General features: G+C 44.0%; 3 protein-coding genes and 1 pseudogene across 6 annotated transcripts; 3 read left to right on the plus strand and 1 right to left on the minus strand.

Annotated features, from left to right (window-relative positions):
• The first annotated feature begins 3,675 nt into the window (after positions 1 to 3,675).
• On the plus strand, positions 3,676 to 75,497 carry NUP160 (nucleoporin 160). The gene is made up of 36 exons (XM_037999322.2): positions 3,676 to 4,132; positions 4,392 to 4,503; positions 15,120 to 15,330; positions 15,653 to 15,875; positions 17,772 to 17,850; positions 18,397 to 18,511; positions 19,592 to 19,750; positions 30,771 to 30,848; positions 31,113 to 31,210; positions 33,399 to 33,483; positions 34,735 to 34,803; positions 36,800 to 36,883; positions 37,176 to 37,346; positions 39,410 to 39,509; positions 39,776 to 39,941; positions 40,397 to 40,524; positions 40,602 to 40,762; positions 44,313 to 44,446; positions 45,681 to 45,751; positions 46,452 to 46,611; positions 48,148 to 48,217; positions 49,525 to 49,623; positions 51,395 to 51,514; positions 55,143 to 55,238; positions 55,344 to 55,438; positions 55,532 to 55,628; positions 55,718 to 55,823; positions 61,035 to 61,195; positions 61,994 to 62,054; positions 65,697 to 65,807; positions 66,002 to 66,125; positions 67,764 to 67,865; positions 69,235 to 69,376; positions 71,039 to 71,164; positions 73,308 to 73,412; positions 74,566 to 75,497. Exons 1-36 carry the CDS (start codon positions 3,931 to 3,933, stop codon positions 74,653 to 74,655), a joined length of 4,311 nt encoding a protein of 1,436 aa, XP_037855250.1. The 5' UTR covers positions 3,676 to 3,930; the 3' UTR covers positions 74,656 to 75,497.
• An 8,979-nt stretch (positions 75,498 to 84,476) lies between these two features.
• FNBP4 (formin binding protein 4) lies at positions 84,477 to 138,319 on the plus strand. Of its 4 annotated transcripts, none has more exons than XM_073016272.1 (17): positions 84,477 to 84,643; positions 86,997 to 87,089; positions 98,484 to 98,620; positions 100,067 to 100,250; positions 102,267 to 102,414; positions 102,522 to 102,642; positions 106,175 to 106,513; positions 108,392 to 108,602; positions 116,791 to 116,915; positions 119,629 to 119,733; positions 121,099 to 121,232; positions 122,209 to 122,396; positions 129,168 to 129,478; positions 129,774 to 129,918; positions 130,646 to 130,983; positions 134,459 to 134,616; positions 137,329 to 138,319. In XM_073016272.1, exons 2-17 carry the CDS (start codon positions 87,056 to 87,058, stop codon positions 137,417 to 137,419), a joined length of 2,769 nt encoding a protein of 922 aa, XP_072872373.1. In that variant the 5' UTR covers positions 84,477 to 84,643; positions 86,997 to 87,055; the 3' UTR covers positions 137,420 to 138,319. The 4 variants fall into 4 exon arrangements, with proteins under 4 accessions (XP_072872373.1, XP_037855252.2, XP_037855251.2 ...); XM_037999324.2 differs by lacking the exon at positions 84,477 to 84,643 and adding an exon at positions 84,874 to 85,241; XM_037999323.2 differs by lacking the exon at positions 84,477 to 84,643 and adding an exon at positions 84,918 to 85,247.
• Positions 126,317 to 126,408, minus strand: LOC119624664 (small nucleolar RNA U13; annotated as a pseudogene).
• Positions 138,320 to 139,815: 1,496 nt separating the features above from the next.
• On the plus strand, positions 139,816 to 240,767 carry AGBL2 (AGBL carboxypeptidase 2). Its single transcript, XM_037999326.2, is given in 32 exon segments — positions 139,816 to 140,283; positions 140,417 to 140,549; positions 140,818 to 140,881; positions 144,619 to 144,753; positions 146,921 to 146,974; positions 148,094 to 148,279; positions 153,610 to 153,717; positions 161,233 to 161,386; positions 162,613 to 163,395; positions 167,224 to 167,380; positions 171,741 to 171,867; positions 173,397 to 173,497; positions 176,036 to 176,166; positions 185,109 to 185,175; positions 186,310 to 186,435; positions 186,942 to 187,040; positions 190,620 to 190,706; positions 193,412 to 193,498; positions 207,665 to 207,756; positions 214,501 to 214,822; positions 214,824 to 214,959; positions 218,522 to 218,628; positions 223,542 to 223,568; positions 224,383 to 224,445; positions 227,042 to 227,099; positions 227,683 to 227,734; positions 228,155 to 228,214; positions 230,409 to 230,502; positions 232,303 to 232,350; positions 233,667 to 233,734; positions 236,607 to 236,682; positions 240,558 to 240,767. Coding segments are annotated over 31 exon segments (3,789 nt in total). The 5' UTR covers positions 139,816 to 140,283; positions 140,417 to 140,516; the 3' UTR covers positions 240,645 to 240,767.
• The last annotated feature ends 15,253 nt before the right edge of the window (positions 240,768 to 256,020 follow it).

Raw genomic sequence — 256,020 nt, forward strand, 5'->3', positions numbered from 1 at the left:
GAGGCAGCTGAATATAAAGGCTGAGAACTCGGCAAAAGAGGTCTGACCTCTAGATATGAATATGGAAATAATCAGTCTTCAGAAGAGTTCTGTCCACTGTGGTGCATCAGTGTCATGAGCAGTTATAACTTAGATAACCAGGAATTCATGAATAACAACAGTTGAAGTGTGGCCAGGCGCGGTGGCTCACACCTGTAATCCCAGCACTTTGGGAGGCCGAGGCAGGACGATCACGAGGTCAGGAGATTGAGACCATCCTGGCCAACACTGTGAAACCTTACCTCTACTAAACATACAAAAAAATTAGCTGGGCGTGGTGGCACGCACCTGTAATCCCAGCTACTCAGGCGGCTGAGCAACTGGAACAGTGCTCAGGTAACTGAGATGGGGAAAGTAAGTATGGGGAGAGAGGTTAGGACTTCAGTTTCAGACATGTTAAATATAAGATACAGAATAGGCAGTTGAATATATAAACCTGCACTTCAGGGGAGAAGCTTAGACTGGAGATGATCAGCATATAGCAATGTGGTATTTAAAGCCAGAAGACTGGATGAGATTCTCAGGGGAGTGTCTGTAGATGGAAAGGACCAAGAATTGAAGTCTGCACACTCCAACATCAAGAGGTTGGGGAAAAGAGGAGCATCTAGGAAAGGAGTCCGAAAAGGAACAGTTAGTGAAATAGGTAGAATCAAGAGAGTGGTGTCCTTGATGCCACATGAAGAATGTGTTTCCAAAAGGAAGGAGCAAGCAATTGGTCAAATTCTACAAGTAGTCAAATAAGCTTAGAAATAACAGTTCAGTCCAGGCGCTGTGGCTCACACCTGTAATCCCAGCACTTTGGGAGGCAGAGGCAGGAGGATCGCTTGACGCCTGGAGTTTGAGACCAGCCCGGGCAACACAGGAAGACCGTCTCCACAAAAAATAAAGAATAAAAAATGTGGCGGGGCATGGTGGCACAAGCCTGTGGCCCCAGCTACACCAAAGGCTGAGGCAAGAGGATCACCTGAGCCCAGGAGTTTGAGGCTGCAATGAGCTGGGATCGCACCACTGCACCCCAGCCTGGATAACAGAGCAAGATTCTGTGTCAAAAAAAAAGGAAAAAGAAGTTTAGTATTATCTAGGTAATGTGGATGTCATTGATAACCTGGAAAAAAGCAGTTTCAGCAAGGCAGTAGGAGCAAAAGCCTGAAAAACATGGATTTAAGAGAGAATGAGGCCAGACACAGTGGCTCACGCCTGTAATCCCAGCACTTTGGGAGGCCGAGGCAGGTGGATCACTTGAGGTAAGGAGTTCGAGACCAGCCTGACCAACATGGTGAAACCCTGTCTCTACTAAAAATACAAAAAAATTACCCAGGCTGAGTAGCACATGCCTGTAATCCCAGCTACTTGGGAGGCTGAGGCAGGAGAATTGCTTGAACCCAGGAGGCAGAGGTTGCAGTGAGCCGAGATCTTGCCATTGCACTCCAGCCTGGGCAACAAGAGCAAAACTCCATCTCAATAAATAAATAAAAATATAAATAAAAATAAGAGAATGAGCAAGAAGGAATTAGAACACTCAAGTTTTGCTGTGGGTGAGAGAAGAGATATGGAGTAGTAGCTGCAGAGAGTGGAGGTCGAGCGAATGTTTGAATGCTTAGTACATACAGTACTAAGTAAAAAGGGAGAAAAATTGAAAATGGAAATAATTTAATTGCTGGAATGATGTCCTTGAGCAGCTGTTCTACGGAAGTAGAAAGGTTGTCTCAGCATAAGCTCAGAGACAGTTTAATTTATAGTAACAGGAAGGGAAGGCAAAATATGTGGCTACAGATGCTGGTAGGTGGGGAGATGTCATTACAGAGGAAGTCCTCCCTTCCTCCTTCCTTCTTTTCAGATGGGTCTCTTTCTGGCCATGCTGGAGCGCAGTGGCAGGATTGTAGCTCACTGTATCCTCCAACTACTGGGCTCAAGAAATCTTCCTATAGCTGGGATTACAGAGGGACACCACTATGCCTGGCTAATTTAAAAAAAAAAAAAATTATTAGAGATGGGGGTGTGTTGCCCAGGCTTGTCTTGAACTCCTGGCCTCAAGCCATCCTTCCATCTCAGCCTCTGATTGCTTTAATTTTCTAAATGAAGAAGCAAGTTGAGAGTCAGGATGATGACGGAGGCAGTGGAGGTTTCAGGAGTTACGAAACACTCGTTTAGAACAGTAAATGGAGAAGGCAAATACAATGTGTTTGCCAGGCAGCAAGATAGGTCCACTCAAGGTACATGGTCCTGATGGAGTTAGAGGGAGGCATGTCAGTATGGGTGTATAGTTTTCTGTTTTCTTTCTTTTTTTTGAGATGGAGTTTAGCTGTTGTTGCCCAGGCTGGAGTGTAACTGCGCAATCTCGGCTCACTGCAACCTCCACCTCCCAGGTTCAAGCGATTCTCCTGCCTCAGCTTCCCAAGCAGCTGGGATTACATGCACCCACCATCATGCCCCCGCTAATTTTTCTTTTTCTTTTTTTTTTTTTTTTGAGACTGAGTCTTGCTCTGTCACCCAGGCTGGAGTGCAGTGGCGCGATCTCAGCTCACTGCAACCTCTGCCTCCCAGGTTCAAGTGATTCTCCTGCCTCAGCCTCCCGAGTAGCTGGGATTACAGGCGTGCATTACCATGCCCGGCTAATTTTTTGTATCTCACTGTTTCACCATGTTGGCCAGGCCGGTCTGGAACTCCTCACCTCATGATCCGCCAACCTCTGCCTCCCAGAGTGCTAGGATTACAGGCGTGAGCCACTGCGCCCGGCTAATTTTTCTGTTTTTCGTAGAGGCCGGGTTTCACCATGTTGGCCAGGCTGGTCTCGAACTCCTGACCTCAAGTGATCCTCAAGTCTTGGACTCCCAAAGTGCTGGGATTACAGGCGTGAGCCACCACACCCAACCTTGGTGTATAGTTTTCTTCAGGCACGTTCAGCTACAGATTTGAATGTAATCGAAGTTGTTTTTACCGATGAAGAGTTAGGCAATGAAGTAATTTAATGGTATTCAGGATAAGGAAGAAACACCAAAGAAGTGAGGGACAGTGAAGAGCTTGTATAACAATGGATTTCAGGTAGAATGAGGGGCTGCACTGCCAAAGTTGGTGTCCCAGAGGGAGTGAAGTGGAAAGATAGGAAATGATGGTCGGAACCAGGTAAATGAAACAGAGAATGACAGGGAATGGCTGTGGTCACTGGTAATAGAAGTGACCAACAAGCGTTGGCTATCACTAAGGAACAAAACCTTCCCTGCTGGAGATTAGCATTTTCCCCGATTTTGAACATCTACTCCCACAATATCTTCTAAACATCCACTATGGGCCCTTATCGCATTGACAGCCAAGTGCAAGATCATGGTTGGAATGAATGGCAAATTCTTTTCACGTATCCAACTGAGTAGCACTCAGGTACCCTCAGCAGGTGGCAGCATCAAGGTTTATCACATTACGTTTCATTATACAGGAATAAACGAATACAGTCTCTTGGGGGGAAAAAAGACCAAAACCAAAGGCCTTTCCCTCACTACCCCTTCCTCACCCCGCCAACCCAAGTGTCGTCACTGAAGAGCGAAGGAAGGATCGGCAAAGATTTACAGACGGACACCCTAACCGAGGGAGAGGTGACCAAAAACCCGGGATCCGGCAGAGGACGCCCAAAGGCCGGGCCTCCCCGGACCTCGCCCCTCCTGGGAGACTGAGCCCCGCGTTTTAGAAACAGAAACAAACCCGGTCCCGCCCCCTGCCCTGCTGCCGCTGAGAAAAGGGCACCGCCCTCCGGAGGCGTTCCAGCCGGCCACTCGAAGATTCCAGCAGATACAGTCGACCTCCCCTGCCCGCTTCTCTTCTGGATTCCTCGCTGCCCATCCTCATTCTCCCGGTGGAAGCCCCGCAACGAAGGGCCGCAGCCCCCTTTCTGCTCCCGGGATGCTTCACCAGTCCGCAGCTCCGCCCGCCCCGCCCCCGGAAGTGACGGCGGCCGCGCGGCCCTGCCTTTGTCCCGTCGGGCATCGCGGCGACGGCGGGAAGATGGCGGCGGCGGGATCCCTGGAACGAAGCTTCGTGGAGCTAAGCGGGGCTGAGCGCGAAAGGCCGAGGCACTTTCGGGAATTCACAGTCTGCAGCATTGGTACGGAAGTGGCCAGGGAGGGCGCGATCCGATCTGTCCCCTCGGGCTCCTCTCATGGGTCCTAGGGTCTCTGACTCCTGGGTTCATCCTCCTGAGTCCACATGCCTCCAGCCCCGGGATCAGAGATTCCTTGATGTCCGACGTTTTCCTCTTTTCTTTGTATGGGTTGTCAGTCTGTCACCCTCTGCTTTATCAGGTCCCTTAGTCCCTGTCATTTCTCAGAAGACGCGTGTGCAGACTGACCACGTTCATTTTGCAGGGACCGCAAATGCCGTGGCTGGCGCCGTAAAATACAGTGAGAGCGCGGGAGGCTTTTACTATGTGGAGAGTGGCAAGTTGTTCTCCGTAACCAGAAACAGGTTCATTCATTGGTAAGTGCTGTGGTTCGCCAAACTCCCCTGGAAGGTAGGGTTTGGTGTGCAAATTTTAGTTGCTGTTCCCAAAGTGCTATTCTAGAAGCGGTAATCGACACTTAGGGAAAGAGAAAGTGTTTTTTTTTCAGTTCGTATCAGAGTCGGGAAAACTGAGACACAGAGTTCTAGAAGAGTTTACCCTCCCCCCCACCAACACACACACACACCAAGCAACACCAAAAGCAGAGGGAATGTAGCTTAGGGGTATAAAGCCCATAAGACTAGTTTTAAACATGAACCCATTATGTTTTTATAGTGCTTTACAGCTTCCTTCATTGTACAAATATGTTCGAGCTTCAATATGTCAGGCATTGTGCTAGGTACCAGGACGAAATGAACAAAACTGCCATCTTCATCATGCAAGACGTTTTTGTAGCAATGTCAGAATAGTTGTGGACTCACTTTTCATGGGGAAATTTTGTGGAGGAAAACTTGCCCTAGAGGAAAAATATAGGGGTTACGAGAGGCTAATGAGAGGACCAAATGTAATTAGTGGGGCAGGGAAAGGCTTTCACAGTTACCCTGAGATCTAAAGGACATGAGGTTAGCCAGGCATGGGGAGTGGACAGAGAGGAGTCCAGCAAGCAGGATCACCATATGCAAAGGTCACAAAGTGGAAAGAATGTGGCAGGTTTGGAACTGACCAAAGATCTGTGTGGCTTAAGTGCAGTGGGTAAAACAGAAAGTAATGTGAGATACTGAGGCTGGAGAGGTAGGCAGGACTCGGACCATGAGGGACCCTTAGGCCATTTTTAAGGATTTTTGGATTTTATCCTAAGTACATTGAGTAATAATGGAATAGGTTTTTAAAGAGTTACTAACATCAAAATCGCATTTTTGGATGGGAACAGTTAACACTGGGGATTCCAAAAGGAGCGGGGGAGCAGAGGTTGGAAAACCTGTCAGTTACTGTGTTCACAACTTGGGCGGCAGGATCATTAGAAGCCCAAACCTCATGTAGATAGGAATATATACACAATATCCTCATGTAACAAACCTGCACGTGTACCCCTGAATCTAAATTTTTTTAAATGTATTTTTAGAAGATCTCAGTCTACTTTGTGGAAAGTAGATTTGGATTAGATGGGTATAATGCAAAAAAAAGTTTGCTTTTATGATGGCCCAAGTAAGGGTTGCTGGTGGTTCAATTGTGGGAATGACTAGAAATAGAAAAGTAGATGGATTCAAGATACCTTTGGAAGATAGATTCACTAGGACTTGGTGGTGGATTGAATATGGGGTAAGGGATGGTAAAAGAAAAGGAGAGAACAAGGACAGCTCCCTGGTGTCTCATGTGACTAACCAGATGTGAGTGGGGAGGGGTTGCCATTTACAGAGATCCATAGAAGATGGATTTTGGAAAGATATGAATAATTCTGTTGGACATAGTAAATTTGAAGTACCTGGGGAGCAGCCCTTTGGAAATGTCAAGTAGGCATTGAAATTTACAGGTCTAAGGCTCAAAAGAGAGACTTTATGTTAGAGATACAAATTTCATTTAATTAAATATTTTGGCTGGGCACAGTGGCTCACACCTGTAATCCCAGCACTTTGGGGGGGCTGAGGTGGGAGGATCTCTTGAGGCCAGGAGTTCAAGACCTCATTTCTACAAATTTTTTTTCTTTTTTCTTTGTTTTTTTTTTTCTTTTTCTTTTTGAGAGACAGTCTGGTGGCTCCGTTGTCCAGGCTGGAGTGCAGTGGTGCAATCATGGCTCACTGCAGTCTCCGCCTCCTGGGTTCAAGTGACCTTCCCACCTCAGCCTCCCAAGTAGCTGGAATTACAGGTATGCGCCACCATGCCCAGCTGATTTTTCTATTTGTTTTTGTAGAGATGGGGTTTTGCCTGGTTGCCCAGGCTGGTCTTGGACTGCCGGACTCAAGCAGTGCCCCATTCTCGGCCTCCCAGCTTGCTGGGATTACAGGCGGAGCCACCATGTCCGGCCTGATTTTTAAAAATTAGCCAGGCGGGGTGGCATGTGCCTTTCATCTTAACCACTCAGGAGGCTGAGGCGGGAGGATCTGATCATGCCACCGCACTCCAGCTTGGGAAACAGGGTAAGACCCCATCTCTTTTACAAAAACAGGAAGAAATAAAGGAAATTTGCTTGCCTAATATATTTCAGTCCATTTTTAGGGAATAGGGATATAGCAGGGAACAAAACAAAGTTCCTACTCTCATGGAGGAAAATAGGCAACAACAACAATAACTAAAAAAACCCAAGTACATGTAGTTTTGTTACAGGAAAAGGGTGCCGATCCAGGCCCCAAGGGAGGGTTCTTAGATCTCACACAAGAAAGAATTCAGGGCAAGTCCGCAGTAAAAAGTGAAAGCAAGTTTATTAAGAAAGTAAAGGAGGCCAGGTGTGGTGGCTCACGCCTGTAATCCCAGTACTTTAGGAGGCCGAGGCAGGTGGATCACCCGAGGTCAGGAGTTTGAGAGGTCAGGAGTTCGAGACCAGCCTGACCAACATGGTGAAACCCTGTCTCTACTAAAAATACAAAATTAGCTGGGCGTGGTGGCACATGCCTGTAATCCCAGCTAATTGGGAGGCTGAGGCAGGAGAATAGCTTGAACCGAGGAGGTGGAGGGTGCAGTGAGCTGAGATTGCACCATTGCACTCCAGCCTGGGCAACAAGAACGAAACTCCATCTCAAAAAAAAAGTAAATAAATAAAAGAATGGCTACTCCATAGACACAGTAGCCCCAAGGGCTGCTGGTTGCCCATTTTTATGGTTATTTCTTGAAGATATACTAAACAGGGATGGATTATTCATGCCTCCACTTTTTAAACCATACAGGGTAACTTCCTGATGTTGCCATGGCATTTGTAAACTGTCATGGCCTTGGTGGGAGTATAGCAGTGAGGGCAACCAGAGGTCACCCTTGTCACCATTTTGGTTTTGATGGGTTTTGGCTTGCTCCTTTATTGCATCCTGTTTTATCAGCAAGGTCTTTATGACCTGTATTTTGTGCCGACCTCCTAATCTCATCCTGTGACTTAGAATGCCTTAACTGTCTGGGAATGCATCCCAGTAGGTTTCAGTCTCATTTTACCCAACTCCTATTCAAGATGGAGTCGTTCTGGTTCACATGCCTCTGACAGTTTGTCAGTTGATAAATGGAATAGGGAAAGGGGAACAGCATAAGAGGGAAGAGGAATACCTGTGGCAGTTACTGTTTTATGTAGGGTGGTTGGGCAAAAGCCAGGGGTAAGTTGACATTTGAGCAGAAGAAAGGATACCTGGGGAATGAGTATTTCAGGTGGAGCCCTCCAAGAAAAAGGAATAGTAAGTGCAAAGAACCCTGAAGCAGGAGCTTGTTGTGTTCAAAGAGTGGAAAGGAGCCAGGAGTCTGCAGCTGAATAAACGAAGGGTAGAATAATAAGAAAGAGATAGCTTAAGGCCAGATCAGGGCTTTGTTGGTTATTTTAAGCTTCAGCTTTTGCTCTGAGTAAGATGAGAAGAAGCTGTGGAAGATTTAAGTAGAGGATGACATGCTCTAAGATCTGAGTTTCTAAAGGATTGCTTTGACTGCTGTCTTGAGAATAGAGTGTGGTGGGGGAAAGGGTGGGTATGGCGAGACCAGTTAGGAGGCTGGTGCCACAATTCAGACATGGTGGCTTAGATCAGGGTGGTAGTGACAGAGGCAGTGAGAAATGTTCTGATTGTGGATGTTTTCAAGGTGGATTTGTTAGAATTACTATTGCATTGGATGGGGGGTATACAGAAAGAAGAGTCAGAGGTGAGCCCTAGATTTTTGGCTTGAACAATTGGAAGTTAGGGAGATGTCATTAATTGAGATGGAAAAAAGTATAGGTGAAGCAGGTACTTTTGTTTGTTTTCTTCAGGTTCAGTGAGTGCAGGAGTTCTGTTTTGGACAGTTGTAATCTGAAATGCCTGTTAGATATCCAAGTGAGTGCTGAGATAGTAGTCAGGAGTTGAGTGAAGTCGGGCTGAAGATACAGATTGTGAAATTGTTGGCATTAGATGGTGCGTAAAGCTGTTCTACTGAATGAGATCACCTAGAAAGTGAGAATAAATTAGGATTTTTCACCTTCTGCACTATTATTGTCAGCTAAGTCTTCATTGTGGGGGGCTGTCCTATATGTGATAGGTTGTTAAACAGCATTCCCGGCCTCTACCCTCTGCCTACCAATAGCACATCTATACGATCACTTCTACCCCAGTTACAATAACCAAAAATATCTCTAGATGTTGCTTAATATCCTGGTGAGTGAGGAAGAATCGCCTCCAGTTGAGAGCCACTTGAGTAGAGCGGTCTGGGACTAAACCCTGGGGCACACCAACATTTAGAAAAATGAGGAACCAGCAAAGGAGCCCAAGAAGGAGTAAGTGAAGTAAGAGTTGAACAAAGAATGTGGTATCCCAGAAGCTAAGGGAAATACTGCAAGGAGGAGGAGAGTGAAAAACTGACAGTGTTGCATTTAAGCCAGGCAAGATGAAAAATGAAAACTGGCCTTTGGATCATGAAGGTCATTGGTGACCTGGTCAGGAATTGCTGCAGTAGTCGTACAAAAGCCTCAGTGGAGTGGGTTCAAGAGAGAAAGGGAGCAGAGGAATTGTGAGTATAGAACAGCCCTTTCAAGGTATATTGCTGTAAGGGAAGCAGAGAAATCACATGGTAGTTGGAGAGCAAGGGAGGAACATAGAGAAAATATACTAATATATCTGTGTGCAGTTGGGAATGACCTAGTAGATGCAGTTGAGAGCAATCACTAGAAGAAAAGAATTTGGAAAACTGAGAAGGTGGAGTATTCGGATAATTGGATATTGTTTGTTCATTTGTTTGTTTGTTTTTTTAGAGTCAGAGTTTCACTCTGTCACCCAGGCTGGAGTACAGTAGCACAGTCATAGCCTACTGCAGCCTGAACTCCTAGGCTCAGTTGATCCTCCCATCTCAGCCTCCCAGGTGGCTAAGATTGCAGGCGGGCATCACCATGCCTGGCTAGTTTTTTTATTTTGTAAAGATAGAGTTTTGCTGTGTTGCCCAGGCTGATCTTGTACTCTTGGGCTGAAGAAATCCTCCTGTCTTGGCCTCCCAAAATGCTGGGATTGTAGGCATGAGCCACCATACCTGGCCCTGATACTGAAATCATTAACAATTATGGCAAGAGTAGTGTGGGAGAGAGTGACAGTGGGCCAAGAGCTAAAATCAACTGCAGTGAGCATGGGTAGCAGGTGGTATCTGATTCCGTGAGCTTCAGAGCTGAGTGATTCGGGTAGCAGAGGAGGAACAGTGGCCTAGAATGCCAGTGGGGAACAAGGACATCTGTATGTTTTCCCCACATATGTTGAGGCCCCACTGAAAAGGGCATGGTAGAGAAAACTTGGGTCACTGTCCTCACAGGAGATTCAGGATCCAACTTTAACCATAAGGCAGGAAGGCGAAAGAATTATTCAGAGATGAAGTTGAGGATTCAGAAAATTGTGCTAATGTCATGAGTTACCAGAAGCAAAGTAGCTCTGGGAAATCATCAGCGCTGAAAAGGTACTTACATCCTTGGGAGTAGATAAGATGTGCCTTGGGAGAAAGTGTACAGTGAGAGAAGATGATCCAGGATCAAGGTTTGAGGAAGTCTAGCATATAGGGGTCAGGTCAAGGAGAAGGGGAAGAAATGGACAGGAATGTGGGAGAAAAACTAGGAGAGAGTAGTATCATAGGATTCATGAGAAGAGACTGTTTAAAAAGGAAGGCAATGTCAAGTATGTGGAATGGTGCTAAGAGATAAAGTAAGAGGGCCATGCGTGGTGGCTCACACCTGTAATCCCAGCACTTTGGGAGGCCGAGGCGGGTGGATCACTTGAGGTCAGGAGTTCAAGACCAGCCTGGCCAACATGGTGAAACCCTGTCTCTACTAAAAATACAAAAATTAGCCAGGTGTGATGGCGGGCGCCTGTAATCCCAGCTACTCAGGAGCCTGAGGTCAGAGAATTGCTTGAACCCGGGAGGTGGAGGTTGCAGTGAGCCAAGATCGCACCACTGTACTCCAGCCTGGGCGACAGAGCGAGACTCAGTCTCAAAAAATGAACAGAAAACTCTTTTAGCTCTATGAAAAGAAGAGCCTGGATTTATTCATAACATAGATATTTTTTCTCCTCAGTTATGGTTAAGATAAGACAACTGAATCAAAACAACCAAAATAGTTAGATATGTCAAAGATGACAGTTCTAGGAATAAAGGCTGAGTTTCAGTAAAAGAAAAATTTGTGGTGGGATACTTTTTGGGTAAGATTTCTCCTGTCATTAGTCAAGGGAACATTCACTGAAAAGGAAGGAAAAAAGGCCTGGTGTGATCCCTAACTTTTGGGAGGCTGAGGCAGGAAGATCACTTGAGCCCAGAAGTTCAAGACCAGTCTGGGCAACGTAGTGGGGCCCTATATAAAACATTTGAAAAATAGCTGAACATGGTGATGCGAGCCCATAGTCCCAGCTACTTGGGAGGCTGAGGTAGGAGGATCACTTGAACCTGGTAGGTGGAGGTTGTAGTGAGTCGAGATGGTGTCACTACACTCCAGCATGGGTGACAGAGCAAGACCCTGTCTCAAAAAATGGAGGGAGAGGAAAAAAACTTTAGAAACTACTTGAAAAAAGGAAGTTAATTAAAATGAAGGGAATTTGAGATGATGAGATGCTTGGAAAAAGACATAGTCAGAATAATTTTTTTTTTTTTAACCGAATCTTACTTTGTCACCCAGGCTGGAGTGCAGTGGCACGATCTCAGCTCACTGCAAGCCCCGCCTCCCGGGTTCAAGTGGTTCTCCTGCCTCAGCCTCCCAAGTAGCTGGGACTATAGGTGCCCACCACCATGCCTGGCTTATTTTTTTGTTTTTAGTAGAGACGGGGTTTCACTGTGTTAGCCAGGATGGTCTTGATCCCCTGACTTTGTGATCCACCCTCCTTAGCCTCCCAAAGTGCTGGGATTATAGGCCTGAGCCACCACGTCCGGCCTAGAATAATTTTAATAAAATATAAGAATATATTTACTTAAGAGGAGCAAATTCAATAAAACTAGGAGCTAGAAGTCAAGAAAAATAAACTAGCTGGGTGTGGTGGCTCACGTCTGTAATCACAGCACTTTGGGAGGCTGAGGCGGAGGGATCACTTGAGCCCAGAAGTTCAAGACCAGCCTGGGCAACACAGTGAGACCCCACCTCTAAAAAAATAAAAATTTAAAAAGAGGAAAAATAAAACTAATTGGTTAAATTTTTCATCTTGGTTTGTTCTGCAAGAAAGAGTTCATTTCATCATTCTAGGAAAGATGTGACCCCAGCAAGAAGTAGAGCCGCCTCTTTTGACAATCACTAAGTATCAGCTGGTGCTGCTGAGGAAGAGGTACTAAGGATAAACCTGCAGTAGATCACAAAGAGGGTACTAGTTTAATCGTAGAGATGGAAGAGAAGGAGCAGGGTCAGGAAGAGGAAAGCAACAGGCTTTGACAGATCATACCTACTGAGTCAAGGACATAGACGAGTAAATATGTACTAGTGATTTTTAAAGATAACAAATACTTAGAAATCAAAAGTAAGAAATATCCTTGTTAAAGTAACACGACAGCTTCTGTGCTGAGTCAGGTAGACATTGGATGGAGGGTTAAATCTGAATTTAAAGTCAGACCTAATGGCCTTGGGCAAAATGCTTTATCTCCTCTGTTGCAACTTGAGTTTGAATAAAGTTTTTTTTTTTTTTTGAGTTTGCGTGCATTTTATCAAAAGCACTTATTGAATGCTAGCTCTGTCCTAGGCACTTTGCTGGGTCTAAGGATATCCAAGTGTGTATGCACGTGTTTTCCCTAGAGGAACAGTATTAATATTTGGGTTGTAAGAACATAGGGGCTATCGCTACACTCACGGAACTTACTATCATTGTTAATAACAAGCTCCTTTTTAATTTTTTTTTTCCAATTACTACTTTATTTATATTACTATGCTTAAGTTACATGGAAAAAGACAACAGTTCTGACCCATTTCAGAAAAAGTTTCCTATCAACACCAATTATGTAGTGACAAATAATTAGAAATGGTGACATCTTTGTGTCAAGACTGACAAGGAAGAATGGGCTCTAGTGCTACAGTTCATTTCTAGCAAGAAAATGGCACACTGGCCAGCACAAGCCATGCTAACACTGAGCCTTTAGCACTGGGCACAGATTTGGAGCTCTTCTCTGACGCTAGCAAATCAAGTGAAATAACTGGGTTTTTTAAAAAAAAGTTTATTGGAAGGCCAAGGTGGGCGAATCACGAGGTCAGGAGATCGAGACCATCCTGGCTAACACGGTGAAACCCCGTCTCTACTAAAAATACAAAAAATTAGCCAGGTGTGGTGGCAGGCGCCTGTTGTCCCAGCTACTCGGGAGGCTGAGGCAGGAGAATGGCGTGAACCCAGGAGGCAGAGCTTGCAGTAAGCTGACATTGCGCCACTGCAGTCCAGCCTGGGCGAGAGAGTGAGACTCCATCTCAAAAAAAAGAAAAACAGTTTAAAATGAAGCCCGTGAATTTAAAAACTATACTTCTGACATATTTTCCTTTCAAAATTTCCACTTTTCCACTCTAATAGCTGAAATTTTTTTCGTACATAGCCTACCATGTAGCTGCAGATAGACTTTTCTGCCTCAAGATGTAAACAGAGGGGAAAAAATTAACAGCATCCGCATAATATTCTCTATATACACTGCTATTGAATGGAAAATACATAACTTAAAAAAAAAAAGATTCCATCTTAGATTCGCACAACCACTTGTTCTGCCATTCATGACTCTGACTCTGACGCTAAGGTGACTGTGTATGTAAGTAGATTTTTGTTTTCAGCGAAGGAGACCTGAGAAAAGATGAATTTATCTCTTTTTCTTCAAGAGTTATCAGATAGTCTGTAATCCCAGCCCTTTGGGAGGCTAAGGCAGGTGGATCACTTGAGGTCAGGAGTTCAAGATCAGCCTGGCCAACATGGTGAAACCCCATCTCTACTAAAAAATACAAAAATTAGCCAGGTGTGGTGGTGCATGCCTGTAGTCCCAGGTGCTCAGGAGGATAAGGTGGGAGGATTGCCTGAGCCCAGGAGTTCGAGGCTGTAGTGAGCTATGATTGTACCACTGCACCCCAGCCTGACAGAGTGAGACCTTGTCTCAAAAAAAAACAACAAAAAAACAAAAAATAGTTATCAGATAGTACATACTCCTCAGAGCCCTCAATCTCGAACTAGAGCACGTTCCAGGATCACATGGCCTTCCTTATAATGCTGGCTGTCTTCGGTGGCAAACTCATAGATCCATCCCAGTTTGCTATTACAGTTTTTCAGCTCACATCTCAAACCATGTGGCGGCCAGTGACCATGACCCAATCTTGAGCTTCATTGTACTGCAGGTTCACTACCTTGTTAAAAAGAAATACTCAGCCGGGCGTGGTGGCTCAAGCCTGTAATCCCAGCACTTTGGGAGGCCAAGACCATCCTGGCTAACACGGTGAAACCCCGTCTCTACTAAAAAAAATACAAAAAACTAGCCGGGCGAGGTGGCGGGTGCCTGTGGTCCCAGCTACTCGGGAGGCTGAGGCAGGAGAATGGCCTAAACCCGGGAGGCGGAGCTTGCAGTGAGCTGGGATCGGGCCACGCACTCCTGCCTGGGCAACAGAGCGAGACTCCGTCTCAAAAAAAAAAAAAAAAAAAAAAAAAAAAGAAATGCTCTGCCAGCGGCACCTGTGAACCACGTGGAGATGAATTCTGAGCAGTTGGTCAGGATTGTATCACAGTTTGCATAAGAAAATGGACAGGTACCACCAATATGATCAAGGAATATTCTGCCTATTTTTATGGCTGAAGTTCTAAAACCCCATGCAGCGGTGAGCTCTGGCTGCCAGTGGCGCCTTGCTCCTCAGCTGGAATTAATAAACAAGCTCCTTTTGGGAAGGGTGGGGGAAAAGAAAAAAGCTCCTTTTGAGGAGTAATAATAAAAGTTAGAATAGCTTATCAGTATAGAAACTAACCCTGATATGTTCAATTTGCAAAGGTATTTTTATATTGTTAAAATATTTATTTTAGTAATATTTTTGCATATACATACATGTATGTGCACATGTATACAATTGCTATTTGTGTGTGTATGTGTGCACACACAGGCTATGTGTGTGTATATGTGTGCACACGCATGCAATCGCAGGTTAAGAAGTAATAGAAGCAGGACATAACCACAGTTATTAAGGTTAGTTTTGTTCGATGCTCTAGTATATATGGAGGCCACATTCCACTACAAGCAATGGCTGGGGTATGGTGTTAATTTTTATTATAGTAGAGTTTAATTGCATAAAATACCGTCCTAAATAAATGACCTATCAAGTTTGGAAATGTCTCTATGTAACAGAATCACAATGAAATTTGAATTTTGTTATGCTGTTTTTTATAAATTTACATAATGTGATTTGGAGTGCAAAAGTGGTCCAAATCTGTTTATCCAAAATTTTCAAATTTGGTGAATTCACTTGGACACTGTTCTTGTATACTTCAGTGCAACAGTCAGTGAGAAAGAAAAGCATAAACTTTTCAAACAAATGTCTCTTTTTCAACAGGAAGACCTCTGGAGATACATTGGAGCTGATGGAGGAGTCACTGGACATAAATCTGTTGAATAATGCCGTTCGCCTAAAATTCCAAAATTGCAGTGTTTTACCTGGAGGGGTTTATGTCTCTGAGACTCAGAATCATGTGATAATCTTGATGTTAACCAATCAAACAGTGCACAGGTTACTTTTACCACACCCCTCCCGGATGTATAGGAGTGTAAGTTGGCTAAGTGCAATATGTTTTATTTCCCAAATTACTCTGGGTGTCACAAATTTAGTGCTGGAGCGATATCTTTTGGAATTGAAGGAAATTTGGATTCTCATTATCCCTCACCAAGCATACTTTGATAGCTACCACTTAAAATGATCAGGCATACATTTTAAGTTGAGAATTAGTTTTCATTAAAAAGAATGACTTTCTTCTTAAGCTTGACAGTTTACAGTTTTTTACTTTAAAAACTTTTTTAGCAATAGAGAGAAACTGAGCAAAATTCTGGTTATTTTGATTTAATAGATTCTTCTTTTTAATTACTCAACAGGAGTTGGTAGTTGAAAGTCAGATGCAGTCAATATTCACTGACATTGGAAAAGTTGATTTCACAGATCCTTGCAACTATCAATTAATTCCAGCAGTACCTGGAATATCTCCTAATTCCACCGCCTCAACAGCCTGGCTTAGCAGTGATGGGGAGGCCCTGTTTGCCTTACCATGTGCTTCTGGGGGAATCTTTGTTCTTAAGCTACCTCCTTACGACATACCTGGTAAGAATGGGAAATGAGCATGGATTTAAACAAGGAATGTTAACATTGAAACAGACCTTAAAAGTTCAACCTCGTCATCCAATGCAGGGATTGCATCTCTATTGCCCCGAAACTGGTCATTCATTATTGCTTGCCTAATGAGTCCCTAATGCTTTACTTTTATACAGTGGATAAGGAACTATAAAGCATATTGGAGCATGGAAAAACAAGCAGACACGTATAAGACAGCCTATTCTAAATCCTATAGTAGAGATGAGTTGCCTAATTGTCTGCCCTGAGATGGAGGCGTTATAACATTATAATTAAATTAATTGAAACAAAGACATTAAATACCCTGCACCAAATTGCCACTATGTCTTGCCTGGATTATTGTATTAGCTTTATATATATCTCCCCAGATCTGTCCTTAACCCTCTTCAGAAACTTCTCAGGTGGACTGATATATTTAAAACCCAAGGGCCGGACGCTGTGGCTCACACCTGTAATCCCACACTCGGGGAGGCCAAGGCGGGCGGGTCACCTGAGGGAGTCTCTCTCTGTTGCCCAGGCTAGAGTACAGTGGCACGATCTCAGCTCACTGCAACCTCTGCCTCCTGGGTTCAAGCGATTCTCCTGCCTCAGCCTCCTGAGCAGCTGGGATTACAGGCATTTGCCACCATGCCCAGCTAATTTTTGTATTTTTAGTAGAGACAGGGTTTCACCATGTTGGCCAGGCTGGTCTCGAACTCCTGACCTTGCGATCTGCCCACCTTGGCGTCCCAAAGTGTTGGGATTACAGGCATGAGCTACCACACCTGGCCTCCTTCCTTTCTTTCGAGACAGTCTCACTATCACCCAGGCTGGAGTGCAATGGTGCCATCTTGGCTCACTGCAACCTCCACCTTGCAGGTTCAAGCGATTCTTGTGTCTCGGCCTCCCGAGTAGCTGGGATTACAGGTGCCCACCACCACGCTTGGCTAATTTTTGAATTTTTGTTAGAGACGGGGTTTTGCCACATTGACTAGGTTGATCTCGAACCCCTGACCTCAAGTGATCCGCCTGCCTCAGCCTCCCAAAGTGCTGGGATTACAGGCGTGAGCCACCGCACCTGGCCAACATGACCTAAGTTGGGTTTTAAATATATCATGTTATGCTGAATAAACCCAGAGTCCTTACACTGGCCTAGAGTGACCCACTGCTGTCTCTCTACCTTCATCTGTTCACTCTTCCCCTCCTCTTCACCAGCCACATACCTTCTTGCAATTCGTTGAATATGCCGGGACACCCCTACTTCAAGGCATTTGTTTGCTATAGCCAGCTACTAGCTTGGCTCATTCCCGCAGCTCCTTTAGGTCTTTACTCAATGTTACCTCATTGAGGCTTTCCCTGACCACCCTTTTCAAAATTGCAGTGTCCCTGCCTGCCCTCCCTATGTCTTGGCATTCTCTGTACTCCTTTTGTGTCTTATTTTTCTGACTTACTGCCATTCTACTTAATTTAACTGTCTCTGCTTCTCCCCTTCCCCTAAAGGAATATAAGTTCCATGAGGACAGGAGTTTTAAAATTTGTTTTGTTGACTGCTATGTCACCACCATCTAGGACTGTGCCTGGCACAGGAAAGGTACCTAGGGATTGTTTTGGAAAGAATGAAGTGATTCTGCTGGGTGGCAATATGGGTTACTGTCTGTAAAAGGCAAAAATTTCCACGAGAAGTATAAAAATGCTATTTTTATGGATCTAATAATGATTCAAAATATTTTAGGTGTGATATATGTAGGAAAGTTACGTCCTAAAACTTTGTTAGTACAGAAATACAGAAGCCTGTTGCCTATTATAAAGACCTTGTTCGTGGTTACATCATTCTTGCCTTCGGGTTTCTCAAAGTGTGTTCAAGAGGTGCCTTGGATATCATTGCAGGTATGGTGTCAGTTGTGGAGCTGAAACAGAGTTCAGTAATGCAACGATTGCTTACAGGCTGGATGCCAACAGCCATCAGGTGAGTGGTGTCCGGTAGGTAAATCAAAGGGCCCAAGAATTTCATCTTTTTGTACTGGTCGGCAGTTATTGTTTCCAGTCTTATTCCAAGGCAAACATGATACTGGAAAGGAGAACAGTCAGAATAAAATCAAATTCCATCTGAGGAAAGCCACACTCCCAAGTCCATTTCGTCTGCAATTGGATGCATTGACAGCATAAAGCAGCCTACTGTTTATATTCTCAGAATACCCAGTTCAGTGCTCTGCCCTGACTTACCCAAATCGAGTTTCGTGTAAAATTATCAGAAGTAGAAAGTTTTTGATGGTTAAAGGAAAACAATACAAAAGGAAACAGTCTTCCATTGTTATGTAGAGCCTTTTAAATTTTATTGTAGTAATTGGTGATAAACCAAATAGAAATGTAGTTGTCTTATACTAGCCTATAAGCTCTTGGTCCTTCTGCTAAGAGTGTACATTTATAATTCTATTATATTTCTTGAATTGCAAATTCTAATGATCAGATACTTTGCAGCAGTGTAACTCTAAAACTGGGTCTTATGTTTTAGGGGTGACCAGTCGCCTTCAGATCGTCCCCTCAGTCTTGCTGTTCATTGTGTGGAGCATGATGCCTTCATCTTTGCTCTGTGTCAGGATCATAAACTACGAATGTGGTCTTACAAGGTAAGTGCCACATTTATAGTTGCTGTAAGTTAAAATAGGATTGTGAATCATGAGAATTGAAATAAATTTTGCTGTTTCTCTTAAAGATGATCAGATCAATTAGTTTGGAAATTATTGGTCACCTCCAGATTCAGACAGTTTCATTTAGCTTTATTTTGCATATATTTTCCTCCTTATTGTCTTTTTATTTGGAAAAATTATCAATCTTACAGGAACACTGAAAGAGTAGTACAAAGTATACATTTCACTATTTTTTCTTTTTTTAAAATTTTTATTTTTTGAGACAGTCTCACTTTGTCACCCAGGCTGGAGTACAGTGGCATGAATGCAGCTTACTGCAGCCTCCGCCTCCCGGGCTCAAGCTATTCGCCACCTCAGCTGCTCAAATAACTAGGACTACAGGCTCATGCTACCACAGCTGGCTAATTTTTGTATTTTTTGTAGAGACCGGGTTTTGCCATGTTACCCAGGCTGGATGTTTCATTTAAGAGCAACAAATATGTTTTAAAAATGTAAGTTGGTAAAATGGTTTTCAAGATTCATCTAAAAAAATACAGCTTATATTTTATATAAGTCTGATCTTATATTTCAGACTGAAGAGATGTTTTACATGTTAGCCTCCCGCCCCCCCCCCCGCTTCCCCTGAAACAGTCTTGCTCTGTCACTCAAGCTGGAATGCAATGGCGCAATCTCACCTCACTGCAACCTCCGCCTCTGAGGTTCAAGTGATTCTCCTGCCTCAGCTTCCCAAGTAGCTGGGATAACAGGCATGCACCACTGCACCTGGCTAATTTTTGTATTTTTTTGTAGAGATGGGGTTTCACCATATTGGCCAGGCTGGTCTTGAACTCCTGACCTCAGGTTATCCACCCACCTAGGCCTCCCAAAGTGCCGGGATTACAGAAGTGACCCACTGTGCCTGGCCCGTGTTAGCCCTTTTAAAACAAAAACCTGTAAGGTCTTTTAGCAGATAAACTAGATAGAGTGGTAGAGATAATGAAAGGTCCATCCTTTCAAAAGGTACGTTCCTCTAGCCTGAATATCCCTTGAATATCACCTATTAACTGTTTTCCTGGACAGGAGCAAATGTGCCTGATGGTAGCTGACATGCTGGAATATGTCCCTGTGAAGAAAGACCTTCGGCTCACTGCTGGAACTGGACACAAATTACGGCTTGCTTATTCCCCTGCCATGGGACTCTACATAGGGATATACATGCATGCACTAAAACAAGGACAGGTATGAAACACATAAGACACATACCAAGTTATTCTGTGTGTACTGATGTGGAGAAATGGCTGTAGACTCAGTGAGTCTGTTCAAGCTCTTTTCACCGACCTAGATGTGTTTCTGAGGTGTTGGTTGGGTTTGTGCTACTGTGTGAATTAGAAGATCTTGAAGGAAGGGTCAGTATGAAAGGAAGTAGAGAGTTTAAAGTAATATGAAAGGAAAAGTTAACCAAAACTAAACAAGAAGAGCAAATTAGGAAGTCTAGGTGAAAAACACAGAGTTCCTGAAAGGATGTAGGTATTAAGTGGTTATGGTTAAGTTAATTTTTCTAAATAAATTTGCTTAGCATCCAGACAGTAGCTGCTGTCTGTAGATGAGATATGTAGGATGTGAGGTAATAGTGTAATCATTTAATAAACAGCCATTTGTTGAGTATTCTGTGTTTGGTGCTGTGCCAGGCCATTTATGGACATTAATAATAGCAAACACTGGGATTGTGCTTACTCTGGGCTCATATGCTATATGCGTTTTATCCATTTAATCCTAATAACAGCTCAGTGAGGTAGGCTCTGTCTCCATTACTATGCAGGGGCTCTGATTCCCCCACTGAGTCCCCATGCTAGGTCACTTCCCTTCCCGGATGCCTTTCTCACTTCTGTTGGGCTCTCATAGCCCACTCCACACTGCTCCTCCAATGTGGATGTCCTCCTTACCCTGTTTGGGCCCTGAGACCACCAGACTGCCCCCATGCAGTGGACCTCCTCCTCACCCAACCTGAGTTTCCACCCTGCACCAAGCTTTCTGTCCACGTGGAAGCCCTCTCAAACTGTTCCTGCTCCTCCCCCCGAAGTCAGGCAGTCCCAAATGTGGACACTCTTCTTACGTCCCTAGGCTCTTGCCTCATCACACCCGGCCATATCACCCCTGCACACATGCCCTTCCCACTCACTAGTGTTCTCACTCCTGTGCTGGGACATGCCTGCACCGATGTTCCCTTCAGCCTGTTCAGACTGAAGAACAACCCCCCTATGCCGAAGCCCAACACCCCCAGGTCCCCCACCCTTACCTTCTGGCCAGCAAGGATATCTACCTTGCTCTAGGTACCTATTGGTTTTTGGACTGGATTGCTCAAGAACAGAATGGAAGGGAAGAGGAAGAGCTCATTCTTGCAATTTTTTCCTAATATTGTGGCCCAAAAGTATCATTCTATCAAGACATTTCTCTTGATTGCACATAATTGTTCTATTCTCTCTTCTGGAGGACAACCCTTGAACTGTTTGAACATACCTCTCTATCTCCCCTAAGTATGCTGTTCTCTATGTAGGTTGTAGGTGGTAGGAGAATTGACCCTGCTCTAACTTCCTTAGTTCCTTCCATTGTTACTCATGTAACATCCTGTTGATCAGTCTCCTCGACATGTTATAATTAGTTTGTCAAACTAAAATAGTGGTTCTCAAACTTTTGGTCTCAGGACCCTATTACACTCTTATCAAGAACTGCAAAGAGCTTTTGTTTATGTGGGTTATATCTGTGGATATTTACCTTATTAGAAATTAAAACTGACTGGATGTGGGTTGGCACATTTATTATGGAATACCTAAATTACTGTTTTGGGGGGTAATCCCCAAGACCACCTCACCTCCATGTCCAGTAATACCCTGAAAGGACTCATAGGGCTCAGTATGTAGTTGTGCTGACAGCTAAGATGTATTACAGTGAAAAGATACAAAGCAAAGTCAGTAAAGGGAAAAGGCACATGGAGTGAAGTCTGAGGCCAGACACAATCGTCAAAGAGTCCTCTCCCAGTAGAGTCTCACGGGACGTGCTTAATTCTTCCAGCACTCAATTGTGATGACATGTGTAAAATGTTGTTTCCCAGGAAAGCTCGCTAGAGGCACAGTGCCCAAGATTGTTATTGGGAACTGGTCATATAGGGACCCTCTGCCTAGCATGTACCAAATTTCCAGTCTCCTGGAAGGAAAACAAATATTCTGCATAAACTACATTGTTTGTGCAAACAGTCTAGGCACAGTAAACCATTCTTACCAGTTAGGGAACCATGGGAACACTGCCAACTTTGCAAGCAAGCCTTTCTTTTCCTTTTCTTTTTTTTTTTTTTGAGACGGAGTCTTGCTCTGTCGCCTAGGCTGGAGTGCAGTGGTGTGATCTCAGCTCACTGCAACCTCCTCCTCCCGGGTTCAAGCAATTCTCCTGACTCAGTCTCCCAAGTAGCTGGGACTACAGGTGCCCGCCACCGCACCCAGCTAATTTTTGCATTTTTAGTAGGCACGGGGTTTCACAATATTGGCCAGGCTGGTCTTGAACTCCTGACCTTGTGATCTGCCCGCCTCGGCCTCCCAGAGTACAAGTAAGCCTTTCTAAGGAGAGCAGCCTCAGGCCTGCTATGTTAACCCTTTCTGCACAATTATTATCATTGATGATCTCTCAGAGGAGCCTTTTAAATATTGAAAAGCTCTGGAGTTCATGTTAGTGGATACAAAGTTTTCTGAAATTATAGTTTTCACTTTGAAACTTGAAATGTATCATTGGCAACAAATACCCTCATTTGTTTTCCCTGAGATGACAGGTTCACTTTATTCATTTTTTTTTCCTTTTGTGATGGAGTTTCGTGCTCTTGTCACCCAGGCTGGGGTGCAGTGGTATGACCTCAACTCAGTGCAACCTCTGCCTTCCGGGTTCAAGCGATTCTCCTGCGTCAACCTCCGGAGTAGCTGGGATTACAAGTACCTGCCACCATGCCTGGCTAATTTTTTGTATTTTTAATAGAGTTGGGGTTTAACCATGTTGGCCAGTCTGGTCTCGAACTCCTGACCTCAGGTGATTCACCTGCCTCGGCCTCCCAAAGTGCTGGGATTACAGGCATGAGCCACCACGCCCAGCCTATTCATTTATTTAAACAGCTTTCTTGAGATGTAATTCACTTACCCATTTAAAGTATACAATTCAATGAGTTTTAGTATATCCACAGATATGAGCAACCATTACCATAGTCAACTTTAGAACATTTCCATCACCTCAAAAGGAAACCCCATACCCTTAGCTATCATTCTTCCCTTCCCCCATCTCTTCCCAGCTCTGCCCAACTGCTAATCTATTTTCTGTCTCTATAAAGTTACTTATTCTGGTCATATTATGTCAGTGGAATCATGTAAGTGGTTTTCTGTGACTGGCTTCTTTCACTTAGCTTAATATTTTTAAGGTTCATCCATGTAGCATGTGTTGTCAGCGCTTCATTCTATAACTGCCCAATACGTAGAGCTGATTTATCAAGACAGTAATTGGAATAGAGAGAGTTTAATACATGTAGAGCCAGCTAAACGGGAGACCGGAGTTTTACTGTTACTCAGATCAGCCCCCCGAACATTTAGAGGCTCAGGTTTTTCAAAGACAGTTTGGCAGGCAGGGCTAGGCTGTGAATGCTGCTGACTGGTTGGCGTTGCAATTGTAGGAGTGTGGAAAACCATCCTGTGCGCTGAGTCTGCTTCTGGGTCGGGGCCACAGAAGAGTTGCTCATCTGGCTAGGGCCAGAAATGTAAAAAACCGAAAACATATTTTAAAAGGCCGTGTAAGGTGCTACAATGGTGATGTTATTTATGGAAGTAATTGGGGAAGTTGCAAATCTTATGACCTCCAGAATAATGACTGGTAATCATTTAACTATGAACTCGGGCCCCTCTCATCTTCCTAACCTGGTGACCTTTCATTCATTTTACCGAGGTGGTTTGGTTTGGGGGAAGGGCTATTATTATTTAAACTGTAAACTAAATTTCTCTTGAAGTGAGCTTTGCCCACACTCAGGAATGAGCAGAGGCAGTTTGGAGATTAAAGACAAGATGGAATTTGTGGGCCAGCTCGGTGGCTCACGCCTGTAATCCTAACACTTTGGGAGGCCGAGGCAGGCAGATCATTAGGTCAGGAGATCGAGACCCTCCTGGCCAATATGGTGAAACCCCGTCTCTACTAAAAATACAAAAATTAGCTGGGTGTGGTGGTGCGTGCTTGTAGTCCCAGCTACTCAGGAGGCTGAGGCAGGAGAATCGCTTGAACCTGGGAGGTGGAGGTTGCAGTGAGCTGAGATCGCATCACTGCATGCCAGCCTGGTGACAGAGTGAGATTCTGTCTCAAAAAATAAAAATAAAAAATAAAAAGATGGAATTTGTTAGATCAGATCTCTCTCTTATTATATATATATATATATATATATATATATATATATATATTTATTTTTATTTATTTATTTTTTTTTTGAGAGAGAGAGTCTTGCTTTGTTGCTCAGGCTAGAATGCAGTGGCGTGATCTTAGCTTGCTGCAACCTCTGCCTCCCATAGTCAAGCAGTTCACCTGCTGCAGCCTCCCAAGTAGCTGAGGTTACAAGTGCATGCCACCATGCCTGGCTAATTTTTTGTATTTTTTTAGTAGAGGTGGGGTTTTGCCATGTTGGCCAGGCTGGTCTCTCCTGATCTCAGGTAATCCGCCTGCCTCAGCCTCCCAAAGTGCTGGGATTGCAGGCGTGAGCCACTGCGCCTGGCCCAGATCTCTTTCATTGTCATAATTTTCTCACTGTTATGATTTTTGCAAATGTGGTTTCAATTCCTTTTATGACTGAATAATTTTCAGTTGTATACCACCATTTATTCATTTGTGTTGGCGTTCTTTCATTTGTGTTGGACATTTTTGTTGTTTCTACCTTTTATCTATTATGAATACTGCTCCTATATACTTGCCAACACTTGTTATTATCTGACTTTTTAATTCTAGACATCCTAGTGGGTATGAAGTATTATCTTATTATGGTTTTTGTTTAAATTTCCTGATAACTAATGATGCCAAGCATCTTTTTAGTGCATATTGGTTATTTGTGTATCTTCCTTGGAGAAATGTTTATTCAGATCATTTGCGTTTTTTGTTGTTGTTGTTGTTGTTGTTGTTGAGATGGAATGTTGCTGTGTCGACCAGGCTGGAGTGCAGTGGCATGATCTCAGCTCACTGCAACCTCCACCTCCCAGGTTCAAGCGATTCTCCTGCCTCAGCCCCCCAAGTAGCTGGGATTACAGGCACACGCCATCATGCCCGGCTAATTTTTGTGTTTTTGTAGAGATGGGGTTTCACCATGTTGGCCAGGCTGGTCTTGAACTCCTGACCTCAGGTGATCCGCCAGCCTCAACCTCCCAAAGTGCTGGGATTACAGGCATGAGCCACCACGCGTGGCTCCCCCCCTTTTTTTTAACTTTTGTTTTAGGTTTGAGGGTACATGTGAAGCTTTGTTACATAGGCATGTCATGGGGCTTTGTTGTACAGATTATCTCATCACCCAGGAATTAAGCCCGGCACCTGATAGCTATCTTTTCTACTCCTCTCCCTCCTCCCAACCTCCACCCTCAAGTAGACCCTAATGTCTGTTGTTTCCTTCTTCGTGCTCATAAGTTCTCATCATTTAGCTCCCATTTATGAGTGAGAACATGTGGTATTTAGTTTTCTGTTCCTGCATTATTTTGTTGAAGATGATGACCTCCACCTCCATCCATGTTTCCACAAAAGACATGATCTCATTCTTTTTTGTGGCTGCATATATTCCATGATGTGTATGTACCACGTTTTATACAGTCCGTCGTTGATGGGCATTTAGGTTGATTCTATGTCTTTGCTATTGTGAATAGTGCTGTAATGAGCATTCATTTGCATTTGTCTTTATGGTAGAATGATTTGTATTCCTTTGGGTTATATACCCAGTAATGGGATTGCTGAGTCTAATGGTAGTTCTGTTTTTAGTTCTTAGAGGAATCACCATACTGCTTTCCACAATGGTTGAAGCAATTTACAGTTCCACCAACATTGTATAAATGTTCCCTTTTCTCTGCAACCTTGCCAGCATCTGTTATTTTTTGACTTTTTAATAGGTATTCTGACTGCTGTGAGATGGTATCTCATTGTGGTTTTGATTTGCATTTCTCTAATGATTAGTGATAGTGAACTTTTTTTCATATGCTTGTTAGCGGCATGCAGCTTCTTTTGAAGTGTCTGTTCATGTCCTTTGCCCACTTTTTAATGAAGTTGTTTGCCTTTCATTTGTAAATTTAAGTTCCTTATAGAGGTTGGAAATCAGACCTTCATCAGATGCATGGTTTGCAAATATTTTCTCCCATTCTGTGGGTTGTGTGTTTACTCTGTTGAAAGTTTCTTTTGCTGTGCAGGATCTTTTAAGTTTAATTAGATCCCACTTGTCAAATTTTGCTTTTGTTGAGATTGCTTTTGGTGTCTTCATCATGAAATCTTTGCCCATTCGTGTGTTCAGGATGGGATTGCCTACGGTTGTCTTCCAGGGTTTTTATAGTTTTGGGTGTTACATTTAAGTCTTTAATCCATCTTGAGTTGATTTTTGTATATCGTGTAAGGAAGGGATCCAGCTTCAGTCTTCTCATTTGCCCATTTTTTGATTGGTTTATTTGTCTTCTTTGTTATTGAATTGTAAGAATTCTGTAAACAGGCTGGCATGGTGGCTCATGCCTGTAGTCCTAGCACTTTGGAAGGCCAAGGTGGGCAGATCACTTGAGGCCAGGAATTCAAGACCAGCCTGGCCGATATAGTGAAATCTCGTCTCTACTAAAATTACAAAACATTAGTCGGGCATGGTGGCCTGTGCCTGTAACCCCAGCTACTTGTGAGGCTGAGGCATGAAAATTGTTTGAAACCCGGAGGCCAAGGGTGCAGTGAGCTGGGATCGTGCCATCCAGCCTGGGCAATGGAGCAAGATCCTGTCTCAAAAACAAACAAAAAAAATGGTATTATAAACTTAATCTTATGGAGTCACCATTGTATATGTGGTCGATATGCCAAAGCATCATTATATAGTCTGTAACTATATTATTCTGGATCTAAATCTCTAGTCAGATTTATGATTTGCAAGTAGTATTTTCTACCATGTGAGCTGTCTTTTCACTTTCTTGATGGTGTCCCATTAAGCACACATTTTTAATTTTGATAAAGTCCATATTATCTGTTTTTTCTTTGGTTGCTTTTGTTCATAGTGCCATAACTTAAGAATCCTTTGCCAAATCTGAGGTCATAATGATTTACTCTTATGTTTTCTTCTCAGAGTTTTATACTTTTAGCTTTTATATCCTAAAGTCCTTTAGGACTTTGATTCATTTTTTAGTTTTTTTTTAATAGTGTGAGGTAAGCATTCAACTTCATTCTTTTGCTTGTAGATATCCAGTTTTCTCAGCACCATTTGTTGAAAAGATAGTACTTAACACACTGAATAGTCTTGGCACCCTTCTCAAAATCATGTGACCTTAGACACATAGTTTTATTTCTAGACTCTCAATTCTGTTCCATTGATCTATATATCTGACCTTGTGCCGGTACCACACGGTCTTGATTACTCTTGCTTTGTAGGAAATTTTGACACCAGAAAGTATGAGCCCTCTTACTTTGTCCTTCTTTTTCAAGATTGTTTTGTCTATTCTGGGTCCCATTTAATTCCATATGAGTTTTAGAATCAGCTTGTCAGTTTCTACAAAGGAGTCAGCTGAGATTCTGATAAAAATTGTGTTGCCTCTATAGATGATATTATAAAATATTGCCATCTTAGCAATATTAAGTCTTCTGATCCATGAACATGGGATGCTGTAGTTTTCAGAATATAAGTTTTATGCTTTTGTTCAGTTTCGTCTTAAATATTTGATTCTTTTTGATGCTATTGTAAATGAAATTTTCTTGATACTATTATAAATGAAATTATTTTCTTAATTTCATTTTCAGAGTGCTCACTGGAAGTTTATAGAAATACAGTTGATTTTTGTATATTCATAATTGTATCTTGCAAACTTGCTGGACTCATTTATTAGTTCTGATAGATTTTATAGTGGATTCCTTAGGATTTTCTTTATACAAGATAATGTCATTTGCAACTAAACTTTTGATTACAATGGCTCACACCTGTAATCCCAGCATTTTGGGAGGCCGAGGTGGGCGGATTGTTTGAGCTCAGGAGTTCCAGACCAGCCTGGGCAACATGGCGAAACCTTGTCTCTACAAAATAGCAAAAATTTGCTGAGTGTGGTAACTCCTTCCTATAGTCCCAGCTACTTGAGGGGCTGAGATGGGAGGATCACTTGAGCCTGGAAGGTTGAGGCTGCAGTGTTCCTGATTGCCTCACTGCATTTCAACCTGGGCAACAGAGCAGAACCCTGTCTCACAAAAAAGTTAGTTTTATTACTTCCTTTCTAATCTAGATGCGTTTTCTTTCTTTTCTTTTCTTTTCCTTCTTTCTTGTGGGGTTTTTAAAAATTTTTTTGGATGGAGGTGGGTGGCAATTGTCTTGGCTAGATCCTCCAGTACAGTGTTGAATAGAAGTGGCAAGAACCTACGTCCTTTTTTTTTTTTTTTTTTTTGGAACAGAGTTTCACTCTGTCACTCAGGCTGGAGCACAGTGGTGCACTCTCAGCTCATTGCAACCTCCTGGTTCAAACGATTCTCCCACCTCAGCCTTCTGAGTAGAGTTGCTGGTACTACGGGCGTGTGCCACCATGCCCAGCTAATTTGTGTATTGTTTTTTGGTAGAGACGAGGTTTCACCATGTTGGCCATGCTGTGCATCTTTACCTCATTCCTGATTTTTATTGCTAAGGGAGAAGTTATCAGTGTTTCATCATTAAGTATAATGTTAGCTGGTAATTTTTCTTTTTTTCATCGTGATGCAACAGTAATCTGTGAATTTTTTTTTGAGACAGTGTCTCACTGTCACCCAAGTTGGAGTGCAGTGGCGCGATCTCAGCTCACTGCAACCTCCACCTCTCAGGCTCAAGCAATCCTCCACCTCAGCCTCCCAAGTAGCTGGGACCACAGGCATGTGCCACCATGCATGTTTAATTTTTTTGTATTTTTGATAGAGACGGGGTTTCACCATGTTGCCTGGTCTCAAACTCCTGAGCTCAAGGAATCCACCCACCTCAGCCTCCCAACGTGCTGGGATTACAGGTGTGAACCACAGTGCCCAGCCTGAATTTTTAATAAGTGCCTTTTATGTCATGTTGAGGAGCTTCCCCTTTACTCCTAGTTTCTTGAGTGTTTTTCTCTTGAAAGGGTGTTCAGTTTGGTCCCACTGCCTTGATTTATGTTAAGACACCAGTAATTTTACCCGCCATTGGTTTTGCATCATTGATGCAAATATCAACAAAGTAAAAAGGCAAATGATGTAGTATTATGCAAAGGGTTTGGGGCCGGGTGCAGTGGCTCACACCTGTAATCCCAGCACTTTGGGAGGCCAAGGAGGGCAGATCACCTGAGGTCAGGAGTTTGAGACCAGCCTGGCCAACATGGTGAAACCCCGACTGTACTAAAAATACAAAAATTAGCCAAGCATGGTGGTGGGCATCATTAATCCCAGCTACTCGGGAGACTGATGCAGGAGAATTGCTTGAACCCAGGAGGCAGATGTTGCACTGAGTGGAGATTGTGCCATAGCACTCCAGCCTGAATGACAGTCTTTAAAAAAAAAAAAAAAAAAGGGCCGGGCGCGGTGGCTCACGCCTGTAATCCCAGCACTTTGGGAGGCCGAGGCGGGCAGATCATGAGGTCAGGAGATCGAGACCATCCTGGCTAACGCGGTGAAACCCTGTGTCTACTAAAAAATACAAAACATTAGCCGGGCGCGGAGGCGGGCGCCTGTAGTCTTAGCTGCTCAGGAGGCTGAGGCAGGAGAATGGCGTGAACCCGGGAGGCGGAGCTTGCAGTGAGCTGAGATATTGCCACTGCACTCCAGCCTGGGCGACAGAGCCAGACTCCGTCTCAAAAAAAAAAAAAGGAAAGGGTTTTTACCTCACTGACCCCCTGAAATGGTCTCAGGGACCTTTAGGAATCTGTGGACCACATTTTGAGAACCACTGCTCTAAAGGTCACATCTGGAATGAATGTAGTAGTTCAGGAGTGTGTCAAATTGAGCAGAGCTATTACTTCCTTTGTTTTGAGTATTATGATTCTTCATTGAAGCCTAAAATCGGAATAACTTTTTTGACAGCTATGTAACACTGTTAGCCTATTCAGATTATAGTGAACTCGTAGTATTTTATTTCTTTTTTCTTCACAAGAACTCATCTTCAGCTGGGCCTGATGGTGCACATGTATAGTTCCAGCTACTCAGGGGGCTGATGCAGGAGGATCATTTGAGTTCAGGAATTTAAGACCAGCCTGGACTGTTGGGTTTTTGTTTGTTTGTTTGTTTGTCTGTTTAATGCTGTTTGAGACCTGCTAAATTGATTTCATGTCCCATGAATGGATTGAGATTTGTAGGTTGTAAAACACAGGTTCAGGCTAGAATGGATATAAGCACTACATATTTTTTTTCATAATTTACACTGTTTTTCTCAAAAGGGAATTTTGCTACTTTTTTTTCTTTAATACTTCTTTGTGAACAGCTGCATATAAGTAAAGGGTCATCATCACTCTTAACAATTTACAGTAAATTTTCTTTATAAAAACAGTTAATTTAGGCTGGGCTTAGTGGCTCACGCCTGTAATCCTAGCACTTTAGGAGGCCAGGGTGGGCAGATCACCTGAGGTCTGGAGTTCGAGACCAACCTGGCCAACATGATAAAACCCTGTCTTCTACTAAAAATATAAAAATTAGGCTGCATGGCTCACGCCTGTAATCTCAACACTTTGGGAGGCCGAGGCGGGTGGATCACTTGAGGTCAGGAGTTTGAGACCAGCCTGGCCAACACGGTGAAACCCCGTCTCTACTAACAATATAAAAATTAGCCGTTCATGGTGGTGGGCACCTGTAATCCCAGCTATTCGGGAGGCTGAGGCAGGAGAATAGCTTGAACCTGGGAGGCGGAGGTTGCAGTGAGCCAAGATCATGCCATTGTACTCCAGCCTGGGGTACAGAGCAAGACTCCATTTAAAAAAAAAAATTTTTTTTAAAGGTTTCTGAATGCTAATAGCCCTTGCTTCGAAAAGTAACATGTTGATTATTTCAGGTAATAAATGATTATCTTGTGTTTTAACAGTTCTGCGTTTTCCAGTTGGTGAGCACTGAGAGTAACCGCTATAGTCTAGATCACATTTCTTCACTGTTCACTTCTCAGGTAGGTTGATTCATCCTTTGCATATCACATAAGTAGAAGAAAAAGAAGTATTGGCTAACTCTGTTATGGTGTAATGGGATTGTAGTCTTAAAATGGAATAATTTCATGATGTATGAAACAAAATTTCATTTAGACTTTACCAAATTCATGTGGTACCATGTTTGGTTTTCATGTATTTACCTCTCCTGCAGATGACAAAGTAAGTCACCATGAACTACTACTTTCTTTCTTATTTTATCCCTTTTTTCCCACATTTCCTCCTAGGAGACACTGATTGACTTTGCCTTAACTTCCACGGATATCTGGGCCCTGTGGCATGATGCTGAGAACCAAACAGTTGTGAAATACATCAACTTTGAACAGTATGGGTCACTTAATTCTGTCATCCTACCTCACCCCAAGCAATTTCATGCTAAGGAGACAAGAGAGGCCGGGCACGGCGTCTCATGCCTGTAATCCTAACACTTTGAGAGGCCAAGGCAGGCAAATCAGTTAAGCTCAGGAGTTCAAGACCAGGCTGGACAACATGGTGAAGCCCCGTCTCTACTAAAAACACAAAAAATTAGTTGGGCGTGGTGGCAGGTGCCTGTAATCCCAGCTACTCGGGAGGCGAGGCTGTGGCATGAGAATTGCTTGAACCCAGGAGGCAGAGATTGCAGTGAGCCAACATCGCTCCACTGTACTGCAGCCTGGGCGACAGAGTAAGACTGTCTCAAAAAAAAAAAAGATGAGAGCTTTTTATGTAGAATGAAGTCAAGGATTTTCATTTGAATAATTCAGCCCTGGGTTTTCCTCTTGTTACTGTCTTCCTGAAATACCTCTTGTGCATTTTGTGTTGTTTTTTACATTTTTGTTTTAGGACAAAATGAGATTTTTTGGGGTTGGACTAAGATAAAATGCCATATTTCTTGGGAGAGATAGCACATATCCAAAATACCTCTAATCTGGGAGTTTTCTTTGTTTCTAAGCAAAGACTATTCCTGATTCCTGCAGCTACGTTAGGAAACACTACATTAGGACAGCTTCTCACTGCACTTTAAAACAGGGCCGGGCACGGCGGCTCATACCTGTAATCCAAGCACTTTGTGAGGCTAAGGTGGGAGGATTGCCTGAGACCATGGTTCAAGACCTGTCTAGGCAACATAGCAAGACCATGTCTCTATAAAAAATAGCGGCTGGGTGCGGTGGATCATCCCTGTAATCCCAGCACTTTGGAAGGCCGAAGTGGGCAGATCACGAGGTTGGAAGTTTGAGACCAGCCTGGCCAACATGATGAAACCCCGTCTCTACTAAAAATACAAAAATTAGCCGGGCATGGTGGCGTGTGCCTATAATCCCAGCTATTCAGGAGGCTGAGGGAGGAGAATCTCTTGAACCCAGGAGACGGAGGTTGCAGTGAGCCAAGGTCATGCCATTCACTCCAGCCTAGGCAACAAAGCAAGACTCCATCTCAAAAATAAATAAATAAATAAAAATAAACTAGCCAGGTGTGGTGGCACGTTGCACCTTAGACTGAGGCAGGAGGATTGCTTGAGCCTCAGAGTTCAGGCTTCAGTGAGCTATGAATGTGTACTTTTTTTTATGTGTATGAAATTATAACACAATTTAATGTTGATTATATCTAATATTAGATATATTTGGTATCTAATATTTTTTAATGTACATGATATTAGTTTGCAAACTTTAGGTAGTTAAAAATACATTTCACAAAACAATTTTTGGCTGGTCCCATGATAATGGATTGTCAGAACTTTACATTAGTGTCACTAAAGTTGGTATACAGCCCTCCACTGCTAAATTTGACTGGCAAAAAATAAAAAACAAACCCTTTTGAAGCAAACACTTGTCTAACCCCTGAAACACCTGTAGAGGATCCCTTGGGACAGAGCTTGAGGACCACTGAACTAATTGAACCCTCTGGGTCCCTGATAACCCTAGAGCCTAAGGTAGAATTCTGGGAATGATTGCCCCCGCCCCAGGTTGACCTCAAGCCATACCTCAGAAGATAAAAAAGTACTCCTTATAGATGACGTTTGAGCAAAGTAGTCAGAAAACACAGGCTGCAGAGTTGGAGCAGGGTTGGAATCCTAGTTGTGCAACTTACCAACTGTGATAAACCCTCAGCCTCACTCTCTACATCTGTGAAATGGGAGTACTATATCCTTGAAAGAATTGTAAGGCATACATGAATAATGTCTAAAACTGGATCTAGCGTAATATCTAGCAAATAGTAAATGCAGAATAAAAGTTTAGAAGTCTTTGTATTTGATGTCTTAGTGTTAAAATGACATTAAAGATTATAGGCTTGGCATCTGAGACAATGAGTTTCAATTTTAGGAAGTTACTTATTAAAACTTGGTAAGAAAACTTGTATAAAAACTAGGCTCTGCTAAAAATGTTTCTTATTAAAAAAAAATTTTTTTTAATAGAATCAAGCAGTCATTGCAGGGGTTCCGTGATGGGGTCCTCCCTGCCCAGATACTGCCAACAGCATGCATTTCATTTTTAGTGATCATTTCTATATAAACTGGTGGACTTTTTTGTCTCTAGTAATGTTGCAGGTCAGTGGAATCCAGTTTTTATGCAGCCTCTGCCAGAGGAAGAGATTGTCATCAGAGATGATCAAGACCCCAGAGTAAGTAAATGCTCAAATGTTATATAAGGGAATGATTTACCTTGATCTGTTTGTTTGTTTGTTTTGAGACAGAACCTCACTCTGTGGCCTAGGCTGGAGTGCAGTGGCATGATCTCTGCTCACTGCAACCTCCACCTCCCAGGTTCAAGCAATTGTGCCTCAGCCTCCCGAATAGCTGGGACTACAGTCACGCACCACCACACCCAGCTAATTTTTGTACTTTTGTAGAGACGGGGTTTCACCATGTTGGCCAGGCTGGTCTCGAACTCCTGACCTCAGGTGATCCGCCCACCTCAGCCTCCCAAAGTGCTGGGATTACAGGCCTGAGCCACTGTGCCCGGCCAAATCTCCACATGTTTAAGGGACACCCTCAAGATAAATAAAAAAGTTTCCAGTTGATGCCTTAGTGTTAAAATGATGTTAAAGATTATGGGCTTGGGATCTGAAACAATGACTATTTGCAGGAGTAAAAACCATACTTTAAAAATCTTAAATTGAATTTTCATTTACTACATTTTTATTCCCAAGAGTTTGTTGGTGGTAGTTATTTATTGTTCCAGTTAACTTCTGACACTTGGCTTTATATGCTGATTACTAAAATTCTTGTTTTTCTCCTTCATTTCAGTCATTTTATCATCTATCAAAAGCTCAGTAGAAGGAAGGAAACTTGAATGACTGTTAGTGAGAATTACTACTTGGGGGCAAATCTAGTTTAGGAGAGTTGGTCAAAATCATTAGGCAGTATGAGATTTTTCCATGTTCTCTCTACTTCATTTCCCTACTTGTGAGAGTTTATTGCTGTTTGTTTTGTTTGCATATAATACCTATTATTACTGGTTCCATTTCTTTTACATGTGAGTCATAAAATGAATACTATAGATGGTGTAGAAACCAGCTTCATTTACTTGTTCTCTTACCAATGTATATCACCAATAAACTAGATTTGCTTCTTCTATTTAAGATTGGCATTTGACAAAGCTTGTTTTCTGCTGAAACCCAATGAAGCTCTCTATGAGGAACACACCATTTTAAGTATAGTACCTCTAATTGACTCAAAGACATTGCAGTCTTCACTTTCAGTATGAAAACATGGAACTGCATTACTGTTATTGCCCACATATAGAAGGGCAAAATGGCAATGTTCATATAGTAGAAACTCAAACTTTGGTGTTATGCGTGAATTTGGTGTTATGTGGTGACTTCCACATTTTGTTTAGGACGATGGTAACTTTTGTTTTAATGTTCTAACAGGAGATGTATCTGCAAAGTCTTTTTACACCAGGACAATTCACAAATGAAGCTTTATGTAAGGCTTTACAGGTCAGTAAAAACATATTTACTGTTTATTTAAGACTATTTCTTATTTTATTATGTATTATATAATTAATAATTACTACTAAGTTTTTGCATATGTTAAACACTGAGTGTACTTCTGTATTTCTACATATGTGTGTTTGTAAATACTTTTATAATTTTTTTAATGTTCTTTCCATTAAATATAATATTCCTGGTGGAGAGGTCGGTGGGGGACCACTTTCCCAATAATCCCAGCATGACACATGCTGGAGTTAAAAAGAGAAACCTCTACCTACAGTGTTGTAAAAAGATACCATACTACACTGCATACTTAAAGTGCTTTTTTGTTTAGTTTTGGTTATACTGTTCTAACCTTTTTATTAGGACAGTGAAGGTCTGACTTGGTTCAAATTCAAGAAACTCTTGGCCGGGCGCAGTGGCTCATGTCTGTAATCCCAGCACTTTGGGAGGCCGAGGCAGGTGGATCACAAGGTCAAGAGATCAAGACCATCCTGGCTAACATGGTGAAACCCCATCTCTACTAAAAATACAAAAATTAGCCGGGCGTGGTGGCACGTGCCTGTAGTCCCAGCTACTCAGGAGGCTGAGGCAGGAGAATCTCTTGAACCCAGGAGGCAGAGGTTGCAGTGAGCCGAGATTACACCACTATACTCCAGCCTGGTGGCAGAGTGAGACTCCGTCTCAAAAAAAAAAAAAAAGACTTTTAGCTTCAAATTCATAGTATAAGAGAAGCCCAGTGCTTTACAAAAAGATTCTTTGGCCAACAGTGGTGACTCACACCTATAATCCCAAAACTTTGGGAGACTGAAGCAGGAAGATCACTTGAGCCCAGGAGTTTGAGAGCAGCCTGGGCAACAGAGGGAGACCCCATCTCTAAAAAAAAAAGAAAAAAAAAGAAAAATAACCAGGTGGTCTGCACCAGTGGTCCCAGCTACTCAGGAGCCCTAGGTTGGAGGACAGCTTTAGCCCAGGAGGTAGAGGGTGCGGTGAGCCTTGATCATGCCACTGCATTCCAGCCTGGGAAACAGAGTGAGACCCTGTCTTTAAGAAGAAAAAACAGAAAGGGTTTTTTAAGGTTACGCAGGCTTCTGGCAAAAGGCAGTGGCTCATACCTGTCATCTCAGCACTTTGGAAGGCCAAGGGGGTGATTTGCTTGAGCTCAGGAGTTCAAGACCAGCCTGGGTAACATGGCAAGATTCCCATCTCCTTTAAAACAACAAAAAAGTTACATAGACTTTTTTTTTTTTTCTTTGAGGCAGAGTCTTGCTCTGTTGCCCAGGCTGGAGTACAGTGGCATGATCTTGGTTCACTGCAACCTCCACCTCCTGGGTTCAAGTGATTTTCCTGCCTCAGCCTCTCGAGTAGCTGGGACTACAGACACATGCCACCACACCCCACTAATTTTTGTAGTTTTTAGTAGATACAAGGTTTCGTCATATTGGCCAGGCTTGTCTCGAACTCCTGGCCTCAGATGATCCACCTGCCTTGGCCTCCCAAAGGGCTGGGATGACAGGCATGAGCCACTGCACCCAGCTTGCATAGGCTTCTTTAAATTACTACTTAGCTTCATAGATGGATTTAAAATACAATAACTCATATAATTGAAAGTTATATTAGAATCTTCTAGTCTGACCTCCCACATAAAACAGAAATGCCTTCTGAGGCTTTTATGATCGTTAATTCAGCTTTTAATTGTCTCTACCTCCACTGACCACTGTCTCACTGCCTCTTGTGGGAGTTATTATTCCCAAACTGTATCATTGAAAAGGAAGCCTCTCTTCTATAAATCAACCCTTCAGGTATTTTAAGAATCTTTCCAGGTCATCTTTCTCCAGACTAAATACGCCCAGTTTCTTAACTTTCTCTCAGGTGATGTGTGTTCCAGGTATGCCAGATCTCTATTATATAGTTTTACATTGCCTCCATGTCTTCTAAACTGAAATATTTTTCATTCAGTTTTGGCTATTATATAGAAGTCTAAAATGTCTTTTAATGTTAGATTTTCTGCCGAGGAACTGAGAGGAATTTGGATCTTTCCTGGAGTGAACTGAAGAAGGAAGTTACTTTAGCTGTTGAAAATGAGGTGAGGTTTGGGTAGAGAAAGAGTAAGAATTCCTTCCATCTTGATATAGGGCAGATTGGTACTGAGGAATTATTGGAATTCTTCACTTGACCTTGTTCGTTGGAAGTATAAATGTTTTAAACCTTTTAACTAGAGAATCAGATATGCATTTGCATATTCTATGGCCTTTAATACGTAAGGAATATTCATTTGGCTGTAGCTTAGTATAATGATATTGGACAATTACATTTTTTGTGGACAAAGATCCTAAATGGCATCAAAAGTTTAATTTCTTTCATTTCTTCTTTGCCAGCTTCAAGGAAGTGTAACAGAGTATGAATTCTCCCAGGAGGAGTTTCGAAATTTACAACAAGAATTCTGGTGCAAGTTCTATGCCTGTTGTCTTCAGTATCAAGAAGCCCTCTCTCATCCTCTTGCCCTACATTTGAATCCACACACAAACATGGTGTGCCTGCTGAAAAAAGTAAGCGAACTGAAGCATGGAGAAGACCTTCTTGAGACAGTTCAGTGGCTGTTATAATAAAATGCCTTCAGAAAACAAAAAGTTCAGTGGGTCTTGCCGAGTGTTAGTCTGCTGAATGTTGCGGTTAGCCTTTACGACTTTGCATTTGTATTTTTTCCCCTAAAATTGTGATTCATTCATTTAAATAGTTTTCTGTGTTCTTATCTGTACGTTTTTTGTATTTTATTGTATTTATTTACCTTTTTTTTTTTTTTTTTGAGTTGGAGTCTTGCTGTGTCACCCAGGCTGGAGTGCAGTAGCATGATCTCAGCTCACTGCAACCTCTGCATCCAGGGTTCAAGCAGTTCTCCTGTCTCAGCCTCCTGAGTAGCTGGGACTACAGGTGCACGCCATCACGCCCGACTAATTTTTGTATTTTTAGTAGAGACGAGGTTTCACCATGTTGATCAGGCTGGTCTTGAACTCCTGACCTTAGGTGATTCACCTGCCTCAGCCTCCCAAAGTGTTGGGATTACAGGTGTGAGCCACCACACCTGGCCTATTTACTTTTTATATTGAAGTAATTTCCAACTTAAGGTAGGAGTTGCAACAGTAGCACAAAGAATTCCTGTATGCACTTCACCTGGATTCATCATTTGTTAACTTCCATTTGCTTTTCTTCTTTCTCTAAACATAGTTTTTCCTGAACTGCTGAAAAGGTAGTTGTAGATATCATGCTCCTTTATCCTTAAATATCCTTAAATATTTCAGCATGTATCTAAAAACATGGATATTAAATAACCACAGCCCAATTTAAAAATCAGATTATTTGATATTGACATAATATTACACAGTTTATATTCAAATTTTGCCAAATATAATATATATATAGTTTATATTCAGATTTTGCCAATTGTGCCCATAATTTTTTTTCCTGATCCAGAATCCAATTTTTTTTTTTGTTTTTGAGAGGAGTCTTCTCTGTCTCCCAGACTAGAGTCCAGTGGTGCAATCTCTGCTCACTGCAACCTCCGCCTCCTGAGTTCAGGCGATTCTCCTGCCTAGCCTCCAGAGTTTCTGGGATTACAGGCATGCGCCGCCACGCCTGGCTAATTTTGTATTTTTAGTGGAGATGGAGTTTCGCCATGTTGGCCAGGCTGGTCTCAAACTCCTGGCCTCAGGTGATCCGCCCGTCTTGGCCTCCAAAAGTCCAGGATCCAATTTAATATATATATTTAGTTACTGTGTCTCATTTGCTTAACCTCAAACTTATCTGCATTTGTCTTTCATGAGAATGACATTATTTGAAGACTGCTTGTTTTTTGTTTTTTGGGTTTTTTTTGTTTTTGTTTTTTTGAGGCAGGATCTCGCTGTGTCACCCAGGCTGGAGTACAGTGGCACTCTTAAGGCTCACTGCAGCCTCAACCTCCCAGGCTCAAGTGATCCTCCCACCCCAGCTTCTCTAGTAGCTAGAACTAAAGCTACCTGCCACCACACTTGGCTAATTTTTTTTTTTTTTTTTTTGAGACGGAGTCTTGCTCTGTGCCCCAGGCTGGAGTGCAGTAGCGCGATCTCGGCTCACTGCAAGCTCCGCCCCCCGGGTTCACGCCATTCTCCTGCCTCAGCCTCCCAAGTAGCTGGGACTACAGGTGCCCACCATCACGCCCGGCTAGTTTTTTGTATTTTTTTAGTAGAGACGGGGTTTCACGGTGTTAGCCAGGATGGTCTCGATCTCCTGACCTTGTGATCCGCCCGTCTTGGCCTCCCAAAGTGCTGGGATTACAGGCTTGAGCCACCGCGCCCGGCCTTTTTTTTTTTTTTTTTTATAAGAGATGGGGTTTCATCATGATACCCGGGCTGGTCTTGAACTTCTGGGGTCAAGTGATCCACCTCAGCCTCCCAAACTGCTGGGATCACAGGTGTGAGCCACTGTGCCCAGCCAAGACTACACCTATTGTTTTATAGAGTGTATTGCAACTTGGGTTTGTCTCGTGTTTCCTCATGATAAGATGCACATCTCAATTATTTTATACCTTTAAACTTTTACTGAAAAAAAAATGTAACTGGAAAATTTGTTTTCCCAGGGGTACCTGTCTTTCCTTATTCCCTCCTCCTTAGTGGATCATTTATATCTCCTGCCTTATGAGAACCTTTTGACAGAAGATGAGACAACCATATCTGATGGTAATAGTAATTGTTATGTCCATATTTAATCCCCTTCCTACATAAACCCTATGCTTCGTTTCACATGGATACAAAAAATATTGATTGCCACACCTGTCTTGGTTACTTTACCACACCACAAATATTTTAATGAACACTTAAGAGACCAAAGCATCTCTGAGACCTCAGATAGATATCTTGTCATTTAATTATTAACATTTTAATGTAGTATCAATCAATAGATAGTCATTGGCTTAAGACGTAAATTAACTTTCTCTTATTTGTAGATGTGGATATCGCTCGGGATGTCATATGTCTTATAAAATGCCTCCGGCTGATTGGAGAGTCAGTAACTATGGATATGTCAGTTATTATGGAAATGAGTTGTTATAACCTACAGTCTCCGGAAAAGGCTGCAGAGCAGATTCTGGAAGATTTGATCACTATTGATGTGTAAGGAGAATTAGGGTAAAGTGCATTTCCTAATGGAAATTCAGCATTTTTAGCTGCGAAGTTGGGATTTTAATGTATGTTGCAGAGTGTACAAAGTAGTAGCTTAAAGTCAAACTGATGTGCCATGATTCTAAATACATATTTCTACTTTTAACAGAAAATTTTAACACATGACTTCAAGTCTGGAAATAGACTTGTAAAATATGCTTTAACAATTAACTGAGCTAAAAATTCTAAAAAACAAAAGTACTCTTCTCACATTTGTTTTGTGTGTTGTTTATGAAAAACTGAGAGGAAATTTGCTATGTAGAGGGACTATATCTTGTATGCCAGAGTGATTATCTTCATTCCTTTATCTGGTTCTCTTGTTTCATAATGTATTTCGCTTATAGGACATATAGAACTTGTCTTACGTATTCTTAGTAGTAATAAGAGTTTTGTAATTGTCCTTATAGAGAAAATGTAATGGAGGATATTTGTAGTAAACTGCAAGAGATTAGGAACCCAATCCATGCAATTGGACTCCTTATACGGGAAATGGATTATGAAACAGAAGTGGAAATGGAAAAGGGATTCAATCCAGGTAAATGACAGAACAACAAATGTGCCTCTTTGATTAAAACAATGATGCATTCAACTCCACTTTTCTTCTTTTTACAGCTCAGCCTTTGAATATTAGAATGAATCTTTCCCAGCTCTATGGTAGTAGCACAGCAGGGTATATTGTGTGCAGAGGTGTGCATAAAATCGCCAGTACTCGTTTCCTGATCTGCCGAGATCTTTTGATCTTACAGCAGCTGTTAATGAGGCTTGGAGATGCTGTAAGTACTGCTTGAGGGAAAACTTGTAAAATCTAAAACCTGGTATAAGCCTACAAGCACTTAGGAGCAAAATGTCAGCCCTACTAGCACAGATACTTTTGTCTTGGTTCACTGCTTTAGTCCCCCAAGCTTGGCCTTATGAGGTGCTCTATCAATATTTTTGAATTAAGAATGAATAAGCATTGTAATCCTTCTGAGATTATAGATTAAGAGCATGTATGGAGGGGATTGTGGGGAGGGAGAACATCAGAAAGAATAGCTTATGGATCCTGGGCCTAATACTTAGGTGATGGGTTGATGTGCAGCAAACTGTCATGGCACACATTTACCTACGTGACAAACCTGCACATCCTGCACGTGTACCCTGGAACTTAAGAGTTGATTAAAAGAAACATATATGAAGAAGATTGCTTTACTCTTAACCTTTGTATGTGTAGTAGTGGAAAATTATCCCAGGTTGGCTCTCCCAAAATGTAGTTTTATTAGTAACTATGAATGTGGTAAGAGTATCCTTTAGTATAGAGGAAGAAAAAGAAAACTCTTTTTTTTTCCTCTCTCTCTCTTTTTTTTTTTGAGACAGTCTTTCTTTGTCGCCCAGGCTGGAGTGCGGTGGCCTTATCTCAGCTCAAGCAATTCTCCTGCCTCAGCTTCCTGAGTAGCTGGGATTATAGGTGTGTGCCACTGCACCTGGCTAATTTTTGTATTTTCAGTAGAAACGGGGTTTTGCCATTTTGGCCAGGCTGGTCTTGAACTCCTGACCTCAGGTGATCCACCCACCTCGGCCTCCCAAAGTGCTGGGATTACAGGCGTGAGCCACCTCACCTGGCCTACGAACTCTCTACAGTGCAAGGCTTACCCTAAACACGGTTTTGAGATGCAAGTTTATCTTTGTGGTCCTCCTAACTCCATTCTGTGCTTTCTTTTTCATTCTGTTCTTCTTAGACTACCAGACTCTTGTTGCTAATATATAGTCCTAATCACCCACCCTACTGAATGTCCCATGCTAAGAAATTATTTTTCTGCCCACAGTCAGATGTCCTATTTTTTTTCTAAGTCAGTAATATCATTTGAGCCTATCAAGGAAGCAGTCTAGTTAAACCAATTCATATTAATGTGTAAATAGCCAAAAGTCCTTTGGGGCTCCCATTTTAATTCTGACTTAAAATGTATAAATGTACTTATACATTTTAAGTCAGAATGTATTAATTCAGGCCGGGCACAGGGGCTGACACCTGTAATCCCAGCACTTTGGGAGGCTAAGGTGGGCAGATCACTTGAGGCCAGGAGTTCGAGACCAGCCTGGCCAACATGGCAAAACTCCATCTCTATTAAAACAAAAAAGTTAACAGGGTCTGGTGGCACGCTCCTGTAATCCCAGCCATTCAGGAGGCTAAGGCATGAGAATTACTTGAACACAGGAGGCAGAGTTTGCAGTGAGGCGAGATTGCACCACTGCACTCCAGCTTGGGTGACAGAGCGAGACTCTGTCTCCAAATAAAAGAAAGAACTTATTAACCTAGATACATTGCTTATGGTAGAATTTCAAGCAAGAGTAAGAAAAAGGCCAGATGTAGTGGCTCATGCCTGTAATCCCAGCACTTTGGGAGGCCGAAGTGGGCTGGTTGCGTGAGTCTAGGAGTTTGAGACTAGCCTGGGCAAACCCTCATCTCCACAAAAATTAGCCAGGCATGGTGCAGCAAGCCTATAGTCCTCACTACTTGAGAGGCTGAGATGGGAGAATTACCTGAGCTCGGGAGGTTGAAGCTGTAGTGAGCTGTGATTGCCCCACTGCACTTCTACCTACATGACAGAGTGAGACCCTATCTCGAAAAAAAAGAAAAAAAAATGAGGAAGATAATTTGTTTAAGACCACCAAGTTGAAAAGGGAACCTTTCCTGAAAGTTACTTAGGTTGTTTAGCCTTTACTAAGTTCTTTTTGATCTATGTAGATTCTTTTTTTTTTGGGTTTTTTGTTTTTTAAATTATAACTTTTGTCAATTTTTCTGAACACAGAAGTAATAAGATATTCATTGTAGAACCTTTACAAAATATATGTAAGCAAAAATTTTAAAAATTTGTTATTTTCTACCCAGTGATTACTACTTAAATTTTGCTATATACCTTTTTTTCCATGCAAATTCTTTTTGGTTTGTTTGTAAAATTTGAAGAAACTGCATAGTATTTTTTGTAATCTGGTTGTTCTGTTCTTCCACTTTATAAATCTCACCAACATTTTTCTTTTTGTTGCCAGTTTTTCCCTTATGTCCATAATTTTCTGCACATCTTTTTTTTTTTTTTTTGAGAGTCTTGCTCTCTAGCCCAGGCTGGAGTGCAGTGGTGCAATCTTGGCTCACTGCAGCCTGCAGCCTCCACCTCCTGGGTTCAAGCAATTCTCATATCTCAGCCTCCCAGTTAGCTGGGATTACAGATGCTTGCCACTACACTGGCTAATTTTTATATTTTTAATAGAGATGGGGTTTCGCCATATTGGCCAGACTGGTCTCGAACTCCTGGCCTCAAGTGATCTGCCTGCCTCAGCCTCCCAAAGTGCTGGGATTACAGGTTTGAACCACCATGCCTGGCCACTTTTTATACATCTTTAATTATATCTCTAGGATAAGTTCTAAGAACTAGACTTTGGTCTACAGGTTATGCACATTTTAAGTCTTTTGGTAGTACTGCCAGATTTGCTTATAATGGTCATACCTATTTTTTTACCCAACACCAGCAGTATATGAGAGAATTTAGATTTCCCTGTGTCTCTTCAATTCTTTGTTGTTTTTTTTTTGTTTTTTTTGTTTTTTTTTGAGATAAGGTCTCACTTCTGTTGTGCCTAGGCTGAAGTGCAGTGGCTCCATCTTGGCCCACTGCAGCCTCGATTTCCTGGGCTCAGTTCAGCCTCCCACATCAGCCTCCTCAATACCTGGGACTACAGGCACATACCAACACACAGGCTAATTTTTTTTTTTTTTTTTTTTTAGGTGGAGTCTTGCTCTATCACCTAGGCTGGAGTGCAGTGGCACAATCTCAGCTCACTGCAACCTCCGCCTCCCGGGTTCAAGCAATTCTCCTGCCTCAGCCTCCCAAGTAGTTGGAAATACAGGCGCCTACCGCCATGCCTGGCTAATTTTTGTAATTTTTACTAGAGACAGGGTTTCACCATGTTGTCCAGTCTGGTCTCGAAATTTTGGGCTCAAGTGATCTGCCCACCTCAGCCTCCTAAAGTGCTGAGATTACAGGTGTGAGCCACTGTGCCTTGCCCTCTTCTTTAATTCTGAACCCGCAGGTTTAATGAAAGTTAAGCTTTTTATTGTTGGTTTCTTTTCATCATCAGCTTCCATTACTTGGTGAGCTGTTTTTGATTATTTTTTGACTGTTAATGTTTGGGAAGATATTTTGCCACTTGCTACCGTAAAATGTAAAACATGCTGCTTTTACAGTGTTGTGACCTTTGTATTTGTTATTTTATTTTACTTCCACCTGAGCCGTAAGAGTTACCATTACTAATTGCTATAATTTCTTGTCCTATCCACCCACCCATAATGTATAGGTGATTTGGGGAGCTGGTCAGCTCTTTCAAGCTCAGCAAGACCTACTACATCGAACAGCTCCCCTACTCTTATCTTATTACCTCATTAAATGGGGAAGTGAGTGCTTGGCAACTGATGTTCCACTTGACACACTGTGAGTCTCATTATCCCAATTATTTAAAATGTAAATTGTGAGTTTAATTATTTTTCCCATTGTCTTAAAGGGAAAAAGTTATAGTGTTTTGTTTTGTTTTTGAGACAATCTTGCTCTCTCTTGCCCAGGCTGGAGTGCAATGGCATGATCTCGGCTCACTGCAACCTCCGCCTCCGAGGTTCAAGTGATTCTTCTGCCTCAGCCTCCCAAGTAGCTGAGATTACAGGCACCCGCCATCATGCCCGGCTAAATTTTGTACTTTTGTAGAGATGGGGTTTCACCATGTTGGCCAGGCTGGTCTCAAACTCCTGACCTCAGGTGATTCGCCTGCCTTGGCCTCCCACGGTGCTGGGATTATAGGCGTGAGCCACCGCACCCAGCCAGGAAAAAGATTTTTAACAGTATGCTGTAAAATTATATGTCGTTAAGATTCAGAGATCTTTTTGGTGCCTCTACTTGTTAGAGGTTGAAAGCAACTTATAAGAATGAAAATAGTAAGTCACATGTAATCATAGACTGTATGTATGTGTACAGATAAATTATATATTATATATACTTATGTATTATACATTTGTATGTACATATAAATCATGTTGAATATAAAATAAGATGAAACCAGAAGGAAAGATCATACACAAAACGTTATGCTAGTTATTTTAGGTAGGCTGAGTTTCTTTATAGCTGAATCCAAGAATTACAAGATTCACTTTTTTTTTTTTCTTGGAGATGGAGTTTTGCTCTCGTTGCCTACGCTGGAGTGCAATGGTGTGATCTCAGCTCACTGCAACCTCCACCTCCCTGATTCAAACAATTTTCCTGCCTCAGCCTCCAGAGTAGCTGGGATCAGAGGCGCCTGCCACCACACCTGGCTAATTTTTGGTATTTTTAGTAGAGGCGGCATTTCACCATGTTGGCCAGGCTGGTCTTGAACTCCTAACCTCAAGTGATCCACCCACCTCGGCCTCCCATAGTGCTGGGATTACAGGCATGAGCCACCACACCTGGCCGAGATTCACATTTGCAATAAGATAAACTATCCTGTTTGCTCTGGCATAGGGTCACAAAGTGATATGGGCAACAATCTATAATGATTTCCAATTTTTTTTGTGCCTTCAGTGGAGTTTTTATTTGCAATTTATTAATTAAATTGACAATGTTCTTAGTAGAAGAGCTTGTAGAAGTAATGTTTAGCGTAGGAGAATTTACTAAGTTGTCTTTTCCCCTTTTCTCACAGGGAGTCTAATCTCCAACACTTATCAGTACTGGAATTAACAGACTCTGGTGCTTTAATGGCAAATAGGTTTGGTAAGGAGTGGACTATGTACACATTTCATTTTAAACTAGGGATTTATTGCATATTCATTAAAGTGGTCTCTTGCCACCTTTGCCATAGAAAGGTTGCTAGGCTCTTTGCTTTCAGAAGGCATGAGTAAGCTGTGGCCTGAGATCTCCGTTTGTGGCATGGGGTCTGTGAAACTGTAGTACCAGATCAGGCGTATGTTAAGGATATTTTATATGTATGTATATAGCTGCTTTCCCATTCTGTTTTGATGCTCCAGTGATTAATTTAACAAAATCATTAAAAAATTCATTAACGTTTATGGTAACTTTTGTAATCTTAGTCAACAGATATTTAAAGTATCCCTCATGTTTGAAAACCATTCTGGAGAATTTATTTTGTATTGTTGTGGTATAAAAGTTGAAATCCTGGGGCTAATTGTATTTATCATGAATAATTTCTAGGGAAGGCACTTAAGTGTTGTGAGATCAGTGAAAAGAAATGACTGTAACTTTGATGTGAATGGTGTTTTTATTGCATTTTTATAGCGCTTCACACTTTACAAACTACTTTTATTTATGGTGCCACTGGATATGTACCCATGATACATTTCCTCTTTTGAAGTGCTAAATTGTTTGTTACAGGCATAAAATGAATTGATAGATTATTTTAATTGAAAATTGATATTACCACTACACAAAACTGTCATAACTTTTTCTTTTTAAGTATCTAGTCCTCAGACTATTGTGGAGTTATTCTTCCAAGAAGTTGCAAGAAAACACATTATATCTCACCTCTTCTCTCAGCCAAAGGCACCTCTGAGCCAAACTGGATTGAATTGGCCTGAAACAATTACTGCAATTACCAGTTATTTATTGCAGCTTTTGTATCCTTTTATTTAAGAGCCAGTGAAAAGCTCTCTTCTGGCTGGACATGTTGGCTCACACCTGTAATCCCAGCACTTTGGGAGGTGGAGGTGGGCTTATCACTTAAGGCCAGGAGTTCGAGACCAGCCTGGCCAACATGGTGAAACTCCCATGTCTACTAAAAATACAAAAATTAGCCAGGCGTGGTAGCCTGCACCTGTAATCCCAGCTACTTGGAAGGCTGCAAATAGCTTGAACTTGGGAGGCGGAGGTTGCAGTGAGCCAAGCTCGCGACACACACTCCAGCCTGGGTGGCAGAGTGAGACTCTTCAAAAAAAAAAAAAAGCAGTTCTTTTCTATCTAAATAGTCTAAGGTTCTTATTTTGCCTATGTAATGAAATACCTGGGTCTGTTTTAAGACATTATTCAGCCGGGCTCCGTGGCTCACGCCTGCAATCCCAGCACTTTGGGAGGCCCAGGCGGGCGGATCACGAGGTCAGGAGATCGAGACCATCTTGGCTAATACGGTGAAACCCCGTGTCTACTAAAAATACCAAAAAAAATTAGCCGGGCGTGGTGGTGGGCGCCTGGAGTCCCAGCTACTTGGGAGGCTGAGGCAGGAGAATGGCGTGAACCCGGGAGGTGGAGCTCACAGTGAGCCAAGATCGCGCCAGTGCACTCCAGCCTGGGCGACAGAGTGAGACTCCGTCTCAAAAAAAAAATTATTCATTCGGCTGGGTGCAATGGCTCATGCCTATAATCCCAGCACTTTGGGAGGCCAAGGCGGGCAGATCACTTGAGGCCAGCAGTTCAAGACCAGCCTGACCAACATGGTGAACCCTCGCCTCTACAAAAAAATACAAAAATTAGCTGGATGTGGTGGCATGCGCCTGTAGTCCCAGCTACTCAGGAGGCTGAGGCAGGAGAATCACTTGAACCTTGGAGGCAGAGGTTGCAGTGAGCTGAGATCATGTCCCTGCACTCCAGCCTGGGCAACAGAGTGAGACTCTCAAAAAAATAAAAAATAAAAAAAAAGACATTATTCATTCAACAAATATTTATCGAATGGCTGTATATGCCAGGTACCATGTTATATGCTGGATGTCCACTGGCACCAATACTGTGTTCTGCAGTACACCAGCTGGAATTGAAAATGAACACCCAGGAATGAAATACAGGCTTTTAAAAATTTATTTATTTTTAGAGACAGGAATCTTACTGTGTTTCCCAGGCTGGTCTTGATCTCCTGGGTGCAAGCAGTCCTCTCACCTTACCCTCTCAAAGTACAGGGACTGCAGGAGTGAGCCACCATGCCTGGTGAAATAGATGCTTTATTCCGTAGTTACCTGAGTTCTAAGCTCTGTAACAAGTCTCCTGGTATATATGTAACTGTTTAACTGTATTCTAGTGACGATGAAAGAACACGTGCTTGGCCAACTTCTCTTCCTTGTTTTTGTAAATTAAGCTATTTTATGGACTTTTCTGAATTTGATGCCCAATGTATGTGTTTAAGATTTGCCAACAAAAATTAAGAAATCTCCTTAACCAATGACTAGATGGCCTAGCAATCCTGGGTGTCTCTTTCTAGAATGTTTGATGGGAAATTGTCAATATGTACAATTGCAGGTGAGTTCCTTTGAACATTTCACATCTACACATTCTTGTAAAGCATGGGATTGCTGAATATTTTTCTTTGTAAATGTGAACTGCATTTTAAAGAACCACAATAATTTAAACTTGATTATGCGAAGACATACCCCAAAGAGATTGTTCTCTATTTCTGTACCATCCTGAACTTGCTTGATCTTGTCTGATCTACGAAGCTAAAGAGGGTTGGGCATGGTTAGTACTTGGCTGAGAGAATACCTGATTCTAAAGGCTTTTAAAGAAAGTAATAAAATAAATTTTTTTTTTTTTTTTTTTTTTTGAGACGGAGTCTTGCTCTGTGCCCCAGGCTGGAGTGCAGTGGCGCGATCTCGGCTCACTGCAAGCTCCGCCTCCCGGGTTTACGCCATTCTCCTGCCTCAGCCTCCCGAGTAGCTGGGACTACAGGCGCCTGCCACCACGCCCGGCTAATTTTCTTGTATTTTTAGTAGAGACGGGGTTTCACTGTGTTAGCCAGGATGGTCTCGATCTCCTGACCTCGTGATCCACCCGTCTCGGCCTCCCAAAGTGCTGGGATTACAGGCTTGAGCCACCGCGCCCGGCCTATAAAATAAATTTTTAAAGAGAGAGCTTTTTCTCTACTTCTCTGGGCAGTATAATTCCTAACATGATTTTTTTCTAGAGTATCTTTTTTTTTTTTCTTTTCTGAAATGCTGGAGTACCGTGGCATGATCTTGGCTCACTGCAACCTCCACCTCCTGGGTTCAAGCAATTCTCCTGTCTCAGCCTCCCACGTAACTGGGATTACAGGCTCATGCCATCACGCCCTGCTAATATTTGTTTTTTTAGTAGCAACGGGGTTTCACCATGTTGGCGAGGCTGGTCTCAAACTCCTGACCTCAAGTGATCCACCCACCTCCCCAAAGTGCTGGGGTTACAGGCATGAGCCACTGCGCTGGCCTCTAGAGTATCTTTTTAACAAATTAACTCTGCTAGGTTTTCTTTATAGTAATACAAATGTACTATTGTTTTCATATACATCCTTTACTGGAATCTAGTCATTGAACCAATAAATACCAAAAATTGGAAAATTGCTGAGATGTAAAGTATATGTATGTGTGTTACTGAACTCCTGTTTATGTAAGGAAAGGGGGAATGGATGAGGAAGGAAGGCAACAGGGGTAGGTTTTAATCTCAGAATTATGTCAGGAAATAAAACATTTGTTCAAATGCTATCTTTTCATCCTCTGTGAAGAAGAACTTGGGAATGAGTATCTCCTTAAGAAACATTTATTTTCTAATCAGAAAGCACCTTTTATTCCTTTAAGGATTATATTCAACTGCTCCATCCCTGGTGTCAAGTCAATGTTGGTTCCTGTCGATTTATGCTGGGAAGGTGTTACCTAGTTACAGGAGAAGGACAGAAGGTAAACTACATTTGAATGGTAAATAAACTTTAACGCAAGGAAGTTGCTTAGCTTCCATTTGACTAGGTTTTAGGGGATGGAAAACATAGAATCCTCTAGACAAAGTTAAAGAAGACTGTACTAATGTCAGTCAAAAGCATAATATACATGTGAGGACTATTTACTTTCTTGTATTCTGCAATTTAGATAAGACTCAGGAACATAAGAAAATATTACAACTCTCCTGCCCCTGTGTGTTTTTAGAGATTCCTTTTGTTATTATTATTATTATTTTGTGGAATCAGGGTCTCACTGTGTTGCACAGGCTGGACTCAAGCAATCCTCCCACCTTGGCCTCCCCCAGTGCTGGGATTATAGGCATAAGCCATCGCGTTTGGCCAGGATACATTTTTTTTTTTTTTTTTTTTTGAGACGGAGTCTTGCTCTGTCACCCAGGTTGGAGTGCAGTGGCCGGATCTCAGCTCACTGCAAGTTCCGCCTCCCGGGTTCACGCCATTCTCCTGCCTCAGCCTCCCAAGTAGCTGGGACTACAGGCGCCAGCCACCTCGCCCGGCTAGTTTTTTGTATTTTTAGTAGAGACGGGGTTTCACCGTGTTTGCCAGGATGGTCTCGATCTCCTGACCTCATGATCCGCCCATCTCGGCCTCCCAAAGAGCTGGGATTACAGGCTTGAGCCACTGCGCCCGGCCCAGGATACATTTTTATAAATCAAATTTATTTACTTATTTTATTATTTATTTTAGACAGGGTCTTGTCACCCAGACTGGAGTGCAGTGGTGTAATCATGGCTCACTGCTGCCTCAACCTCCTGGGCTCAAGCAATTCTCCCACTTCAGCCTCTCAAGTAGGTGGGACTACAGGCACACGCCACCATTCCTGGCTAATTTTTAAATTTTTTGTAGAGATGGGGTTTTCCTATGTTGTCCAGGCTGGTCACGAACTCCTGGGCTCAAGTGATCTGCCCGCCTCAGCCTCCCAAAGAGCGTTGGGACTACAGGCATGAGCCACTGTACCCAGCCCAAATTTACTTATTAATTACTTTTTTTTTATTATTGCTTTATGCTGCTTTTTTTCTCATTATGGTAGTTTACATTTTTAATTTTTTCCCTGATGTTCTGTTGTATAAATTTTCAAACAGACAGGAAAGTTTAAAGACTTACAGTGAACAGTATTTACCTATCACTCAAATTCTACAATTGTTAACATATTGCTACAGTTGCCTTATGTATGTATGTGTCAATCATCTTATTAAGGTTTACTTTCTTTTTTTTTGAAGACAGTCTTGATCTGTCACCCAGGCTGGAGGACTGGAGTGCAGTGGCATGATCTTAGCTCACTGCAACTTCCGCCCACCAGGTTCAAGCGATTGTACTGCCTCAGCCTCCTGAGTAGCTGGGATTACAGGTGCATGCCACCACACCTGGCTAATTTTTGTGTTTTTAGTAGATATGGAGTTTCACCTTGTTGGTCAGGCTGGTCTCAAACTCCTGACCTTGTGATCCACCCGCCTTGGCCTCCCAAAGTGCTGGGATTACAGGCATGAGCCACCACACCTGGCCAATGTTTACTTTTTAAAGTTAAATGTGAGATAAATTTTTAAAAACATGAATGCATCACACAGAATTCAGATGTGTCAGAAACTGTGCATATAGTAGACCATGTTTAGTAATCTTGTTTCTTTTTTGGCTTTCCTTTGCATGTGAACCCCTGATTTATAGCACCTGGAATTGGAATGATCTGTTACAAGTTATTTTATATTTTATTTCTCCAGGCTCTGGAATGTTTTTGTCAGGCAGCATCTGAAGTAGGCAAAGAGGAATTCTTGGATCGCTTGATTCGCTCAGAGGATGGGGAGATCGTGTCTACCCCCAGGCTGCAGTATTATGACAAGGTACATTGTGTCTTGGTTTGGCCTTATACCACCCTGTGTAAAAACACATGGGAAATATATTGCTTTGCTATTTTTGGAGAAAAATACTACCAAAATTTAGTTGCTCCCTGAATTTCCAAATTTAAGAAAAATGAATTTGCCTAGAGAAATTAAGGAAACATGGCTGGGCACGGTGGCTCATGAGTACAATCCCAGCACTTTGGGAGGCCAAGGCAGGCAGATCACCTGAGGTTAGGAGTTTGAGACCAGCCTGGCCAACATGCCAAAACCCTGTCTGTACTAAAAATACAAAAATTAACCGGGCGTGGTGGCGGGTGCCTGTAATCCCAGCTACTTGGGAGGCTGAGGCAGGAGAATCACTTGAACCTTGAGTTGGAGGTTGCAGTGAGCCAAGATCATGCTGCTGCACTCCAGCCTGGGTGACAGAGCAAGACTCCATCTCCGAAAAAAAACAAAAAGAAATTAAAGAAACATATTTTACGTTACCATTTTTTCCCAGGATCTATAATTAGGGTTAAATGGTGAAATTTGATAAATATATATTTTTTTTTTTTTTTGAGACAGAGTCTTGCTCTGTAGCCCGGGCTGCAGTACAGTGGCTGGATCTCAGCTCACTGCAAGCTCCGCCTCCCGGGTTCACGCCATTCTCCTGCCTCAGCCTCCGGAGTCGCTGGGACTACAGGCGCCCGCCACCTCGCCCGGCTAGTTTTTTGTATTTTTAGTAGAGACGGGGTTTCACCGTCTTAGCCAGGATGGTCTCGATCTCCTGACCTCGTGATCCGCCCGTCTCGGCCTCCCTAAGTGCTGGGATTACAGGCTTGAGCCACCGCGCCCGGCCTGATAAATATTTTTAACTGAAATGAAATTTTCATCATGGTATTTTATTAGCCCAGTTGCCATTAGAATTTTATTACTTGATTTGCACTTTATTAGTCTTGCTGATATTTCTGGGAATTGACTAGTAATGCTGTATTTAGCCTTAGTTTATAATTTGGACTTGAGGATCCTCTTGACTTGTTTCCTGCCCTTCTTTCCTCTGGTCACTCCATTGTAACAGTGGTGACCTTCTTACTGTCTTATTCAAGTCAAGCGCATGCTCTGTTCTCTTCAGGGCCTTTCTGCCTGCTGTGCTGTCAGCCTGAAATGCCCTTCCTCACACGCTCATTCCACTCAGGTCTCTGCTTATCTGTCACCTTCTCAGATAGTGCCCTCTGCCTGGCCTGTGCAGAAAAGCTTTTTTATTCATCCTCTTGCGCACACTTCCAGATTGTATAACATTTCACCATACTCGGTTTCATATTTTAGACTACTATTTATCTGGATTTCCCACCAGAAAGTAAATGCCACAAAAGCAGTCTTCACTGTGTTAATTGCTTATTAGATAAATGAATTTACACTGAAGTAGATTTGTAGCTCTTAATAACGCTCGGCCGGATGTGGTGGCTCACACCTGTAATCCCAGCACTTTGGGAGGCTGAGGCAGGCAGATCACGAGGTCAGGAGTTTGAGACCAGCCTGACCAACATGGTGAAACCCCATCTCTACTAAAAATACAAAAATTAGCCATGGTGGTGTGCGCCTGTAGTCCCAGCTACTCAGGTGCCTGAGTCAGGAGAATCACTTGAACCTGGGAGGCGGCGGAGGTTGCAGTGAGCCGAGATCATGCCACTGCACTCCAGCCTGGATGACAAAACAAGACTCCACCTCAAAAAAAAAAAAAAAACCCTCTACTTTCCTACTAATGACAATTCTTTTGAATTCCAGTCCAGCCTGGGTGACAGAGTGAGACCCTGTCTCAAAATTTAAAAAAAGTATTATGTGCTCTATATAATCATATATACTATACTCTTTTTTTTTTCTTTTTTTGAGACGGAGTCTATCGCTCAGTGCAGTGGTGCGATCTGGGCTCACTGCAACCTCCGTCTCCCAGGTTCAAGCAATTCTCCTGCCTCTGCGTCTCAGGTAGCTGGGATTACAGGTGTGCGCCACCACACCCCCACTAATTTTTGTATTTTTGGTAGGGACGGGGTTTCACCATGTTGGCCAGGCTGGTCTCAAACTCCTGGCCTCAAGTGATCCACCTGCCTCGGCCTCCCAAAGTGCTGGGATTATAGGCATGAGCCACCGTGCCTGGCCATGCTATACTTTTGATACGACTGGCAGCACAGTAGGTTTGTTTACACTAGCATCACCACAAACATGTGAGCAATACATTTTGTTGTGGTGGCTATGATGTCACTAGAAGATAAGAATTTTCCAGGTCCATTATAGTGGGTGCAGTGACTCACGCCTGTAATCCCAACACTTTGAGAGGCTAAGGCAGGAGGATCACTGGAGCCTAGGAGTTTGAGATTAGCCCAGACAACATAGGAAGACCCCATCTCTACAAAAAATTAAAAAATTAGCCAGGCATGGTGGTGCCTACCTGTGGTCCCAGCTACTCAGGTGGCTGAGATGGGATGATCACTTGAGCCCAGGAAGTCGAGGCTACACTGAGCTATGCAGTCCAGCCTGGGCAACAGAGCAGGACCCTGTCTCAAAAAAAATTAATAAAAGTAATTGTAAAACTTTTTATTTTATCTTCATCCTTTATAAACTTATATTTTGGATGTGTCATACATATGTATTAGAGAATTGCACGTATATGAGATAGGGAAATGTGCATGGTTAGGGGAGCGTGCAGACATTGATAGGGTGGACAATCAAATATGTCAGGCCGGGCACAGTGGCTCACACCTGTGACCTTAGCACTTTGGGAAGCTGAGGCAGGCAGGTCACCTGAGGTCAGGGGATCAAGACCAAACTGACCACCATGGTGAAACTCCATCTCTACTAAAACCACAAACAATTAGCTGGGTGTGGTGGGGCATGCCTGTAATCCCAGCTGCACAGGAGGCCGAGGCAGGAGAATCACTTGAACCCAGGAGGTGGAGGTTGCAATGAGCTGAGATCACACCATTGCACTCCAGCCTGATTGATTGAGACCCTGTCTCAAAAAAAAAAAAAGGATTATGTCAGTCATTTAGCAAATTATCTTTAGGGTTTTTATAAAACTGGTGTTAATTTAATATTCTTTACATTCATCTGTGACTTGAACAGTTAGTAGTGAAATTGTATCTATTCTTTCATTCAACAAGCTTTTTTTTTTTTTTTTAAATAGAGATGGGGTCTCGCCATGTTGTTCAGAATGACAGGTGTGAGCCACCAGACCCAGCCTCAACAAGTATTTACAGAGAGACTACTGTATACTAGGCACTGAGGATAGAGACAGGGTCGTGCTGTACCACCCAGGCTGAATTGCAATGGCAAGATTAAAGTTCACTGCAACCTTGAACTCCTGGGTTCAAGCAGTCTTTCCACTTCAGCCTCCCAAGTCGCTACAACTACAGGTGCATGCCACCACACGCAGCTAATTTTTTTTTAATTTTTTTGTACAGATGGGGGTCTTGCCCTATTGCCCAAGCTGGCCTTGAGCAATCCTGCTGCCTCAGCCTTCCAGAGTACTGGGATTGGAGTTGGAGCCACCATGCCGGCCTACTTAACCTTTCTCAATAATTTTAAACCATAATTTAGTTTAAAGTGCATTACCATATTAATTTTAACGGAAATTTCTTCTATTTCTCGTTAGGTTTTACGACTACTAGATGTCATTGGTTTGCCTGAACTGGTTATTCAGTTGGCTACATCGGCCATAACTGAAGCAGGTGATGACTGGAAAAGTCAGGTAAGAATTGGCTGCAATTTGGTTGTTTTCTTTAAGGTTTGTTGTGGGTGTGGTATGTTCATTTATACTGCTCTTTTTGATATTTGATCTACATTTTGTATTTAGGCTACTCTAAGGACATGCATTTTCAAACATCATTTGGATTTGGGTCACAATAGCCAAGCATATGAAGCCTTAACCCAAATTCCTGATTCCAGCAGGTAATTTCATGATCTTTTTTAGATAAGACAATTTACCAACTCTGTTTAACCTACTAAGATAGTTTGCCCTCATATTCCTTTCTTTCCTTCTAGGCAATTAGATTGTTTACGGCAGTTGGTGGTAGTTCTTTGTGAACGCTCACAGCTACAGGATCTTGTAGAGTTTCCCTATGTGAATCTGCATAATGAGGTAATTTTATTCAGTGCTGGCTTTCAGCAAGTATGGTGGTTGCCATGATTGCTACTGACTTAGTTATCCGATTACTTCCCCTTCCCTAGGTTGTGGGAATAATTGAGTCACGTGCTAGAGCCGTGGACCTTATGACTCACAATTACTATGAACTTCTGTATGCCTTTCACGTCTATCGCCACAATTACCGCAAGGGTGAGCAATGTAACCAGATAGTATCTTGGAGACAACCTTATTAGTTTAATCATGTTTTACCAAAATATTGTGTGTTGGACTTAGGTAATTTTTAATATGTGTTTCAGTACAAGGTTAGCTTAAACTTTTTGAAGATTATCTTGAAGATACGCCCTTGCTTCCAATCTAGAACTTTCTCAAGGCGTTGCCACTGAAATGGCATTCTATTTGCATCTTCTGTCCAATTATAAAGGAAATTAGTGCCGGGCGCAGTGGCTCACACCTGTAATCCTAGCACTTTGGGAGGCTGAGGCAGGTGGATCACCTGAGGTCAGAAGTTCGAGACCAGCCTGGCCAACATGGTGAAACCCCTTCTCTACTAAAAATACAAAAATTAGCCGTACGTGGTGGTGGCCACCTGTAATCCCAGCTACTCAGGAGGCTGAGGCAGGAGAATTGCTTGAACAGAGTGGGGCGAGGGGCGGAGGTTACAGTGAGCCAAGATCACACCACTTCACTCCAGCCTGGGCGAAAGAGCAAAACTCTGTCTCATAAATAAATAAATAAAGGAAATGAGCTTTTTCACTAGAGACAGCATGAAGTTTTGAGACTGGTTTTGAGTACCTGTGCTATTTTACCATTGACCTTCTCCCTTTCCACATTTCAGTTCTTAGAGCAAAATTCTGACTGCTTAAATGTGCTTAGGTTATGCGTATAATAGACGATATTCTGCATTAGCTATGGTTAGATTGTCCCACATCCCCTCAATTAAATGCCAAATCAAATCCTTAAAGAGGGGACTAAAATTTACATTTAGGGCTGGGCATGGTGGCCCACACCTGTAATCCCAGCACTTGAGGAAGCCGAGGCGGGTGGATCACTTAATGTCAGGAGTTAGAGAACAAGCCTGGCCAACATGGTGAAATCCCCTCTCTACTGAAAATACAAAAAATAGCTGGGCATGATGGCGGATGCCTGTAATCTCAGCTACTCAGGAGGCTGAGGCAAGAGAGTCACTTGAACCCAGAAAGTGGAGGTTGCACTGAGCCAAAATCATGCCACAGAACTCCAGCCTGGGTGACAGCGAGACCCTGTCTCAAAAGAAAAAAAAAATTACATTTAGAAGTTATCAAATGATATACTAGTGAATTCTTTTTTTCTTCATTCAACTTTTTAATTTAAAATGTGTCAAGTCTACAGAACAGTTAAAACATTAATGCAATGAACATCTCCCTATATACCTTTCACCCAAATTCCCCAGTTGTTAATATTTTACATCATTTTCTTACCTCTCTCCTCTTCCCTCCTTTCCTTTTTTCCCCCTTCCTTCCTTCCTCTCTCTCTCAATACCTATTGATTTATTTACTTGTTTGTTTTTGCTGGTCTTTCTGAGAGGAAGTTAAAGACATCATGATTTTTTTTAATGTCATCAGTTATTTAATTAGGTTCTTCTTAAGACATTTAGAACACCAATTTGTGAGGATAAATTCCATTTGTCAGGGCAGACACCGATCGCAGGTAGCCCTGGAGCTGAGGAATAGCTTTGATTTTTGGTAAAATTTGTGAGTCCACAGCTTTCTGATCAATCCTGCTCTGCTCTGTAATCTCATATCTCTCTTTTTCTGTGTCAAAGATCTCACCTTCCTGGTGTCTGGGCTTCCACAGCTGCTGCTTTTTTTCTTTTTTTTTCTTTTTTTTTTTTTTGAGATGAAGTCTCACTCTGTCACCCAGGGTAGAGTGCAGTGGCACCATGTCTGCTCACTGCAACGTCCACCTCCCAGGTTCAAATGATTCTCCTGCCTCAGCCTCCCAAGTAGCTGGGATTACAGGTGCCCACCACCACGCCCAGCTAATTTTTTTATAGTTTTGGTGGAGATGGGGTTTCACCATGTTGGTCAGGCTGGTCTTGAACTCCTGACCTCAGGTGATCCGCCCGTTTCCGCTTCCCAGAGTGCTGGGATTACAGCCATGAGCCACTACACCTGGCCAATAATGTTTTTTTATAGCACATCCCTCCCAGACTGCCCTTACCCTGGATCTAGAATACACACTGCATTTAGTTGTGCGATGTCTTTAGGCTCCTTTAATCTGGAGCCTCACTTTGCCTTTGATGACATTGATATTTTTGAAGCATATAGGTCAGTCATTTTTGTAGAATGTATCTTAATTTGGACTTATGTTATCAATGCATTATTTATCAGAACAGCTAAAATGAAAGGAATATGAGATTGTTTTAAGATTATATTTTGCAATATAATCACCGTGGAATGTCTTAACATTTTTGTACCATTTTTACTTAGAATTTTCTTTGGTTTCTTGATGATTTTCATTGGAAAAAAATAGATGGAGTTTATTCATAGGCAGGTTCTTAACATTCCTAATAGTAAAACATATTTGCATATTCTTTATTTTCTTGAATCATATAGGAAGGGAAATATAAATTATTAAAGATCTCTCAGTATCTGCTTTCACAATAACATTTTATCAACCTGCTTAGTACCAGTTTAGCAAGATTAATGTTCAGGTTTTTCTAGAGCAAGACTGTTCTAAAAGTGCCTTACATATTGCAGGTGTTCAAAAATATGTGTTGAAATGAAAAATAGTTTTATTTGAAAACTGAAAGAATTTTTAATGATATTTTTAATTTCTGGAGTCCCATGCCGTCCCAGAACAGTGGACTTTTCAGTATTATAAAAATGAGAACCTATGTTCTTTTTGTTTTGTTTGTTTGTTTGTTTGTTTGTGTGTTTTGTTTTGTTTTTTTTTTTTGGAGACAGAGTCTTACTCTGTCGATCAGCCTGGAGTGCAGTGGCTCGATCTTGGCTCACAGCAACCTCCACTTCAAGCTTCAAGCAATTTTCCTGTCTCAGCCTCTCGAGTAGCTGGGATTACAAGCGCCCACCACCATGCCCACCTAGTTGTGTTTTGTGTGTGTGTGTGTGTTTTTTTTTTCCAAGACAGAGTCTCACTCTGTCACCTAGGCTGGAGTGCAGTGGCTTAATCTCAGCTCACCGCAACCTCCGCCTTCCCGGGTTCAAGCAATTCTCCTGCCTCAGACTCCTGAGTAGCTGGGACTACTGGCATGTGCCACCACGCCCAACTAATTTTTTTTTGCAACTCTGCCTCCTGGGTTCAAGTGATTCTCCCACCTCAGCCTCCCGAGTAGCTAGGACCACAGGGGTGCCACCACACCTGGCTAATTTTTGTATTTTTAGTAGAGAGGGGGTTTCACCATGTGTTGGTCAGGCTGGTCTTGAACTTCTGACCTGAAATGATCTACCCGCCTCAGCCTCCCAAAGTGCTGGAATTACAAGCGTGAGCCACCACACCTAACCCCTAATTTTTGTAATTTTAGTAGAGACGATGTTTCACCATGTTGGTCAGGCTGGTCTCGAATTCCTGGACTCAGGTGATCTGCCCACCTCTGCCTCCCAAAGTGCTGGGATTACAGGCGTGAGCCACTGTGCCTGACTGAGAATCTATGTTCTTAAGCAGAGAGTATCCAAACATCTCTTGGTCTCAGTCCTAGGCAGGTATAGGTGACAATGTGGCTGAGACTAGCTCTATAAACTAGTCTTCTGCACTTGTTATGGTAATGTAGTATCTACATGTCAAAAAAATTTTTTTTTTCTTTTTTTGTTTTAATTGTGGTAAAATACACATAACATACAATTTACTGTCTTAACCATGTTTGGGTTTTTTTTTTTTTTTTTGGACGGAGTTTTGCTCTGTTGCCAGGCTAATGGAGTGCAGTGGCGTGATCTTGGCTCACTGCAACCTCCACCTCCCAGGTTCAAGCGATTCCCCTGCCCCAGCCTTGCGAGTAGCTGGCACTACAGGCGCATGCCACCACGCCCAGCTAATATTTTTTTGTATTTTAGTAGACACAGGGTTTCACCATGTTCGCCAGAATGGTCTCAATCTCCTGACCTCATGATCTGCCCGTCTCGGCCTCCCAAAGTGCTGGGATCACAGGCCTGAGCCACTGCGCCTAGCTATTTTAACCATTTTTAAGTGTACAGTTCAGGAGTGTTAAGTGCATTCACAATATTGTGTAACCCATCTCCAGAACACTTTTCATCTTGCAAAACTGAAGCTCTATACCCACTAAACAACTACTCCTTGTTCCTCCCAACCCCGATCCCCTGGCAACCACCATTTTACCTCCCATCTGTATGAATTTGGCTACTTGAATCATAATAGTATGTGTCTTTTTGTGACTGTCTTATTTCACCTAGCATAATGTCTTCAAGGTTCATCCTTGTAGTGGCATTAGAACTTTCTTCTTTAAAGATGTCTTTAAAAATTAGCTGGGTTTGGTGGTGGGCTTCTGTAATCCTGGCTACTTGGGAGGCTGAGGCAGGAGAATCACTTGAACCCAGGAAGCAGAGGTTGCAGTGAGCTGAGACTGCACCATTGCATGCCACCTTTGGCAACAAGAACAAAACTCCGTCTCAAAAAAAAGAACAGATATCTTAAAGATAATTAAGTGATTTTCTATTATATTTATATGTCAGATTTTGTTCATCAATGGACACTTGGATTGCTTTCACCTTTGGCTTTTGTGGATAATGCTGCTATGAACATGGGTGTAAAAATATCTCCTTGAGACCCTTCTTTTCATTCTTTGGGGTATATACCCAAAAGTGGAATTACTGGATGATATGATAATTTCACTTTTAATTTTTTGAGGAACTGCCATACTATTTTCCATAGCAGCTATACCAGTTGACATTCCCAGCAAGAGTGCACAAGGGTTCCAGTTTCTCCACATCCTCACCAACATGTGATTTTTTTCAGGGGGCTGGGGTTACATCAAACCCAATTTTGTTTTAAATTTTAACATTTGATTAGGGATAGCATTCTCTCTGCGTATCTCTAGAGAAACAAATTTTGGAAGGCCAGGCGTTGTGGCTCACACCTGTAATCCCAGCGCTTTGGGAGGCCTAGGTGGGCAGATCACGAGGCCACGAATTCGAGACCAACATGGTGAAACTCTCTACTAAACTCTGTACTAAAAATACAAAAATTAGCTGGGTGTGGTGCTCGTGTGCCTATAATCCCAGTTACTCAGGAGGCTGGGGCAGGAGAATCGCTTGAACCCGGGAGGCGGAGGTTGCAGTGAGCTGAGATCACACCATTGCACTCCAGCCTAGGCGACAGAGCAAGACTCTGTCTCAAAAAAAAATTTTTTTTGGAAGTTCTAAAGTCTGATTTATTATCTCCTCATAGCTGGCACAGTGATGTTTGAGTATGGAATGCGTCTTGGCAGAGAAGTTCGAACTCTCCGGGGACTTGAGAAACAAGGCAACTGTTATCTGGCTGCTCTCAATTGTTTACGACTTATTCGTCCAGAATATGCGTGGATTGTGCAGCCAGCGTCTGGTGCAGTGGTATGAAAACGTTTCATCCTGGAATTTTGGGGTCATTAAATCTACTTGTTTTGGTCCTTTTAAAACTATTATGTCATTTTGCTTGATTTGATTTACAATTTCTACTGAGATATTTGTGAAAAAAACCTTTTACAATTCAGTTTACAATTCAGTTGTTATATATTACTACCCCTTCAGTTCTCAAGTTCAGAATTATTGTAGGAAGAAATATCGCAGAGTGGTTTTGGAGTTAGACAGACCTGACCCAATTCAGACAAGTTACTTAATCTTTTGTTGTTCAGTTATTCTCTGGCATAAAATATGGATAATACCTACTTTATAGGATTGTTTGGGTATTAATGAGATAATTCAAGTCCATTGCTTAGGACAGTTAACAGTGTCTGGCCCAGAAAATGTGCTCAGTAAATGGTAGCTGCTTTTATTTCTATTGTGTTTGTTAATGCAGTCTACAGTTACTGTTTTAAAGGACACACACTTTGAGTTCTTCCTATCATACTGATGGGTCGGATACGTGCAACTGTTTCTGTTATATATAACTCTGGAACCAAGAAAAACTGGTTGATTTACATGGAGATCAAAATCCCTGTCCTTGGACTCAGTAATATGTTATGGATAAGTTAACAACTTGGCAAAGAACTTCTTTCTTTGTCTCATAGTTACAGTACCTCTGTAAGAACTCTGCTGGTTGAAATAAAAATAATTTCCATTGAGAGAATTTAAGCATAAAAGCTCTGAATCACAGTTAATGATATCAAAATACTGATTTTCACAGTTAAATTGCTTGTTTTGTTTTATCAGTATGATCGCCCTGGAGCATCCCCTAAGAGGAATCATGATGGAGAATGCACAGCTGCCCCCAGTGAGTCTGGAGTCTCACACTGGTTCTTTGCTTGACAGTAGTAATATTGTTATTGTTAGTTATATTATGATAGAAATGTGTAGTTAAATAAGTTACATATAGTAGTAATATATAAATGTTATAATAGTAACAGTTGCCCTTGTAAAACACAGGTTTTAACTGCAGGCATCTATTATACAGATTTTTGTTTTCAATAAGTATATTGGATTCTTTTTCTGGAGATTTGTCACAATTTGAAAAAACTCCCAGTTGAACCACATAGCCTAGAAATACTGAAAAAGTTAAGGAAGCCAGGTGTGGTGGCTCAGACCTATAATCCCAGCGCCTTGGGAGGCCGAGGCAGGCGAATCACCTGAGGTCAGGTGTTCAAGACCAGCCTGGTCAACGTAGCGAAACCCCTTCTCTACTAAAAATACAAAAATTAGCTGGGCAGTAGTGGCCCTCACCTGTAATTCCAGCTACTCAGGAGGCTGAGGCAGGAGAATCGCTTGAACCCAGGAAGTGGAGATTGCAGTGAGCTGAGATTGTGCCACTGCATTCCAGCCTGGACGACAGAGTGAGACTCCACCTCAAAAAAAAATCATGTTTAGTGGTACTCATACGAAGTGTCACTAGTGATGTTGGAAGTGCTCCCAAGGAGCAGAAAAAAGTCATAACATGACAAGAAAGAGTTGAACTGCTTGATATCTACTGTAGATTGAGGCTGGCAGCTGAGGTTGCCTACCATTTCAAGAAAAATGAATCCAATGTAAGGAACGTTGTAAAAAAAAAAAAGAAAATTTGTGAAGCTGTTGCTTCAGCTTCGCCAGTAGGTACAAAAACCTTGTACTTTTTGCAAAATACATTTTTATCTCATGTTGAAAATCCAGCTTTTATGTGAGTACAGTATTGATATAAAAAAGGCATACCTATAGACTCTAACATGATTTTCAAAACAAGTTATTACACAACAACTTAAAGCAAAAGGAAGGTAAAAGATTAAAGCTGGAGAATTTAATGCCAGCAAAGGATGGTTTGACAATTTAAGAAAGAGATACAGCTTTTAAAATGTCAAGATACAGGAGAAGCAGCTTCTGCTGACCAAGAAGCAGCAGATGAGTTCCCAGACACTATTAAGGAAAATCACTGAGGGGAAACGACATTTGCCTAAACATGTTTGTTTGCTTTTGCTTTTGTTTTTGTTTTTGAAACAGGGTCTCACTCTGTTACCTAGGCTGCAATGCAGTGGCACAATCATGGCTTACTGCAGCCTCAAACTCCTGGACTCAAGCAATCCTCCTACCTCGGACTCCCATAGTGCTGGGACTACAGGCATGAGCCACTGTGCCTGCCTTCCCTATGATTTTCTTAATAACATTTTCTTTTAAGAGTACAGTATAGGCCAAGTGCGGTGGCTCATGCCTGTAATCCCTGCACTTTGGGAGGCTGAGGCAGGCGGATCACCTGGGGTCAGGAGTTCAAGACCAGTCTGGTCAGCAATGATGAAACCCTGTGTCTACTAAAACTACAGAAAATTAGCCAGGCGTGGTGGCAGGTGCCTGTAATCCCAGTTACTCAGGAGGCTGAGGCAGTAGAATTGCTTGAATACGGGAGACTTAGGTTGCGGCGAGCCGAGATCACGCCACTGCACTCCAGCCTAGGCAACAAGAGCAAGACTCCGTCTCAAAACAACCACAACCAAGAGTACAGTATATAGGCCAGGCATGGTGGCTCATGCCTGTAATCCCAGCACATTGGGAGGCCAAGGCAGACGGATCACCTGGGGTTGGGAGTTCGAGACCAGCCTGACCAACATGGAGAAACCCTGTCTCTACTAAAAATAAAAAATTAGTTGGGCGTGGTGGTGCATGCCTGTAATCCCAGCTTGGGAGGCTGAGGCAGGAGAATCACTTTGTACCCAGGAGGCAGAGGTTGCAGTGAGCCGAGATTGTGCCATTGCACTCTAGCCTGGGCAACAAGGGTGAAACTCTGTCTCAAAAAAAAAAAAAAAAGGATAGTATATTATATAAAATACAAAATATGTGTGAATTGACTGTTTAGGTTGTCAGTAAGGCTTCTGGTCAGTAGTCAGCTATTAGTAGCTAAGTTTTTGGGTAATGAAACGTTATATGCAGAGTTTCAACTGCTCAGGAGTCAGCATCCCTAACCCCTGCATTGTTCAAGGGTCAACTATACATGTAATTTAGACAGTAGTTATATTGTAACATATATAGTTACACTGTTATATACTACATATAGTAGTAACATTGTTATATACTATATATATTATATATAATAATGACATTGCTATAAAAATATTGTAAAGTTCCTTCTTTTTAGTTTATTTTCAGCATTCTAATCTACTAAAGGTTGTCTGGTAGCACTTTTAAAATGTTGTACAACAGTAAGAGAAATGAAAGTGCTTAAATAAGAGTGTGGTTTTTTCTTGTATGCTGTATTTAAATTAGCTTAGTTCCAAGTTTTTTTTATCAGGTTCTTTTGCTATTACCACAGAGGCATGACATCCTTCCATAAAGAGCTGAGGCTCTAGATTTGGACACACCTGGTTTTAATTCTGCCTCTCACAGTTTGGTCATATTTCTTTCTTACTGATAGAGATGACAGACAGTATTTCACAATTATAATGGTTAAATGAGGCCAGGTGCAGTGGCTCACGCCTTGTAATCCCAGCATTTTGGAAGGCCAAGGCAGGAAGATTGTTTGAGCTCAGGAGTTTAAGACCAGCCTGGGCAACTATAGCAAGACCCTGTAGAAGAAAATTTTTTTGGCCAGGCATGGTGGCTCACATCTGTAATCCCAGCACTTTGGGAGGCCAAGGCAGATGGATCACAAGGTCAGAAGATCGAGACCATCCTGGCCAACATGGTGAAACCCTGTCTCTACTAAAATACAAAAAATTAGCCAGGCTTGTTGGTGCACGCCTGTCGTCCCATCTACTCAGGAGGCTGAGACGGGAATTGCTTGAACCCGGGAAGTGGAGATTACAGTGAGCCAAGATCGTGCCACTGCACTCCAGCCTGGCAAAAAAGCGAGACTCCATCTTAAAAAAAAAAGAAAAGAAAAGAAAAGAAAAATTTTTTTTTAGGCCAGGCATAGTGGCTCATGCCTGTAATCCCAGCACATTGGGAGGCTGAGGTGGCTGGATCACCTGAGGTCAGGAGTTTAAAAACAGCCTGGCCAACATGGTGAAACTCCATGTCTACTAAAAATACAAAACTTAGCTGGGCATGGTGGTGCCCGCCTGTAATCCCAGCTACTTGGAAGGCTGAGGCAGGAGAATCACATGAACCCAAGAGGTAGAGGTTGCAGTGAGCCAAGATCATGCCACTGCACTCCAGCCTGGGTGACAGAGATTTGTTTTCTTAAAAAAAAAAAAAAGTTTAAAGAGTTAAATGAAATTACATGTAGTACCTTGTAAGCACCTTCTCAGCTGCATTTGTTAAAATACTTTGATTTGACATGGGATATTGCATAATTTGTTTAAGTTAGCGTTTATTTAGTTCCCTGTTTTCTCCTTCCTTCATGCATTTGGAAATTAGATTGAATGTTATTTAATGTTCAGTGGAAATTGACAGGCTGAGTTAATCTAGTGGATACTTCTTTGTATTTTGGGAGTTCAAAATATTTTTCTTTGATGTATAGCAAATCGACAAATTGAAATCCTGGAACTGGAAGATCTGGAGAAAGAATGTTCCTTGGCTCGTATCCGCCTCACTTTGGCTCAGCATGATCCATCAGCAGTTGCAGTTGCCGGTAGGAATTCAGGAGTTAAAGCCTCTGACTTGTCAGCACTAAGAGCACATTTTAGGTCAAGGCAGTGTATGTAGCATGCTAGATGGGTATAAAGCATGGGTTGTTACTCAGAGATACTCATCAACAAAGCAAAATCTTTGGTTTAATTTGTGTCTGCCTTGGCTACACAAAATAATCTTTTTCCATTTTCACAGGAAGTTCATCAGCAGAGGAGATGGTCACTCTCTTGGTTCAGGCGGGCCTCTTTGACACTGCCATATCACTCTGTCAGACTTTTAAGCTTCCCTTAACGCCAGTCTTTGAAGGACTTGCCTTCAAGTATGTATAAAATTATCTTTTTATAGTCTTTTTTTTAATGCAAATATATTATCCTCTTGCTTAGTGTGAAGCAGTCGTCATAAGCCAGGTAGCCTGTATACCATTTGTGGTTTGAAGAAGTGTTTTGTTTAATCCATCCAAGCATTCTTAAAAAGAATTTCAGCCGGGTGCCGTGGCCCATGCCTGTAATCCCAGCACTGGGAGGCAGAGGCGGGCAGATCACCTGAGGTCAGGAGTTTGAGACCAGCCTGGCCAACATGGCGAAACCCCGTACCTACTAAAAATACAAAAAATTAGCAGGGCGCAGTGGTGGGCGCCTGTGATCCCAGCTACTTGGGAGGCTGAGGCAGGAGAATCGCTTGAACATGGGAGGCAGAGGTTGCAATAAGCCAAGATCACGCCATTGCTCTCCAGTCTGGGTGACAGAGTGAGACTGCATCTCAGGGAAAAAAAAAAGAAAAAAAGAAGAATTTCTTGGCCAGGCACTGTGGCTCACATCAGTAATCCTAATACTTTGGGAGGCTGAGGTGGGTGGATCACTTAAGACCAGCCTGGCCAACATGGTAAAACCCTGTCTCTACTAAAAATACAAAAATTAGCCAGGTATGGTAGCACACAACAGTAATTTCAGCCTCTCAAGAGGCTGAGGCACAAGAATCGCTTGAACTTGGGAGGCGGAGGTTGCAGTAAACTGAGATCGTGTCTCTGCACTCGAGCCTGGGCAACAAAGCGAGACTCTGTTTCAAAAAAAAAAAAAAAAAAAAAGTTTGTGAATTAGAAATATTTTGAACTTTCAGAATTTTTCAGCTGGGTGCAGTGGTGCACACCTGTAACGTCAGCACGTTAAGAGGCCAAGGTGGGCAGATCACTTGAGGTCAGGAGTTCGAGACCTGCCTGGCCAACATGACGAAATCCCATCTCTACTAAAAATACAAAAATTAACCAGGAGAGGTGGTGCGTGCCTGTAATCCCAGTTACTTGGGAGGCTGAGGCAGGAGAATTGCTTGAGTCCGGGAGATGGAGGATACAGTGAGTTGAGATTGCGCCACTTCACTCCAGCCTGGGCAACAGAGTGAGACTCCATCTTAATTTAAAAAAAAAAAAAAGAGGCTAGGTGCAGTGGCTCATGCCTGTTATCCCAGCACTTTAGGAAGCCAAGGCAGGCGGATCACGAGGTCAGGAGATCAAGAGCATCTTGGCTAACATGGTGCAACCCCGTCTCTACTAAATATACAAAAAATTAGCCAGGCATGGTGGCATGCGCCTATAGTCTCAACTATTCGGAAGGCTGAGGCAGGAGAATCACTTGAACCTGGGAGGCGGAGGTTGCAGTGAGCCGAGATTGCGCCACTGCACTCCAGCCTGGGTGACAGAGTGAGACTCCATCTCAAAAAAAAAAAAGAAAAGAATTTTTCATCATTAATTTTATCTTGGAAGTAAATTGTCTCTTAATGCTTACTGATGTCCTTGTAGGTATCCAGTAGTGTGACTTGAGGAAGAGATGATTCAATATTCCAGTAGTGAATTCAGCAAAATACCAGAGATGAAGTTTTCATCTTATCTCTCTAGTTTTAGTATCAAATTAAAGTGGTACGTTTCAGCATTCAGTTTTCAAGTGTGGAACCATTTTCATTTCAGATGCATCAAATTGCAATTTGGAGGAGAGGCAGCACAAGCAGAAGCCTGGGCCTGGCTAGCAGCCAATCAGCTCTCATCTGTCATCACTACTAAGGAGTCGAGGTACAGCCCTGGTGTTCATCCAACTCTGGGTGGTTCTGCCTTTCTCAAAGCTGTAACTGTCTTTCTCTCATTAAATTGTCCTACATAGATCATTTCACTTTTTTCTTTCTTTTTGGCTAAGTTTTTGTAGGGGCTGGAAAGTTTATAATTAAGGTGACATCATGTCATTTATTGTCCAAACTAGGATGTCTTTGCCGATGAAATGTCTCCTCCATATCCCCCCTCCTCAAAGACTTATTGTATCATATCAGGAAAGGGTAACCTTACACGCAAAAATCTGTATTTACTTGGTTTCAGAGTATTATCCTCCTTTTCTCTCCCATTACTTCCATTGAGCAGTCACTGCATGGTGTCGTCACAGTGTCTTCTTATAGCTTGTCTCCAGCTGCTGTTCAGCAGTCTGTCACCCATCAGCCCCCATCATCCACCATACCTTCTTCAGATCTCCTCTGTTCATATACTTCCCCAGTGCACCCACTTAGTGTCCACGTAAATGTACTTCAGCTTCTTCAGAAACCTTCTCTAACATCCCTAACCCTTAGTAAGGTTCCCTTTCTGAACTGCATTTGCACTTGGTATTATACAGCTTAGCACTTTAGAGTGATAGCAGTTTAGAATTTGGAAGTTCTCTGACGTTAGTTTTCAACCCCTAAATTAGCACATCAGAATAACTTATTAAAATACGTATTATGAGAAATCACCCTAGTCTTCTAAGTTAGAACTTCTGCATGATTCTAATGCTTGATCAGGTTTGCAAACCAGTGTTCTGAACCACTTTCTTGTTTCATAAATGCAGAAACAAAGGAGTTAAATGAATTATGTATTAATAGCCAAACAAATACGTTTGTTTACTAAATACTTTTGTTTACTACATACTAAATACGTTAGTGGGAGAGGAATATATGAACCCAAGACATTTAGTTTCTAGTACTATCGCCTAAGTCACATTAGCCCAAATAATATTTGTTCCCATTTAGCTATATTATTCAGTCGTGAATGTCTAAAGCTTTCCTTGTAAGGCTGGGCATGGTGACTCCTGCCTGTAATCCCAACAATTACAGATCACTTTAGCTCAGGAGTTTAATATCAGCGTGGACAACATAGCAAGTCCTTGTCTCTACAAAACATAAACAAGATTAGCCAGGCATAGTGGTGCATGCCTGCATTCTCATCTATTTAGGAAGCTAAAATGGGAGAATCTGGGGCAGAGGCTGCAGTGAGCTGAGATCACACCCCTGCACTCCAGCCTGGGTGACAGAGCAAGACCCTGTCTCAAAACAAAGTTTTCCTAGTAAATACATGCTTTGAATGGTACTCAAAATAGCTATTAAGAATCTGAAACTCACTAGTCATTTTTGGTTTTTTCAAGTGCTACAGATGAAGCATGGCGACTATTATCAACTTACCTGGAAAGGTACAAAGTCCAGAATAACTTGTATCACCACTGTGTAATCAACAAGCTCTTGTCTCATGGAGTGCCTCTACCTAATTGGCTTATAAACAGTTACAAGGTAAGTGGATTATAACTTGTACAGAGTAAGAACCCACTCTTTGTCATTCTGGATAATTTCATGAGATGATTAAAAATATGACTGCCATGGCTCATACCTGTCATGCCCACACATTGGGAGGCCAACAGGGGAGGGTGGTTTGAGCCCAGGAGTTTGAGACCAGCTCAGGCAACATAGGGAAACCCAATCTCTATTTAAATTTAAAAATGTATAAAGAAAAAGAAAAAGATGGGGTGATAACTTATGGGAACATACTGACTTATGTACTTTGAGAAGTTTTTCATCATAGCTAAAACCATAAGAACAATTCAGGTTCATTTCCACAGTACTACTGTGTATTTAGATTTGAAGTTTCATAGGTTAGTAATTAGGTTAATGACTACTATTATATTCACTGAACAGTGAGTTTATATTTAGAACAATGCATATGCATGACACAGGATTTACTATTCATACCTCAAAAAACCCACAGGAATGGGTGGAGTCCTTTTCAAATAATGTAACAGTATGGCTGGTCTGAGTGCAGTGGTGTTCACAATTAATTGAGCACAACCAGTTTCCAATTGGTTCCTTCTCCACTCCCACTGTTTCACCTGACTATTAAAAATCAAACACGGGTTCTTCGACTGTCTGCATCAGAATTATTCAAATGGCAGGCTTCTTCAAAGTACAGATTCCTCATCCTAGATTTATATAATCAGATTATCTCAGGCTAGAAGCCAGAAATCTATGTTTTAAGAAGCTCCTAATTTGATTTTGATGCATGCTAAAGTTTGGGAACTTCTGCATCTGATTCACCTTGAGTAGGATAAGGAAAGAGAAAATCTAAAGGTTAAAATCAGGAAAGTTTTTTTTTTTAAGGTAGAAAGGAGGCCGGGCGCGGTGATTCACACCTGTAAACCTAGCACTTTGGGAGGCCAAGGCAGGCAGATCACCTGAGGTCAGGTGTTCGAGACCAGCCTGGCCAACATGGTGAAACCCCATCTCCACTAAAAATACAAAAATTAGCTGGGTGTGATGGTGCGTGCCTGTAATCTCAGCTACTCCAGAGGTGGAGGTTACAGTGATCTGAGGTTGCACCACTGTCCTCCAGCCTGGGCGACAGAGCAAGACTCTGTTTCTAAATAAATAAATAAATAAGAAAATAGGGAAGGCAGCTAAGATGGTAAAGGTAAGATTGTGATCAAATCGGAATATAGAAAGCATACTTAATTAATAGAGCTCTTCCAAATAGAGACTTCAGATTTAAAGTTGATGATTCTTTGAACTTATTTTGCATTTGTCATTCATATATTTCTTATTATGTGAATATATTGTCACTTTAGTATTCAGGAAAAGTTTGTTGACTTTACAACTGTGGAAGCTGAAGTGGAAAGAAGTTAAAGTATGTCTTAGGTCATAAAACAGGGGAAGAAGGCTATTTAACAGATAGGGCCTCCCAAACTGCCTAAAAGTAACGGCTCTTAGGAATTCAACTTTTTTTTTTTTCCTAACTCCCCAAATTTGTTATCAGCTCTTAACCTAAGATATAGATGAGTAAACCAAGCCACTGGTTTAATTATGTTGAGAAATACAAATGTTAGGGAATCAGCCACTCAGCGTTCTTTGGTCAGTACTCAAGTAAGAGGGAAATACATATTCTTAATCACCGACTTTTCACAGAAGGTTGACGCTGCTGAATTACTTCGTTTATACTTAAACTATGACCTTTTAGAAGAAGCTGTGGATTTGGTGTCAGAATATGTGGATGCTGTATTGGGTAAAGGACATCAATACTTCGGAATTGAGGTAGGCATATACAAATGGTCCCCAATTTACAATGGTTTGACTTATGATTTTTCAACTTTACAATGGTTTGAAAGTGATGAACGTTTATGAGAAACCATACTTTAAAATACTCATGGCTGGGCACAGTGACTCACGCCTATAATCCCAGCACTTTGGGAGGCCGAGGCGGACAGATGCCTGAGGTCAGGAGTTCGAAACCAGCCTGGCCAACATGGTGAAGCCCCGTCTCTACTAAAAATACAAAAATTAGCCAGACGCAGTGGTGCACACTTGTAATCCCAGCTACTCAGGAGGCCGAGGCAGGAGAATCACTTAAACCTGGGAGGCAGAGGTTGCAGTGAGCAGAGATCACACCACTGCACTCCAGCCTGGGCAACAGAGCGAGACTGTCTCAAAAATAAATAAACAAATAAAAAAAATACTCATACAACCGTTCAGTTTTTCACTTGCAGGACAGTATTCAATAAATTACACAAGATATTCAACAGTGTATTATAAAGTAGGCTTTCTGTTAGATGATTTTGCCCAACTTTATAGGTCAACGTTAAGCATGCTGAGCATGGTTAAGTAGGCTATAGGCTAAGCTGTGATGTTCATTAGGTTAGGTGTATTATATGCATTTTCAACCTATGATATTTTCAACTGATAATGGGTTTATTGGAAAACAAACCCATCATAAGTTGAGGAACATCTGTATAGTTGCATATATAGATATAGATAGATAGATAGATAGATAGATAGACATAGATATAGATAGATATATATATATTTTTTTTAGCCGAGTCTTGCCCAGCCTCCAAGCTGGAGTGCAGTGGTGCAACCTCCACTTACTAGCTCACTGCAGCCTCCGCCTCCTGGGTTCAAGTGATTCTCCTGCCTTAGCCTCCTGAGTAGCTGAGATTACAGGCACCGGCCACCACATCCAGCTAACTTTTTAATATTTTTAGTAGAGACAGGGTTTCACCATGTTGGCCAGGCTCGTCTCGTAACTCCTAACCTGAAGTTATCTATCCCCCTCGGGCTCCCAAAGTGCTGGGATTACCCACGGGAGCCACCACGCCCGGCCTAGGCATTTCCTTTTATTACCATGCTATGTAAGGTGAGAATCTGAGAGTAAATTGAATTATATATTAGTGTATTTAACCATTACTATCTGTAGTTATACAACTAAATATTGACACTCTAGGAATCTCTAGTCTCCTGTTTATAAAATAGGAATTTCATCTTTATCAAAATAATATGGCATTAGGATTCAGTGGAGAGAGGTAAACAAAATGGTGTTGTGTGTATGCCGGGACTGTGTTAAGTCTCTACAAGCATTTTCTTATTTAATCCTTATAGCAGCCTTATGAGGGATGTTTTGATTTTATATTTTTTAACCCATGAGGGAACAGGCTTAGAGGTTAAGTTATCACAGGCTCACACAGATGGTAAATATAATAGAAGAGCCAGGTCTAAATAGGTGTAGTTAACTACAGCTTCAACCCTCATGAAATCAGCCAGGTGCAACAGCTCACACCTGTAATCCTAGCACTTTGGGAGGTCAAGGTGGGAGGATCGTTTAAACCTAGGGGTTCAAGACCAGCCTTGGCAAAATGCTGGGATTACAGGCCTAGCCGACGAGAATTTTTAAATACATTTAATTTAACCAAAAAAATGACAAGTTTCCCAATTGGAGAAAAGAGGGTTCCCATTGTGTGCGTGCACATGTATACACACAGTTTCTTGTGGGGAAAAAAAATGCATTTTATTTGGCCAGGCTCAGTGGCTCACTTTGGGAGCCTCACTTTTGGAGGCCAAGGCAGGTGGATCACTTGAGGCCAGGAGTTCGAGACCAGCCTGGCCAACATGGTGAAACCCCATCTCTACTAAAAATAAAAATAAAAAAATTAGGCATGCTGGTGCACATCTGTAGTCCAGCTACTCGGGGGAGGCTGAGGCACAAGAATCGCTTGAGCCCAGGAGGCGGATGTTGCAGTGAGCTGAGATCGTGCCACTGTACTCAGCCTGAGCGACAGAGCGAGACCGTCTCAAAAAAAAAAAAAAAAAAGGGCATTTTATTCTACAGAGTCCTATGAAAGCAACTACCCAGAAGAAATGGTACACTTTGCAGACTGTTTTCAAATAAACATTTTCCTTTTAGTTTCCACTGTCCGCAACAGCCCCAATGGTGTGGCTTCCATACTCCTCTATTGATCAGCTTCTCCAGGCTCTGGGAGAGAACAGTGCCAACAGTCACAACATCGCAGTAAGTCAGCCCTTTCATGAGATGTCTTCTGTAAGCCCCTGCACTAGCAGTTACACCTTCCAGCTTGATCTTCAATTCTCTGGGATTAGAAAAGGAGGGCAAAAGCCTAGTTTTGGCCCTTAGCAAACTGCCCAATCCCTTTATAGATAAGGCAAAGGATCTAAGCAATAGGGTTGAGAAAACGTAATGAGGAACTGTGTAAGTGTTAATTATACAGAGACAAATGGCAAGCAGTCGGTCCATCCTTTCAAGGGTTTAGTTTGGTAGGGCAGACCCTACAGGGTAAACAGGTACTTGAAATACAGTGTGATAGGCCGGGCACGGTGGCTCACACCTGTAATCCCAGCACTTTGGGAGGCTGAGACAGGCAGATCGCCTGAGAGGTCAGGAGTTCGAGACCAGCTTTGCCAACATGGTGGAACCCCGTTTCTACTAAATATACAAAAATTAGCCGGACATGGTGGTGGGAGCCTGTAATCCCAGCTACTCGGGAGGCTGAGGCAGGAGAATCGCTTGAACCTGGGAGGCGGATGTTCCAGTGAGCCGAGATTGCACCACTGCACTCCAGCCTGGACGGCAGAGTGAGACTCCATTTCCCCGACCCCCCCAAAAAAGAAAGAAATACAGTGTGATAAATTATCACTGTCCTGAGGGAAGTTGGCATATATAACAACTTTTCTCAGGAGTCATATATTTGCTCTGCTTGCCTTAACATAAAAAACAATAGTGTTTCCTTTGCTCAGAGTCATTATAGTGATGGCTTATTTTGTTTACCAGTGAGATAGAGTGCCTCCTGAGCCTATCTAAAATATTAGTTCTATATTTCACTTGGCAGCTAATAACTAGTTACATCAGATGCAGCATCTCTGTAAGAAAAGAGCTAGTGATCCTTTTATTAGAAATACTGGTATAATTTCCATACTTAGAAAATTCATTCAGAAAATGAGATTGAAATGTTGTATGTAACAGAGAGGCCTAGTTTTATCAGTAGGGTCACAGAGGAGAATCCTATACCAAATGGTGATTTTATGAAGCAGAGTGGCTAACATCTTTATAAGGTGGAATCTGCTTGTTGAAGTCAAAGTGATTAATAACTTCAATCTTTTTCCATTGTTGAGCTGTTCTGTAATGTTTTCCTTCTTTTCTCTTACAGCTGTCCCAGAAGATACTTGACAAATTGGAGGACTACCAGCAAAAAGTTGATAAGGCAACACGGGATTTATTATATCGTCGGACCTTGTGATCTGGATTGTTACCTAGCCTTTGTAACCGCTTGGTGCCTCTTAGGGCTTAAGACTACCCTACAGGAACCCTGTACTCAAGGCCAATTTTTGTAACTCTAAATGATGTGTACAACATTCAAGTCTGCATTCTGCACGAGATAGGAGGGCAGAAGAGTCAGAGGACCCTGTGCTTGCTGGTGGTGCTAACACAATTTCTGGTGTTGAACCTTGGTCTCAAATAGCTGCTTTTGTATATGATCCACAAGCTTTTTTAGAGTTTATATTTTTTTAAACTACCGAAGACATTCATTATCTGCAAATTAAGACCCATGTTCACTTTCCAAAATAGCTGAGGGTTGTTGGCTTGTTGTAGCTGACCACCAAAAGCAGTCACTGCAGATCTTTTAATTCTTCCCTATCACCTTTTGTATTTTAATGCAATTATTTTGGTCCAGAACTGACATGTATTTTCTGTATTGTATACAAAGGCTAATAATTTTGCATACTCTTATTTATTTTGGAGGTTTTGTATGATCTTCAATCAAGTATTAAGTAATTTGCCTAGATTAAGCCTAAAATGATGACCAGCTAATTAAAGAAAATATTTTGAATCTGGTTCAGAGCTAAAGTTAAGTAAATTCTTAGCTAAGAAAAAATTGGAAATCCATCATCTATATTAACAACAGATTCTCAGAGTAAATTGTTAACTTCTATGATTTATGATAATCAAGCTGGACTTGATCATACAAGTTAGTCTCGTAATGTATTGGACCAAAATATAAACTTCATTGGTCAGATTCAGAAGCATTTATGCTCACAAGTTTTGTGAAAGTGAAAAATAATAAAATCATCTTGGATTTTATTCTATATATTAAAATTTATCTTTTAAGGAAACAATCTGTATACTACTTGCTTGTATAGCCTTTTGACCCTTCTTGAGTTTTTCATAAGCCTTTAATTTTTATACTTTCAATACCATATTTACATTATATGTTTTAATTAACAATGTGAGTTTCTCTGTGGTACTGTTGTTGGTAGATGCTGAGGTGTGTGATTCTTTTTTTTCATTTTAGCTCTACTATGATTAATGTGAGGCATTTGGTGCAATTAGGGACTGGGAGAGCCCCTGTCCTCCCAGCTCTCTAAACCTGTGGCTTTCAACGACAGTAAGAAAGACATTTTGACCTATATACACATATATAAACAAAAGTTTCACAAAATTTGTATCCTCACCTACTGTGTATCCTGATGTTTTCATGAGTGACTAATGGATCATAACCCATAGTATGAAAACATCAAGGGCCAGGCGTGGTGGCTCACTCCTATAATCCCAGCACTTTGGGAAGCTGAGACAGGCAGATCACTTGAGATCAGGAGTTCAAGACCAACATGGCAAAACCACATCTTTCAAAAAAAAAATTAGCTGGTCGTGGTGGTGTGTACTTGTAGTCCCAGCTACTACAGGGACTGAGGCAGAAAGATGACTTGAGTCTGGGTGGTAGAGGTTGCAGTGAGCCTTGAGCATGCCGCTGCACTCCAGCCTGGGCGACAGTGAGACAAAACCCTATTGTAGCCATCTCTGGAGAGCAAGAAATAGTGAGAGACTAGCCCTATTCCAGAAACTCCCCCCCCCACACACACACACACCGTTTGTGTTGCTAATCAATGCAGTGGTTTCCATGGTGGCAGTTCACAAGATGCTGACCAGCTTTTCCTGTGCTTGTTGTTTAGGTTCAAGGCTTAGAACCCATGCTCAACCCAGCCCAGCTCTTCTGTCCATTGTCTTCTACCTTCCTCATTTTGAGTCCCAACCAGAACAGAGCATGCCCCCATCCTTCCACTTCACTTTTCTCACAGCTTTGAGTCTGCTTTTTTTTTTGTCAGACCGAGTTTCACTCTTGTTACCCGTGCTGGAGTACAGAGGCACGATCTCAGCTCACCGCAACCTCTGCCTCTTGGGTTCAAGTGATTCTCCTGCCTCAGCCTCCTGAGAAGCTGGGATTACAGGCATGTGCCACCACGCCTGGCTAATTTTGTATTTTTAGTAGAGACGAGGGTTTTCCATGTTGGGCAGGCTGGTCTTGAACTCCCAACCTCAGGTGATCTCCCCACCTCAGCCTTCCAAAGTGCTGGGATTACAGGGGAATTGCAACAGAGAAAGAGTTGTGCAGTGCAGGGTGCAGTGGCTCACGCCTGTAATCCCAGCACTTTGGGAGGCCAAGGCAGGCGGATCACGAGATCAGGAGTTTGAGACTAGCCTGACCAACTTGGTGAAACCCTGCCTTTACTTAAAAAAAAAAAAAAAAAGCCAGGTGTGGTGGTGTGCGCCTGTAATCCCAGCTACTCAGATGGCTGAGGCAGAAGAATAGCTTGAACCTGGGAGGCAGAGGTTGCAGTGAGCCGAGATTGCGCCATTGCACTCCAGGATGGGCAACAAGAGTGAAATTCTGTCTCAAAAAAAAAAAGAGAGTAATTCACGCAGAGCCAGCTGTGCGGAAGACTGGAGTTTTATTATTACTCAAATCAGTCTCCCTGAAAACTCAGGGATCAGAGTTTTTAAGGAGAATTTGGTGGGTAGGGGGGCCAGTGAATCAGGAGTGCTGATTGGTTGGCTTGGGGATGAGCTCATAGGGAGTCGAAGCTGTCCTCTTCTGCTGAGTCAGTTCCTGTCGGGGATGCACAGAACTGGTTGGCAGGTCCAGGTGGGACCATCTGGTTGTGAGAAATGAAAAATCTGAGAAGACATCTCAAAAGGCCCATTTTAGGTTCACAATAGTGATGTTACCTTCAAGAATAGTTAGGGAAGTTTCAAATCTTATGACCTCCAGAAAAATGGCTGGTAATGTTTAGAAATCCAGCCCCTCTCATCTGACTTTGTGGCTGGTGGCCTTTCATTTGTTTTATAAGAACAGTTTAGCTTTTTGGGAAGGACTGTTACATAAACTATACACTAAATTCCTTCCCAAAGGTATCTTGGCCTATGCCTAGGAATGAATGAACAAGGACAGTTGAGAGGTTAGAAGCACGATAGGGTCAGTTAGGTCTGACACCTTTCACTGTCATCATTTTCTGAGTTAAGATTTTTGCAAAGACAGTTTCATAACCAGTCTAGCCTGAAAAATGCATTTTATACCATTTTTTTTCTCTTTTTTCCCTAGTTTCAATATGTAACCTTGAACGAAGCTTACTGCAGAAATCTTTTTTTCTTCTCCTTAGTCTTAAAATACAGCCTTGAAATGTACTTTCTTTGAAATATGTTCTTCCCTTTCTCACCATACACTCCATTATACCATGCACATTTATCTAACTGCATGCTTGTACCTAATTATGTGCTTACCCAGGGGCTAATCTCGAGATCAAGCATGGAGACCCAGCTGCAAAAATCCAGAGATTACCTCGAGGTAGTCTACAATACCACCTGGCCATTGTTGGGCTGACACCAGTGCCTGCATTCCAGGTGACTGAGACCCAAGATAGCCACCAAAATGAGACACACGGACCTTGTACTCAGCACAGCTCCTGCATGCCACCAATATCGAAAGTTTCCCTTTTTAAACCCTTGCCTTCTCCCCAGAAATTTGAAGTGGTTGCTTTGGATGTGAATCTAGCCATTTCCCCATTGCTAGTTTTGGTAAATTTCTTTCTACCATACCTTGCTGTTGTTTTGGGGCTCTCCAAGTGGCGAGCCACCAGACCTGCACTCACTTACATAAGTATGATTACTATACTTAATCATACTGTATTGTACACTTGAAATTTGCTAAGATAATATATCTTAAGGCTTCTCACCATACACAGACAAAAAAGTAACTATATGAGGTGAGGGATATGTTAATTAACTTTGTCAAAAGACAAATTGCAACAAATTTAAAGATTTTTTTTTTCTTTTTTTCTAGATGGAGTCTTGTTCTGTCACCCAGGCTGGATGGGAGTGGAACGATCTTGGCTCGCTGCAACCTCCGCCTCCTGGGTTCAAGCAATTCTCCTGCCTCAGCCTCTGGAGTAGCTGGGACTACAGGTGTGCACCACCACGCTCGGCTAATTTTTGTATTCTTAGTAGAGATGGGATTTCACCATGTTGGCCAGGCTGGTCTCGAACTCTTGACCTTGTGATCCGCCCACCTCAGCCTCCCAAAGTGCTGGAATTACAGGCATGAGCCACTGCGTCTAGCCCAAAGATCTTAATTAGCTTTTATTTATCACTTGTGTGAATTGGGCAACACTTCCTTCCATAAAATAGAATGAGTGTTCCAACAAGCTAAACAGAGGAGGTTGGTCTTATAGACAGAAACGGGCTAAGGAAAGCAGAAAACAAAACACAGCTCGGTGGCTTCCTTTTCTCTTTAGGCAGGGTCTTGTTCTCACACCCCAGATGGACTGCAGTGGCACAATCATGGCTCATTACAGCCTGGACCTCCAGGGCTCAATTGAGTCTCCTGCCTCAGCCTTCAGAATAGCTGGGACTACAGACGAATTTTTATTATTTTTTTGTAGAGATGGAGTTTTGCCATGTTGAACAGGCCGGAGATGGTTTCAAAGTTACTTTCCTTGTAAAGGTTAAAACAGAGGGGATTTCCTTATCATGCTAACTAAAGCTGGCCTGTTTGGGGACTTGGCTATTATCTCTGTCTCCTGATTTCCTAGATGATGACATAAACACTTAATTTTTTTTTTTTTTTAATAGAGATGGGGTCTTGCTATGTTGCCCAGGCTGGTCTTGAAATCCTGAACTCAAGCGATCCTCCCACCTCAGCCTCCCAAAGTGCTGGGATTACAGGCATGAGCCATCGTGTCCAGCCAAACAACTTCATTTTAGTTTAATGATATGGAACTCTAACATGAGTAACTCCATTTGGGTATGGCCTGTTGGGGCCTAGTACAGGAATTCAGTCCAAAATAATGGCTTCCTGTAAATTTTTTTTTTTTTTAGACGGAGTTTTGCTCTTGTCACCCAGGCTGGAGTTGAATGGCACGATCTTAGTTCACTGCAATCTCTGCCTCCCAGGTTCAAGCGAGTCTCCTGCCTCAGCTTCCTGAGTACCTGAGATTACAGGTGCATGCCACCACACCCGGCTAATTTTTGTATTTTTAGTAGAGATGGTGTTTCACCACATTGGTCAGGCTGGTCTTGAACTCCGGACCTCAGGTGATCTACCTGCCTCAGCCTCCCGAAGTGCTGGGATTACACTGTCGCCAGGCTGGAGTGCAATGGCGCGATCTCGGCTCACTGCAATCTCCGCCTCCCAGGTTCAAGTGATTCTCCTGTCTCAGCCTCCCGAGAGTAGCTGGGACTACAGGCACACGCAACCACGCCCAGCTAATTTTTGTATTTTTAGTAGAGACGGGGTTTCACCATGTTGGCCAGGATGGTCTCGATCTCTTGACCCTGTGATCTGCCTGCCTCGGCCTCCCAAAGTGCTGGGATTACAGGATTATAGGCGTAAGCCACCGTGCCCGTCCACCCTCCTATAAATTTTATTGAATAACTGATTGTGGTAATCATTTCACTATGTATATGTATATCAAATCACATTATATACCTTAAATATATACAGTTTTTATCAATTATGCCTCAAATAGCTAGGGAAAAAAGCCAGTGGTTATCAACTCTGGCTAAGCATTAGAATAATCTAAGGAGCTTTTTAAAAAAGCAAGCTGGTTGCAGTTCATCACAACTATAATCCCAGCACTTTGGGAGGCCAAGGTAGATGGCTTGAGGCCAAGAGTTTGAGTCTATCCTGGGAAACAAAACAAGACCCTGTCTTTACTTAAAAATAAATTGGCAGCCAGGCACGGTAGCTCACGTGAGGCTGTAATCCCAGCACTTTGGGAGGCTGAGGCAGGTGGATCACCTGTAATGTAATGTGGATCACATTACAGGTGTGGCACACACCTGTAATCTCAGCTACTTGGGAGGCTGAGGCAGGAGAATCGCTTGAACCCGGGAGGCAGAGGTTGCTGTGATCTGAGATTGCACCATTGCACTCCAGCCTGGGCGACAAGCATGAAACTCCATCTCAAAATAATACATAAACTGGCAAAGTGCAATGGCTCACGCTTGTAATCCCAGTGCTTTCAGAGACTGAGATGGGCGGACAGCTTGAACCCAGGAGTTCCAGACCAGCACAGACAACATGGCAAAACCCTATCTCTACCAAAAATAAAAAATTAGCTGGGATTAGTGGCATGCAACTGTAGTCTCAGCTACTCGGGAGGGTGAGGTGAGAGGATCCCTTGAGCCTCAAGAGGAAAAGGCTACAGTGAGCCATGATCATGCCATTGTACTCCAGCCTGGGCAACAGAGCAAGACCCTGTTTCAAATAATTACATTAAAATAAAGTACATTGATATAGTTCCTGCACTCCCACCCCACTCCAACTGGTTTGGATTTTTATATCGCTTTAATGCCCTCCAGACAGTTGAGAATCCTTGGTATAAGCATAAATAACCATCAGCTCCAGAAATGTATGTTTCCCCCAAGGAAAACAGCCTTTCACATTTCTATACATTTTGGTTTAGCTCATAATCTCAACTTAGTTCCAACCAGTTTTATAATATTACCTGGACTTTTGTGTAGACAAAATGATCATTAATAGTAAAAATAGCTGCTGTCAGGTAACAACTAATTGGGGCCAGTGTTGCAGAGGTGGTAAAGGAACTTACCAAGACAGGTAAACAAAGGCAGATAGTATAAAAATACATTCCAAGGATGCAACAGGCAGGTCACTGAGAGAGGAGCTGACTGCAAGGAGACAAATGCTTGCTAGGGATTTTACAGAATGGTGCTTATGCTGGAGAGGGCTACATGCAGTATTTGATAATGCCAAGGTTGCACTGAGCTAACTTGCATTTTTCTATCAGCCAAGGTTCTGGTGATAAGTTGGGCATAGGAAGATCGTGAGTTACTTGCACAGGAGGACTATATGTCCTGGATTATGAAGAAAGGCAGACTTAGAGCTTACCTACTTTTTCTTTTCATTCTCCCCTACTGTCAGCCTGACTCCTTTTCCCTTATTAGGACTCCACAGCTACCAGTGTTTATTTTTTTCCAGGTGCAATGCAAAGGTCTTAAAGCTATGATACAGGCTGGGCATGGTGGCTTACGCCTGTAATCCCAGCACTTTCAGAGGCTGAGGTGGGCGGATCACCTGAGGTCAGGAGTTTGAGACCAACCTGGCCAACATGGGGAAACCCTGTCTCTACTAAAAATACAAAAATTATCTGGATGTGGTGGCACGCACCTGGAGTCCCAGCTACTCAGGAGGCTAAGGCAGGAGAATTACTTGAACCCGGGAGGTGGAGGTTGCAGTGAGCCGAGATCACGTCATTGCACTCCAGCCTGGTGACAGAGCAAGACTCCGTCTCAAAAAACAAAAAAAAAACTATGATAAAATTTAAACTTCATAACAACTCTATGGATCTATGGATACTAGTACTAATGCATTTTGTGGTTGCAGAAACAAATTTAGGGATGTTAAATTTGTCTAAGCCTTCATATCTGGAAGGTGCGGAAGAAAAGTTTCAATCCAGATGTTTGGCTTCAAAGTTCCTATACAAAACTCCGTATTTTACTGTTGTCTCTCATTAAATAAAGTAGAAAATTGCTAACAGCTTTAAAACAGCAAATTCTTGGGGCCAGGCACAGTGGCTCACACCTGTAATCCTAGCACTCTTGGAAGCCGAGGCAGGTGGATTACCTGAAGTCAGGAGTTTGAGCCCAGCCTGGCCAACATGGTGAAACCCCGTCTCTACTAAAAATACAAAAAATTAGTAGGGCGTGGTGGCGAGCGCCTGTTATTCCAGCTACTCAGGAGGCTGAGGGAGGAGAATTGCTTGAACCCGGGAGGCAGAAGTTGCTGTGAGCTGAGATCGTGCCATTGCACTCCAGCCTGGGTGATAAGAGCAAAACTCCCTCTAAAAAAAAAAAAAATTAGTCCAGGCACGGTGGCTCACGCCTGTAATCCCAGCACTTTAGGAGGCTGAGGCATGCAGATCACTTGAGGTCAGGAGTTCGAGACCAGCCTGGCCAACATGGTGAAACCTCGTCTCTACTAAAAATACAAAAATTAGTGGGGGTGGTGGCATGCGCCTGTTGTCCCAACTACTTGGGAGGCTGAGGTGGGAGAATCACTTGAACCCACAAGGTGGAGGTCGCAGTGAGCCAAGATCATGCCACTGCTCTCCAACCTGGGCGACTCTGTATACAAAATAAAAATCTGTAATCTCAGCACTTTGGGAGGCCGAGGTAGACAGATCATGAGGTCAGAAGATCTAGACCAGCCTGGCCAATATGGTGAAACCCGTCTCTACTAAGATACAAAAAATTAGCCGGGCAAGGTGGTGCGCGCCTGTAGTCCCAGTTACTCAGGAGGCTGAGGCAGGGGAATCGCTTGAACCTGGGAGGCAAAGACTGCAGTGAGCCAAGATCATGCCACTGCACTCCAGCCTGGCAACACAGCGAAACTCTCTCAAAAATAAATTAATTAAAATTAAAATAAAAAAATTGGGCCGGGCATGGTGGCTCACGCCTGTAATCCCAGCGCTTTGGGAGGCCAAAGCGGGTGCATCACCTGAGGTCAGGAGTTTGAGACCAGCCTGACCAATATGGCAAAACCCTGTCTATACTAAAAATAAAAAAATTAGCCAGGCTTGGTGGTGGACACCTGTTATCTCAACTACTCAGGAGGCTGAGGCAGGAGAGTCGCCTGAACCTGGAGGGCAGAAGCCGCAGTAAGTCGAGATTGCACCACTGCACTCCAGCCCGGGCTACTGGGTGACTGAGCGAGACACCGTCTCAAAAAAAAAAAAAAATTAATAAGTTAGCCAGGCATGGTGGCACACACCACTGTAGTCCTAGCTACACGGTAAGCTGAGGCAAGAGGACAGCTTTAGCCCAGGAGTTTGAGGCTGCAGTGAGCTATGAACATGCCACGTTACCCCAACCTGGATGAGAGAGCAAGACACTTAAAAATAAAATTAGAAATAATCATTTTAAAAGGGAATCAAATGCAATTCTACGTGTAAAGTGCTTGGTGACTGACACATTGAGTTCAGTAAGTATTAGATATTTTTAGTGGGAACTGAGCTGCTGCGGATATAAAAATAAATACCACTCGCATTCCTTAGTTTAGAAGGGAGACGGATGTCAACAAGATGCCAAGTGCCAGGAAGCGGCTGGGCAGGAGCGGTCACGCCTGCACTGCGTCTGCATTGCGCCTTGATGAAAGAAAAAAAGACTTCCATCATGTGATGCAGTAATCATTCCAGCCAGTGCAAAGGAAAACAGGGACGTGATGCTCCAAGTGGCGGGCTCCACAGGTAGAAGAGACGGGAGAGGGGGCAGTGTTATAAAGTAAGGGTAAATTAATTAAAGCAGGTTGACGATAGTAGTGATACAAAACTGGTAAGGTTCCTGTATTCCATCTCAACAATTTTAGGCTTTTTCCTTGTAGGTAGTGGAATATCTCGTGTTTTTTCCCAGCTAATAAGCGAGAAAATATGAGACATCTATTTGGGCTGTAAGAAATTACAAAAGCATAAAAGACCCACTGCCCTATTTAATGTTCAATACTATACCCAAAGTAAGCCACGATAATCAGGGCGAAACTCGGGGAAGGGCCCGGAAAACAGCACACCTTTCTTTTTTTAACTTTTTTTGAGACAGTCTCACTCTGTCGCCCAGGGTGGGGTGCAGTAGCGCGATATCGGCTCACTGCAACCTCTGCCGCCGGGTTCAAGCGATTCGCCTGCCTCAGTCTCCCGATTAGCTAGGATTACAGGCGCCTGCCACTGCGCCCGGCTACTCTTTTTGTATTTTTATTACAGACGGGGTTTCACCATCTTGGACAAGCTGGTCTTGAACTCCTGACCTCGTGATCCACCCGCCTCGGCCTCCCAAAGTGTTGGCATTACAGGCGTGAGCGCGCTCGGCCCAGAAGCACACCTTTCTAGAAGACAAACAACATGGAACGCTCGACCAAGAATAGCCACAAGATGGAGGACAAGAGGGTAAAGAAAACGCTCGGGGAAAGCGCATGGGTGGAACCCGACGGAAGTAGGGAAGTCATTCTAATTCAGGCCCTACCCCACTATTGGCTGGACACTCACCCTTTTTCCTTTTCCATTGGCCACGGGTCCGTTCTCTGGGTCAAAACAGCCAATCACCTAGCGCCGTGGGTAAGCCCGCCCTTTCTCCCGGTGACTAGGCGCCAGAAGAACCGAAGGGCCCGAGGCGCTTGCGCAAGCGCGCGCTCGGCCGGTTGAAAGCGGATCCGGGCTGGAGGCGGTGTCGCGGTGCATGAATATTGATTACGCGTCGCAGTGCCCAGCGCCCAGCGCCCGCCCCTCTCGGCCGCCCGACGCTCGCTGCTCGCGCTCGGGCTCGCGATGGGGAAGAAGTCCCGAGCGGTACCCGGCCGCAGGCCCATCCTGCAGCTCTCTCCGCCGGGTCCTCGGGGCAGCACGCCGGGCCGGGACCCGGAGCCGGAACCCGACACCGAGCCGGACTCAACGGCTGCGGTCCCCAGCCAGCCCGCCCCTGCGGCGGCGACGACCACCACCACCGCAGTGACTGCCGCCGCGGCCTCGGACGACTCGCCTTCAGAAGGCAAGGGTGCGCGGGGGGACCCGAACTCGAGCTCAGGGCTTGCGTCCTAGGCTCCTCAGGGCGCCTGGCCAGACCCAGCGAGGGAGGCGGGCGAGGTCGGCTTCTGAGGCCTGCCTGCTGCGGGACTGCAGGCGGGGCGGTCCTGGGCTCCGGGCCGCAGAAGGGCCAGGCCGTGTTCTGCGCCCTCGGCCCGGGCCAAGCCCGAGGCGCCATGTCTGGTGCGGGGCTTGCCCCAGGAACGTTTGAAATACGACCGAGGTTCGGGCACCCTGAGTCTCCCAAACGCCCCGGGTCGGTTTTGGGTAATGCAGAGAGTGGATGTGAGGATGAGTTTCCGCGTGCGCGGCCTGTGACTGTGGACCAGGCCTTTCCACACGTCATCTGCCTCCTTTCGGTTTTGTCAAAACGGGGATAGAGACGTTTAGAAAAAGCTTTTTAATATTCCAGCCAGTAAGCATCCCTACACTAGCAAAACTCCTGGAGAAATGGAGCTGGTGGGTTTCTAAGTATTTGTGTGGTTCTCACCCGAGTGGTGCTTGGATTTAAAGTGACTGCGGGGCTAGGCGCGGGAGGAGCCGCTACCGTTTCGGATGTTCAGAGATCACGCTGGGTCGTTAATTGCAAAAAATCCGCCAAAAGCAGTGTTTGGTGTGTCTTGTAAAGGTCCTATCATAGCCTGGAAAATACTTACTGTTTTTGTATGTATTTGTAGGTATTGCAGGTGTAACTTTTAAGAGTTTTGTTTTGTGTTTTCGAGACAAGGTTTCAATCTGTCGCCCAGGCTGGAGTGCAGTGATGCGATCTTGGGCTCACTGCAACCTCCACCTCTTGGGTTCAAGCGGTCTTCCCACCTTAGCTTCCTGGGTAGCTGGGACTACAGGATCCTGCCGCCATGCCCGACTAATTTTTGTATTTTCAGTAAAGACGGAGTTTCTTCTTGTTGCCTGGGCTGGTCTCGAACTCCAGGGCTCAAGCGATCAGTACAGGCGAGAGCCACCTCGCCTGGCCATGAAGCTGTATTAATAATTTTTATTTACCATGATCAGAGCCTTCCCTTGATGTTGAAGTTTGTAGGCAGATGAAAGACTCCAGGGCGCGGTGGCTCACGCCTGTAATCCCAGCACTTTGGGAGGCCGAGGTAGGCAGATCACTTGAGGTCAGGAGTTTGACCAGCATGGGCGACAAGAGCGAAACTCCATCTCATAAAACAAAAAAAAAGATTCCAGCTCTGTGTGTTTATCATCTCCCAATTATTTGGGTCAGCAAAATGTCCTTTTTTTTTTTTTTTGAGATGAAGTCTCCGTCTGTGGCCCAGGCTGCAGTAACCTCTCCCTCCTGGGTTCAAGCGATCCTCCTGCCTCAGCCTCTGGAGTAGCTGGGATTACAGGCGAGTGCCACCACGCCCAGCTACTTTTTATTTTTTGTATTTTTTTGTATTTTTAGTAGAGATGGGGTTTCACCATGGTGGCCAGACTGACCTCAAGTGACACCCCCCTGCCCCCGTCTTGGCCTCCCAAAGTGCTGGGATTACAGGTGCGAGCGCAGCCGAAATGCACTTTTTTTAAATTGATGGAACTTAGAGCTGAAACGTTAAATGAACAATTGATTTGTCACCTCTAGTGTTTTCTCTGGAATCTGACTACAGTTTTCTTTTTTTTTTTTTTTCCTAATCCAGATGTGATTTGTCACCTCTAGTGTTTTCTCTGGTCTGGAATCTGACTATAGTTTTCTTTTTTTTTTTTTTTTCTAATCCAGATGAACAGGAAGCGGTGCAGGAGGTTCCTAGAGTTGTTCAGAATCCTCCAAAACCAGTCATGACCACTAGACCCACAGCTGTTAAAGCAACAGGTATTATTTTGTTTTGTTTTTTACATTTTTTCTCGCACGTCCTTCATTAAAGTCAAGTTGGGTTTGTACATAGAATGTTTTGTTGAATGCTTTACAGTTGCTAACGTTATTTCTCCCAAAAATATGATTTAAGATTTTTTTGTTTGTGAGAGAATGTTGATGTATATACACTTTGACCAGTGGAAAATTGGTTGTTTTTCTTTACCCAAAACCTTTTTTACTATTTTTTCCCGATGCTGTTTTTTGTGGGGTTTTTTTTGTTTGTTTTTTTGTTTTTGTGTTTTTTTTTTTTTTGAGACGGAGTCTCGCTCTGTCGCCCAGGCTGGAGTGCAGTGGCCAGATCTCAGCTCACTGCAAGCTCTGCCTCCCGGGTTTACGCCATTCTCCTGCCTCAGCCTCCGGAGTAGCTGGGACTACAGGCGCCCGCCACCTCGCCCGGCTAGTTTTTTGTATTTTTTAGTAGAGACGAGGTTTCACCGTGTTAGCCAGGATGGTCTCCATCTCCTGACCTCGTGATCCGCCCGTCTCGGCCTCCTGAAGTGCTGGGATTACAGGCTTGAGCCACCGCGCCTGGCCCCTGATGCTGTTTTATAACTAGTTTTCTGGTCCTCCCACTAGCTTGGTGTTCATTAGGCATGCCAACTCCTATTTCTTTTCTAACACTCTGGCTTGATTGGTTACCTAACAAACATTGGTGGACCTGGAAATCAAGCTTATTAAATATTTTGAAGTACAAACGAATGTGGTAGTTGCAACAGTGGTTTTGTATACAAACCTGGGTTCAATTCATCACTCTGGCATTCACACTTAGACTTTGGGACAATTGCTAATTGGATTGAACCTCATTAATCTGTAAAATGGATCTTTTATCTCTGAGATAGTTCCAGATGTGACATAGTAAGTGCCAAGAATGTTAATTTTCTCCACTCTGTGTATCTTGGAAGAGTAAAATGTGTTTTAATATTAAATACTCTATAATTGGTAGTAATCTTTTCAGTTCAGAATACTTTTTGTACTATTTGATGCTTAAAATGATAGATGCTTATTCCTCTCTCCTACCATTTGCCACCTAAAAAAAAAGCAAACAAAACACCCCAGTGTGAGTTAGTTAGAAAGCTAAAATTTGAATGTGAGAGAAATTTCAGAACTACATTATACCATTTTGTATTTGCAAACTGCATATGTTATTTCATTTGAGACTTAACACATTTAAAATATGTAGAATTTAGCCAGGAGCTGTGGCTCACGCCTGTAATCACAGCACTTTGGTAGTCTGAAACAGGCGGATCATCTGAGTTAAGGAGTTCGAGACCAGCCTGGCCAACGTGGTGAAACCCTATCTCTACTAGAAACATAAAAATTAGCTGGGCATGGTGGCGCACACCTATAATCACAACTACTCAGGAGGTGGAGGTTGCAGTGAACTGAGGTTTTGCCACTGCACTCCAGCCTGGGTGACAGAGTGAGAACCTGTCTCAAATAAATACATAAAATATAAATTTAAATGTTTCTAGGAGAAACTTCCTTGATTACTCCTGTGGTTTGCATGTCCTCTCGTGATGTCAACACCTTCCATTAGGCCCCTACCTCCCAACACTGTTGCATTGGGGATTTAATTTCCAAAACATCCTTTTTAGGGGCACATTCAAGCCATAAGAGGTATATACCTAAGAAATAATTTACTGCCTGATATAGGTAGTTGATATACAAATTGTGTGGCATCATCCCTTAAAGGTAAGTAAGAATGTTGAGGTTTGAGGGGTCAATACCTCTCTCAAAAAAAGACGGCTAAAAATTATGGCTCTGGGCCGGGTGCAGTGGCTCACACCTATAATCCCAGCACTTTAGGAGGCCGAGGCGGGCGGATCACGAGGTCAGGAGATCGAGACCATCCTGGCTAACATGGTGAAACTCGGTGTCTACTAAAAATACAAAAAAATAGCTGGGCATGGTGGCAGGTGCCTGTAGTCCAGCTACTCAGGAGGCTGAGGCAGGAGAATGGCGTGAACCTGGGAGGTGGAGCTTGCAGTGAGCTGAGATCACACCACTGCCCTCCAGCCTGGGCGACAGAGCAAGACTTCATCTCAAAAAGAAAAAAAAAAAACTATGGCTCTGAAGAATGACCATGCTTTCTCAGGCTTTAAGTAGCAACAAGTCTTTTTTTTTTTGAGTTTGAGTTTAAGTGCAGTGGCGGGATCTTGGCTCACCGCAACCTCTGCCTCCCGGGTTGATTTATCCTACGTCACCCTCCTGAGTAGCTGGGATTACTGGCTAATTTTTGTATTTTCAGTAGAGATGGGGTTTCGCCATGTTGGCCAGGCCCTCCTGAGTAGCTGGGATTACTGGCTAATTTTTGTATTTTTAGTAGACAGGGTTTTGCCATGTTGGCCAGGCTGGTCTTGAACTCCTGACCTCAAGTGATCCACCTGCCTTGGACTCCCAAAGTGCGGTGATCACAGGTCTGAACCACCATGCCTAGCCTGCAACACATCTTAATCTGAATAGTAGTCAAGGACTTGTTCTTACAACTCCAGAATTTAAGTGATTTTTTTCCTCCTTGGCCTTCCAAAGTGCTGGGATTACAGGCATGAGTCCTTGTGCCCAGCCCAGGAGCTTAGTTTTTAACACCCCCCAAAATGGAGTTTTTAAAGAAATGAAATTCTTGCCAGGCATGGTGGCTCATGCCTGTAATCCCAGTGCTTTGGGAGGCTGAGTTAGGAGGATCACTTGAAGCCTAGAGTTCAAGACCAGCCTAGGCAGCAGAGAGACCCTCATCTCTTTTTTTTTCTTTTTTTTTTTTTTTTGAGTCAGAGTCTCTGTTGCCTAGGCTGGAGTGCAGTGGCGTGATCTCAGCTCACTGCAGCCTCTGTCTCCTGGGTTCCGGCAATTGTCCTTCTTCAGCCTTCCAAGTAGCTGGGATTACAGGCCCACACCACCATGCCCAGCTAATTTTCGTATTTTCAGTAGAGACAGCGTTCGCCATGTTGGCCAGGTTGGTCTGGAACTCCAGACGTCAAGTAATCTACCCGCCTCAGCCTCCCAAAGCGCTGGGATTATAGGCATGAGCCATCGCGCCTGGCCGAGACCCCCATCTCTACAAAAAAAATTAAAAATGAGCTGGACATGCTGATCACCTGTGGTCCTAGCTACTTGGGAGACTGAGGCAGGAGGATCGCTTGAGCCCAGGAGTTCAAGGTGGCAGTGAGCTATATGATCATGCCACTACAATCCAGCCTAGGTGACAGAATGAGACCCTGTGTCAAAAATATATATATATAAAATAGGCAGGGCACGGCGGCTCAGGCCTGTAATCCCAGCACTTTGGGAGGCTAAGGCAGGCAAATCACAAGGCCAAGAGATCGAGACCATCCTGGCCAACATGGTGAAACCCCATCTCTACTAAAAATACAAAAATTAGCTGGGTGTGGTGGCGTGCACCTGTAGCCCCAGCTACTCAGGAGACTGAGGTGGGAGAATCACTTGAACCCGGGAAGTGGAGGTTGCAGTGAGCCAAGATCGTGCCACTGCACTCCAGCCTGGTGACAGAGCGAAACTCCATCTCAAAGAAAAAACACCAAGGCCGGGCGTAGTGGTTCACGCATGTAATCCCGCACTTTGGGCGGCCAAGGTGGGCGGATGACAAGGTCAGGAGTTCAAGACCAGCCTGGCCAACATGGTGAAACCCCATCTCTACTAAAAATACAAAAATTAGCTGGGTATGGTGGCACGCACCTGTAGTCCCAGCTACTTGCAAGGCTGAGGTGGGAGAATCGCTTGGACCCGGGAGGCGGAGGTTGCAGTGAGCTAGACCACGCCATTGCACCCCAGCCTGGGTGACAAAGTAAGATTCCATCTCAAAAAAGAAAAAAACGGCTAGGTGCTGTGACTCAACGCCTGTAATCCCTGCACTTTGGGAGGCTGATGCTGGTGGATCACCTGAGGTCTGGAGTTCAAGACCAGCCTGACCAACATGGAGAAACCCCGTCTCTACTAAAAATACAAAACTAGCTGGGAATGGTGGCACATGCCTTAATCCCAGCTACTCAGGACGCTGAGGCAGGAAAATCACTTGAACCCAGGAGGCAGAGGTTGCAGTGAGCCAAGATTGCGCCATTGCACTCCAACCTGGGCAACAAGTGAAACTTTGTCTCAAAAAAAAAAAATAATTAAATGCTTGGAGTTCTTTAGTACCTGCTCATAGGTCAGAGGCACCTGGTCAGCTTTGTTGTTTTTAATAATTTTTTTTTTCTTTATATAGACATCGTCTCACTCTATTGCCCAGGCTGGTCTCAAGGAGGCTCACGTGATCCTCCTTACTTGGCCTCCCAAAATGCTAGGATTATAGATGTGAGCCATCATGACCATCCTGTTGTTTTTGTTTCTAAGATTTTTCTCTTTTTTTTTTTTTTTTTTTTTAAACTTTGAGATGGAGTCTTGCTCTGTTGCCCAGGCTGGAGTGCAGTGGCATGATCTTGGCTCACTGCAACCTCCGTTGCCTAAGTTAGAGCGATTCTCCTGCTTCAGCCTCGCTAGTAGCTGGGATTACTGGCGCGTGCCACCATGCCCAGCTAATTTTTGTTTGTATTTTTAGTAGAGACAGGGTTTCAGCATCTTGGCCAGGCTGGTCTTGACCTCCTGACCTCGTGATCCGCTAGTCTCAGCCTCCCAAAGTACTGGGATTAGAGCGGTGAGCGACTGCACCCCGCCTCTAAGATTTTTCTAAGATAAAGCAATTTTACCTGATAATGTGAACGTTTATTTTCAGTGTTACTCTAACTTCATGCCTGTTAGCAGTATATACTCTGTATTTTCTGAGGTTTAATTAAATTTTGTGTGTATTTTGTGACTTGCTTTTATTCCTTTAGTGTTACTTTTAATCCCTTTAGTAATATTTCATGTGATTCTATAATAGTCTGATTTATCACAAAATGGTAATAAATCAGGTATGTCCTATAATTTGCTTTGCCAGTCCACTGTTTGCGAGCATTTGAGTGTTTACAGATTTTAGTTGTTTAAAGCAAGCCACCAGAAGCTTTGAGCAAAGTTTTTTTGGAGTTATGTCTTGATATTTTAGCCTCAAAGATGAGACTGTATAAAAAAACTTGAGTTTTGTAGTTCTTGGAACCTGTTGCCAAATGTCACTTAAGATATATGGGATCTAGGCGGCCACTGTGGCTGCCACCTGTAATCCCAACACTATGGGAGGCTGAGGGAGGTGGCTCACCTGAGGTCAAGAGTTTGAGACCAGCCTGGCAACATGGTGAAACCCTGTCTCTACTGAAAATACAAAAGGCCGGGCGTGATGGCTCACACCTGTAATCCCAGCACTTTGGGAGCCTGAAGCGGGTGAATCACCTGAGTTCAGGAGTTCTAGACTAGCCTGGCCAACATGGTGAAATCCTGTCTCTATTAAAAATACAAAAAAATTAGCTGGGGTTGGTGGTGCATGCCTGTAATTCCAATTGCTCGGGAGGCTGAGGCAGGAAAATGGCTTAAACCTGGGAGGCAGAGGTTGCAGTGAGCCGAGGTCGCACTGCTGCGCTCCAGCCTGGGCAACAGTGAGACTCCATCTCCAAAAAAAAAACCAAAAAACAAAAAAATACAAAAATTACATTGGCACACACCTGTAATCCCAGCTACTTGGTAGGCTGAGGCAGGAGAATTGCTTGAATCCAGGAAACAGAGGCTGCAGTGAGTCGAGATTGTGCGACTGCATTTCATCCTGGGCGACAGAGCAAGACTGTCTCAAAAAAAAAAAAAAAAGTTTGATCAACTTATGATGTCTCTCTGAATTTCTTACAAACACTAGGCTTAATAATTTTCATTTTCTTGGCTAATTTATTATGTTTTTAGGAGTGTAGAAGAAGTTTTATGTCCATAGGTGAAAAGCTGTTAGGTGAAGAAAGGGAATAGGCAGAACCTATTTTGCCTGTGGACCTGGGGAACTACCTCTTGTTGGGGAATTTTGTGATGAAAATACCATGCAGCTTGCCTGATTGAAACTTTTTACCAAAAGTGATTATATCTATGATTGTCATTAGAAGTGTTTTTATTTTTAATTAATTTATTTTGAGATAGAGTTTTGTTCTTGTTCCCCAGGTTGGAGTGCAGTGGCACAGCCTCGGCTCACTGTAACCTCCGCATCCTGCATTCAAGTGATTCTCCTGCCTCAGCCTCCCGAGCAGCTGGAATTACAGGCGTGCACCACCAACCCCGGCTAATTTTTTTGAATTTTTGGTAGAGACAGTTACCATGTTGGCCAAGCTGCTCTCGCACTCCTGACCTCAGGTCATCCGCCCGCCTTGGCCTCCCAGAGTGCTAGGATTACAGGCATGAGCCACCGTGCCCAGCCAGTATTTTTATTTAAAAATATAATTTCCCACCCTCCTTTCCAGAATCCATCAGTACTGAATACTAAAGTGCAGCATTTTTTCATACAGAAGTTTCTCCTTTGGTAGTTCTGCTCTTATAAAGCTGAATACCTTTTGTTCAGAACGTCAAGAAAATTGGGCCGGGCGTGGTGGCTCACGCCTGTAATTTCAGCACTTTCAGAGGCCAAGGCAGGCCGATCACTTGAAGTTAGGAGTGTGAGAGCAGCTTGGCCAAGATGGTGAAACCCCATCTCTAAAAAATACAAAAAAATTTGCCAGGTGTGGTGGCGCACGCCTGTAATCCCAGCTACTCAGGAGGCCGAGGCTGGAGAATTGCTTGAATCTGGGAGGCGGAGGTTGCAGTGAGTCAAGATTGCACCATTGCACTCCAGCCCTGGGAAAGAAGAGCGAAACTCCATATCAAAAAAAAAAGCCGGGTGCAGGGCTCACGCCTGTAATCCCAACACCGTGGGAGGCCAAGGAGGGCAGATCACTTGAGGTCAGGAGTTTGAGACCAGCCTGGCCAACATAGTGAAACCTCATGTCTACTAAAAGTACAAAAATTAGCCAGCTGTGGTGGCATGTGCCTGTTAATCCTGGCTACTCGGGAGGCTGAGGCAAGATAAGTGCCTGAACCTGGGAGGCGGAGGTTGCACTGAGCTGACATTGTGCCACTGTACTCCATCCTGGGTGACAGTATGAGACTCCATCTCAAAAAAAAAAAAAAAAAAAAAAACACGGGTGGGCGCGGTGGCTCACACCTGTAATCTCAGCACTTTGGGAGGCCGAGGCGGGTGGATCATGAGGTCAGGAGATCAAGACCATCCTGGCTGATACGGTGAAACCCCATCTCTACTAAAAATGCAAAAAAATTAGCCAGGTGCGGTGGTGGGCACCTGTAGTCCCAGCTACTAGGGAGACTGAGGCAGGAGAATGGCCTGAACCCAGAAGGCAGAGCTTGCAGCAAGCTGAGATCGCACCACTGCACTCCAGCCTGGGCGACCGAGCGAGACTCGGTCTCAAAAAAAAAAGAGAGAGACACTGTCTAAGAAACGTCCATGCAAATTTCTCCCTTTTTTTTTTTTTCTTTTTTTCTTTTTTTTCCTTTTTTTTTAAGACAGAATCTTGCCCTGTCATCAGGCTGGAGCGCAGTGGCATGAACGCAGCACACTGCAGTCTCTGCCTCCCGGGTTCAAGCGATTCTCACGCCTCAGCCTCCTGAATAGCTGGGATTACAGGCGTGCACCACCGCCACCAGCTAATTTTTGTGTTCTTAGTAGAGGCGAGATTTCACCATGTTGGCCAGGATGGTCTCGATCTCCTGACCTCGTGATCCCCCCGCCTCTGCCTCCCAAAGTACTGGCATTATAGGCATGAGCCACCATGCCTGTCCAGAAACATCCATGTAAATATCTTTCTTACCAGTTTAAAATACTACTGTGGTCAGGCGAGGTGACTCACACCTGTAATGTAAGCACTTTGGGAGGCTGAGGCAGGGGATTTGCTTGAGCTCAGGAATTCGAGACCAAACTGGGCAACAGATTGAAACCTTGTCTGTACTTTTTAAAAAAAATGCCAAGTGTGGTGGCATAGGCCTGTAGTCCTAGCTACCTGGGAATCTGAGGCAGGAAAATGGCTTGTGCCCAGGAGTTCAAGACCAGCCTAGGCAACGTGGCAAAACCCCGTCTCTACAAAAGTTAGCCAGGTGCAGTGGTGCGCATCTCTAGTCCCAGCTATACAGGAGTCTGATTGAGGTGGGAAGATCAGTTGAGCTCAGGAGGTCAAGGCTGCAGTGAGGTGTGATTGCACCAGTTCATTTGTGGTAGAGTGAGACCCTGTCTCAAAAAAAAAGAAATGAAAAATTTTGCCTAACATTTTGGGAAGTCAAGGCAGGAGGATCACATGAGGACAGAATGAGACCAGCCCAGGCAACATAGTAGATTGCGTCTCTGCATAAAAGAAATTAGCCAGGCATGGTAGGTTGTGCCGCTCGTCATCCACTCAGGATGCTCAGGCAAGAGAATCATTCGAGGCCAGGAGTTTGAGGCTGTAGTGATCCACTGCTTCCAGCCTTGGCAGTAGAGCAAGAACCTATCTCTTACATACATATATACATAAATAAATCAAATTTTAGAAATTGATGTTTAGAGGCTGTGTGTGGTGGCTCATGCTTGTAATCACAGCACTTTGGGGTTTAGGAGGCCAAAGTGGCAGATCACTTGAGATCAGGAGTCCAAGACCAGCTAGGCCAACATGGTGAAACCCCATCTCTACCAAAAATACAAACTTTACCTGGGTGTGGTGGCACACACCTGTAATCCCAGCTACTCGGGAGGCTGAGGCAGGAGAATTGCTTGAACCCTGGAGGTGGAGGTTGCAGTGAGCCGAGATTGCACCACTGCACTCCAGCCTGGGCAACAGAGCAAGACCTCGTCTCAAAAAAAAAATTTTGCTATTTAAGAACTTACCTGCATATGCTGGAGAGGATGTGGAGAAATAGGAATGCTTTTACACTGTTGGTGGGAGTGTAAACTTGTTCAACCATTGTGGAAGACAGTGTGGTGATTCCTCAAGCATCTAGAACTAGAAATACCATTTGACCCAGCGGTCCTGTTACTGGGTATATACCCCAAGGATTATAAATTATGCGACTATAAAGACACATGCACACGTTATGTTTACTGTGGCACTATTCACAATAGCAAAAACTTGGAACCAACCCAAGTGTCCATCAATGATAGACTGGATTAAGAAAATGTGGCACATATACACCATGGAATACTATGCAGCCATAAAAAAGGATGAGTTCGTGTCCTTTGTAGGGACACGGATAAAGCTGGAAACCATCACTCTGAGCAATCTATCGCAAGGACAGAAAACCAAACAGCACATATTCTCACTTATAGGTGGGAATTGAACAAAGAGAACATTTGGACACAAGGTGGGGAACATCACACACCAGGGCCTGTCGTAGGGTGGGGAGAGGAGGGAGGGATAGCCGTAGGAGAAATACCTAATGTAAATGACGAGTTAATGCATGCAGCAAACCAACATGGTACATGTATACATATGTAACAAACCTGCACGTTGTACACATGTACCCTAGAACTTAAAGTATAACAAACAAAAAAAAAGACTTACCTACATACAGAAAGAAACAAAGATAGGAATTATAATACTAAGGCACTGAATAGGAACTCTTACATGATTAATGGAACAATTTATGTTTACTTTTAGGTGACCTTTGAGTTTATGTATGGGATGTATGACACAGAAGACTAGATTTAACTTTCTGATAAATCTCTTCATTTACTAACTTTTTAGTGAGAGCGTAGAATGTGTCAGCACTGTGCAATTTAATATAATAGCTGAAAAAGTCTAGCTAGAATTTAACATTTTATGTATTTATAATACATAGAGAGAGGTATGTATGCTTACTTAATTGTAATCTTGGAGTAGCCACAGGTGATCCAAAAGGAAATGGCATAGCAGCATTACAGAGGCCATACCTGATACCACTTAAATTTGAGGAAGACATTGATCGTTGGTCTTAGCCATGTTGAGTCCCATTTTTAATTCCTGTCACTTCCTGTTTGAGGAATAATCATTGATTAAAAGCTTTGTTTTTTAACTTTGAAAGTCTTTGTTTCTTTATTATTTGTTTTGTTGTTGAAAGTCTTTGTTTCAGCTGCTACACTGTAATTGGTTTAGTTTGAGGTAAACACTTTAATCACCAAATTTTAAAATCAGGATATACTAGGTACTATTTGGAAAGAGAGTGAGATTGAATAATTGATTGAAATAACTATGCAGATTAATTTTCTTTTCTTTCTTTCTTTTTTTTTTTTTTTTTTTTTGGAGACATGGTCAGTCTCACTTTGTCACTGTGGCTGGAGTACAGTGGAGATGTTTTGGCTTAATGCAGCCTCAACTTCCTGGGCTCAAGCTATCCTTGCACCTCAGCCATATGCTCAGCTAATATTTTGTTCTTTTTCCTTTTCTTTTTTTTTTTTTTTTTTTTTTTTGTTTTTGTTGTTTTTGTTTTTTTGGGAGAGACAAGGTCTCACTGTGTTTTCAAGGCTGGTCTTGGATTCTGGGCTCAAATGATCTTCCTACCGCAGATATTCCTCGAGAAGTTGGGACTGTAGACATGAGCTGTATTGCCTGGCTCATAGATCAACTTTTTTTTTTTTTTTTTTTTTTTTTTTTTTTTTTGTTTTTGTTTATTTATATTTTTTTGACATGGATTTTCACTCTTGTTGCCCAGGCTGGAGTGCAATGGCGCGATCTTAGCTTACCGCAACCTCCGCCTCCCAAGTTCAGGCAATTTTCCTGCCTCAGCCTCCTAAGTAGCTGGGATTACAGGCATGTGCCACCACACCTGGCTAATTTTGTATTTTTAGTAGAGACGGGGTTTCACCGTGTTAGCCAGGATAGTCTCGATCTCCTGACCTCATGATTCGCCCACTTTGGCCTCCCAAAGTGCTGGGATTACAGGTGTGAGCCACCATGCCCAGCCCAGATCAATTTTTTTTTTTTTTTTTTTTTTTTTGGAGACGGAGTCTTGCTCTGTTGCCCAGGGTGGAGTGCAGTGGCGTGATCTTGGCTCACTGCAACTTCTGCCGCCCGGGTTCAAGCATTTCTCCTGCCCTGCCTCAGTAGCTGGGACTACAGGCGCACGCCACCATGCCCGGCTAATTTTTTGTATTTTTAGTAGAGACAGGGTTTCACTGTGTTGCCCAGGCTGGTCTCAAACACCTGACCTCATGGTCCACCCGCCTCGGCCTCCCAAAGTGCTGGGATTACAGGCATGAGCCACCGCACGTGGTCTATAGATCAATTTTTATTAGCTTTAAGCATATGATGTAATTTATTCTTCTGTGGTAGTTCAGTGATTATTATTTTTGGGGTTATGTTCTAATCTGTAAGTAAATTTTAAAAACCATGTTATACTTCCATTTAGATACTTCTTAGGACGTATTGCCATTGTTGTTACAAATACTGTTTTCCTTTTTGTTTCTAGGCGGTCTGTGCTTACTTGGTGCTTATGCTGACAGTGATGACGATGACAATGATGTTTCCGAAAAACCAGCACAATCCAAAGAGACAAATGGAAACCAGTCGACTGATATTGATAGTACATTGGCCAACTTCCTGGCGGTTAGTGGTGCTTTTGTTTGGAGTTTTAGTTATTGAAGCTACTTTGGGACCTGGATCTTAAGTGGTCAGCATACTTGTCAATTCAGTGTCTTCCTCCTCCTTTCTCCCTCTCCCTCCAACACTCTCTTCTTGCATTTCTCCCAATCTCTCTCTCTTTTTTTGTTTTGTTTAGTTTTAAAAGAGATGGGATCTCGTTGTGTTGCTCATGCTGGTCTTGAACTCCTGGGGTCAAGCGATCCTCCCACCTCGGCCTTCCAAAGTGCTGGGATTACAGGTGTGAGCACACCTGGCTGTCTCTCCTTTTTTTTTTTTTTTTTCTTGAGATGGAATCTCACTCTGTTGCCCAGGCTTAAGTGCAAGCAGTACAATCTTGCCTCACTGCAACCTCCGTCTCCCGGGTTCAAATAGCTGAGGCTACAGGTATGTGTCCCCGAGCAGCTAGGGCTACAGGTATGTGCCACCACACCCAGCTAATGTTTGTATTTTTGGTAGAGACGGGGTTTCACCATGTTGGCCAGGCTGATCTCGAACTCCTGACCTCGGGTGATCCACCCACCTCGGCCTCCCAAAGTGTTGGGATTACAGGCGTGAGCCACCACCTCTCTTTTCTTTTTGTAAAGCTTTCAAAGAGAAAAAAGGCAGATTGGAAGAGATTGGGGAGCTTGTATAATTGGAAGATGAGGGTTTTGATTTGAGAAGCTTAGAATGAGTGTCTAGAATTTTTTTTTTTTCCTCCCTCGAGACAGGGTCATACTGTCTCCCAGGCTGAAATGTGGTGACATGATGTTGGCCCAATGCAACCTCTGCCACCCAGATTCAAATGATTCTCCCACCTGAGCCTCTTGAATAGCTGGGATTACAGGCATGTGCCACCATGCCCAATAATAATTCTATTCTTTTTTTTGCTTTTTGTTTTTTTGTTTGTTTGTTTTTGAGACGGAGTCTTGCTCTTTCACCCAGGTTGGAGTGCCGTAGTGAGATCTCAGCTCACTGCAATCCCCACCTCCCAGATTCAAGTGAATCTCGTGCCTCAGCCTCCTGAGTAGCTGGGATTACAGGTGCCCACCAGCATGTCCGGCTAATTTTTGTATTTTTAGTAGAGACAACTTTTCACCATATTGGCCAGGCTGGTTTTGAACTTCTGGCCTCCAGTGATCCGCCTGCCTTGGCCTCCCAGAGTGCTGGGATTACAGGCATGAGCCACTGTGCCCAGCCTAACTTTTGTATTTTTAGTAGAGGTGGGGTTTCACCATGTTGACCAGCCTGGTCTCAAATTCCTGACCTCAAGTGATCCACCTGTCTCAGCCTCCCAAAGTGCAGGAACTATAGGTATGAGCCACTGTGCCCAGCTCATCATGTGTAGAATTTTTAAAAAGGGATTGCCATTTCCTTAAGTTTCTTGTTTTTGATATAATTACTGCATTTGTTACTCTTTTCATACTGAAGGAGATCGATGCCATAACAGCTCCTCAGCCTGCAGCTCCTGTAGGAGCTTCTGCTCCACCTCCAACTCCACCTCGACCAGAGCCAAAGGAAGCAGCAACATCTACCCTTTCTTCTACTTCAAATGGAACAGACTCCACCCAAACATCTGGATGGCAATATGATACTCAGTGTTCACTGGCAGGAGGTAAACTTGATCCTTTGATTTTAAAAGAAAAGTAAAATCCTTAAAGGGATTCTAGGCATTCACTTTTCTTTTCTATTCGTTTTTTTTTTTTTTTTTTTTTTTTGAGATGGAGTCTCGCATGTCACCCTGGCTGGTGTGCAGTGGCATGATCTCGGCTCACTCCAACCTCCGCCTCCTGGGTTCAAGCAATTCTCCTCCTTCAGCCTCCTGAGTAGCTGGGACCACAGGCGCACGCTGCCACACCTGGCTAATTTCTCTTTTGTATTTTAGTACCGATGGGGTTTCACCATGTTGCCCAGGCTGGTCTCGAACTCCTCAACTCGGAAAATGAGCCTGCCTTGGCCTCCCAAAGTCCTTGGATTACAGGTGTGAGCCACCGCTCCCGGCTGGCATTCAGTTTTCTAAAGATGAAAGCCCAGAGGCTTTAACTTTAGACTTTAAGATTCTTTTATTTTTATTTATTTATTTTTTATTTTTATTTTTTTTTTTGAGACTGAGTTTCACCGTTGTTACCCAGGCTGGAGTGCAGTGATGCAATCTTGGCGCACTGCAACCTCCGCCTCCCACATTCAAGCAATTCTTCTGCCTCAGTCTCCCGAGTAGCTGGGATTACAGGCATGTACCACTACACCCAGCAGATGTTTTGTATTTTTAGTAGAGACGGAGTTTCACCATGTTGGCAAAGTTGGTCTCAAACTCCTGATCTTGGGTGATCCACCTGCCTTGGTCTCCCAAAGTGCTGGGATTACAGGTTTGAGCCACCACGCCCAACCTGCCTCGGTCTCCCAAAGTGCTGGGATTACAGGTTTGAGCCACCACGCCCAACCTCTGTCTTTTTAAATAAAGCATGTCGAAGATGGTAGGTAGGATAGTCGGCTCTGAAAACTTGTAGGATGTAATTTTTTTTTTTTTTTTTTTTTTTTTGAGACAGAGTTTCACTCTTTTTGCCCAGGCTAGAGTGCAATGGCACGATCTCGGCTCACCGCAACCTCTGCCTCCCGGGTTCAAGCGATTCTCCTGCCTTAGCCTCCCGAGTAGCTGGGATTACAGGCATGTGCCACCACCCCAGCTAATTTTGTATTTTTAGTAGAGACGGGGTTTCTCTGTGTTGGTCAGGTTGGTCTTGAATTCCCGACCTCAGGTGATCCACCTGCCTCGGCCTCCCAAAGTGCTGGGATTACAGGCGTGAGCCAACGTGCCCGTCAGGATGTAATTTTTATCTTTTAAAAAGTAATTGCTTATCCTTGCCGGGTAAATAAGAAAAGCCATGATATTCAGAGTATTTTAGGTAAATTTTTGGACCAGCAAACTGCTTTTTTCTGTTTGTTTGTTTATTTAGAGACGGAGTCTTGCTCTTGTTGCCCAGGCTGGAGTGCAGTGGTGTGATCTTGGCTCATTACAGCCTCTGCCTCCCCAGTTCAAGTGATTCTCCTGCCTCAGCCTCCCAAGTAGCTGGGATTACAGGCATGCACCACCATGCCCAGTTAAATTTTGTATTTTTAATAGAGACAGGGTTTCTCCATGTTGGTCAGGCTGGTCTCAAACTCCTGACCTTAGGTGATCTGCCCACTTTGGCCTCCCAAATGCTGGGATTACAGGCCTAAGCCACTGCATCCAGCCAAACTTTAAAAAAAAAAAAAAAAAAAAAAAAAAAAAACTGTGTTCAAAGGTGACTCTAAATGGTAGGTATTAAGAAAATAATTCTTGGTGTTAGGCCAGTGGTTCTCAACCGATGTTGGGGGGTGCCCCTAGGGGATATTTGACAATGTCTGTTAATATTTTTTATTGTCACAATGTAGGAGGCAGGGTGGACGGGAGTGCTGCTGTTTCTGGTGGGCGGAGGCCAGGGGTGCTGGCCTGCACATAGGATTGCGCCCCACAACAAAGACCTGTCTGCCCAAAATGTTAACAGTGCAAAGTTTTGAGAAACTGTTAGGTGATTGTGGCTTTTGAGCTTATATGTAAGCCAGAATTGTAGGGGGATTTGTGCTTAAAATTTGTTTTATTTTCTTCTAGTCGGAATTGAGATGGGAGATTGGCAGGAAGTCTGGGATGAGAACACAGGATGTTATTACTATTGGAATACACAAACAAATGAAGTGACTTGGGAGTTACCCCAGTATCTTGCCACCCAGGTACAGGGATTACAGCATTACCAGCCCAGGTAAGAATTAATTTTAAAATGAAATTGCCTAGAAGGAAATTGAAAGTCTTATCTTTTGCTGTTAGTATGTGTCTTATATTTCTCTTGCTAAGTATATATTTTTTTAGTTCTGTGCCAGGTGCTGAAACTAGTTTTGTGGTAAATACAGACATATATTCTAAGGAGAAAACGATTTCTGTTTCCAGTAGTAAAAGTGGACCAGTCATAGCTAAGCGAGAAGTTAAAAAGGTCAGTATTGAAACTTGTTTATTTTCAGATCTAATAATCATTGCTCTGAGCACAGGAATGGAAGCCTTCTCTTAATATTTTGTGTCATACATGTGAAATAGGATAAGTTTCATAAGCTTTCACTTTGTTTCACTTTGTTTCTGCATATTATGTAGCCTTTATAGCAGTTACTCAAGTTCACTTTTTCTTTTCTGTTTTCTTTTTTTTTTTGAGACACAATCTTGCCCTGTCACTCAGGCTGAAGTGCAGTGGTGTGATCTCAGCTGACTGCAAGCTCCGCCTCCCGAGTTCACCCCATTCTCCTGCCTCAGCCTTCTGAGTTGCTGGGACTGCAGGCACCCACCACCATACCTGGCTAATTTTTTGTATTTTTAGTAGAAATGGCGTTTCACCGTGTTGGCCAGGATAGTCTTGATCTCCTGACCTCGTGATCCGCCCACCGTGGCCTCCCAAAGTGCTGGGATTTTGGGCCTGAGCCACTGCACCTGGCATTTTATTTTATTTTATTTTTTGATACGGAGTCTCGCTCTGTCGCCCAGGCCGAGTGCCAAGTTCCATCTCGGCTCACTGCAACCTCCGCCTCTCGGGCTCAAGAAGCGATTCTCCTGCCTCAGCCTTCTGAGTAGCTGAGATTACAGGTGCCTGCCACCATCCTTGGCTAATTTTTGTGTTTTTATTAGAGACAAGGTTTCACCATGTTGGTCAGGCTGGTCTCGAACTCCTGACCTCAGGTAATCTGCCTGCCTCGGCCTCCCAATGTGCTGAGATTACAGGCGTGAGCCACTGCACCCAGCCCACTTCACTTTTTCTTTGAGAGCTTTAGGGTATCACAGAGGCCTCTTGGATCATTGCAAAGGACGCGGGAGCAGCGGTCCAGTCAGGGACTTCACGTAGAATCATTCTATTATTTTTGGGATTCCATATATAAGACATTTTAAAAATAAAAAGATAACTACTTTAAATTGAAAACTACTACAGGTTGAGTATTTCTTAATTGAAATGCCTGGGATCGGAGATAATTTAGATTTTGGATTTTTTTGAATTCTGAAATATTTGCATTATACTTACCAGTTGCATATTCTTAATCTGAAAATGTGAAATCTAAGATGCTCCAATGAGCATTTCCTTTGATCATCATGTCAGTGCTCAGTTTCAGATTTTGGATTTTTCGGTAACGGATATACTATATTAGTGAAACTTGAGCATTTCTGTAGCCTAATTAGTAAGAAAAGTAAGTGATATTCCTTAGGGAGTGTATATTGAATTCCAATTTATCTTCAATTTTAAAGACTTTTTTGCCTCAAAATATATTTTAATTTTAATTTTTTTAAATTTTGAGACAGTGTCTTGCTTGGTTACACAGGCTGGAGGGGAGTGGCGTGATTTCAGCTCATTGCATCCTCCACCTCCCAGTTTCAAGCAATTCTGCCTCAACCTCCTGAGTAGCTTGGATTACAGGTGCCTGGCACAGCGCCTGACTAATTTTTCTATTTTTTTAAGTAGAGATGAGGTTTCACCAGTTGGTCAGGCTGGTCTTGAACTCCTGACGTCAAGTGATCCACCTGCCTCAGACTCCCAAAGTGCTGGGATTACAGGCTCAAGCCACTGCCCTTTCTACTTACTTATTTTTAAGACAGGATCTGACTCTGTGCCCTAGGCTGGAGTATGGTGGCATGATCATGGCTCACTGCAGATTTACTCTCCTGAACTCAAGCAGTCCTGCCTCAGCCTCCTGAGTAGCTGGGACTACAGGTGTGCACCACCTTGCCTGACTTTTTTTTTTTTCTTTTAGAGATGAGGTGTCACCATGTTGGCCAGACAGGTCTCAAACTCTGAGCTCAAGTGATGCTTCTGCCTTGGCCTCCCAGAGTGCTGGGATTACAGGCATGAGCCACTGCGCTTGGCCCAGGAATTGTTCACTTTAGTCTAAATCACCTTCATGGCATACTTACTAAATTTTCTTATCAGGCCAGGCATGGTGGTTTATGCCTGTAATCCCAGCACTTTGGGAGGCTGAGTTGGGCATATCACCTGAGGTCAGGAGTTCGAGACCAACCTGGCCAACCTGGTAAAACCCTGTCTCTACTAAAAATACAAAAATTGGACCTGGTGTGATGGCTCACGCCTGTAATCCCAGCACTTTGGGAGGCCACGGTGGGCAGGTCACCGGAAGGCAGGAGTTCGAGACCAGCCTGGCTAACATGGTAAAACCCCGTGTCTACTAAAAATACAAAAAAAAATTAGCCAGGCTTGGTGGCTCTCGCCTGTAATCTCAGCTGCTCGGGAGGCTGAGGCAGCAAAATTGCTTGAACCCGGGAGGCAGAAGTTGCAGTGAGCCAACATCACGCTTTGCATTCCAGCCTGGGCAACAAGAATGAGAGTCCGTCTCAAAAACAGAAACATAAACAAAAATTAGCTGGATGTGGCTGTGCATCCCTGTAATCTTAGCTACTTGGGAGGCTGAGAGGCTGGGAATCGCCGGAACCTGGGAGGCAGAGGTTGCAGTGACTTGAGATCATGAAACTGCATTTCTGGGCAACAGAGTGAGACTCTCTCAAAAAAAAATTCTCATCATACAGAAGAAGGTAAAGATTTACCCAGTCGGCCAGGCGCGGTGGCTCAAGCCTGTAATCCCAGCAGTTTGGGAGGCCGAGACGGGCGGATCACGAGGTCAGGAGATCGAGACCATCCTGGCTAACACAGTGAAACCCCGTCTCTACTAAAAAATACAAAAAACTAGCCAGGCGAGGTGGCGGGCGCCTGTAGTCCCAGCTACTCGGGAGGCTGAGGCAGGAGAGTGGCGTAAACCCAGGAGGCAGAGCTTGCAGTGAGCTGAGATCCGGCCACTGCACTCCAGCCTGGGTGACAGAGCGAGACTCCGTCTCAAAAAAAAAAGAAAAAAAAAAAGATTTACCCAGTCATGTTACGAGCTGACAAGATACTGATCTTAAATCTACCTCTGCTTACTACTAGTCTACCTTTTGACATTCTGAGAATAGCAGAGAGGATATATTTGAATCCTACCTAGAACTAGGCTCTAATTCGATCAGTGTCTGTCTAAAGTAGTAATGTAATGGTATAAATATATACTCACCTGTTGGGAGTAAGTGGTTTTGGCCGGGCGTGGTGGCTCACGCCTGTAATCCCAGCACTTTGGGAGGCTGAGGTGGGCGAATCACAAGGTCATTAGTTCAAGACCAGCCTGGCCAACATGGTGAAATGCCGTCTCTACTAAAAATACAAAAAATTAGCTGGGCGTGGTGGTGGGCGCCTGTAATCCCAGCTACTTGGGAGGCTAAGGCAGGAGAATAGCTTGAACCCAGCAGGCAGAGGTTGCAGTGAGCCAAGAGTGTGCCACTGCACTCCAGCCCAGGTGACAGTGCAAGATTCCATCTCAAAAATAAAAAGCGGGGAGGGGGGTTTTACTTTGGGTATTCAGCTACTGAAAACAGTTAATATGAACAATTGAATGTGTGTGCAGGTGAGATTTGTTTCAGAATTACATGAAACTAAATTATTTTGTTCTCTATAGGAAGTAAATGAAGGAATTCAGGCTCTCTCAAATAGTGAGGAGGAGAAGAAAGGGGTGGCAGCATCGCTACTTGCTCCTTTATTGCCTGAGGGAATAAAAGAAGAAGAAGAGAGATGGAGAAGAAAAGTAATTTGTAAAGAAGAGCCAGATTCAGAAGTAAAAGAAACAAGTACAACAGTAGAAGAAGCAACAACAATAGTAAAGCCACAGGAAATTATGTTGGACAATATAGAAGACCCTTCTCAGGAGGATCTTTGCAGTGTTGTCCAATCTGGAGAAAGTGAGGAGGAAGAGGAACAAGATACCCTTGAACTGGAGCTAGTTTTGGAAAGGAAAAAAGTAAGCTTTTGAAAGTTACTTGTAGTATGTTTTTTCCTCAGTACTACTCAGTACTACTCAGGGATCATTGTGCTTGACTTACAACCATTAGTGGGATTTTGTTTTTCTTATCCCATCATGTAGGTATGTTGAAAGTTATGCAGCAAAACTTTTTTGGTCCTTGATGATGCTTTTGGGTTATTGGGGGAACTCGCCCCCAGTATTTCAACATAGGTTCTTTCTATTTTCCATAAGTGTCAGCCTTCTGAGAAATAAAGAGAAAGAGTACAAAGAGAGGAATTTTACAGCTGGGCCGCCGGGGGTGACATCACATATCAGTAGGACCGTGATGCCCACCTGAGCCTCAAACCAGCAAGTTTTTTATTAAGGGTTTCAAAAGGGGGGAGGGAGTATAAGAACAGGTAGTAGATCACATGCTTCGAGGGCAAAAAGGAGACCTACTAATAAGGGTCTGTGTTCAGCAGTGCATGTATTGTCTTGATAAACATGTTAACAGAAAACAGTGTTGGAGAGCAGAGAACCTGTCTGACCACAGATTTACCAGGGCTGGGTTTTTCCCCACCTTAATAAGCCTGAAGGTACTGCAGGAGACCAGGGTGTATCTCAGTCCTTATCTCAACCGCATAGGACAAACATTCCCAGAGCGGCAGTTTATAGACCTCCCCCCAGGAATGCATTCCTCCCCCACGGTATTAATATTAATATTCCTTGCTAGGAAAAGAATTTTGCAATATCTTCCCTACTCGCACATCTGTTTATAGGCTCTCTGCAAGAAGAAAAATATGGCTGTTTTTGCCTGACCCCACAGGCAGTCAGACCTTATGATTGTCTTCCCTTGTTCCCTAAAAATCACTGTTATTCTGTTCTTTTTCAAGGTGCACTGATTTCATGTTGTTCAAACACATGTTTTACAATCAATGTGTACAGTTAACACAGTTATCACAGTGGTCCTGAGGCAACATATGTCCTCAATTTAAGAAGATAACAGGATTAAGAGATTAAAGTAAGACAGGCATAAGAAATTATAAAAGTATTATTTGGGAACTGATAAATGTCCATATTAAAATGAAATCTTCACAATTTATATTCCTCGCCAAGGCTCCAGCCAGTCCCTCTGTTCGAGGTCCCTGACTTCCCGCAACAGGTAGTCGATAATCAATAGAGTCTTGACGTTGCTTAGACTTATACAAATGGGTACCAGGAAAAAAATAGAAAGAATGAATAAGACCTACTATTTGATAGCACAGTAGGTTGACTGTAGTCAATAATAACTGTATATTTTAAAATAACTTTAAAGAATGGAGTTGGATTATTTGTAACTCAAAGGATAAATGCTTGAGGGGATGGTTTTCCCATTCTCCATGATGTGCTTATTTCACATGGCATACCTGTGTCAAAACATCTCATGTATCCCATAAATATATATACTTACTATGTATCCACAAAAAAATTGGCAAAATTAAAAAATAAAAATAGAGTGAGTAGGCCGAGTGCAGTGGCTCATGCCTATAATCCCAGGACTTTGGGAGGCTGAGCAGGAGATCACTTGAGCCCAGAAGTTGAGACCAATGTGAGCAGCATATCCAGATACCATCTCTTATAAGGAAAAAAAAAAAACACGTGTAATGACATGTGCCTGTAGTCCCAGCTACTTGGAAGGGTGAGGTGGGAGGATTGCTTGAGCAGAGGAGGTTGAAGCTGCAGTGAACCATGATCATGCCACTGCACTCCAACCTGGGCAACAAGGGAGATCCTATCTCCAAAAAAAATGCTTTCCGTTCTCAAAGGATTTAAATTTGAACAACATAGTCATGGCTATTATTCTGATTAGACATATTAATAAGCAATTAACTAACTTAATTGTCATGTTCTTTGTAGGCAGAGTTGCGAGCCTTGGAGGAAGGAGATGGTAGTGTGTCAGGGTCTAGTCCACGTTCTGATATCAGCCAGCCAGCATCTCAAGATGGAATGCGTAGGCTTATGTCTAAAAGAGGAAAATGGAAGATGTTTGTTCGAGCTACCAGTCCAGAATCTACCAGCAGGAGTTCTAGTAAAACTGGACGAGATACTCCAGAAAATGGAGAAACTGGTAATTTGTGCTTCACATTAAACTTTAGAGTTGAAAGATGTAGAGGGGAAGGAAACTCTTCCTTTTTTTGTTTCCTCTTCAGCAAAACAGGAGATTGTACTTTTACTCTTTGGGAGAAGTGCTGGGAAGGAAGCTTCCATCCACTTCTCTACCTTTTCCAGATCTATTTTCTAGTAGAGGAGTGAGAACCTGAGAGGCTGACATCCACTGGGTGGTGGTGTTTTCAGAACCCAGTCCCATTTCTTCTCTCTGTCTACATTGCCCAGCCTCTGTGTGGGTGAGTAGAGAGTTTGATTGTGTCATGAGGACCCAAGTTGGTCCTCAGGGTAATGAGGACCTTACCCTTCATTCATGATAAGAGATCCTGCTGCATTTTTTAATCTATTTTCAGAAATCTGTGGATAAAGCTAATATTTTAATCTTCATTTGACCCTAATTCATTCTTTTTTTTTTTTTTCCTTTTTGAGACAGAGATCTCACTCTGTCGCCCAGGCTGGAGTACAAAGGCGTGATCTTGGCTCACTGCAACCTCTGCCTCCCAGATTCAAGCAATTCTCTTACCTCAGCCTCCTGAGTAGCTGGATTATAGGTGCCTGCCACTGCGCCTGGCTATTTTTTGTATTTTTAGTAGAGACGGAGTTTCGTCATGTTGGCCAGGCTGGTCTCGAGCTGCTGATCTCAGTTGATCTGCCGACCTCCCAAAGTGCTGAGATTACAGGTGTGAGCCACCGCTTTCAGCTGTGGCCCTAATTCTGTAGTGGAAAGTTAGCAGTAAGATAAGGACCCCAAACCTCAGTTGAGTACACCTAGAAGAAAATACTTTTATGGATCATGGTTCAAAAACAGCCCAATGCTGTGTCACAGGAAGCTGAGGCAGAAGGATCCCTGAATCCTAGGAGTCCCAGGCTAGCTGGGCAACATAGCAAGACCCCTATTTCTTTTTTTTTTTTTTTAAAAAGGAACAAAGAACAAAACAAAAAAAAAACGGTGATAAATAAAGGCAGACATCCTTGTTTGAATTTTTTTCCTTTTTATTTATATTTTTTGAGACAGAGTTTCACTCTTACTGCCCAGGCTGGAGTGCAGTGGTGCAGTCCTGGCTCACTGCAACTTCTGCCTCCTGGGTTCAAGTGATTCTGCTGCCTCAGCCTCCTGAGTAGCTGGGATTACAGGCTCCTGCCACTATGCCCGGCTAATTTTTGTATTTTTCAGTAGAGATGGGGTTTTGCCTTGTTGGCAAGGCTGGTCTCGAACTCCTGACCTCAGGTGACCTGCCCACCTTGGTCTCCCAAGGTGCTGGGATTACAGGCATGAGCCACCACCCCTAGCCTGAATTTTTTCTTTTCAGTTGGCAGTGTGGAAGAACATAAAGGAAAAATCTGTAAATCCTCTTTATCTTTTCATTATTCTCACCCCCTACCCCTGTGGTCCTTTTTTTTTTGGAGACGAGTCTTGCTCTGTCCCCCAGCCCAGAGTGCAGTGGTACGATCCACCTCCCGGGGTCAAGCAATTCTCTGCCTCAGCCTCTCAAGTAGCTGGGAATACAGGCACATACTACCATGCCCAGCTAGTTTTTGTGTTGTTAGTAGAGATGGGGTTTCACCATGCTGGCCAGGCTGGTCTCAAACTCCTGACCTCAGGTGATCTGCCTACCTTGGCCTCCCAGAGCAATGGGATTACAGGTGTGAGCCACTGCACCGGGCTATTTTCTCTGTCCTTTACATACATATATCCTTCCAGACAATGTTCTTTATATACGTTTACAGTTAGGTATGTATGAGTGTGTTTATGTGTATATATGTAAATTTTACCATACATGAGAGCATATAGATTGTTAGGCAACATGCAGTTTTCACTTAACAACGTGCCTTAAAAATTGTCGTTCATTGGTTAAAACTGAGTGGTGTAGATCTGTGTATTTAACTCTGCCCACTATTGATGGACATTTAAATTGTGTCCATGTTTCACTAAAAAAATTGTTGCATTTGTACTATGAAAAAAACCCCTATAGGGCACTCAGATGTCCATCAGAGGTATCATAGATAAATTGTGGTGCATTCTTTTTTTTTTTTAATTTTTTGTATTTTTTTGAGACGGAGTCTTACTCTGTCACCCAGACTGGAGTGCAGTGGCATGATCACTGCAGCCTCCACCCTCCAAGTTCAAGCGATTCTCCGGCCTCAGCCTCCCTAGTAGCTGGGATTACACACGCCTGGCTGATTTTTGCATATTTAGTAGAGATGGGGTTTCACCATCTTGGCCAGACTCTTCTGGAACTCCTGACCTTGTGATCCACCCCCCTTGGCCTCCCAAAGTGCTGGGATTATAGGCGTGAGCCACCGTGCCCAGCCTTGTGGTATATTCTTAGAAAGGACTACTAAGCAGCAGTGACAAAAGGAACGTACCGTAGTTCTGTGCATCATGTGGCTTAATCATAGAAACAATAATATTTACTTTCGGAGGGCAAAGCAGGAAGATCAGCTGATGCCAGGAGTCAAGACCAGCATGGACAATATAGCAAGACACCATCTCTAAAATGTTTTTTAAAAATTAGCCAGTGTGGTTGCACACGCATATAATCCCAGTACTCATTATGTTGAGGGAGGAAGATAGCTTGAACCCAGGAGTTTGAGGCTGCAGTGAGCTATGGTTACACCACTATACTCCATCCTGGGTGACAGAGCAAGACCCTGCCTCAAAAGAAAAACAAAAAAAAAGACTGGCTTATGGTGACTCACACCTGTAATCCCAGCACTTCGGGAGGCCATGGTAGGTGGAGCACCTGAGGTCAGGAGTTCAAGACCAGCCTGGCCAATATGGTGAGACATGGTGAGACTCTGTCTTTACCAAAACTACAAAATAGGCTGAGCGTGGTGGCACATGCCTGTAATCCCAGCTACGTGGGAGACTGAGGTAGGAGAACCGCTTGAACTGGGGAGGCGGAGGTTGTGGTGAGCCGAGATGGCGCCACCACACTCCAGCCTGGGCAATAGAATGAGACTCCGTCTCAAAAAGAAAAAAAAAAATGGTGGCTGGGTGCGGTGGCTCACGCCTGTAATCTCAACACTTTGGGAGGCCGAGGCAGGCAGATCATAAGGTCAGGAGATCAAGACCATCCTGGCTAACACAGTGAAATCCCGTCTCTACTAAAAGTATAGAAAATTAGCTGGGTGTGGTGGCAGGTGCCTGTAGTCCAGCTACTCAGGAGGCTGAGGCAGGAGAATGGCTTGAACCCAGGAGGCGGAGCTTGCAGTGAGTCGAGATTGTGCCACGGCACTCCAGCCTGGGTGATAGAGCAAGACTCTGTCTCAAAAAAAAAGGAGTGAAAAACAGTTATGTTGAACAAAAAAAGCCATGGAAGAATGCATATGTTAATATTCTATGTATATAAATGCAGGAATAAGCAAAAATATTGTGCTTTGGCTGGTTCACACCTGTAATCCCAGCACTTTGGGAGGCCAAGGCAGGCAAATCACTTGAGGTCAGGATTTTGAGACCAGCCTGGCCAACATGGTGAAACCCCATCTCTACTAAAAATACAAAATTATCTGGACCTGGTGGTGCTCGCCTGTAATCACAGCTACTTGGGAGACTGACACAGGAGAATCACCTGAACCCAGGAGGCGGAAGTTGCAGTGAGCAGAGTTTGTGCCACTGCACTTCAGCCTAGGCGACAGAGTGAGACTCTGTCTTAGGAAAAAAATATATAAATATATATGTATATTGTGCTCAAAGATCTATCCATGAGGAAGCTAAAGGAATATAATGACTGACACCATGAGGGTAGAGGTCATGTCTGGTGTGGTTGTGATGGCAGAGAAGCCCGGGAAGACTCAATAGTAACATATTAATATTTTGATATTTTAATAAGCCATGTTATACTTTTTTTTTTTTTTTTTAGATGGAGTCTCACTCTGTCACCCAGGCCGGACTGCTGTGTCACAATCGTGGCTCACTGCAACCTCCACCTCCTGGGTGCAAGCAATTCTCCTATCTCAGCCTCCCTAGTAGCTGGGATTACAGGCGCGCACCACCATGCCCAGCTAATTTTTGTATTTTTAGTAGAGAAGGGGTTTCACCGTGTTGGCCAGGCTGATCTTGAACTCCTGACCTCAGGTGATCCACCTGTCTCTGCCTCCCAAGGTGCTGGGATTACAGGCGTGAGGCACCACGCCTGACCTATTTACTTGAATTTTTGTTTCTTTTAAGAGACAGGATTTTGGCATGGCTCACGCCTATAATCCAAGCACTTTGGGAGCCTGAGGCGGGCAGATCACCTGGGGCTGGGGGTTTGAGACCAGCCTGACCAACCTGGAGAAACCCTGTCTCTACTAAACAAACAAACAAAATACAAAACTAGCCGGGCATGGTGGTGCATGCCTGTAATCCCAGCTACTCGGGAGCCTGAGGCAGGAGAATCGCTTGAACCCAGAAGGCGGAGGTTGTGGTGAACCGAGGTCGCGCCATTGCACTCCAGCCTGGGCAACGAGCAAAACTCCCATCTCAAAAAAAAAAGGAGACAGGATTTTACTCTGTCACTCAGGCCGAATATAGTTGACATAATCATAATGCAGCTTTGAATTCGTGGGCCCAAGTGATGCTCTTCCCTCACCCTCCCAAAGTACTGGAATTATAGGCTTGTGCCACCTCACTGAGCTGATTTTATTCTTTATATTATATGCATTTGTTATGCTGTTTCACAATAAATAATACCGTGGTAACATCCTGGTGAATGTATTTTATGTACATTTTAGTTCACAACAGTAAAGATTCCTAGTGGTAAATTGCTAGGTCAAAGGGATATGTGCATTCTAATTTCATACAGCCTGTGTACTTGCCCTCCAAAACATTCTAGTCTTTAACTCTAGCCATCCTTAAAATTGTTAAATTCTTGGACCTGCCACCAGATAGAAGACTTTTAATATACAATGGCATTAAAAATTAATAAATGGGGTCGGGCATGGTGGCTCACGCCTGTAATCCCAGCACTTTGGGAGGCCAAGGCGGGTGGATCACGAGGTCAGGAGATAGAGACCATCCTGGCTAACACGGTGAAACCCCGTCTCTACTAAAAATACAAAAAAGTTAGCCGGGCATGGTGGCGGGCGCCTGTAGTCTCAGCCACTCGGGAGGCTGAGGCAGGAGAATGGCGTGAACCCGGGATGCGGAGCTTGCAGTGAACCGAGATCGCGCCACTGCACTCCAGCCTGGGCAACAGAGCGAGACTCCATCTTAAAAAAAAAAAAAATTAATTAATGGAATTAGTGGGAAGATTTTGTTTCAGACAATTTGATAATAAAGAGGGAATATTAATATTAATGATCAGGTAAAAGGAGAGCCAGGCTATTATATTATAAGGTTAAGGACTTAATAAAAAGTTTTAGGCTGTATGCAATGGCTCATATCTTTAATCCCAGCATTTTGGGAGGCTGAAGCAGGAGGATTACTTGAGTCCAGGAGTTCGAGACCAAACTGGGCAACATAGCAAGACTTTGTCTCTGCTGAAGAACAAAAAATGAGACTGGAGGAGGTCAAGACTGCAATGAACTGTGATCACACCAGTACACTCCCACCTGGGCGACAGAGTAAGACCATGCCTCAAAAAAACAAAGAAAGCCAGGTGCTGTGCCTCACACCTGTAATCCCAGCAGCTTGGGAGGCTGAGGTGGACAGATCACTTAAGGCCAGGAGTTTGAGACCAGCCCGGCCAACATGGCAAAACCCTGTCTCTACTAAAAAAAAAAAAAACAAAAACAAAAAAAACAGCTGGGCATGGTGGCAAATACCTGAAGCCCCAGCTACTTGGAAGGCTGAGGCAGGAGAATTGCTTGAACCCAGGATGTTGAGGTTGCAGTGAGCTGAGATAGCTCCACTGTTCTCCAGCCTGGGCAACAAAGATTCCATCTCAAAAAAAAAAAAAAAAAAAAAAAGTTTAGAATATTAAAAGCCATTTAAAGTCACATTTTTACTTCTAATCCTGAAGATGAAGGATTAACCAAAGTCACAGCTCTCACATTTGAGGTATTTTTAGCTTTTTTAATTATTATTTTCTAGACGGAGTTTTGCTCTTATTGCCCAGGCTGGACTGCAGTGGTATAATCTCGGCTCACTGCAACCTCCACCTCCCAGGTTCAAGCGATTCTCCTGCCTTGGCCTCCTGAGTAGCTGGGGTATTACAGGTGCCCAGCACCACACCCAGCTAATTTGTTGTATTTTTAGTAGAGACAGGGTTTCACCACGTTGGCCAAGCTGGTCTTGAACTGACCTCAGGTGATCCACCTGCCTTGGCCTCCCAAAGTGCTGGGATTACAGGCGTGAGGCACCGTACCTGGTCATTTTTGGCTTTTTAAACTGGCAGTCATTTATTTTATTTATTTATTTATTTATTTATTTTTATTTTTTGAGACAGAGTCTTGCTCTGTCACCCAGGATGGAGTACAGTGACACGATCTCGACTCACTGCAACCTCCGCCTCCTGGGCTCATGCCATTCTCCTGCTTCAGCCTCCCAAGTCGCTTGGGCTACAGGCGCCCACCACCATGCCCAGCTAATTTTTTGTGTTTTTGGTAGAGACGGGGTTTCACCGTGTTAACCAGGATGGTCTTGATGTCCTGACCTTGTGATCCGCCCGCCTTAGCCTCCCAAATTGTTGGGATTACAGGCGTGAGCCACCGCGCCTGGCCTATCTGGCAGTCATTTAGACTGTGTGAATTAGTTTGGGTATGCAGGTGTTACGAAGCAAAGATAAAAGAGTTCATATTGTGTGCTCTGTTTAAGTTGGTAGACCTCTTCTCTTTTGGAGATTCCCATTACCAATAGACATCAGCACCAACTAAATAGGTGGGTTCAATATAGATGTCTGTAGGTCTTCACCAGTTTAGGAAGGAAATTACCAGATGGTTTGAAAATGATGCAGGCTGGGCGTGGTGGCTAATGCCTGTAATGCCACTACTTTGAGAGACCTAGCTGGGCCAGTCACCGGTCAGGAGTTCGAGACTAGCCTGATTAACATGGTGAAACCCTATCTCTACTAAAAATACAAAATTAGCCATGCTTGTAATCCCAGTTACTTGGGAGGCTGAGTCTGGAGAATCACTTGAACCTGGGAGGTAGAGGTTGCAGTGAGCTGAGATCACGCCACTGTACTCCAGCCTGGGCAACAAGAGCAAAACTACATCTCAAAAAAATACTAATAATAATGATGCAGCCTGGATGCAGTGGTTCACGCCTATAATCCCAGCACATTGGGAGGCTGAGGCAGGCGGATTGCATAAGACCAAGAGTTCGGGACCAGCCTGGGCAACATGGTGAAACCCCGTCTCTACTAAAAATACAAAAACTGGCTGGACATGGTGGCGCCTGCCTGTAGTCCCAGCTACTTGGGAGGCTGAGGTGGGAGGATCCGTTGAGCCTAGGAGGTCAAGTCTGCAGTGAGCTGAGATCATGCCACTGCACTCCAGCCTGGGCAACAGAATGAGACCCTGTCTCCAAAAGAAATTATAATGCTAATAATGTTGCTCTTTTGAGCACCTTACCCTGCAACTTGTTAAAGAATTCTTACATATCCCAGGTTTGCTGTCTAGCTATTGTAAGTAATTGAAGCAGTGGTATTCTGGAAGAGAAATTAGAAAAGGTGTTAAGGAGAAGGGGAAAGCAGAAACTTCAGGGTAATTTGATAGACTAAAGTAAATTTTACTTATAGATGTATTTTAAGAAAGTTGATTATAAAGGATTTTTTTTTTATTTATTTATTTTCTGAGATGGAGTCTTATTCTGTCTCCCAGGCTGGAGTGCAGTGGCACAATCTCGGCTCACTGCAACTTCCACCTCTCAGGTTCAAGCAATTCTACAGGCGCGTGCCACCACGTCCGGCTAATTTTTTGTATTTTTAGTAGAGACAGGGTTCAACTGTGTTAGCCAGGATAGTCTCGATCTCCTGACCTTGTAATCTGCCCACCTCCAAATGCCAAAGTGGTGGGATTACAGGCGTGAGCCACTGCGCCTGGCCCTGAATTGTTTTTGGGTTATAAAGACAGTAGGCTGACAAGTTTGAAGAGTTTTAACAAGTAAGTAAAACAGGCAAGAGAGAACTAATAATCATTTGCAGATATCTGCTATGGGGGAAGATGTATATAGTGCTCTATAAGTATTGGTACTTTGGTTTAATTTTACATGTTTTCTTTTACAGCAATTGGTGCTGAAAATTCAGAAAAAACAGATGAGAATTCAGATAAAGAGGTGGAAGTAGAAGAATCTCCAGAGAAAATAAAAGTACAAACAACACCAAAAGTAGAAGAAGAACAGGATTTGAAAGTATGTATATTACTTAATGCAACTTGACAAATTTTTATTATTATTATTATTATCATCATTATTTTGAGATGAAATCTAGCTCTGTCACCCAGGCTGGAGTGCAGTGGCACGATCTCGGCTCACTGCAATCTCTGCCTCCTGGGTTCAAGCTATTCTCCTGCCTCAGCCTCCCCAGTAGCTGAGATTACAGGCGTGCACCACCACTCTCAGCTAATTTTTGTATTTTTCGTAGAGATGGGGTTTCACCATGTTGGCCAGGCTGGTCTCGAACTCCTGGCTCCGTGATCCGCCAACGTTGGCCTGCCAAAGTGCTGGGATTACAGGCGTGAGCCACTGCGCCCAACTCGCCAATTTTTTTTTTTCTTTTTTTTTCCCCCCTAAGGCGGAGTCTTGCTCTGCCACCCAGGCTGGAGTGCAGTGGCCCGATCTTGGCTCACTGCATCCTCCGTCTCCCAGGTTCAAGCAGTTCTTCTGCCTCAGCCTCCTAAGTAACTGAGATTACACCACCACACCTGGCAAGTTTTGTATTTTTAGTAGAGACGGCATTTCACCATGTTGGCCAGGCTGGTCTCGAAATCTTGACCTTGTGATCCACCCGCTTTGGCCTCCCAAAGTGCTGGGATTACAGGTGTGAGCCACCGCACCCGGCCCAATTTTTTTTTTTTAATGCCAGTTATTATTAAACTGCTTTCTGTTAAGTAGTAAAAGTAATAGTAATGTTTCCAAACCTAAATTGTTTACTTGGTTAGATGAAAAGATCATATTTAAGCCTGAAATAATTAATTACAAGGCTGACTTGATACTGAGAAATTATCTAACATCCTAACTGCTTAATTGCTTTCTTCAAATTAAGCCTCTGTTTGAGAAGCAGTAGCTTATAGGCTTCTCTAGTTTGGGAGAAAAGTCACAGATTTAATTCCGGTGTGCAATACTTGTCTTTACACAAAGGCAAATTTAGTTTGAATTGCATTTCTAACCTAATCTCATGGGAGAGTTGGACCAAATAAGTATTGGCTATTTAAGGGTGGTCTGTTGGAAAAACCACTTAACATGTTATTTTGACTTGAAAGAGTATCCAATTACTAGTTAGGGAACAACCAAGTAGAAGGGACTGGGATAATTAATTTTGTTTCAGGCTTCAGCACGTGGCTAATATAAGCAATTAATGGATAAATGGCAATTTGACAATATTGGTATTTATATCATTCAGGATCTATTTTTTCCAGCTTTGTTGAGCTATAATTGACTATACATATATCTTGCATGTACTATGTCATAATTTGTTTTATATGTATATTACGATATGATTATCACAAACAAGGTAAATTAACTTATATATCACCTTACCTTGGAGAGTTGTCTTGTGTGTGTATGTGGGGATAACACATAAGATCTATACTCTTAACAAATTTCAGGTATCGTTAACTGTAGTCACCGTGCTGTGCTTTAGATTTCCAAATTTATTTTATTTTATTTTATTTTATTTTATTTTATTTTATTTTATTTTATTTTATTTTATTTTATTTATTTTTTTTTTTTCTGAGGCAGAGTCTCGCTCTGTCGCCAGGCTGGATTGCAGTGGCACAGTCTTGGCTCACTGCAACCTCCACCTCCCGGGCTCAAGTGATTCTCCTGCCTCAGCCTTCCAAGTAGCTGGGACTACAGGTGTGCACCACCATGGCCACCTCATTTTTGTATTTTTAGTAGAGATGGGTTTTACCATGTTGGCGAGAATGGTCTCTATCTCTTGACCTTGTGATCTGCCTGCTTCAGCCTCCCAAAGTGCTGGGATTACAGGTGTGAGCCACCACACCCGGCCCCAAAATGTATTTTATAACTGAAAGTTTATATTCTTTGACCAACATCTCCCCATATCCACCTGTCTCCAGCACTTGACAACCACCATTCTAATTCTACTCTTTGAGTTTAGCTTTTTTTTTTTTTTTTTTTTTTTTTTTTTTTTTTTTTTTGAGACAGAGTCTCGCTCTGTCGCCCAGGCTGTAGTGCAGTGGCCGGATCTCAGCTCACTGCAAGCTCCGCCTCCCGGGTTCACGCCATTCTCCTGCCTCAGCCTCCTGAGCAGCTGGGACTACAGGCGCCCGCCACCTCGCCCGGCTAGTTTTTTTGTATTTTTTAGTACAGACGGGGTTTCACCGGGTTAGCAAGGATGGTTTCGATCTCCTGACCTCGTGATCCGCCCGTCTCGGCCTCCCAAAGTGCTGGGATTACAGGCTTGAGCCACCACGCCCGGCCTGAGTTTAGCTTTTCAAGATTGGGATCCATTTGCAACTATTGAATTCCATATTGTATTAGAATGCATTATGATGGGCTGGGCACAGTGGCTCACATCTGTAATCTCAGCACTTTTGGAGACTGAGGCAGGAGGCTGACTTGAGACCAGGAGTTCAGGAGCACCCTGGGCAATAGCAAGACCTTTGTCTAAAACAAAATAATTGTTTTGAATAATTTTTAAAATGCATTGATTATGTAGATATGGTATTTGATTTCTGTCATTATTTGTCACTTTGTTATGTGTATGATGTTACTATAAATTAGAATTTTATATTCTGGATAACTAAATACAGCTGTTGAGGGAAGGCTGTTTATAGGCAGACCTATATTTCTGATGTCTATAAGAATAAATGAAGGATTGTACATAATACAGAAAATGTTACAGATTCTAGTTTTACTTTTCTTCTTTTCTGCATTGTAGTTTCAGATTGGAGAACTGGCAAATACCCTGACAAGTAAATTTGAATTTCTAGGCATTAATAGACAATCCATCTCCAACTTTCATGTGCTGCTCTTACAGACTGAGGTAAGTTTTTTTTGGCGTAAACAGTAAGTGAATGAAATGCTGTATGTGTTACAACTCTGTCTTGCTTACATTTTAAGCCTAAATTTAAATTTTTAGCCTTGAAGCATATTTGAGCCAACAATCCAAGAAATAAAACTGTATTAACCAAAGCACAGTAAATAGATTTTTTTTCTCACAAATTAAAATTAAATTCTGATGGTCAGATGAGGCCATGTAATGTTGAAGGTACTTTGTAATGTTAAAGCATTATAAGTCTGTTTAAAAAGAAAAGTTGAATCCTATTTATAACTTACATACTTTACAAAATGGCAGGGCAGGATTAGGTAAGGAGCTCCTGTAGGAAGCTGACTAATTTCCTTAAGAACTGAACCCTTCCCTTGGCCAGGCATGGTGGCTCATACCTGTAATCCCAGCACTTTTTGGGAGGCCGAGGCAGGTGGATCACCTAGGGCAGGAGTTCGAGATCAACCTGACCAACATGGTGAAACTCCACCTCTACTAAAAATACAAAATCAGCCGGGCTTGGTGGCACATGCCTGTAATCCCAGCTACTCGGAAGGCTGAGGCAGGAGAAGGGCTTGAACCCAGGAGGTGGAGGTTACGAGCAGAGATCGCTCCACTGTACTCTAGCCTGGGTGACAGAGCCAGAATCTGAGTCCATCTCAAAAGAAAAAAAAAAAAAAAAACTGAACCCTTAACTGATTACTAACAGTACTGGAATAAGTGAACTATCTTCCCAAAAAAAGTAAAACTACTGGGGAAACCAATCTTAATAAATCCAAAGGGGAAGACAAAACTACTACTCATTTTCACACATACTGGAGAGTTGGTGGTGTAAAAAATATCCTAGAGCCCAATTTCATTTTTCAGAACTCTGTCGTGTACTTAAGATTTTTTTTTTTTTTTTTTTGAGATGGAGTTTCGCTCTTGTCACCCAGACTGGAGTGCAATGGCACAATCTTGAATCTTGGCTCATCGCAACCTCCGCCTCCCAGGTTCCAGTGATTCTCCTGCCTCAGCCTCCTGTGTAGCTGGGGTTACAGGCGCCTGCCACCACGCCCAGTTAATTTTGGTATTTTTAGTAGAGACAGGGTCTCACCATGTTGGCCAGGCTGTTCTTGAACTCCTGACTTCAGGTGATCCACCTGCTTTGGCCTCCCAAAGTGCTGGGATTACAGGCATGAGCCACTGCGCCCGGCCTTAAGATTATTTTATGAGATGAAGATGCGGTTTATTTTCCTCTCCGGTCTACTCTCCTGCTAGAGCATAGGGATATAGTCTTGGAGCAGAAGGCTTATATCCCCTTTGCCTGTGTCTCCTGACATACAGTAATAAGTCTTTAACTTATTTTTCTGTTTATTCTAGACTCGAATTGCAGACTGGCGGGAAGGGGCTCTTAATGGAAACTACCTTAAACGAAAACTTCAGGATGCAGCAGAACAACTAAAACAGTATGAAATAAACGCCACTCCTAAAGGCTGGTCCTGCCACTGGGACAGGTACGCACTCTTCTCCCCTTTTCACCTTTCACCTTTGACATCTCAGACATGATTTGTGATCACCACCATCTGACGACATGACAGCCTGTCTGGAGACTGAGAGCAGCTGCAGTTAGCGGTGCTGGGCAGGCAAAGCACCGCAAGCACAAAGTTTGGCCAGCCACACATTGGAGAAACAAAAGCAGTGTTTAAAGTGTACCATGTAACGGATTTTTTCCCAAGATATGGACAAAGCTGGTTTTTACTCTCCAGAGTGTTGCACGGAGTAGGGCGGGCTTGGGGGTTAAGCGCATGCGAGAGCTCTGTGCGCTTTACAGGACCTCTGGAAGCAACTACTCCTGATTAACCTCGGTGAAGTTAAGGAAAACTTCGTGGCTGAAGATGTGAATGAAGAACAAGATTACTATCCTCTGCCAGCAGGTCAGATGAAAACATTTCTTTATATATTTGGCTTTTCTTGATTTTTTTTTTCGTTATTTGAAATCTTTGCTCTTTTATTTTTCAGCTCCCAGATCCTCTCCCTCTCTTTAGCTTTCACTGTGTTTGATATCAAGAATATGAAATGTGAATTCCACGGTCCAAGAGGGGAAGAGTCACCTTTCACAAACTTCGTTGTTCTCTTCTTTGGAAGGGAAATTAGTGTTCTAGGCGATTGAGTCCCTTCATTAATGAAACTTGAAACCCTGTTATGCATTGGCAAATAACAAAAAAAGAGAAAAATGTTTTCTAAGTCTCATCTGTTGGAGTGAGAGGGTTCAGGGCTGTATTCACAGAGTTGCTGGCAGTGCAAATAGCTTTGAATTATCCTTGGTTCTCCATTCTCAGTTGTCAAAGCTCTTTGTTGCCTTTGTGAATAGCAGTCCATTAAGAGGTTCGTCCCTGTGAGAGCAGACTGCTGTCCTGGGACAGGACCAAATGGAAGTGTCTTTGTAGGAGAATGGGTTTTAAAACATGTGTTTTCTTTCTTGTAATTTAGGGATCATAGACGGTATTTCTATGTAAACGAACAGTCGGGCGAGTCTCAGTGGGAGTTTCCAGATGGTGAAGAGGAAGAAGAAGAAAGCCAAGCACAAGAAAGTAGAGATGAGACTCTTGCCAAACAGACCTTGAAAGACAAAACTGGCACTGATTCAAATTCTACAGAATCCTCTGAAACTTCCACAGGTGGGACAATTTACCTTGTACTAATTGCACAGAAATGACTTCAGAAGAAAAATCTTACTAATTTACATCATTAAAAGAACAGATTTTATGTCATAATAATATAAGCTTCTGATTGAGAATAGTGATGTGAACTAAAACAAGGAATGCATGAGTTATTATGGTTGGAAATCGACATACTATTGTTATCATGTATAAAACTATGCCCCAAAATGAAAAGAGAAGCCAATAGATTTTGATTTTAAAAGATTGTTTTATAACCATTCTATCAGGCCACTGACTAAACTGTGGGTCTCCAAAAATAGGAATGCTAATTAGTGCTAAAGAACTAGATAAACTATCAATATATGTGGCATGCTGAGATTTGTTCTACATTTCTATACAACACTTAGTCTGTTCATATTGCAACCTCATTTCTCACCTCCGCTAATCTTACACAAAGGGTGGTTGGTACAAATCAAAATGATATGAAGAAATGCCATTAGTGCTTGTTTCAGAGAAGCAAAATAGTTGATCATTAAAAATCACAAGCAATCTTCTCTGGTCTAAAACAATTGGCAATAGGATGGATCATTCCATTTTTAAGGTACTCTTAGAAGAATTTAATTTTTTAAAGGATAGGCTTTCATGCTCCTCAGTTCCTTTAAGGATCTGATAGCTCTTCAGAAGAGCCTCAACTTGACTGCCACATTATTAAAGAAGCAATTTTTCCCCCTTTCAATCTCTTCCTGGAATGACAAATATAAGTGAATAATGAAGCATACTCAAGACTTCAATTAACCTTTACCTTTTTTGTTTTTAGTTTTTAAAAATTTTCCAATGTATAAAGAAACTTCTACCTTTTAATCTTAAGAATTGGTAGCTATTTGTTAAACTGATGGCATATGAAGGCAAGAGTCTATGAGTCGTTTCTAAAGTAGTAGATCTTTGAAAATTTGGAAAAGTGAAATTTGTCAATAACAGAGTTAGGAGCTGAATTATTTTGTCTGATACTTATCCAAGTTGATGCTTGTACTCTACTGGCTCCCTGATCATAGTAGAAAAGCACTAGTAATGTACCAAATGAAACTGGTTGTGTGCCAGATGATGTTGTTAACTTCTTAAATAGCCTAGGAATCGTCAGCAGGTCACGTACAACTGCAGTGATAATTTTAGAACATAGCAGAAGGCCGATTTTATTCTACTTCACGTTTTAGAAGTGCATTTTTTCAACTTACGGGGCATTTTACTTCTCTTTTACATGAAGAGATTTTCTTTTGAATATTTTTCCTCTCTTTTGGTAGCAGTGATAGACATGTCTAATAATATATTGGTTCTTTTCGTTTGCTTTTTAGTAGTTAATGAACTGAAGAGGCTTGATCATGGTTCTGGATAGGTGGCTCCACTCCTGACCACTGTCAATGTCCCTTCTGTGTTCCACAGTTGAAAATGCCACTGTTACCAATTCTGAGTGTTCTGTGAACACTTGAGATTAGTATTAAGCTGTTTTCTCCTTTTATGACACACATAGTTGATGCTGTCTGGTAAAAGGAAGCTCTTGAGCCATTCCTATTTAATTAAAACAGAACTAGTTGTAGTGTAGGAAAAAGCCACTGGTAAAACAGATTATATTCTTCAGCCTCTCTTTATTGAGAACCCCTAGAATTGCAGGATAAACTTGATCTAAGTAAAATCCAAATCTTACACTAAGGTCTGTGAGATTTAAGAGCAATAATCAACAGTTCTAAGCCTAATAAAGAGAGCTCTTAATCAACTCAGTGGTGGTTAAAACCAGCTGTCTTTTAAAGAAGAGAAAAAACAAAACACAGCAATGCCCTGTCTCTTTAGAAAATTGTTTAAAAGTTAGCCAGGCATAGTTAGTGGCCCACGCCTGTAGTGCCAGCTATTTGGGAGGTTGAGGTGGGAAGATTGCTCAAGCCCAGGATTTAGAGGCTGTAGTGAGCCATAATTGAACCACTGCACTCCAGCCTGAGCGACAGAGAGCAAGACCCTGTCTCAAAAATAAAGTCGGGGAAGGAGTGCAAAATTAACTGTGAGAAGCCACGGAAGTTTCAACATTCTATTTATTTTTCTAAGTCATTTTTAATCATTATTTATTGTTTCAGTGTTTGACTTTAACATTATGATTTTAAAGATGGAGTGGGTTCTAAAGATGAGCTGAGTTCAAGATATCCAACATATCTATTATATTGGGCTTATGTCACTTAGGTGAAGTTTAGCTGCTTTTTCTTTTTAATCTCTATGGAACAATTTGTATAATTTCTTGCTTTAAATTGCTAAACTGAGCTCTTCATTCAAAATACTAAACAATAATTTCTGTTTGGGAGAAAATTAAGGAAGGCTTTCTATACATAGAAATAAAGATGCCTAAGCCGGGTGCAGTGGCTCATGCCTGTAATCCCAGTACTTTGGGAGGCTCAGGCAGGTGGATCACCTGAGGTCAGGAGTTGAAGACCAGCCTGGGCAACATGGTGAGACCCTGTCTCTACTAAAAGTACAAAAATTAGCTGGGCGTGGTGGCAGGCGCCTGTAATCCCAGCTACTCGGGAGGCTGAGGCACGAGAATCACTTGAACCTGTGAGGCGAAGGTTGCAGTGAGCCAAGATCATGCCATTGCATTCCAGCCTGGGTGACAGAGCACAACTCTTACCTAAAAAGAAAAAAAACGCCTAGAGAAACAAGATTCTTAGGTGCAGTGACTCATGCCTGTAATTCCAGCACTTTGAGAGTTTGAGGCAGGAGGATCACTTGAGCTCAGGAATTCAAAACCACCCTGGGCAACATGGCAAGACCCCATCTTTGCAAAATATTAGCCTAGCTTGGTGGCACAAGTATGTGGTCCTAGCTACTTGGAAGGCTGAGGTGGGAAGGATCACTTGAGCCTGGTAGGTTGAAGCTGCAGTGAGCTATATTCACACCATTGCACTCTAGCTTGAACAACAAAGTGAGATCCTGTCTCCAAAAGAAAAAGGAAAAATGGGAGCTTTAAAAAATTAATTTTGGCCAGACACAGTGGCTCACGGCTGTAATGCCAGCACTTTGGGAGGCCAATGTGCACGGATCACTTGAGGTCAGGAGTTTGAGACCAGCCAACACGGTGACCCCCGTCTCTACTAAAAATACAAAAATTAGCCAGGTGTGGTGGCGGGTGCCTGTAATCCCAGCTACTTGGGAGGCTGATGCAGGAGAATCACTTGAACCCAGGAGGCAGAGATTACAGTGAACTCAGATTGTACCTCTGCACTCCAGCCTGGGCAACAGAGTGAGACTCTATCTTAAAAAAAAAAAAAAATGAAGAATTTGTATGCTCATAACATATTCAGTTTTAAGCTTGTAGCTTTTAAATCTTTTAGCATGTAATAAAAGCTGCTTAGGCCGAGCATGGTGGCTCATGCTTGTAATCCCAGCATTTTGGGAGGCTGAGGCAGGAGGATCACCTGAGGTCAGGAGTTCAAGACCAGCCTGACCAACATGTAGAAACCCTGTCTCTACTAAAAATACAAAATTAGCTGGGTGTGGTGGCATGCCTGTAATCCTAGCTACTCGGGAGGCAGAGGCAGGAGAATCGCTTGAACCCAGGCTATGGAGGTTGTGGTGGGCCAATATCGCACCATTGCACTCCAACCTGGGCAACAAGAGTAAGAATCCGTCTCAAAAAAAAAAAAAAAAAAGCTGTGTATACCATTTTAACCTCTGCTTGGGCTTCAGACTTAAATATTCTCTTAAACAGCAAAAATACCAACTAGGTTAAATTTAAAAGCAAGGAGAAGCATCATTGTAATACGACTTCCATGTGTATTCAAACTAGAATTTTCTGATGGTCTTCCTAAGGTAAAGGAGATAATTGTCATTACTATGACACAGCTTTTATGTTTTGAATAAACTTAGTTTGGAGATTCAAGTATTTTTATTATTTATTTTCATGTGAGATGGGTAATGTGCAGACCTCATAACAAAGTTTGAGGGAGACACATTGTACATGAGAATTTGAAGTGCTTATGAAACACAGAAGCAGAGGCCAGGTGCGCTGGCTCACATCTGTAATCCCAGAACTTTGGGAGGCCAGGGCACACGGATCACTTGAGGTCAGGAGTTTGAGACCAGCCTGGCCAACATGGAGAAACCCCCTCTCTTACTAAAAATACAAAAATTAGTCGAGTGTGATGGTATGGGCCTGTAATCCCAGCTACTCGGGAGGCTGAAGTAGGAGAATTGCTTGAACCTGGGAGGTGGAGGTTGCGGTGAGCCAAGATTGCGCCACTGCACTCCGGCGTGGGCCACAGAGTGAGACTCTGTCATAAAAAAAAAAAAGGAAAAAAAGCATTGGTTTCACGTATTCTAAAAATGCTCCTTGTTTGTGGCTAAATTTATCAAGTCTAGTTTAATCTCATATTTACACAGAGTTTAGTTAATTCTAATTAGCTTTGTTGGAGGTCATAAACCACATTATTAACCTTGAACTGACTCTGTGTTTCCTTGAGTTCCTCTGCATAGCAGTATGTCACCATTGTAAACACGTTGGTATTGCATTATGCTTCTAGATGAGACATCCACCAATATTTGAAAATCTCACTGGTCCGAGTGCAGTGGTGTTTGCAACTAATTGATCACAACGTTACAGACTTTGTTTCTTCTCCATTGCCACTGCTTCATTTGACTAGCCTTTAAAAAAAAAAAAGAAAGAAAATAGAGAAAATCTTAACTTATATTTACCTACTATATGTTGTGATTAGTTTAATACAAGGAAGTTTAATCCTTAATAATTACATTAATCCTCAACATTTATTAACTTAGTTCCGATGTAGTTCTTGTGTACTATTATATAAGGTAGACTGCTTGGCCATACTTGACTTTGTCTAAAAGTTAGTGCATAAATTAGTATTAAATATGGCCAAATACAAAAGTTTAATGAGTCATTTGAGGTCATTTAGCCAGAAAACTGCCTTAATGTTCCTGGTGAATGTTTTTCAATGTCCTTTTCCAAAAGTAGCAGTAAGCAGCAGTCTTAAAATAATTAAGGAGACATGGGAATGATGTTGTTAAAGTCTTTTACACAATGTATTGTCTGTCTGTTCCGTAAAAAGTAAAACTACTCTATTTGTGACCAGCTTGGGCAACACAGTGAGACTGTCTCTTAAAAAAAATTAACAATTAGCCAGGTGTGGTGATGCACACCTGTAGTCCTAGCAATTCAGGAGGCTGAGGTAGGAAGATCACTTTAAGCAAGCGTTTGAGGTTAGAATGAGCTATGATCACACCACCTATACTCCAGCCTGGGCAACACAGCAAGACCCAAATGGTTGCTTGCTTTGTTTTACCTTGTTGAGTGCCAGTGTGTATTTTGAGCAAAGCAGTGTAAATGGCCTTCTTGCCCTAGAGTCTTTCATAATTGAGCCTTATTTAATCTACCACTTTGACCATGAAATTTAACAGGTGACTTCTTCTGGGTATCTACTCCAGGTGAAGTGAGATTTTTTTTTTGACTGAGATGTCTAAAGCTCTTGGATTCCTGGTATTTCACCAGGACATCTTAGTAAAGCAGGAAGTATCAGATGAGGAATCAGACTTGAGTTCTAGCTCTGGTCTGGCCACTAACATTGATATGATCTTGGGCAAGTTAGTTCCTGCCTGGGTTTCATTACCTTTAACTGAGGAGGTTGAAATAGATGATTTCTCATGTCTCTTCTACTCCTAAATTCTATGATTTTAGGGAGAAAATCCCCTTCAACATTCCTGGGATATATATCTAATAGTCCCATATATTGTGAAACTTCCCTATTGACGATAAAGAGGGCTGGGGAAGGCTACAAGTAAGTATATCCTATTTTTTCTAATCTTTAAAGGTTTTCCCAGCAGAGAAAAGACAGTAATCAATGATGGCTTTTACAAAGTTTGAGGAAAGCTGATCCTGCAACTTTTCAGCTGGAATTTCGTAATGTAGACTTCAGCAACAGCAATTTCAAAACCTCTGCAGTTTTAAAAAATCTGAGTTATATACTTTGAAGATTTATCTTCCTAAATTTCTCTTTTATCATCACAAAAGTAAAAATTGCCGTCCCTAACTTGTGTCTCTGTGATTTCACAAATGAATGTAATATATGCAAAGGTGTGAAGGAATGATATAGTTGACAGTAGCACCTTGCAAAGGGATTTTTAAAATTCAGTAACCCAAATTAAACACAATGGGTGGAATTTTCCTAAGTATTTTGAATGAATATTCTGGGTCGTCTTCACTCACTTTGTCTAGCTCACTAAAAAATAAAGTATGTGGAATAATTATTGCAGGTGCACATTATTCACTCACTCCTTCACTTTTGAAATAGACTCCAGACTATTACTTTTATTTGTGTATGTTGAAGCTTTTGAGTGTTTGAAATAAAAAACTTCAAACTACAGATTCAGATGACTGCATTTCTCGTTGAGTTGATGTAATATTCTTCTTCTACTCATCCACAAATATGGACCCAAAGGACAAGTATAACACAGATGGGGAAGGTGCTATGAAGTTCATAAATTTATCTTTCCATGGAAGTCATTTTTGAACTGAGTTGTTGAATATTTTAGCGACGTCAGTATAGAATAGATGCCTGTGGGCCAAATTTTTTTCAAGGAAGGAGCCACTCCCTGCTGTTTGACACCAGATTCTGTACTGTTTTGTACACTGCGCTAGGTTCCTACAAATGTTTGTCTTACTGACCAGTTGAACATTTCTATGAATATAAGCCAGGGAGTTTTTGTGTTGCTTTTTCCCTGACTCTTAACCTATTTTCATAGGTTCTCTTTGCAAAGAATCCTTTTCTGGTCAAGTTTCTTCTTCTTCACTCATGCCACTTACTCCATTCTGGACCCTCCTTCAGTCAAATGTTCCTGTGCTTCAACCTCCATTACCCTTGGAAATGCCACCACCCCCACCTCCACCTCCAGAATCACCTCCACCCCCTCCTCCACCACCTCCTCCTGTGGAAGATGGTGAGATCCAGGAGGTAGAGATGGAGGATGAGGGAAGTGAGGAGCCCCCTGCCCCAGGAACAGAGGAGGATACCCCTTTGAAACCTTCAGCACAAACCACAGTTGTAACTAGCCAGGTAAGTAATGCCCTTTGGCATTCTGAATGATTTTGAGGACTGCAGCATGATTGACACCATGTTTTATTTTAGAAGCATATGTTTAAAGGCCGGGCACAGTAGCTCAGGCCTATAATCCTAGCACTTTGGGAGTTCGAGGCAGGAGGATTGCTTAAGCTCAGGAGGCTGCAGTGAGTCACGATCTCACCTCTGCAGCTCGTGCAACAGAATGAGAGCCTGTCTCAGAAAAGGAGGTGGGAGCAGGCTATGCTTAACCATGACCTTCAGCCACTGATTACAAATGTTTGTGTTTCAGAGTTCAGTTGATTCCACCATCTCTAGTTCTTCTTCCACTAAAGGAATAAAGAGGAAAGCTACAGAAATTAGTACTGCAGTGGTTCAGAGGTCAGCTACCATTGGCAGTTCTCCAGTTCTGTATAGCCAGTCAGCTATAGCTACAGGTAATTGTGATTGGAGCATGGTTTTTCCTCAATGTATTGTTTCTTTTCTTTTCAGCATTAGATGCCATAAAAACTAAAGAAATGTTAAAGACTCTTCATTGCAAAGACTGTCAGTATGCATTTATTTACTTACTTAAAAAACAACAACAACAACAACAACCACACACTTTTTAACAGTTTAGCTGGTGGTGCACAGTGGCTTACACCTATATTCCCAGCACTTCAGGGGGAATGGTGGATTGCTTGAGCTCAGGAGTTGGAGACCAGCCTGGGCAACATGGCAAAAGCCTGTCTACAAAAAAGACAAAAATTAGCCAGGCGTGATAGTCCGCGCCTATAGTCCCAGCTACTCAGGAGACTGAGGTGGGAGGATCACTTGAGCCCTGGAGGTTGAGGCTGCAGTGAGCTGTGATCACACTGCTGTACTTCATCTAGTCTGGGCAACAGAGCAAAACTCTGTCTCAAAAACACAAAAAGCGTTCAGCACATATCCTTTCAGATTGTCTTTTGTATATTTATGTACATTGGTGATTTTGATGTTTAGGTAGTTTAATGCCAAGGTATTCAAAATTAATATGTTTTGCTACTAGCAAATATGGCTATGTATTTTAGAAAAAAATATACTGGAATCATTTTCTATGTGATCTAATCCCCACTTTTCTTTTCATTGCATCTGTTCTTGTCATGATGTCCTTTTTATAGTATAATTTTATGTTTTCTGTGTTAGGTCACCAGGCAGCAGGGATTGGAAACCAGGCAACAGGAATTGGACATCAGACAATACCAGTTAGCCATCCAGCAGCAGGAATGGGTCATCAGGCCAGAGGAATGAGCCTGCAGTCAAATTACCTTGGACTAGCGGCAGCACCTGCAATTATGAGTTATGCAGAATGTTCCGTCCCAATTGGAGTGACTGCTCCTTCATTGCAACCAGTTCAGGCCCGAGGTGCTGTGCCTACCACTGCCATTATAGAACCACCACCTCCTCCTCCTCCTCCTCCACCACCACCACCAGCTCCCAAAATGCCACCACCTGAAAAGACAAAAAAAGGAAAGAAAGACAAGGTATAATAAATTGCCCTTTTTAAAAATTTATTTTTAAAAATTCTATTGAGGTTATATTCACATAACATAAAATTAACCATTTCAGACTGGCACCGTAGCTCACGCCTGTAATCCCAGCACTTTGGGAGGCCAAGGTGGGCAGATCACTTGAAGTCAGGAGTTCGAGACCAGCCTACCCAACATGGTGAAACCCCGTCTTTACTAAAAATACAAAAGTTAGCCGGGCCTGGTGGCGGATGCCTGTAATCCCAGCTACTCGGGAGGCTGAGGCAGGAGAATCGCTTGAACCCAGGAGGCAGAGGTTGCAGTGAGTTGGGTCATGGCACTGCACTCCAGCCTGGGTGACAGCAAGACTCCGTCTCAAAAAAAAAAAAAAAAGAAAAGAAAAGAAATTGAAATGTCCATCTTATTTTCTCAATGAGGGGACCTTATTCAAAAAATCTGTTTGTCTCAAGTGCTGGGAGGAGAATCAGCTTGGGCCCCCATACCCAGTCCTCACATGAGTACAGTACTCAGTCACGTCAGCTCCTACTTGTTGAGCAAGCATCACCCAGACAGGTCTTCAGACATACAACTGCTTCTCTTAAAAAGCATAAGGATAAACTATTAAAGAGGCTGAGGCAGGAGAGTCACTTGAACGTGGGAGACTGAGGTTGCAGTGAGCTGAGATCACACCACTGCATTCCAGCCTGGGCGACAAGAGTGAAACTTTGTCTTAAAAAAAAAAAAAAGATAAAAATTGGTCTTATCAATGTCTAATATATTTGTCAGATACTCTCCCTAGGGGCTTGGGATTTAGCAGTAAATCAAACAGACCAAAAAAAAAAAAAACAACCCTCTGCTTTTGTAGAACCTTTTTCTGGCAGGGGGTGGCTTGGGAGTAGATAAGGGAAAAATGCATCTATGATAAATTTTTTTTTTTCCTTTTTTTTTTTTGAGTCGGAGACACCTGCCATCACCCCCAGCTAATATGGCAATTTGTTTTGTTGGTCTTTCCAGCTTTATTTTTTACCTTTTTTTTTTTTTAATCATTTGATAGGAACGCTGCATCTATTTAAAATTTGAAAACGGGAACACTGTAATTCTGAGGAGACAAGATAAAGGCAGTATTTTGAATTGCATAGGGTAGGGAGGTTAAAGGAAATTTATATGACCTGATTTTATAAAATACCACATTTACAAAGAGACAGAGTCTCAAAAGCAGGGGAGAATGCATGTTTATTATAGACAATTTAGACAACGAAGATAAGCGAAAAGAAGAAAAAAATTATACCATTATACCTTCTCTTAGAACTAACTGCATCATTGATTTTTTTGGCGGGGGGAAAGGAGACAGAGTCTCTGTCACCCAGGTTGGCATGCAGTGGCATGCTCTCTGCTCACTGTAACCTCTACCTCCCAGTTCAAGCAGTTCTCATGCCTCAGCCTCCTGAGTAGCTGGGACTACAGGCATGTGTACCACCATGCCAGGCTCATTTTTGTATTTTTTATATTTTTAGTAGAGATGAGTTTTTGTCATGTTGGCCAGGCTGGTCTTGAACTCCTGGCCTCAAGTGATCCACTCACCTTGGCCTCCCAAAGTGCTGAGATTGCAGGTGTGACCCACCATGCCTGGCCTCATTGATTTTTTTGAGACAGTCTCGCTCTGTCACCGAGGCTGGAGTGCAGTGGCGCGATCTCGGCTCACTGCAAGCTCCACCTCCCGGGTTCACGCCATTCTCCTGCTTTAGCCTCCTGAGTAGCAGGGACTACAGGCGCCTGCCACCACGCCCGGCTAATTTTTTGTATTTTTAGTAGAGACGGGGTTTCACCGTGTTAGCCAGGATGGTCTTGATCTCCTGACCTCGTCATCCGCCCGCCTCGGCCTCCCAAAGTGCTGGGATTACAGGTGTGAGCCACTGTGCCTGGCGGATATTTTTTTAAATCTCTTTGCTTTTTTTCATATTTAATTATGGATATTTATTTATTTATTTATTTGAGACAGAGTCTCGCTGTGTTGCCCCTGCTGCAGTGCAATGGTGCAATCTTGGCTCACTGCAAACTGACTCCCACGTTCAAGTGATTCTCCTGCCTCAGCCTCCCAAGTAGCTGGGACTACAGACGTCCGTCATCACCGCCCCCGGCTAATATGGCAATTTGCTTTGTTGCTCTTTCCAGCTTTATTTTTTAGCTTTTTTTTTTTTTTAATCACTTGATAAGAACACTGCATCTATTTAAAATGTGAAAATGGGAACACTGTAATTCTGAGACGTGATAAAGGCAGTATTTTGAATCGCATAGGATGGGGAGGTTAAAGGAAATTTATATGACCTGATTTTATAAAATACCATATTTACAAAGCTTTATAGTTTTTTTGTTTCTTTTTTTTTTTTGAGACGGAGTCTCGCTGTGTCGCCCAGGCTAGAGTGCAGTGGCCGGATCTCAGCTCACTGCAAGCTCCGCCTCCCGGGTTTACGCCATTCTCCTGCCTCAACCTCCCGAGTAGCTGGGACTACAGGCGCCCGCCACCTCGCCTGGCTAGTTTTTTGTATTTTTTAGTAGAGACGGGGTTTCACCATGTTAGCCAGGATAGTCTCGATCTCCTGACCTCGTGATCCGCCTGTCTCGGCCTCCCAAAGTGCTGGGATTACAGGCTTGAGCCACCGCGCCCGGCCCAGCTTTACAGATTTTTTTTTTTTTTTTTTTTTTTTTTTTGAGACGGAGTCTCGCTCTGTCGCCCAGGCTGGAGTGCAGTGGCCAGATCTCAGCTCACTGCAAGCTCCGCCTCCCGGGTTTACGCCATTCTCCTGCCTCAGCCTCCGGAGTAGCTGGGACTACAGGCGCCCGCCACCTCACCCGGCTAGTTTTTTGTATTTTTAGTAGAGACGGGGTTTCACCGTGTTAGCCAGGATGGTCTCGATCTCCTGACCTCGTGATCCTCCCGTCTCGGCCTCCCACAGTGCTGGGATTACAGGCTTGAGCCACCGCGCCCGGCCAGCTTTACAGATTTTTAACCAAGCCTTTTCATTTATAGTTCTTAAGAAATATGCCGGGCGCGGTGGCTCAAGCCTGTAATCCCAGCACTTTGGGAGGCCGAGACGGGCGGATCACGAGGTCAGGAGATCGAGACCATCCTGGCTAACACGGTGAAACCCCGTCTCTACTAAAAAGTACAAAAAACTAGCCGGGCGAGGTGGCGGGCGCCTGTAGTCCCAGCTACTCCGGAGGCTGAGGCAGGAGAATGGCGTAAACCCGGGAGGCGGAGCTTGCAGTGAGCTGAGATCCGGCCACTGCACTCCAGCCTGGGCGACAGAGCCAGACTCCATCTCAAAAAAAAAAAAGAAATTTATGGCAAGAACTTGGAATGGTATTTACTTTCTTTTTTAAAGTGTGCATATTCTTTAGAACTGGGAAAAAGATCCTGACCTCCATTGTAGAGGACTCTTATCTTTATTTTATGTTTTATATTCCTTTTGACCTTTAACCTTCGTTACAGGCAAAGAAGAGTAAAACCAAAATGCCATCTTTGGTAAAAAAGTGGCAGAGTATCCAGCGTGAGTTAGATGAAGAGGACAATTCTAGTTCCAGTGAAGAGGATCGAGAATCAACTGCACAGAAGCGAATTGAAGAGTGGAAACAGCAGCAGCTGGTTAGGTAAAAGAAAAGGGAACACAGGCCGGGCGCGGTGGCTCAAGCCTGTAATCCCAGCACTTTGGGAGGCCGAGACGGGCGGATCACGAGGTCAGGAGATCGAGACCATCCTGGCTAACACAGTGAAACCCCGTCTCTACTAAAAACACAAAAAAAAACTAGCCGGGCGAGGTGGCGGGCGCCTGTAGTCCCCGCTACTTGGGAGGCTGAGGCAGGAGAATGGCGTAAACCCGGGAGGCGGAGCTTGCAGTGAGCTGAGATCCGGCCACTGCACTCCAGCCCGGGCGACAGAGCAAGACTCCGTCTCAAAAAAAAAAAAAAAGAAAAGAAAAGGGAACACAGATGAGATGGGGTTTTAGACTAGGTTGAGACCTACTATGAGATGGAGTAGGTTGTGGTTGTTATAGATGCATTAGAATAGACATATTCTTAAAATCACAGCTTGTAAATTTATCTAAATGTTTCTTATTTATAAACATGTTTAATGCCTTATAGAAATTATGGTCTAGCCTTTTTTCAAAATCAGAAACAACTGAGTTGTATTTTGTCCAGTTGATTGTTGATCTTAGGGAAAGACCTATCTCAACTCAGTACATCATTTACTATCTAGATCCAGTGGAACCTTTTATGCACACACACACAACATATAAACTTATTTTACAAATAATTTATAGAATTAGACCCTTTTATACACACACACATTAACTTATTTTACAAATAATTTACAGTATTAGAATAAAGTTTTCCCCCTATCCCTATATTTCAGTCAAGCAAGGTAGAATACAGAGCTGCCTTCTGAATTGCACTTATTCTAGAATAGAAGTTAATGAGTGAGCACACCACACTAGGAACTAATGAACCTCTTTTAGGTAAGAAAATCCTTCACTACCTTGCTTGACTAGAATAAAAGGATAGGGAGAACTGGCTTCAAGTAATCGCGCCTCAGCCTCCCAGAGTGTTGAGATTATAAGTGAGCCACCACACTCAGGTTAGAAATGTTTTTTATGATGAAAGCACATGTTGGGCCGGGCGCGGTGGCTCATGCCTGTAATCCCAGCAGTTTGGGAGGCCAACGCAGGCAGATTATGAGATCAGGAATTCAAGACCAGCCTGGTCAACATGGTAAAACCCTATCTTTACTAAAAGTACAAAAATTAGTTGGGCCTGGTGGCGAACGCTTGTAATCATTGAGGCAGAAGAATTGTTTGAACCCACGAGGCGGAGGTTGCAGTGAGCCAAGACTGTGGTTTTGCACTCCAGCCTGGACAACACAGCAAGACTCCATCGCAAAAAAAAAAAAAAAACACACATGTTGGCTGGGCACTATGGCTCACACCTATAGTCCTAGATGCTTGGGAGGCTGAGGCAGAAAGATGGCTTTCTCAAAAATTCTAGAAATTTTAAAGACTTAAGACACAGCAAATACAATTTTTTATTTCATATTTTCCTTGTTTTAAATGTATACATTCTGAAATGGGCAGCATTCTTTGACTGCAACTCACTGTTCATCAGTTGTCAATGTATAAACTAGAACATAGCTGTCTAATACTGATGCCAGATTTCAAATTCATCTCTGATAGGTTCTGGCTTATTTTTTATTAAAGGATCTAATGCATCCATTCTGTTAACTGCAAGATACAATTTGAATTTTAATCCTTACAAATAAAACTACTTGAAAGAGAAACTCAAAAATATTAGATCCGACTGGGCACAGTGGCTTACGCCTGTAATCCCAGCACTTTGGGAGGCTGAGGCGGGTGGATCATGAGGTCAGGAGTTCGAGACCAGCCTGGCCAACATAGTGAAACCCTGTCTTTACTAAAAATACAAAAATTAGCTGGACGTGGTGGTGGGCGCCTGTAGTACCAGCTACTCGGGAGGCTGAGGCAGGAGAATCGCTTGGACCTAGGAGGCAGAGGTTGCAGTGAGCCGAGATCATGCCACCACACTCCAGTCTGGGCAACAGAGCGAGACTCCATCTTAAAAGAAAAAAAAAGTTAGATCCAAGGGTCCCTGTTGGTAGATTGAGGGTTAGATATATTTGCCCTGAAGAATCATAACTCCTATGGGCTAAGAAAAACTTTAGTAGAACGCGTTTTATTTCTTCAGTGTGCCTTTAATGGTTACTGGAGGCATATTTATATAAAATAAATAAGGCCAGGCAGGGTGGCTCACGCCTGTAATCCCAGCACTTTGGGGGGCCAAGGCAGGCAAATCATCTGAGGTTGGGAGTTCGAGACCAGCTTCACCAACATGGAGAAACCCTGTCTCTACTAAAAAAAAATTTGAAAAAAAAAAACCCAGGCGTGGTTGCGCATGCCTGTAATTCCAGCTACTCTGAGGATCCCAGCTACTTTAAGGGGAGGCTGAGGCAGGAGTCGTTTGAACCTGGGAGGCGGAGGTTGCGGTGAGCCAATATCACACCATTGCACTCCAGCCTGGGCAACAAGAGCAAAATTCCATCTCAATCAATCAGTAATAAATGAATAAATATGCACTTAGACATATACATAAAACCAGGAGAGTGTTTGGTTGACCTATCAGAATGAAGAAGTTTGATGAAGAATATACTGATATTTGGCTGAGAAACAAAAGATTTTCATAAACATAGATGTGATCAGGTTTTTAATTTCAGTTAGATTTTTATTTGCTAGGAAATGAATACCTCTGTTAATTTTTCTTTCCACTGAAATAATCTTTATGTTATTTTCACAGTGGCATGGCAGAGAGAAATGCTAATTTTGAAGCCCTTCCTGAGGATTGGAGAGCAAGACTAAAGCGAAGGAAAATGACTCCAAACACATAGTTTTTAAGTTTTTAAAACTTTTTTTGTATTATTACTTGTTTTGTGTTCAGTTCAAAGTCTTAACCAGTTTTATTGTCAAATAAACTATAAATGTTATGGGGGAGATCTTATAAATTTTCTGGGCAAGAGTGTATGCATACAAAGTTTTCACTTTTGTGAAATGTAATTTTTCTGTTTTGCTAAGGGATGAGGTGATTGGAATTGCTTTGACCATGCTGCCTTTATTCTCAAACTGGCAAACTTAGCATGTTAGGTATATTAACCTCATCAATCTTGAAGAACATGTGGTTCATGAGGATAACACCTCTGTAGAGGACTCCCTGACAAAAGTGAAGAATTCTCCTCCAGAACAAGTGCAATTCAGAAGGCAGCTCTGCATTCTACCTTGCTTGACTGGAATTGTCTGAATCTTTTTCTGACCTCTTTTCTCTAGTCGGCCACCCCTGAAGTGCTGAGGTCTAAGTGGTTTACCTCGTGCTGATAGATGGCCACACTCTTTAGAGTAGTTCTCATAAATTCTAGAACTGGTAGCTCAGTCGTTTCGCACACTAGGTGGCATACAAGCAGCAGCAGGAGTTCTTATCCTTGATTTTGAGAATTTCCCCCCAAGTATGTGGCAGTAAATGCAAAGAGACAGTCTGTGTATTAATGTCTCCATTGTCTTAACCTTGTTCCAAAACAAAATTCACCTCCTTTCTTTATGTGAATGTATTCTCCATAAAATTCCAGTATTTAAAAAGCAGTTTACTGTTCTGTACTTTCTATTGTATCACAATCAGGTAAAAGTCACTTTAAACTGAGGAAACGGCAAATTGTGTTTTAAAGCTCTTTGTATTTCTCCAGTTTCTGACCTTGTAAATTTGTATATATGCACTAATAAAGCTTTTTTTATAATTCTGATGGGTTATCCTTTTGCTCATCAACACCTGTTATTCCAATTATGTAACCAAGACTTGTTTTTTTTCTAAGCATATACAATGCAAGGTGCAAACATTTAAGAACAGCTTTCAAGAAAAAGAGCAGATCTTGAATGGGGAGTGGTGGGGCCAGTTTAGACAAACAGGCTTCTAGTCCCAGATGGTGCTATGTGATCCAAGTTTTGGGGTCTAATATTATCTATAATATCTAGATTGGTTAATAGCCACATTAGATAATATTTGACCTACTTAATTCCTGGCAATGATGTAATATGGTTAACATTTCGAAAAAAGTTGCTTTATAGCTTTTTCCCCCATTGATAAAAGTATCAGATACGGTTATATTCATATATAGTTAACCAAAGACACGTGTTTGAATTTTATTGTTGTATATTTACTTTTTTGTTCTTGGTTTTTTTTTTTTTTCCGAGACAATTTCGCTCTTGTTGCCCAGGCTGGAGTGCAATGGCGCGATCTAGGCTCACTGCAACTTCCACCTCCCGGATTCAAGTGATTCCCCTGCTTCAACCTCCCGAGTAGCTGGGATTACAGGCATGCGCTACCACGCCCAGCTAATTTCGTATTTTTAGTAGAGACGGGGTTTCTCCAGGTTGGTCAGGCTGGTCTCAAACTGCGGACCTCAGGTGATCCGCCTGCCTCGGCCTCCCAAAGTTCTGGGATTACAGGCGTGAGCCACCGCGCCCTGCCTGGAGTATATTTCTATGCATATAATTAATTTGTTAAACCTAATCAAAATGTGTGATTTGAATTTGCTAGCTTCGTTTTTTTTTTTTTTTTTTTTTTGAGACAGAGTCTCGCTCTGTTGCCCAGGCTGGAGTGCAGTGGCTGGATCTCAGCTCGCTGCAAGCTCCGCCTCCCGGGTCCACGCCATTCTTCCGCCTCAGCCTCCCGAGTAGCTGGGACTACAGGCGCCCACCACTACGCCCGGCTAGTTTTTGCCCGGCTAGTTTTTGCCCGGCTAGTTTTTTGTATTTTTTAGTAGAGACGGGGTTTCACGTATTAGCCAGGATGGTCTCGATCTCCTGACCTCGTGATCCGCCCGTCTCGGCCTCCCAAAGTGCTGGGATTACAGGCTTGAGCCACCGCGCCCGGCCGCTAGCTTCGTTTCTTAAGATTTTCAGTGTAGAAGGTAATTTTTCCATTCTAGCTATGGAGTGGACACAAGGTGAAAGAAGCAGCAGCTCTCTTAGAGCAAAGCATGCACAACAATTATCTAAAGCCAACAGCAAACGAGCTTGGAAATATGTTGAAGGCTACTGGCATCGTACTCATCAATGCGGTTTCGATTCCCAGGTTGGGGCTGTAATGTATGAGGTGAAAAATGAGTCTAAATCGCCGCTGCCCGCCATACTCGCCGCAGACCTTCCCGGGGCTGCCCGCTCCCTCCGTGGGGGCGGGGCCTAGCTTGCCGGAAGCGCCCGGCCGCCCCGCCCTTTTTCCGCTTCCGGCTCGCGGTTGCTAGGCTACCCGGGCCCTCACAGACGGCAGTGGCTGGCGGGTGCAGCTAGTTTGTCCTCTTACCCACGCACTGCTTGGCCTCTGTACCTAAGTGCGGTGGCCGCCTGCCTCGCTGGGGCTTCTCTGCCGCACCCATCCGTGCTGCTTGGGACGGGCCAGGGCGCGAAGGCGGTCGCACCCATCGCTCTGCCCTCCTGAGAAGTTTCTGTTCTCCTTCCCCCTTCCTACGCTTAGGAAACCCCCTCACCACCTGCCCCGGACCAGGTTCCTCTGAACCCTAAAGGGCCCGCTCTCCCAACCCCCTGACCTTTTTCCATCGACACTGACCGAGACGACTCCGTCGCGTGCTCCCATCCCCATTTCTTTCACTTTCCTGTGGCGACCATCTCCCTTCTCAGGGAAAGGGAACCATGGGGCCAGCACCTTGGGAAGAAGAGGCGGGAAGACACGCCGCCCTCCCTGTCTCAGGTGCACCTCTGGCCTCGGTGTGACCATCTTGTTGAGCTGCGGAGAAGCTGGGTTGGCAGGTTTTTCTGAAGTCAAGGGGGAGCTGGGGGGCGCCCGGGGAGGTATTTTCACTTGTCCTGTTCTGGCTTTGTAGCTTCTCGTGTGTAATCAGCTGCCTATTTGGAAATTGGGCAGGATTTGCGACTGGACGCTAATGTCACTGACTAGTTTTCATCCTATCATCCAGAAGTAACATGTTCCCAGCCTTGGAAACGCACCTAAAGCAGGTCGGTACACAGCACAGAAAGCCACAGAAATTTCTTCGGGGAACTCCATTTCTTCGGGAGCTCCACGGAAATCTGCTACTAGATAAGGGATGTTCTGGTGGCATCTTTTCCCAGCTGGAGATCTTGATCCCCACGATAGAATAATTCACAGGAATGCAGTTCACTTGGTTTAGTTTAGTTTAGTCACATGCAACAACGCTCGTGTACTTTTTGCTGAGTCCATTATGGTTTGAAAACATCTTGACTGAAGTGGCCTTTCCTTTCACAGACTATTCCTGATCCTTATGAAGACTTTATGTACCGTCACCTCCAATATTATGGCTACTTTAAAGGTAATACCATGTTCTTGTCTAGTATCACCTTTCCTGGACTCAAGAGGAAAATTGCTTCGTTAGCTGAGAGGGTTGCACTTAGGTAGACTAATAAATAATTTGCATTGACAAATAAATATTTTTTCCTCTACCATTATTGCAAAGTACTTCCTTTCCCCATTGATCTGCAGGGTCACCTCTGTCAAGTAGAAAGCATCACTTAATACAAAGATCTGTTTCTGGGCTGTCTATTCCGTTGGTCTGTCTATCCTTTATCAATATCACTGTCTCTTAATTACTATATGGCATTAAAATAGTCTTTATCTGGAAAGACATGTCTTCCCACCTTGTTCTTCAAAAGTGTCATGGCTGTTCTTGAGTCTTTGCCTTCCTATATAAATTTTACAATTGGCTTATGACGTTTCATTTTATTTTATTTTATTTTATTTTATTTTATTTTATTTTTGAGATGAGGTCTTGCTCTGTCACCCAGGGTGGAATGCAGTGGCACCATCTCAGCTCACTGCAACCTCTTCCTCCCAGGTTCAAGAGATTCTCCTGCCTCAGCCTCCTGAGTAGCTGGGATTACAGGCTCGATCCTCCACGCCCAGCTAATTTTTGTTTCTTTTTTTTTCTTTTTTTTTTGAGATGGCGTCTCACTCTTTTCACCCAGGCTGAAGTGCAATGGCACAAACTCAGCTCACTGCAACCTCCACCTCCTGGGTTCAAGAGATTCTCTTGCCTCAGCCTCCCAAGTAGATGGGATTACAGGCGCCAACTACCACACCCAGCTAACTTTTTTGTGTATTTTTAGTAGAGATGTGGTTTCAACATGTTGGCCAGGCTGGTCTCGAACTCCCGACGTCAGGTGATCCACCCGCCTCGGCCTCCCAAAGTGCTGGGATTACAGACATGAGCTACTGCGCCTGGCTGTTTTTTTATTTTTGAGATGGAGTTTCGCTCTTGTTGCCCAGGCTGGAGTGCCGTGGCGCGATCTAGGCTTGCTGCAACCTCCACCTCCTGGGGTCAAGCGATTTTCCTGCCTCAGCTTCCCAAGTACCCAAGTAGCTGGGATTACAGGCATGCACCACCATGCCTGGCTAATTTTGGTGTTTTTAGTAGACACAGGGTTTCCTCATGTTGACCAGGCTGTTCTCGGACTCCTGACCTAAGGTGATCCACCCACCTTGGCCTCCCAAAGTGCTGGGATTATAGGCATGAGCCACTGTCCCCAGCCTGCTTATGACATTTTAAAAGATTGTAGGAATTGCATTGAATCTGTAGATCAAATTTCACAAGAACTGGCAATTTTTCAACACTGGATTCTCCAATCTATGACTATAATATATATCTCCATTTACTTAGGTTTTTAATGTCTCCCAATAAAGATTTATAGTTTTTCATAATACTTCATATTTTTATGCTATTATAAATGTTGATCTTCTTAAAATTTTATTTCCTAACTTTGTTATTGGTATATTGAAATAAGATGGAGTAATATTGATTGTATTAGTATTAATTTTATTTCTATCAAAGAATGCTGTTAAATTTTTTTATTAACTACATTAGTCGTCACCCCTTATTATCTACAGGGGGGAGGTTCCAAGACCCCGGATGGCCTGAAACCACTGATAGTACTAAATCCAAATCACTCTCATTCAGAACAGACTTCTATCTTCCACCCACAAATTTAATGCCTTTTCCACCGTAACTAAGTACTTATGCACTGTGGCCATAACTTTTGCAATTTGAAGTATGACAGCAAAACTATTATGAATTTCTTTTTTCTTCTTCACAATTCACAGATAGATTTGTTCTTACCATAGAACTTAGCAACTTCAGCATGCATATATTTTATTTATTTATTTATTTATTTATTATTTTTTAGATGGTCTGTTTCTTGCCTTGGCCAGAATGCAATGTTGCAATCACAGCTCATTGCAGCCTTGACTTTCCAGGCTTAAGCGATCCTCTTACCTCTCAGCTAGATGGGAACACAAGCACAAGCCAGCACACCCAGCTAATTTTAAAATATTTTTTGTAGAGACATGGTCTTACTATGTTGCTCAGGCTGGTCATCATACGATTTTTTACTTTCCATACGAAGTCAAGAACTTCAGGCTGGGTGCGGTGGCTCACGCCTGTAATCCCAACACTTTGGGAGGCCAAAGTGGGCAGATCACCTGAGGTCAGGAGTTCGTGACCAGCCTGGCAAACATGGCGAAACCCTGTCTCTACTAATAATACAAAAAATTAGCTGGGCTTGGTGTTGCATGCCTGTAATCCCAGCTACTCAGAAGGTGGAGGCAGGAGAAACACTTGAACCTGGGAGGCAGAGGTTGCAATGAGCCGAGATTATGCCACTCCACTCCAGATTGTTGAAGTTTCAATACCCTCTTCATAGGGAGAGAGAAATTCAGGGAGGAGGGTGTGTCGGCAGTTGTGAAAGGTAGTAAATGATATTCAGGAGAAACGAATGAGCTCCAAAAATCATGTCCTGGGACAAAGTTCCTCTGAGCTCCGCGGAGGGGTGGCAAGCAAGTGAGGGGAGGAGCTTCACTGAAGAAAGGTTGTCTTATGCAAATAGTTGCCCAGGTAATCTCTGAGTTGCCCTCATAATTGATGAAAAGTCTATCGGGGTGTCGTGACAATTTTTAGTCTCCTCTTTAGTGGTTCATCTTTACTAGTTATTTGATGAGATTCCTAGGGAAGGGGTCTTAAAACAACTGCTTTTCTTTTGGAAAGAAGTTTCCTTAGTCAGATAAGGAATTCCAGAGAGGAGTCTTTTCCTGCTCTTGGGGTAGTGGGGAGACAGGAGAGGTCAGAAAGTCCTTGGTTCTGAGGCAGCTTCTAAGGCTTTTCTAATTTTTTTAAATTTATTTTTTCAACTTTTATTATAGATTAGAGGGTACATGTGCAGGTTTGTTACATGGGTAAATTGCATGTTATTGAGGGTTAGAACCCTTTCTATGTTTAGTTCAAAGTGTTCAGTAGGCCAAGTGCCAAACCTTTGGGCCATAATTTTTTTTTCTTTTTTATTTTTGAGACAGGATCTCGCTCTGTCACTCAGGCTGGAGGGCAGTGGCCTCCACATCCCAGGCTCAAGCAACCTCCCAGCCCTGGGCTATCATTTTCTGAGTTCTAACACAGCCCTTGTAGCTTCAGAATCTTTCTGCCTACCAAGCCCTTTCTCACTCCACCACACCAGGCTGCTTCTCAAGTCTCCTCTTTACATCCGTTTCCTCAGCTGTAAGGTGGGGATAATTATGCTTCATTCACATAAGCTGGAATATGAAAGCGCTTTGAAAAATGCAGCATATTCATTGCAAAGGCCTGTGGTGGTGGGTGGTGATAAAAGGAGTAGGGGTTTGGTATTGACCTAGATGTTAGAAGTGATGAGTCAGCCTTCCAGCAACCTTTTTTTTTTTTTTTTTTTTGAGGCGGAGTCTCGCTCTGTCACCCAGGTTGGAGTGTAGTGACCAGATCTCAGCTCACTGCAAGCTCCGCCTCCCGGATTCACGCCATTCTCCTGCCTCAGCCTCCCGAGTAGTTGGGACTACAGGCGCCCACCACCTTGCCTGGCTAGTTTTTTTGTATTTTTTTGGTAGAGACGGGGTTTCACCGTGTTAGCCAGGATGGTCTCAATCTCCTGACCTCGTGATCCGCCCGTCTCGGCCTCCCAAAGTGCTGGGATTACAGGCTTGAGCCACCGCGCGCGGCCACCTTCCAGCAACTTTAATTAAACTACCTATTTTTAGCGCAGAGAGGCAGTTTACCAAACTCTGCTACGCATCAGCATGTTCGGAAGAATAACCCTCAGTACCTGTTGCATGGCTCTCTTGGGGGAAAAGATGATTTGATACCAGACACCCTGCAAAAGGAGAAGCTTCTATGTGAGTAACAATCAGTATGTGTGACCTCTAGAACCTCATTGCCTAGTAACTCCTCTGAGTATTCAGAAGAACCTGCTCTAACATGGGAGAGGCCGGGGAGCAGCCTTGGCCTCTGTTTCTAACACCGTTCAAAACTTCTCTCTAAATCTACTTTGGATTACAGGTTTAAATCAAAATACTGTATTTTCTAGCCAGGCATGGTGGCTCACGCCTGCAATCCCAGCACTTTGGGAGACTGAGGTGGGAGGATCACTTGAGGTCAGGAGTTTGAGACCAGTCTGACCAGCATGGCAAAACCCCAGCTCTACTAAAAATATACAAATTAGCCGGGTGTGGTGACACACACCTGTAATCTCAGGACTTGGGAGGCTGAGTTGGGAGGATTGCTTGAACCCAGGAGGCGGAGGTTCAGTGAGCCGAGGTTGGGCCACTGCACTTCAGCCTGGGTGACAAAGTGAGATTCTGTCTCAAAAAAAAAAAAAAGAGTAATATGCCTGTCATGGTGGCTCACGCCTGTAATCCCAGCACTTTGGATAGCTGAGGCAGGCAGATCGCTTGTGCTCAGGAGCTCAAGACCAGCCTGGGCAACATGGCAAAACTCTTGTCTCTACAAAAACATACAAAAATTAGCTGGATGTGGTGGCAGGTGCCTGTGGTCCCAGCTACTGGGGAGGTTCAGGCAGGAGAATTGTGTGAACCTGGGAGGCAGAAGTTGCAGTGAACTGAGATTGCGCCACTGCATTCCAGCCTGGGCAACAGAGTGAGACCCTGTCTCAAAAAAAAAAAAAAAAGTAATACATCGATTTTCAGTTTTGATGGATAATGCTTACTAAGGCTGTTTGCATAGGAGCAGTGGAAAACAGTTCTAGCTAGCTTACGCAAAAAAATAATTTTTTGCAGAGACACAGGTTTCTTCTAAAATCTAAGGGGAGGAATGCAGTTGAACTTCTCCCTCAAACCAAACATTGATCCGCCCCTCTTTTCTCTATATCCCCCCTTGCTTATCCCCGACCTCCACCGCTGCCTTTATACCCCCACCCTCACAGTCCCACCACCTCCCATCCAAGCTATCATCATTCAGCCTTCTAATTGGTCTCCTGGCTCCTCTTGTTCTGTGCTGCACCCCCCAATCAACTTTCCACATAGCAGTGTTTTTTATATGCAAATCTGACTAGGTCCCTTTTCTACTTAAAACCTTTGAATGACACAAGATCTGAAAACCATAAAATACATTATTGATTTTTTTTTTTTTTTTTGAGACGGAGTCTCACTCTTGTCCCCAGGCTGGAGAGTGGTAGCACTATCTCAGTTCACTGCAACCTCTGCCTCCTGGGTTCAAGCTATTCTTCTGCCTCAGCCTCCCCAGTAGCTGGGATTACAGGCGTGCACCACCACTCCCAGCTAATTTTTATATTTTTAGTAGAGACAGTGTTTTGCCATGTTAGCCAGGCTGGTCTCAAACTCACAACCTTGGGTGATCGGCCCACCTCGGCCTCCCAAAGTGCTGGGATTACAGGTGCGAGCCAACACACCTGGCCAATATTAATAATTTTTTTTTTTTTTTTTTTTTTGAGACAGAGTCTTGCTCTGTCGAAAGGCTGGAGTGCAGTGGCTCCATCCTGGCTCACTACAACCTCCGCCTCCTGGCTTCAAGTGATTCTCCTGCCTCAGCCTCCCGGGTAGCTGGGACTACAGGCGTGCACCACGGTGCCTAGCTAATTTTTGTATTTTTAGTAGAGACAGGATTTCACCGTGTTAGCCAGGATGGTCTCGATCTCCTGACCTTGTGATCCGCCCACCTCAGCCTCCCAAAGTGCTGGGATTACAGGCATGAGCCACTGCGCCCAGCTGGCCAGGCTGGTCTTGAACTCCCAACTTCAGGTAGTCCACCCACCTCGGCCTCCCAAAGTGCTAGGATTACAGGTGTGAGCTACCATGCCCAGCCTGCTTTATATTTCTTTAGTTATGAGTGACATTGTGCAGCTTTACTGTCTTTTCAAATGTTTATTTCCTTTTATTTCCCCCATTAAAGTATGGGAGAAGGATTTAGCTAGAAATGCAGGGGTCCCAAGTGGGCATAGGAAATGAGAAGGGATGGGGATAGTGAACGGAAGAAAAGAAGACAATGATCCCTGAGACAAACAGGGCCTCCTCTTCCTCTTTCTAGGGCCTACCAGTTTATCTTCAGCTGTGCACAGACAAATAGAAGCCATCAACAGAGGTATTTCATGTCCTTCCAGACCAGAAAATTCAAGCTTCTTTTTTGGACTATGTCTTCATCACCTGCTCTTCCCACCAAACCCGAGAATTACCAGACAGGAATGGGATTGATGCCTGATGAGCACTGAAGGATCCTCAGCCTTTAGTTCCCCCTTTCATTTCCATTTTTTTCTTTTTTCCTCATTCCCGTTTTTTTTTTTTTTTTTTTTTTTTTTTTGGACACAGACTTTTACTCTTGTCACCCGGACTGGATGCAGTGGTGCAGCCTCAGCTCACTGCAACCTCCACCTCCCAAGTTCAGAGATTCTCCTGCCTCAGCCTTCTGAGTAGCTGGGATTACAGGCATGTGCCACCACACCCAGCTAATTTTTGTAGTTTCAGTAGAGACAGGATTTCACCACGTTGGCCAGGCTGGTCTCGAACTCCTGAACTCAGGTGATCCACCCGCCTCAGCCTCCCAAAGTTCAAAGTTTTGGGATTACAGGCATGAGCCACGGTGCCCGGCCCCTCCTTTCTTTTTTACCTTCCTGAAAGCCTTTCTTTTCTTCCCTTTTTTTCTGATTCTTTCTTCTGCCCCAACTCACGCTTTATCTCACCTTCCTCTTTCCATCTTCTTTATGTCTCTCTTTCCTTGGTATGGTAATATTATGGTCCTGAAATTTTATTTGTAGGTTATTTCACTATAGTTGGTAAAAAAGAAGAAAAAAAGAATAAAGTTGTATGTACTTTTTTCTAAAATGGCAATGGGTATATTGAAATTCCCTGTCTTGCCACTAGCTAAACAAAAATAATAAAGCACATTAAGTAACTTCTTATTCATTGTAACCAACTGTTGAAATGTCTTGGACCATTAAATTTAATTTTTTTAAAAAAAGGCTTTTTATTTACCCTAAAGTTTTATATTTAAACATTTAATAGACTGTGCAAAATTTTAACATTTTTTAATTTTGAGCCTGTTATTCTGGACTAAATCTTCTTGAAGGAGAAACATGTCAAATAATCATGTATCTGTGCTCATATTTTAATATAATGCTTAAAATAGTTCCATTGTTATAGATGAACAGTAAAGTTCCCAAGGAGGAAAAGGAAGATATTCACTTACTCTCTTTCCCTTTGGCAGATTCACATATGCTGAGTTTACCACATCTTAGGAGCAGACAGCTTCTTTATGATGAGTTGGATGAAGTAAATCCACGTCTTCGAGAACCCCAAGAGCTCTTTTCCATTTTGTCTACCAAGAGGCCACTGCTGGCTCCAAGATGGCCAATCGAATGTGAGGTCATCAAGGAAAACATTCATCATATTGGTAATATGACTTATGTGAAGTGGTCTTGCTAATCTATTCTGCCTGACTTTTTTTTGTTTTTTTGTTTTGTTTTGTTTTGTTTTGAGAGGAAGTCTCACTCTATTGCCCAGGCTGGAGTGCAGTGGCGCAATCTCGGTTCACTGCAACCTCCGCCTCCTGGGTTCAAGTGATTCTCCTCACTCAGCCTCCTGAGCAGCTGGAATTACAGGTGCGCACCACCACTCCCAGCTAATTTTGCGTTTTTAAGTAGAGACAGGGTTTCACCTTGTGTGCAAGGCTAGTCTCGAACTCCTCACCTCGTGATCCGCCCGCCTTGGCCTCCCAAAGTGCTGGGATTACAGGCATAAGCCACCAAGCCTGGCCTTCTGCCTGACTTTATTACAAGACCTGAGAATGTTAAGTCCTATGTGCTTAAGTATAAGGCAGGACAGAGTCAACACTTGTTTATTTATTTATTTATTTATTGAGACAGAGTCTCACTCCGTCACCCAGGCTGGAGTGCAATGGCTTAATCTCCACTCACAGCAGCCCCCACCTCCCAGGTTCAAGTGATTCTCCTGCCTCAGCCCCACAAGTAGCTGGGATTACAGGTGCCCGGCCACCATGCCTGGCTAGTTTTTTGTTGTTGTTGTTGTTGTTTGTTTGTTTGTTTGTTTGTTTTTTGAGACTGACTTTCGCTCTTCTTGCCCAGACTGGAGTGCAATGGCATAAGCTCAGCTCACTGCACCCTCTGCCTCCTGGGTTCAAATGATTATCCCGCCTCAGCCTCCTGAGTAGCTGGGATTACAGGCGTGTGCCACCATGCCCAGCTAATTTTGTATTTTTAGTAGAAACGGGGTTTCTCTACGTTGGTCAGACTGTTCTCGAACTCCCAACCTCAGGTGATCCACCTGCCTCGGCCTCCCAAAGTGCTGGGATTACAGATTTGGGCCACTGCACCCAGCTAGTGTTTATATTTTTATTAGAGTCAGGGTTTCTCCATGTTGGCCAGGCTGGTCTCAAACTCCTGACCCTAAGTGATCCACCCGCCTTGGCCTCCCAAAGTGCTGGGATTACAGGCATGAGCCTCTGCACCAGGCCTACAGTCAACATTTATTAACTCACCCTGAAACAATTAAACTGTGAGAAACTGATACAAACTCACCAAAATCAAGTCATACTAATGTGTAAACTAGAATGCTTCTGAGTTTTTCAGAATGGGAGGATACCTTCCTAGAAGACAAAATATATAAATACTGAAATCTGTTTTCTAGATTAACCTGTTTCAGTGGGTTTTTGTCTTTTCTTTTTCTTTTTTTTTGAGGGAGGACATAGCATCTTATCTAAAAATACAGAGGTGCTACCCTATTAATGTGTTCGGGTATGTGGTATTTTTACCAGTCTTGGTATAATTGAAGACTACATATACCACAACATAGTTTTTACTGTTTTTAGTTATATTTTGAGTGTATTGGAGTTTTCTTGTCGGAATGGTGGAGACTTTTTTTTGACATTATGGGTCATACCTGTGAGCCCTTGGAGCAAGCACAATCTTCTTCATCCATTTTATGGATTAAGCATTTATGGAAGTGGGTTGCATTAGAAAGTGGGGACTTCTCTAATTACCAGAACAAGTCTAGCAAACATCATGTATGTCTCTGCTTTATACTACTGGATAAAAAACTGGATATTCCTCTTTTTTTTTTTTTTTTTTTTTTTTGAGATGGAGTCTTGCTCTGTCGCCCAGGCTAGAGTGCAATGGCTCCGTCTTGGCTCACTGCAACCTCTGCCTCCCAGGTTCAAGCAATTCTCCTGCCTCAGCCTCTCAAGTAGCTGGGATTACAGGCACACACCACCATTCCTGGCTAATTTTTGTATTTTTAGTAGAGACAGGGTTTCACCATCTTGGCCAGGGTGGTCTCGAACTCCTGCCCTCGTGATCCACTCGCCTCAGCCTCCCAAAGTGCTGGGATTACAGGTGTGAGCCACCACACCCAGCTGGATGTTCCTCATTTTCTGTCTCCCTATTTGTTCATATGTGTTGTCATATGCTAAGTACAGTGCTTGGTGCTAGAGATAATAGTGATGAACAAAGTGGAGAGTTCATGGACCCAGAGTTCATGAACTAGTGAGGAAGTTAAACATTTTACCAGACAATTGCATAGTGCTTGGTCCACCTAAGCATACCTAACCCAGCTTAGAGATCAGCATAAGTTTTCAAAAGGAGTTGCCATCTAAGCTGAGATCTAAAGGATGAGTTTGAAATGATCCAATTAAGAGGGTCAAAGAAAAGTATTTCAGTTGAAAGAAACAGAAAAAGAGTATGGCATGCTTGGGCAACCATAGAACATTGAGGATTAAAAAGAGATGAGTCTGAAAATATAGGGAAAAAATAAAAGTGGAGTTTATTTTACTTTATATTTTATTTTAATTTAATATTTTATTTTTGAGACAGGGTCCTGTTCTGTCACTCAGGCTGGAGTGCAGTGGTGTGATCACAGCTCACTGCAGCCTTGAACTCCTGGCCACAAGCCATTCTCCCACCTCAGCCTCCTGAGTAGCTAGGACTATAGGCGTGCACCACCATGCCTGGCTAATTTTTTTTCTTTTTTTCTTTTTTTTGAGAACAGAGTCTCTATTGCCCAGGCTGGAGTGCAGTGGCATGATTTTGGCTCACTGCAACCTCTGCCTCCTGGGTTCAAGTGCTTCTCATGCCACAGCCTCCCAAGTAGCTGGGATTACAGGCACGTGTCACCACACCCTGCTCATTTTTTATATTTTTGGTAGAGACAGGGTTTCACCATGTTGGCCAGGCTGGTCTCGAACTCCTGACCTCAAGCGATCCACCTGCCTCGGCCTCCCAAAGTGCTGGGATTACAGGTGTGAACCACCGCGCCCAGCCGCCTGGCTAATTTTTAAAAAGCTTTTTTATAGAGACACGTGGTCTCACTATGTTGCCCAGGCTGTTCCCAAATTCCTGGCCTCAAAGGATCCTCCTGGCCTCCTAAAGTTCTGAGATTACAGGTGTGAGCCGCAACCCCAGCAGGGAAACTGGAATTTAATAACCAAGTTAATGCTGTGATAATTCACTAAACTATAAGATCTTTCTTTTTATTATTTTATTTTATTTTATTTTATTTTGAGATGGAGTCTTGCTCTGTTGCCCAGGCTGGAGTGCGATGGCGCAATCTCGGCTCACCGCAACCTCTGCCTCCCAGGTTCAAGTGATTCTCCTGCCTCAGCCTCCTGAGTAGCTGGGATTACAGGCGTGCACCACCATGCCCGACTAATTTTTGTATTTTTTATTAGTAGAGACGGGGTTTCACCATGTTGGTCAGGCTGGTCTCAAACTCCTGACCTCGTGATCCGCCTGCCTCGGCCTCCCAAAGTGCTGGGATTACAGGCGTGAGCCACCGCACCCGGCCAACTACAAGATCTTTTATAAAGCAATTTTTAAAAAAATTTTTCAAAGAAACTTATTAACAATCACCTTACTGTTTAAACTAAATTGTATTAATAAGCACCTTATTGGTTGTTGTTGTTTTTGAGACGGAGTCTCACTCTGTTGCCCAAGCTAGAGTACAGTGGCACCGTGTCAGCTCACTGCAACCTCCGTCTCCTGGGTTCAAGCAATTCTCCTGCCTCAGCCTCCTGAGTAGCTGGGATTGCAGGTGCCCACCACCAAGCTTGACTAATTTTTGTTTTGTTATTTGTTTTTGTTTTTGTTTTTGTTTTTGTTTGAGACGGAGTCTCGTTCTGTCGCCCCAGGCTGGAGTGCAGTGGTAAGATCTCTACTCGCTGCAAGCTCCGCCCCCCGGTTCACGCCATTCTCCTGCCTCAGCCTCCCGTGCAGCTGGGACTACAGGCACCCGCCACTGCACCCGGCTAATTTTTTGTATTTTTAGTAGAGACAGGGTTTCACAGTGTTAGCCAGGATGGTCTCGATCTCCTGACCTTGTGATCCGCCCATCTCAGCCTCCCAAAGTGCTAATTTTTATATTTTTTAATAGAGACGGGGTTTCACCATGTTGGCCAGGCTGGTCTCAATCTGCTGACCTCATGATCCACTCGCCTCGGCCTCCCAAAGTGCTGGGATTACAGGCGTGCAAGCACCTTATTGTTTAAACTAAATTGTCAAAACCTCATCACTTCCCATAATCTTTGAGAAAATAAATTCATATAATATTTTACTGAGGTATATCTTTGTATGCTCTTGGAATTAATCAGTGGCTACTGTTCTAAAAATGATATTGAAAAGTTGTTCAAGTTCCACAAAGGAAATGTTTTTATTTTTTTATTTTTTTATTATTTATTTATTTATTTTGAGACAGAGGCTCGTTCTGTTTGCCCAGGCTGGCATGCAGTGGTGTGATCTCAATTCACTGCAACCTCTGCCTCCCAGGTTAGAGCGATTCTCCTACCTCAGCCTCCCGAGCAGCTAGGACTACAGGCACATGCCACTATACCCGGTTAATTTTTGTATTTTTAGCAGAGGCGGGAGTTTCACTATGTTGGCCAGGCTGGTCTCGAACTCCTGACCTCAGGTAATCCACCCACCTTGTCCTCCCAAAGTGCCGTGATTACAGACACGAGCCCCTACACCCAGCCAAAGAAATCTTTTTAAATTCGGTATTAATGAAAAAGCCTTAGCTAGACACAGTGGCTCACACCTGTAATCCCAGCACTTTGGGAGGCAGAGGCAGGCGGATCACCTGAGGTCGGGAGTTTGAGACCATCCTGACCAACATGGAGAAACCCCATCTCTACTAAAAAATACAAAATTAACCGGGCGTGGTGGCACATGCCTGTAATCCCACCTACTCAGGGGCTGAGGTGGGAGAATCGCTTGAACCTGAGAGGCGGAGGTTGCAGTGAGCTGAGATCGCACCATTGCACTCCAGCCTGTGCAATAGAGCGAGACTCCGTCTCAAGAAAATAAAAAGAAAGAAAAGAAAAAGGCTTGCTTCCTCTGAAACGATTGATAAACTTAGTCCTCTATGGTAATAAAAAAAGTTATGTTAATGACCATATTTTGCTGACATTAAGTCAGGGCCAAATTTTGAAGAGCTGTTGCAGCAGCTATATTGACCTTTCTGACTTATTTTTAGGTCTTCTATGGATAGTTTATTATTTCATTTTATATGCTCTTTGTTAAAAGTGTCCTCATAAGTCTTTATGGAAAGAAACAAGATGTAATTATTTTATAAACAAGCAGGAAATTTAGGGTGGGAATTTGGTTTGATTCAACCAAACTAGCCATTTGGAAAATTATTATTATTATTTTATATTAGTTCTGATAGTGCCACTTACATTATTTCTTATTTTGTACTTTTTAAAATGTCTTCTTTCAGAGTGGGCTCCACCTCAACCAGAATATTTCTATCAACCTAAAGGAAATGAAAAGGTACCAGAGATTGTAGGAGAGAAAAAAGGAACAGTTGTCTATCAATTAGATTCAGGTATTGTCATTACACTGAACAATGAATGGTTAATCATGACAAAGTTATAATAAACATATGTTCAGTAATAAAAGTTATTTTAAAAATCCATAGTTTAGTGGTAAACTCTTTTCCAGGCCAACCTGAGTGGGAGCCTGGAGGAGGAGTCATAAGCAGCCTGATGTAAAGTTTCGATAATTTTCTAAAATCAAAGTACATTCTTTTTAATAGATCTAAGTCCGGCCGGGCGCGGTGGCTCAAGCCTGTAATCCCAGCACTTTGGGAGGCCGAGACGGGTGGATCACGAGGTCAGGAGATCAAGACCATCCTGGCTAACACGGTGAAACCCCGTCTCTACTAAAAAATACAAAAATCTAGCCGGGCGAGGTGGCGGGCGCCTGTAGTCCCAGCTACTCAGGAGGCTGAGGCAGGAGAATGGCGTAAACCTGGGAGGCGGAGCTTGCAGTGAGCTGAGATCCGGCCACTGCACTCCAGCCTGGGCAACAGAGCAAGACTCCGCCTCAAAAAAAAAAAAAAAAAATAGTTCTAAGTCCATTAACAGCTTCTCTCTTGTTATTCTCCTTCCTGAAAATCAGATGTTGGATCATCTTTGGGGAGATTACTCTTCTTTTCTTCACCTCCTATATGTACTTTAATGAGTACTTTGTTCTATGTGCATATGACTGTCATTTAGTAATGCAGTTTCCTGTGTTGAGTTTTAAGCTTCTAGGGGTTGAATATATGTCTTTTGGAGAAATATGCAGAACATCATACCTAACAACAATAAAATACTCCTTCTTTTTGTTTTCGCCATCCCTACTGAAGTCATACACATTCTTTTTAAGGGTACCTGTTAGATTCCCTAGGATAAACTATATGCTAGGCCATAAAGCAAGTTTTTATACATGTAAAAGGATTAAAATAATACAAAGTACATTCTCTGACGATAGTAAAACTGAATTAGAAATCAACAACAGAATGAAATATGAGATAGCCACAAATATGTGGAAACTGAATAACATCTTTCTAAATAACCTGTGGGTTAAAGAAATCACAAGTAGACTTCAAAAATATTTTGAATGTAGTGAAAATAAAACCACAACATATTAACAGTTATAGGATGCAAAAACAAAATGAACCAGTGCCAGGGATATTTATGGGTATTTATGGCTTTAAGTGCCTGTATTTCAAAACAAAAAAGGCTTCTTATCAATTACCTAAGTTTCTACCTTAGTAAACTGGAAAAATAAGAGCTAACTAAACCCAAAGCAAGCAGAAGGAAAGTAGTAATAAAAATAAGAATGTGGCTGGGCACAGTGGCTCACGCCTATAATCCCAGCACTTTGGGAGGCCAAGGCAGGCAGATCACCTAAGGTTGGGAGTTTGAGACCAGCCTGACCAACATGGAGAAACCCCATCTCTACTGACAATACAAAATTAGCCAGGTGTGGCGGTACATGCCTGCAATCCCAGCTACTTGGGAGGCTAAGGCAGGAGAATCTCTTGAACCTGGGAAGCAGAGATTGTGGTGAGCCAAGATTGTGCCATGCACTCCAGCCTGGGCAAGAAGATTGAAACTCTGTCTCAAAAAAAAAAAAAAAAAAAAAAAAAAGTATGTAAGCCAGGCGTGGTGGCTCATACCTGTAATCCCAGCACTTTGGGAGGCCAAGATGGGCAGATGACCTGGGGTCAGCAGTTCGAGACCAGCCTGGCCAACATGGTGAACCTCTGTCTCTACCAAAATACAATAAATTAGCCAGTCATGGTGGCAGGCGCCTGTAAACCCAGCTACTCAGGAGGCTGAGGCAGGAGAATCACTTAAACCTGGGAGGTGGAGGTTGCAGTGAGCCATGATGGCACCACTGCACTCCAGCCTGGGCAACAAGAGTGAAACTCCATTTCAAAAAAAAAAAGAAGAAGGTGGTAGGCTGGGCACGGTGGCTCATGCCTGTAATCCCAGCACTTTGGGAGGCCAAGGTGGATGGACCACAAAGTCAGGAGATTGAGACCATCATGGCTAACACAGTGAAACCCCATCTCTACTAAAAATACAAAAAAGTAGCTGGGCATGGTGGCAGGCACCTGTAGTTCCAGCTATTCAGGAGGCTGAGGCAGGAGAATCCCTTGTACCTTGGGAGGCGGAGGTTGCTGTGAGCCAAGATTGTGCCACTGCACTCTAGCCTGGGCGACAGACCGAGACTCCATCTCAAAAAATAATCATCGTCATCATAAGAGGCTGGGTGTGGTGCCTCATACCTGTAATCCTAGCACTTCGGGAGGCTGAGGCGGGTGGATCACTTGAGGTCAGGAGTTTGAGACCAGCTTGACCAACATGATGAAACCCTGTTTCTACTAAAAATATAAAAATTAGTTGGGCGTAGTGGTGTGCCCCTGTAATCCCAGCTGCTCAGGAGGCTGAGGCAGAGGAATCGCATGAACCAGGGAGACAGAGGTTGCAGTGAGCCAAGATTGTGCCACTATGCTCAGCCTGGGTGACAAAGTGAGACTCTATCTCAAAAAAAAAAAAAAAAAAAAAAAAAAAAAAACAGAAAGCATTGAAGACAGAAAACTGATGGAGAAAAGCAAATCAAAAGTTGGTTGTTGGGAACATCAACAAAATTGAAACATATTTGCTAAACCAAAAAAAAAGGAAAAGAGGCACAAATTATCAAAATCAGGAATGAAAAAGGTAACATAAGGACCAAACCAGTACAAATCAAAAAAGTTACAAGGTAATACTATTAACTACTTTGTGACAACGAATTAGACAATTTAGATAAACAGGACAAATTGCTAGAAAATTACCAAAACTGGCTCAAGGAAGAAATAAAAGGTTTAAATACATTATAACAAAAAAAATAATGATTAGAGATCTTTCCACGAAGAAAACCCAGGCCCACCTGGGACCTGGTAGCTCAGGCCTCTAATTCCAGCACTTTGGGAGGCCGAGGCAGGTGGATCAGCTGAAATCTAGAGTTTGAGACCAGCCTGGCCTATGTGGTGAAACCCTGTCTCTCTACCGAAAATACAAAGAAAGTATCCTGGTATGGTGGTGTGCACCTGTAGTCCCAGCTACTCGGGAGGCTGAGGCAGGAGAATTGCTTGAACCAGAGAGGTGGAGGTTGCAGTGAACTGAGATCGCACCACTGCCCTCCAGCCTGGGCAACAGAGCAAGACTCCATCTCAAAAAAAAAAAAAAAAGACCCAGGCTCAAATGACTTACTTGACAAGGTTTGTTTGAATTCTTTTTTTTTTTTTTTTTTTTTTTTTTTTGAGACAGAGTCTCACTTACTGTGTCACCCAGGCTGGGATTCATGGTAGGATCTCGGCTCACTGCAACCTCCACCTTCTGGGTTCAACCTCCACCTTCTTTTGTTCCTCAGCCTCCAGAGTAGCTGGGATTACAGGTGTGCACCACCACGCCCCAGCTAACTTTTTTTTTTTTTTTTTCGTATTTTTAGTACAGGCGGAGTTTCACCATATTGGCCAGGCTGGTCTCAAACTTCCAGCCTCAAGTGATCCACCTGCCTCCGCCTCCCACTCCTGTACTAAGATTACAGGCGTGACCCACCGCACCTGGCTGGTTTGTTTGAATTCTGTCAAACATTTAAAGATGAAATAATACCAATATTTCACCAACTCTGAAAACAAGAGGAAAAAATGTTTCCCAACTCTTTTAAAAAAATTTTAGAATCTTCCTCTGTCACCTAGGCTGGAGTGCAGTGAGATGAACATGGCTCATTGTGTCTTCCACCTCACAGGCTCAAGTGAATGGTCCAACCTTAGCCTCCTGCGTAGGTGGGGCTACAGGCATGTACCACCCTGCCCAGCTAATTTTTTGTATGATTAGTAGAGACAGGGTTTCGCCATTGCCCAGGCCAGTCTCAAACTCCTGTGCTCAAGCAATCTGTCCACTTCAACCTCCCAAAATGCAAGGATTACAGGTCCCGTTCCCCTCAACTCTTTTTTTTTTTTTTTTTTTTTTTTTGAGACAGAGTTTCACTCTCGTCACTCAGGCTGGAGTGCAGTGGTGTGTTTCAGCTCACTGCAATCTCTGCCTCCCAGGTTCAAGCGATTCTCCTGCCTCAGCCTCCCAAGTAGCTAGAATTACAGGTGCCTACCATCACACCTGGCTAATTTTTGCATTTTTAGTAGAGAGACAGCGTTTCACCATATCAGCCAGGCTGATCTCAAACTCCTGACCTCAGGTGATCCACCCACCTCAGCCTCCCAAAGTGCTGGGATTACAGGCGTGAACTACCATGCCCAGCCTTTGTTGTGGCATTTTTGTTTTTGTTTTTTGTGTTTTTTTTTTTTTTTTTTTTTGAGACAGAGTCTTGGTCTGTTGTCCAGGCTGGAGTGTAGTGGCACAGTCTCGGCTCACTGCAACCTCTGCCTCCCGGGTTGAAGCAATTCTCCTGCCTCAGCCTCCTGAGTAGCTGGGATTACAGGCACCTGCCACAACACCTGGCTAATTTTTTTATCTTTTTGGTAGAGACAAGGTTTCACCACGTTGGCCAGGCTGGTCTTGAATTCCTGACTTCAAGTGATCCTTGAAGGAGGCTGCCTCAGCCTCCCAAAGTGCTGGGATTACAGTCATGAGCCACCACACCCGGCCTGTTGTGCCATTTTTGTTTACCCACTTACTATTCCCCATTCCCCTGCCTAGCAGAGGTCATGAGGATAGCAGCCCGCGATCCTGATGTGGAATGCTGGTGTTGGAAGTGGAAGAGGGGAAGAGGACAATGTAGACCTTATTCTCAAACTGGTTGTGACTGTTTTTTACCTTTCTCACAATTCCTTGAGGAGCCAGAGGAAAGGCTGACTTTTGTTACTGCCCCCCTCTGGCTAAAGCAGTTTTTCCAGGTGCCATCTGCATCTATCAAAAGTATTTAAAGACATACACTGCTCATAGCCACCTGGGGCAAGGGATAGCAAATAGTCAAGGAGCAGATAGGCCCAAAAGCCTGGGAAAGAAGCTGAGGAGAAAGATTCTTAGGGAGATGAGCACTTGGAAGGGCCTCCACATATACTGGAGAATGCAGTATACATGGCTAGAGCTGCATTCATGTTCAGAAAAAACCTAAGAAGATCCTAGGCTTGCATCTCTGGTTGGTGGTTGGGCTTTCTGCAACTAAAGATGAAGGCTAACATCGAGTTTTTGGCAGCCTGACTTAGTGTTGAGGAGAGCCTCACCTCAAAACCAGTCTGCCCAGACTAGGAAAATTCTGTGCTTGGTTTTTTTTTTTTTTTTTTTTTCTTTTTGGCTTGGGAATGAGTGAGTGAATGAATGAATGAATGAATGACAGGATCTCACTTTGTCACCCAAGCTGGAGTGCAGTGGAAAAATCACAGATCACTGCAGCCTCTACCTCTCAGCTTAAGCAATCCTGCCGCCTCAGCCTCCCGAGTAGCGGGGACTACAGGTGCACACCGCCACCCAGCTTTTTTATTTTTTGTACAGGGTATATGTCACACAACATTTTGCCACTCTGCCCAGGCTGGTCTCAAACTTCTGAGCCCAAGCAGTGCTCTCACCTCAGCCTCCCAAAGTGCTGGGATTACAGGCATGAGCCATTACACCTAGCCAAGCCCTGGTTGTTTAAGAAATCTCTGTCAGGTCACTGGCTGACCACTGATATAATGGAATGGAGAAGACACCTGGTGACCCACACATGACAAGAATAACATATTCAGTGGGGAAAGACTGAACACATTCCCTCTAGGATCTGGAAACTTCAAAGGGCTTTTATGCAGAAATTGAAAAGATAATCCTCAAATTTATATGGAATTGTAAAGGGCCCTGAATAGCTAATACAGAAAAAGAAGTACAAAATCGGAAGACTCACGTTTCTTGATTTCAAAACACTGTGAACATGGCCGGGCGCGGTGGCTCAAGCCTGTAATCCCAGCACTTTGGGAGGCCGAGATGGGCGGATCACGAGGTCAGGAGATGGAGACCATCCTGGCTAACACGATGAAACCCCGTCTCTACTAAAAAAATACAAAAAACTAGCCGGGCGAGGTGGCGGGCGCCTGTAGTCCCAGCTACTCGGGAGGCTGAGGCGGGAGAATGGCGTAAACCCGGGAGGCGGAGCTTGTAGTGAGCTGAGATCCGGCCACTGCACTCCAGCCTGGGCGAGAGCGCGAGACTCTGTCTCAAAAAAAAAAAAAAAAAACACTGTGAACATACAGTAATCAAAACAGTATAATCCTGACACAGGGTAGGCATATAGATCGCTAAAAGAGAACTGAGAGTCCAAAAATAAACTCATATATTTTTGGTAAATTCATTTTTGACAAGGGTGCTAAGACTGTTCAGTGGGGAAAGAATGGTCTCTGTTAACAAATGGTGTTGGGATGACTGCATAGCCACACTCAAAAGAATGAAATTGAATCCCTACTTCATACCCTGTTTAAAACTTAATCCAAAATGGATCCATGGCCTAAAGATAAGTGCTGAAACTATAAAAATCTTAAAACAAAGGAGCCGGGCAGGGTGGCACACGCCTGTAGTCCAGGCTACTCAGGAGGCTGAGGCAGGAGGTTCACTTGAACTCAGATGTTTGAGGCTGCCATGAGATATGATTGTGCCACTGCACTCCAGCCTGGGTGACAGAGCAAGACCCTGTCAAAGAAAGGAAGGAAGGAAAGAAGGGAGGGAGAGAGGAAGGGAGGAAAGAAAGAAACAGGGATCTGCGGGATGCAATGGCTCATACCTGTAAACTCAGCACTTTGGGAGACTGAAGAAGGAGGATCGCTTGGGCCCTGGAGCTCAAGAACAGCCTGGGTGACATAGTGAGACCTCATCTCTACAAAAAAATTAAACAATTAGTTGGTGTGGTGGCGCACTCCTGTGGTCCCAGCTACTTAGGAGGCTGAGGTGGGAGGATCACTTGAGCACGAAAGGTAGAGGCTGCCGTGAACTGTGATTCATGCCACTACACTCCAGCCTGGGTGATAGAGTGAGACCCTGTCTCAAACAAAGAAAACATAGGAATAAATCTTCATGACCTTGGATGTGGCAGTGGATTCTGGATATGACACAAAAAGCATAATTCATTTAAAAACAAAATCGATGTTCAGTAGCCAGGTGCAGTGACTCATGCCTATAATCCCAACACTTTGGGAGGCCAAGGTGGGTGGATCACGAGGTCAGGAGATCGAGACCACCCTTGCTAACACAGTGAAACCCCGTCTCTACTCAAAATACAAAAAATTAGCCGGGCGTGGTGGTGGACGCGTGTAGTCCCAGCTGCTTGGGAGGCTGAGGCAGGAGAATGGCATGAACCCAGGAGGCGGAGCTTGCAGTGAGCCGAGATTGCGCCACTGCACTCCAGCCTGCGTGACAGAGTGAGACTCTGTCTCAAAAAAAAAAAAAAAAAAGGATTAAAAGTCTTTGCAAAGATAGTTGAAAATTAGAAATTTCATTGTTGTTGGTCTAGAATAGTGATGACCACTTGGGCTCAGTAAGTATTTGCTGAATGAGTGGATTCTGAGTAAAACCTAACCTAAGTATGTCTCTTTTCTCTGTAGTGCCTACAGAAGGTTCCTATTTCACCAGTTCCAGAGTGGGAGGCAAACAAGGAATTATCAAGGAACTTGCTGTCACGTTGCAAGGACCAGAAGATAATACCCTACTGTTTGAATCAAGGTTTGAGAGTGGGAATCTGCAAAAAGCTGTCAGAGTGTGAGTAACAGTTTCCCAAAGGGATGATAACTGGAGTGACTAAAAGGTGTCTTCAGGAATTATATTAGGAATCAGAAGTATTTACAAGAAAGAAAGAGGTGATGGGAAATGGTTATGGGGATGAAGGAAAATGGTTATGGGGATGAAGAAAAATGGAGTAATTATTACTCATGTTTTTCCCCAAAATAAAATATTTTCTAAATTTACTTTGCTTATAGAAGAAATTAGAGCTCACCTAAAATTTGTATTAGTAAAAATATGTAACATAAAAATTCCTATAGTTATACTTCCTAGATGCAGCAAATATTGTTTGTGTATATGCCTTAATTTTTTTCTGTGTGTACATGTAATATACATAAATTTGAGATGGAGTCTCGCTCTGTTGCCCAGGCTCTAGTGCAGTGGCGCAGTCTTGGCTCACTGCAAGCTCCGCCTCCCGGGTTCACGCCATTCTCCTGCTTCAGCTTCCTGAGTAGCTGGGACTACAGACGCCTGCCGCCACGCCCGGCTAATTTGTTTGTATTTTTAGTAGAGATGGGGTTTCACCATGTTAGCCAGGATGGTTTTGCTCTCCTGACCTCGTGATCTGCCCTTCTCGGCCTCCCTAAGTGCTGGGATTACAGGCGTGAGCCACTGCGTCCAGCCATTTATATATTATTAAAATAAAAATTGGTTAATGGTATACGTACATACTGTTTTGCAAATTGGCAATTTTTTTTTCCACTTCATAAATTTCAGGTGTTTTTCTATGGCAGTACCACAGATATACTTCCTTATTTTTTGTTTTGTTTTGTTTTGTTTTTCTCAAGATGGAGTCTTGCTCTGTTGCCCAGGCTGGAGAGCAATGGCGCAATCTTGGCTCACTGCAACCTGCACCTCGTGGGTTCAAGTGATTCTCTTGCTTCAGACTCCCGAGTAGCTGGGATTACAGGTACCCGCCACCATGCCTGGCTAATTTTTTTTTCTTTTTTTTTTTTTTTTTTTGGTACATTTAGTAAAGACAGGGTTTCACCATGTTGGCCAGGCTGGTCTTGAACTCCTGACCTCAGGTGATCTGCCCGCCTCAGCCTCCCAAAGTGCTGGGATTACAGAGATTAAATGATTAAGGTAGCAGGTTTGTCTGTTGTAATAAGACCTGTTTTTACCAGGAGAAAACAACATTTTCCCAATTTGTTTTTTAAGGTAGGGTGTAAGGTTACAGAGTTGTTCTATTTTCTCCATTACAGAGACACCTATGAGTATGAACTCACCTTGCGAACCGACCTCTACACTAACAAACATACTCAGTGGTTTTATTTTCGTGTTCAGAACACCAGAAAAGATGCCACCTATCGCTTCACCATTGTCAACTTGCTAAAACCCAAGAGTCTTTATACTGTAGGAATGAAGCCACTCCTGTACTCCCAAATGGATGCCAACACGCGCAATATTGGCTGGAGGAGAGAAGGAAATGAAATCAAGTACTACAAGAACAACACGGATGATGGGCAGCAGCCCTTCTACTGTCTCACATGGACCATTCAGTTTCCATATGACCAGGACACTTGCTTCTTTGCACACTTCTACCCATATACATACACTGATTTGCAATGCTACCTCCTGTCAGTGGCAAACAACCCCATCCAGTCTCAGTTCTGCAAGCTCCAAACTTTATGCAGAAGCCTAGCAGGAAATACCGTTTACTTGCTCACCATCACCAACCCATCCCAGACCCCTCAAGAGGCAGCTGCAAAGAAAGCTGTGGTCTTGAGTGCCAGAGTCCACCCTGGGGAAAGTAATGGCTCCTGGGTTATGAAAGGCTTTTTAGATTTCATCCTTAGCAACTCCCCAGATGCCCAGCTCCTCAGAGATATTTTTGTCTTCAAGGTGCTTCCCATGTTAAATCCAGATGGTGTGATTGTGGGGAATTATCGGTGTTCCTTGGCTGGAAGGGATTTGAACAGGCATTATAAAACCATTCTGAAGGAGTCTTTCCCTTGTATTTGGTACACCAGGAACATGATCAAAAGGTGAGACTTTTTATCTGTTGATCTTTCTGTGACTGCTATGACTATGAGTACTAGCACCAGATATCCCTACCTGATGGGGTATGAGGTCTCTTTTGTTGTTAAAGGAATTCAGTATGACTTTGGAGATAGAGCCCTTACCAGTCTCTTTGCGGTCAAGTGACTTTGTTAATTTTCAGACTTTTAAATCATGTCTTATCTTTGGGTTGAAACTGGACATGCAACATTTCATCAGAGTCATTTCACTTGTAAATGAAATAATTGAAAGGAAAAGGTCAGAGTTCAGGGGAGTTCATAGGTCTTCATGATGAGACTTGTATCATAATAGTAGCTAACAATTAGTAAATGTGTATGCATGAAGTGGCAAGCTGTATGATAGATGCATTATACACATGACTCATTTAATCTTCACATTAACATTATGAGGTAGGCACAGTCAATATCTCATGTTGTATGATACAGAAATTGAGAACCAAGGCCAGGCGTGGTGGCTCACAGCTGTAATCCCAGCATTTTGGGAAGCTGAGGTGGGCAGATCACCTGGGGTCAGGAGTTCAAGACCAACCTGGCCAACATGGCGAAACCCAGTCTCTACTAAAAATACAAAAATTAGCCAGGCATGCTGGTGGGTGCCTGTAATCCCAGCTACTCAAGAGGCTGAGGCAAGAGAATCGCTTGAACCAGGGAGGTAGAGATTGCAGTGAGCCGAGATCATGCCACAGCACTCCAGCCTGGGTGGCAGAGTGAGACTCCATCTCAAAAAAAAAGAAAAGAAAACTGAATAGGTTAAGTAACTGGCCTAAGGTCATAAAGCTATTAAGTGACAGAGTAGATATTTAAATACAGGCGCTCTCTCTGGTTCCAGAGTCTAAATTCTTTTACGATCTTATATTGCCTATCACAAAGAAAGAATTACAACATCAGTCAGCAGTTTTCAAGCCTGTATAAAAGCATTGACGGTTACAATGTAATAGCACCCGCCTTAAAGGAATTTTCATCCCATTGGAAATGAAAATACAGCATATAAGAATATGTGGGCCAGCCTCAGTGGTTCACACCTGTAATCCCAGCACTTTGGGAGGCTGAAGCAGGCAGATCACCTGAGGTCAGGAGTTTGAGACCAGCCTAGCCAACATAGTGAAACCCCGTCTCTACTAAAAATAGAAAAATTAGCTGGGCATGGTAGTGGGCGCCTGTAATCCCAGCTACTCGGGTGGCTGAGTCAGGAGAATCACTTGAACCTGGGAGGCAGAGGTTGCAGTGAGCTGAGATGGCACCATGGCAGGCATAGCTAAGAGCACATGTTTCAGAGTCAGGCCTGAGTTTGAGACCTGTTTTTACTGTTGGCTGGTTCTGTGACCTTAGCTAAGTGATATAATGTGTCTGAGCTTCAGTTTTCTCATCTGTAAAATAGGGATAATAATACCTGCCCTGGGCGGTTACTGTGAGGATTGAGATAATCACATGATATATTTGCTGTAATACCCAGCACATTATAAATGTATAGCATTGTTGTTGCTATACTCATCATGGGGAAAGTGAACATGTTTGGAAAGCTGGAATAGGTGTCCTGGGTGATCATGAGACAAAGACAAGCTGAGCCTTGTAGGAACCGGCCCTCGAAAGTCAGGAATCAAGGCTTTCTTTGGTTCTTTTTCTTTCCTGCAACTGCCCACTCTCTGCCTCCCTCTCTTTCTTCACAGGTCTGCACCATGGTGGCCTTTTTCTCAATAGGCTTTTTTGCACTTGTCAGCTTACGCAAGGCTACCCACCACCTCTTTTCACATCAGAACTTTTCCATTTCTGGTCAGGCACAGTGACTCATGCCTGTAATCCCAGCACCTTGAGAGGCTGAGGCAGGAGGATCACTTGAGACCAGGAGTTGGAGACCAGCCTGGGCAACATAGTGAGACCCTGTGTATTAGGTTGTACTTGCATTGCTATAAAGAAATACCTAGCTGGTCGTGGCGGCTCATGTCTGTAATCCCAGCACTTTGGGAGGCTGAGGCAGGCAGATCACTTGAGGTCAAGAGTTTGAGACCTGCCTAACCAACATGGTGAAACTCCCCAGATGCCCAGTAAGCCAAGATTGCGCCATTGCACTCCAGCCTGGGCAACAAGAGTGAAACTCTATCTCAAAAAAAAAAAAAAGAGAGAGAGAGAAACTCCATCTCTACTAAAAATACAAAAATTAGCCTGGCATGGTGGTGCATGCCTGTAATCCCAGCTACTCAGGATGCTGAAGCAGTAGAATTTCTTGAACCTGGGAGGCAGCGGTTGCAGTGAGCCAAGATCACACCATTGCACTCCAGCCTAGGTGACAAAGTGAGACTGTCTCAACAAAAAAAAAAAGAGAAAGAAAGAAAGAAAGCCCTCAGACTGGGTAATTTATGAAGAAAAGAGGTTTAATTGGCTCATAGTTCTACAGCTTTACAAGAAGCATGGTGCTAGTATCTGCTCAACTTCTAGGGAGGCCTCAGGAAGCATACAATTATGGCAGAAGGCAAAGAGGGAGCAGGCATATCACATGGCGAAAGCAGGAGGAGGAGAGAGAGAATAAGTGTAGGGGAGGTACCACACTTTTTTTTTTTTTTTTTTTTTTTTTTTTGGAGACAGAGTTCATTTTTTTTTTTTTTTTTTGAAATAGAGTTTCACTCTTGTTGCCCAGGCTGGAGTGCAATGGTGCAATCTCGGCTTATGGCAACTCTGCCTCCTGTGTTCAAGTGATTCTCCTGTCTCAGCCTCCTGAGTAGCTGGCATTACAGGCATGCACCACAACACCTAGCTAATTTTGTATTTTTAGTAGAGATGGGGTTTCACTATGTTGGTCACGCTGGTCTTGAACTTCTGACTTCAGGTGATCCACCCACCTCGGCCTCCCAAAGTGCTGGGATTACAGGTGTGGGCCACCACGCCTGGCTGGTGTTACACTTTTTTTTTTTTTTTTTGAGACGGAGCCTCGCTGCTCTGTCACCCAGGCTGGAGTGCAGTGGCACGATCTTGGCTCACTGCAAGCTCTGCCTCCCGGGTTCGTGCCATTCTTCTGCCTCAGCCTCCCGAGTAGCTGGGACTACAGGTGCCTGCCACCGTGCCCAGCTAATTTTTTGTATTTTTAATTGCGACGGGGTTTCACCATGTTAGCCAGGATGGTCTCCATCTCCTGACCTCGTGATACTCCCGCCTCAGCCTCCCAAAGTGCTGGGATTACAGGCATGAGTCACACATTTTTAAACAACCAGATCTTGTGCAAAGTCAGAGTGAGAGCTCAAGTTTCACCAGAGGGATGGCCCAAGCCACTCATGAGGGATCCACCCCCACTATCCAAATACCTCTCGCTAGACCCCACCTCCAACGTTGGTGGTTATATTCAACATGAGATTTGGGCAGAGACAAATACCCAACCTATATCACCCTGTCTCTACAAAAAAAAAAAGACAGAAACAGAAATAGCTGGGTGTATTGGTGTGTGCCTGTAGTCCCAACTACTTAGGAGGCTGAGGTGGGCGGATGACTTGAGCCCAGGAAGTCAGGGCTACAGTGAGCCATGGTCAGGCCACTACACTGCAGCCTGCGCAACAGAGCAAGACCCTGTCTCAAAAAGGAAAAAAGAAATTCTCCATTTCAAGTCCCTCTGACTGGCAAGGCAAGCTGATGACATGTTTTCTGCAGTGGCTGAGAATGGAGATAGGGTCCATTGAAGGCCACTGGAGTTGAGATTTTCTTAGGAGGGAAAGTATCAGCAGCTGTATTTAAGGAAGAGATACCAAATGATCCTTAATTATTTACATGCATTTGGGTGTCCACTGAATCCTTTGTTTGCCCCCTCAATAGACTTCTTGAAGAAAGAGAGGTTCTGTTGTATTGTGATTTCCATGGCCACAGTCGTAAGAATAATACCTTCCTGTATGGCTGTAATAACAACAATCGCAAGTACTGGCTTCATGAACGAGTCTTTCCTTTAATGTTAAGCAAAAATGCACCAGATAAGGTAAACACATAATGTAATTTTCTCTCCATTGAGTTAGGGACCTGGGAACTCACTGCTTCCTATAGGTAGTGTTTTATTTGGCATTTTGTATCTCTTTTTATTATCTTTGGTAAATCCCAGCAACCTAGACTTCAAGAATTTAGAAAAGTGTGGTTTTAAGAATTGCTGTGGGGCCAGGCACAGTGGCTCATACCTGTAATCCCAGCACTTTGGGGGGCCGAGGCAGGAAGATTACCTGAGGTCAGGAGTTCGAGACCAGCCTGACCAACATGGAGAAACCCCATCTCTATTAAAAATACAAAAATTAGCCAGACATGGTGGTGCATGCCTGTAATGCCCGTTACTTGGGAGGCTGAGGCAGGAGAATCACTTAAACCTGGGAGGCAGAGGTTGCAGTGAGCAGAGATCGTGCCATTGCACTCCAGCCTGGGCAACAAGAGCAAAACTCCATCTCAAAAAAAAAAAAGAATTGTTGTGTCCTGCCAGCTACAGTGGCTCATGCCTATAATCCTCGCACTTTGGGAGGCCAATGTGGGCAGATTGCTTGAGCCCAGGAGTTTGAGACCAGCCTGGGCAACATAGGGAGACCCCTGCCACTACTAAACAATAAAATAAAAAAGAATTGCTGTGTCCATCAACCAATCAACAGATAAATAAAATGTGGTATTCTTTTTTTTTTTTTTTTTTTTTTAGATGGAGTCTCGCTCTGTCAAGGCTGGAGTGTAGTGGTGCAATCTTGGCTCACTGCAACCTCTGCCTCCCAGGTTCAAGCAATTATTCTGCCTCAGCCTCCTGAGTAGTTGAGATTACAGGCATGCACAACCATGCCCAGCTAATTTTTTTTGTACTTTTAGTAGAGACAGGGTTTCACCATGTTGGCTAGGCTGTTCTCAAACTCCTGATCTCAAATGATCCGCCTGCCCCGGCCTCCCAAAGTGCTGGGATTACAGGCGTGAACTACTGCGCCCCGCCATAAGTTGAAATTCTTAGTATATACAGTTATCTATCACCTATCCTGTGGTGGTTGGCCCTGGAAGAAGAGACTGAAGGACAAGCAAAATGCTAATGTCATGAGTCTTCACAGGAAAGGTTATATAACAGGAGATCACAAATAATTGTAAGATATTAAAGAACTTAATGAAAACAATATAAAAGTTTTTAATAATTGACTAACAACTTGTGACAGGCATATACAGGTAATCTTCACTGGTGTAGAAGCTGGTTTTTCACATCATAAATAAATCCACAAAATGTAGCTGTCAGAAGAAGAAAGTAGATTGAATTTTTATTTATTTATTTATTTATTTTACTTATTTTTTTTTCTTCTTCTTCTTCTTTTTTTTTTTTTTTTTTGAGAGAGTATTGTTCTGTTGCCCAGGCTGGAGTGCAGTGGCGCGATCTCAGCTCACTGCAACCTCCACCTCCTGGGATCAAGCAGTTCTCTGCCTCAGCCTCCCGAGGATCTGGGATTACAGGCGCCGGCCACGACGCCCGGCTAATTTTTGTATTTTTAGTAGATACAGGGTTTCACCATCTTGGCGAGGCTGGTCTTGAACTCCTGACCACCCACCTCAGCCTCCCAAAGTGCTGGGATTACAGGTGTGAGCCACCATGCCTGTCCTTTTATTTATTTTTTCAAGACGTAGTCTTGCTCTGTCACCCAGGTTGGAGTGAAGTGACACGATATCCACTCACTGCAACCTCTGCCTAGCGGGTTCAAGCAATTCTCCTGCCTCAGCCTCCCGAGTAGCTGAGATTACAGACATGCGCCACTATGCTTGGCTAATTCTGTATTTTTAGTAGAGATGGAGTTTCACCATGTAGGCCAAGCTGGTCTCGAACTCCTTACCTCGTGATCTGCCCATCTTGGTCTCCCAAAGTGTTGGAATTACAAGTGTGAGCCACCGCACCGCACATGGCCTAGACTGGATTTTTTTTTAAGTTTTTTTTTTTTTTTTTTTTGAGACGGAGTCTTGCTCTGTTGCCCAGGCTGGAGTGCAGTGGCACGATCTTGGCTCACTGCAAGCTCCAGTTCCCGGGTTCACGCCATTCTTCTGCCTCAGCCTCCCAAGTAGCTGGGACTATAGGTGCCCACCACCACGCCGGGCTAATTTTTTTTATTTTTTAGTAGAGACGGGGTTTCACCATGTTACCCAGGATGGTCTCAATCTCCTGACCTCATGATCCGCCTGCCTCGGCCTCCCAAAGTGCTGGGATTACAGGCATAAGCCACCGTGCCCGGCCTTTTTTTTTTTTTTTTTTAATAGAGACAGTGTCTCACTATGTTGCCCAGGCTAGTCTTGAAATCCTGGGTTCAAGTGACCCTCCCACCTTAGCCTCCCAAAGTGCTGGGATTACAGGTGTGAACCACTGTACTGGCTTTAGAAAAGTATTTTAATTTGTTTTTTTTTTTTTTTTGAGATGGAGTCTCACTCTGTCTCCCAGGCTGGAGTGCAGTGGCATGATCTCAGCTCACGGCAACCTCCGCCTCCTGAGTTGAAGTGATTCTCCTACCTCAGCCTCCTGGATAGCTGGGATTACAGGCACGAGCTACCACACTCGGCTAATTTTTTTTTTTTTTTGTATTTTTAGTAGAGACGGGCTTTCACTGTGTTGACCAGGATGGTCTCGATCTCCTGACCTCATGATCCATCCACCTCGGCCTCCCAAAGTGCTAGGATTACAGGGATGAGCCACCACACCTGGCCGATAATACAATTTTTTTTCCCATAAAGATATATGAGAAAAATATTTTGTATTGTTACTCTTATTTGTTTAAAAAAAGAAAAAGAGGAAGCCTTCCTTCCTTCCTCTCTCTCTCTTTCGTTTTTTGAGTCTTGCTCTGTTGCCCAAGCCGGAGTCAGTGGTGTGATCTCAGCTCACTGCAACCTCCTCCTCCCAGGTTCAAGCAATTCTTCTGCCTCAGCCTCCTGAGTAGCTGTGATTACAGGTGCATACTGCCATGCCTGGCTAATTTTTTTGTATTTTTAGTAGAGTCAGGGTGTCGCCATGTTGGCCAGGCTGGTCTCAGATTCCTGACCTCAGGTGATTGGCCCGCCTCAGCCTCCCAAAGTGCTGGTATTACAGGCATGAGCCACCATGCCCGGCCTCTCTTTCTGTTCTCTTCTCTTTTTTCTTCTCTTTTTTTCTCCTCTTCTTTTCTTTCTTCCTTTCTCTCTCTCTCTCTCTCTCTTTCTTTCTCTTTCTCCTTTCTTTCTTTCTCCTTTCCTTTCCTGTCCTTCTTTTCTTTTCTTCTTTTCCTTTTCTTCTCTTCTCTTCTTTTCTTTCTTTTTTTTTTTTTTCAGGAAATCACACCCAGAACCCATATCTAAAACAAACTAATTGAAGCAGGGAAACCTGTCTCCTCTGCTCCTTCCCTCCTTGAAGCAGAAATGCCCTGAGGCTTCTCAGTAGAACCCCTGGATTCCACAGAGCACAATTTAAAAATCACTGGACAATGAAATACTTTCCAACTGCAAAAATTTTTTAGCAGGATAGGGTGCATAGAGAGAGGTGCCAAGTGTATATTACAAACTCCAAGTGAGGCACAAGGGCTGAGGGGTCATAAAAGATAATGGAGGATATTGAACTCCAAGTAATAAGATTAGTGTAAGGGAGAGAGAGTTCCAGGCAGAGATTATGGGGGTGAGGAATACACATATCATAGAGAGAATATAAACACAACTAGATTTAGGGGTTCAAGTTGGGGAGTGGCAGAAAATACGTGATGAAACCTCGTCTCTACTAAGAAATACAAAAAACTAACCGGGCGAGGCGGCGGGCGCCTGTAGTCCCAGCTACTCGGGAGGCTGAGGCAGGAGAATGGCGTGAACCCAGGAGGCGGAGCTTGGAGTGAGCCGAGATCCGGCCCCTGCACTCCAGCTTGGGCGACAGAGCGAGACTCCGTCTCAAAAAAAAAAAGAAAAAGAAAGGTTGGCTAGTGCCTTGAATGCCAAACAGATGTTCTAGGAAACCTAGTCGTGCAAAATTCTCCTTGGGGGTGTGGGGTGGAGACAACAGGAAGGAAGAGTTCATGGGCAAAAATGTTTGGAAAACAAATTGCAAATGTACTCTCTTCCCTTTGGAAGATTACAGTCCACATGTTAAACAGTCTAAGAGGGCTTGCAGAGAAAGCCTGTTTGGTTTTGTTAACCCTTTGTCTGCCTGACTAACATGGCCACAGAACTCCTTTTTCCCCTGTAATACCCGTTAACATCCCTCCAAATTAGTATTTTGTGGAACATGCTTTGGGAAATAACATATGGACCCCAGGGAAACTATTCTTGTGTCATATTAATGAATCTTAGACATTTTACATTTGCTGATTTATGATTAACAGAAAATTTGGATTTCTTTTTAGTTCTCTTTTCACAGTTGTAATTTTAAGGTCCAAAAATGCAAAGAAGGAACGGGACGAGTTGTTATGTGGCGGATGGGAATCCTAAACAGCTACACCATGGAGTCTACCTTTGGCGGGTCCACCCTGGGTACATTCTCCTTTGTATATCATAGACCAGCATAGGAAGGGAAATCCAAGCAAAGCATCAGAGAGATGAAATGCCTTTGAATGCTGGGGAGATAACTGATCTAGAGGATTTCTTTGTCTAGACTTATGCTAAATTTGAATGCCCAAAATATGAATGTGAAATATAATATTTGATGGGGTAGTATGGCATAGTGGTTGCTAAAGACCTGGAATCAGGCCAGGTGTGGTGGCTCACCCAGCATTTCGGGAGGCCGAGGCAGGCAGATCACGAGGTTCGGAGATCAAGACCAGCTTGGTCAACATGGTGAAACCCCATGTCTACTAAACATTAGCCGGGCGTGGTGGCATGCGCCTGTAGTCCCAGCTACTCTGGAGGCTGAGGCAAGAGAATCGCTTGAACCCGGGAGAGGAAGGTTGCAGTGAGCCAAGATCGTGTCACTGCACTCCAGCCTGGGTGACAGAGCAAGACTCCGTCTCAAAACAAACAAACAAAAAAGCTGGAATCAGGCAGATAGGGGGTTGAATTTCAGCTCCATTAACAAGTTTTGTGTTCTTGGGTAAATTATCTAGCCTTTTTGAACTTCTTTTTTTTTCCTTTCTTTATTTTCATTTTTATTTTTATTTTTTGTTTTTTTGAGACAGGGTTTCTTTCACCCAGGCTAGAGTGTAACGTGGCATGATCATGGCTCTCTGCAACCTCCCAGGCTCAAGTGATTCTCCCACCTTAGCTTCTCATGTAGTTGGTCACATCACCATGCCCAGCTAATTTTTTTATTTTTTTGTAGAGACAGGGTCTGCCTATGTTGCTCAAGCTGGCCTCAAACTCCCTGGCTCAAGCAATCCTCCTGCCTCAGCCTCTCAAAGTGCTGGCATAGCAGGCATGAGCCACCATGTCCAGCCTCATTTTCCTTTTACTGCAATAATAATAGTACTTGCATTGTAGGTACTGCTTAGCGAGATGGTACACGGAGTGCACTTGCCATAGTGCCTAACATGAAGTAAAAACCTCAGTAATTAGAACCATCATGATTATAATTTTTTCATTGCCAAAGATTCTTCTGAACCAAACTAAAACTAGGAGAGCTACACTCTCCTAAAGCATAATATTCTAGAATAAGAGGTGTTTTTTTTTGTTTTGTTTCAGCATCTCCCTCTGTTACCCAGGCTGGAATGCAGTGGCGCACTCTCAGCTCACTGCAACCTCTGCCTCCCTGGCTCAGGCGATCCTCCCACCTTGGCCTCTGACCTCAACCTCCTGAGTAGCTGGGACTATAGGCACATGCCACAACATCAGGCTAATTTTTGTATTTTTTGTAGAGACAAGGTCTCGCCATGTTGCCCAGGTTGGTCTCAAACTCCTAGGCTCAAGTGAAGGGCCTGCCTTGGTCTCTCAAAGTGCTGGGAGTATAGGTGTGAGTCACTGTGCCCAGCCAGTGGAGGTATTTTTAAAACGATAATCATAAATTAGATTTATATTCATTCATTAAGATTTAATTGGAAATGTTTGCGGGTTTTTTTTTTTTTTTCCAGGTAGTAAAAGAGACACTCACTTTACCATCGAAGATCTAAAGTCCTTAGGTTATCATGTCTGTGACACCCTTCTGGACTTCTGTGATCCTGACCACACCAAGGTAAAAATGGGGTTTCAAGAAATGTGGTGAAGGCCAGGCATGGTGGCTCACACCTGTAATCCTAGCAATTTGGGAGGCTGAGGTGGGTGGATTGCCTGAGCTCAGGAGTTCGAAACCAGCCTGGGCAATATAGTGAAACCGCGTCTCTACTAAAAATAAAAAAAAATTAGCTGGTCATGGTGGTGTGCACCTGTAATCCCAGCTCTCAGGAGGCTGAAGCAGGAGAATCACTTAAACCCAGGAGGCGGAGGTTGCTCTGAGCTGAGATCACGCCACTGCACTCCAGCCTGGGAGACAGAGTGAGACTTAAAAAAAAAAGAAATGTGATGATGCTGCTGTGATCAGTTTCACATGGGTCCAAAGTGAGCCCAGTGGAATTACAGGCTATCTTTATTTTCCTCTTACTAGTTTTTCTGAAGTTTTTATAATAAAAGAAAATAAGAAAGCCCCCAGCCTGCATACTGTCTACAAATGGTAAGACCTCATAATTCACCAAGAAGATGGAGACAGTCCTTTAGAACACGTCTCCCTCGCTTCTGGACTTACCTATGGCAACACCTATTCTTTTTTTTCTTCTTTTGAGATAGGGTCTCACTCTGTTACCCAGGCTGAAGTGCAATGGCGTGATCACGGCTTATTGCAGCCTCAACACCTTAGCCTCCCAAGTAGTTGAGACCACAAGTATGCGCCACCACACATAGCTAATTCTTAAGTTTTTGTAGAGACAGGGTTTTTCTGTTACCAGGCTGGTCTGCAGCTCCTGGGTTTGTGATCCTCCTGCCTCAGCCTCTCAAAGTGCTGGGATTACAAGCATGAGCCACTGTGCCCAGCTACAACACTAATTATCTTTCCTTTCTCTTATTTTAGAAAATCAGGCATCTTTTTTTTTTTTTCTTTTTTTTGAGACAGGGTCTCCCTCTGTCTCTCAGGCTGGAGTGCAGTGGCGCGAACTTGGCTCACTATAATCTCTGCCTCCCTGGTTCATGCGATTCTTCTGCCTCGGTCTCCTGAGTAGCTGGGATTACAGGCGTGTGCCACCACGTCCGGCTAATTTTTATATCTTTTAGTAGAGACAGGGTTTTACCATATTGGTCAGGCTGGTCTGGAACTCCTGACTTCAGGTAATCTGCCCGCCTCAGCCTCCCAAAGTGCTGGGATTACAGGCTTGAGCCGCTGTGCCCAGCCACGTGTCTTTTTCTCTTCTCCAAAATTAGCTCTGCTCTGTGTGCACTTGTTGACTTCCCCTATGGCCTTTCTGAGGTCTTGCCTTGTTAATTATGTCTTCCCCAAAAAAAAAAAACAAAAAAAAACTAATAATCATCATCATCAGGCCAGGTGCAGTGGCTCACACCTGTAATCCCAGCACTTCAGGAGGCCAAGGCTGGTGAATCACAAGGTCAGGAGTTCGAGACCAGCCTGACCAACACAGTGAAACCCCCATCTCTACTAAAAATACAAAAATTAGCTGGGTGTGGTGGCAAGTGCCTGTAATCCCAGCTGCTCGGGAGGCTGAGGCAGGAGAAACACTTGAACCCAGGAGGCGGAGGTTGCAGTGAACAGAGGTCATGCCACTACACTCCAGCCTGAGTAACAGAGCAACACTCCATCTTAAAAAAAAATAATAAAATAAAATAAAATAAAATAGACTATTGCATTGTTGAAGAACTTGGCGGCCAGGCATGGTGGCTCACACCTGTAATCCCAGCACTTTGGGAGGCCAAGGCAGGCGGATCACGAGGTCAGGAGTTCAAGACCATCCTGGCCAATGTAGTAAAACTCCGTCTCTACTAAAAATACAAAAAGTAGCTGGGCATGGTGGTGCGCACCTGTAGTCCCAGCTACTCAGGAGGCTGAGGCAGGAGAATGGCTTGAACCTGGGAGGCGGAGGTTGCAGTGAACTGAGATCACGCCACTGTACTTCAGCCTGGCGACAGAGCAAGACTCTGTCTCAAAAAAATAAAATAAAAAAGAAGAAGTTGGCTCTAGCCAGAGAAAAGTGGCGGCTAGAGCAGTGCTCATTGATATTCTGCCCTAAAGAAAATTTCTGTCTGTTCCTCCAGCTTATGTAATTTTCTGTTAACATGTCCTTGCTAGCAGGGGTGCAGGTTATTCATCTTTGTGTTCGCAGCAATAAATAAAATGCCTTTCAGCATACACTTAGTAAGTATTTGATGAATAAATAAAATGGGCCGGGCATGGTGGTTCACGCCTGTAATCCCAGTACTTTGGGAGACTGAGACAGGTGGGTCACCTGAGATCAGGAGTTCGAAACCAGCCTGACCAATATGGTAAAACCCTGTCTCTACTAAAAATACAAAATTAGCTGAGTGTGGTGGCGCATGCCTGTAATACCAACTACTTGGGAGGCTGAGGCAGAAGAATCACTTGAACCCAGGAGGTGGAGGTTGCAGTGAGCCGAGATTGCGCCGTTGTACTCCAGCCTGGGCAACAAGAGTCAAACTCCGTCTCAAAAACAATAATAATAAATAAATAAAATAAAATGAATTATCAAAATAGTTCTTTTTTTCACTTTCATAGTTCACTCAGTGTCTAGCAGAGCTTAAGGAGCTTTTACGACAGGAAATCCACAAGAAATTCCATGAACTTGGACAAGATGTAGATTTAGAAGAAAGTTGGAGTGACATCTCTTTGTCTGACATTGAATCCAGGTAACAAAGAAACAACAGAGGTTTTTTTGTTTGTTTGTTTTTGTTTTTCTTTTTTAATACTTTGTTGTTAACCTGGGTGATATAGTGAGATCTTGTTTCTACAAAAAATACAAAAATTAGCTGGGCTTGGTGATCCACTCCTGTAGTCCTAGATACTGGGGAGGCTGAGGTGGGAGGATCACCTGAGCCCGGGAAGTTAAGGCTACAGTGAGCCAAGATCATGTCACTGCACTCCAGTGTGGGCAACAGGTTCAGAAACAAACAAACAAACAAACAAACAAAAACAAAAGAGTGTGTATTCTTTGCCAGCCTCTGTTTTAGCCATTAGAAAGGAGTAGGGAGTTGGGCAGGCAGTTTGTGTAGGGCCTTATAGGGAACTGCAAAGCCTTTGCCTTTCACTCCAAGGGAGATGGAAAGCCTTTGAAAGGTTTTGAGTGAGAAATATCATGATTTGACAGGTTTTAGTTTCAACAGGAACACTGGCTGCTGTGTGAAAAATAGATCGTAAAGAGGGAAGTTCTAAGCAGGGAGACTCAACAGGAGGCTCTCGCAGTAATATAGGTAAAAGATAATGGAGGCTTAGACCAATAATACAAGTAAAAAGTAACAGAGGCTTAGACCGGAGTAGTAGCAGTGGTTGCGGGGGGATGTGTGAATTGGTTGGATTCTAGATATATTTTGAAATTATAAACATTAGGATTTGCCTGTGGATTGGATACGGGCATGAGAAAAGAAGAGAATGACTCCACAATTGGTTGGATGGAGTTGCCTTTAGCTGAGATGGGAAAGATCAAAGGAGTGGAAAAAATTAGGGAGGTAGTGAAGATCAGGAGTCTAGTGTTAGGCTTGTTAAGTTTGTAATGTCCATTATATATTTAGTAGAGACCTCGAACAAGCAGTAGGATATATGGGTCTGGAGTTCAGTGGAGAGGTCCAGTGACCAATGGAGAGAGGCATCATTGGTTAGATGATTTTTTTCTTGAGACAGGGTGTTGCTCTCCACCCAGGCTGGAGTGCAGTGATATGATCTCTGCTCACTACATCCTCAACTTCCTGGGCTCAAGCAATCCTCCTGCCTCAGCTCCCCAAGTAGCTGGGACTACAGGTGTGCACCATCACGCCTGGTTAATTTTTGTATTTTTTGTAGAGAACAGGTTTTGCCTATTGTCCAGGCTGGTCTCTAACTACCAAGCTCAAGGGATCAGCCTCCCAAAGTGCTGCGATTACAAGCGTGAGCCACCATGCCCAGCCTGGTAGATAATATTTAAACCTTAACACTAGATGGGGTCTGGCTGAGGTGGCTCACACCTATAATTCCCACTCTTTGGGAGGCCGAGGCAGGCGGATCACTTGAGGTCAGGAGTTCAAGACCTGCCTGGCCAACATTGTGAAACCCCATCTCTACTAAAAATTTAAAAATTAGCTGGGTGTGGTGGTACGCACCTGTAATCCCAGCTACTCAGGAAGCTGAGGCGGGAGGAAGGATTGCCTGAACCCGAGAGGTGGAGGTTGCTGTGAGCTGGGATTGCGCCATTGCATTTCAGCCTGGGTGACAGAGTAAGACTCTGGTCTCAAAAAAAAAAAAAAAAGAAAATAGCCTTGGGTAGGGGCATGCACCTGCACCTGTAGTACTAGCTACTTGGAAGCTGAGACAGGAGGATTGCTGAGCTCAGAAGTTCGAGATTGCAGTGAGCTATGGCCACACTAGTGTACTCCAATCTGTGCTATAGAGTGAGACCCTATCTCAGAAAAAAAAAAAAAAAAAGACTGGCGGGATCTCAAGGAAGTAAGTGCAGATAGAGAAGTCTGAGGTTTGAGCTGGATAATACAACTTTAACAGGGGAGGAGCCAGCAAAGGCGACTGAGAAGGGACTAGCAAGGCTGAAAAAAAACAGAAGAATGATTTTTTAAAAAACCTAAAGCAGGCATGGTTGGCTCACACCTGTAATCCCAGGACTTTGGGAGGCCGAGGCTGGCGGATCACCTGAGGTCAGGAGTTCAAGACCAGCCTGACCAACATGGAGAAACTCTGTCTCTACTAAAAATACAAAATTAGAGGCCGGGCGCGGTGGCTCAAGCCTGTAATCCCAGCACTTTGGGAGGCCGAGACGGGCGGATCACGAGGTCAGGAGATCGAGACCATCCTGGTGAACACGGTGAAACCCCGTCTCTACTAAAAAAATACAAAAAACGGCCGGGCGCGGTGGCTCACGCCTGTAATCCCAGCACTTTGGGAGGCCGAGGTGGGCGGATCACAAGGTCAGGAGATCGAGACCATGGTGAAACCCCGTCTCTACTAAAAATAGAAAAAATTAGCCGGGCGCAGTGGCGGGCGCCTGTAGTCCCAGCTACTCGGGAGGCTGAGGCAGGAGAATGGTGTGAACCCGGGAGGCGGAGCTTGCAGTGAGCCGAGATTGCGCCACTGCACTCCAGCCTGGGCGACAGAGCGAGACTCCGTCTCAAAAAAAAAAAAAAAAAAAAAAAAAACTAGCCGGGCGAGGTGGCAGGCGCCTGTAGTCCCAGCTACTCGGGAGGCTGAGGCAGGAGAATGGCGTAAACCCGGGAGGTGGAGCTTGCAGTGAGCTGAGATCCGGCCACTGCACTCCAGCCTGGGAGACAGAGCCAGACTCCATCTCAAAAAAAAAAAAAAAAAAAAAAATACAAAATTAGTTGGGTGTGATGGCACATGCCTGTAATGGCACATGCCTGTAATCCCAGCTACTCGGGAGGCTGAAGCAGGAGAATCGCTGGAACCTGGGAGGCGGAGGTTGCAGTGAGCTGAGATTACACCATTGCACTCCAGCCTGGGCAATAAGAGCGAAACTCCATCTCAAAAAATAAATAAGTAAATAAATAAATAACCTAAATCAGATCATATCATTTATCTGTTGAAAGCACTTCAGTATCTCCCCGACTCAGATAAAAAAAAGCCAAAGACCCTACAATGGCCTGTAAGGCTATAGGCCTCCTGATACCTCTATGGCCTCCACCTTAACCCATTTTTTTTTTTTTTTTTTTTTTTGAGACAGAGTCTCGCTCTATCACCCAGGCTGAGGCTGGAGTGCAATGGCATGATCTCGGCTCACTGCAACCTCCGCCTGCCGGGTTCAAGCAATTTTCCTGCCTCAGCCCCCCAAGTAGCTGGGACTACAGGCGCACGCTGCCATGGCTGGCTAATTTTTTGTATTTTAGTAGAGACGGGGTTTCACTGTGTTGCCTAGGCTGGTCTCGGACTCCTGACTTCAGGCAATCCGCCCACCTCGGCCTCCCAAAGTGCTGGGATTACAGGCGTGAGCCACCGCACCCAGCCAAATGCTGCCTTTTTCAACATGATCTATACACGTTACTCTAATGCTACAGCTTGCTCCCCTCCTTCACCCTCCTGCCACTCCTTATCCCCCTTAGGTGCTCTACATTTTTCCATAGCATTTATTGCCTCTGTCATTCTGTATCATTTAAGTATTTATTGTATCTGTTTTATTTATTTATATTTATTATTATTTTTTTTTGAGACAGACTTTTGCTCTTATTGCCCAGGGTGGAGTGCAATGGGGTGATCTCCACTCACTGCAACCTCCGTCTCCAGGTTCAAGCTATTCTCCTGCCTCAGCCGCCCGAGTAGCTGGGATTATAGGCATCCACTACCACGGCTGGCTAATTTTTAGTAGAACGCGATTTCAACATGTTGGCCAGGCTGGTTGCGAACTCCTGACCTCAAGTGATCCACCCACCTCGGCCTCCCAAAGTGCTGGGATTATAGGCATGAGCCACTGCACCTGGCCTATTTTTTTTTTTTTTTTTTTTTTTTTTTGAGATGGAGTGTCGCTCTGTCGCCCAGGCTGGAGTCCAATGGCATGATCTCGGCTCACTGCAACCTCCGCCTCCCGGGTTCGAGCAATTCTTCTGCCTCAGTCTCCCAAGTAGCTGGGATTATAGGCACTCACCACCAAGCCCCGCTAATTTTTTTTTTTTTTTTTTTGAGACAGAATTTCGCTCTTGTTGCCCAGGCTAGAGTGCAATGGTGCAATCTCAGCTCACTGCACTCCCTGCAACCTCTGTCTCCAGGTTCAAGCAATTCTCCTGCCTCAGTCTCCCAAGTAGCTAGGATTACAGGCATGTGCCACCAAGCCTGGCTAATTTTCTATTTTTAGTAGAGATGAGGTTTCTCCATATTGGTCAGGCTGGTCTTGAACTCCCAACCTCAGGTGATCTGCCCACCTCGGCCTCCCAAAGACCTGGGATTACAGGCATGAACCACCGCGCCTGGCCATCTAATTTTTGTATTTTTAGTAGAGATGGGGTTTCACCATGTTGCCCAGGCTAGTCTTGAACTCCTGACCTCAGGTGATCCACCCACCTTGGCCTCCCAGGGTGCTGGGATGACAGGCGTGAACCACTGCACCCAGCCAATATCTGTTGTTTATTGTCTGTTTCCTTCTACTAGGAGACAGGTTCCACAAAGTCAGAGATCTTTTCGTTTGCTCTGTATCTCATGTACCTAGAATGGTACCTGTTCTGTACCTAGCACAGAGGAAGAGCTCAATAAATATTTTTTAAATTAATTTAGCATTCAGGATCTCATCTCTACCCTCATAATCTCCCCAGCTATTTAGGAAGCCCCCAAAAGGTTATGTTTCCCAGGTGTGCAAGAATACCTTCTACTCTAACTTACTGGCTAAAGTGCCTCACGGATGACCCAGCTACCTTCAGGCTTCTGGACTGGCGTGGAAGTCTTCTGACAGAGACTGCACTGTAGTCTGTGGTGGACAGTGGAAAAGGGATGGCTCTTTCATCCACTCTATGGCACATTGACATCTGGGCCCAAAAGCAATTCTGAGTCTCACAAATATTTCTTCAGGGACCTTAAACTTAAAGTAGGCCATCAGGCCAGGTCGTGTGGCCCATTCACCGTGTCATCCCTTCCACTCTCTTAGAATCCTATGCCTAATTAACCAAGACCTCTGCACCAACCCCTCTCCAAACACAGCCTCAAAAACAAAATGCCTGGCCGGGCGCGGTGGCTCAAGCCTGTAATCCCAGCACTTTGGGAGGCCGAGACGGGCGAATCATGAGGTCAGGAGATCGAGACCATCCTGGCTAACCCGGTGAAACCCCGTCTCTACTAAAAAATACAAAAAACTAGCCGGGCGAGGTGGCAGGCGCCTGTAGTCCCAGCTACTCGGGAGGCTGAGGCAGGAGAATGGCGTAAACCCGGGAGGCGGAGCTTGCAGTGAGCTGAGATCCGGCCACTACACTCCAGCCTGGGCGAGACTCCGTCTCAAAAAAAAAAAAAAAAAAAAAAAAAAAAAAAAAAATGCCAGCTGGACGCAGTGGCTCACACCTGTAGTCTTAGCACTTTGGGAGGCCAAGCTGGGCGGATCACTTCAGCCCAGGAGTTCAAGACAAGCCTGGGCAACATGGAGAAACCCTGTCTCTACAAGAAATGCAAAAATTAGCCAGGCATGGTGACTCATGCCTGTTGTCCCAGCTACTTGGGAGGCTAAGGTGAGAGGATCATTTGAATCCAGGAGGTCAAGGCTGCAGTGAGCCAAGATTGCACGACTGCACTCCAACCTGGGCGACACAGTGAGACCCTGTCTCAAAAAAAAAAAAGGCGTGCTCTGCATATCAACTCATACAAATAGTGCCAAGGTGTGGCTAGGCATGATGGCTCATGTCTGTAATCCCAGCACTTTGGGAGGCCAAGATGGGAGGATTGCTTGAGGCCAGGAGTTGGAGGCCAGCTTGGTCAACATAGTGAGACCCCATCTCTATTTTTAAAAACATTTAAAAAGAAATAAATAGGGCCCAAGGGGAATCAGTTCAGAAACAGGCAGACTCTACATTCTAGTGGCTCAGCCGGGACACTTTGATGCACATGGTTAAGAATTATTGAAACCAATTTGCCAGCCTCTGCCTCAAGAGACTGGCTGTCACAGCCTCCAGTGGGGTTCCACCTATCCATTGTCACAATTGCAAAGGAAAGCAGACTGTGAGTGTACAAGCCCAGTATGAGTTTGCCTTGTGTATGTGCACACATGGGTTTTGACACTTTCTGGGACACACTGCTTTCAGTGCTTTTGTCCCATTTGCTAACGTTTTCTACCAACAGGACTTCCAGTGTCCACTAGAAAAAAACCTTGTGAGAACAGGGAATTGGGAATTAGATCAGAGATGGGGTTTTCTTCCTGCTGTGTTTCTGTGGGACTACTCATTGTGCACTGAGAGGAGCGAGGGGAGCAGAAACAAATGAAGGGTTGGGCAGCTGAATGGTTTAAAATACTGACTTCTCCCATGTGATTTGAGCTCTACAAATGTTTTTTGTTTGTTTTTGAGATGGAGTCTCACTCTGTCACGCAAGCTGGAGTGTAGTGGTGTGATCTTGGCTCACTGCATCATTGCAATCTCCACCTCCTGGGTTCAAGCAATTCTCATGCCTCAGTCTCCCAAGTAGCTGGAATTACAGACACCCGCTACCACACCCAGCTAAATTTTTTTGGTATTTTTAGTAGAGATGGAGTTTCACAGTGTTGGCCAGGCTTGTCTTGAATTCCTGACCTCAAGTGATCTGCCCATCTCGACCTCCCGAAGTGCTGGGATTATAGGCATGAGCCACCATGCCTGGCCTTGTGCCAGTAAACTGTATGTATAGACCCCCATCATAGAGAACAGCTCTTGGTTTTAGCCAACTAAACCCCAGGAAAGGGGAAAATATAATGTGACACTTAAGCAAAAGACATGAAGAAAGAAAGGTTTGATTATTTGAGTTTTCATTCATCCTAGCCCTTGCAGAAAGGGGAAGTACACAGTTTGTGAGGGAAGACTTTAGATTAGTCTAAATGAGCATCCACAATTTTTTTTTTTAAAAAGAGTGTCGCTCTGTCGCCCAGGCTAGAGTCAGTGGCGCAATCACAGCTCACTGGAGCCTCAACCTCCTGGGCTCAAATGATCCTCCCAGCTCAGCCTCCCCAGTAGCTGAGACTACAGGAGTGCACCACGACACCTGGCTAATTTTTGTATCTTTTTGTAGAGACAGGGTTTTGCCATGTTGCCCAGGCTGTTCTTAAATTCCTAGGCTCAAGAGATCTTTGAGCCTCAGCCTCCCAAAGTGCTGGGATTACAGGTGTGAGCCACTATGCCCAGCCAACTTTTTTTTTTTTTAAATAAAGACAGGGCATCACTATGTTACCCAGTCTGATCTTTAATTCCTGGCCTCAAGCAATCCCTCCTGCCTTGGTATCCCAAAGTGTGGGGATTATAGGCATGAGCCACCATGCCTGGCCTCATTCAAAACTTTTGAAGGAAAATTGGGGTGACAAAAGTAATCTTGGTCTCTGACCTGAAGGTTCTTTTTGTTATTTATATATTTTTTGAGACAGGTTCTTGCCCTGTTGCTTAGACTGGAGTGCAGTGGCACAATCTCGGCTCACTGCAGCCTCAACCTCCTGGGCACTAGTGGTCCTCCTATCTCAGTCACCCGAGTGTCTGGGACCACAGGCAGGCACCACCACTACCAGCTAATTAAGAAAAAAAATTTTTTTGTAGATACAGCGACTTACTGTGTCACCCAGGCTCAGATTGTTTATTAAATGCATTTGTTTATACATTGAATACATTTCTTCAAAGTACCTGTTAGGATCCTGGATTTCTGAATTGGTGCCAGCCACAGAGGAATAAATGAGAAAGATCCCTTGTTTTCAAACAAATGACAATCCTCTACTGTTCTCTAGGCCTGCGCATTGAGAATCCTGTGGTCTCTCACGACCTCCACCAAGGGCGATTTTGCCCATCTGGCCAGTATTTTCTTTGCCATATGGATTGCAAACTCTTTGGTGCCAGAGGCTCTGCCTCGTTCATCTGTGCTCCCTGTGCCTAACACACTGCTTGGCATGCAGTAGGTGTTCGGAGTGAATGAATGAATGTGCTTGTCAAAAATTCTTTTTTGGGGGCCAGGTGCGGTGGCTCATGCCTGTTATCCCAGCATTTTGGGAGGCCAAGGCGGGCGGATCATGAGGTCAGGAGATCGAGACCATCCTGGCTAACACGGTGAAACCCCATCTCTACTAAAAATATAAAAAATTAGCTGGGCGTGATGGCGGGCACCTGTAGTTCCAGCTACTTGGGAGGCTGACAGAGTGAGACTCCGTCTCAAAAAAAATTCTTTTTTTTTTTTTTTTTTTGAGACAGCTTCACTCTTGTCGCCTAGGCTGGAGTGCAATGGCACAATCTTGGCTCACTGCAACCTCTGCCTCCCAGGTTCAAGCGATTTTCCTGCCTCAGCCTCCTGAGTAGCTGGGACTACAGGTGTGCGCCACCACACCCAGATAATTTTTTTGTATTTAGTAGAGACGGGGTTTCACCATTTTAGTCAGGGTGATCTCAAACTCCTGACCTCAGGTGATCCACCCACCTCGGCCTCCCAAAATGCTGGGATTACAGGCATGCGCCACTGCTCCTGGTCATCAAGAATTCTTAGTAATTGCTTGGGCGCAGTTGTTCATACCTGTAATCTCAGCACTTTAGGAGGCTGAGGCAAGAGGATCGCTTAAACACAAAAGTTCAAGACCAGCTCAGGCAACATAGTGGGACCCTGTGACTACAAGAATTTAAAAAATTAGTCAGGCATGGTGACATGAGCCTGTAGTCCCAGCTGCTCAGAAGGCTGAGGTGGGAGGATCTCTTGAGCCCGGGAGGTCAAGGCTGCAGTGATCTATGATCACAGTACTGCACTTCAGCCTGGGTGACACAGTGACACCCTGTCCCAAAAATATAAAAAAGGAAGAAAATAATAATTTTTAGTAATTGAAGCATAGACAATGAGAGAAATAGTAGACTAGAAGATATCCTAATCTTAATCCCATACAGCTAGTCTGGTAAATGTTATGCTTCCTAGACATATCAATAACAGTTATTTCCTCTTCTTTTTTTTCTTTTGGAAACAGCACCAGTGGCTCTGACAGTTCTCTCTCAGATGGTCTTCCTGTTCACCTAGCAAACATAGCAGATGAGGTAAGCTGAGCTCTTATACCCAGGAAATAGCAGCCTTAAAAAAAATCATGACACTGGCAGCCAATTTGTTGGAATTTTCCAGCTGTCCTAAGACCCACAGAAAATATACAATAGTGTCCTAACTAGTCACCCTGCCCTAAAGTCTCTCGTTTTGTCCTTTATAACTTTCTTGCTTAATTATTAAGGCCACCTTAAGGTAACACCCAAACTGAATATTTTAACCACACATCTAATGATCATTATTATCTGGACCTGACATTATTGCCATAAGTAATCTGATTTCATATTGTAAATCACAGATATTTGGTTATTGATATAAGTGCCCCTTCGTGGGTTTTTTTTGCTGTTGTTGTCGTTGTTGTTTTGAGATGGAGTCTTGCTGTGTCTCCCAGGCTGGAGTGCAGTGGTGCAAACTTCCACCTTCTGGGTTCAAGCAATTCTCCTGCCTCAGCCTCCTGAGTAGCTGGGATTACAGGCGCACGCCACCACGCCTGGCTAATTTTTGTATTTTCAGTAGAGACGGTTGGCCATCCTGGTTTCAAACTCCTGACCTCGTGATCTGCCCGCCTTGGCCTCCCAAAGTGCTGGGGTTACAGGCGTGAGCTGCCACACCAGGCCTTTTTTTTTTTTTTTTGAGATGGAGTCTCACTCTGTCACCCAGGATGGAGTGCAGTGGCGTGATCTCAGCTCACAGCAACCTCCGCCTCCCGGGTTCAAGCAATTCTTCTACCTCAGCCTCCTGAGTAACTGGGATTACAGTCACCTGCCACCCTGCCCGGCTAATTTTTGTGTTTTTAGTAGAGATGGGGTTTCACCATGTTGGCCAGGCTGGTCTCGAACTCTTGACCTCAAGTGATCCACCTGCTTCAGCCTCTCAAAGTGTTGGGATTACAGGCGCCTAACCATAAGTACCCCTTTGGCAGTTTATCGATAACAGTGGGATTTGGGGGTATTAAGTAGGAAGCATCCTCCAGTAAGGAGGGAACTGAACTGTTTGTTTATTCTCCAAACCAACACCATGAGGCTGCATACCGAGTTAGCCTTTGTGTCTTGAGCGTTGCATGAAGAGTGCCACATGTGGGTGGTCCTAGTTCTGGAATCCTCAATGACCAGTTTCTCTACTTTCCCGAATAGCTGACTCAGAAGAAGAAGATGTTTAAGAAGAAAAAAAAGAAGTCACTTCAGACTAGGAAACAGGGAAATGAGCAGTATCAGAAAAAAAATTCGATGTGGAAGTTAAAGTTAACAGAAGATACCTCAGTAAGAAAGCCTTGCTGGCTATTTCTACTGTCTGGTTTCAGAGCATTCCATAGAGGGAGAAGGAAAGGGGGTTAAAGTTTACGCTAAACCAAAAAGGGGATGGAGATTGGGGCAGGGGGAAACTTTCTGTTTTGGGATCAGAATCTTACAGGGGCCCTCTGGGCATCTCTGAGCAGGTTTCAGCCTTGGTCCATTGATCCTCTCCTATACTCTGGCATAGGAAGTCTGGGTTTTAGCCAAGTCTGAATTTCCAGAGGAAAGACATGGTACTGGAATGGTAGTGGCCAGAGCTAGTCAGGAGTAGATGGATGGCTGGGGGCCAGGCCTGGTCCAGGCTCAGACAGCTGGATAGCTCATCAGTCTTTGTCCAAGCTGCCACACTCACACCATACCCTCTGCTTTCAAAAGACGAATGTGCTTTCAGAGGTACAAGTTTTGCTGTTGGGTAAATTGGATCAATTTTGAATAGATCAATTGAAAAAGATTATCTTTTTACTCAATCCTAGGAATTTGCTTCTACTCTGCAAAAGCATCCAGCCTTTTTCAAAAACTCAGAGAATTCCAGTTTTTTACCAATGAGAAATGAAAACCCGAGGTTAAATGAGGTAGTATTTTTGTTTTTGACTCTTTGTCACACAAATTCTCTAACCTCTCAGATTAGCACCTGTCTCCCACAAGGTGATAAATGTAGTAGCCATTTATGTTACCCTAACCTGACAGTGCCACTGGGAGCAAGAAAAAACTGGGGGAGACATTGACACTGCTTTGGATGAGACATGACTGAAGTCTGGAATCAAATATTGGTGATTTGTGATTTTACACCAAGAACATAAGAATGGGCTGCCTTACTTACCATCCATTCATCCATCTACCCACCCATCTACTCAATCAGCAAATTTTATTTTAAAATAAATCAACGAATTTTATTGGACACCTACTACATGCCAGTCCCTTTACTGGATGCTGTGAATGCAACCTTGAATAAAATACTATCCCTGCCTCAGGGACTTCAGACTCTGGTGAAGATTTCAGCAAGTAAGTAGGAAATTGTATCACAGAGTAGGATGCAGTGGCAACACAGAGGAGAGACATTCAACCAATGTTTAGTACTTTATAGTTTTATGGCTGTAAAATCTTTGATTTTCTTTTTTTTTTTTTTTTTTGAGACAGAGTCTTACTCTGTTACCCAAGCTGGAGTGCAGCTTCCACCTCTTGGGTTCAAGTGATTCTTGGGCCTCAGCCTCTGGAGTAGCTGGGATTACAGGTGCCCACCACCATGCTTGGCTAATTTTTGTATTTTTATTAGATGCAGGGTTTCGACATGTTGCCCAGGCTGGTCTCAAACTGCTAAGCTCAAGTAATCCACCCACTTTGGCCTCCCAAAGTGCTGGGATTACAGGCATGAGCTACCATGCCTGGCCAAAATCTTTGATTTTTTATTGTAAAAAAAATAGGCTGTCCAGGCATGGTGGCTCACACCTGAAAGCCCAACACTTTGTGTGTGTTTTTTTTTTGTTTCTTTTTTTGACACAAAAAAGGAAACAAAAGTCTCATTCTGTCACGCAGGCTTAAGTTCAGTGGCACCATCTCAGCTCACTACAACCTCCACCTCCCAGGTTCAAGTGATTCTCCCTCCTCAGCCTCCCATGGAGCTGGGATTACAGGCACCTGCCACCTTGCCTGGCTACTTTTTGTATTTTTAGTACAGATGGGGTCTCACCATGTTGGCCAGGCTGGTTTTGAACTCCTGACCTCAGGTGATCCGCCTGCCTCAGTCTACAAAAGTGCTGGGATTACAGGTGTGAGCCATTGTGCCTAGCCAAACCCAACATTTTGGAAAGCCGAGGCAGGAGGATCATTTGAGCCCAAGAGTTCAAGACCAGCCTACACAACATAGTGAGACCTCATCTCTACAAAAAAATAAACAAAAATTAGCTGGGTATAGTGGTGCACATAGTCCCACCTATTTGAGACACCGAGGTGGGCAGATCACATGAGACCAGAGTTGGAGGCTCCAATGAGCCATGATCATACCACCATACTCCAGCCTGGGTGGCCAGGCGTGGTGGCTCACACCTGTAATCCCAGCACTTTGGGAGGCTGAGAGAGGAGGATTGCTTGGGTCCAGAAGTTCGAGACTAGCCCTGGCAACATAGCAAGACCCCATCTCTACAAAAAATTTTTTACAAATTAGCTAGACATGGCTGGTCACAGTGGCTCATACCTGTAATCCCAGCACTATGGGAGGACAAGATGGGTGGATCACATGAGACCAGGAGTTCAAGACCAGCCTGGCCAACATGGTGAAACCCCATCTCTACCAAAAATACGAAAATTAGCTGGGTGTGGTGGTATGTGCCTGTAGTCTCAGCTACTCAGGAAGCTGAGTCACAAGGATTGCTTGAACCCAGGAGGCAGAAGTTGCAGTGAGCTGAGATTGCGCCATTGCACTCCAGCTTGGGTGACAGAGCAAGACTCTGTCTCAAAAAAAGAAGAAGAAGAAAAAAATCAGCTATACATTGTGATGTATGCTTATAGTCCTAGCTACTTGAGAGGCTGAGGTAGGAGGATCGCTTGAGCCTGAGAGGTCAAGGCTACAGTGAGCTGTGATCCTACCACTGCACCCCAGCCTGGGTGACAGAGCAAGACCCTGCTTAAAAAAAAAAAAAAAAAAAAAGCGGGGCTCAGTTTTGAGGTCAGGTACGGTAGCTCACACCTGTAATCCCAGCACTTTGGGAGGAAAAGGTGGTAGGATCACTTGAGGCCAGGAGGTCAAGATCACTTGAGGCCAGGAGGTCAAGACCAGCCTGAGCAACATAGCAAGATCCTATCTCTACAAAAAATTTTAAAATTTAGCTGGATGCGGGCCGGGCGCAGTGACTCATGCCTGTAACCCCAACACTTTGGGAGGCTGAGACAGGCGGATCACGAGGTCAGGAGATTGAGACCATCCTAGCTAACATGGTGAAACCCCGTCTCTACTAAAAATACAAAAAATTAGCTAGACATCCCTGTAGTCCCAGCTAGTCGGGAGGCCAAGGCAGGAGAATCACTTGAACCTGGGAGGTGGAGGTTGCAGTGAGCCGAGGTCACGCCACTGCACTCCAGCCTGGGCGATAGAGCAAGACTCCATCTCAAGAAAATAAATAAATAAATAAATAAATAAATAAATAAATAAATAAATAAGTAACTTAGCTGGATGTGGTAGCCTGCCCCTCCTGTAGTCCTAGCTACTTGGGAGGCTGAGGTGGGAGAATCACTTGAGTCCAGGAGTTTAAGGTTACAGTGAGCTGTGATCCTGCCACTGCACTCCACCCTAGGCGACAGAGTGAGACTTTGTCCCAAAAAAAAAAAAAAATGGTTTTGGTACAATAGTTAGTAGCCGATTCTTAGGGGATAGGGTGCAAAATGGGCCCTTCTCATGTGAAACACTACCCTATAGTTAACAGTGCTGCCTGGGCACAGTGGCTCATGCCTGTAATCCCAGCACTTTGGGAGGCCAAAGTGGGTGGATCACCTGAGGTCAGGAGTTCGAGACCAGCCCAGCCAACATGGCGAAACCCTGTCTCCACTAAACATACAAAAATTAGCCAGGTGTGGTGGCAGGCGCCTGTAATTCCAGCTACTCGGGAGGCTGAGGCAGGAGAATCGCTTGAACTCAAGAGGTGGAGGTTGCTGTGAGCTGAGATTGCACCATTGCACTCCAGCCTGGGTGACAAGAGTGAAACTGTCTCAAAAAAAAAGAGTACTATAATGAGGTCTCACTGTGCAATACTGGGGAATCCCCACAGAGCACAGCTGGTGGCAAGAGCATAAATTTTGAAGTCTGCCTTGAGTTCAAATTTCAGCCCCACTGTTTAATATTCTGTGAGCCATCTGACCACCCCGGGGCTAAGTTTCTGCATCTGAAATACTGAGGTGATAATATCTACATCCTAAGGTTGTTGTGTGAATTAGTGTGAAAGTGTAAAGCATCTGGCATATCGTAGGCACTCAGTACATTAGTCACTTTTCCTCCTTCGAACTGTTTTTCCTTCTTTGAATTATATTTTGCCTGTCCTTTTGTGTGGGAATATCATAGTGAATCAACATGTATGAATAAGAAGCAAACAAATAATGTATATTCAATGTAATCGCACTTGTTCAAGTGGAAAATTTAGTGAGGATATGTTCATTTATTTTAGACAAATTTAAATAGAAGAGACAAAGACACCTCCCTGGACCCATCAATGGCCACCCTGATTCTGCCTAAGAATAAAGGGCGAATGCAGGTACTTCACCTAATATACTGTATATAGTTACATGCCAGTGATTAATTTTAATTAGTTCTCAAATGTATTATGTAATTTGGAGGGGTGGTGACGCACAGTCCAGTTTTACCTTCTCGGATTTGTTCTGCTCAGGTGCACATCTGAGGCATTTTGCATCCTCAGGCTACAAATCACCTGGCCCCTGGGGCATAGCAGGGCTGGAAGGAGCCCACCTAGGCTAAAAGCTTGCCATTGAAAATTTCATTTCATTTCAACGAACATTTTTTAGGCAGCCATTATTTTGAAACGCCATGGCAACATGTCAGGTAAGAAAGTGACAGGGAATAATGCACCTGTTCTCAGCCTTACGAGGTTAACAACACCCAGAGTGTTGCCATGAATTATGAGGTGTGCTTCACATGCAGTGTTACCACTGACCATTCAGTATCAAGGTTTGTGAATTATTTGCTTTTTTGTTGTTGTTGTTGTTGTTATTTTGAGATGGAGTTTCACTCTTGTTGCCCAGGCTGGAGTGCAATGGCACAATCTCGGCTCACCGCAACCTCTGCCTCCCAGGTTCAAGCGATTCTCCTGCCTAAGCCTCCCCAGTAACTGGGATTACAGGTATGTGCCACCATGCCTGGCTAATTTTTGTATTTTTAGTAGAGATGGGGTTTCTTCACGTGGGTCAGGCTGGTCTCGAACTCCTGACCTCAGGTGATCTGCCCGCCTCGGCCTCCCAAAGTGCTGGGATTACAGGTGTGAGCCTCTGCGCCCGGCCAATTATTTGCTTTTTTAAAAAAGAATAAGTTTGGTCCGGCGCAGCTCCTCATGCCTATAATCCCAGCACTTTGGGAGGACAAGGCAGGTGGATCACATGAGGCCGGGAGTTCAAGGCCAGCCTGGCCAAAATGGTGAAACCCCATCTCTACAAAAATACAAAAATTAGGCTGGCCGTGGTGGCTCATGCCTGTAATCCCAGCACTTTGGGAGGCCGAGGTGGGTGGATCACAAGGTCAAGAGATTGAGACCATCCTGGCCAACATAGCGAAACCCTGTCTCTACTAAAAATACAAAAAATTTGCCAGGAGTGGTGGTGGGTGCCTGCGGTCCCAGCTACTCGGGAGGCTGAGGCAGGAGAATCCCTTGAACCTGGGAGGCAGAGGTTGTAGTGAGCCGAGATTGCACCACTGCACTCCAGCCTGGCAACAGAGTGAGACTCCATCTCAAAAAAAAAAAAAAAAAAAGTACAAAAATTAGGCCGGGCGTGGGGGCTCATGCCTGTAATCCCAGCACTTTCAGAGGCCAAGGCAGGTGGGTCACCTGAGGTCAGGAGTTCGACACCAGCCTGGCCAATGTGGTGAAACCCCATCTCTACTAAAAATACAAAATTAGCCAGGTGTGGTGGTGCACACCTGTAATCCCAGCTCCTCAGGCGGCTGAGGCAGGAGAATCACTTGAACCCCGGAGGCGGAGGTTGCAGTGAGCTGAGATCACACCATTGCACTCCAGCCTGGGCAATGAGTGAGACTCCCTCTCAAAAAAAAAAAAAATACAAATATTAGCTGAGCATGATGGTGTGTGCCTGTAGTCCCAGCTACTCAGGAAGCTGAGTCACAAGAATTGCTTGAACCCAGGAGGCAGAAGTTGCAGTGAGCTGAGATTGCGCCATTGCACTCCAGCCTAGGCAACAGAGTGAGACTCTGTCTCCAAAAAAAAAATTAGCTAGGCATGGTGGTGCATGCTTATAGTCCTAGCTACTTGGGAGGCTGAGGTAGGAGAATCGCTTGAGCCTGAAAGGTCAAGACTGCAGTGAGCTGTGATCCTACCACTGCACCCCAGCCTGGGTGACACAGCAAGACCCTGTCTCAAAAAAAGAAAAAAAAAAGGGTTTTGAGGTCAGGTACAGTAGTTCACACCTGTAATCCCAGCACTTTGGGAGGCAAAGGTGGGAGGATCACTTGAGGCCGGGAAGTCGAGACCAGCCTGAGCAACATAGCAAGATCCTATCTCTACAAAAAATTTTAAAACTTAGCTGGATGTGGTAGCCTGCCCTTGTAGTCCTAGCTACTTGGGAGGCTGAGGTGGGAGATCACTTGAGTCCAGGAGTTTAAGGTTACAGTGAGCTGTGATCCTGCCACTGCACTCCACCCTAGGTGACAGAGTGAGACTTTGTCTCCCCCCCAAAAAAAAAGAAAAAAAAAATGTTTTGGTACAATAGTAGCTGATTCTTAGGGGATGGGGTGCAAAATGGGCCCTCCTCATGTGGAACACTACCCTATGGTTAACAGTGCTGTAATGAGGTCTCACTGTGCAATACTGGGGAATCCCCACAGAGCACAGCTGGTGGCAAGAGCATAAATTTTGAAGTCTGCCTTGAGTTCAAATTTCAGCCCCACTGTTTAATATTCTGTGAGCCATCTGACCACCCCGGGGCTAAGTTTCTGCATCTGAAATACTGAGGTGATAATATCTACATCCTAAGGTGGTTGTGTGAATTAGTGTGAAAGTGTAAAGCACCTGGCATATCGTAGGCACTCAGTACATTAGTCACTTTTCCTCCTTCGAACTGTTTTTCCTTCTTTGAATTATGTTTTGCCTGTCCTTTTCTGTGAGAGTATCATAATGAATTAACATATATTAATAAGCAAACAAATAATGTATATTCACTGTAATCGCACTTGTTCAAGTGGAAAATTTAGTGAGGATATGTTCATTTATTTTAGACAAATTTAAATAGAAGAGACAAAGACACCTCCCTGGACCCATCAATGGCCACCCTGATTCTGCCTAAGAATAAAGGGCGAATGCAGGTACTTCACCTAATATACTGTATATAGTTACATGCCAGTGATTAATTTTAATTAGTTCTCAAATGTATTATGTAATTTGGAGGGGTGGTGACGCACAGTCCAGTTTTACCTTCTCGGATTTGTTCTGCTCAGGTGCACATCTAAGGCATTTTGCACCCTCAGGCTACAGTTACCACTGACCATTCAGTACCAAGTTTTGTGAATTATTTGCTATTTTAAAAGAACCAGTTTTAGGCCAGGCACAGTGGCTCACGCCTGTAATCCCAGCACTTTGGGAGGCCAAGGCAGGCAGATGATTTGAGGTCAGGAGTTAGAGACCAGCCTGGCCAACATGGTGAAACCCCGTCTCTTTTAAAAATACAAAAATTAGCCAGGCGTGGTGGTGTGCGCCTGTAATCCCAGCTACTGGAGAGGCTGAGGCAGGAGAATCACTTGAACCCAGGAAGCAGAAGTTGCAGTGAGCTGAGATCGTGCCATTGCACTCCAGCCTGGGTACAGAGCGAGACTCCGTCTCAAAAAAAAAAAAAAAAAAAGTAAAAGAGTACGTTTGGTCAGGTGCAGTGGCTCACACCTCCATGCACTTTAGGAGGCTGAGGAGAGTGGATCACCTGAGGTTAGGAGTTCACGACCAGCCTGGCCAACATGGCCAAACCCTGTCTCAAGTAAAAATATAAAAATTAGCTGGGTATAGTGGTGCATTCTTGAACCCCAGCTACTCGGGAGGCTGAGGCAGGAGAATCACTTGAACCCAGGAGGCAGAGTTTGCAGTGAGCCAAGATTGCACCACTGCACTCCAGCCTGGGTGACAGAGTGAGACTCTGTCTCTAAATAAGTAAATAAATAAAATATAGAAAATTTTAAAAAATAATAAGTTTGGCCGGGCGCGGTGGCTCAAGCCTGTAATCCCAGCACTTTGGGAGGCCGAGACGGGCGGATCACGAGGTCAGGAGATCGAGACCATCCTGGCTAACACAGTGAAACCCCGTCTCTATTAAAAAATACAAAAAACTAGCCGGGCGAGGTGGCGGGCGCCTGTAGTCCCAGCTACTCGGGAGGCTGAGGCAGGAGAATGGCGTGAACCCAGGAGGCGGAGCTTGCAGTGAGCTGAGATCCGGCCACTGCACTCCAGCCTGGGCAAAAGAGCCAGACTCCGCCTAAAAAAAAATAATAATAATAATAAGAAGAAGAAGAAGAAGTTTGAATGAATGCATGTTTATCCTTATAATAACATTCGTCATGCTCATTTGCACTCACATGTTTTTTCCTGAAAGGGAGGAAAAAAGAGGTGGCGAGGCCGGGCGTGGTGGCTCACGCCTGTAATCTCAGCACTCTGGGAGGCCGAGGCAGGCGGATAACCTGAGGTCAGGAGTTCGAGACCAGCCTGGCCAACATGGTGAAACCCCATCTCTACTAAAAACCAAAAAATTAGCCAGGTGTGGTGGCAGGCGCCTGTAGTCCCAGCTCCTTGGGAGGCTGAGGCAGGAGGATCGCTTGAACCTGGAGGCAGAGATTGCAGTGAGCTGAGATCACGCCACTGCACTCCAGCCTGGGTGACAGTGAGACTCCATCTTAAGAAAAAAGAGGTGGCAAAACAGCTAGTAAGCTGTTGTTTCTAATAGCCCAGGGTATGTGTACAGGAGGTGTTGTTCACATGAGTCTGGGTGAAACACAGGTTGAGAATCAGTGGATTAAGTTAGGTGTACCAGATATAGAGTGAATGGTTCTCCCGGTGGATGGAGTCCCTGCTGTCTTCCCAAGTCTGTTGCCTGGGAATTCTTGCGCTGATGCTCTCATTTACCTATCAGTGTCTTCTAGTGTCTACTATGTGCAAAGTCCTTAAAAGACATGAAGACAAGATCCTCTAGGAGTGACAAGACTGATAGTCCAATCACCATATTACAACAGAAAATGAAGAGCAGTGAAAATATAGGCTTAAATAAAGTCAAGTTAAAGAGAGTTTCAGTCCTGACAGACTAGTCAATAATGAGCTTGTCCTCTTTCTTCACTTAGCGTTCATTGCTGGAAGCCTACGAGTAGCAAAAACTATATCCTGAAATATACTAATTAGGTTCTGACATATAACCATGAATTCAATTAAATCCAGTGTAGTAGATGACTGTTATCCAAACCTTTATCTTTACTTCATTTTCTTAAAATTTTTCTTTTTTTTTTTTTTTTTTGAGACAGGGTCTTGCTCTGTCGCCCAGGCTGGAGTGCAGTGGCGTGATCTCGGCTCACTGCAACCTCTGCCTGCCAGGCTCAAGCGATTATCCCACCTCATATTTTCTTTCTTTTTTTTTTTTTTTGAGACGGAGTCTCGCTCTGTCACCCAGGCTGGAGTGCAGTGGCGCGATCTCGGTTCACTGCAAGCTCCGCCTCCCGGGTTCACGCCATTCTCCTGCCTCAGCCTCCTGAGTAGCTGGGACTACAGGCGCCCGCCACCGCGCCCGGCTACTTTTTTGTATTTTTAGAGATGGGGTTTCACCGTGGTCTCGATCTCCTGACCTTGTGATCCGCCTGCCTCGGCCTCCCAAAGTGCTGGGATTACAGGCGTGAGCCACCGCGCCCGGCCCCACCTCATATTTTCTTAAAATTTATAGTGTGATTTTGTGTAACAGAGATGTGAGTATTTAACTTCTATAACATATCAGATACACATAATTGAAAAAAATGAGGCAATCTGCCACCTTGATAGATTGTTTTCTCTTTTTTTTTTGTTTAATGTTTCTAGACAGCTTATAAAATGCAGTCCTTCTGCTTTTTGGGGCAATTAAAATGTTGCCCATGTTGGCCGGTGTGGTGGCTCACGCCTGTAATCCCAACGCTTTGGGTGACCAGGCACAGTGGCTCACACCTGTAATCCCAGCACTTTGGGAGGCCAAGGCAAGAGGATCACTTGAGGTCAGGAGTTTGAGACCAGCCTGGGCAAAATGACGAAACCCCATCTCTACTAAAAAACAAAAATAGCCGGGTGTGGTGGTGCATGCCTGTAGTCCCAGCTACTCAGAAGGCTGAGGCAGGAGAATTGCTTGAGCCCAGGAGGCAGAGGTTGCAGTGAGCTGAGATTGTGCCACTGCACTCCAGCCTGAGCAACAGAGCAAGACTCCACCTCAAAAAAAATGTTTCTGATGTTGACCTTGATTTGGCTGAGGGACCAGGACAAAGGCTCAATTCACCTCTGTTCTATAACAGTGTCAACTACTTTTATATTCAGGGAAGAAATGCAAATACTTCTCACTAACTCCTTGTAAAGCCAACCCCAACCCTAACTACATCTTTAGAAATGGCAAAATAAATTGAATTCAACTTTTAAAAATCTTATTTGCACAGAATAAGAAGCCAGGCTTTACAGTATCATGCTCTCCAAAGAGAACCATAAACTCCAGCCAAGAGCCAGCTCCGGGTATGAAGCCAAACTGGCCTCGGAGCAGATATCCTGCCACAAAGAGAGACTGTGCTGCCATGGCGGCACACCCATCCTTGCACATATACACATACCCGTAGGTGAGCCTGGGCTGTGCACACAAGGACTTCGTCAGGGATTTTGAGATTAGACACATTTTGTAATGGGGGAGATGTATGACTGGGAACTGCATTTACTCGTGGTATACTGTGTTGTGCACTCATCATGCACTGACCTTACACTTGGTGCTTACACGGTGGGCATGTGGTCAAGATGCATACCTCATGAATTCAACTATTTTTTCATAAAAGGAAATTTTATTATGATGTATAAAAATGCTTTAGAGAAACTGAAGTGTGTTCTCATGGCACACTTCATGGCAGCACAGATATACCTCATTTTAACCAATAGATAATTCTCTCTAAAATTATGTGCAAATCAATTTTGAAAAATGAAACTCTATGTTAAACACATTTTGGGAACGTGCTATATAAAAAAAAGTGTTGTGTCAAAGCTTTCCAGTGACAGTCAGTCCTACTGCTGTATGTCAGGTTTGCTCAGAATGAGGCATTCCCACATAGAAATAACAATGCATGCATGTATTACCCAGAATTTAATGTTGCGTATCTTATGTTCAACGAGGTTTTGTAAATTTTTTAGCCTGATGATTAAAATTCTTTCTCTCTAACCAGTTGTTTCCTTTGATTGGTTAACTGCATAATTTTATGTGAACAGATATTTTTTATCCGCCTTTTCTTTCCAATAGCCTCTCCTGAGCACCAAGCAAAGTCAGCCAGCTGCAGCCTGTCATGTCAACACGCTGGAGTCATTTAAAGGGGGGTCACTCCAGCTCATGCTAGGAGCCCTATTTTGACTACTTTTTTTCTATCACATGGGATTGAAAGTTCTCTAGCACATTTTTCATTATCACTTTTAAACTTTCAGCCACCATCACTACCTGGATTACTAGTGATTAGAACCACGTGACAACACAAATTTTATTGCAATCCCAGTGTAGGAGTATTTTTAAAATATTTTAAAACAGTTAGGCCGGGCGTGGTGGCTCAAGCCTGTAATCCCAGCACTTTGGGAGGCCGAGACGGGCGGATCACGAGGTCAGGAGATCGAGACCATCCTGGCGAACACGGTGAAACCCCGTCTCTACTAAAAATACAAAAAACTAGCCGGGCGAGGTGGCGGGCGCCTGTAGTCCCAGCTACTCCGGAGGCTGAGGCAGGAGAATGGCGTAAACCCGGGAGGCGGAGCTTGCAGTGAGCTGAGATCCAGCCACTGCACTCCAGCCTGGGCGACAGAGCCAGACTCCGTCTCAAAAAAAAAAAAGAAAAAAAAAAAAACAGTTAGATTTACAGAGAAATTGAGGAGAGAGTACAGAGAATTCCTAGATGCTCTTTTTTTTTTTTTTTTTTTGAGATGGAGTCTTGCTCTGTTACCCAGGTTAGAGTGCAGTGGAGCAGTCTTGGCTCACTGCAACCTTCGCCTCCCTAGTTCAAGCGATTCTCCTGCCTCAGCCTCCTGAGTAGCTGGGATTACAGGTGCCACCGCCACACCCGGCTAATTTTGTGTTTTTAGTAGAGACCGAGTTTCACCATGTTGGCCAGGCTGGTCTCGAACTCCTGACCTCGCGATCTGCCCACCTCGGCCTCCCAAAGTGCTGGGATTACAGGCATAAGCCACCACACCCGGCCCCCATACTCTTTATATAGGGAGTTTGCACATGGCCTTCTCCTATGCCGCACCTTACTTACATCCTAAAACTATTAGTCAGCATTTTAAGTACCTAGAAAGCACCCAGCCAAAACCCCACTTTTTATCCCTAAAAGGATATCCTTAAAGGACAAGTCCCAAAAGCAAACCTTGTTTGAAAGTTGTTCAGAAATTAAGCCAGGTGCAGTGGCTCACACCTTTGGAAGGCTGAGGCGGGTGGATCAGTTGAGGCCAGGAGTTCGAAACCAGCCTGGCCAACATGGATCCCTTGAGCCCAGCTATACAAGATCAGTCTTGGCAATGTGGTGAAACCCTGTCTCTAGCAAAAAAAATACAAAAATAGCCGGGTGTGGTGGCACATGCCTGTAGTCCCAGCTACCCTGGAAGCTGGGGTGGGAGGATCGCTTTAGCCCGGGAGGTTGCAGTGAACTGAGATCATGCCACTGTACTCCAGCCTGGGTCACAAAGTGAGACTCTGTCTTAAAAAAAAAAAAAAAAAAAAAAGAGACCAGGAGTGGTGGCTCATGCCTGTAATCCCAGCACTTTGGGAGGCCGAGGTGGGTGGATCAGGAGGTCAGGAGTTCAAGACCAGCCTGGCCAAGATGGTTAAACCCCGTCTCTACTAAAAACGCAAAAATTAGCCAGGCGTGGTGCCAGGGGCCTGTAATCCCAGCTACTCAGGAGGCTGAGGCAGAGAATTGCTTGAACCCAAGAGGTGGAGGTTACAGTGAGCTGAGGTTGTGCCACTGCACTCCAGCCTAGGCGACAGAGCAAGAGTCCTTCTCAAAAAAAAAAAAAAAAGATGCATTGAGCAGTGATTGACTTAGGAACTATGGAGAATGCACTGATGCATAAGATTCCACTGCTGCCCCTGTGTTTAAAATCTAGATGGAGAACAAAGACTAGTAGGCAAAACAAAGCAGTCAGATGTTTTGCTAGGTTCAGAACATCGGAGTGCATTAAAGAGCCACCAGCATGGCATTTAGAACACCTGAGTTTGAATCCCATGGAGGCTGGGGGCGGGTAGGCGTGGGGCAGTTGCTTAACAGCTCCGAACTTTTATTTCCTGACCTTAAAAGTGAAGTGCCCGTCCAGGTGAAATGATCTCTAAGGTCCCTTCATTTGATCACTACTCTTAGCTGTTGATCATACATTGCAATAATGTGCTTTAAACAGTTTCCCTCTTCAGCCCGAGCCAGCTAGGTCTTCTCTCCCTCAATCTCTGGTCTTTGGGGAAAAGATCTCTTTGGTTGCTCTGAGTACAGTTCTTCTCATCTTGTTGCTAACCAATTTTGATACATGCCAGCCAGGTGTGGTGGCTCACGCCTGTAATCCCAGCACTTTGGGAGGCCGAGGCAGGTGGATCACCTGAGGTTGGGAGTTCGAGACCAGCCTGACCAACATGGGGAAACCCCATCTCTACTAAAAATACAAAAAATTAGCCGGGCATGGTGGTGCATGCCTGTAATCCCAGCTAGTCAGGAGGCTGAGGCAGGAGAATCGCTTGAACCCGGGAGGCGGAGGTTTTGGTGAGCCGAAATTGCGCCATTGCACTCCAGCATGAGCAACAAGAGCAAAACACGGTCTCGAATAAATAAATAAATAAATAAATAAATAAATAAATAAATAAATAAAATAAAGATATGTGCTATCTCTCCTCATAGCCCCCTGAACTGCCTATTCCTAGATTATTGGATTTAGTGACCAGAAATCACATGAATAAACCCCTTCACAGTTCCAGTCATTCCCTTTCTCTTGGCTTCATTTCTTCCCCAATTCAGCCCAGACTCCAGGGTTCGTGATGTCAACCACTCTCTTGCCAGCACCCCAGTATCCTCACCCTCTGTCCTTCTGCCACATCCACCTGGTAGTTCCCCAACTTTGGATCAGCCAGCCATCCCAGCCATCTGTCTTCTCTACTGTACCCAGGCTGCTAAGATGGCTTCAGGAAAATATGCCATCGAGTGGACCTGGGCCAGCACACAAGTATCTCCTCCAGCCTTGGAAATTTATCTTCTGCTTCTGAAACCGAAAGTCCCACACCTTTCCCCTTCCGTGGCTATTTCACACCTCCATTTCAAGTCTTGTGTTCCCTCTCTGCTGCCACCTTCCTCCCAGCAAACAGCCATACTAGTCAAGACTGGTTCAGAAGCTAGGCTCCTGTGAGGCTGGGGTGGGAAGATAACTTCAAACAAATTATTAAGTCTCTTTGGTAGGTTTGTTTATGTAATGGCATTGGCAAATCAATTCTGAAACATTTTAGACATATTATATGCTTGAAAAAATGAGTAAATGTGTTGGTGTTGTTAAAAGCCAATAACTCGTTATTTCTTTTCTTTTCTTTTTTTTTTTTTGAGAAGGAGTTTTGCTCTTGTTGCCCAGGCTGGAGTGCAATGGTGCCATCTCAGCTCACTGCAACCTCCACCTCCTGGGTTCAAGTGATTCTCCTGCCTCAGCCTCCCAAGTAGCTGGGATTACAGGCGCCCACCACCACGCCCGGCTAATTTTTTTTTTTTTTTTTTTTTTTTTTTGTATTTTTAGTAGAGATGGGGTTTCATCATGTTGGCCAGGCTGGTCTTGAACTCCTGATGTCAGAACTCCACCCGCTTCAGCCTCCCAAAGTGCTGGTATTATAGGCATGAGCCACCACACCTGGCCAGAACTCATGATTTCTAAAACAGGTATATGTCTGAACATACATATGTATGTATACACAAGTATATATGTGCATGTGTGTATGCATATTCATATATGTAGATAATGTGTGTATGTGTATTCAGCTCTATCTGCTAAAAAGGGCTAAAATCAAATACATCCCATTAGCAATAAGAACATTTTGCACTGAGATCTTGGTCTCTAATATAATCCTCACTAAAAGGAATCAGGGTTCATTAGAGAAATGTCTGGGGCAATGTAGATATGAGATGAGGAGCCTGAAACATTGCGTTATGTCAAAAAGTAAAAAAGTGCTGGAGGCATGTCACAGGATAAAGGAACCAACTTGAAGGAGCTCCCACTGGCCAAATCTGGGATATTAGGCACCAAAATGGTGAAGGACATTAACCCATTGAAATTATAACCCACTGAAAAAATAGGAATCATGAGTTCTTATCATGAGAGAGAAAGAGAGGAAGAGGGCTCTTATTTAAGAAGAATGAAGCTGAGGTTGATGGTGAATGTAGGAGGAGTGCTGCAATTGGGAATTCATTATTTTGCAATTATTGTAGTAAAATGGATCAGGCAAGAAGTACCTATGGATGCAAAATTTAGGAGGAAACTTGAGGAGCAAGATATTTGCATGGTTTTAAAGTGTCTCCACTCAGATTGCTTATTAGTCAGAAGGGAAAAAGTAGTGATCGTATAATGGGGCAATTGGACACCACCTTAACCGTGTGATTGTTTAGGGGCAGATGGACATTGTGTGCCCTCTGATGGAAAGCCTGAGACGAACACATCACTTAAGTAGTATTCTGGTTGGAAATGCATACCTTGAATCTAATCATGAAAAAGCATCAGACAAAACCAAAATAAGGAACATTCTGCCAAAAAGAATCTAGACTCTGGCATCAGGATGCCTGGGTTCAAAGTCTGACTCCATAGCTTTATGACCTTAGGCTTTATGACCTCTCAAAGATTCAATTTCCTCATCTGTAAAATGGGAATACAAACAAGACCCACTTTTCAGAATTGTTGGGAGGACTGGACAAGAAAATGTACATAGTGCACTGAGTAGAGTGCTCTACACACAGAAAGCACTCAGGAGTGGTGAGCTGGCATCACTCTTGTCCGCCTTTACTTCCATTCCGTTCCTTTATTCTATTTTTTTGAGACAGTTTTGCTCTGTCACCCAGGCTGGAGTGCAATGGCAACATCTCCGCTCACTGCTTCTTCCGCCTCCGAGGTTCAAGTGATTCTTATGCCTCAGCCTCCCAGGTAGTTGGGATTACAGCCACGTGCCACCATGCCTGGCTAATTTAGGTATTTTCAGTAGAGACAGGGTTTCACCATGTTGGCCAGTCTGATCTTGAACTCCTGACCTCAAGTGATCTGTCTATCTCAGCCTCCAAAGGTGCTGGGATTGCAGGTGTGAGCCACCACACCCGCCCTTTTTTCTTTGTTCTTAGAGGAAAAAAGTGCCCAACTTTGGGTTTAAGGCTAATCTCTCCACCTTATGCTTCAATTCAATCTCTCTACTTTATCTTCCCAAACTTTCTGCATTGCTTTACCCTCTGTCTTTCTCCCTCCCTACCAGCAACTTCGCTGTGGCCTTAAAACATGCCAGGCTTCTCCCATATTTAAAGAAAGAACATGCAGGCTGGGCACCGTGGCTCACACCTGTAATTCTAGCACTTTGGGAGACCCAGGTGGGCGTATAGCCTGAGGTCAGGAGTTCAAGACCAGACTGGCCAACATGGTGAAACCCGTCTTTACTAAAAATACAAAAATTAGCTGGGCGTAGGGACAGTTGCCTGTAATCTCAGCTACTCGGGAGGCTGAGGCAGGAGAATCACTTGAACCTGGGAGGTGGAGGTTGTGGTGAGCTGAGATCACACCATTGCACTCCAGCCTGGGTGACAAGAGCAAGACTTCATCTCAAAAAAAAAAAAGAACATGCCTTCTGATCAGTTGTGAATAAATAAATATTTTAAAAGCACAGGCTGGGCACAGTGGCTCACACCTGTAATCCCAGCACTTTGGGAAGCCAAGGTGGGCAGATCAAGAGGTTAGGAGATCGAGATCAGCCTGGCCAATATGATGAAACCCCCGTCTCTACTAAAAATACAAAAATTAGCCAGGCGTGGTGGCAGGAGGTGGAAGGTGCAGTGAGTGAAGATCACGCCACTGCACTCGAGCCTGGGCAACAGAGCGAGACTCTGTCTCAAAAAAAAAAAAAGAAAGAAAAGTAAAAGAAATAACTTGAGCCTGGGTAGTTCATAAAGAAGAGGTTTGGGCTGGGCACAGTGACTCACGCCTGTAATACCAGCACTTTGGGAGGCCAAGGCAGGCAGATCACCTGAGGTCGGGAGTTCGAGACCAGCCTGACCAATATGGAGAAACCCCATCTCTACAAAAATACAAAAATCAGCCAGCCATGGTGGTGCGTGCCTGTAATCCCAGCTACTTCAGAGGCTGAGGCAGGAGAATTGCTTTAATCCAGGATGCAGAAGTTGCAGTGAGCCGAGATCACGCCATTGCACTGCAGCCTGGGTGACAGAGTGAGACTCTGTCTCAAAAAAATAAATAAATAGTGTCTTCCTAAGTTCTGCAAACCATTCTAGTGTTGACAAAAAGAGCCAAACTCTATGTAGTATTTGAAGGGATGTATTCTGAGCCAAATGTGAGGACCATGACACAGCCTCAGGAGGTCCTTATGTGGTTCACAGCCACATGTGCCCAAGATGGTTGCATTACAGCTTAATATTAGGGGGACAGAAGTTACAGGCAGATATCAATCAATACATATGGAGTGCCGGCTCAGTGGCTCATGCCTGTAATCCCAACAATTTGGGAAGCTGAGATGGGAGGATTGCTTGAAGCCAGGAGTGTGAGACCAGTCTGGCCAACATGGCCAAACCCTGTCTCTACTAAAATGCAAAAAATTAGCTGGGCATGGTGGCACGTGCCTGTAGTCCCAGCTACTTGGGAGGTAGAGGCAGGAGAATCACTTGAACCCGGGAGGTGAAAGCTGCAGTGAGCCAAGATCACACCACTGCACTCTGCCTGGGCAACAGAGCAAGACTGTCTCAACAACAACAACAACAACAACAACAAAATGTGAGGTATACATTGGTCCAGAAAAGCAGGACAACTCAAAGTGGGGAGGGGGAAGTGCTTCCAGGTCATAAGTGGATTCAAAGATTTTCTGATTGGCAATTGGTTGAAAGAGTTATTATATAAAGAGATCTGGAATAAAAGTTCTTATTATGTAGATGAAGTCTCATAGGTGGCCACCCTTAGAGGCAATAGGTGGCAAATGTTTCCTACTTAGACTTTTAAAAGGTGCTAGATAGGCTGGGCATGGTGGCTTATGCCTGTAATCCCAGCACTTTGGGAGGCCGAGGTCGGTGGATCAGCTGAGGTCAGGAGTTTGAGACCAGCCTGACCAACATGGTGAAACCCCATCTCTACTAAGGCAGAAGAATCGCTTGAACTGGGGAGGCAGAGGTGGCAGTGAGCTGAAATGGTGCCATTGCACTCCAGCCTGGGCAACAAGAGCGAAACTCTGTCTCAAAAAAATAAAAGAGGTTTGATTGGCTCAGTTCTGCAGGCTTTACAGGAAGCATGATGCTGGCATCTGCTCAGCTTCCAGGGAAGTCTCAGGGAGCTTACAATCATGTAGGAAGGTGAAGGAGGGGCACGCACATCACATAGCAAAAGCAGGATTTAGAGAGGGAGAGGGGAGGTGTCCCAGACTTTTAAATGACCAGCTCTCGTGCTCTCGTGAGGTCTCAACTGTCATGAAGACAGCACCAAGCCATGAGGGATCCTCCCGCATGATCCAAACACCTCTTGCCAGGCTGCACCTCCAGCATCCACAGTCATAATTCAACATGACATTTGGGCAGGGGTAAATGTCCAAACTATATCAGGGGTTTTATTTTTAGTTTACACTAGCAAATTATCAAACCTTAGGAGAAGACTGTGGAAACCCTGATTTATAACCAGTTGGGCATAAGGGTCTTTATAAAAGGGAGGCAGGAGGATCAGACTCAGAAAAAGGACATGTGAATGATGCAGGATTTATGCTCCTTAGTTCAGCTAAATCCGAGTTCTTGTCTCATGACCAGGAAAAATTAGGCATGTGGCCACACTGAAGAATAGAACAGAATTTATTAAACGAAGGAAAAGTTTTCAGCAAAGAGAGGGATCCTACAAAAAGGTTTCCACTTCACAACTGAATACCAGGGCTCCCATACATGAGCGGAAGAGGCGAGGCTCCTCCCCAGCATACGGCAGGAAATCCTAGTAGCTCCATCCTGATCCCTCAGTGCGCATTTGGGCATGCCCACACAAGCCATGGGTAGTATCAGAAAAGGCAACATTCAATTGGTTAAAAGGCATTATTCAGAGAGAATCAATAGGAAAAGGGTGAGCAAACAAGGGCAGAAGATCTCCCTGAGGGTTGCAGGTTTCATCTGGGACCAGCAATCCAGTCTTTTGGCCTTTAGGCTGTTTTAGGTTTGAAGGTGGGGTTTTCACCAAGGACCCTTCCCTATATGCCCAGGCGTTTGTCTGCCTCCTGCCTCTATCATGAAGACAGAAAAGGTTGAACTGATGCCCTTTGAAGGTGGAGGAAGTGGCCAGAAGCCAAGGAATGCAGATGGCCTCTGGAAGCTTGAAAAGGGAAAGACACAGTTTCTCCTCTGGAAACTGAAGAAGTATGAATAGCGCCTTGGCAACACCTTGATTTTAACCCTTTAAGATTCATTTCAGGCCAGGCATGGAGGCTTATGCCTGTAATCCCAGACTTTGGGAGGCCAAGTCGGGTAGATCACCTGAGGTCTGGAGTTCAAAACGAGCCCGGCCAAAATGGTGAAATCCCATCTCTACTAAAAATACAAAAATTAGCCAGGCATGGTGGCAGGCCCCTGTAATCCCAGCTACTCGGGAGGCTGAGGCAGGAGAATTACTTGAACCCAGGAAGCAGAGGTTGCAGTAAACTGAGATTGCGCCACTGCACTCCAGACTGGGTGACAGAGCAAAACTCCATCGAAAAAAAAAAAAAGACTCATTTCAGGCTGGGTGCAGTGGCTCATGCCTGTAATCCCAGCACTTTGGGAGGCTGAGGTGGGAGGATTGCTTGAGCCTAGGAGTTCGAGACCAGCCTGGCCAACATGGTGAAACCCTCTCTCTAGTAAAACTACAAAAATTAGCCAGGTGTGGTGCTGTATGCCTGTAATCCCAGCTACTCAGGTGGCTGAGGCAGAAGAATTGCTTGAACCAGGGAGATGGAGGTTGCAGTGAGCTGAGATCATGCCACTGCACTCCAGCCTGGGCGACAGAATGAGACTCCATCTCAAAAAAAGAAAAAATAAAGACTCATTTCAGATTTCTGACCTCCATGGTATGATAATAAATGTGTGTTGTTTTAACCCACTAAGTTTGTGGTAATATGTCACAGCACAAAAGGAAATTAACAGCACTTAAATATTACAAAAAAATAGACCAGGCGCAGTGGCTTATGCCTGTAATCCCAGCACTTTGGGAGGCCGAGGTGGGCGGGTCACGAGGTCAGGAGGTCAGGAGTTCAAGACCAGCCTGGCCAACATAGTGAAACCATGTTTCTACTAAAAATACAAAAATTAGCCGGGCATGGTGGCACACACCTGTAGTCCCAGCTACTCAGGAGGCTGAGGCGGGAGAATCACTTGAACCCAGGAGGTGGAGGTTGTGACGAGCCGAGATTGTGCCACTGCACTCCAGCCTGGACAACAAAGCAAGACTCCATCTCAAAAAAAATATGTTATTACAAAAAAAAAATATGATATTTTGAAAATGAGATCACTGAGGTCCATTCTGGAAACCGGTCAGGGAGTACTAAAGAAATAAACCACACACTTCATAAGGCCAGGGCATATAGAAGGGTGGCATCATTTGCACCTTTGGCAAAATAAGACTTAAGGTGCCCCAGTGTCCTGTGGGAGATCCTAAGTCTGTGTTGAAAACAAGGACTGAGGCTGGGCACTGTGACTCACGACTGTAATCCCAGCACTTTGGGAGGCCGAGGCAGGCGGATTACCTGAGGTCGGGAGTTCAAGAGCAGCCTGACCAACCTGGAGAAAACCTCATCTCTACTAGAAGTACAAAATTAGCCGCGTGTGGTGGCACATGCCTGTAATCCCAGCTACTCAGGAGGCTGAGGCAGGAGAATTGCTTGAACCCAGGAGGTGGAGGCTGTGGTGAGCCCAGATCACGCCATTGCACTCCAGCCTGGACAACAAGAGCAAAACTCTGTCTCTCAAAAAAAAAAAGAAAAGAAAAGAAAAGAAAACAAGGACTGATGCTAAGAAGGAGAATGATTTTTGCCTTTCCTCCAGTTCTCAGGATTGGAATCCAAAGACAGTGTCCATGACTGTACTGCCAGGCAACATGGCCTTTGTCATTCTTCAGACTTCTCCAGAGAGCAAAGGTAGGAAAGTATGTCGAAAGGCTAGAGGAACCCTAGCCAAACCAGAAAAATTTGCTATTCTTGAAAAGGAAAGGGGAAAACACTTTCCAAATATGGATCCCAAGCTGAGATATTTGAAAATAAATCTCTAAAGCACACAGATTTTATGCAAAAGAGATGGGCTTCTCCTGAAACTATGCAGGGGAACTATACTTTATAAAGGATGTTCTCTCTAAGGAACCGTTTTACATCCAAGATAACAGTTTTATTTTTTATTTTTTATTATTGATTGATTTTTGGAGACAGAGTCTCACTCTGTCGCCCAAGCTGGAGTGCAGTGACTTGATCTCGGCTGAACACAACCTCCGCCTCCTGGGTTCAAGCGATTCTTCTGCCTCCTCCTCCTGAGTAGCTCAGACTGCAGGCGTGTGCCACCATGCCCAGCTAATTTTTTTTTTGTATTTTAGTAGAGACAAGGTTTCACTATGTTGGCCAGGCTGGTCTCGAACTCCTGAGGTCAGGTGATCCGCCCACCTTGGCCTCCCAAAGTGCTAGGATTATAGACGTGAGCCACTGCGCCTAGCAAGACAACAGTTTTAGATATGCCTTAGGAACCTTGAGAAGGACAGGAGGAAAATATAAGGCCAGCAAAGACAGTTTGCCTATCCCCTTAGCTGGGTGACCCTTTTCAGTCATTCTAAGACAAATTGAACTTAAGTTGGTGGAAAGAACCCAAGAACCCCAGCTGTCAGGACTTCCCTTCCTTTCGTAGATATTGTGGTTGGCTCCCAAGCAGCCCAGATCCTGAGGCAGGACAGGATTTCTCCACAAGTGTAGTACTGATGTCTCCAGATGTAGGGCTCAAGGGAGAGCTCCTTCATCCTCTGAAGTTTTGCTGAAAAATCAACTCGAAAAAGGCAGATTAACTGGAAAAACAAAAGGCATAGAAATTTATTGACATTAGCATGGTGTGAATCACAGAGTGATTGTCCATCCCTCTAGGTGGTTCAGAAGCTAATATACCATCCTAGAAAAACAGGTTATAGGAGGGGGAAGAAGAATTTGTTCTTGTTCTGAGACAGGGTCTTGCTCTCTTGCCCAGGCTGGAGTGCAGTGGCATGGTCAAGGATCACTGAAGCTTCGACCTCCCTGGCAATCTTTCTACCTCAGCCTCCTGAGTCACTGGGACTACAAGCACATGCCACCAAGCCCAGTTAATTTTTTCTTCTTTCTTTTTTTTTTTTTGAGATAGAGTCTCGCTCTGTCACCCAGGCTGGAGTGCAGTGGCGGGGTCTCAGCTCACTACAAGCTCCGCCTCCCAGGTTCACGCCATTCTCCTGCCTCAGCCTCCCAAGTAGCTGGGACTACAGGCGCCCGCCACCGCGCCCGGCTAATTTTTTTGTATTTTTGTAGAGATGGGGTTTCACCACGTTAACCAGGATGTTCTAGGTCTTCTGACTTCGTGACTCGCCCACCTCAGCCTCCCAAAATGTTGGGATTACAGGCATAAGCCACCGTGCCCAGCCTATTTTTTCTATTTTTTTGTAGAGACAGGGTGTCGCTATGTTGCCCAGGCTGGTTTTGAAATACTGGAGTCAAACAATCCTCCTGCCTAGGCCTCCTAAAGTGTGGGATTACAGGCGTGAGCCACTGTGCCCGGCCAGGATAAAGGTTTTGGAAGAGATTGTAGGAGGATGAAAGCCAGGGAGACCTTGAGGCTTTTTCAGTTCAGTATGTCAAAATACCATACATTTTGAGGTATTGGGTTTGAAGCCCAATGAAGACTTTGATAAATATCCCCTGAGGGCCAAAATTAACCCTGTTGAGAACCACTAGTCTAAGCCAATCATTGGTTTAGGTGGTGGTGGGTGACTCACTTCTGTCCAGTTATTCATGAGAATTCTGCTGGGGAGGTTTCTGAGAAAAGGTTTCTTCCTCCAAAAAGAGCCATTTTGAGGGCCAGGCGTGGTGGCTCACGCCTGTAATCCCAGCACTTTGGGAGGCCGAAGTGGGCGTTATCACAAGGTCAGGAGATCGAGACCATCTTGGCTAACACGGTGAAACCCCGTCTCTACTAAAAATACAGAAAATTAGCCTGGTGTGGTGGCTCATTCCTGTAGTCCCAGCTACTTAAGAGGCAGAGGCAGGAGAATCGCTTGAATCTGGGAGCAGAGGTTGCAGTGAGCCGAGATCCTGCCATTCCACTCCAGCCTGGGCAACAGCATGAGACTCCATCTCAAAAAAAAAAAAACAAAAAAAGAGCCATTTTGTGATGAGCTTTGGTGTGCCAACAAAGAGAGAACTATTTTAAAAATGACACCTTCTTGAAGGCCGGATGCAGTGACTCACACCTGTAATCCCAGCACTTTCAGAGGCTGAGGTGGGCAGATCACCTGAGGTTGGGAGTTCGAGACCAGCCTGACCAACATGGCAAAACCCCGTCTCTACTAAAAATAACAAAAATTAGCTGGGTGTTGAGCACCTGTAATCCCAGCGACTTGGGAGGCTGAAGCAGGAGAATCGCTTGAACCCAGGAGGCAGAGGTTGCAGTGAGCCAAGGTCACGCCATTGCACTGTAGCCTGGGCGACAAGAGTGAAACTCCGTCTCTAAAAACCAAAAAAACGAAAAAACCTTCTCTCTTCTTTCTCTGTCAATGCTGCATGTGAGGCTCAAAACTATTTTGCTACCAGCCTAAGGATGAAGAGCACAGGGATGGAAAGAATCTGGGTCTTTGGTAAGACCCTTGTGTCACAACCTCATCCAAGCAGAAGGCTGCTTGAACTCAGGTCTTCCTATAAGGCAAAATAAATACAATGAAAATATGCTGGCTGGGTACGGTGGTTCATGCCTGTAATCCCAGCACTTTGGGAGGCTGAGGGGGGAGGGTCGCTTGAGCACAGAAGTTCAAGACCAGCCTGGACAGCCTTGGACCAGGTTAGGATTATGAGAGGGGCTTGAATTTTGCTAAGATACAGGCCCAGTTAAATGATAGCCAGTCATTATTCTGGCGATCACAAGATATAGGAGTAACTTTCCCAATTACTCCTATAGATAACATCACTATTGTACCACTTAAGATTGGCCTTTTGTGACGTTTTTCAATTACTTGGGTTTTTAATGGTCTTTTTATTTTTCTCCTTTTTGTGGAAAATTGGGTCTTGCTGTGTTGCCCAGGCAGGTCTCAAACTATCCTCCCACCTCTGCCTCCTGAAATACTGGGATTATAGACGTAAACCATCATACCTGGCAGAAATAACATCACTAACATAGAATCTAAAATTGGCTTTTTGAGATGTTTTTTAGACTTCTGTATTTCTGGCTATTGACTCCACTCAGACCCACCACTCGTGACATCTGGTCCTGTGGCCTCCATCCAGAGGCTGTCAAGGACCGCTTTCTATACCCTTAAGATTTCATCTCCAACCAATCAACATTCCCCATTCCTGAGTCCCCTGCCCACCAATGCATCCTTGAAAAACCCTCGCCTCTGAGCCCTTGGGGAGAGTGATTTGAGCTTAAGTTCTTCGCATGGCCCGCACTGTGTTAATTAATCTCTTTCTTTACTGTAACACACCGTCTCAGTGAACTGATTTTGTCTGTGCAGCAGGCAGGAAGAACCCATTGGACAATTACATGACCTCTCTCCCAAGTCAGACTGCCTCTCAGTCCAGGAGACGTTTTTTTTTTCTTCAAGACAGGGTCTTACTCTGTCCCCCAGGCTGGAGTATAGTGGCACAATCTCGATTCACTGTAACTTCCGCTTCCCAGGCTTGAGCAACACTCCCACCTCAGCCTCCTGAAAAGCTGGGACTACAGGTGCAAGTCACCATGCTCAAATAATTTTTTTTTTCTTTTTTGCAGAGACGGGGTTTCACCATGTTGCCCAGGCTGGTCTCAAACTCCTGAGCTCAAAGCAATCCACCCAAATGCTGGAATTACAGGCATGTGCCCTGCTCCCAAGAGGTTTTTAACTGGTAAATCCATTCAGCCTTCCCTGGGCTGCTTTTTTTTTTTTTTTTTTGAGACGGAGTTTCGCTCTTGTTGCCCAGGCTGGAGTGCAGTGGCATGATCTCAGCTCACTGCAGCCTCCGCCTCCCGGGTTCCAGCGACTCTCCTGCCTCAGCCTCCTGAGTAGCTGGGACTACAGGCGTGTGTCATCACGCCTGGCTAATTTTTTTAGTAGAGATGGGGTATCTCCATGTTGGTCAGGCTGGTCTTTTTTTTGAGACAGAGTCTCGCTCTGTCACCTAGGCTGGAGTGCAGTGGCGTGATCTCAGCTCACTGCAACCTCTGCCTCCTGGGTTTACACCATTCTCCTGCCTCAGCCTCCCAAGGAGCTGGGACTACAGGCGCCCACCACCACACCTGGCTAATTTTTTGTATTTTTAGTAGAGACGGAGTTTCACCGGGTTAGCCAGGATGGTCTCGATCTCCTGACCTCACAATCCGCTCGCCTCAGCCTCCCAAAGTGCTGGGATTACAGGTGTGAGCCACCGCGCCCAGCTTCTGGGCTTCATTATTGACCTCTTGGAAGCTTCTGGCATATTGACTATCCTTTCTTTTTCCAAACTTTTCTCTTGAATTCAGTGACATGCTTTTCTAGTTCTGTTTCCTTCCCGATTAATTCTGCCCCTTTTGACTTCTGTTATTCCTCTCACCACTGCAATATGGGTCACCAAATATAACCCATCTTAGGGTCACCATACTGAACTGTATCAGGGAATGCCATTCAGATCATAGTCTTTGTCATTGGCCCCACTCAGTTATGCAGTGCACAGCCTAGGCAGCTGTACATAGCACCTCTTACCTTATCTATACTGCTGACTTCAGTTATGTTACCTATTCTCTGCAGATTCTTACCAAAACCCCATCAGCAGCTTCTGCCTTGCACCATTGGAAAATATTGTGGAGCAGACTGAATGCCCCAACCACCCACCCCGGCAAGAGGCTCTGTGCCTCCCTGTGCTCACTAGCATCAGTGGGACAAGGCAATATTATTTGGCACCATCAGTGCACAAATCCAAGAATAAAGAATCCAACCAGATGTGATGACTCATACCTGTAATCCCAGCACTTTGGAAGGCAGGTGGATCACTTGAGTTCAAGAGTTTGAGACCAGCCTGGGGCAACATGCCGAGACCCCCATCTCTACTAAAAATACAAAAAAATAGCTGGGCATGGTGGTGCACACCTGTGGTCCCAGCTAATTGGGAGACTGAGGTAGGAGGATCGCTTGAGCTCGGGAGGTGGTGGTTGCAGTGAGCCGAGATTACACCACTGCACTCCGACTTGGGTGACGAAGAGAGACCCTGTCTCAAAAAAAAAAAAAAAAAAAAAAAAAAGGATCCCCTGCTAAATAGTCTCTTTGGCTCAGCTTTATGTTTCTAGATTCAGTTAGAAGCAACTTGTTTCTTACAACTTTATTTTTTATTTATTTATTTTTTTGAGATGGAGTCTCACCCTGTCGCCCAGGCTGGAGTGCAATGGCATGAGGCTCACTGCAGCCTCCACCTCCCGGGCTCAAGAGATTCTCCTGCCTCAGCCTCCCGAGTAGCTGGGATTACAGGCACCTGCCATCATGCCCAGCTAATTTTTGTATTTTTAGTACAGATGGGGTTTCACCATGTTGGTCAGGCTGGTCTTGAACACCTGACCTCAGGTGATCCACCCAACTCGGCCTCCTAAAGTGTTGGGGTTACAGGTGTGAGCCACTGTGCCCAGCCAAACATCTGTATTTCAATATACAGTTTTTAAAAAAATCCTTTCCTATGCACAACTTCACTTAATGCTCATAATAACCCTGAGAGGTAGACAGTAGTGTTAGATTTAGATACAAAAACTGGAAATTAAAGAGGCTAAAATGACAAATGGATGCAGTGGAAAAGCCAGGATCCAAATCCAAGTCTTTTCCCTGCGGTACTTCATTCTGCTCCAAGCTCAGATTGACCAAATGTTGTTTGATAGAACACGTGAGCTGGGGCTGAAGGAGCAGGGACAATGCCTTTTTCACTTTTGCCTCTGATAGCCTGTAGACTGGTAGGCACTGAAGTATTTGCTCACTTGTGCAATAAATATTTATTGAGCACCTTGTACGTGCTGGGCACTGAAAATACAACCGTGAACAAAGGCTGTCACGGTTCCTGAACTCATGGAGCTTCCACTCCAGTGGAGGAGACATAATTTCAGTGATAATGCTACGACGGGGGACAATGTGGGAGAAAATAAGAGGGAGGTGGCCAGGCACGATGGCTCACTCCTGTAATCCCAGCACTTTGGAAGGCCAAGGTGGGTGAATCACGAGGTCAGGAGTTTGAGACCAGCCCGGCCAATATCGTGAAACCCTGTCTCTATTAAAAAGACAAAAATTAGCCGGGTGTGGTGGCAGATGCCTGTAATCCCAGCTACTAGGGAGGCTGAGGCAGGAGAACTGCTTGAACCCGGGAGGCGAAGGTTGCAGTGAGCTGAGATCACGCCACTACACTCCAGCCTGGGTGACAGAGCGAGACACCATCTCAAAAAAGAAAAAGAAAAGGGGGAGGTAATTTTAGAATGGTCAGATAAGGTTTTTCTGAGAAGATAACATTAATTAAACGAACAAATGAATGAAGAGCCACTCGCTAGCGGATTATTTGCTAAGAGTTTGTCAGCCACTAGACTGTTAACGGCTCTGATGCTGAATATCTTTTGAACCCTATGTTGATGATGCTCAAAAGGCAAGTGCAGAGGTGAAGCATAACAAAGAATCCTTTTCCATTTCTTTTCAGTCCTCTGACCTTGCCTTTGCCGTCAGGGTCACACTCCCTCCTCTGCCACTCCCTTTCTTCTGTTTCCGGACACTTGCGGCCTGGACGCGCATGTGCGAGAGAAACCGTCATTCCCAGAGGACGAGCCCCCGGCAGAACGCATGCGCCTCTGTACCGTAAGCCCCGCCCCGACCCCCGCGCCCCCTCGCGGGCGCCTGCCGTTTCTCCGGGCGGGAGGGGGGGCGGGGACTGGGAGGAGAGGCGCGCGCTGGTGCGTGCGTGCGCGCGCGCCGCGGGCGGGCCAGTGAAACCGGCGGCCCTGGCACGTGACCCAGGACCGGCTCACCGGGTCGCTTGGTGGCTCAGTCTGTCTGTCCGTCCGCGGGTGCCATCATGGCGGACGCGGCCAGTCAGGTGCTCCTGGGCTCCGGTCTCACCATCCTGTCCCAGCCGCTTATGTACGTGAAAGTGCTCATCCAGGTATGAGGCGTCGCCGCTCCCTACCCCTCCTGGCGCCCCGTTCGGTCGCTGCTGCTCAGGGCGCCTGAGGATCGGCTCAGCCTTGCGGGCCCTTCATTCTCCCGAGATGCTGCTGCTCCTCCGCTGCCCTTTCCCTCCCCGCAGGGACAGCTTCCTCGGTCCCGCTGCCCTTTCCCCCCCCTCTTGGGGGCCTCTCCGAGCCCTCGCCCCGCTGCCCAGCGTTGAGGCCCACTCCTCCCTTAGCCAACCGCCACCCTGCCCTGCCCTGCCCTGCCCGGCGGATCCTCTGAACTTTGGTTCTTCTTCTCTGAGGTGGATCCTGGCCGGTCGCCACCAAGGGCTTCCAAACCCTCCCTCTCGCCCCTCCGAAATTCACATTCACCGCTCCTCCCCCCAAAATCTCAGACGCAAGACACGAAATACTCAGTTGAAGACAAATGTGAAGTTAGGTGGGAACCAACATTTTATTTTTTATTCCTTTTTTTTTTTTTCTTTTTATGCTACTGTTACTGCTGCTTTTCTGTTCCGAGGTTTTCGCACCAGATAGCCAGAGAAACACAAGGAGCTCATTCAGAAGTGTTAATGAAGGGGTTGCTCTGTCAGATTTCGGAAGGATGCATTGAGCGCTTTCCAGCAGCAGCCCATGTGGCTCCTGACAATGAAAATCACATTGGTCAGAGCTGGAAATTAGTGAAGCGGAGTTTTAGCGAGTTTAAACATGGGAGTTAGCTTCTAATCTACTGTCAAATAGTTATTACATGGTATTTTATATTCACATGCAGGTAGGCCAAGTAAGTGATAGACTTAGTGTTTCCAGTTCCTTTCCTGAATATCCCTGTAACGGGCAGGTCCTTCTTTTTTGTATGCCTTTACTGAGAGTTAACATAATTGCCTCATGCACTGTGCCTAGGAATGGAACAGTTTTTAGAACCCTGTCTTGCCGTCTACTTTTCTGTAAAAATTAGGCAAGACACTAGAGAGGGCCACGTTTCTTATTCTTGAGTTGTTGGGAATCCAGATTATTTCTTGCTGAGTAGACCCGTCTGAATTCAGATTCCGTTCGTTAAACGCTATTGCAAATAAATGATTTGCACCTAGAACAAAGACTGATTAGAATGTACTGTAACATCTAAAACAGAATGGGCACATTTGGGGCTAGATAGCATTTGAGATGACAGCATGTTGCAGTATATCTAGTAAGAACCCTTGGGCCCGGGCGCGTTGGCTCATGTCTGTAATCCCAGCACTTTGGGAGGCCGAGGCAGGCGGATCACGAGGTCAATGTTCCAGACCAGCCTAACCGACATGGTGAAACCCTGTCTCTACTAAAAATATAAAATATATCCAGGTGCGGTGGTGCGTGCATGTAATTCCAGCTACTCGGGAAGCTGAGGCAGGAGAATCACTTGAACCCGGGAGGTGGAGGTTGCAGTGAGCCAAGATCGCACCATTGTACTCCGGCGTGGGCGACAGAGCAAGACTCAGCCTCAGAGAAACAAAAAAAAGAACCCACTACTCAGTACTTCTCTGGGAGATGGGGTTTTCTAGTGATGTTCAGAGCTCTTGCCCCAAAAACTTTGAATACCCTTAATTCTGATTTCACAACATCTTTGTGTTGCCAAGTAGCCCAGGAGTTTTGGTGAAATTCCCAAATGCTCAGTTTTAAAAATAGTTACTTGGGCCGGGCACGGTGGCTCACGCCTATAAATCCCAACACTTTGGGAGCCTGAAACAGGCGGTTCACCTAAGGTCAGGAGTTCAAGACTAGCCTGGCCAACAAAGCACAACTCCCTCTCTACTGAAAATACAAAACTTAACTGGGTGTGGTGGTGGGTGCCTGTAATCCCAGCTACTCAGGAGGCTGAGGTATGATAATCGCTTGAACCTAGGAGGTGGTGACCTAGATCACGCCACTGCACTGCAGCCTGGGTGACAAGAGCAAAATTCTGCCTCCAAAAAATAAATAACTAAATAAAAATAAAAATGGTTACTTGGTAGCACTATTCAGGGAACTCAGACAGGAATTATTTATTTATTTATTTATTTTTGATACAGAGTTTTGCTCTTGTCACCTAGACTGGCATGCAATGGCACAATCTCAGCTCACTGCAACCTCCGCCTCCCAGGTTCAAGTGACTCTCCGGCCTTAGCCTCCTGAGTAGCTGGGATTACAGGCGCCCACCACCACACCTGGCTAAGTTTTGTATTTTTAGTAGAGACGGGGTTTCACCGTGTTGACCAGGCTGGTCTTGAACTTCTGACCTCGGGTGATCCGCCCACCTTGGCCTCCCAAAGTGCTCGGATTACATGCGTGAGCCACCACGCCAGCCCAGGAGTTACTTAACAGGACAGATTAAGAGTCACAACAATAATCAAAACTATGTCCTACAGCATTCATTCTCTCGAGTATCTGTAGTGTTAAAAATCCTGAGTATATGGTACAAAGACCGTGGTAATCATTAACTATATAAAATGGCCTTCATTAGCTGTTAATGACAGCCTTTTTTTTGTTTGTTTGATTGTTTTTGAGACAGAGTCTCGCTGTTGTCGGCCTGGGCTGGAGTGTAGTGGCACAATCTCAGCTTACTGCAACCTATGCCTCCCGGCTTCGAGTGATTCTCGTGCCTCAGCCTCCCAAGTAGCTGAGATTACAGGTGCCCGCCACTACGCCCGGCTGATTTTTTATTTTTAGTAGAGACAGGATTTCACCATGTTGACCAGGCTGGTCTCGAACTCCTGACCTCAGGTGATCCGACCCTTTGGCCTCCCAAAGTGCTGGGATTACAGGCATGAGCCACTGCGCCTGACCGACGGCCTGTTCTTCTAACATGAAGTTAGCTTGTAATTCTTTCCTAAGTGAATTATCCAGCTATATCTGCATTTGCCTTTTGAGTGTTTTGTCTAGGTTGCCAAGTATGCAGCTGATGCTGGCATGATGGACGTCTTCTCATTTTGTTCAAATATAAAATATGCCTTAAATTTTATTTAGAAGGTATTTTTGAGCCCCCTTAGTAAACTGTAGCTTTCCTAACACAAAAGTTCCCTTCTTTTTCAGTTTGATATTAGCCTATTTCAGCTACATGGTATACGTCATAGAATTTGAACCAAAACGAAACTTGGAGTTTACTGAACTCAGTATTACCAACAGAAGAAAAACGTACAAGAATGATGCTTCATCATTGCCGTGGAAAACATATGCTGTGTTTTTACTTGTGTTTAAAAATAACCCAAATTTTGTTCTTTATTCAAGACCTTGCAAGCAAGACATTTCTGGAAATACTGCTTTAATATTGATATATTCCATTGTTTTTAAAGGTGGGTTATGAGCCTCTTCCTCCAACAATAGGACGAAATATTTTTGGGCGGCAAGTGTGTCAGCTTCCTGGTCTCTTTAGTTATGGTAAGCGTCTTTGATTTGTTTGGGTTTGGATGACATTGAGGACTGTGATAGGCAGGAGTTGTTACTGAAAGAAAATATATAGAAAGCTTGTTTCTTTCAAATTGTAGTATATCCGTTTCTCTTGACCAGAAACTTGACTACATCTCTGATTTGTGTTCCTAGCTCAGCACATTGCCAGTATCGATGGGAGGCGTGGGTTATTCACAGGCTTAACTCCAAGACTGTGTTCGGGAGTCCTTGGAACTGTGGTCCATGGTAAAGTTTTACAGGTAAGAGGAAAATTAAATCAATCTTCCCATAGATTTTGCTTACCTATTATGCAACAGTTTATTCTAAATATCAAGAGCAATTTAAAAGATACATTTATAACCCTGTCCTTTCTTCCTCTTGAAAAACATTGTCTTAAAATATCTTCTTTCGGCCGGGCGCGGTGGCTCACGCCTGGAATCCCAGACTTTGGGAGGCCGAGGAAGGCGGATCACCTGAGGTCAAGAGTTCAAGACCTTGGCCGGGCGCGGTGGCTCAAGCCTGTAATCCCAGCACTTTGGGAGGCCGAGACGGGCGGATCACGAGGTCAGGAGATCGAGACCATCCTGGCTAACACGGTGAAACCCTGTCTCTACTAAAAAATACAAAAAACTAGCCGGGCAAGGTGGCAGGCGCCTGTAGTCCCAGCTACTCGGGAGGCTGAGGCAGGAGAATGGTGTGAACCTGGAAGGCGGAGCTTGCAGTGAGCTGAGATCTGGCCACTGCACTCCAGCCTGGGTGACAGAGCGAGACTCCATCTCAAAAAAAAAAAAAGAGTTCAAGACCAACCTGACCAACATGGAGAAACCCCGTCTCCACTAAAAATACAAAATTAGCCAGGCGTGATGGCGTGTGCCTGTAATCCCAGCTACTTGGGAGGCTGAGGCAGGAGAATCGCTTGAACCCGGGAAGCGGAGATGGTAGTGAGCAGAGATCGCACCGCTGCACTCCAACCTGGGCAACAAGAGCGAAACTCCGTCTCAAAAAAATATATATATGTATATATCTTCTTTCCTGGGAAGCAACGGGAATTCCTTTAAAATGAAGTTTTTTTGGTTTGTTTTTTGTTTTGTTTCTGTTTTTGTTTTTTGAGACGTAGTCTTGCTCTGTCACCCAGGCTGGAGTGCAGTGGCGCCATCTCCGATCACTGCAAATTCCGCCTCCCAGGTTCATGCCATTCTCCTGCCTCAGTCTCCCAAGTAGCTGGGACTACAGGCGCCCGCCACCATGCCTGGCTAATTTTTTGTATTTTTGGTAGAGACGGGGTTTCACCGTGTTAGCCAGGATGATCTCGATCTCCTGACCTTATGACCCACCCGCCTCGGCCTCCCAAAGTGCTGGGATTACAGGCATGAGCCACCACACCTGGCCAGTTCTAATGGTTTAACACCTGATGAGCAAATCATGATTTTGTTAAAACAATTTCATGACCTGATTGGCTTGGATTTGACAAATATTTCTTCAAACTTCATCGATTTGAATTAAAGAAGTGTGAGTTAAAGAGGTTTCAGCCAGTACCTCACATGGAAGCTGACTAACCCTTCAGTCATCTTGCTATTCTTTTTTGTTCCTGTTTTTTTAATGGAGTCAGGGGCTGCTATGTTGATCAAGCTGGCCTTTTTTTTTTTTTTTTTTTTGAGACTGTCTTGCTCTGCTACCAGGCTGGAATGCAGTGGTGCAATCTCGGCTCACTGCAGCCTCCGCCTCCCGGATTCAAGCGATTGTCCTGCCTCAGCCTCTGAATAGCTGGGACTACAGGTGTCCACCACTGCACCCAGCTAATTTTTGTATTTTTAATAGAGACGGAGTTTCACCATGTTGGCCAGGCTGGTCTCGATCTCTTGACCTCATTATCTGCCCACCTCGACCTCCCAAAGTGCTGGGATTATAGGCATGAGCCATTGCACCCAGCCTTGCCTGAGACTTTCTATGTCTGCCTCCCAAAGTGCTAATATTACAGGCACGAGCCACCACGTCCAGCCTGTTATTCTTAACATACTTACTGTTGTCACACCTGTGGACTGAATCTGGAAGCATCATTTCAGGTGGCTCGTGGGTCAGAGTGTTGGAGTCCTAGTGGGCCCATGTCTTTGGTGGATTGATTACTGGTCTTTCTTTTCCAGCCACACTCTGGACTCAGTGAAATTGTTGCTGTTACTTTCATGAAATTTACGTATGGAAAGGCAGTTGTCATCTAGCCAAAGAGGTTTATGTATAGACTTAGAGAAAAAGAGAAAGTACTGCTTGAGACTAAGTTACTTTATGTAACTGGAAAATAAGACAAACTTGAGGTAACCAGGTACCCTGAATATATTCCAAATGTAGTCCAGTGAAATATTATAGGGTTGGTACTACACTTAGCATCCAAAGCTGCTTGTACAGTCAAGAAGAAGGATGTATGCAGGGCTGAGAAAATTATTAACCTTTACAAGAAATGATTTTGTATATCTGAGCAAGTATTAAAATGAAATTCAGGAAATATAGAAGCCAGGTTAGATAATTGTGTCAATGGAGTAAAAAACAAAGTATAGAAACAAGTGAAAGTTTTTAGAGACCTGAAGCTATTAGAATTAATTCTAGCCAAGGACCTGGATTCTGGCCAAAATACATTACTTTGCTTTATCTTCACATTTGTCATCTTGCCTGTGATTTTTTAAAACACAATTCTTTTTACAAGAGAAAATATTGTCTTTTTAAAACCTGATATGGCTAGAAAATAATAAAACTGACATTAAAAAATAAGAAAACAATAAAACTCATGGTTACACAAGAAGGAGCTCTCAATTGATAATTTTATTTTCACCTAGCTCACATTCTGTTTCCAAAATACGGCACAAAAAATTCCTCTTGCAGGAATTTTTCTCTGGGCTCTGGCAGTATTCATGATCTCTTCTCTAGAAGATAAAAAAAAAAAAAACCTCTCATTTTAGAAACTGTCAGATACAAAGGAAAAAGTGAGGCGATTTCAGCTCTTCCGACTTAACACCAATTCTCTGTCCTTTTATGCAGGGAAGAAAAGAGTCTTGCCCTAATTTGGTATTGGTCCTGCCTTTTCCATAAGAAAAGTGGGAACCCTGGACTTTGTTTTTACTAACTTATTTTCTGTTAAAACTGAAAGTTCTTGGCCGGGCGCAGTGGCTCATGCCTGTAATCCCAGCACTTTGGGAGGTCGAGGTTGGTGGATCAGCTGAGGTCAGCAGTTCGAGACCAGCCTAGCCAACATGGTGAAACACTGTCTCTACTACAAATACACAAATTAGCCAGGCGTGGTGGTGGGTGCCTGTAATCCCAGCTACTCAGGAGGCTGAGGCAGGAGAATTGCTTGAACCTGGGAGATGGAGGTTGCAGTGAGCTGAGATCTAACCATTGCACTCCAGCAGTGAGCCGAGATCGCACCATAGCACTCCACCTGGGCAACAAGAGTGAAACTCCATCTAAAAAAAAAAAAATCTGAAAGTTCTTGAATTTTCTTTTTTGTTGTTCTTATTTTGTAATTATTGCTTTAAATTTATTATTATTTTTTTTAGAGACAAAGTCTCACTGTGTTGCCCAGTCTGGTCTTGAATTCCTGGGCTCAAGCAGTCCTCCCTCTTCGGCCTTCCAAAGTGTTGGGATTACAGGCGTGAGCCACTGAGCATGTTCCCTTTTTGTTTTGTTTTGTTTTTTGTTTTTTGTTTTTTTTGAGACAGAGTTTCACTCTTGTTGCCCAGGCTGGAGTGCAATGGCATGGTCTCGGCTCACTGCAGCCTCCACCTCCTGGGTTCAAGCAATTCTCCTGCCTCAGCCTTCCACAGAACTGGGGTTACAGGCACCCGCCACCACACCTGGCTAATTTTTGTATTTTTAGTAGAGATGGGGTTTCGCCACGTCAGCCAGGCTGTTCTCAAACTCCTGACCTCAGGTGATCCACCTGCCTCAGCCATGCAAAGTGCTGGGATTACAGGTGTGAGGCACCACGCCTGGCCCCTTTTCTTTTTTTCTGAGATGGAGTCTTGCTCTTTTGCCCAGGCTGGAGTGTAGTGGTGTGATCTCAGCTCACTGCAGTCTTTACCTCCCAGGTTCAAGCAGTTCTCTCTCTTGTCTCAACTTCCCAAGTAACTGGGATTACAGGCGCCCGCCACCAAGCCTGGCTAATTTTTGTATTTTTAGTAGAGATGGGGTTTCGCCACATCAGCCAGCTGTTCTCAAACTTCTGACCTCAGGTGATCCGCCTGCCTCAGCCACGCAAAGTGCTGGGATTACAGGCGTGAGGCATCATGCCCAGCCCCTTTTCTTTTTTTCCGAGACGGAGTCTTGGTCTGTTGCCCAGGCTGGAGTGCAGTAGTATGATCTCAACTCACTGCAGTCTTTACCTCCTGGGTTCAAGCAATTCTTCTGTCTCAGCTTCCCAAGTAACTGGGAATACAGGCGCCCGCCACCAAGCCCAGCTAATTTTTGTATTTTTAGTAGAGATGAAGTTTCGCCATGTAGGCCAGGCTGGTCTCGAATTCCTAACCTCAAGTGATCCACCTGCCTCAGCCTCCCAAAGTGCTGAGATTACAGGCATGAGCCGCTGTACCCGGCCTTCCCTTTTCTTTTTTTTTTTTTTTTTTTTGAGATGGACTCTTGCTTTGTCACCCGGGCTGGAGTGCAGTGATGTGATCTTGGCTCCCTGCAACCTCTGCCTCCTGGGTTCAAGTGATTCTCTTGCGCCACCCTCCCTGATAGCTGGGATTACAGGCGTGCACCCCAATGCTCTGCTGATTTTTGTATTTTTAGTAGAGACGGGGTTTCACCATGTTGGCCAGGCTAGTCTTGAACTCGTGACCTCAGGTTATCTGCCCACCTCAGCCTCCTAAAGTGCTGGGATTACAGGCATAAGCCACTTCCCTTTTTCTTTTTTGAAAGAAGAGTTTTCATGACCATTTGCTTTTCTTCCAACTGACCAATATGTTAAACTTAGCAACAAGTTTATCTTGGAGATCCATATTTCCAGTTGATTAATGGGGAGTAGAAGTTAACTAAAGACTTGCAGCTTAAAAAAAAAAAACAACAACAACAAAAACTTCAAAAAAACTTCAGCTAATTTACTTTCTGTCAGTAGAGTTTTCATTTTATGTCTTCTCTCACATGACACTGTAATAATCCTAATCATCCTTTTTCTTTTTTTCTATAGCATTACCAGGAGAGTGACAAGGGTGAGGTATGTTGGAGCTGATTTCTAAGCATGAGGGCCTTTCCCTTGCAAGTTATTATTGCTTTTGGGGCCTCTTTTGGGGAAAAGCCAAGTAGTCAGTCTCCTATTCATCTCAGTGAGTGTTGTCCTATGGGGTGGCCACCAGTTTGGACAGTTCTGTTTGAAACCATCAGGATGGCTGGGCATGGTGGCTCATGCCTGTAATCCCAGCAGTTTTGGAGGCCAAGGTGAGAGGATCACTTGCATCTAAGAGTTTGAGACCAGCCTGGGCAACATAGTAAGACCCTTTCTCTACAGAAAATCAAAGATAGTGGGGCCTGGTGGCACACACCTCTGTAGTCTCAGCTACTTGGGAGGTTGAGGTGGGAGCATCACTTGAGCACAGGAGGTCAAGACTACAGTGATCCATGATCATATCACTGCACTCAGCCTGAGTGACAGAGTAAGACCCTATCTCAAAAGAAATGAAAACCATCAAGATCGGCCGGGCAGGGTGGCTCACGCCTGTAATCCCAGCACTTTGGGAGGCTGAGGCAGGCAGGGATCACAAGGTTAGGAGATCGAGACCATCCTGGCTAACATGGTGAAACTCCCTCTCTACTAAAAATACAAAAATTAGCAGGGTGTGGTGGTGAGCACCTGTAATCCCAGCTACTTGGGAGGCTGAGGCGGGAGAAGCACTTGTAACCAGAGGTGGAGCTTTGCAGTGAGCCGAGATCATGCAACTGCACTCCAGCCTGGGTGACAGAGTGAGACTCCGTCTCAAAAAAAAAAAAAAGAAACCATCAAGATCTCTATTTTCTTTGATTTTGATTTCCAGGAGTTAGGACCTGGAAATGTACAGAAAGAAGTCTCATCTTCCTTTGACCGCGTTATCAAGGAGGTAAGAGATGAATTACATCCTGTGCTGTTTGCCCAGATCAAACTGTGGTGTTGCAGCTATGGAATCAGAATCATCAGGCCTGTGTGTTCAGTGTCTGTTCCCAAATGTAATTAAACCTTCAAATTAATTTGGGTGTTCAGAATAGATGTATTTCAAGAAAACACATTTTGCCCACACATTCCATCTTTAAAATACTGAAAGTCTTCTAATAGTGTTGAAAACCTCAGGAATAAAAGTGTTAAAATAGGCCAGGTGTGGTGGCTCACACCTGTAATCCCAGCACTTTGGGAGGCCAAGGCAGGAAGATCACTTGACCCCAGGAGTTAGAGACCAACTTATGCAACATAGTGAGACCTCGTCTCTGCAAAAAATAGAAAAATTAACTAGGTGTGTGGTGGCACATATCTGTAGTCCCAGGTACTCGAGAGGCTGTGGTGAGAGGATTATGTGAGCCCAGGAAGTTGAGGCTGCAGTGAGCTATGATTGTGCCACCACTCTCTAGCCTGTGTGACAGAGCAAGACCCTGTCATTAGAAAAAAGTATTAAAATAGCGGCCAGGCCCTTTGTATGTTGGATAGTATCTATGCAGAAATGCTCTTTTGACATTTTTCTGACTCTGAAATGTTCCTCATCACCCATTTCCCACCCCCATCTTCTGCTATAGGTTTTTCTGTGCCTGGCTTTCAGAACTATTCTCTTATTTCTTAAGTCTTCACATTGTCTTAATTGTCATTAATGAAGTCACAATTATCCAGGAAATGCAGCCGTCTAAAATATATATTCCAAGGGTCGGGCGCGGTGACTCACGCCTGTAATCCCAGCACTTTGAGAGGCCAAGGCAGGCGGATCACCTGAGGTCGGGAGTTCGAGACCAACCTGACCAACATGGAGAAACCCCGTCTCTACTAAAAATACAAAAATTAGCTGGGCAAGGTGGCGCATGTCTGTAATCCCAACTACTCAGGAGACTGAGGCAGGAGAATCGCTTGAACCTGGGAGGCAGAGGTCGTGGTGTGCCAAGATCGCGCCATTGCACTCCAGCCAGGGCAATGAGAGTGAGACTCCATCTCAAAATATATATATATATATGTATTCCAAAACAAACATTACTAAAGGTCTGAAAACCAGATAAATTAGCTCTATTTTCTGTAAATTTTCATGAAATTAGTTTGCTTAAAAGCAGGGATAAATGTATTACTTTGCAATTAGTATTTTTCTTAGTTTGCCCATCCTATCCCATAGGATCTTATGCCATTGGGGAAGGGGTGAAGGCTGTCTTAAAACTCAGTGACTGGGCCGGGTGTGGTGGCTCACACCTGTAATCCCAGAACTTTAGGAGGCCAAGGCAGGCGGATCATGAGGTCAGGAGATCTAGACCATCCTGACTAGCCAGCCCGGCCAACATGACGAAACCCCGTCTCTACTAAAAATACAAAAAAAATTAGCCAGGCATGGTGGTGGGTGCCTGTAATCCCAGCTACTCAGGAAGCTGATGCAGGAGAATCGCTTGAACCTGGGAGGTGGAGGTTACCGTGAGCTGAGATCGCGGCACTGTACTCCAGCCTGGGCAGCAGAGCAAGACTCCATCTCAAAAAAAAAAAGAAAAAAGAAAACTCAGTGACTATAAAGATACTGTTTAAATGCAAACGCCAGCTGGGCGCGGTGGCTCACACCTGTAATCCCAGCACTTTGGGAGGCTGAGGTGGGCGGATCATGAGGTCAGGAGATGGACACCATCCTGGCTAACATGATGAAACCCTGTCTCTACTAAAAAATACAAAAAAAAAGAAAATTAGCCAGGCGTGATGGCGGGTGCCTGTAGTCCCAGCTCCTCGAGAGGCTGAGGCAGGAGAATAGTATGAACCTGGGAGGCAGAGCTTGCAGTGAGCTGAGTTCGCACCACTGCACTCCAGCCTGGGCAACAGAGCGAGACTCCGTCTCAAAAAAAAAAAAGCAAAAGCCAATGGTAGACCTGCTACATTCACAATCCCAGAACCTAAATGCAAAGATTATAATTTAATTTTCTTTATTACTTCCTTATAGAGTCCTAGAGTAGAAAGATCAATTAGGAAGAACACAGCAGCTCTAAGATACTGCACAATTACTGGGTTGTAGTCACAAAACTAAGTTGTTCTCTTCACCCAAAAATATGGGTAGAGACTAAATGGAGCCTGCCATTTGTCTAGAATGATATTGAACTCTCCAAAATCACTTACCAATAAGAAAGCAACTTAATAATCTCAACAAAGGCCTCATATTTTTTTTCAGCTTAATGACTGTTTGTTGGTGACCTTTCCTGTTTCTTTATTTTTTCTCATACTTGTGAAATTGAGAAAACAACAGAAGCCTGCTTTGCAGAGAAATTTTGAGAAGTAACTATAATCAAACATTGAAATCCATGAGTGAGAAGTATGATAAAATGACAGTGAATGAGATCTTTCTCATCCCATTCAAACTCTTCTTGACTCCAGCCAGAACAGGAGGGCTGTGTCATTCACTTTCTTATCCTATACCACGATATCCACCCACATTCCTTCTCACAGGCATTTGAGTGTCATTTTTTTAGATTTCAGAAGTGTGTATTGATTGTTTCTAGACAACTCGAGAGATGATCGCTCGTTCTGCTGCTACCCTCATCACACATCCCTTCCATGGTATGTTTGCAGTTGACAACTGACCTTTCTTTTATAACTGATCTCTCCTGACCACTTAGATAGGTTGACGTGGGAGTTGACTAAAATGCCTTGCCTGCATGTTTTTGTTTGCTTGCTTGTTTTGAATTTTTATCAAATTTTTATCAAATTTATCCAGATAGCAAAATGTCTTTAGGTGGAAAATCTTTTTTTTCCAGGGCGATCAAAATCTATCTTAACATAGTTTTTTGTTGTTGTTTTTTTGTTTGTTTGTTTGTTTTGAGACAAGAGTTTTGCTCTTGTTGCCCAGGCTAGAGTGCGATGGTGCAATCTCAGCTCACTGAAACCTCAGCCTTTCGGGTTCAAGCAATACTCCTGTCTCAGCCTCCTGAGGAGCTGGGATTACAGGCGCATGCCACCACGCCTGGATAATTTTTGTATTTTTAGTAGTGGTGGGATTTCATCATATTGGTCAGGCTGGTCTTGAACTCCTGACCTCAGGTGATCCGCCTGCCTCGGCCTCCCAAAGTGCTGGGATTACAGGCGTGAGCCACTGCACCTGGCCTTAACATAGTTGTAAACATCTTTTCTCTATGTTCCACAGTGATCACTCTGAGATCTATGGTACAGTTCATTGGCAGAGAATCCAAGTACTGGTAAGTGTTTTTGTTTTCACATACTCAAGGAGATCTTTTGAAGCCAAAGTACTAGGATAATACTACTTTATATTTTTATGATACCTTACAGTTTGTAGAACAAATTTGTATCCAATGTCATTTGATCTGCACAAAAAACAATAAAATAGGAGAAAATACGCCCAGGCAGGTTTAGTAGCCTACCTAGGATTTCAGAGTAAGTTTCAGAGCCCCTGACTCCATATGACTATACACCTAGGTAGTTAATATCTTCACTCCTATCTCCAAATTTAGCTATCTTTGCAGAGTGAGAGCGTGCTAGAAAAGTGTGAGGGAAGGAGTTTGTAGATTTGACCTTGTCCAGTGTGATAATTGAAATTATTTTGTTTGTAACTCCAAAATAATCTTAATATATTTTACCTTTTCTTCTTGTGTACGTAGTGGACTTTGTGATTCCATAGTAACCATCTATCGGGAAGAGGGCATTCTAGGATTTTTCGCGTGAGTAAATATTGATTAGTATGTAATTTTTGCATGAGTGGGAAACATTTCCTGAAAATAAGGACAGTGGGCTGGGTGCGGTGGCTCATGCCTGTAATCCCAGCACTTTGGGAGGCCGAGGCGGGTGGATCACGAGGTCAGGAGATCAAGACCATCCTGGCTAACACAGTGAAACCCTGTTTCTACTAAAAATACAAAAACATTAGCCGGGCGTGGTGGCGGGCACCTGTAGTCCCAGCTAGTCTGGAGGCTGAGGCAGAGAATGGCGTGAACCCACAAAGCGGAGCTTGCAGTGAGCCGAGATCACGCCACTGCACTCCAGCCTGGGCGACAGAGCGAGACTCCATCTCAAAAAAAAAAAAAAAAAAAAAAAAAAGAAAGAAAATAAGGATAGTGAATCTTTGTTTAATCCTTGGGGAAAATGTACTCCCTGGGCTTACCTCACATTCTAGTTAGGCCCCTTATTTTTTTTCTTTTTTTCTCTGCAGAAAGGCATATTTAGGCCCCATATGACTAGAATTCTCTTGTAAAGATCCCAAACCTTTGCTTCTAGATACTTAAAACATTTGAGGCCAGGCATAGTGGCTCACGCCTGTAATCCGAGCACTTTAAGAGTCCAGGGCGGTTGGATCACCTGAGGTCAGGAGTTCAAGACCAACCTGGCCAACATGGTAAAACCCCGTCTCTGGGTGTGGTGGTGTGCACCTATAATCCCAGCTACTGAGGCTGAGGCAGGATAATTGCTTGAACCCGGGAGGTAGAAGTTGCAGTGAGCTGAGATTGTGCCACTGTACTCCAGCCCAGGCAACAGAGTGAGATTCCATCTCAAAAAATAAAAATAAAATAAAATATAAAAATAAAATTAAAAATAAAAATAAAATTAAAAATAAAATTAAATAAGGAATTTCTTTTTTTAACAAAGGACTTAATTCCAAGTTTCTACCCTTATAGTAAACTCCCAATTCTATATAGATAATAAAATGAAAAAATTAAATGTTGAAAAATGGGGAAATCATCTTAACTTGTATTTTCCTTAACTCACTAAAAGATAAGTTTTTGCAAGACTTGAATTTACTTTGGAAGAACTTAGACTACTACCCTCATTCTTCTTTTTTTTTTTTTTTTTTTTTTTTTTTTTTTTTTTGAGACGGAGTCTCTCGCTGTCACCCAGGCTGGAGTGCAGTGGCCGGATCTCGGCTCACTGCAAGCTCCGCCTCCCGGGTTTGCGCCATTCTCCTGCCTCAGCCTCCCGAGCAGCTGGGACTACAGGCGCCCGCCACCTCGCCCGGCTAGTTTTTTGTATTTTTTAGTAGAGACGGGGTTTCACTGTTTTAGCCAGGATGGTCTCGATCTCCTGACCTCATGATCCGCCCGTCTCGGCCTCCCAAAGTGCTGGGATTACAGGCTTGAGCCACCGCGCCCGGCCTACCCTCATTCTTCTATGAAGAAAAATTTTGCATCATTACCTAAATGGTGGTTTTTTTTTAAAAAAATTTTCAGAGTATCTCCACATATGGATTTTGAATATCATAAATACCCTGTGAGATAGGCAGGACAGCTATAGTTAGTATCACTTTAGAGATTAAAAAACATTGATGCTCTGAGAGTTTCATCTGCTGCCTGTCACATCGCTGATGAGTGCTGGAGCTGGCATTTGAAGCTGGTCTTCAATCCATGCGGAAATGCGCTTCCCACTATTCCATGCTGCCTCACCTAGGTCACCTAGACTCTAGAAAGGTGGTTTTTGATGCCTGTCATCTGTATCTGTACTTGGAACCATTCTTGCTTTGTAATTTTTCTCATCTTTTGTCTGCCAAATTTGAATATCAGATAGCTTAGCAAAATCATTTTTTTAAGCTAGTCAAAGCAAAACAATATTTAAGTCTCTTCTGCAAAGCACCTTGCAAATGTTTTGCCTCCCTGCTTACAGTTATGAATAGTAAGGTGAGCCACTGAGGGTATAGCCGACCTGCATTTTAAACGTAGGAACAAAAGTCACTGGAGATCAGCTTCAAGTACAGCTTGTTAACGAGAATGAACTAGGTATGAGGGCTGGATTCTGGTGTTTGATGTCTTTTTCACTTCCCTAGAATGTTTTGTGACCTCTAATTATTTGAGAAGCATTTGTACTGAAGAGCCTGTCTTTTTACTGATCACAATTTTTGGTTCTTATTTTTATTGTTTCTTCATGTAGGGGTCTTGTTCCTCGCCTTCTAGGTGACATCCTTTCTTTGTGGCTGTGTAACTCACTGGCCTACCTCGTCAATACCTATGCACTGGACAGTGGGGTAGGTTGTAACCTTCATGAGATGTGCTGGCCTTGGCTTTAATCTGGCAGCTAGTTTAGCTTTTAAAGTAAGATGGGCCGGGCGCGGTGGTTCACGCCTGTAATCCCAGCACTTCGGGAGGCCGACGCGGGCGGATTACCTGAGATCAGGAGTTCCAGACCGGCCTGGCCAACATGGTGAAACCTCGTCTCTACTAAAAATACAGAAAAAATTGGCTGGGCCCACATGGTGGTACGTACCTGTAGTCCCAGCTACTTGGGAGGCTGAGGCAAGAGAATCGCTTGAACCCAGGAGGTGGAGGTTGCAGTGAGCCAAGATTGTGCCACTGCATTCCAGCTGGGTGACAGAGGGAGACTCCATTTCCAAAAAATAAATAAATAAATAAACAAAGTAAGATGACAGTTTGCTACATGCCAGACTGAACAATTAGCTAAAAATTATCAAATTTTCACATGTTAATGAAATGACCCATACTGTTTACTGAAGAACGATACACGTTAAAAGTCCCTAAGATATGACAGAGTATACCCAAGAGACTTAGCCCTGTGTTCGTTCAGGGCTTTAAAGAGATCACTTCTTTATTGATACTTAAGAGAACCTGGGAAAGCAGGACATCTTTATGGTATATCTGGGGCTTTTCATCTAATCTGGACTTAAGGGGGTGCCTGTATTGGCTTTTTAGAAACCTCAGCCTTTTGAGAATCAGTCTTATCTAGAAGTTGTCTTTCCTATCTCAGCAGTTGTGGGGCCTCTTGTATATAGGCAACTTCATAGCATGATGAAAAATTGAACACGTCACAGGGTATATGACTAAATCCATGTTGTAAACCTCTTGAGTATAGAGAGGAATTTTCTTCAGCGCATCTGGTAGAAAGCTAGCTGTGTACAACAAAAGTAGTGAATTGTCCCTTAGATATGCTATAAATATGGTTTTCCAGGGACTATATTTCTAGGACGTGGGAAAAGGTTATCAATCTCATTTTCTTTTGTATTTGAAATACTTTTACATTCATTCCTAAGGCATTTTAGTATAATATGAATTTGTCTGTTAATATTGAATCAGGTTGATCATTTTGACCACTGCCTTATTATTCTAATAATCAGTGTTTTATGGTTTTGTCCTCAAAATTAATTTTAGCCAGGTGTGGTGGCTCATGCCTATAATCCCAACACTTGGGGAGGCTAAAGTGGGAGGATCACTTGAGCCCAGGAGGTTCAGGTTGTGAGATCACAGCTCACTGCCCCTCCAGCCTGGGCAACAATGAGAGGGATCAGATCCTGTCTCAAAAAAAAAAAAATTAATTTTCAAGCTGTCAAATTGATAATTTAGAGATAGACTATATTGACATGGAGAGCAAGGCACAGTAGCTCCAGTCTGTAATTCCAGCAACTCAGGAGGCTTAGGTGGGAGGTTTGCCTGAAGCCAGGAGTTTGACACCAGCCTAGGCAACATAGCAAGACACACCATCTCTTAGCTAGGCATAGTGGCTGACGCCTATAATCTCAGCACTTTGAGAGGTCAAGGTGGGACGAGCTCTTGAGCCCAGGAGTTTCAGACCAGCCTGGGAAAACATAGGGAGACTCCATCTCAAAAAAAAGACACTATCTCTTAAAAACTACTTCGAAATTTGCTGGGCGTGGTGATGTGTGCTTCAGGAGGTCACTGCACTTCAGCCTGGGTGACAGAGCAAGACACTGTCTGAAAGTTAAAAAAAAAGAAAAAAAGGGAAAGGAAAAAAGAATATATTCATGTGTTGTAGTGTTGTAGTCAATTAATTTAAGGCTCTTTTCCTGTTTTAGGTTTCTACCATGAATGAAATGAAGAGTTATTCTCAAGCTGTCACAGGAGTGAGTTTTTTAAAATCCTTTTAACCTTCTAGGAATAGTTGTGTTTTGTTTTGTTTTCCTTTTAAATCTGGCTTGTGTCATCACTGCTTTAAGATAACCAGATGTCTCACTGGGACATCTCCCTCAAATTTGTTATATTTGTCAAAGGTAAGAATAACTCAGTGTTTGGCCAGGCACCGTGGATCACGCCTGTGATCCTAGCACTTTGGGAGGGTGAGGTGGGCGGATCACCTGAGGTCAGGAGTTCGAGACCAGCCTGGCCAACGTGGTGAGTCCCCGTCTCTACTGAAAATACTAAAATTATCCAAGCGTGGTGGTGCATGCCTATAATCCCAGCTACTCAGGAGGCTGAGGCAGGAGAATTGCTGGAACCTAGGACACGGAGGCTGCAATGAGCTGAGATCACGCCACTGCACTTCAGCCTGGGCGACAGAGCGAGACTCCATCTCAAAGAAAAAAGAGAGAATAACTAAGTTTTCGAAGGAACAACAGACTCACATGTGAAAATAGAGGGAATAAGGCAGAGCCCCTGCCTCACATCCTGCATGGTTTGGTACTGCTCAGGTTCATAGTGGGTGTGCCTTTCCTCCTAAATAATATTGTTCAGGCCAGACATGGTGGTTCACGCCTGTAAACCCAGCACTTTGGGAGGCCAAGGAAGGAGGATCACTTGAGGCCAAGAGTTCAAGACCAGCCTGGGCAACTGAGCAAGACCCCATTTCTACAAAAGTTAAAAAAAAAAAAAAAAAAGTAGCTGGGGCGGGCGCGGTGGCTCACTCCTGTAATCCCAGCACTTTGGGAGGCTGAGGTCGGGAGTTGGACACCAGCCTGGCCAACTTGGAGAAATCTCGTCTCTACTAAAACTACAAAATTTGCTGGGCATGGTGGTGCCTGCCTGTAATCCCAGCTACTCGGGAGGCTAAGGCAGGAGAATTGCTTGAACCCAGGCGGCAGAGGTTGCAGTGAGCCAGTATTGCGCCATTGCACTCCAGCCTGGGCAACAAGAGCGAAACTCTGTCTCTTAAAAAGAAAAAAAAAGAAAAGTAGCCAGGCATGGTGGCGTGCACCTATAGTCCCAGCTACTCAGGATCAGAGAAGTCTTCTAGCCTTTTATTAAAATGTTGGATGCCGTGGTGTGTTAAGAGGAAGAATTATCTCCAGGCTCAAAACTGTAACTGTTGTCTTTCCAGGGTATTGAGAAAGCGAGACAAGTGTTAGAGTGTCTCACCGCAGTGGCACTAGGCCCTTAAGGTAAAAGAAAGGAGAATAAAGACTAGGAATGATCTAATAACAGCTGCCTTGTTTCCATTTTACAGTTTTTTGCGAGTATGTTGACCTATCCCTTTGTGCTTGTCTCCAATCTTATGGCTGTCAACAACTGTGGGTAAGTACTTTGTATTTCTTATTCTAGTAGGTGGCTGACTGTATGCTGACAGGTGGAGCAGCCTTGTAGAAATTTAGGAAAGATGAAAGACCAGTGTCAATCTCTGATTGGTATTTTTTTAAAAAAGCAGGGAGGAAAAGTATAATTGAGATTCCTAATTTTTTTCTCTGTATGCCCTATGAAGCAGCAGCCTCAATTTGTATTTATTTAGTAATTATTATTATTTTTGTTTTATGTATTTATTTTTTTGAGACAGAGTCTTGCTCTGTTGCCCAGGCTGGAATGCAATAGCACGATCTCGCCTCACTGTGACCTCCACCTCCTGGGTTCAAGTGATTCTCCTGTCTCAGCCTCCCGAATAGCTGGGATTACAGACATGCGCCACTATGCCCGGCTAATATTTTTGTATTTTTGGTAGAGACAGGGTTTGACCATGTTGGCCAGGCTGGTCTTGAACTCCTGACCTCAAGTGATCCACCTGCCTCGGCCTACCAAAGTGCTGGGATTACAGGCATAAGCCACCATGCCAGTCCAATTACTATTATTTTTATAGTTTTTTTGTGGGTTTTTTTGTGTGTGTGCTTTGTTGTTGTTGTTGTTGTTGTGTGTTTTTGGTTTTTTTGTTTGTTTTTGAGACAGAATCTCACTCTGTCACCCAGGCTGTAGTGCAGTGGTGCAGTCTCGCTTCATTGCAACATACACCTCCTGGATTCAAGCAGTTCTTGTGCCTCAGCTTCCCAAGAAGCTGTGATTACAGGCATGTGCCACCATGCTGGGCTAATTTTTGCATTTTTAGTAGAGACAGAGTCTCGCTATGTTGGCCAGACTGGTCCCGAACTCCTGACCTCAGGTTATCTCGGACTTCCAAAGTGCTGGAATTACAGGCATGAGCCACTGCATCTGGCCTATTTTTATTTATTTTTAATTTTTTTAGAGATAGGGCTGCAGTGTGGTGGTGAAGTCCTAGCTCACTGCAGCCTCGAACTCCTGAGCTCAAGTGATCCTCCTATCTCAGCTTCCCAAGTAGTTGGGAGTACATGTGCATGCCACCATGCCTGGCTAATAATTTTTTGTGGAGACACAGGGTCTCACTTTGTTGCCCAGGCTGGTCTTAAATTTCTAGGCTCAAGTGATTCTCCTTCCTCGGCCTCTTAAGGTGCTGAGATTATAGGGGTGAGCCACCATGCGCAGCCAGCATGTTTTTTTTTTTAAATCTTTATCTTCTTTTCTATGAAAGTGACAAAAGGTGTATCAGGGATTAAATGACAACCCATACCTGTTTTTCCTGGGGCTTTATGGAGAAAGTGAGTTTTAAAGAACCAGAATTAGGATATTTGGTCTATGGAAAGCTTGATGACCTTTTCTCTGTATTGGTTAGAAGGGCAGGTGTTGGTATAGTGGTAGACTCCATTGATGTCCAAATTCTAGATGCCCAGTGACTCTACTGAGTTGAGCAAAATTTTGCCTTTTTTTTTTTTTTTTTTTTTTTGAGATGGAGTCTCACTCTTGCCCAGGCTGTAGTGCAGTGGTGCAATCTCGACTCACTGCAACCTCCACCTCCCAGGTTCAAGCAATTCTCCTGCCTCAGCCTCCTGAGTAGCTGGGATTACAGACGTCCACCAGCATGCCTGGATAATTTTTTGTATTTTGTTGTTGTTGTTATTGTTGAGGTAGAGTCTTGCTCTGTTGCTCAGGCTGGAGTGTGGTGGCGCAATCTTGGCTCACTGCATTCTCCATCTCCCGGGTTCAAGCAATTCTCCTGCCTCAGCCTCCTGAGTAGCTGGGATTATAGGCACTTGCCACCACCCCCAGCTAATTTTTGTATTTCTGGTAGAGATGGGGTTTCACTATGTTGACCATGCTGGTCTCGAACTCCTGACTTCAGGTGGTCCGCCCACCTCGGCGTCCTAAATTGCTGGGATTATAGGCGTGAGCCACCGCACCTGGCCTTTCCTTTTTTATTTAATTCAGAATTCTTTTCCCATGTGGTACCTGACATATCATTAAACATGTTACTGTTTTCAAATAAGATCAGATAGCTATGTGGAGTTTTGAACATTTTACATTGTTTGTTTTCTGGTTTTGTTTGTTTCCTGTTACTCCTGGCAAGCTGTGATGTTTTCTGATATGTAGAGCAACTGCCATGTTTTAGCACAGTGCAAACTTGAAGGATGAATTAAATGTATTGTTATTATTTACAGTTTTTTCAAGATGAAGCGATTATACCTGAGTGGGAACATATATATATCCACTGTTCATATCCGTTTTCATGTTTAGTTTCTTTGTGAACACCAGTTAGTTTTTAAATCCCCTTTCCCTGCCCCCCCTTTTTTTTTTCTGAGACTGGTTCTTACTCTGTCACCCAGGCTGGAGTGCAGTAGCACGATCTTGGCTCACTGCAACTTCCGCCTCCTGGGTTCAAGCAATTCACATGCCTTAGCCTCCCAAGTAGCCAAGATTACAGGCGTGCGCCACCATGCCGGCTCATGTTTTTGTATTTTTAATAGAGACGGGTTTCACCATGTTGGCCAGGCTGGTCTTGAACTCCTGACCTCAAATGATCCACCTGCCTCAGCCTACCAAAGAGCTGGAATTACAGGTGTGAGCCACCGTGCCCGGCCACCTTTCCCTGATCTTTAATCATGTAAATACTATGTTCTGGAGTTTCATTTGATTTGAAACCTAAACATAGGGGAGGAATTCTCTTCTGGATGCTTGATCTTTCCCCTGCTCCAATATGATTTGTTTCATTGAACTAAAATGATCTCTCAGGGAATCTTCTATGCAGGAGAATATTTTGACAAGCTTTATCAATGTCTCGAATGTTTGGTTAATATTAACATGAAGAGCTCCATGTTTTTTTCTATTTTAGTCTTGCTGGTGGATGCCCTCCTTACTCCCCAATATATACGTCTTGGATAGATTGTTGGTGCATGCTACAAAAAGAGGTATTTCTTTTTCTCTGTCTCTCTCATTTTATTTTGTTTTATTTTTATTTGTTTGTTTTCTTAAATACTGTCTCTGCAATCCCAAGTTAACTCTTGTAGCTCATTCTAGCTCGAGTGAGTGAGTCAGTCTAGTCTGCCAGTTAATGTACACTTCACAGTGTTTTGTGTTTCACTTTGGCATAATAGTAAAATGTGCTATTTAGAAATCATGAGCAGGAGTAATGAAGAAGAAAGAATCCCTAGATGAGACCTAGAAGCCATTTGAGTGCCCGCATGCAACTTATAAATACGATCCGAGTAGATTATTATCATGGTCAAATGATGCCTTCATTTTAGACTTTTTTCCCCAAACTCACTTTTCATAACAATTATTTGTCACAGTGGTATTGGCAGAGCTGGTCTCCTACTTCTAGAGTTTTGTTAGTGGATGGTTTTTGCCTAGATACCAATTTAGGGTTTGTTATTACTATGAGGTGTATAATCTGCAACAAAAACGTTCTTTATTATCTAGGCAAAGCTTTATTGGAAAATAAAATAATGGGCTGGGTGCAGTGGTTCACGCTTGTAATTCTAGCACTTCGAGAGGCGTAGGTGGGCAAATTGCTTGAGCCTAGGAGTTGGAGACCAGCTGAGGTAACATGATGAGACCTCATCGCTACAGAAAATACAAAAACTTAGCCAGGCATAGCACCTGTAGTCCCAGCTACCCGGGAGGCTGAGGTGGGAGGATCACCTGAGCTCAGGAGGTCAAGGCTGCAGTGAGCCAAGATTGCACCACTGCACTTCAGCCTGGGTGACAGAGTGAGACCCTGTATCCAAAAAAAGAAAAATAAAATAACAGCTAGGTATGATGGCTCACGCCTATAGTTCCAGTTACTCAGGAGGCTGAGCCAGGAGGATCACATGAGTCCTGGAGTTTGAGGCCAGCCTGGGCAACACAGCCAGACATATCTCTTAACAAAAAACTACAGGCCAGGTACAGTGGCTCATGGCTGTAATCCCAGCACTTTGGGAGGCCAAGGCGGGGGCAGATCACTTGAGGTCAGGAGTTTGAGACCAGCCTGGGCAACACAGTGAAACCCCATCTCTACTAAAATACAAAAGAAATTAGCCAGGCGTGGCAGTGTGCGCCTGTAGTCCCAGCTACTGGGGAGGGTGAGGCAAGAGAATTGCTTTAACCAGGAGGTGGAGGTTGCAGTGAACCGAGATCGTGCCACTGCACTCCAGTCTGGGTGATAGAGTGAGACTCTATCTCAAAAAAAAAAAAAAAAAAAGACAATAACAACAACAAATGAATTGACTGTGGGCTAAATTTAGCACGGGATCACTTAAAATGGCCATCAGTTTAAAGTTGTTTTTGAAGGGGGTCCACTGATTAAAGGACTGCAGAAGAAAGTGTATGAAGAAGCTCTTTGTTGCATTATTTTATAGCACTAGTGATACATAAGAGAAAGGCCTTTGAAATCTGAATGAAAGGGCCTAAGTGTTGTTTGTAGTTGCTCTTGCTTAGTGTGCCCACAAAGCCCCTCTGTGAATCCAAGCTAGAATACTTGAATGATTTCAGAACAGACCTACCATGAACATTGTGCGTTTCATTCTGAGTTTTACTCTCTATTGTACAGTGTGGTCCCTGTTTAAATGGAAAAAATGGCCTTTCCTTCCTTCCTTTTCTGACTAACCCCCGTGATAGGAAGAAAGCAGACAGAGAATGGATTAGGGTGTCTAACACACTTGACCTAGAAACAGTTGTTCCTGTAGGTGCTTATGACAACAGCAAATCTTGATTGGGCATTTACTGTATACCAGATATCATGCTAAGAGCTTTTCTTACATCAGCTCATGTAATCCTCAAAACAGCTCTGTGAGGATAGGTGTCATTCTTATCACCCATTTCACATATGAAGAAACTGGGGCTTAGAGTAGTTTAGTGCCAATTATATAACCCAAGGTCACATGACTTATATTTGGGAAGGCTCAGATTTATACTCCAGAGTGTACTCAGTTGCACTCAGAACATTATTACTTTATTTTTATTTACTTATTTGGTTTTTTATTTTTTAGAGACAAGCTCTGTCACCCAGGCTGGTGTGCAGTGGTGGCTTCACGACTCACTGCAGCCTCAAACTCCTGGAGTAAAGCAGTCCTCCTACCTCAGCCTCCCAAGTAACTAGGACTACAGGCATACTGCCACCATGTCCTGTTAATTTTTTTGTTTTTTTTTTTTTTTTTTTTTTTTTTTTTTTTTTGAGACAGAGTCTTGCTCTGTAGCCCGGGCTGGAGTGCAGTGGCCGGATCTCAGCTCACTGCAAGCTCCGCCTCCCGGGTTCACGCCATTCTCCTGCCTCAGCCTCCGGAGTAGCTGGGACTACAGGCGCCCGCCACCTCGCCCGGCTAGTTTTTTGTATTTTTAGTAGAGACGGGGTTTCACCGTGTTAGCCAGGATGGTCTTGATCTCCTGACCTCGTGATCCGCCCGTCTCGGCCTCCCTAAGTGCTGGGATTACAGGCTTGAGCCACCGCGCCCGGCCTAATTTTTTTGTTTTGTTTTGTTTTGAGACAGGATCTTACTCTGTCACCCAGGCTGGAGTGCAGTGGCATGATCTTGGCTCACTGCAACCTCTGCCTCCCGGCTGAAGTCTTTGGCTCAAGTGATCTTCCCACCTCAGCATCCCAAGTATCTGGGACTACAGGCATACACCACCAAGCCCAGCTCATTTTTTTTTTTTTTTGAGACAGAGGCTCGCTCTGTCACCCAGGCTGGAGTGCAATGGCGCAATCTCGGCTCACTGCAACCTCCACCTCCCAGGTTCAAGCGATTCTCCTGCCTCAGCCTCCCGAGTAGCTGGGATTACAGGCGCCCACCACTACGCCTGGCTAATTTTTGTATTTTTAGTAGAGACAGGGTTTCACCATGTTAGTCAGGCTGGTCTCAAACTCCTGACCTCAGGTGATCTGCCTGCCTCGGCCTCCCAAAGTGGTGAGATTACAGGTGTGAGCCACCATGCCTGGCCAATTGTTTGTATTTTTGTAGCAATGGGGTTTCACCATGTTGTGCAGGCTGGTCTCAAATTCCTGAGCTCAAGTGATCCTCCTGCCTTGGTCTCTCAAAATGCTAGGAATACCAGTGTAAGCCATTGCACCGGCCTTTAATTTTTTAATTTCTTGTAGAGATAGGGTCTTGCTGTGTTGTCCAGGTTATTACTTTGATTATAAGATTTTATAAGTAGTCCTTAGAAACATGATTTCATTTCATTAAGAAATAAATAGGCCAGGTACAGTGGATCACACCTGTAATCCTAGCACTTTTGGGAGGCCAAGATGGGCAGATCACTTGAGGTCAGGAGTTCAAGACCAGCCTGGCCAATATGGTAAAACCCCACCTCCACTAAAAATACAAAAATTAGCCAGGCATGGTGGTGCGTTCCTGTGCCAGCTACTCAGGAGGCCGAGGCAGGAGAATCGGTTGAACCTGGGAGGCAGAGGTTGCAGTGAGCCGAGATTGCACCACTGCACTACGGCTTGGGCAACAGAGCGAGACTCCATCTCAAAAAAGAGAAACAAAGAAATAAATGAAAGCTAGCACTTACTGAATGTTAGGCACTGTTCTACATGACTCATTTGCTAAGCCAGCTGGAAAGTGGCAAAGCCAGAATCCAACCTGGGCATTCTGTCTGCCCAGAGTAAGACTTTATTAAGGAGAAATTGTGGTTAGTTCATAGTAGCTCAGCCTCTCAAAGAATACAAATCCCTGTTCTGTAGTGATAGTCCCAGTTTTGTCCTAGATTTATTCACGTCTCCCAGTCGGACCTCTCTGCTGATTTGGATTGGCTGATCTCATCTCGCTAGATATTATTTGTGTTTTGTTTTGTTTTCCAGGGGAATATGAGCCGAGGAAATAGCTTGTTTTTCCGGAAGGTCCCCTTTGGGAAGACTTATTGTTGTGACCTGAAAATGTTAATTTGAAGATGTGGGGCAGGGACAGTGACATTTCTGTAGTCCCAGATGCACAGAATTATGGGAGAGAATGTTGATTTCTATACAGTGTGGCGCGCTTTTTTAATAATCATTTAATCTTGGGAAAATTGAGGTGTTTGGTGTCTGCCTTTTTTGTTCTTTTTTCCAGCACAACATAACTTACCACTGATAATCCCCCTTTAGTTATTCTGAATTAGGATATTTTTGCTCCAAATTCTTATTTTACTTAACCAGAAGGGAAAAAAAAGTTGTATTTTCCTGAAGCTACAGGCACTTTGTCATGTGATTTTTGAGTCTCAATTTAAGGCTTTGTAAAATGAAGAGTAGAATTCCAAGAAGAATGAGAAATAATTCTGTAAAACTTGACAAAATCACTAAATTAAACTATATGGGAGGTTATGAATTACCTTTTCTTAGGTAGACCCTAAAAAGTCAGTAGCTCGCACCAGAATCTGACTCCCATTATGCTTCTAAGCACATTTCATTGACCTTGTCTCTCATACTTCAAGAAAAGGACAGTACGTGGCTACATTATCCTAGAAAGTCTGTGTGAGGATCTACCCCTTCAGTCTGTTTTTGCAGAGTAATAAAATGTCACCGACAGGGAGCCTCTGAGCCTACTCTAGTTCAACAGGCTGCCTAAAAAAAATAAATAAGATAAAGGGTCAGCAACAACAAAGAAAAAGGACAATTACAGAAAATAAGCAAGATTTGGAAAGGAAGTATAATGGCATTTTTTTCTCAAAGGAAGTTCTTGTTTTCACGTCAAATACGAAAAGTAGATCCTGCAGGAGTAATCCCCTTCTTTAAGAGCCAAGTATTTGCCCGTGCTTAAATTACACCATACAGTTCTAATTGTATATAATCTTTTGTTCTTCAGTTTTTTGTTTTGTTTCCTTTTTGTTATTGTTGCCGAAGGTGAGTAGTTTTGCATTTCTGATGACAGCCTTGGAAAGTATATTTGTAACTCCATGTCTGGTAATGCCAACCCAAGTCCATATGGGTCTTAGGACACTGACCGCCTCACATGCCATACCCTCAGTTAAGCATGTTAACATTTATAGGAGGAAAAAAAATCACTTTAGGAGAAAATAAAATTCAACTCAAGCATAAAGCTTCTATTTACTCAGGCCTTTTAAAAAGCAGGTTAAAATGCTCTAAAATGAGAAAGCCTGTGGTTTCACTTATTTATATAATTCACTGGGACATTGCCAAATGAGTAAGCACTTAATTTGCTGCTTCTGAGACTTCTCTATCAAAACAGCCCCACTAATAATGTTAGAATGAGAATGCAGGGGTCTCTTCCCCCCCCCCGCCCCCGGGTTTAGGAAGCTCATGAGGAGCTCGGCTTAAAATGTCTTTGATGTCTCTTCCTTTGTCTCAAAAAGTAATGTCAATTTTATATACTATTCAATATTACTATCTGCATTTGTTTTAATATAAAAATGCTTGCTGCCTACCTTTTTCTCCCAAAAAATCTTTAAGTAAAGATGATCTGGGAAAATGTGCCATGTTTATCCTGTGGCTTCTGTGAACTTTCATGCTTGCCTATTCATAGTTGAGAAGCATGTCTGACTCTGATAACCAGGCTACCACCAGAGGACGCCAAGGCTTCAGTTTTGCCTGTGCAAGTTGGGTGGCTAAGAAATTTCTTCAAGGCGTAGCATTGCTCAAAATACTAGTCCAGCTGTTTCAGCCTTGCTGCATCCAAGCTAGAGGCCTAGTCAGAGTCTTATACCTGTGATCCTCCATAATATCTTACTATAAGCTATTAGCATAAAAGTCTAAAGATATTCAGGGGCTAGGAAATGCAGGTAGGTGCTATTAAGAAACACATGTGCCCAGGCACGATGGCTCACGCCTGCAGTCACAGCACTTTGTGAGGCCGAGGCAGGCGGTTCACCTGAGGTCGGGAGTTCGAGACCAGCCTGACCAACATGGAAAACCCCCCGTCTCTACTAAAAATACAAAATTAGCGGGGCATGGTGGCACATGCCTGTAATCCCAGCTATGCGGGAGGCTGAGGCAGGAGAATCTCTTGAAACCAGGGAGGCAGAGGTTGCAGTGAGCCGAGATCACGCCATTGCACTCCAGCCTGGGCCACAAGAGCGAAACTCCATCTCAAAAAAAAAAAAAAAGAAGAAACAGATGCAAGAAATAATTAACTCGGTAAATAACATGAACTTCGGCTGGTTGTGATGGCCCATACCTGTAATCCTAACACTTTGGGAGACTGAGGCAGGCGGATCACTTGAGGCCAAGAGTTCAAGACAAGCTTGGCCAATATATCTACTAAAAATACAAAACAATTAGGCATGGTGGCACACACCTGTAGTTCCAGCTACTCAGGAGGCTGAGGCAGGAGAATCGCTTGAACCTGGGAGCTGCAGGTTGCAGTGAGCCAAGATTGTGCCACTGGACAACAGAGTGAGACTGTCTCTTTAAAAAAAAAAAAAAGTAGGGGTTCTTTAGTAAGCCACTTGTGAAACTGCTTTTCCTTGGTGGTACCAAGCTAAGTTGCCACAAACTGTTCCTCTAGAGTATATGATGACCATTGAAACCTTGACTTAAGAGTGTGGGGTGGGCTGGGGGCAGTGGATCACTTGAGTCCAGGAGCTCAAGACCAGCCTGGGCAACATGGCGAAACCCTGTCTCTTAATTTTTTATTTTTAGATGGAGTTTTGCTCTGTCACCCAGACTGGAGTGCAATGGCACCATCTTGGCTCACTGCAACCTCCGCCTCCCAGGTTCAGACAATTCTCTAGCCTCAGCCTCCTGAGTAGCTGGGATTACAAGCATGCACCATCACACCCGGCTAATTTTGTATTTTTAGTAGAGACAGGGTTTCACCATGTTGGTCAGGCTGGTCTCAAACTCCTGACCTCATGTGATCCGCCCGCCTGGGCCTCCCAAAGTGCTGTGATAACAGGTGTGAGCCACTGCGCCTGGCCCTCATCTCTATTTAAAAAAATAAAAGAAAGGGAGGAAAATTAGCTGGGCGTGGTGGCACATGTCTGTAATCCCAGCTACTCAGGAGGCTGAGGCATTAGAATCGCTTGAACCCAGGAGGCAGAGGTTGTGGTGAGCTGAGATCGCGCCATTGCACTCCAGCCTAGGCAACAAGAGTGAAACTCCATCTTATGAATAAAGCGTGTGTTTCCTGGAACTTTGGGGGATCATTATAAAAATACTATGGTAAAAAAGCAACCTTAGTAATCCCAGCATTTTGGGAGGCTGAGGCAGGTGGATCACGAGATCAGGAGTTTGAGACCAGCCTGACCAACATGGTGAAATCTGGTCTCTACTAAAAAAAAAAAAAAATACAAAAATTAGCCAGGCGTGGTGGTGGGCGCCTGTAATCCCAGCTACTCAGGAGGCTGAGGCAGAAGAATCCCTTGAAACCGGAAGGTGGAGGTTGCAGTAAGCCGAGATTGCCCCACTCCTGGTCAACAAGAGTGAAACTACCTTTAAAAAAAAAAAAAAAAAAAAGAAGCAACCTTAGGATGAAAGAAACATCAAGCATAAGCCCTATATTCCATCATCTCTCTGTTACCTCAGCATACCTTGAATTAACTGTAATTTCCTATAGTGCCAGCTACACAGGAGGCTGAAGTGGGATGACTGGTTGAGTCCTGGCAGGTTGAGGCTGTAGTGACCTATGGTCCCACCGCAGCACTCCAGCCTAAGTGTCAACTGAGAGCCTGTCTCCAAAAAAAAAAAAAAAAAAAGAAAGCCTCACTGGGCTTTATAGAAAAACTAGTGGGGTCATGGCTAGTTTAAGTGCAGCAGTATTTGCAACGAGTCGATCACAGCCAGTTACAGATTTTTTTTTTCCTTTCTCCCCTTCCACTGCTTCACTTAGCCTTTAAAATGTATATTAAAATAAAAGGCTGGGCGCGGTGGCTCACACCTGTAATCCCAGCACTTTGGGAGGCCAAGGTGGGCAGATCATGTTAGGCGAGAAGTTCAAAACCAGCCTGGCTAACATGGTGAAACCCCAGCTCTACTAAAATTACAAAAGTTAGCTAGGTATGGAGGTGCACGCCTGTAATTCCGGCTACTTAGGAGACTGAAGCAGGAAAATCGCTGAAACCCAGGCGATGGAGGTTGCAATGAGCCAAGATTGTGGCAGTGCACTCCAGCCTGGACAACAGAGCAAGACTCTGTCTCAAAGAAAAAAAAAGAAAAGAGGCTGAGGCAGGAGAATTGCCTGAACCCGGGAGGCAGAGATTGCAGTGGGCAGAAATGGTGCCATTGCACTCCAGCCTGGGTGACAGACAAAACTCCATCTCAAAAAAAAAAAACTAGTTGGTCAAGTAGTAGTAATTGAAGATGGTCAGTTTAAGGTACTGTGGCAGGTAAGGGAGCAAGACAGGAGAACAGATTGGCTAGTAGTGACTGCCAAGCCTGTTGTAGAAGTTCTAATTTTCATGATTTTTTGGTGGGATCGGCATCCTCGTTTTAAGTGAGACTCTAATTGAGCAACTCACTCAAAATCATATAGCCAGGAATTTTCAGGGCTGAATTCAAACCAGGGTCTATCAAATTCCAAGGTTTTTTTTTTTTTTTCCCCTTAATAATTCTTCCAGAACATGAAGCCAGCTGAGGCATTTTTATTCTTTCATGAAGGCTATGAAGTGCTAAAATTGTAGCCAGTAAACCACATTGTGTTTTTTGTTTGTTTGTTTGTTTTTGAGACAAGGTCTCATTCTGTCACCCAGGCTGGAGTTCAGTGGCCGATCTCACTGCAACCTCCACCTCCTGGGTTCAAGTGATTCTCGTGCCTCAGTCTCCCGAGTAGCTGGGATTACAGGCGTCTGCCACCACCCACGGCTCATTTTTTTGTATTTTTAGTAGAGATAGGGTTTCACCATGTTGGCTAGGCTGGTCTTGAACTCCTGACCTCAAATGATCCTCCTGGGCTGCCCAAAGTGCTGTGATTACAGGCGTGAGCCACTGTGCCCAGCCAAACCAAATGTTATGTAAACCATCCATCTGAGGAAAGTGGGCCTGCATTTGTAGTCAAAGCAGTGAACAAGCCTCCCAACAGAGTAGAATGGTCTTAAATAAGGAAAGACAGATCTTGCCTCTGCAGAATTATAAATAGCTGAAACAACTGAAAATAGAAATGATCACCATTACTTTTCTAGACTATTATGATGGTTTATGTAGATGAAAAGCTAAGTACTGTATGGCAAGGATTTCTTCCTAGAGAAGAAATCTTCCTAGAGGCACCATTAGTTCAGTGTACTGAACTCCTAGTACATTTGGCTGGCAACATTTCTTGAAACTGATCTATGTGTCAGCACCTCTACTGGGTGCTTCTAAAACATCCTTGCAGATTGGATGGGTTCATTCAGGCTGCCTCCCAAGGTGGTATGGTAGTTTCTATTTTGGGGTTTTTGTTTTTTTAAATACAGACAAAGATATTTGTCTTACCTCCTTTTCAGAGCTCTGTTTAGGCTTACCTAAAGAAGTCACAAGTACTGGGTGCAGTAGCTTATGCCTGTAATCCCAGCATTTTGTGGTTTTTGTTTTGTTTTGTTTTGTTTTTGAGACAGTCTCAAAAACCCTGTGCCCAGCCAATCCCAGCATTTTGGGAGGCTAAGGTGGGAGGAGCACTTGAGTTCTGGAGTTTGAGACCAGCCTAGACAACATAATGAGATCCTGTCTCTACTAAAAATAAAAAATAAAAGAATTAGCCAGGCATGGTGGCACACATCTGTAGTCCCAGCTATTTGGGAAGCTGGGGCCAGAGAATCACCTGCACCCAGGAGTTTGAGGCTGCAGTGAGCTATTATTGTGCCACTGCACTCCAGCCTGGGTGACAGAGCAAGATCTTGCCTCAAGGGAAAAAGAAAGTCACATGCGACATCTCATTTTATATTTTCCCCCTTCTATTCATCTCTCATCTTATTTTTCTCTTTAAAATTGAAAGGAGTCAGAATCTTGCCCTCTGATTTTTGCCCTGGAAGGGAAGTTGCTTTTACCACCAACCAAAAATTAGCTGCTGCTGCTTTTTTTTTTTTTTTTTTTTTTTTTTTTTTTTTTTTTTTGAGACGGGGTCTCACTCTGGTTGCCCAGGCTGGACTGAAGTGTAGTGGTACAATCTCAGCTCACTGCAGCCTCCACTTCCCAAGCTCAGATGATTCTCCCACCTCAGCCTCCCAAGTAGCTGGGATTATAAGCATGTACCACCACATCTGGCTAATTTTTTTTTTTTTTTTTTTTTTTCTATTTTTAGTAGAGACAAGGTTTTGCTATATTGTTGCCCGGGCTGGTCTCGAACTCCTGGACTAAAGCCATCTGCCTACCTCAGCCTCCCAGAGTGCTGGGATGATTGGTGTAAGCCACTATGCCTGGCCAAAAAATAGTCTTCTTTTCAGGAGACTATCTTGGCTAAGAATGAGGATTAATTTTCTAAAGTGAGTGAAAGTTTTCCTTCTATCCAACCTTCCCCATATGACAGCTTCCTCATACATTTGCTATCTAGAGAGAGGTCCTAGGGAGGCCCCTTTCAGTGCATGAGTTAAGTGTTCTGGTTGCCAGAGTCCCATGGTCATAAGATGGAACTACAAAGAGCCCATCTTGCCTTGGTCTAAGTAGAGTCCTCTGTACTCTGGGCACCAAATCTCTTGTCTGGGACTAAGCAGATTTTGCGTGAAAACCGTAATTGTTCTGGAACCATCTAATTGCAACTCTGAAAAAGAATGTTTTTAAGTAGGTTACGATCAGTACCATACCACAATACAGTTAGAGGTTGTTACTTGAGAGGGTGTAAGAAGAGGAAGAGAAACCAGCGTGACCTGCAGGTGTTATTCAGGACTCAGCAGCTTCCTGAGAGGCAGCAAATAAGGAAACAAATCTTGTCCTCTCTCCAAGTCTCCAAGATGACACGTGGGTGAGAGGAAATTTTGTAACACCAGCCTCTGCCTCGCTAAGGCAGCTAAGAGAATGGACTATTCCCTGGCAGTGCCACATTTCCATGGAAAACCTATTAGGTATTGCTTTTATTTCCACATAGAGTAGCATGAAGAGCCAGAGGTTGGATAAGGACAAGCCAGCATTGCACCTACCCTGGCTGGCCGTCTAGCCGGGGCCCTGCCCTCCTGGCATCAGACTGGTGAGAGTGTCCTTTGGCTGGAAACAAGATAGAGCGTGAAGATGGAAACAACAGAACCATGCCTCACCTCAGACTGCTCACCTCTTGCTGGAATTGAGTATCTCATGCCTTTCCTCCCCCTGAGGGGCTCACATTTAGAGTTTATACATGCAACTGTCAGTCGTTAAGTGAGGAGCTTGGGCAGAGTTCTGTGCGAGGGGCAGCAGAGGATGCAAAGGCCTGTAATAAATCTCCCCGTCCTTCTTGGTGCTTACTGTTCACTGAGACGGAGGCAGAATGACAAGAACATAAAACTCTAGGAGTGTTGAAGGATTAAGTGAAACCGTATGTACAACAGTGAGGCCTGGTGCCCTGAAAGAGGGTATTCATTGAAGCTCTTTTAGCGCTCTGATGATGGTTATACAAAGCAGGACACGTCATGAGAAGCTGGAACCAAGCACCATGGGATCCACAGAGGGAAAGCTTACATCCATTTGGGGAAATCAGAGACTTCATGAAGAAGTGGCACTGATTGTGGCTTTGTCAGGATAGTGGGGATCCTGGGCGGCAGGACGATGGGATGGAGCAATTTCTAGCTCTCTGTTACCAGCTGCGAGACCTTGGGAAAGTTGGTCATTTTAAGCCTCAGGCTCCTCATGTCTAGAATGCAAAGTAATACTCTAAATTAAAGTTTTCTTTTTTTGTTTTTTTTTTGAGACGGAGTTTTGCCCTTTCGCCCAGGCTGGAGTGAAGTGGCTCCATCTCAGCTCACTGCAACCTCTGCCTCCCGGGTTCAAGCGATTCTCCTGCCTCAGCCTCCTGAGTAGCTGGGATTACAGGCGTGCGCCACCATGCCCGGCTAACTTTTGTATTTTTAGTAGAGACGGGGTTTCACCATGTTGCCCAGGCTGGTCTCAAACTCCTGATAGGTGATCCGCCCACCTTGGCCTCCCAAAGTGCTGGGATTACAGGTATGAGCCACCACACCCAGCCTAGAGTATTAAATGTAGTACCATGTCTGGCATAAATATTTGGTATGTGATAGTTATCAGAATTTTAAGAATTAGACGGGAGGGGCTACTTTCCAAGTCTAGACAATAATATGGGCAAAGTTACGGTGTTAGTAAAGGCTGAAGCATTTGGGGGCAAGTGGAATTGCATCTCTTACTGTCCTAACCCTTCTTCAAAGCTGGATCTCTGCCATATGATGAGCACCTAGAACAGGGACTGGCACGTGGTAGTCACAGATGTGTGTTAAATAAAGTCAGCTGCCTCCTGGCTGTATCCACTGAATGTCTTTCGGGATCCCCAAACTGAGTTACATCTCAAGCCCTCTTCCCAAGCCTGTGGTGTACTTGCACTCTAAATTCTATTATAAACACAGCATTATGCCTATTCCCCAAGCTAGAAACCCTGGAGATGAGTTTGAGTCCTCTCTACCCCTCCCTCTGCTTCTAGAAAGTCACTGCTGGATTCTCAGAAACGCCTCTGAATTTGTCATCTCCCCTTCTTTCCCATCGCCTTTCGGCATCATCTCTGCTCAGCTGTTGCTGCAGCCTCTATCTCATCTTCCTGCTGCCAGCTCAAGGCAGTAGGCAGTAGATAAAGCTGGAGTTCTACCAACTTTGACCAGGGTACAAAGGATAGCCACGACTCTCCTCTACCTACACAGGCTTTTGGCAGAGGATAAAATACTGCTTTTTGACCAGGTTTCTTAAGATCTCTTTTTCCTTTCTTTCTTTCTTTTTGTTTTTTTTTTTTTTTGGAGACAGAGTCTCGCTGTGTCACCCAGGCTGGAGTGCAGTGGCGCAATCCCAACTCACTGCAACCTCCGTCTCCCAGGTTCAAGCAATTCTCCTGCCTCAGCCTCCCTAGGAGCTGGGATTATAGGCATGCGCCACCACGCCTGGCTAATTTTTTTGTTTTGTTTTGTTTTGTTTTGAGACAGAGTCTCACTCTGTCGCCCAGGCTGGAGTACAGTGGCACAATCTTGGCTCATTGCAACCTCCACCTCCCGGGTTCAAGCGATTCTCCTGCCTCAGCCTCCCGAGTAGCTGGGATCACAGGTACCTGCCACCACACCGGCTAATTTTTTTTATTTTTAGTAGGGACGGTGTTTCACTATGTTGCCCAGGCTGGTCTCAAACTCCTGACCTCAGGTGATCCGCCCACCTCGGCCTCCCAAAGTGTTGGGATTACAGGCGTGAGCCACCGCACCCGGCCAGTCTTTGTATTTTTAGTAGAGACAGGGTTTCATCGTGTTGGCCAGGCTGGTCTCAAACTCCTGACGTCAGATGATCCACCCACCTCGGCCTCCCAAAGTGCTGGGATTACAAGCGTGAGCCACCGCGCCCGGCCTCCTTAAGATTTTTTTTCGTTTTCTTTTTCTTTTTTTCTTTTCTTTTTTTTTTTTTTTTCTGAGACAGAGTTTCGCTCTTGTTGCCCCGGCTGGAGTGCAATGGTGTTATCTCAGGTCACCGCAACTTCCGCCCCCCGAGTTCAAGTGATTCTCCTGCCTCAGCCTCCCAAGTAACTGGGATTACAGGCGTGAGCCACTGCACCCAGCCAAGATTTCTTGACCTAGTGTCTTTAATCCTTCCGCCCCTGAGCCCACATGCAGCCCCAGTTCCCCAACAGCCTCTGCTCTGCACATTTGTGCCTCACTGGCAGCTGCTCTCTGTGTCTGTTATCTTCCACTGAAGCCTTGTGCAGGAGGAGCTCAGCTGAGAGACAGGGCTATTTATAAATAGAAAGTGGGTGTAAAGTTCTGCAGTCACAAGTGTTTTAAACAAGACTAATTCCATCTCCCCCAGTCGAACTTTGAAATTTCTGTCCACCTCCTCATCTCCCATCTTTTCTCAAAGCCTGCAAGTTCTTAGCCTCTTCTTGGTCAAAGCCACCATAAGCCTGGATACCACGGTAGCTAAGAGATGTGACATGGAACAAAGTGTGGGAATTACACAGATTCATCATAGTCAGAGTCAAAGCTACGGAGGGAACATAAATGTTCTTACCACCTAATAATATTTAGTGATGGGTCACCATGTGCCCTGCCCATGTCACCATTAGCTCCAACCCATAAAACAGCCATATAAGCTAAATACTGCTCCCATTTTAGTGGTAGAAAAGTGAAACTCAGAAGGGTTCACTGATTTGCCCAAGACTGGTGGTAAAGAGCAAAGCCAGGATTCTCACATGGGTCTGCAAGTCTGGAATTTCTAATATGGCACGCACATGCATTGAGTGCCAGTATTTTTCTGCATAATGATCAGAGCACAGATTTTAACAGAGTTAAGTATGAATATTAATGAGAGGAGGGAACTCGTGGTTTTATTATAATAATGAAAGGATCAACATTGTATGCTCAACAGTTAGATGCTCAGAAGCCCAACTCAAACTGGCTACATTAAGAAAAGGAATTCGTTGGCCCAAGTAATAAAAATGGCTAGTGGTGAATCCAGGGGTTCAAACAAGGGCATCGGGGTTCAGTCTTCCCACCCCTCGGCTGGCTTCCCTCTCCGATGGACTCTCCACATGGCAATAAGATGCCAACTGGCAGCTCCACTCACATGGCTTCTTAGAACTTGTAATTCCAGAGAAAGAGCAAAATCTCTTTGGAGAGCTCCAGCAAAAATCCCAGGAGGACTCTGGCTTGAAACACACACCCATCTGTGAAGCATTTGGTGTGTCTGGGAGATGCTAGCCAGGCCTGAGTCACAGGCCCATCTGAAGGGGTGGAGGTCCAGGGTCAGCCCCAGAAGAACTCCATACATTCAGCTGGACTGTTCCGTTTCCCCCTCCCCGCTCTTCTCAGAGCTGGTCTGTTTTCCAGTGGGATGCATGGCTCATCAAAGGAAGGTTCACTGGGCAAAGACATACATTACACCCTGTCCAAAAGAAACAGCTCTAATAGAAAGGGAAAGAAAACAACAGTTCACCCAGAACATGTGACACATGAGACTCCATGAAGCTAAGCTGAGCACAGAAGCTGGTGTGTTTGAAACCTTCCATGGCAGGTACATACACACATCATCTCAATCACCCCGTGAGCCTGATAATAGCCACACTTTTTAAGTGAGAGAAATGAAAGGTCAAAGAGATTTAAGTGACTTGCTAGAATGCAAACCTGGGTGTACTGGAGTCCAAATCCTGCAAGCTTTACACCACAGCACACTGCCCATTTGGAGGGAACCAGATGTGAGGGTGAGACTGCTAGATGAGCGCTTGGAAGTCGTGTCCCCGGGGAAGCACACGTCTGACTGCCTGACGTGCTCTGAGAGCGGCAGGCACCGAGCTGGGGACTGCCCTGTCCTGGTAACTACAGTCTCACCCAGCTAGTCACTGAGCGGCTGATAAACTCTTCACATTCATCAGTGACAGTTTCCTCTCAGCTGGAAGAAAAAGCTGCCAGGGAGCTGCTCCCCCAACCTTGCTTCTGACGGGGCAGACTCCCCTGGTGCTGCTGATGAGACCGGAACCGAAGGAGAAAGAAAGCTGGATGTGGAAGGAAGGGCATGTGGGCATGTGGGCATGGGATGAATGGATGATTGGGTAAAGAAATAATCCCAGAAGGCCGGGCGCGGTGGCTCAAGCCTGTAATCCCAGCACTTTGGGAGGCCGAGATGGGTGGATCACGAGGTCAGGAGATCGAGACCATCCTGGCTAACACGGTGAAACCCCATCTCTACTAAAAATACAAAAAAAAAAATTAGCCGGGCGTGGTGGCAGGCGCCTGTAGTCCCTGCTACTCGGGAGGCTGAGGCAGGAGAATGGCGTGAACCCAGGAGGCGGAGCTTGCAGTGAGCCGAGATAGTGCCACTGCACTCCAGCCTGGGCGACAGAGCAAGACTCCGCCTCAAAAAAAAAAAAAAAAAAAAAAAAATCCCAGAAAAATGATTTGAAAAATTAGAAAAAAGTTGTGATTCAAAGTTTAAAGGCCAGATGGCAATATGGCGCAAGAGGGATAGGAAGCTCGGAGATAAATTAGGCTATCCCATTTGCAGAAAATCCCTGTGCAGAGAAAGGAGAGCCAAAGACACCAGTGTGGCTCTGTAGAGCGCTCTCTAATACGTTCAAAATTTAAAAAGTGGGGTACAAGAGATAGAAGGGAAGGTGAAGTTCGTGATAAACTGAGACTTGGAAAAGGTGCAGACAATAAAAGATATTGCTGGTTATGTTCAAGCAAGAGGAAAAAGGAGAAGACAGGGTTCCACCTGGGAATGAAGATGTCAGGTTGGCAGTTTTCAGAGAAAGAATACTCAACTCTGATTTTCTTCTTTCTCCCGTGAGGAAAAGCACTTCCAGACTGGGAAGAGTTCAGCAAAACACAGGTTAGAGGACAATAACCCCAAATAGAAGGAAAGCTAAGAGAAAACCTAACCACCTAGCCAATCAAAATGTGCTGCAAATCCCAAGGTGACGACAGACCTTTGTAGATAAGATCCAGGGACCTTTGCCAATGTGGCTATGAAAGCTGTGGCGAAAAGGACGGGCCACGGTCCTGGATGGCTGCAAATACCCTGACAAAAAGAAAAGGGAGATCCTGGGCACATTTGAGGTGAATTCCCTCAAAATCTGTTCTAGAATATAACATTAAACCGTGGATTTGAGAACACCTAGAAAAATAAGTGGTATCTTCACAAAGAACAAGATAACGGTTAAAATAATAAAAATGTCAACAATAATTTGTTACTTATTTACTCAGAAGGCCATTAGGAAAATTCCTTGGATCATACATAGTGTTCCTTGTTTCCAGTTAAACACTGTCTGATGATTGAAGAGACAAGTAGGAAAATATCAATCTCAGAGACTGCCCAGTCGGGTGGATTCATATAACCGCTGTGCTCCTTCACCCCAGCTGGTTATCCGATTGCTGCAGAGCTTGCTGAGGAGGTATCTCTAGTTCTGTGCTCCTAGACCCTGGTCAGCCCAGTAGTGGTCGTGCCCACCACACTCACCACATTTGCAGAAGGCACCACTGTTGGGATGAAAAGCTAGTATTTCAGAGTCAAGATTCTAAAATAACTTGAAACAGTGGGCTGGAACCAGCAGGATGAAATTTAAAAGAGTAAATGGAGAGACCTGCATTTAGATTAAAAAAAAAAAAAAAAGTCAGCTGCATAAGCATAGGATATAGGAAGTTTGGTTTGCCAGAGGTGCCTGAGAAAAAGGCTGCAGGCTTGCAGCTGATCTCAGGTTGAATAGAACCCGGTAGGAATGGAGCAGCTGCTTAAAAAGATAGTGGCTCTCCCCACCTCTTGTTATTTTAGGTACAAAGGGGTGAAACAGTGAAAAATGTCTCCCATATTTTTCTCATAGCCATTCCCCTTCTGTGAGGCAACTGCTGTTAATGGTTTCTAATAGATCCCCTCAGAGGTACTCGTTCCAAGCACACATAAGCAAATGCATGCTTTTTCTTTTTTCACATAAATGGTGGTATATTGTGCACCTTCTTTTTTATTTCACTTAACTAACAGCATATCTTAGTGATTATTTCTTTTTTTTTTTTTTTTTTTTTTTTTTTTTTGAGACGGAGTCTTGCTCTGTCGCCCAGGCTGGAGTGCAGTGGCCGGATCTCAGCCCACTGCAAGCTCCACCTCCCGGGTTTACGCCATTCTCCTGGCTCAGCCTCCCGAGTAGTTGGGACTACAGGCGCCCGCCACCTCGCCCGGCTAGTTTTTTGTATTTTTTAGTAGAGACGGGGTTTCACCGTGTTAGCCAGGATGGTCTCGATCTCCTGACCTCGTGATCCGCCCGTCTCGGCCTCCCAAAGTGCTGGGATTACAGGCTTGAGCCACCGCGCCCGGCCATCTTAGTGATTATTTCATATCAGTATACAAAATGATTCCTCATTCTTTTGTAGGGATGCATCGTATTCTACTGTATATATGTATCATAATTTATTGGTCCTTTTGCTGGACATGTAGATTATTTCCAGTATTTTGCTATTACAAACAATGCTGCAATAAATAACATGGCATTGCTATTATAAACTGTTTGCTATTACTAGCCATGCTAAAATGAGTAACATGTAATTCCCAACATGTGGGCATGTATCTGAAAAACGTCTCTTCAAGAAGTAAAATCACTGACTTAAAGGGCACGCACATTTTTTCACTTGGTAGATACTGCCCAGTTGTGTCATTTTACCCTCCTACTAAAAATGTATGAATGTCTGTGTCCGTGCGTCTCACCAGTGGAATGTATTATAAACCTCATTGATCTTTGACAGTTTGAGAGGTAAAAATAATAATAATGGCACGTTATAATTTTCTTTTTTTTCCTTTTTTTTTTTTCTTTCTTTCTTTTTTTTTGAGAGAGAGGGTCTTGGTCTGTCACCCAGACTGGAGTGCAGTGGTGCTATCACGGCTCACTGCAGCTTCAACCTCCTGGGCTCAAGCCATCCTCCCACTTCAGCTTCCTGAGTAGCTGGAACTATGGGTGTGTGAGACGAAGCCCAGCTAATTTTTTTTTCTTTTTTTGTGTGGAGATGGGGTTCTCACCATGTTGCCAAGGCTGGTCTCGAACTCCTGGCCTCAAGTAATCCTCCCACCCTAGGGCTCCCAATGTGTTGGGATGACAGACATGAGCCACCACGCCCAGCCCACAATACTTATGAAATAAGTTTGGTCTGACAGGATTGGCATCGGCATCCACTGGCTTCCAGAATAAAGTCTGGATGGCATAGCCTGGCATTTGAAATCCTTCATGAGGCCGGGTGCGGTGGCTCATGCCTATAATCCCAGCACTTTGGGAGGCCAAGGTGGGCGGATCACCTGAGGTGGGGAGTTCAAGACCAGCCTGATCGACATGGAGAAACTCCGTCTCTACTAAAAATACAAAATTAGCTGAGCATGGTGGCACATGCTTGTAATCCCAGCTACTCAGGAGGCTGAGGCAGGAGAATCACTTGAACCCAGGAGGCAGAGGTTGCAGTGAGCTGAGATTGCACCACTGCACTCCAGCCTGGGCGACAAGGTGAAACTCTATCTCAAAAAATAAAAATAAATAAAAAGTCCTTCATGATTGGATTCAACCACATTTTTCTGGACCTGTCTCCCGTCAGTATCTCCATATTCCATACTGTAGCCACACCAATATTATTATTCAATTTTCAAACACACCAAACAGTAGTAACAGCCAACACATACTGAGTGCTCACAGTATACTAGACTCTGTGCTAAACGTCTTTAATCCTTGCAGCAATGAGGCATACTTTTATTATCCCCATGTCATAGGTGGGGAAACTGAGGTCACACAAAT

This window comes from Chlorocebus sabaeus, chromosome 1 (genome assembly GCF_047675955.1).
Source record: "Chlorocebus sabaeus isolate Y175 chromosome 1, mChlSab1.0.hap1, whole genome shotgun sequence".
In the NCBI taxonomy this organism is placed as follows: Eukaryota; Metazoa; Chordata; class Mammalia; order Primates; family Cercopithecidae; genus Chlorocebus; species Chlorocebus sabaeus.

Bases quoted from the DNA above. Each gene is read 5' to 3' on its own strand.
- NUP160 (XM_037999322.2), top strand. From the start codon at position 3,931: ATGCTTCACCAGTCCGCAGCTCCGCCCGCCCCGCCCCCGGAAGTGACG. The intron at 17,851-18,396 runs GTGAGTGGTGTC...CTTATGTTTTAG, and splicing joins TGGATGCCAACAGCCATCAG to GGGTGACCAGTCGCCTTCAG. The intron at 55,439-55,531 runs GTAATTTCATGA...CTTTCCTTCTAG, and splicing joins CAAATTCCTGATTCCAGCAG to GCAATTAGATTGTTTACGGC.
- FNBP4 (XM_037999323.2), top strand. From the start codon at position 85,022: ATGGGGAAGAAGTCCCGAGCGGTACCCGGCCGCAGGCCCATCCTGCAG. The intron at 102,643-106,174 runs GTCAGTATTGAA...TGTTCTCTATAG, and splicing joins CTAAGCGAGAAGTTAAAAAG to GAAGTAAATGAAGGAATTCA. The intron at 121,233-122,208 runs GTACGCACTCTT...CTTGTAATTTAG, and splicing joins TGGTCCTGCCACTGGGACAG to GGATCATAGACGGTATTTCT.